The sequence below is a fragment of the Salmo salar genome, chromosome 20, assembly GCF_965601325.2.
Source record: "Salmo salar chromosome 20, fSalSal1, whole genome shotgun sequence".
NCBI lineage: Eukaryota > Metazoa > Chordata > Actinopteri > Salmoniformes > Salmonidae > Salmo > Salmo salar.
Window position 1 is genome coordinate 58,585,931 of NC_138310.1, and position 286,260 is coordinate 58,872,190.

General features: G+C 43.2%; 7 protein-coding genes across 14 annotated transcripts; 2 read left to right on the top strand and 5 right to left on the bottom strand.

The window, feature by feature from the left end:
* Positions 1–31,198: 31,198 nt before the first annotated feature.
* Positions 31,199–178,501, bottom strand: LOC106580944 (intraflagellar transport protein 80 homolog). Of its 2 annotated transcripts, none has more exons than XM_045703694.2 (17): positions 178,299–178,501; positions 175,506–175,616; positions 175,322–175,390; positions 171,744–171,853; positions 168,828–168,917; positions 168,521–168,658; positions 45,422–45,601; positions 40,680–40,873; positions 39,389–39,552; positions 39,046–39,110; positions 37,360–37,495; positions 36,993–37,140; positions 36,616–36,787; positions 32,210–32,299; positions 31,917–32,089; positions 31,674–31,797; positions 31,199–31,508 (listed from the first exon to the last, which is right to left on the bottom strand). In XM_045703694.2, exons 2-17 carry the CDS (start codon positions 175,591–175,593, stop codon positions 31,398–31,400), a joined length of 2,052 nt encoding a protein of 683 aa, XP_045559650.2. In that variant the 5' UTR covers positions 175,594–175,616; positions 178,299–178,501; the 3' UTR covers positions 31,199–31,397. The 2 variants fall into 2 exon arrangements, with proteins under 2 accessions (XP_045559650.2, XP_082822724.1); XM_082966598.1 differs by having other exon boundaries at positions 168,107–168,658.
* Positions 178,502–181,135: 2,634 nt separating this feature from the next.
* LOC106580963 (structural maintenance of chromosomes protein 4) lies at positions 181,136–202,613 on the top strand. 3 transcript variants are annotated; one of them, XM_082966595.1, is made up of 23 exons: positions 181,136–181,336; positions 182,910–183,069; positions 184,013–184,203; positions 184,768–184,959; positions 185,932–186,108; positions 188,086–188,250; positions 190,802–190,929; positions 191,108–191,248; positions 191,468–191,618; positions 193,008–193,172; positions 193,331–193,564; positions 193,712–193,897; positions 194,677–194,838; positions 196,482–196,707; positions 196,807–196,886; positions 197,001–197,153; positions 198,292–198,418; positions 199,890–200,079; positions 200,205–200,523; positions 200,852–201,034; positions 201,262–201,494; positions 201,686–201,869; positions 202,284–202,613. In XM_082966595.1, exons 2-23 carry the CDS (start codon positions 182,928–182,930, stop codon positions 202,440–202,442), a joined length of 3,888 nt encoding a protein of 1,295 aa, XP_082822721.1. In that variant the 5' UTR covers positions 181,136–181,336; positions 182,910–182,927; the 3' UTR covers positions 202,443–202,613. The 3 variants fall into 3 exon arrangements, with proteins under 3 accessions (XP_082822721.1, XP_082822722.1, XP_082822723.1); XM_082966596.1 differs by lacking the exons at positions 181,136–181,336; positions 182,910–183,069 and adding an exon at positions 183,113–183,321; XM_082966597.1 differs by lacking the exons at positions 181,136–181,336; positions 182,910–183,069 and adding an exon at positions 183,207–183,225.
* Positions 202,614–202,902: 289 nt separating this feature from the next.
* On the bottom strand, positions 202,903–207,337 carry LOC106580965 (tripartite motif-containing protein 59). Of its 2 annotated transcripts, none has more exons than XM_014162566.3 (5): positions 207,148–207,337; positions 204,878–205,206; positions 204,540–204,761; positions 204,246–204,455; positions 202,903–204,164 (listed from the first exon to the last, which is right to left on the bottom strand). In XM_014162566.3, exons 2-5 carry the CDS (start codon positions 205,130–205,132, stop codon positions 203,556–203,558), a joined length of 1,296 nt encoding a protein of 431 aa, XP_014018041.2. In that variant the 5' UTR covers positions 205,133–205,206; positions 207,148–207,337; the 3' UTR covers positions 202,903–203,555. The 2 variants fall into 2 exon arrangements, with proteins under 2 accessions (XP_014018041.2, XP_014018042.2); XM_014162567.3 differs by lacking the exon at positions 207,148–207,337 and adding an exon at positions 205,464–207,137.
* A 279-nt stretch (positions 207,338–207,616) lies between these two features.
* On the bottom strand, positions 207,617–220,882 carry LOC106580964 (importin subunit alpha-3). Its single transcript, XM_014162565.3, has 17 exons — positions 220,636–220,882; positions 218,322–218,366; positions 217,890–217,979; positions 217,382–217,411; positions 217,243–217,295; positions 216,808–216,903; positions 216,423–216,508; positions 216,147–216,233; positions 215,853–216,022; positions 214,840–214,884; positions 214,535–214,666; positions 211,393–211,521; positions 210,600–210,704; positions 210,410–210,481; positions 210,123–210,285; positions 209,896–209,990; positions 207,617–209,788 (listed from the first exon to the last, which is right to left on the bottom strand). The coding sequence occupies exons 1-17, from the start codon at positions 220,702–220,704 to the stop codon at positions 209,690–209,692; spliced, it is 1,566 nt and encodes a 521-aa protein (XP_014018040.1). The 5' UTR covers positions 220,705–220,882; the 3' UTR covers positions 207,617–209,689.
* Positions 220,883–222,006: 1,124 nt separating this feature from the next.
* Positions 222,007–223,249, bottom strand: LOC106580971 (ADP-ribosylation factor-like protein 14). The gene is made up of 2 exons (XM_014162574.3): positions 222,788–223,249; positions 222,007–222,630 (listed from the first exon to the last, which is right to left on the bottom strand). Exons 1-2 carry the CDS (start codon positions 223,100–223,102, stop codon positions 222,316–222,318), a joined length of 630 nt encoding a protein of 209 aa, XP_014018049.3. The 5' UTR covers positions 223,103–223,249; the 3' UTR covers positions 222,007–222,315.
* A 1,655-nt stretch (positions 223,250–224,904) lies between these two features.
* On the bottom strand, positions 224,905–265,720 carry LOC106580962 (protein phosphatase 1L). Its single transcript, XM_014162560.3, has 4 exons — positions 265,207–265,720; positions 241,636–241,828; positions 232,704–232,865; positions 224,905–228,131 (listed from the first exon to the last, which is right to left on the bottom strand). The coding sequence occupies exons 1-4, from the start codon at positions 265,603–265,605 to the stop codon at positions 227,782–227,784; spliced, it is 1,104 nt and encodes a 367-aa protein (XP_014018035.1). The 5' UTR covers positions 265,606–265,720; the 3' UTR covers positions 224,905–227,781.
* A 136-nt stretch (positions 265,721–265,856) lies between these two features.
* Positions 265,857–281,260, top strand: LOC100195165 (NMD3 homolog (S. cerevisiae)). Of its 4 annotated transcripts, none has more exons than XM_014162550.3 (17): positions 265,857–265,926; positions 266,840–266,981; positions 270,932–271,004; positions 271,150–271,284; positions 271,461–271,557; positions 271,672–271,752; positions 272,327–272,455; positions 272,557–272,647; positions 273,359–273,437; positions 273,815–273,911; positions 275,870–275,987; positions 277,913–278,058; positions 278,609–278,721; positions 278,870–278,942; positions 280,246–280,352; positions 280,564–280,634; positions 280,775–281,260. In XM_014162550.3, exons 1-17 carry the CDS (start codon positions 265,924–265,926, stop codon positions 280,906–280,908), a joined length of 1,689 nt encoding a protein of 562 aa, XP_014018025.2. In that variant the 5' UTR covers positions 265,857–265,923; the 3' UTR covers positions 280,909–281,260.
* Positions 281,261–286,260: the final 5,000 nt, after the last annotated feature.

Below are 286,260 nucleotides of genomic sequence, written 5' to 3' on the forward strand. Positions count from 1 at the left end.
TGGGCATTCTATGTTCCCTATCTATGTTTTGTATTTCTGTGTTTTGGCCTGGTATGGCTCTCAATCAGGGACAGCTGTACATCGTTGTCGCTGATTGGGAGCCATACTTAGGTAGCCCTTTTTCCACCTGTCTGTGTGGGAAGTTGATTTTGCATTGCTGTTAGCAGCCTGTGAAACTGTTTGTTCGTTGTGTTGCTTCTTGTTTATTGTTTTTGCTGGTTCACCGTTTATATTAAAATATGATGAACCCGACCCACGCTGCGCCTTGGTCTCACTCTAACAACGGACGTTACAGGTCAAACTGCAGGGGCCCATTGCCATCATTTACTGGTTGGTAAAGTAGGCCTATAGGCATGAATAGAAATTGATTGACCAACTATTGACATAAGACATACTTTCTTATTAATTAATGAGCTATAGCCTTGGCTACTGTCATGACTTCCGCCAAAGTTGGTCCATCTCCTTGTTCGGGTGGCGTTCGGTGGTCGAAGTCACCAACCTTCTAGCCATCGCTGATCCACTTTCCATCACACCTGGTTCCAATTCCATCAATTACATGTTGTGTATTTAACCCTCTGTTCCCCCTCATGTCCTTGTCGGTAATTGTTTCTTGCAGTGCTTAAGCACGGTATGCTGGTATTTACCGGGTTTTGTTTGACCCATTTATTGTATTGTTCTGTTGACGGTGGTTTATGGATATTAAACCACACCGTTGTAAATCAGTTTTCACTCTCCTGCGCCTGACTTCTCTGCCGCCAGTACGCATTGCACTACAGCTACACTTTAGGCTTAGATTAGAATATATTATATGAATGCTGTTTTATGGTTGCTTCCATAACTGCGTTCTCTGGGGTCTTCTATATGGTAATGTATGTCAGACACTCTCTTAATGGTACCCATTGTAAACCACACTGACAGAGCCATTCATTTTTAATGAGGCGAGATCTGTCGGCTCCTCATTTTAATGGCACCTTAATTTAATGGTTAAAGTAGATTAGAATAGATGTGTACCAATCCATTTCCACCGGTCTAATGTCCATTGCTCATGTTTCTTGGCCCAAGAAAGTCTCTTCTAATTATTGGTGTCCTTTAGTGGTGGTTGCTTTGCAGCAATTTGACCATGAAGGCCTGATTTACAGTCTCCTCTGAACAGTTTATGTTGAGATGTGTCTGTTACTTGAACTCTGTGAAGCATTTATTTGGGCTGCAATTTCTGAGGCTGGTAACTCTAATGAACTAATCCTCTGTAGCAGAGGTAACTCTGGGTCTTCCTTTCCTGTGGTGGTCCTCATGGGAGCTAGTTTCATCATAGCGCTTGATGGTTTTTGCGATTACACTTGAAGAAACTTTCAAAGTTCTTGAAATGTTCTGGATTGACTGACCTTCATGTCTTAAACTGTTGTTTCTCTTTGCTTATTTGAGCTGTTCTTGCCATAATAGGGACTTGGTCTTTTACCAATTAGGGTTATCTTCTGTATACCACCCCTAGCTTGACACAACAACTGATTGGCTCAAACGCATTAAGAAGGAAAGAAATTCCACAATTAACTTTTAACAAGGCACACCTGTTAATTGAAATGCATTCCAGGTGACTACCTCATGAAGCTGGTTGAGAGAATGCCAAGAGTGTGCAAAGCTGTCATCAAGGCAAAGGGTGGCTACTTTGAAGAATCTCAAATATTGTAAGGCGTGGGTGTTTGCTGACGAGGAATCAAGTGCAGGAAGCAGCGATGCAGGGTATTGGCTTTAATAGGCACAAATGGCTGAAACGACAAGCCAACCCAAACAGCGCTCAGAGCGCACAACAAAACAAAGTGCCCCAAACACAAGGGACAAAACACAGCTTGCGCAAAACACATGCACCACTGAAATGTACAACAACAGCGTGTCACCACGCACAGCATACAATGAAACAATCCCGCACAAAGAGCAGGCGGGCCTACTGGCTAATAAAGCCCGCTAATCAGCCCAACTCAGAACAGGTGCACCTAATAACGAAAAGGGGGAAAACAAAAAGGGAATCAGTGGCAGCTAGTAGGCCGGTGACGACGACCGCCGAGCGCCACCCGAGCAGGAGGGGGGGCCACCTTCGGTAGGAGTCGTGACAGTACCCCCCCACTGACGCGCGGCTCCCGCAGCGCGCCGACACCGGCCTTGAGGGCGACCCGGAGGGCGAGGCGCAGGGTGCTCCGGGTGGAGGCGATGGAAATCCCTCAACAGGGACGGGTCCAAGACGTCCTCCACCGGTACCCAGCACCTCTCCTCCGGGCCGTAACCCTCCCAGTCCACGAGGTACTGCAGGCCCCTGACCCGGCGTCTCGAGTCCAGAATGGCCCTTATGCTTTACGCCGGGGAGCCCCCGATGTCCAGAGGATCCGGAGGGACTTCCGGTACCTCACCTTCCTGCAGGGGACCAGCTACCACCGGCCTGAGGAGAGACACATGAAACGAGGGGTTAATACGGTAATAGGAAGGGAGTTGTAACCTATAACACACCTCGTTTATCCTCCTCAGGACTTTGAAGGGCCTCACACACTGTGGCCCCAGCTTCCGGCAGGGCAAGCGGAGGGGCAGGTTCCGGGTCGAAAGCCAGACCCTGTCCCCCGGTACGAACACGAGGGCCTCACTGCGGTGGCGGTCAGCACTCCTCTTCTGCCTTCCACTGGCTTGCTTCAGAGATTCCTGGACGGCTCTCCAGGTCTCCTTGGAGCGCTGCACGCAGTCCTCCACCGCAGGATCCTCGGTCTGGCTCTGGTGCCATGGTGCCAGGACCGGCTGGTAACCCAACACACACTGAAAAGGTGACAGGTTAGTGGAGGAGTGACGAAGTGAGTTCTGGTCCAACTCAGCCAATGGAATGTACCTCGCCCACTCCCCTGGCCGGTCCTGGCAATACGACCGCAGAAACCTGCCCACCTCCTGGTTCACCCTCCCCGCCTGCCCATTACTCTCGGGGTGATAACCGGAGGTCAAGCTAACCGAGACCCCCAGATGCTCCATAAACGCCTTCCATACCCTGGGCGTGAACTGGGGACCTCGATCAGAGACAATGTCCTCCGGCACCCCATAGTGCCGGAAGACGTGGGTAAATAGGGCCTCCGCAGTCTGCAGAGCCGTAGGGAGACCGGGCAACGGGAGGAGATGGCATGACTTTGAAAACCGATCCACAACGACCAGAACCGTAGTGTTCCCCTGAGACGGAGGGAGATCGGTCAGGAAGTCCACTGACAGGTGAGACCATGGCCGTTGTGGAACGGGGAGGGGCTGTAACTTCCCTCTCGGGAGATGCCTAAGAGCCTTACTCTTAGGCCGGTGACGACGACCGCCGAGCGCCACCCGAGCAGGAGGGGGGGGGGGGCCACCTTCGGTAGGAGTCGTGACAAATATAACATATATTTTGATTTGTTTAACACTTTTTTGGTTACTACATAATTCCATATGTGTTATTTCATAGTTTTGATGTCTTCACTAGTATTCTACAATGTAGAAAATAGTCAAAATAAAGAAAAACCGTTGAATGAGTAGGTGTGTCCAAACTTTTCACCGGTACTGTACAATACTAATTTGAGTGTACATTTACTATGTTACATCTTGTCTATGAAACCAGTCTGGTCCTACAAGCTGGTCCTACTCTGAGCTGCAACATATGCAGCTCAGAGTCAACCTTGCCACAGGTTCTCTCCACAATCAGGTAGTTTCTTCAACCCTCACAGGAGAGCCTTGTTCTTTGGAGCTTTGGTGAACTTGTCTTGGATAACCACCCAAAGCTGATGTGCCAAGCAGAAGTGCCTCATCACATCTTCACCATTTACATGGCAGTGTCAATTGAAAAGATGGTATAGACAAATTTGTCGATGATGTGCCGAAATAGGGCGTCAGGGACATTACCAGTAGACATCAGTGTCCAGTAGCTCACAGCTTTGTGCTCTCCATAGTCTCCAGGTCTCACAGGGTACTGTCCAGAGTACACATTGGGAAGGTGCTTCATCATGGCTCTCACAATCAGGCATGTGATGTCTCTGGACACCATTTGGCTCTTGAAGAAGACAGTAGACTGAATGATCCTCTTGGATTTTGAGTGCTGGGCCAGTTGATCATAGATGGGGGCTATAATCTATTTTACCGCTGCTGGTTTCAAGTAGAAATTACCTCTGTTTCTCCACTAGCCACTGACATTCCAAGGACCGCAGACAGGTGGTTCTTCAAATCATCCAGAAAGGGCCAGTGCCTCAGGAGGAGTTTGGCATCCTCCTTTGGGGCACCGCAGTAGATTTGGTGCAGAAGTTTGGTTACAGTGGTGTGCAGGGTGGCAGAACCAACCACAATAAGTTCTCCATGGACAAAAGCTGGGTTACTGCCAAGGTGTGTCGCAGAGATCTGGATAAAGCAAAGGTTTACACAGGAGGAGAGTCTCGTGATAAGCTGACCGACACTTACAGTGACAGCTGTCATGACAGTTCCGGTAACTTCGCTATCTCTAGCACTCAAGGCTTTTCTCAGGGCAATGGGGGCACCAGCCACACTCAGCAGGTCATTAAGTATGGAGCGCACAATCCTGACTCCCACAGGCCTGTAGAAGAGGATTCTATCATTGAAAGCATCTGTGAAGTGCAGAGTACCAGCCAGGTCCTGCAGCACAGACATCACCACCCACATGATCAGGTTGACCAATGCCATGCTGGTGGATCCCTCTTCCTCAGAGGAGTCGCTGTCTGCAGGGTTGGCTCCAATGCTAAGAATCAGACTGGTATCAATTTCCACCACCACCCAAGATGCACTCTGTAGATGGGAGGCTGGGAGGTAGGTCAAGTGACTGACAATGTACTCAATGGTCTTTTGGAGTAAGCGTCTGCTCGTAAACCCAATTGGTTTCCTTTAAGCCACAGTCTGCTCTCCACTTGCAGCGTCTTGCTACAGCAAAACAGAAAATAAAGGCCACTATGAACACTACAGGAAACAATGGAACTGAGAGCTAATAAACACCTGTATCAAGTGAAGTGACAGACTCACGAGTTAAGAGAGGAAAGGGAAGAGCACAGTGACCCTCCATGCCCATTCAGTTGCTGAGAAGATGGGCTGTCACTGTGGATATGCAATGTAAACTGCGAACAATTCATCCTGTACTAGGTCCAACTCCATCTTATGGCGCTTTAGGCGAGTGTTCATCTCCCACACCTGTGTGTAAATCAGTCTCTCTGAAACCTCTCAAAAAGCCAGACCAAAATAATGCAACTAGCTAGGGTAGCTACAAGTCAAGTAGTATGTTACTTGAAGTAGGCTACCATCCCCTTACCCACAGACACAAAGAAACATTATCAAGAACGCCTAGCTTCACTATCTAAGTTAACTAGCAAGCTAGACTGTTGGTTTATAAAATCCAAAGAAAGCTACATTTGTTTTTATGAATTTCTCATGCATTTAAATGGATAGACAACTGGACAGATAATTTAGCCATATAGCTATCCAGCCAGGCTAATGTTTCTAACTAGCTAGCTAACCATGAGCTAGCTAGTTAGATAAGAGGTATTGTGTAAATGTAAAACTTGCCCAAGAAAGTTCACAGAATTGTCCATTTAAACAAATGAAGTCAATTTATTAATTGCTAAATTCAGCTAAGATTATATAGTTAATCCAGAGATTTTTACCTTTGCCTCAATTCGGCAGTCTCGTCCAGATCATCATGGCCCTGGTGATGTGAAGCTTGAGACAGGCATTTGTAGTTCTGTATGATAGCCACAATCACAGCTAATTAGCATTTCATTTTGGGGGGGGGGGGGTAAATAAAGGCGAATATATTGATAAAGGCCACCTTGTCCGAGAGAGATTTACACAGTTATCAAAACGTCAAGCCAGGGTAAGTTTACACGAAACACAGCCCTTGAAGTATTTCTAAAATCCCCAATTGGAAAGATGAATTGTGGAAAAATTTGAACCATTTTTCAACACTCACTACCGAGTTCCAAACTGCCTCTGGAAGCAACGTCAGCACAAGAACTGTTCGTCGGGAGCTTCATGAAATTGGATTCCATGGCCGAGCAGCCGCACACAAGCCTAAGATCACCATGTGCAATGCCACGCGTCGGCTGGAGTGGTGTAAAGCTCGCCGCCATTGGCATCTGGAGCAGTGGAAATGCATTCTCTGGAGTGATGAATCACGCTTCACCATCTGGTCGATGCCAGGAGAACGCTACCTGTGCCAACTATAACATAGTGCCAACTATAACATCTGGTGGAGGAGGAATAATGGTCTGGGGCTGTTTTTCATGGTTTGGGCTAGGCCCCTTAGTTACAGTGAAGGGAAGTCTTAATGCTACAGCATATAATGACATTCTAGACAATTCTGTGCTTCCAAGTTTGTGGCAACAGTTTTTTTTAATTTTACCTTTATTTAACTAGGCAAGTCAGTTAAGAACAAATTCTTATTTTCAATGATGGCCTAGGAACAGTGGGTTAACTGCCTTGTTCAGGGGCAGAACGACAGATTTGTACCTTGTCAGCTCGGGGATTCGATCTTGCAACCTGCCCCACTAGGCTACGCTGCCGCCCCTGTGCAAGAGCGAAGTTTGGGGAAGGCCCTTTCATGTTCCAGCATGACAATGCCCCCGTGCACAAAGCGAGGTCCATACAGAAATGGTTTGTTGAGATCGGCGTGGAAGAACTTCACTGGCCTGCGCAGAGCCCTGACTTCAACCCCATTGAATACCTTTGAGATTAATTGGAACACCGATTGCGAACCAGGCCTAATCGCCCATCATCAGTGCCCGACTTCACTAATGTGCTTGTGGCTGAATGGAAGCACGTACCCGCAGCAATGTTCCAACATCTAGTGGAAAGCCTTCCCAGAAGAGTGGAGGCTGTTATAGCAGCAAAGGGGAGACCAACTCCATATTAATGCCCATGATTTTGGAATGAGATGAGAATGAGAAAGTAATTTGTTTCTGGCCATTTTGAGGCTGTAATCGAACCCACAAATGCTGATTCTCCAGATGCTCAACCAGTCTAAAGATAGCCAGTTTAATTGCTTCTTTAATCAGCACAACAGTTTTCAGCTGCGCTAACATAATTGCAAAAGGGTTTTCTAATGATCAATTAGCCTTTTAAAATGATAAACTCGGATTAGCTAACACAACGTGCCATTGGAACTCAGGAATGATGGTTGCTGATAATGGGCCTCTGTATGCCTATGTAGATATTCCAGAAAAAATTGCAGTTTCCAGCTACAATAGTCATTTACAACATTAACAATATCTACACTGAATTTCTAATCAATTTGATGTTATTTTAATGGACAAAAATGTGCTTTTCTTTAAAAAACAAGGACATTTCTAAGTGACCCTAAAGTTTTGAACGGTAGTGTACATGTAGGTAGAGTTATAAAAGTGACTATGCATAGCTAATAACATAGAGTAGCAGCAGTGTAAAAGAGGGGAGTGCAATGCAAATAGTCTGGGTAGCCATTTCATTAGATGTTCAGGAGTCTTATAGCTTGGGGATAGAAGCTGTTTAGAAGCCTATTGGACCTAGACTTGGCGCTCTGGTACCGCTTGCCATGCAGTAGCAGAGAGAACAATCTATGACTAGGGTGGCTTGAGTCCTTGACCATTTTTAGGGCCTTCCTCTGACACCGCCTGGTATAGAGGTCCTGGATGGCAGGAAGCTTGGCCCCTGTGATGTACTGGGCTGTAAGCATTACCCTCTGTAGTGCCTTGTGGCTGAGCAGTTGCCATAACAGGCAGTGATGCAACCAGTCAGGATGCTCTCGATGGTGCAGCTGTAGAACCTTTCGAGGATCTGAGGACCCATGTCAAATCTTTTCAATCTCCTGAGGGGGAATAGGTTTTGTCGTGCCCTCTTCAAGACTGTCTTGGTGTGGACCATGTTAGTTTGTTGGTTATGTGGACACCAAGGAACTTGAAGCTTTCAACCTGCTCCACTACAGCCCCGTCGATGAGAATGGGGGAGTGCTCGGTCCTCCTTTTCCTGTAGTCCACAATCATCCCCTATGTCTTGATCATGTTAAGAGAGAGGTTTGTTGTCCTGGCATCACACGGCCAGGTCTACGACCTCCCCCCTATAGGCTGTCTTGTCGTTGATCAGGCCTACCACTGTTGTGTCATCGGCAAACTTAATGATGGTGTTGGAGTCGTGCTTGGCCATGCAGTCGTGGGTGAACAGGGAGTACATGAGGGGACTGAGCACACACCCCTGAGGGGCCCCTGTGTTGAGGATCAGCTTGTCAGATGTATTGTTACCAACCCTTACCACCTGGGGGCGGCCCGTCAGGAAGTCCAGAATCCAGTTGCAGAGGGAGGTGTTTAGTCCCAGGGTCCTTAGCTTAGTAATGAGGTTGAGGGCACTATAGTGTTGAACACTTGAGCTGTAGTCAATGAATAGCATTCTCACATGCGTGTTCCTTTTGTCCATTTTGGAAAGGGCAGTGTGGAGTGCAATAGAGATTGCATCATCTGTGGATCTGTATGCAAATTGGAGTGGGTCTAGGGATTCTAGGATAATGGTGTAGATGTGAGCCATGACCAGCCTTTCAAAGCACTTCATGGCTACAGACGTGAGTGCTATGGTTTGGTAGTCATTTAGGCAGGTTACCTTAGTGTTCTTAGGCACAGGGACTATGGTGGTCTGCTTGAAACATGGGTACAACAGACTCAGTCAGGGACAGGTTGAAAATGTCAGTGAAGACACTTGCCAGTTGGTCAGTGCATGCTTTGAGTACACATCCTGGTAATCCGTCTGGCCCTGCGGCCTAGTGAATGTTGGCCTGTTTAAAGGTCTTACTCACATCGGCTACGGAGAGCATGATCACACAGTCGTCCGTTATTGCTGATGCTCTCATGCATGCTTAAGTGTTGCTTGCCTCGAAGTGAGCATAGAAGTAATTTAGCTTGTCTAGTAGGCTCGTATCACAGGGCAGCTTGCGGCTGTGCTTCCCTTTGTAGTCTGTAATAGTTTGCAAGCCCTGTCACATCCGATGAGTGTCGGAGCCGGTGTAGTACGATTTGATCTTAGTCCTGTATTGACTCTTTGCCTGTTTGATAGTTCGTCAGAGGTCATAGCAGGATTTTTTATAAGCTTCTGGGTTAGAGTCCCACTCCTTGAATGTGGCAGCTCTATCCTTTAGCTCAGTGCGGATGTTGCCTGTAATCCATGGATTCTGGTTGGGGTATGTACGTACAGTCACTGTGGGGACGACGTCATTGACACACTTATTGATGAAGCCAGTGACTGATGTGGTGTACTCCTCAATGCCATCGGAAGAATCCCGGAACATATTCCAGTCTGAGCTAGCAAAACAGTCTTGTAGCTTAGCATCTGCGTCATCTGACCACTTCTTTATTGACCGAGTCACTGGTGCTTCCTGCTTTAGTTTTTGCTTGCAAGTAGGAATTAGGAGGATAGAGTTGTGGTCAGATTTGCCAAATGGAGGGCAAGGGAAAGCTTTGTATATGTCTCTGTGTGTGGAGTAAAGGTGGCCTAGAGTTTTTTTCCCTCCGGTTGCACATTTAACATGCTGGTAGAAATTAGGTAAAACGGATTTAATTTTCCCTGCATTAAAGTCCCCGGCCACTAGGAGCGCTGCCTCTGGATGAGCGTTTTGCTGTTTGCTTATGGCCGTATACAGCTCATTGAGTGCGGTCTTAGTGCCAGCATCGGTTTGTGGTGGTAAATAGACAGCTACGAAGAATATAGATGAGAACTCTCTTGGTAAATAGTTTGGTCTACAGCTTATCATGAGATTCTCGAGACTTCCGTACAATTAGATTTTGTGCACCAGCTATTGTTTACAAATATACACAGACCGCCACCCCCTATCTTACCGGAGGCGGCTGTTCTCTCTTGCCGATGCAACGTAAAACCCGCCAACTGTACGTTATTCATGTCGTCGTTCAGCCACGACTCGGTGAAACATAAGATAGTACAGTGTTTAATGTCCCGTTGCTGGATATACGTGATCGTAGTTCGTCTATTTTGTTATTCAATGACTGTACGTTGGCTAATAGAACTGATGATAAAGGCAGATTACCCACTCGCTGTCGGATCCTTACAAGGCAGCCCGACCTACGTCCCCGATATCTCCATCTCTTTCTCCTGCGAATGATGGGGATGAGGGCCTCTCGGGTGTCTGAAGTAAATCCTTCGCGTCCAACTCGTTAAAAATTCGTAGGGATAGGCGTCCCGTCAACGGGACAGTTGTAAATTATGCAGCGCCGTGTGTCACGATCACAGATTTTAGAAAAACAACAAAGGTCGGTACATATAAGTGTCTTATATCGGCTGAAAGCTTACATTCTTGTTAATATAACTGCACTGTCCAATTTACAGTAGCTATTACTGCAAAGAAAAGCCTTGCTATTGTTTGAGGAGAGCTCCTAACAACAAAACACTTTTTTCACCACGATAGGTTTGATAAATTCACCTCTGAAGGTGAAAAGTGTACTTACATTCTGAAATGTTGTTCTGATTTATCATCCAAAGGGTCCCAGAGATAACATGAAGTGCCGTTTTGTTAGATAAAATCATTTTTCATATCCTAAAAAGGTCCTTATAGCATGCACAATTTTTTGGTATTTCCACTCGTTCAATTTGCAAAGAAAGGAATCTGTGAAAATCTAACCCTAAACGTTGATTCAAATCATGTGCATTCACCTTATGATATCCAGTGGAACAACCACTTTACAATAGTGCATCTAAATCTTTTAGGGGGGGGATTAGAAGGATTACTTTATCCTATCCTAGGTATTCCTTAAAGAGGTGGGGTTTCAGGTGTCTCCGGAAGGTGGTGATTGACTCCGCTGTCCTGGCGTCGTGAGGGAGCTTGTTCCACCATAGGGGTGCCAGAACAGCGAACAGTTTTGACTGGGCTGAGCGGGAACTGTGCTTCCTCAGAGGTAGGGGGGCCAGCAGGCCAGCGGTGGATGAGCGCAGTGCCCTCGTTTGGGTGTAGGGACTGATCAGAGCCTGAAGGTACGGAGGTGCCGTTCCCCTCACGGCTCCGTAGGCAATCACCATGGTCTTGTAGCGGATGCGAGCTTCAACTGGAAGCCAGTGGAGAGAGCGGAGGAGTGGGGTGACGTGAGAGAACTTGGGAAGGTTGAACACCAGACGGGCTGCGGCATTCTGGATGAGTTGTAGGGGTTTAATGGCACAGGCAGGGAGCCCAGCCAACAGCGAGTTGCAGTAATCCAGATGGGAGATGACAAGTGCCTGGATTAGGACCTGCGCCGCTTCCTGTGTGAGGCAGCGTCATACTCTGCGAATGTTGTAGAGTATTAACCTACAGGATCGGGTCACCGCCTTGATGTTAGTGGAGAACGACAGGGTGTTGTCCAGGGTCACGCCAAGGTTCTTAGCACTCTGGGAGGAGGACACAATGGAGTTATCAACCGTGATGGCGAGATCATGGAACGGGCAGTCCTTCCCCGGGAGGAAAAGCAGCTATGTCTTGCCGAGGTTCTGCTTGAGGTCATCATCCGTCATCCACACTGATATGTCTGCCAGACATGCAGAGATGCGATTTGCCACCTGGTTATCAGAAGGGGGAAAGGAGAAGATTAATTGTGTGTCGTCTGCATAGCAATGATAGGAGAGACCATGTGAGGATATGACAGAGCCAAGTGACTTGGTGTATAGCGAGAATAGGAGAGGGCCTAGAACAGAGCCCTGGGGGACACCAGTGGTGAGAGCACGTGGTGCGGAGACAGATTCTCGCCACGCCACCTGGTAGGAGCGACCTGTCAGGTAGGACGCAATCCAAGCGTGGGCCGCGCCGGAGATGCCCAACTCGGAGAGGGTGGAGAGGAGCATCTGGTGGTTCACAGTATCAAAGGCAGCAGATAGGTCTAGAAGGATGAGAGCAGAGGAGAGAGAGTTAGCTTTAGCAGTGTGGAGAGCCTCCGTGACACAGAGAAGAGCAGTCTCAGTTGAGTGACCAGTCTTGAAACCTGACTGATTTGGATCAAGAAGGTCATTCTGAGAGAGATAGCAAGAGAGCTGGCGAAGGATGGCACGTTCAAGAGTTTTGGAGAGAAAAGAAAGAAGGGATACTGGTCTGTAGTTGTTGACATCGGAGGGATCGAGTTTAGGTTTTTTCAGAAGGGGTGCAACTCTCGCTCTCTTGAAGACAGAAGGGACGTAGCCAGCGGTCAAGGATGAGTTGATGAGCGAGGTGAGGTAAGGGAGAAGGTCTCCGGAAATGGTCTGGAGAAGAGAGGAGGGGATAGGGTCAAGCGGGCAGGTTGTTGGGCGGCCGGCCGTCACAAGACGCGAGATTTCATCTGGAGAGAGAGGGGAGAAAGAGGTCAAAGCACAGGGTAGGGCAGTGTGAGCAGGACCAGCGGTGTCGTTTGACTTAACAAACGAGGATCGGATGTCGTCGACCTTCTTTTCAAAATGGTTGACGAAGTCATCCGCAGAGAGGGAGGGGGGGAAGGGGGAGGAGGATTCAGGAGGGAGGAGAAGGTGGCAAAGAGCTTCCTAGGATTAGAGGCATATGCTTGGAATTTAGAGTGGTAGAAAGTGGCTTTAGCAGCAGAAACAGAAGAGGAAAATGTAGAGAGGAGGGAGTGAAAGGATGCCAGGTCCGCAGGGAGGCGAGTGTTCCTCCATTTCCGCTCGGCTGCCCGGAGCCCTGTTCTGTGAGCTCGCAATGAGTCGTCGAGCCACGGAGCAGGAGGGGAGGACCGAGCCGGCCTGGAGGATAGGGGACATAGAGAGTCAAAGGATGCAGAAAGGGAGGAGAGGAGGCAGAATCAGGAGATAGGTTGGAGAAGGTTTGAGCAGAGGGAAGAGATGATAGGATGGAAGAGGAGAGAGTAGCGGGAGAGAGAGAGCGAAGGTTGCGACGGCGCAATACCATCCGAGTAGGGGCAGAGTGAGAAGTGTTGGAGGAGAGCGAGAGGGAAAAGGATACAAGGTAGTGGTCGGAGACTTGGAGGGGAGTTGCAATGAGATTAGTGGAAGAACAGCATCTAGTAAAGATGAGGTCAAGCGTATTGCCTGCCTTGTGAGTAGGGGGGGGAAGGTGAGAGGGTGAGGTCAAAAGAGGAGAGGAGTGGAAAGAAGGAGGCAGAGGGGAATGAGTCAAAGGTAGACGTGGGGAGGTTAAAGTCACCCAGAACTGTGAGAGGTGAGCCATCCTCAGGAAAGGAACTTATCAAGGCGTCAAGCTCATTGATGAACTCTCCAAGGGAACCTGGAGGGCGATAAATGATAAGGATGTTAAGCTTGAAAGGGCTGGTAACTGTGACAGCATGGAATTCAAAGGAGGCGATAGACAGATGGGTCAGGGGAGAAAGAGAGAAAGTCCAGTTGGGAGAGATGAGGATTCCAGTGCCACCACCCCGCTGGCCAGATGCTCTCGGGGTATGCGAGAACACGTGGGCAGACGAGGAGAGAGCAGTAGGAGTAGCAGTGTTATCTGTGGTTATCCATGTTTCCGTCAGCGCCAAGAAGTCGAGGGACTGGAGGGTAGCATAGGCTGAGATGAACTCTGCCTTGTTGGCCGCAGACCGGCAGTTCCAGAGGCTGCCGGAGACCTGGAACTCCACGTGGGTCGTGCGCGCTGGGACCACCAGGTTAGAGTGGCAGCGGCCACACGGTGTGAAGCGTTTGTATGGCCTGTGCAGAGGGGAGAGAACAGGGATAGACAGACACATAGTTGACAGGCTACAGAAGAGGCTGCGCTAATGCAAAGGAGATTGGAATGACAAGTGGACTACACGTCTCGAATGTTCAGAAAGTTAAGCTTACGTTGCAAAAACCTTAGACTAAAATGACTAAAATGATACAGTACTGCTGGCTGGTGAAGTAGGCTAGCTAGCAGTGGCTGCGTTGTTGACTTTGTTTGAAAGTGTAGCTGGCTAGGTAACCTCGATAGTTTCAGTACTACACCTTTATCATGGTACAAAGGCAACTATGTAGCTAGCTAACATAACACTAATCAAGACGTTCCTTTGTAATGTATTTAGTTTCTACAATGCTGCTCGTCGGTAATAGTTGGCTAGGTTTGGAAAGTGGCGTCGCGGGGGACGAAAATAGATGGCTAGCTAACCTCGATAATTACTCTAAACTACACAATTATCAAACTATGACAAAGACAACTATGTAGCTAGCTAACACTACACTAATCAAATCGTTCCGTTGTAATGTATTAGTTTCTACAGTGCTGCTAGTCGGTAGAAGTTGGCTAGCTAGCAGTGTTGACTAAGTTTTGGAGAACGGCGTCACGGGGGACGAAAATAGCTGGCTAGCTAACCTCGATAATTACTCTAAACTACACAATTATCTTAGATACAAAGACAGCAAAGACAACTATGTAGCTAGCTAACACTACACTAATCAAATCGTTCCGTTGTAATGTATTAGTTTCGACAGTGCTGCTAGTCGGTAGAAGTTGGCTAGCTAGCAGTGTTGACTAAGTTTTGGAGAACGGCGTCACGGAGGATGAAAATAGCTGGCTAGCTAACCTTGATAATTACTCTAAACTACACAATTATCTTTGATACAAAGACAGCTATGTAGCTAGCTAAATAGCAGACACTTATGTGTCTGTTTGTTTTGTATGTAATATGCAGTAACTATGTAGACTGAATTAGTAATGTACATGGCCAAAAAGTTATTATATAATATTTTATTATTCTTATACATGTTTGTCATATTTCTGCTGTTTGGAAGAGAATGGGACGTTATAGAGAAAAATATGTTGGTACTGTAGGACAAGGCTATGTTCTGTATGTTTGTGCACATGAAAGTCAGTGATTTATCTTTACTATAGGTTAATGAGGAAAAAGAAATGTGATGTGACAATAATGTGGCTAAAATGAAAGTGCATTTTGTTAACCAAAATGGCCCACTGTTTTCAGAATTTTGACAATAACTAGACTAAATCATTATTCAAATGACAAAAATGTGACTAAAACAATGATATTTTAGACAAAATGACTAAGACTAGACTAAATCTAAAAACAGAGTGCCAAAATTAACACAGGTGTAAAAGAGACCCAGAGACCCCCAAAAATGTTATTTTCCAGCACTGAGTCGTCATAGCACATTTGAATGCATTATTCTACCAAGCTCCACCTGAAACATATCTATGGGTTGCTTTTCTATGGTTGTTTTCTCTGGGTTACAGTACAAGGTATTCAGCTAGACAGCAGCTTGGTTAACATTGTATGACTACTGTTTGTTATCTTACCAGCTCATTAATGCAGTGATCCCGTCCCTTTCAGATTTCTTTCTTAAACCGGAAGATAAAACACATCATGCCAACAGCCTGGCTATCTCTTAGTTCCTTTACCAATACATTTTACAAACATTCTTTTCAATAGGGATTAGGAAACCCTAGACAAAAGACACCTGTCATTGAAGGCTCCCCTGGCCTGTGAGGTCAACCGATGGTTATTGTCCTTGCAGTGACATGAGAGGCAACTTTGTTCTGGGCCTGCAAATCCATGAACTGCATCAGGGCTCTTTTCAAATCAAATTTCAAATCAAATGTATTTATATAGCCATATGTTCATAAATGACCAGCCTGGTCAAAAAATAGTAATCACAGTGAACAGGTCAGGGTTCCATAGCCGCAGGCAGAACAGTTGAAACTGGAGCAGCAGCACGGCCAGGTGGACTGGGGACAACAAGGAGTCATCATGCCAGGTAGTCCTGAGGCATGGTCCTAGGGCTCAGATCCTTCGAGAGAAAGAGAGAAAGAAAGAGAAAACTAGAGAGAGCATGCTTAAATTCACACAGGACACCGGATAAGACAGGAGAAATACTCCAGGTATATCAGACTGACCCTAGCCCTCAACACATAAACTACTGCAGCATAAATACTGGAGGTTGAGACAGGAGGGGTCAAGAGACACTGTGGCCCCATCCCATGATACCCCCGGACAGGGCCAAACAGGCAGGATATAACTCCACCCACTTTGCCAAAGCACAGCCCCCACACCACTAGAGGGATATCTTCAACCATCAACTTACCATCCTGAGACAAGGCCGAGCATAGCCCACAAAGATCTCCGCCACGGCACAACCCAACGGGGGCGCCAACCCAGACAGGAAGACCACGTCAGTGACTCAACCCACTCAAGTGACGCACCACTCCTAGGGACGGCATGGAAGAGCACCAGTAAGCCAGTGACTCAGCCCCTGTAATAGGGTTAGAGGCAGAGAATCCCAATGTAGAGAGGGGAACCGGCTAGGCAGACAGCAAGGGCGGTTCGTTGCCTTTCCGTTCACCTTCACACCCCTGGGCCAGACTACACTCAATCATAGGACCTACTGAAGAGATGAGTCTTCAATAAAGACTTAAAGGTTGAGACCGAGTCTGCGTCTCTCCCATGGGTAGGCAGACCATTTCCATAAAAATTGAGCTCTATAGGAGAAAGCCCTGCCTCCAGCTGTTTGCTTAGAAATTCTAGGGACAATTAGGAGGCCTGCGTCTTGTGACCATAGCGTACGTGTAGGTACAGTGCCTTGCGAAAGTATTCGGCCCCCTTGAACTTTGACCTTTTTCCACATTTCAGGCTTCAAACATAAAGATATAAAACTGTAATTTTTTGTGAAGAATCAACAACATGTGGGACACAATCATGAAGTGGAACGAAATTTATTGGATATTTCAAACTTTTTTAACAAATAAAAAACTGAAAAATTGGGCGTGCAAAATTATTCAGCCCCCTTAAGTTAATACTTTGTAGCGCCACCTTTTGCTGCGATTACAGCTGTAAGTCGCTTGGGGTATGTCTCTATCAGTTTTGCACATCGAGAGACTGAAATTGTTGCCCATTCCTCCTTGCAAAACAGCTCGAGCTCAGTGAGGTTGGATGGAGAGCGTTTGTGAACAGCAGTTTTCACTTCTTTCCACAGATTCTCGATTGGATTCAGGTCTGGACTTTGACTTGGCCATTCTAACACCTGGATATGTTTATTTGTGAACCATTCCATTGTAGATTTTGCTTTATGTTTTGGATCATTGTCTTGTTGGAAGACAAATCTCCGTCCCAGTCTCAGGTCTTTTGCAGACTCCATCAGGTTTTCTTCCAGAATGGTCCTGTATTTGGCTCCATCCATCTTCCCATCAATTTATTGGATATTTAACAAATAAAAAACTGAAAAATTGGCCGTGCAAAATTATTCAGCCCCTTTACTTTCAGTGCAGCAAACTCTCTCCAGAAGTTCAGTGAGGATCTCTGAATGATCCAATGTTGACCTAAATGACTAATGATGATAAATAGAATCCACCTGTGTGTAATCAAGTCTCCGTATAAATGCACCTGCTCTGTGATAGTCTCAGAGGTCCGTTTAAAGCGCAGAGAGCATCATGAAGAACAAGGAACACACCAGGCAGGTCCGAGATACTGTTGTGGAGAAGTTTAAAGCCGGATTTGGATACAAAAAGATTTCCCAAGCTTTAAACATCCCAAGGAGCACTGTGCAAGCGATAATATTGAAATGGAAGGAGTATCAGACCACTGCAAATCTACGAAGACCCGGCCGTCCCTCTAAACTTTCAGCTCATACAAGGAGAAGACTGATCAGAGATGCAGCCAAGAGGCCCATGATCACTCTGGATGAACTGCAGAGATCTACAGCTGAGGTGGGAGACTCTGTCCATAGGACAACAATCAGTCGTATACTGCACAAATCTGGCCTTTATGGAAGAGTGGCAAGAAGAAAGCCATTTCTTAAAGATATCCATAAAAAGTGTCGTTTAAAGTTTGCTGCTACAGCCTCCACTCTTCTGGGAAGGCTTTCCACTAGATGTTGGAACATTGCTGCAGGGACTTGCTTCCATTCAACCACAAGCGCATTAGTGGGGCCTGCCTTTCAGTTGGCATTCCAATTCCTCTTAACCTGTTAGGGCTAGGGGGCAGTATTTACAGGGCCGGATAAAAAACGTACCCGATTTAATCTGGTTATTACTACTGCCCAGAAACTAGAATATGCATATAATTATTGGCTTTGGATAGAAAACACCCTAAAGTTTCTAAAACTGTTTGAATGGTGTCAGTGAGTATAACAGAACTCATATGGCAGGCAAAAACCTGAGAAGATTCTGTACAGGAAGTGCCCTCTCTGACCATTCCTTGGGCTTCTTGACTCTTTTTATTGAAAACTTAGGATCTTTGCTTTAACGTGACACTTCCTACGGCTCCCATAGGCTCTCAGAACCCGGGAAAAAGCTGAATGATGTAATTCCAGCCCCTGGCTGAAAAACATTAGCGCCTTTGGTAAGTGGTCTATCAGAGGACAATGACACTGAGGCGCGTGCACGAGGCGACCCCATGTTTTTATTTTCTCTCTCTTTGTACTAAAACACAGATTCCCGGTCGGAATATTATCGCTTTTTTACGAGAAAAATTGCGTAAAAATTTATTTTAAACAGCGGTTGACATGCTTCGAAGTACGGTAATGGAATATTTAGATTTTTTTTTGTCACGAAACGCGTCGGGCACGTCACCCTTCTTTACCCTTTCGGATAGTGTCTTGAATGCACGAACAAAACGCCGCTATTTGGATATAACTATGGATTATTTGGAACCAAACCAACATTTGTTATTGAAGTAGAAGTCCTGGGAGTGCATTCTGACGAAGAACAGCAAAGGTAATAACATTTTTCTTATAGTAAATCTGACTTTGGTGAGGGCTAAACTTGGTGGGTGTCTAAATAGCTAGCCCTGTGATGCCGGGCTATCTACTTAGAATATTGCAAAATGTGCTTTCACCAAAAAGCTATTTTAAAATCGGACATAGCGAGTGCATAGAGGAGTTCTGTATCTATAATTCTTAAAATAATTGTTATGTTTTTTGTGAACGTTTATCGTGAGTAATTTAGTAAATTCACCGGAAGTTTGCGGGGGGTATGCTAGTTCTGAACGTCACATGCTAATGTAAAAAGCTGGTTTTTGATATAAATATGAACTTGATTGAACAAAACATGCATGTATTGTATAACATAATGTCCTAAGATTGTCATCTGATGAAGATCATCAAAGGTTAGTGCTGCCTTTAGCTGTGGTTTGGGTTTATGTGACATTATATGCTAGCTTGAAAAATGGGTGTCTGATTATTTCTGGCTGGGTACTCTGCTGACATAATCTAATGTTTTGCTTTGGTTGTAAAGCCTTTTTGAAATCGGACAGTGTGGTTAGATTAACGAGAGTCTTGTCTTTAAAATGGTGTAAAATAGTCATATGTTTGAGAAATTGAAGTAATAGCATTTCTAAGGTATTTGAATAACGCGCCACGGGATTCCACTGGCTGTTACGTAGTTGGGACGAAATCGTCCCACTGGCCCTAGAGAAGTTAAAGGTGTTCGATGGAGTTGAGGTCAGGTCTCTGCACAGGCCAGTCAAGTTCTTCCACACCGATCTTGACAAACCATTTCTGTATGGACCTCACTTTGTGCACGGGGACATTGTCATGCTGAAACAAGAAAGGGCCTTCCCCAAACTGTTGCCACAAAGTTGGAAACATAATTGTCTAGAATGTCATTGTATGCTGTAGCGTTAAGATTTCCCTTCACTGTAACTAAGGGGCCTAGCCCGAACCATTAAAAACAGCCCCAGATCATTATGCCTCCTCCACCAAACTTTACAGTTGGCACTATGCATTCGGGCAGTTAGCGTTCTCCTGGCATCCGCCAAACCCAGATTAGTCCGTCAGAATGCCAAATGGTGAAGCTTGATTCATCATTCCAGAGAATGCGTTTCCACTGCTTCAGAGTCCGATGGCGGAGAGTTTTACGCCACCCCAGCCGACGCTTGGCATTGCGCATGGTGATCTTAGGCTTGTGTGCGATAAGTAAGATGGCACCGACAGATATGGCAGCTCTGCTTCTAGCTCCTAAGCAACTTTGCAGTATTTAGTTTTTTTGTGTGTCATAGCCAGAAATAACTTTTGGATATCAGAGTGGCGGTAACTCACCAGCATTACGACTAGGAATATGACTTTCCCGAATTGGATCCTTTGTTCATACCACCCAGGGCAATTGAACTTATTATTCCAGAGGCTGCTCCAAAACTCCACCGGCGGAGAAGAGGTATTCGGAGTGGACTTCTAGTCCAACTCAGGAGACGTGCACACCATCCACCGCTTCTGAGTATATTACTCGCTAATGTTCAGTCTCTGGATAATAAAGTAGACAATCTCAGGGCGAGGATTTGCTTCCAGAGAGACATCAGGGATTGTAACATACACTGTTTCACGGACACATGGCTCTCTCGATATAATGTCCCCGTCCATACAGCCAGCTAGGTTCTCAGTACATTGCACAGAAAGGAATAAAGAACTCTCTGGGAAGAAGAAAGGCGGGTGTGTATGTTTCATGATTACCTACTCATGAACTACTCATGGTGTGATTGTGATAACATACAGAAACTCAAGTCCTTTTGTTCACCCAACCTAGAATACCTCACAAACAAATGCCGACCATATTACCTCCTAAGAGAATTATCTTCGGTTATAGTCACAGCCGTGTATATTCCCCCTCAGGCCGATATCACGACTGCCGTCAAAGAACTACACTGGACTTTATGCCAACTTGAAACCACAAATCCTGAGGCCGCATTTATTGTAGCTGGGTTTTTTAACAAAGCAAATTTGAGGAAAAAGCTACCGAAGTTCTACCAAGACATTGACTGTAGTACTCACGCTGGAAAAACATTGGACCACTGCTACTCAACTTTTTGAAATGCCTACAACATCCTCCCCCGCCCTCCCTTTGGCTAATCTGACCACAATTCCATTTTGCTTCTCCCTTCCTATAGACAGAAACTCAAACAGGAAGTACCCGTGTAAGGTTTATTCAATGCTGGTCTGACCAATCGGAATCCATGATTGTTTTGATCACACGGACTGGGATATGTTCCGGGTAGCCACTGAGAATAACGTTGACGAAAACACGGATACGGTGACTGAGTTCATCAGGAAGTGTATAGGAGATGTTGTACCCACTGTGACTATTAAAACCTACCCAAACCAGAAACCGTGGACAGATGGCAGCATTTGTGCAAAACTGAAAGTGTGAACCACCGCATTTAACCACGGCAAGGTGACTGGGAATATGGCTGAATACAAACAGTGTAGTTATTCCCTCTTTAAGGCAATCAAACAAGCAAAATGTCAGTACAGAGACAAAGTGGAGTTGAAATTCAACGGCTCAGACACGAGACGTATGTGGCAGGGTCTACAGACAATCATGGACTACAAATGGAAAACCAGCCACGTCGCCAACACTGACGTCTTGCTTCTGGACAAGCTAAACACCTTCTTCGCCTGCTTTGAGGATAACACAGTGCCACCGACATAGCCCGCAACCAAGGACTGTGGGCTCTCCTTCTCAGTGGCTGACGTGAGTAAGACATTTAAACGTGTTAACCCTCGCAAGGCTGCCGGCCCAGGCGGCATCCATAGATGCGTCCTCAGAGCATGCGCAGACCAACTGGCTGGTGTGTTTACGGACATATTCAATCTCTCCCTATCCCAGTCTGCTGTCCCCACATGTTTCAAGATGGCCACCATTGCTCCTGTACCCAAGAAGGCAAAGATAACTGAACTGAATGACTATCGCCCCACAGCACTCACTTCTGTCATCATGAAGTGCTTTGAGAGACTAGTCAAGAATCATATAACCTCCACCTTACCTGTCACCCTAGACCCATTGCAATTTGCATACCGCCCCAATAGGTCCACAGACGATGCCATCGCCATCACACTGCCCTATCCAATCTGGACAAGAGGAATACCTACAGTTGAAGTTGGAAGTTTTCATACAGTTAGGTTGGAGTCATTAAAATTCGTATTTCAACGATTCCACAAATTTCTTGTTAATTAACAAACTATAGTTTTGGCAAGTTGGTTAGGACATCTACTTTGTGCATGACATGTAAAATTTCCAACAATTGTTTCCAGACAGATTATTTCACTTATAATTCACTGTATCACAATTCCAGTGGGTCAGAGGTTTACATTCACTAAGTTGACTGTGGCTTTAAACAGCTTCCAGAAAATGACGTCATGGCTTTAGAAGCTTCTGATAGGCTAATTGACATAATTTGAGTCAATTGGAGGTTTACCTGTGGATGTATTTCAAGGCCTACCTTCAAGCTCAGTGCCTCTTTGCTTGACATAATGGAAAAATTAAAATAAATCAGCCAAGACATCAGAAAAAACATTGTAGACCTCCACAAGTCTGGTTCATCCTTGGGAGCAATTTCCAAACGCCTGAAGGTACTATTTTCATCTGTACAAACAATAGTACACAAGTATAAACACCATGGGACCACACAGCCGTCATACCGCTCAGGAAGGAGACGCATTCTGTCTCCAAGAGATGAACAAACTTTGGTGCGAAAAGTGCAAATCAATCCCAGAACAACAGCAAAGGACCTTGTGAAGATGCTGGAGGAAACAGGTACAAAAGTATCTATATCCACAGTAAAACGAGTCCTATATCGACATAACCTGAAAGGCCGCTCAGCAAGGAAGAAGCCACTGCTCGAAAACTGCCATAAAAAAAGCCAGACTAAGGTTTGCAACTGCATATGGGGACAAAGATCGTACTTTTTGGATAAATTACCTCTGGTCTGATGAAACAAAAATAGAACTGTTTGGCCATAATGACCATTGTTATGTTTGGAGGAAAAAGGGGGATGCTTGCAAGCCGAAGAACACCATCCCAACCATGAAGCACGGGGGTGGCAGCATCATGTTCTGGGGGTGCTTTGCTGCAGGAGAGACTGGTGCACTTCACAAAATAGATAGCATAATGAGGCAGGAAAATTATGTGGATGTATTGAAGAAACATCTCAAGACATCAGTCAGGAAGTTAAAGCTTGGTTGCAAATGAGTCTTCCAAATGGACAATGACCCCAAGCATACTTCCAAAGTTGTGGCAAAATGGTTTAAGGACAGCAAAGTCAAGGTATTGGAGTGGCCATCACAAAGCCCTGACCTCCATCCTATAGAAAACTTGTGGGCAGAACTGAAAAAGCATGTGCGAGCAAGGAGGCCTACAAACCTGACTCAGTTACACCATCTCTGTCAGGAGGAATGGGCCAAAATTCACCCAACTTATTGTGGGAAGCTTGTGGAAGGCTACCCTAAATGTTTAACCCAAGTTAAACAATTTAAAGGCAATGCTACCAAATACTAATTGAGTGTATGTAAACATCTGACCCACTGGGAATGTGATGAAAGAAATAAAAGCTGAAATAAATCCTTCTCTCTACTATTATTCTGACATTTCACATTCTTAAAATAAAGTGGTGATCCTAACTGACTTAAGACAGGGAATTTTTACTCTGATTAAATGTCAGGAATTGTGAAAAACTGAGTTTAAATGTATTTGGCTTAGGTGTATGTAAACTTCCGACCTCAACTGTATGTAAGAATGCTGTTCATTGATTATAGCTCAGCATTCAACACCATAGTACCCTCCAAGTTCATCATTAAGCTTGAGGCCCTGGGTCTCAATCCCACCCTGTGCGATTGGGTCCTAGACTTCCTGACGGGCCACCCCAGGTGGTGAAGGTAGGAAACAACATCTCTACATCGCTGATCCTCAACACAGGGGCCCCACAAGGGTGCGTGCTCAGCCCCCTCCTGTACTCCCTTTTCACCCGTGACTCCGTGACCATGCACGCCTCCAACTCGATCATCAAGTTTGCAGATGTCACAACATTAGTAGGCTTGATCACCAACAACGATGAGACAACCTATAGGGAGGAGGTGAGGGCACTCTGAGTGTGGTGTCAGGAAAACAACCTCTCACTCAACGTCAACAAAACAAAGGAGATGATCATGGACTTCAGGAAACAGCAGCACATCAACAGGACAGCAGTGGAGAAGATGGAAGGTTTTAAGTTCCCCTGCATAGACATGACGGACAAACTGAAATGGTCCACCCACACAAACAGTGTGGTGAAGAAGGCGCAACTGCGCCTCTTCAATCTCAGGAGGCTGAAGAAATTTGGCTTGTCACCTAAAACCCTCACAAACTTTTACAGATGCACAACTGAGGGCATCCTGTCGGGCTGTATCACTGCCTGGTACGGCAACTGCACCGCCCACAACCGTAGGGGGGTAAACTCCCTGCCCTCCAGGACACCTACAGCACCCGATGTCACAGGAAGGCCAAAAAGATCATCAAGGACAACAACCACCCGAGCCACTGCCTGTTCACCCCGCTACCATCCAGAATGCAAAGTCAGTACAGGTGCATCAAAGCTGGGACCGAGAGACTGAAAAATAGCTTCTATCTCAAGGCCATCAGACTGTTAAACAGCCATCACTAACACAGAGAGGCTGTTGCCTACATACAGACTTGAAATCGTTGGCCACTCTAACAAATGGTTCACTTGTCACTTTATTAATGCCACTTTAAAAATGATGTTTACATATCTTGCATTACTCATCCCATAAGTATATATTGTATTTTATACCATCTATTGCATCTTGCCTATGCTGGTCAGTCGTTGCTCATCCATATATTTATATGTACATATTCTTAATCCATCCCTTTACTTAAATGTGTGTGTATTAGGTCGTTGTTGTGGAATTGTTAGATTACTTGTTAGATATTGCTGCACTGTCAGAAACTAGAAGCACAAGCATTTTGTTACACTGCAATAACATCTGCAACCATGTGTATGTGACCAATAGAATTTGATTTGATTTGTGTGCCTTTCCAAATCATGTCCAATCAACTGAATTTACCACAGGTGGACTCCAATGAAGTTGTAGAAACATCTCAAGGATGATCAATGGAAACAGGATGCACCTGAGGTATATTTCGAGTCTCATAGCAAAGGGTCTGAATAAGGTATCTGTTTTTTACATTTAATAAATTTGCAACAATTCTAAAAACCTGTTTTCACTTTGTCATTATGGGGTATTGTGTGTAGATTGATGAGCATTTATATTTATTTAATACATTCTAGAATAAGGCTGTAAAGTAACAAAATATGGAAAAGTCAAGGGGTCTGAATACTTTCCGAATACACTGTATGTGCAGTTGAAATTTGGATATAGAATCAATGACTGAAAAATACCTATTTTTACTGATATAAAACCCGAAAAATACATATTGGCATGCGGAAAAGACCAAAAATACATATTTTCACCTTTCTTTTCAGCACTTGAACTGCACCTGATTTCAACGTCTAGAAAATACATATTTTCGACGTCGGGAAAGACGTATTTTCACCTTTCATTCAGCACCTAAAATGCACCTGACTTCAACGTCTGGAAAATGCGTATTTTTTTTTTTTTTTGTGAGGGTCTTCTCCCGCGCTCTGACAAACCGTAGAAGAGGCTACTCATCTCACTCGCAGAACCGGAGGAGCGGGTGACTATCCTTAGTCTGCAGTAGCCTTCTCCGGAGAGCGGATGAAGGAAGAGGATTGGAACAAACAGGCAGCAGACGTAGTAGCTAAAACGGCTGTGCACTCTTTCTCAACTCAAGAGAAACCAGACGGCAGGGACGCACGCGCACAGGTCTATCCTAACCTGACGAACCGACTAGTAGATTTAAATAATGTTTAGTCTATTCACCAGCAGCAGGACGTGCATGTGCAGCGTCACCTTTCTGTCCGCGGTCGTGATTTCCTCCTGCCACTTGCTCCGCAGCTGTGGAGAGGTCCAGTGCGTCGAGGGCCAGCAGTGCTGCCCCCCTACCGTTACCGGCAACGGTAGCGCGAGCTCCGCGGTGCGCTGCTGCAAGATCCCGCTGCATATATTCTTTGACAACGTGGGCTGGGTGACGCGCAAGCTATCGGGCATCCTGATCCTGCTGCTCCTCTTCGCAATGGGCTATTTCATTCAGCGCATCATCTGTCCGCGGCCGCGCCGACACCCACACCCCGAGGAGCCCTCCCTCTTCCACGGACACGCAACCGCGTCCCAGGACACCCTACTGGACCGGTACCCCGAATACAGTTTTGGGGACTTCACCTCGCCAGTGCTGCTCCCCGCATATGACGAGGTGAAGTACCTGCCGACCTATGAGGAGACCATGCAGGAGGTGCACAGAGACCGGTCGGATGATAATTTACTGGTCTGGTCGGAGGAGCCTGTTGCGGACGGAGGGACGAGGGGAGGACCGATACCCAGAGAAGAGCAACAGGGCACTTCAGGACACAACACAAGCGCCTCACAGAATTCTGTCTGACAATGTGATGGACTGTAAAATGAAATCATTTTTTATTTTAGTATGAACTAAAGGAGAGACTTACGTGCTATATAATAACTTAAGTGCAATTCCAATCTGTAGCAATTAAGGCTGAAAATAGTAGGAACTGGCAATTTGGTCAATGACGAGAGTTTTATTCGACGGGGCAGATGATTCCCCTTTTGTATGCAAAATTAAGACCTTGTATGAGAAAATTCGATAATAAAAGGGAGATGGTTGCTGAAATTTGCGCTCTTCTGTGTATTGACAGGCAGCACATTTGACGCCGGTACAATCACTTTGTTTCGCTTCAACGGTTCAATTTCCAAAGGCACCGTGAGACAGTTGGCTTTCTCCATATTATTCTTTATTTTAATTTTTTGAACGAGATGAACAGGTTGAGAAGGAGTTTTTGATTCTGCTGGGCCTGAAAGACTTCTATTCATTATATCTACAGCCTAGAAATTTGCATCATGTCCGAATAATAATAACTTGGTGGGTGCTTATACCTGTCCTATTTCACACCTATACAGCTGTGTATTATTAATATTCATGTGTGAATTTTCCCTTCATATGCTAATTCTCCCTGAGACACCCTAAGAGAGTGGGGTCATGGGAAGGGTCTAGGACAATCGCCTAGTGCAGTATTCAGTGGCCTAGTGGGGATTCAAAACTAATAGTCACACCAAACACTCTCTCCAACACACCTATACAGGCTAAGCCTCACATTTTGTTACATCAGCAAGTTCTTTTATCCAATGTATCAGAGAGCTCAGCTCACACATACTGCAGCATGAACACATCTCATCCCTCCCTCCTCTCTGAGAGAGATGATGTCCCTAAATACTGGTCCAAGGTTGAGTTACCATGTCGTGATCAGTGAGCAGAGACCAGCGCTAATAGTTTGTCTTTGATGTAGTGGCCATAGATGAATGACACAACTTTTGACATCATCAGCATTAGAGCACTTTAATACAGACATGCCTGCATGGAAACAGGCAGGAAGATGACTGATAGACAATACAGACAGTCATAAAGACAGAAGTATAGAATAACAGCAGTAAATAAAGAGGCTGGCAGCTGGAGTTGCAGACTGAGATAGCCGATCCACAGTAGGCTGGACGAGAACATTCATCATTAGTCTTTCTGTGGAACAGTGGGCTGTTGAGATGCACCAACCCTCCAAGAACCCAATCACTTGAGCTAACTGGTTTATCTGAAGTGCATAAGAGTGGATAAGCAATGAGAAACTAAAGGATTCTCGTTAGGAGTTTCGGTTATAGGAGTGATGTCAGCACACTTGTACTGTATCTTAAATACTGGATGCGCTTCAGCCAGGCTTCCTTGTCTCAATAATTCCATCATCTTCAACAGGGATTCTGGCCAAGACCGTTATGGATCACCATAATGGGAAAGCTAGGTTGTCTGACTGTAGTGTAATCCTATACCGTCCAGACAGGGTCGGCCTATAGTGTTGGACACATGGATTTCCTTCACAGAGGAAATTGGTGGATACACACAAAAAAGCATTAAGGGAATGACACAAGATGCAGACCCATTACACATCGCAGTACGTTTTAGTGACAGAATACAGATATGGCATTACTGGAATTTGTGATTTAACAGTAGAGATCATATTTTTACATCTTTGGCTCTGAGGCGCTCGCTCTCTCTCTGCAGTGGAGGCAGACTCTACAAGTCCTCTGCACCCAGGCTGTGGGTTCAGGGGCCTAGGGTACGCTCCAATCCTCTAGAATTTCCAGCATTCATGTTTAATCAGATGGAGTAAAACTCTAAAATTCTGCACTTTGTGGAGTCCCTTGACGGGGATCTGAATACAATAATGAGACATGTTGCTGAGATGACTAGCTGCCACCATATTTAACTTAGTGGCACCAGAGCCCGTGGAGTACTGGTTAGAGTACATTGCTCTGGCTTGAGGTAAAAGTATTGTGTAGTTGTGTCCACAATCATGACCAGACACCTCATAAGTATTGAAATGTTTGGGATGTTTTGGAAACCCAGACCCAGACCATTTTTACAGGGTGTTTATTACAGCCCAACCTGAACAGGGGCGAAAATCTGATATCAACTTTGGAGGGGACAATTACATTAAATTTTCTCAAGAGCAATTCCTGAGGGGGACACCAAAAGTAGTGCTGTAACACATAGCCTACATTGTAATATGGTAAATGTATATTGAGGAACCAAAGAAATAAGGTGTTTGCCGTACTCCTAACTACCGGTACCCAAAACTACACAACTAATCACAACAGCAAAACCATTGCCTTTAACAAATCTTAGTTCACTCACCAGTTTAAGTTGAGAGTGGGGGTATCCATGGCATTTTCCAATTATGTTCCTATTTTACAAGTAAAAAAAATGGAGAACCTTTCATAATGTTGCCAAACAAAGACTCAACAAACTTACCTGAGACTCCCTGTCTCTGCCAGTCTGTCCCTGCATATCTGTCCCCAACTCTGCTGTCTGTGTGCCATCTGTTGCCTGCTCTGCCTAATGACATCATTGTGAAACATTTCCATTAGAATTTCATTTCTTTCTTATGAACATTTTATCAACTAGTCTTTGAGATATTAGGCTACTAGGGTTCTTACTTTGCGTTTTGGTGTACTGAAAAATACTCTGATGTCCGTCTTTTATTTTTCTGCCATTTTTCTACCTGGCTGGCTAGCTGGCTACACACACACACACACACACACAGTGTGTAGGTTATTTACAGTAGGAGATGGGCTTCTATCATCTTATCTTTTATCATTCTATTTGGGCTTCGATCTAAAAGGTAGCTAGCAAATGTGAAACGGATTAAAATGACAAGAGTTGACAGCTGTATGAGTTCACCATTTACACAATATATGCTGCAACCTTTTGTAATTTTAATAGTTTGTTTCATATTGGCTGGCTTGCAACAATAGCTGAATTTGCAAAGCTAGCGAGCACCAATTCCGTTTCAGTGGTGTTTGCTATAATCTTTGCTACCCGGGTTAAATAAAGGTGAAATAAAATAAATAAATAAAAGTTCCCTTGCGACAATTTAGCTTTTGCAACGAGACCATTAAATATATTTAAGACAATGGTAGAAGAGAGTGTAGTTCTGTTCAGTTTGGACTTCAGTTTATGGCTAACCTTATCACAGGGACTTTGAAGCACTAACTTACATCATCTGCATGCTGATCTTGGAATAAATTGACGATAGCAAAGATTCCATCTTTGACGAGGCCACATAAATGGAATAGGTACTAGCTAGCTTAATAGTTAATATTTGCGCGCTAGCTCTGCATATTCAGCTAGTGTGTGTGCGCGATTGACTGGATTAACCTCACTTCAGTTACGTTCATTGAGTGCCTTTCAGACAGTAGACACGACCCCTCTGTTACCTTGCCAACTAAGGAACTGGCAGTAGATCAAAACATTGTGAGGCAAAGGGTGGGGGGGGGTCGCAATCTTTTGAAACTTAAAAACGCGCTATTAAGTGTCTATAATCAGCACAATTGCTTTCATTGCGTATTATTAATATTATTTAAATTACATAGTTATGTTTCAGTGATATATTGGGGGGGACAAATCATATTTTTCCAAGGATGGGGGGGGTCATGTCCCCCCCGGATTTCCGCCCCTGAACCTGAAAGTGAGAAAAATAGACAATATATGGTAATTCTGTGTATCTAACAACAGATTATGCCAATGGAACAGTTATTCAATGCCTTAGTGGGTAAAAAAGCAGAGAAACCAAGGCCAGATCAATGTGCATTAAGCTCCTGATAAATTCTACATTATGCTCCGTCAGTGTCTGAGCTTCAGTAGTAGCAGCTTGGTTTGGACATGGGAGTTTTCAAGTCTGTGTGTGTGACTGTGTGTGTGTGTTTTAGGTCTGTATGTATTTGTTGAAGTGTCTCTGTGTGTGTTTTACCTGTGTGCTGTGTGTCTGATCATACTTGTGTAAGAGTTCAGGGAACACCTGCGTTGAGATGTGTGCATTCTGGTGGTAACGCATGTGAAACCTGACTGATACAGAGTGCTGCTCCTCTTGGGTCAGAGATGACTGGAGAGCTTCCAACACTACCACTGACATCATAGCTACCCGTCCCCCTCTCTCGAACTTTACTCGAGACAAGAACGGCCTGACTGCAGTTAACTGGGGAAGGATGGAAGGAGTTCATTCTAGTGACCAGGGATTTATAGCATTCTGTATCCATCAGGAATACTGGGAGTGCCGGGGTCCAGACCAGAGTGACAGGAATCCATCCTGCTGCTCCTGGCTTCCCTGCTGGGGCGGTGTTTGAGTGTGCGTTGGGGTAGAGTGTGTGCGTTGGGGTAGAGTGTGCGTTGGGGTAGAGTGTGTGCGTTGGGGTAGAGTGTGTGCGTTGGGGTAGACTGCGTGCGTTGGGGTAGAGTGTGTGCGTTGGGGTAGAGTGTGTGCGTTGGGGTAGACTGCGTGTGTTGGGGTAGAGTGTGTGCGTTGGGGTAGAGTGTGTGCGCTGGGGTAGAGAGTGTGCGTTGGGGTAGACTGCGTGCGTTGGGGTAGAGTGTGTGCGCTGGGGTAGAGTGTGTGCGTTGGGGTAGAGAGTGTGCGTTGGGGTAGAGAGTGTGCGTTGGGGTAGAGAGCGTGCGTTGGGGTAGAGTGTGTGCGTTGGGGTAGAGTGTGTGCGTTGGGGTAGAGTGTGTGCGTTGGGGTAGAGTGTGTGCGTTGGGGTAGAGTGTGTGCGTTGGGGTAGAGTGTGTGCGTTGGGGTAGAGTGTGTCCGTTGGGGTAGAGATAGATAGATAGATAGGGTGTAATGGCATAATGATGGGCTGGACCTCTGTCAGGGGAGGAAGCTGCTTCACAAACAGTTTCACACCGCCAGAGAATATGCTTTAAAGCTGTAATACTTAATATGAACACACAAACACACACTACACATCTATTACTAGTTAAAACAGACTGGGCTGGGCTGACTGCATGGAATTAAAATAGCAGTTGAGGAGATAGAAATATGGCAGGAGAGTTGACCGATCTGATAAATATGTATTTATTAAACGTCTACATATGTACATTCTCAGAGAATAAGGCATGTAAGTTAATTGAAGAAAATAAATATCAATATAAAAAAACACAAACACAAAAATAACACTAACCATGTTTGATAAATGACCATTTGAAAATATGATGTACATTTGGTCCCTGGATGAGGTCAGAGGTGTAGGGTTGAGGGTCAGCGTCGGGAGGCCAGGCTGCTCCTGACAGAGGTGGTGGCAGCCTTCTCTCTCTCCTTAACCAGCTCCATCTCTATTTTTGCCTGGATCTTCTCCCAGTCCACCTCCACCTGATGGAGAGAGAGATTAGAGAAGTGGGTCAGTCTAATGAGGCATAGTATGATAGAAAGGGCACATTGCCTCTTGTAACAAAATACTGTCTGGTTTCGAAGAGAAGAAGTCTTTACAACTACTGCTGGTCAGTGGTCACTATATCAAAAGCAATGACATCCTACCCCTTCAGCGTACTGCATGAACCTCTTGTTGGTCTCTTTCTTGCTAAAGTCCTGCAGGAACTTGAGTCTGTAGGCCAGCACTGTGTCCACATGGGTCTTATGTTTTACTGCCAGCTCCAACGCCCTGAGGGCAGATGACGCATATGTAACGCATATGTAAATATACATAGAGAGACAGGCAGAAAGACAAGTCAGACAGCTATTCAGAGTCACAGACAGACAGACATTCAGAGGCAGACAGACCTGTCCCAGTTGTAGAGGTTGATGTGGACCTGTATGGTTTGGTAGACCAGGCCAGCCTGTAGCAGAGTGGCCTCAGCCTCCTGGACATGACCACTGAACAGTAACATGTGGGCCACTGAAGATTCCTTAGACGGCAGATCCTTTATAGAGTTAATATACTGCACCTTATCCACCTGGAGAGAGCGACAGAGGGGAGAGAAATATGGAAAAACAGAATTACATTTACTTCCATTCCTGTACACATGTGGAGGAGAAAAGGAAAGAGAGTGAGATTTGAGTGATTGATGGATTACCTCTCCAATGGCAGCGTAGGCCACCTCTGCTGTCGTCAACTCCCTATTGGCCATTGCCATGCCAGCGAGACACGCCCACAGTGACTGGTCCTATAGAAACGGAGACCGACATTAAGAAAATAGGAAATTACATTTGCCATACACACATTGTCTTAGCATAAATAAACACGAGCACACACACTTGCCTGGTAAAATAAGAGTTAAATGTATTTTAAAAAGTGCTATGGAGCAAGGGTATATGGGGGGGTGGAACTGCTGTTCAGCCTGACAGTCTGGTGGTGGCGCCGGGGCTTAGCGCGGGGCGTAGCGCGGGGCGTAGCGCGGGGCGTAGCGCGGGGCGTAGCGCGGGGCCCAGCCCTGACCACAGGCCCTGTATAGCGGGGCTAGTCTAGCCCTGCTCCCCTGGGTCATTAAAGGGACGGGGCACTGAGAGAGAGGAGGGCTGTGTGTTATTAGAGACGGGAGGGACATTGCACTGGCGTCTCTACAGGGACACTCTTCCCATTACCAGTCTGCTCATCCTCACAACACTGGCCTCGTTAGTGTCACTCTGCAGGGCACAGAACACACACACACACACACACACACACACACACACACACACACACACACACACACCCTGTAATCTGACTTCCGTGTGTGATTCTGATATCATACTCATTCAGGACACGCAGATGTACTTAGACGCACAGACGTAATGTTACTCCCATTCACTCTTACAGTCACACTCTACAGTATCGTTGAAAGCAAAGCCCAGAACAACATCCTCATGCATCCTGTCATCTCATCTGAATCCTTCATTAAGACAAACAACATTGGTCATAAAACCGTAAAGACAACAACAACGAAATCATCCTTTGCTAAAGCCACTAAATGCTGGTCAGAGAGAGATGGGCCAGTTTCCTCCAATCAGAGGAGCGATGTGGTCCATTGTGGTGTTGGCTCACTGTTAGAGCCTGCCTGGGGATTTAGTCACACTGCTGGGCTGCCCATGTTTGTGTGACTGTGTACACCATGGTTGTTTGTGTACAGGCCTATCAGCATGTGTGGATCTGTGTGTGTGTTTAAGCATGTGTGCATGCTTGTGTCAATCTTTACCTGAGTGTGTGTGTGTGTGTGGTGTATACACAAGTGTCTGTTAACGACAATTCAGTGCCATGAAAGTATCCACAACGGGCTAATCCTCCATACCTGGCTAACAGGATTTCCCCACAAAACTCCTCCCACTCCGGGAAAAACCACACGGCCACGAAAGACCAAACCCTTTTACCAGAAATGGGGGGAGGAAGGAGGAGGGGTGGCGCTCCTTCTTCCATACAGTGCCTTCAGGAAGTTTTCACACCCTTTGACTTTTTCCACATTTTGTTGTGTTACAACCTACATTTAAAATGTATTACATTTAGATTTTGTGTCACTGGCCTACACACAATATCCCATAATGTCAAAGTGGAATTATGTTTTTATACATTTTTACAAATGTATAAAAAATGTAAAGTTGAAATGTCTTGACTCAGTAAGTATTCAACCCTTTGTTATGGCAACCCTACTTAAGTTCAGGAGTAAAAATGTGCTTAACAAGTCACATAATAAGTTGCATGGACTCTCTGAGCAATAATAGTGTTTAACATGATTTCTGAATGACTACCTCATCTCTGTACCTCACACATACAATTATCTGTAAGGTCCCTCAGTCAAGCAGTGAATTTCAAACACAGATTCAATCAAAAAGACCAGGGAGGTTTTCCAATGCCTCGCAAAGGGCACCTATTGGTAGATGGGTAAAACTAAACTAAAGCAGACATTAAATATCCCTTTGAGCATGGTGAAGTTATTCATTACACTTTGGATGGTGTATCAATACACCCAGTCACTACAAAGACACAGGTGTCCTTCCTAACTCAGTTGCCAGAGAGGAAGGAAACCGCTCAGGGATTTCACCATGAGGCCAATGGTGACTTTAAAACAGTTACAGAGTTTAATGGCTGTGATAGGATACAACTGAGGATGGATCAACAACATTATAGTTACTCCACAATACTAACCTAATTGACAGAGTGAAAATAAGGAAGCCTGTACAGAATAAAAATATTTCCAAACATGCATCCCGTTTGCAACAAGGTACTAAATTAAAACTGCAAAAAATGTGACAAAGAAATTAACCAAGTTCTGAATACAAAGCGTTATTTGGGGCAAATTCAATACAACTCATCACTGAGTACAACTCTTCACATTTTTAAGCATAGTGATGTTATGGGTTACAGCAAGGACTAGAGAGGTTTTTTAGGATAAAAAGAAACAGAATATTGCTAATCACAGACAAAATCCTAGAGAAAACCCTGGTTCAGTCTGCTTTCCGCCAGACACTGGGAGACAAATTCACCTTTCAGCAGGACAATAACCTAAAACACAAGGCCAAATCTACAGTGGAGTTGCTTACCAAGACAAAACAATGTTCCTGAGTGGCCTATTTACAATTGACTTAAATCAGCATGGTAAGCTAAGGCAAGACTTGAAAATGGGTGACCAGCAACGATCAGCAACCAACTTGACAGAATTTGAAGAATTAAAAAAATAATAATTTGAAAATATTGTACAATCCAGAAGTGCAAAGCTCAGAAAGACTCACAGCTGTAATCACTGCCAAAGTTGATTGTAACATGTACTGGCTCAGTGGTGTGAATTCTTATGTAAATTAGATATGTATGCTTTTCATTTTCAATCAATTTGCACACAACAAAAAACACTTCGCCATTCTGGGATATTGTGTGTAGATGGGTAGGAAAACAAAACAATCGCATACATTTTTAATTCAGGATGTAACAACAAAATGTGGAATAAGTTAAGGGGTATGAATACTTTCTGAAGGTACTGCATTTACCCACTTCACCCCCCTCTCCCCTCCCCTCCCCTCTCCCCCCCCCTCTCCCCTCCCCCCCCCTCCCCCTCTCCCCTCCCCTCTCCCCCCCCCTCTCCCCTCCCCTCCCCTCCCCTCTCCCCTCCCCTCTCCCCCCCCCCTCTCCCCTCCCCTGTCCCCTCTAGCCATCCTTCTCCAGGGTTGTGGTTATTGCATCATAACCCATGCAGTGCACACTGTGAAGGCTCTCACTGGGGTTGGGGTTCAGGGATTGGCTGCGTGTGTGTGTGTGTGTGTGTGTGTGTGTGTGTGTGTGTGTGTGTGTGTGTGTGTGTTGGGGAGGTTAAATACGGTAAATGGTGTCACCCAGGCTAATTAGAGACTAATTAAAAGCTGCTGGTGGTGTCTCGTTAAAGTTCCACTCCTGTGGCTCCATCATGGACCCTTCACCATGCCAAGGCCCAGGGCTGCAGGACACGTCATTTACAAACACATACACCATCTTACAGACAAACACACACCAACCAGAAAGTAAACACACATGGGCAGTGGGCACACACGCACTCATTCACGGCACGCACACAGACATCAACCCCAACACTGAAGGATTAAGTTCTCTTGAAGTATCCAGTCAATATCTTCATGTGTGTATATGGTCAATACGGTATACGGTGGAGTGCCACAGGGCAGTTAGCAGATGAGGAGAGAAACCAGAACTAAAGTAAGGGATAGGAGGAAGAGGAAGAAGACAAGAGGAGACAAAGACGAGGACAGGGGTAAAAGGGAACGTGGAAAGATGTAAATGAACGAGAGAGAGACTCACCTCTTCCTCAGAGGTCTAGTACACAGAGACTCAGTGAAGGGGTGCGAGACACCAACAGACGAGAGGAACATCACGGACAAAGACATGAAACAATCAGACAGACATGAGTACAGAAATTTGACACACCGACACAAGACATTGAGACAAACACACACACACACCACTGTCAAAGAGTGACCGTGAGTTCCCACGCTATAGTGGGGGGTCTATCAGAACACTGGAACCCTGGAGGAATCCCATTCAATATTCCTTCAGGTCCCTACCCCCCCTATCACCATCCCCCAGGACCCAGACCTGTAGCACCCCCAGCCTGTGGCCCCTCTCGGGGCTGAGTGTTTCCCCTGGGACCCGGGCTCTGGTTCTCTGGTCCCTCTGGCCCTGCACTGCTCTGCTGCAGCCCACAATGTGCTAGCAATTACAGGCCGCTAATGACACCATTTATTATAAATAACTGGCTTTAAGAGAAGGGCTCAGGGCACAGAGCAGCCCCCTCTCCTGGGTAGGGTAGTGGCAGGGCCAGGGAGACAGCAGGCCTGGGGTTACACATTGCTTGACACTGGCATATTCCAGACCATTATTCAATTTTCAGCATAATGTAAAGAGTTTTTTAAGATGTGTTTTGTACAGTATTTGGAGTTGGATATGATGTGTGCTCTGTGCTACACAGGACCAGGGAGTCACCAGGGAATGTCCCCATAGCAGCTGCCACTCCTCTCAGGTGCGTGTTACCTTGGCAAAGCGGCAGAGGCGCAGAGCGTCCTCCCAGCGAGAGGAGGCGCTGTACTCGTGCAGCAGGGCAGGGTAGGGAGACACGTTGCTGTACACCAACGAGCCGTCACCGCGACGCACCGTCACCTGGGTCCCCACGTAGTTCAGGATGTGGGGCGCCCGGCTGAACTCACTGTGGAGGGGGACAGATAGACAGACATAAAAAACATTCTGTACAGACAGCGACTGAGCCTAAGGGCAGCCACTCAGGAATCTCTTCAGCGATTCATCAACGGCTTTAATACAACACGAACACATCTGACATGAAGACGATCCACGACCTTTTATTTCCGATAACGGGGAAGTGTTTTCTGTGTGCGTGTTTGCGTGCACGTTACCTGGCGTCCTTCGTGTACAGTGTTTTAGGCAGCAGGTCCTTGTCAGTGAAGACAGCACTGGGATAGTGCCACACGGTGAACTGTGTGTCCTGAATACCACACAGGATGTTAGAGGAGTCGTTCCAGGACATAGTGTGGACCATAGTACCTATAGGACAGGATAGAGACAGACAACACTCAGAACACCTAACTATAACCTCTAACACATGGAGTGTAGACCATAGTGCATGTGGGTTATGGTAAGAAAGATGACGTTATCTATCTGGTAGGCTTTAGGTGCTTAACAACACAAAGCAGTTTGAAATCTATTCCCCCTCCCTTTCTCTCCTTCCCTCTCTCCTTCCCTCTCTCCTTCCCTCTCTCCTACCTATCTTGCAGATGTTGTGTTCTCTGTAGAGGCGATGGACAGCGGTCAGGTACAGGTCACGGTTCTTGTCTATGACCGCGATCTTCCTATCGCTGGACGGGCCACACTGGTCCAGAGCTATCTCCACCACCTCCATCTGGAACACACACACACACACACACACCACACACACACACACAACACACACACACACCACACACACCACACACACACACACCACACACACACACACCACACACACACACACCACACACACACACACCACACACACACACACCACACCACACACACACCACACACACACACACACCACACACACATGGTGAAATGGGAGGCAGAAAGTTGTGTGGGAGAGACCTGGTTCACATTAACAGGGCTAACTGAACCACCAGTGTCAAACCCCACCAGTCCCCATAACGTATACACTTACAATATTGTCTTTTGATACACATCTCTTCTCAACACATGATCACCCAAATCACAAGCCCGCTCCTCTCCCCCTCCACACTCTCTAGTCCCCAGTACTGCCCTGAGTACACAGCCACAGGAGGACTAGGAGGGAACAACTGAGCCCAGATCAGAGGGAAGAGACTCAACTTAGAGGGAAGATGTGGAGGAAAGAGGTAAGAGGGAGAGAGGAGCCAGGAGGGAGAAATGGGGGAGGCAAGTGGGGGGTGCCAGCAGTCTGACCCCACAGCTCCTGGCCCATACTCCCCAACAGGAGTGTGTGTGTGTGTGTGCGTGTGCGCGCGTGTGTGTGCGTGTGCGCGCGTGTGACTGTGCGTGTGTGTGACTGTGTGTGTGTGTGCGCGCACGTGACTGTGCGTGTGTTAGTCATTGTGTGCGAGTGTGTGACTGTGCGTGTGTGTGACTGTGTGTGTGTGTGTGTGCATGTGTGTGTGTGTGTGTGTGTGTGTGTGTGTGTGTGTGTGTGTGTGTGTGTGTGCGCGCGTGACTGTGCGTGTGTGTGACTGTGTGTGTGTGTGTGTGTGTGTGTGTGTGTGTGTGTGTGTTTGTGTGTGTGTGTGTGTGTGCGCGCGCGCGTGACTGTGCGTGTGTGTGACTGTGTGTGTGTGTGTGTGTGTGCGTGTGTGTCAGAGCCAGCTGGCTTCAGTGCAGTGCTCCTCTGTCTTGGAGCTGTGGAGTGCTGGCAGAGACAGCCATGCTGACAAACAGTAACTACTGACCCTGGCAACTTCTCCTCCTTTTCTCCCTCTCTAATTCACTCCCTCTCTCTTTATCCCTTTCAATCCTATTCTCACTCCATAACCCTCCCCCTTTCTCTCCATCCTCCATCTCTTTCTCACACACATGCACTCACTCCAGTTTCCTCACAATCTGTACGTGTCCCTCTTAACTATCAAGTTTCTGTTTTTTTCCTCAACACCATTAATTCTTCTCTCTGCCTTCTCCCCTTGGCTCCCTGACCTTTTCACCCTGGCCTGTTGGTGTCGCTGGAACCCACCACACTTACTCTCACACTGTCCCACAGCTACCCTGAGGCACAGATCTAGGATCAGCTTACCCTCCCCCAATCCTAGCAGGTTGCTCAATGTAACAGTACGGATTAAGAGTTAGACACGTGGAGATATACACAGTCGTCTCAGGTCAGTGTGTGCACACTAACAGGAGAGTGTAGTGTGTGCTGTGACTGACTGTTGGTGTGTTAGTTGGTGAATCACCCACCTTGTGAGTCAGGGGCTTCCCGTCACCCAGGGCTTTCCCCGTCAGGGCATCAAACAGAAAGATGACTGGAGAAAAAGAAGAGAGGGAGGGGAAGAAGGAGAGAGAGTATGATTACAAACGGTCATTGTTCCAGTCCTGTTAAAGTCATTTCCCCAGCTTTTTATCTCCTGGTGAAGTATAATCCTCTTGTTGACAAAGTGCTCCTGATGTTTCAATGTGTTTAACGGCTGTAAATGTCATTGAGGGAAGAAGCCAAGCGCAAATCTCCCCCCGCTGTATGGACAATGAAGCGTGGTATTGTATTGTGGTAGTGAAGGGACAGCTCGACTGGCATTGCACTCACCCTTCTCATCGCTCTTGTCCCGGATGGCGATGGTGTCGTTGCTAAGGGAGACGGACTGGGCGTTGAGGATGTCCGTTCTCATGCCGGGGAATCTGGGCGTGGAGATGAGACGGCCCTCGTAGGAGAACACATACAGCCCCGTCCCATCCACCAACAGGAAGTGTCTGAGGAAGGAGACAAAATAAAGAGAATGGGAGAGATGGAGAGATAAAGATGAGGGGGAGTGATAGAAAGCAGGGTTAGGGACAGAGATGGAGAGGAGTGATAGAAGCAGGAGGGAGCAACAAAGAGGAGAGTGGGAATGGTAAAGAGGAGAGGAGAGCATAACAAACTGCAAGATGGAGCCAAGATAATACAAAATGCAATGACTCATTTCTCTGAACAGGGAATAAAAGCCACCACCAAATTGACTGGGAATACATTACATAGCATGAAGAAACAATACTCAGAGCCACATCCCCATACTACTTGTCAGACATACAGAACTGATACTATGTAGTCGTTGTTGGGGTGGGATTGTAGTGGAGTGTGGGGAGTGGGTGGTCCATGTGTGTCTTTTGACCATTTCTTTTGATTCCTCATGTCTAACTCATTGTTATAAAAAGGTTTGGTCCAAATCGGATGTTAGGTATTATATTTATTTAATATTATATGAATCCTATAAATTAAAATGGCCAATTTGGGTTCAGAGATCAAATTATATTTCAACAAAATCTTATTGCATCTTGTGTTTCTAACAACAGAAACAATTTCAGAACAATCTGAGATGGTGGGAGTTGAAATCATCTTTATTTTGCTTTGTGAGGTGGAACGACTCATTGGAGAGAATGATAGATGTCTCTCTCTCTGTTTCCCACTGCAGTCAGACTTCCACAGCCAGACCTGCTCTGGCAATGGCACACACACACACACACACACACACACACACACACACACACACACACACACACACACACACACACACACACACACACACACACACACACACACACACACACACACACACAGAGAGTGTTTGGCAGGAGAAAGACGGGGAGGGAATGAAAAGGACAGGGGGTCCAGAGATCGACGCAACAGAGAGATCGACGCAACAGAGAGATCGGCGCAACAGAGAGATCGGCGCAACAGAGAGATCGGCGCAACAGAGAGATCGGCGCAACAGAGAGATCGGCGCAACAGAGAGATCGGCGCAACAGAGAGATCGGCGCAACAGGGATAGATGAGAGGGAAAAACTAAGAGAGGGAGGAGGGACATAACGAGATGGAGACAGAAGGATAAAGAGAGACTTACTTCTCAGCCTGTACAATGAGGCTGACAGTCCCCTCCTTCAGGTCAAAGATGAGAGGGGTGTTCCAGTTCGTAGCACTGTAGACGTAGCACTGGAGAGAGGTGGTGACCACTAGGTGACCGTGGGCCAGAGAGGCTTTGATGACCCGGTCCCTGAACTCCAGAACATCCTCCGCATCATTCACCACGTTCCTCACCTGGGTGATGAATAGAGAGAGAGAGAGACAGAGAGACAGAGAGAGAGAGAGGGACTGTTTAGGAACACACACACAGACATACACACAAACATGCAGATGTAACTCAGATCTTGACATGCATAAACACATACAGACATTGAGTAACAAATCATTTGAAATACTAACAAACAAATTGTAACAAACAGACTATAGCATACACACAAAGGCCATGTTGTCTGAGACACTCATCCATGTATAGTAGGCATGGATGCACTCACGGAAACTCAAGAGATTATTTACTGTAGCTATATACAAGGAATCAGCCCATGTCTAAGCATAGGACAGGAGGGGACAGAAACACCTGGTGTGTATACATATGTGCCTTTCTACTTTTTTCACCTGTTAGGATAAACAAAATGTCTTCCACATTTCCCTGTGAATCAATGAATGAATGAATGAATGAATGAATTGAATATGGTTTTCCACCAGCAGATAAAAGATGTGGTGGGTATTTATTTAAGGGTTTAAACATCATCCTTCTTTAACCCCCACTAACAACCCAAATTTACTCACCAAACAACCAGGAATAAAAATGTTTAACCGCGAGGTGGTAAATTTAGCCGCCTGATTCACAAACCATTGGCAGATGTGCACTTTTAAAAAAGAGAGGGAGAGAAAAAACCCTGGAAGGCTGAAAATAAATGGCTGAAGACACAGGTTTGTTTGGTTAACGCAAACAGTGCTCAGTGAGAGTTGTCTATGGAGAGTGTGCACGTATGCGTTTATCCACGTGTGTGTGTTCGTTTCTGTGTGTGCGTGCGCGGGGGTGTGTGGACCACGTGTAAACTCTACCTTGTGGTTTCTGAAGTTTAAACACACTTGGTGATGGAGGCTGCTATACAGGCTGGCCATTGTCACTGGTCCACACTGGGAGGCTTATAGCATAATGTATAGCCACAAGTACCCAGGCCTGGGGAATAGTCTGGCCCTTTTAAATAGCCTGTTAACTTCACCTCACTAGCGTCTGCCTCTCACACCGGCCCATTCACCCTCAGTTAGCTGTCTCATTAATTCATTTAGGCTCGGGGACTGTTTGGCTTCTTAAGTGAAGTAAAGATGAATACTTTTTCTGGAGGTTTAACCAATCATATGGCAAAAGGAACCTAAAACACCTGCATGGTCCTCCTCTTGGTGAGGGTGATCTGTGTATTCTACCTGCATGGTCCTCCTCTTGGTGAGGGTGATCTGTGTATTCTACCTGCATGGTCCTCCTCTTGGTGAGGGTGATCTGTGTGTTCTACCTGCATGGTCCTCCTCTTGGTGAGGGTGATCTGTGTATTCTACCTGCATGGTCCTCCTCTTGGTGAGGGTGATCTGTGTATTCTACCTGCATGGTCCTCCTCTTGGTGAGGGTGATCTGTGTATTCTACCTGCATGGTCCTCCTCTTGGTGAGGGTGATCTGTGTATTCTACCTGCATGGTCCTCCTCTTGGTGAGGGTGATCTGTGTATTCTACCTGCATGGTCCTCCTCTTGGTGAGGGTGATCTGTGTATTCTACCTGCATGGTCCTCCTCTTGGTGAGGGTGATCTGTGTGTTCTACCTGCATGGTCCTCCTCTTGGTGAGGGTGATCTGTGTATTCTACCTGCATGGTCCTCCTCTTGGTGAGGGTGATCTGTGTATTCTACCTGCATGGTCCTCCTCTTGGTGAGGGTGATCTGTGTATTCTACCTGCATGGTCCTCCTCTTGGTGAGGGTGATCTGTGTGTTCTACCTGCATGGTCCTCCTCTTGGTGAGGGTGATCTGTGTATTCTACCTGCATGGTCCTCCTCTTGGTGAGGGTGATCTGTGTGTTCTACCTGCATGGTCCTCCTCTTGGTGAGGGTGATCTGTGTATTCTACCTGCATGGTCCTCCTCTTGGTGAGGGTGATCTGTGTATTCTACCTGCATGGTCCTCCTCTTGGTGAGGGTGATCTGTGTATTCTACCTGCATGGTCCTCCTCTTGGTGAGGGTGATCTGTGTATTCTACCTGCATGGTCCTCCTCTTGGTGAGGGTGATCTGTGTATTCTACCTGCATGGTCCTCCTCTTGGTGAGGGTGATCTGTGTATTCTACCTGCATGGTCCTCCTCTTGGTGAGGGTGATCTGTGTGTTCTACCTGCATGGTCCTCCTCTTGGTGAGGGTGATCTGTGTATTCTACCTGCATGGTCCTCCTCTTGGTGAGGGTGATCTGTGTATTCTACCTGCATGGTCCTCCTCTTGGTGAGGGTGATCTGTGTATTCTACCTGCATGGTCCTCCTCTTGGTGAGGGTGATCTGTGTATTCTACCTGCATGGTCCTCCTCTTGGTGAGGGTGATCTGTGTATTCTACCTGCATGGTCCTCCTCTTGGTGAGGGTGATCTGTGTATTCTACCTGCATGGTCCTCCTCTTGGTGCGGGTGATCTGTGTATTCTACCTGCATGGTCCTCCTCTTGGTGAGGGTGATCTGTGTATTCTACCTGCATGGTCCTCCTCTTGGTGAGGGTGATCTGTGTATTCTACCTGCATGGTCCTCCTCTTGGTGAGCATGATCTGTGTATTCTACCTGCATGGTCCTCCTCTTGGTGCGGGTGATCTGTGTATTCTACCTGCATGGTCCTCCTCTTGGTGAGGGTGATCTGTGTATTCTACCTGCATGGTCCTCCTCTTGGTGCGGGTGATCTGTGTATTCTACCTGCATGGTCCTCCTCTTGGTGAGGGTGATCTGTGTATTCTACCTGCATGGTCCTCCTCTTGGTGAGGGTGATCTGTGTGTTCTACCTGCATGGTCCTCCTCTTGGTGAGGGTGATCTGTGTATTCTACCTGCATGGTCCTCCTCTTGGTGAGGGTGATCTGTGTATTCTACCTGCATGGTCCTCCTCTTGGTGAGGGTGATCTGTGTATTCTACCTGCATGGTCCTCCTCTTGGTGAGGGTGATCTGTGTATTCTACCTGCATGGTCCTCCTCTTGGTGAGGGTGATCTGTGTATTCTACCTGCATGGTCCTCCTCTTGGTGAGGGTGATCTGTGTATTCTACCTGCATGGTCCTCCTCTTGGTGAGGGTGATCTGTGTATTCTACCTGCATGGTCCTCCTCTTGGTGAGGGTGATCTGTGTATTCTACCTGCATGGTCCTCCTCTTGGTGCGGGTGATCTGTGTATTCTACCTGCATGGTCCTCCTCTTGGTGAGGGTGATCTGTGTATTCTACCTGCATGGTCCTCCTCTTGGTGAGGGTGATCTGTGTATTCTACCTGCATGGTCCTCCTCTTGGTGAGGGTGATCTGTGTATTCTACCTGCATGGTCCTCCTCTTGGTGAGGGTGATCTGTGTGTTCTACCTGCATGGTCCTCCTCTTGGTGAGGGTGATCTGTGTATTCTACCTGCATGGTCCTCCTCTTGGTGAGGGTGATCTGTGTATTCTACCTGCATGGTCCTCCTCTTGGTGAGGGTGATCTGTGTATTCTACCTGCATGGTCCTCCTCTTGGTGAGGGTGATCTGTGTATTCTACCTGCATGGTCCTCCTCTTGGTGAGGGTGATCTGTGTATTCTACCTGCATGGTCCTCCTCTTGGTGAGGGTGATCTGTGTATTCTACCTGCATGGTCCTCCTCTTGGTGAGGGTGATCTGTGTATTCTACCTGCATGGTCCTCCTCTTGGTGAGGGTGATCTGTGTATTCTACCTGCATGGTCCTCCTCTTGGTGAGGGTGATCTGTGTATTCTACCTGCATGGTCCTCCTCTTGGTGAGGGTGATCTGTGTATTCTACCTGCATGGTCCTCCTCTTGGTGAGGGTGATCTGTGTATTCTACCTGCATGGTCCTCCTCTTGGTGAGGGTGATCTGTGTATTCTACCTGCATGGTCCTCCTCTTGGTGAGGGTGATCTGTGTATTCTACCTGCATGGTCCTCCTCTTGGTGAGGGTGATCTGTGTATTCTACCTGCATGGTCCTCCTCTTGGTGCGGGTGATCTGTGTATTCTACCTGCATGGTCCTCCTCTTGGTGAGGGTGATCTGTGTATTCTACCTGCATGGTCCTCCTCTTGGTGAGGGTGATCTGTGTATTCTACCTGCATGGTCCTCCTCTTGGTGAGGGTGATCTGTGTATTCTACCTGCATGGTCCTCCTCTTGGTGAGGGTGATCTGTGTATTCTACCTGCATGGTCCTCCTCTTGGTGAGGGTGATCTGTGTATTCTACCTGCATGGTCCTCCTCTTGGTGAGGGTGATCTGTGTATTCTACCTGCATGGTCCTCCTCTTGGTGAGGGTGATCTGTGTATTCTACCTGCATGGTCCTCCTCTTGGTGAGGGTGATCTGTGTATTCTACCTGCATGGTCCTCCTCTTGGTGAGGGTGATCTGTGTATTCTACCTGCATGGTCCTCCTCTTGGTGAGGGTGATCTGTGTATTCTACCTGCATGGTCCTCCTCTTGGTGAGGGTGATCTGTGTATTCTACCTGCATGGTCCTCCTCTTGGTGAGGGTGATCTGTGTGTTCTACCTGCATGGTCCTCCTCTTGGTGAGGGTGATCTGTGTATTCTACCTGCATGGTCCTCCTCTTGGTGAGGGTGATCTCGAAGCTCCTCCACTCCCAGCGCTGCTCCACCACGTGGGCGAAGATGACGTGTCCATTCCCACAAGCCCCCGCGAGCTGTGTGCCGTCTGCTGACCAGGCCAGGCTGAACACACTGCCAGTGTTAGGCTTCTCCAACGCATACGACCACTAGAGAGAGAGAGAGAGAGAGAGAGAGAGAGAGAGAGAGAGAGGAGGGAGAGAGAGAGAGAGAGGGAGAGAGAGAGAGCAAGACAGTGACAAAGAGAGAGAGAGGGTAAAGCGAGAGAGCGTCAAAGAGAGACAGAGAGAAAGCGAGAGAAAGACAAAGAGAGAGAGAGACAGATTGTTGAGTAAATGGCAACAAAAATAAAATAAATAGTAGTACTGTACTTAATGCACAATTTCAAACAATAATGCAAATACAGTGGGGGAAAAAAGTATTTGATCCCCTGCTGATTTTGTACGTTTGCCCACTGACAATGAAATGATCAGTCTATATTTTAATGGTAGTTTTATTTGAACAGTGAGAGACAGAATAACAAAGAAAATCCAGAAAAATGCATGTCAAAAATGTAAATCAATTTATAATGAGGGAAATAAGTATTTGACCCCCTCTCAATCAGAAAGACTTCTGGCTCCCAGGTGTCTTTTATACAGGTAACGAGCTGAGATTAGGAGCACTCCCTTTAAGAGTGTGCTCCTAATCTCAGCTTGTTACCTGTATAAAAGACACCTGTCCACAGAAGCAATCAATCAATCAACCAGATTCCAAACTCTCCACCATGGCCAAGACCAAAGAGCTCTCCAAGGATGTCAGGGACAAGATTGTAGACCTACACAAGGCTGGAATGGGCTACAAGACCATCGCCAAGCAGCTTGGTGAGAAGGTGACAACAGTTGGTGCGATTATTCGCAAATGGAAGAAACACAAAAGAACTGTCAATCTCCCTCGGCCTGGGGCTCCGTGCAAGATCTCACCTCGCGGAGTTGCAATGATCATGAGAACGGTGAGGAATCAGCCCAGAACTACACGGGGAGATCAATGATCTCAAGGCAGCTGGGACCATAGTCACCAAGAAAACAATTGGTAACACACTACGCCGTGAAGGACTGAAATCCTGCAGCGCCCGCAAGGTCCCCTTGCTCAAGAAAGCACATATACATGCCCGTCTGAAGTTTGCCAATGAACATCTGAATGATTCAGAGGACAACTGGGTGAAAGTGTTGTGGTCAGATGAGACCAAAATGGAGCTCTTTGGCATCAACTCAACTCGCCATGTTTGGAGGAGGGGGAATGCTGCCTATGACCCCAAGAACACCATCCCCACCGTCAAACATGGAGGAGGAAACATTATGCTTTGGGGGTGTTTTTCTGCTAAGGGAACAGGACAACTTCACCTCATCAAAGGAACGATGGACGGGGCCATGTACCGTCAAATCTTGGGTGAGAACCTCCTTCCCTCAGCCAGGGCATTGAAAATGGGTCGTGGATGGGTATTCCAGCATGACAATGACCCAAAACACACGGCCAAGGCAACAAAGGAGTAGTTCAAGAAGAAGCACATTAAGGTCCTGGAGTGGCCTAGCCAGTCTCCAGACCTTAATCCCATAGAAAATCTGTGGAGGGAGATGAAGGTTCGAGTTGTCAAACGTCAGCCTCGAAACCTTAATGACTTGGAGAAGATCTGCAAAGAGGAGTGGGACAAAATCCCTCCTCAGATGTGTGCAACCTGGTGGCCAACTACAAGAAACATCTGACCTCTGTGATTGCCACCAAGTACTAAGTCATGTTTTGCAGAGGGGTCAAATACTTATTTCCCCCATTAAAATGCAAATCAATTTAACATTTTCGACATGCGTTTTTCTGGATTTTTCTTGTTGTTATTCTGTCTCTCACTGTTCAAATAAACCTACCATTAAAATTATAGACTGATCATTTCTTTGTCAGTGGGCAAACGTACAAAATCAGCAGGGGATCAAATACTTTTTCCCCTCACTGTACTGGGCAGCCACAAAGGGGTATATGAGGTAGGGGTACAGTAAACCAGGGAGGTTAGGGTTAGAGAGAGGGGTGGGGGGTGAACAGGGATAGGTGCAGTATGGGGTAGTGGGGGGTTTGGTTGGGTGCATGACACCCCCCCCCCCCCCCTCCATGTAAACTGTGTGTAAGAGACACGGGTTGAGTCAAGGCCCAGTCACTGAGCTGTGATGAACTGTGAGACACTGAAGGAGCACTCAGGCCTGCCAAGTCCAGCACTCGCGCTCGTAAACATGCACTCTGCTATCCTCATCTATTACAACCAGCCAGAGTTATGGGGGTGGTGGTGGTTTGGGGGGGGGGGGGGGGGGGGGGTCGCATGAGCACACAACCAAGAGCCGAAGAGTGATTACCCAAAACTTTCCCTTCATTTTTAAAGTTCCATTTTCCTTTTCTTTTTTAGGGGAGGGAGGTGGTGGGGGGTTGCTGTGAGTGTGTGTCTCTTGGGGGTGTAGTGGGGGTTTTGCTGGTGTGTCGGTGGGAGTCAGTGACACCCATCGAGACAGCTGAGAAGAGGCTGCAGCTCCTACCAACTCCCCAGCCTGCCGTTTGGAACACAGCACCGCGACAACACAGGACGTTACTCACAAAGGCCACTAGAAAAACACTCCTCCTTGGCTTTTCCAATTCTCTCCCCCCGCTCTCTCTTCAAGATATCCCTTTGCTCTCTTTTCTTCTCTCACTGCTCTCTCTCTCCTCTCTCTTAGCGTTCTGCAGAGTATCACACAAAGCCTATTCTGTTATTGGGCTTCTGGTTTAGAAATCCAGCCTGTCAGAGGGCTTATGATTGAGTTGAGATAGTTTGGGCTTGCAGTTGTGTTTTCTCAACCTGTTGGGGTATGTGTGTGTGAGAGAGATCTCCGTGTTGATGGATGATTTGGGGCTTGACTAATGGAGAGGCCAGATTAGCAATGCCACACTTAAACAGTATGCTACACAAGAATCAGGACTCTAGTGTGAAAGGGAACTCTCCTGCTTCCCCACTCAGTCTCATCCATCGCTCTTTACCCTACTTTCTCCACCCTCTCTTTACCTCTCAGCACCCTGTCTCTGTACCCATATCTAACCCGCCTCTCTTTTACTCCACCCCACCTCCTTTCACCCCTTCCCACTCTCCTCCCTTTGTCCACAGTCTACATTATAGATTCCTCCATGGGCAGTCAAAGACAGTGATGACCTTTCCTTGATTACCTTTAACCCCTGACCCCTCTGCCTCAGCCCGTTCCACTGTGCAGGTGGCTGGCAGGGCTCACCAGCTTTAACAGCCATCCCTTTTTTCTGTCTCGCCCCTCTCCTCTGGTGTAGTATTTGACCCCTGACCTCTATGCCTCAGCTCTTTCCTGTGTGCAGGTGGCTGGCAGGGCTGAGGCTGCTTACAGTGGGAGAAACCACTAACGCTAACATTACCCTAGCGCTGCCTGTTAGAGACTGGACGGGACGCCAAGTGCTGTGCTGCACAGAAAAGGTCTGTGTTGGCTTCATGTGCTGAGGTATGGCTTTGTATACGGTCTCAGCCAGCAGGTTGGAGCCCACCCTGTTTGATCAGTCTGTCTGTCTCTCTCTCTCTCTCTCTATATCAGAACGGCCGGCGGCCACGGTCAAAACAGAAGATTTCCATGGTCAGCTTCCTCCCCTGTAATACTGTATCAGGATCCAAAATAGCCAAAGAAAAAACGCCCCTCTTTACCAATCTGGACAAGAGATTTCTTGTTAAACTCATATCAAAGGTGGCACTTTTACCTCTACCGCGCTCTCCCTCCTTCCTCATAAATCCTGCGATAGAAATGACTTTCCTTATTTTTTGGTGTGTGTGTGTGTGTGTGTGTGTGTGTGTGTGTGTGTGTGTGTATATATATATGCGTGTGTGCCACAAAGATAAACATGGTCCGGCCGCATTAAGGCTGCTGCAGGGCTTTGAAGTGTACTTTTATATACCTTTCGTCCAAACATCAGCACTATGATTGGACATGATCCACCGCCAACGAAAGCCTACACGCTTAAAATAATAATACCCCATCTATTCTTCAATAAACATCCCGCTCCCTTTTAGAGCTCCCCTGGGGGAGAGGAGGTGAAGGAGGGGGGAGAGGAGGTGGAGGAGGGGGGAGAGGAGGTGGAGAAGGGGTGAGAGGAGGTGGAGGAGAGGAGGAGGAGGAGGGGGGAGAGTAGGTGGAGGAGAGGGGAGAGAGGAGGTGGAGGAGAGGAGGTGGAGGAGGGGGGAGAGGAGGTGGTGGAGAGGGGGGAGAAGAGGGGGGAGAGGAGGTGGAGGAGGGGGGGAGGAGGTGGAGGAGAGGAGGTGGAGGAGAGGAGGTGGAGGAGGGGGGAGAGGAGGTGGGGGAGGGGAAGAGGAGGTGGAGGAGAGGAGGTGGAGTGGGGAGAGGTGGTGGAGGAGGGGGAGAGGAGGTGGAGGAGAGGATGCGGTTGAGTGGGAATGGATGGAGGAGCGGAGGTTTTGGAGGATGGGAGAGGAGGTGGAGGAGGGGGGACAGAGATGCAGCTGAATGTATACACCACACTGTAATGAAGCAGGACACTTGATATCGGCCCGAGAAGCACTTTTGGATTTGTGCTTACCTAATGCTTTTAACACATTGGGCCATTTGACTCCTGCTGCAGCAAGCGTACGTTTGTGTATCTATGTGTGTGAGAAAGAGAGAATACGGGTGTAGATTTAAATGTGTATAAGAGATGTGGTGGGGTGTGTAAATGCACAGTGTGAGTTTCTGAGTGCAGCTATGTGTGTGTACCTAAAAGGAGAAAATCCTTGGGCTCTCAGTGTCAGGCTATGAGTGAGTATGGGACACTGGGGCGAGTCCTGAGAGAAGGCTACTCTACCTCTTTCTACCCCTGCCTCCCCCACACCATGAAAAACCTCCCTTCCACTCTGCTCTCGCTACCTTTATCTTTCCCCAGAACTAACCCCACTATCTCTCTCTCTCTTTCATAACTCCCTTCCTCTCACAAAAGGTGTCAGCATTAGGTAGAACTGTAGCAAGCGTTCCCCAAACGTTCCCCAAACCTCCAGTCCAATTATGGCCCTCTATAAGATCCCGGGGGTCCACTCCACAGCACAGATCTGTCGACATACTGTCTCCAGACTGCAGGAGTAAATCAGGACCTGTCCGGACCTGGAGCAGTGCTGGTTTACCTCTGGGCCACAGGGCTCCACTCCAGGACCCTGCTCTCAACCACAGTTCAGTGTCAGGAAGGCCTCAGCCATAGACAACCATAGAGACCTGCAGCCATAGACAAATATAGGGAGCCTCAGCCATATTCAACCATCGAGCGCATCAGCCATAGACGACCAAAGAGAGCTTCAGCCATAGACAACCAGAGAGAGCTTCACCCATAGACGACCAGAGAGAGCTTCAGCCATAGACGACCAGAGAGAGCTTCAGCCATAGACGACCAGAGAGAGCTTCAGCCATAGACGACCAGAGAGAGCTTCAGCCATAGACGACCAGAGAGAGCTTCAGCCATAGACGACCAGAGAGAGCTTCAGCCATAGACGACCAGAGAGAGCTTCAGCCATAGACGACCAGAGAGAGCTTCAGCCATAGACAACCAGAGAGAGCTTCAGCCATAGACGACCAGAGAGAGCTTCAGCCATAGACGACCAGAGAGAGCTTCAGCCATAGACGACCAGAGAGAGCTTCAGCCATATACAACCAGAGAGAGCTTCAGCCATAGACAACCAGAGAGCGCTTCAGCCATAGACAACCATAGAGAGCTTCAGCCATAGACAACCATAGAGAGCTTCAGCCATAGACAACCATAGAGAGCTTCAGCCATAGACAACCAGAGAGAGCTTCAGCCATAGACAACCATAGAGAGCTTCAGCCATAGACAACCAGAGAGCTTCAGCCATAGAAAACCAGAGAGAGCTTCAGCCATAGACAACCATAGAGAGCTTCAGCCATAGACAACCAGAGAGCTTCAGCCATAGGGAGATGAGTGAAAGGGGTGAAAGAGGGAAGAGAGGAGCGAGGGAAGGGGAGAGGAGGATGAGAGGAGGGATATAAGGGCTGAAAGGGGATGAGAGGAGCGACGGAGGCGGATCAGTCAGCAGTAGATTTGCTGACTAGTTTTATTTGAGCCAAAAGGGATGATCCTGGCCCTGTTCCAACCACTCTGCTCTCTCCTGGAGAACCCTGGACCAGCTAGGAGATTCACAATCACACTGGAAACATGGGAGGGGGAAAGACGGGGGGAGCAGCAGGAGAAGGTTGGAGGGGCGCTGGTAAGGGTCTGCTCTGGTCACTGAGCCCTGTCTATAATGGGCAGCTTTGTGGCCAGAGGAAAGGTGACAGACATGACGTGAAGCTCTGCTGAGGTCTGGGGGGAAAGAGAGAGGGAGAGACCCCTGGTTCTTACAATGAGCTCTTACACACAGACAGCACACAGCAGAATAACACTATACACACACACTGCTGCAGAGCACTATACACACAAACTGCTGCATAGCACTATACACACACACACTGCTGCATAGCACTATACACACACTGCTGCATAACACTATACACACACTGCTGCATAACACTATACACACACTGCTGCATAGCACTATACACACACTGCTGTATAACACTATACACACACTGCTGTATAACACTATACACTATACACACACTGCTGCATAACACTATACACACACTGCTGTATAACACTATACACACACTGCTGTATAACACTATACACACACTGCTGTATAACACTATACACACACACTGCTGCATAGCACTATCACACACACTGCTGCATAACACTATACACACACTGCTGTATAACACTATACACACACTGCTGTATAGCACTATACACACACACTGCTGCATAACACTATACACACACTGCTGCATAACACTATACACACACTGCTGCATAACACTATACACACACTGCTGTCATAACACTATACACACACTGCTGTATAACACTATACACTATACACACACTGCTGTATCACTAACACTATACACACACTGCTGCATAACACTATACACACACTGCTGCATAACACTATACACACACTGCTGCATAACACTATACACACACTGCTGTATAACACTATACACACACTGCTGCATAACACTATACACACACTGCTGTATAACACTATACACACACTGCTGCATAACACTATACACACACTGCTGTATAACACTATACACACACTGCTGTATAACACTATACACAACACTGCTGCATAACACTATACACACACTGCTGTATAACACTATACACAACACTGCTGCATAACACTATACACACACTGCTGTATAACACTATACACACACTGCTGTATAACACTATACACACACTGCTGTATAACACTATACACACACTGCTGCATAACACTATACACACACTGCTGCATAACACTATACACACACTGCTGTCATAACACTATACACACACTGCTGCATAACACTATACACACACTGCTGCATAACACTATACACACACTGCTGCATAACACTATACACACACTGCTGCATAGACACTATACACACACTGCTGCATGACACTATACACACACTGCTGCATAGCACTATACACACACTGCTGTATAACACTATACACACACTGCTGTATAACACTATACACACACTGCTGTATAACACTATACACACACTGCTGCATAACACTATACACACACTGCTGCATAACACTATACACACACTGCTGCATAACACTATACACACACTGCTGCATAACACTATACACACACTGCTGCATAACACTATACACACACTGCTGCATAGCACTATACACACACTGCTGCATACACTATACACACACTGCTGCATAACACTATACACACACTGCTGTATAACACTATACACACACTGCTGTATAACACTATACACACACTGCTGTATAACACTATACACACACTGCTGTATAACACTATACACACACTGCTGTATAACACTATACACACACTGCTGCATAACACTATACACACACTGCTGTATAACACTATACACACACTGCTGCATAACACTATACACACACTGCTGCATAACACTATACACACACTGCTGCATAACACTATACACACACTGCTGTATAACACTATACACACACTGCTGTATAACACTATACACACACTGCTGCATAACACTATACACACACTGCTGTATAACACTATACACACACTGCTGTATAACACTATACACACACTGCTGCATAGCACTATACACACACTGCTGTATAACACTATACACACACTGCTGTATAACACTATACACACACTGCTGCATAACACTATACACACACTGCTGCATAACACTATACACACACTGCTGCATAACACTATACACACACTGCTGTATAACACTATACACTATACACACACTGCTGCATAACACTATACACACACTGCTGCATAACACTATACACACACTGCTGTATAACACTATACACTATACACACACTGCTGCATAACACTATACACACACTGCTGTATAACACTATACACACACTGCTGTATAACACTATACACACACTGCTGCATAACACTATACACACACTGCTGCATAACACTATACACACACTGCTGCATAACACTATACACACACTGCTGTATAACACTATACACTATACACACACTGCTGCATAACACTATACACACACTGCTGTATAACACTATACACACACTGCTGTATAACACTATACACACACTGCTGCATAACACTATACACACACTGCTGCATAACACTATACACACACTGCTGTATAACACTATACACACACTGCTGTATAACACTATACACACACTGCTGCATAACACTATACACACACTGCTGCATAACACTATACACACACTGCTGATAACACTATACACACACTGCTGCATAACACTATACACACACTGCTGCATAACACTATACACACACTGCTGTATAACACTATACACACACTGCTGCATAACACTATACACACACTGCTGCATAACACTATACACACACTGCTGTATAACACTATACACACACTGCTGCATAACACTATACACACACTGCTGTATAACACTATACACACACTGCTGCATAACACTATACACACACTGCTGCATAACACTATACACACACTGCTGCATAACACTATACACACACTGCTGATAACACTATACACTATACACACACTGCTGCATAACACTATACACACACTGCTGCATAACACTATACACACACTGCTGCATAACACTATACACACACTGCTGTATAACACTATACACACACTGCTGTATAACACTATACACACACTGCTGTATAACACTATACACTATACACACACTGCTGCATAACACTATACACACACTGCTGCATAACACTATACACACACTGCTGCATAACACTATACACACACTGCTGCATAACACTATACACACACTGCTGTATAACACTATACACACACTGCTGTATAACACTATACACTATACACACACTGCTGCATAACACTATACACACACTGCTGTATAACACTATACACACACTGCTGTATAACACTATACACACACTGCTGCATAACACTATACACACACTGCTGTATAACACTATACACACACTGCTGCATAACACTATACACACACTGCTGTATAACACTATACACACACTGCTGTATAACACTATACACACACTGCTGTATAACACTATACACTATACACACACTGCTGCATAACACTATACACACACTGCTGTATAACACTATACACTATACACACACTGCTGTATAACACTATACACACACTGCTGCATAACACTATACACACACTGCTGTATAACACTATACACACACTGCTGTATAACACTATACACTATACACACACTGCTGTATAACACTATACACACACTGCTGTCATAACACTATACACACACTGCTGTCATAACACTATACACACACTGCTGTATAACACTATACACACACTGCTGCATAACACTATACACACACTGCTGCATAACACTATACACACACTGCTGTATAACACTATACACACACTGCTGCATAACACTATACACACACTGCTGCATAACACTATACACACACTGCTGCATAGCACTATACACACACTGCTGCATAACACTATACACACACTGCTGCATAACACTATACACACACTGCTGCATAACACTATACACACACTGCTGCATAGCACTATACACACACTGCTGTATAACACTATCACTATACACACACTGCTGCATAACACTATACACACACTGCTGTATAACACTATACACACACTGCTGCATAACACTATACACACACTGCTGCATAACACTATACACACACTGCTGCATAGCACTATACACACACTGCTGCATAACACTATACACACACTGCTGTATAACACTATACACACACTGCTGCATAACACTATACACACACTGCTGCATAACACTATACACACACTGCTGCATAACACTATACACACACTGCTGCATAACACTATACACACACTGCTGCATAACACTATACACACACTGCTGCATAACACTATACACACACTGCTGTATAACACTATACACACACTGCTGCATAGCACTATACACACACTGCTGCATAACACTATACACACACTGCTGTATAACACTATACACACACTGCTGCATAACACTATACACACACTGCTGCATAGCACTATACACACACTGCTGCATAACACTATACACACACTGCTGCATAACACTATACACACACTGCTGTATAACACTATACACTATACACACACTGCTGCATAACACTATACACACACTGCTGTATAACACTATACACACACTGCTGTATAACACTATACACACACTGCTGTATAACACTATACACTATACACAAACTGCTGTATAACACTATACACACACTGCTGTATAACACTATACACACACTGCTGTATAACACTATACACACACTGCTGTATAACACTATACACTATACACACACTGCTGCATAGCACTATACACACACTGCTGTATAACACTATACACACACTGCTGTATAACACTATACACTATACACACACTGCTGCATAACACTATACACACACTGCTGAATAACACTATACACACACTGCTGTATAACACTATACACACACTGCTGCATAACACTATACACACACTGCTGCATAACACTATACACACACTGCTGCATAACACTATACACACACTGCTGCATAACACTATACACTATACACACACTGCTGTATAACACTATACACACACTGCTGCATGACACTATACACACACTGCTGCATAGCACTATACACACACTGCTGTATACCACTATACACACACTGCTGTATAATACTATACACACACTGCTGTATAACACTATACACTATACACACACTGCTGCATAACACTATACACACACTGCTGTATAACACTATACACACACTGCTGCATAACACTATACACACACTGCTGTATAACACTATACACACACTGCTGTATAACACTATACACACACTGCTGTATAACACTATACACTATACACACACTGCTGCATAACACTATACACACACTGCTGTATAACACTATACACTATACACACACTGCTGTATAACACTATACACACACTGCTGTATAACACTATACACACACTGCTGTATAACACTATACACACTGCTGCATAACACTATACACACTGCTGCATAACACTATACACACACTGCTGTATAACACTATACACACACTGCTGTATAACACTATACACTATACACAAACTGCTGCATAACACTATACACACACTGCTGTATAACACTATACACTCTACACACACTGCTGTATAACACTATACACACACTGCTGCATAACACTATACACACACTGCTGTATAACACTATACACACACTGCTGCATAACACTATACACACACTGCTGCATAGCACTATACACACACTGCTGCATGACACTATACACACACTGCTGCATGACACTATACACACACTGCTGCATAACACTATACACACACTGCTGCATAACACTATACACACACTGCTGCAAAACACTATACACACACTGCTGCATAACACTATACACACACTGCTGCATAGCACTATACACACACTGCTGCATGACACTATACACACACTGCTGCATAGCACTACACACACACTGCTGCATAGCACTATACACACACTGCTGCATAGCACTATACACACACTGCTGCATAACACTATACACACACTGCTGTATAACACTATACACACACTGCTGTATAACACTATACACACACTGCTGTATAACACTATACACACACTGCTGTATAACACTATACACACACTGCTGTATAACACTATACACACACTGCTGTATAACACTATACACACACTGCTGTATAACACTATACACACACTGCTGTATAACACTATACACACACTGCTGCATAACACTATACACACACTGCTGTATAACACTATACACACACTGCTGCATAACACTATACACACACTGCTGTATAACACTATACACACACTGCTGCATAACACTATACACACACTGCTGTATAACACTATACACACACTGCTGTATAACACTATACACACACTGCTGCATAACACTATACACACACTGCTGCATAACACTATACACTATACACACACTGCTGTATAACACTATACACACACTGCTGCATAACACTATACACACACTGCTGCATAGCACTATACACACACTGCTGCATGACACTATACACACACTGCTGCATAGCACTATACACACACTGCTGTATAACACTATACACACACTGCTGCATAACACTATACACACACTGCTGTATAACACTATACACACACTGCTGCATAACACTATACACACACTGCTGCATAGCACTTTACACACACTGCTGTATAACACTATACACTATACACACACTGCTGCATAACACTATACACACACTGCTGTATAACACTATACACACACTGCTGCATAACACTATACACACACTGCTGCATAACACTATACACACACTGCTGTATAACACTATACACACACTGCTGTATAACACTATACACACACTGCTGCATAACACTATACACACACTGCTGCATAACACTATACACACACTGCTGTATAACACTATACACTATACACTCACTGCTGCATAACACTATACACACACTGCTGTATAACACTATACACACACTGCTGTATAACACTATACACACACTGCTGTATAACACTATACACTATACACAAACTGCTGTATAACACTATACACACACTGCTGTATAACACTATACACTATACACACACTGCTGCATAGCACTATACACACACTGCTGTATAACACTATACACACACTGCTGTATAACACTATACACACACTGCTGCATAACACTATACACACACTGCTGCATAACACTATACACACACTGCTGTATAACACTATACACTATACACTCACTGCTGCATAACACTATACACACACTGCTGTATAACACTATACACACACTGCTGTATAACACTATACACACACTGCTGTATAACACTATACACTATACACAAACTGCTGTATAACACTATACACACACTGCTGTATAACACTATACACACACTGCTGTATAACACTATACACACACTGCTGTATAACACTATACACTATACACACACTGCTGCATAGCACTATACACACACTGCTGTATAACACTATACACACACTGCTGTATAACACTATACACTATACACACACTGCTGCATAACACTATACACACACTGCTGCATAACACTATACACACACTGCTGCATAACACTATACACACACTGCTGCATAACACTATACACACACTGCTGAATAACACTATACACACACTGCTGTATAACACTGTACACACACTGCTGCATAACACTATACACACACTGCTGCATAACACTATACACACACTGCTGCATAACACTATACACACACTGCTGCATAACACTATACACACACTGCTGCAAAACACTATACACACACTGCTGCATAACACTATACACACACTGCTGCATGACACTATACACACACTGCTGCATAGCACTATACACACACTGCTGTATACCACTATACACACACTGCTGTATAATACTATACACACACTGCTGTATAACACTATACACTATACACACACTGCTGCATAACACTATACACACACTGCTGTATAACACTATACACACACTGCTGCATAACACTATACACACACTGCTGTATAACACTATACACTATACACACACTGCTGCATAACACTATACACACACTGCTGTATAACACTATACACTATACACACACTGCTGTATAACACTATACACACACTGCTGTATAACACTATACACACACTGCTGTATAACACTATACACACTGCTGTATAACACTATACACACTGCTGCATAACACTATACACACACTGCTGTATAACACTATACACACACTGCTGTATAACACTATACACTATACACACACTGCTGCATAACACTATACACACACTGCTGTATAACACTATACACTATACACACACTGCTGTATAACACTATACACACACTGCTGCATAACACTATACACACACTGCTGCATAGCACTATACACACACTGCTGCATGACACTATACACACACTGCTGCATGACACTATACACACTGCTGCATAACACTATACACACACTGCTGCATAACACTATACACACACTGCTGCATAACACTATAAACACACTGCTGCAAAACACTATACACACACTGCTGCATAACACTATACACACACTGCTGCATAGCACTATACACACACTGCTGCATGACACTATACACACACTGCTGCATAGCACTATACACACACTGCTGTATACCACTATACACACACTGCTGTATAACACTATACACACACTGCTGTATAACACTATACACACACTGCTGTATAGCACTATACACACACTGCTGTATAGCACTATACACACACTGCTGTATAACACTATAAACACACTGCTGCAAAACACTATACACACACTGCTGCATAACACTATACACACACTGCTGCATAGCACTATACACACACTGCTGCATGACACTATACACACACTGCTGCATAGCACTATACACACACTGCTGTATACCACTATACACACACTGCTGTATAACACTATACACACACTGCTGTATAACACTATACACACACTGCTGTATAGCACTATACACACACTGCTGTATAGCACTATACACACACTGCTGTATAACACTATACACACACTGCTGTATAACACTATACACACACTGCTGTATAACACTATACACACACTGCTGCATAACACTATACACACACTGCTGCATAACACTATACACACACTGCTGTATAACACTATACACACACTGCTGTATAACACTATACACACACTGCTGTATAACACTATACACACACTGCTGTATAACACTATACACACACTGCTGTATAACACTATACACACACTGCTGCATAGCACTATACACACACTGCTGTATAACACTATACACACACTGCTGTATAACACTATACACTATACACACACTGCTGCATAACACTATACACACACTGCTGCATAGCACTATACACACACTGCTGTATAACACTATACACACACTGCTGTATAACACTATACACTATACACACACTGCTGTATAACACTATACACACACTGCTGCATAACACTATACACACACTGCTGTATAACACTGCTGCATAACACTATACACAGACTGCTGCATAACACTATACACACACTGCTGTATAACACTATACACACACTGCTGTATAACACTATACACACACTGCTGTATAACACTATACACACACTGCTGCATAACACTATACACACACTGCTGCATAACACTATACACACACTGCTGTATAACACTATACACTATACACTCACTGCTGCATAACACTATACACACACTGCTGTATAACACTATACACACACTGCTGTATAACACTATACACACACTGCTGTATAACACTATACACTATACACAAACTGCTGTATAACACTATACACACACTGCTGTATAACACTATACACACACTGCTGTATAACACTATACACACACTGCTGTATAACACTATACACTATACACACACTGCTGCATAGCACTATACACACACTGCTGTATAACACTATACACACACTGCTGTATAACACTATACACACACTGCTGCATAACACTATGCACACACTGCTGAATAACACTATACACACACTGCTGTATAACACTGTACACACACTGCTGCATAACACTATACACTATACACACACTGCTGTATAACACTATACACACACTGCTGCATAACACTATACACACACTGCTTCATAACACTATACACACACTGCTGCATAACACTATACACACACTGCTGCATAACACTATACACTATACACACACTGCTGCAAAACACTATACACACACTGCTGCATGACACTATACACACACTGCTGCATAGCACTATACACACACTGCTGTATACCACTATACACACACTGCTGTATAATACTATACACACACTGCTGTATAACACTATACACTATACACACACTGCTGCATAACACTATACACACACTGCTGTATAACACTATACACACACTGCTGCATAACACTATACACACACTGCTGTATAACACTATACACACACTGCTGTATAACACTATACACACACTGCTGTATAACACTATACACTATACACACACTGCTGCATAACACTATACACACACTGCTGTATAACACTATACACTATACACACACTGCTGTATAACACTATACACACACTGCTGTATAACACTATACACACACTGCTGTATAACACTATACACACTGCTGCATAACACTATACACACACTGCTGTATAACACTATACACACACTGCTGTATAACACTATACACACACTGCTGTATAACACTATACACTATACACACACTGCTGCATAACACTATACACACACTGCTGTATAACACTATACACTATACACACACTGCTGTATAACACTATACACACAATGCTGCATAACACTATACACACACTGCTGTATACCACTATACACACACTGCTGTATAACACTATACACTATACACACACTGCTGTATAACACTATACACACACTGCTGCATAACACTATACACTATACACACACTGCTGTATAACACTATACACTATACACACACTGCTGTATAACACTATACACACACTGCTGCATAGCACTATACACACACTGCTGTATAACACTATACACACACTGTTGTATAACACTATACACACTGCTGCATAACACTATACACACACTGCTGCATAACACTATACACACACTGCTGCATAGCACTATACACACACTGCTGCATAACACTATACACACACTGCTGTATAACACTATACACACACTGCTGCATAACACTATACACACACTGCTGCATAGCACTTTACACACACTGCTGTATAACACTATACACTATACACACACTGCTGCATAACACTATACACACACTGCTGTATAACACTATACACACACTGCTGTATAACACTATACACACACTGCTGTATAACACTATACACACACTGCTGCATAGCACTATACACACACTGCTGCATAACACTATACACACACTGCTGTATAACACTATACACACACTGCTGCATAACACTATACACACACTGCTGCATAACACTATACACACACTGCTGTATAACACTATACACACACTGCTGTATAACACTATACACACACTGCTGCATAACACTATACACACACTGCTGCATAACACTATACACACACTGCTGTATAACACTATACACTATACACTCACTGCTGCATAACACTATACACACACTGCTGTATAACACTATACACACACTGCTGTATAACACTATACACACACTGCTGTATAACACTATACACACTGCTGCATAACACTATACACACTGCTGCATAACACTATACACACACTGCTGTATAACACTATACACACACTGCTGTATAACACTATACACTATACACACACTGCTGCATAACACTATACACACACTGCTGTATAACACTATACACTCTACACACACTGCTGTATAACACTATACACACACTGCTGCATAACACTATACACACACTGCTGCATAGCACTATACACACACTGCTGCATGACACTATACACACACTGCTGCATGACACTATACACACACTGCTGCATAACACTATAAACACACTGCTGCATAACACTATAAACACACTGCTGCAAAACACTATACACACACTGCTGCATAGCACTATACACACACTGCTGCATGACACTATACACACACTGCTGCATAACACTATACACACACTGCTGCATAGCACTACACACACACTGCTGCATAGCACTATACACACACTGCTGCATAGCACTATACACACACTGCTGCATAACACTATACACACACTGCTGTATAACACTATACACACACTGCTGTATAACACTATACACACACTGCTGTATAACACTATACACACACTGCTGCATAACACTATACACACACTGCTGTATAACACTATACACACACTGCTGTATAACACTATACACACACTGCTGCATAACACTATACACACACTGCTGCATAACACTATACACTATACACACACTGCTGTATAACACTATACACACACTGCTGCATAACACTATACACACACTGCTGCATAGCACTATACACACACTGCTGCATGACACTATACACACACTGCTGCATAACACTATACACACAATGCTGCATAACACTATACACACACTGCTGCATAGCACTATACACACACTGCTGTATAACACTATACACACACTGTTGTATAACACTATACACACTGCTGCATAACACTATACACACACTGCTGCATAACACTATACACACACTGCTGCATAGCACTATACACACACTGCTGCATAACACTATACACACACTGCTGTATAACACTATACACACACTGCTGCATAACACTATACACACACTGCTGCATAGCACTTTACACACACTGCTGTATAACACTATACACTATACACACACTGCTGCATAACACTATACACACACTGCTGTATAACACTATACACACACTGCAGTATAACACTATACACACACTGCTGTATAACACTATACACACACTGCTGCATAGCACTATACACACACTGCTGCATAACACTATACACACACTGCTGTATAACACTATACACACACTGCTGCATAACACTATACACACACTGCTGCATAACACTATACACACACTGCTGTATAACACTATACACACACTGCTGTATAACACTATACACACATTGCTGCATAACACTATACACACACTGCTGTATAACACTATACACTATACACTCACTGCTGCATAACACTATACACACAATGCTGTATAACACTATACACACACTGCTGTATAACACTATACACACACTGCTGCATAACACTATACACACACTGCTGCATAGCACTATACACACACTGCTGCATGACACTATACACACACTGCTGCATAACACTATACACACAATGCTGCATAACACTATACACACACTGCTGCATAGCACTATACACACACTGCTGTATAACACTATACACACACTGTTGTATAACACTATACACACTGCTGCATAACACTATACACACACTGCTGCATAACACTATACACACACTGCTGCATAGCACTATACACACACTGCTGCATAACACTATACACACACTGCTGTATAACACTATACACACACTGCTGCATAACACTATACACACACTGCTGCATAGCACTTTACACACACTGCTGTATAACACTATACACTATACACACACTGCTGCATAACACTATACACACACTGCTGCATAACACTATACACACACTGCTGTATAACACTATACACACTGCTGCATAACACTATATACACACTGCTGTATAACACTATACACACACTGCTGCATAGCACTATACACACACTGCTGCATAACACTATACACACACTGCTGTATAACACTATACACACACTGCTGCATAACACTATACACACACTGCTGCATAGCACTATACACACACTGCTGCATAACACTATACACACACTGCTGCATAACACTATACACACACTGCTGTATAACACTATACACTATACACACACTGCTGCATAACACTATACACACACTGCTGTATAACACTATACACACACTGCTGTATAACACTATACACACACTGCTGTATAACACTATACACTATACACAAACTGCTGTATAACACTATACACACACTGCTGTATAACACTATACACACACTGCTGTATAACACTATACACACACTGCTGTATAACACTATACACTATACACACACTGCTGCATAGCACTATACACACACTGCTGTATAACACTATACACACACTGCTGTATAACACTATACACTATACACACACTGCTGCATAACACTATACACACACTGCTGAATAACACTATACACACACTGCTGTATAACACTATACACACACTGCTGCATAACACTATACACACACTGCTGCATAACACTATACACACACTGCTGCATAACACTATACACACACTGCTGCATAACACTATACACTATACACACACTGCTGTATAACACTATACACACACTGCTGCATGACACTATACACACACTGCTGCATAGCACTATACACACACTGCTGTATACCACTATACACACACTGCTGTATAATACTATACACACACTGCTGTATAACACTATACACTATACACACACTGCTGCATAACACTATACACACACTGCTGTATAACACTATACACACACTGCTGCATAACACTATACACACACTGCTGTATAACACTATACACACACTGCTGTATAACACTATACACACACTGCTGTATAACACTATACACTATACACACACTGCTGCATAACACTATACACACACTGCTGTATAAAACTATACACTATACACACACTGCTGTATAACACTATACACACACTGCTGTATAACACTATACACACACTGCTGTATAACACTATACACACTGCTGCATAACACTATACACACTGCTGCATAACACTATACACACACTGCTGTATAACACTATACACACACTGCTGTATAACACTATACACTATACACAAACTGCTGCATAACACTATACACACACTGCTGTATAACACTATACACTCTACACACACTGCTGTATAACACTATACACACACTGCTGCATAACACTATACACACACTGCTGTATAACACTATACACACACTGCTGCATAACACTATACACACACTGCTGCATAGCACTATACACACACTGCTGCATGACACTATACACACACTGCTGCATGACACTATACACACACTGCTGCATAACACTATACACACACTGCTGCATAACACTATAAACACACTGCTGCAAAACACTATACACACACTGCTGCATAACACTATACACACACTGCTGCATAGCACTATACACACACTGCTGCATGACACTATACACACACTGCTGCATAGCACTACACACACACTGCTGCATAGCACTATACACACACTGCTGCATAGCACTATACACACACTGCTGCATAACACTATACACACACTGCTGTATAACACTATACACACACTGCTGTATAACACTATACACACACTGCTGTATAACACTATACACACACTGCTGTATAACACTATACACACACTGCTGTATAACACTATACACACACTGCTGTATAACACTATACACACACTGTTGTATAACACTATACACACACTGCTGTATAACACTATACAAACACTGCTGCATAACACTATACACACACTGCTGTATAACACTATACACACACTGCTGCATAACACTATACACACACTGCTGTATAACACTATACACACACTGCTGCATAACACTATACACACACTGCTGTATAACACTATACACACACTGCTGTATAACACTATACACACACTGCTGCATAACACTATACACACACTGCTGCATAACACTATACACTATACACACACTGCTGTATAACACTATACACACACTGCTGCATAACACTATACACACACTGCTGCATAGCACTATACACACACTGCTGCATGACACTATACACACACTGCTGCATAGCACTATACACACACTGCTGTATAACACTATACACACACTGCTGCATAACACTATACACACACTGCTGTATAACACTATACACACACTGCTGCATAACACTATACACACACTGCTGCATAGCACTTTACACACACTGCTGTATAACACTATACACTATACACACACTGCTGCATAACACTATACACACACTGCTGTATAACACTATACACACACTGCTGCATAACACTATACACACACTGCTGCATAACACTATACACACACTGCTGTATAACACTATACACACACTGCTGTATAACACTATACACACACTGCTGCATAACACTATACACACACTGCTGCATAACACTATACACACACTGCTGTATAACACTATACACTATACACTCACTGCTGCATAACACTATACACACACTGCTGTATAACACTATACACACACTGCTGTATAACACTATACACACACTGCTGTATAACACTATACACTATACACAAACTGCTGTATAACACTATACACACACTGCTGTATAACACTATACACTATACACACACTGCTGCATAGCACTATACACACACTGCTGTATAACACTATACACACACTGCTGTATAACACTATACACACACTGCTGCATAACACTATACACACACTGCTGCATAACACTATACACACACTGCTGTATAACACTATACACTATACACTCACTGCTGCATAACACTATACACACACTGCTGTATAACACTATACACACACTGCTGTATAACACTATACACACACTGCTGTATAACACTATACACTATACACAAACTGCTGTATAACACTATACACACACTGCTGTATAACACTATACACACACTGCTGTATAACACTATACACACACTGCTGTATAACACTATACACTATACACACACTGCTGCATAGCACTATACACACACTGCTGTATAACACTATACACACACTGCTGTATAACACTATACACTATACACACACTGCTGCATAACACTATACACACACTGCTGCATAACACTATACACACACTGCTGCATAACACTATACACACACTGCTGCATAACACTATACACACACTGCTGAATAACACTATACACACACTGCTGTATAACACTGTACACACACTGCTGCATAACACTATACACACACTGCTGCATAACACTATACACACACTGCTGCATAACACTATACACACACTGCTGCATAACACTATACACACACTGCTGCAAAACACTATACACACACTGCTGCATAACACTATACACACACTGCTGCATGACACTATACACACACTGCTGCATAGCACTATACACACACTGCTGTATACCACTATACACACACTGCTGTATAATACTATACACACACTGCTGTATAACACTATACACTATACACACACTGCTGCATAACACTATACACACACTGCTGTATAACACTATACACACACTGCTGCATAACACTATACACACACTGCTGTATAACACTATACACTATACACACACTGCTGCATAACACTATACACACACTGCTGTATAACACTATACACTATACACACACTGCTGTATAACACTATACACACACTGCTGTATAACACTATACACACACTGCTGTATAACACTATACACACTGCTGTATAACACTATACACACTGCTGCATAACACTATACACACACTGCTGTATAACACTATACACACACTGCTGTATAACACTATACACTATACACACACTGCTGCATAACACTATACACACACTGCTGTATAACACTATACACTATACACACACTGCTGTATAACACTATACACACACTGCTGCATAACACTATACACACACTGCTGCATAGCACTATACACACACTGCTGCATGACACTATACACACACTGCTGCATGACACTATACACACTGCTGCATAACACTATACACACACTGCTGCATAACACTATACACACACTGCTGCATAACACTATAAACACACTGCTGCAAAACACTATACACACACTGCTGCATAACACTATACACACACTGCTGCATAGCACTATACACACACTGCTGCATGACACTATACACACACTGCTGCATAGCACTATACACACACTGCTGTATACCACTATACACACACTGCTGTATAACACTATACACACACTGCTGTATAACACTATACACACACTGCTGTATAGCACTATACACACACTGCTGTATAGCACTATACACACACTGCTGTATAACACTATACACACACTGCTGTATAACACTATACACACACTGCTGTATAACACTATACACACACTGCTGCATAACACTATACACACACTGCTGCATAACACTATACACACACTGCTGTATAACACTATACACACACTGCTGTATAACACTATACACACACTGCTGTATAACACTATACACACACTGCTGTATAACACTATACACACACTGCTGTATAACACTATACACACACTGCTGCATAGCACTATACACACACTGCTGTATAACACTATACACACACTGCTGTATAACACTATACACTATACACACACTGCTGCATAACACTATACACACACTGCTGCATAGCACTATACACACACTGCTGTATAACACTATACACACACTGCTGTATAACACTATACACTATACACACACTGCTGTATAACACTATACACACACTGCTGCATAACACTATACACACACTGCTGTATAACACTGCTGCATAACACTATACACAGACTGCTGCATAACACTATACACACACTGCTGTATAACACTATACACACACTGCTGTATAACACTATACACACACTGCTGTATAACACTATACACACACTGCTGCATAACACTATACACACACTGCTGCATAACACTATACACACACTGCTGTATAACACTATACACTATACACTCACTGCTGCATAACACTATACACACACTGCTGTATAACACTATACACACACTGCTGTATAACACTATACACACACTGCTGTATAACACTATACACTATACACAAACTGCTGTATAACACTATACACACACTGCTGTATAACACTATACACACACTGCTGTATAACACTATACACACACTGCTGTATAACACTATACACTATACACACACTGCTGCATAGCACTATACACACACTGCTGTATAACACTATACACACACTGCTGTATAACACTATACACACACTGCTGCATAACACTATGCACACACTGCTGAATAACACTATACACACACTGCTGTATAACACTGTACACACACTGCTGCATAACACTATACACTATACACACACTGCTGTATAACACTATACACACACTGCTGCATAACACTATACACACACTGCTTCATAACACTATACACACACTGCTGCATAACACTATACACACACTGCTGCATAACACTATACACTATACACACACTGCTGCAAAACACTATACACACACTGCTGCATAACACTATACACACACTGCTGCATGACACTATACACACACTGCTGCATAGCACTATACACACACTGCTGTATACCACTATACACACACTGCTGTATAATACTATACACACACTGCTGTATAACACTATACACTATACACACACTGCTGCATAACACTATACACACACTGCTGTATAACACTATACACACACTGCTGCATAACACTATACACACACTGCTGTATAACACTATACACACACTGCTGTATAACACTATACACACACTGCTGTATAACACTATACACTATACACACACTGCTGCATAACACTATACACACACTGCTGTATAACACTATACACTATACACACACTGCTGTATAACACTATACACACACTGCTGTATAACACTATACACACACTGCTGTATAACACTATACACACTGCTGCATAACACTATACACACACTGCTGTATAACACTATACACACACTGCTGTATAACACTATACACACACTGCTGTATAACACTATACACTATACACACACTGCTGCATAACACTATACACACACTGCTGTATAACACTATACACTATACACACACTGCTGTATAACACTATACACACACTGCTGCATAACACTATACACACACTGCTGCATAGCACTATACACACACTGCTGCATGACACTATACACACACTGCTGCATGACACTATACACACACTGCTGTATAACACTATACACACACTGCTGTATAACACTATACACACACTGCTGTATAACACTATACACACACTGCTGTATAACACTATACACACACTGCTGTATAACACTATACACACACTGCTGCATAACACTATACACACACTGCTGCATAACACTATAAACACACTGCTGCAAAACACTATACACACACTGCTGCATAACACTATACACACACTGCTGCATAGCACTATACACACACTGCTGCATGACACTATACACACACTGCTGCATAGCACTATACACACACTGCTGTATACCACTATACACACACTGCTGTATAACACTATACACACACTGCTGCATAACACAATACACACACTGCTGTATAGCACTATACACACACTGCTGCATAACACTATACACACACTGCTGTATAACACTATACACACACTGCTGCATAACACTATACACACACTGCTGTATAGCACTATACACACACTGCTGCATAACACTATACACACACTGCTGCATAACACTATACACACACTGCTGCATAGCACTATACACTATACACACACTGCTGTATAACACTATACACACACTGCTGCATAGCACTATACACACACTGCTGTATAACACTATACACACACTGCTGTATAACACTATACACTATACACACACTGCTGCATAACACTATACACACACTGCTGCATAGCACTATACACACACTGCTGTATAACACTATACACACACTGCTGTATAACACTATACACTATACACACACTGCTGTATAACACTATACACACACTGCTGCATAACACTATACACACACTGCTGTATAACACTGCTGCATAACACTATACACACACTGCTGCATAACACTATACACACACTGCTGTATAACACTATACACACACTGCTGTATAACACTATACACACACTGCTGTATAACACTATACACACACTGCTGTATAACACTATACACACACTGCTGCATAACACTATACACACACTGCTGCATAGCACTATACACAGACTGCTGTATAGCACTATACACACATTGCTGTATAACACTATACACACACTGCTGCATAGCACTATACACAAATTGCTGTATAACACTATACACACACCGCTGCATAACACTATACACACACTGCTGCATAGCACTATACACACACTGCTGTATAACACTATACACTATACACACACTGCTGCATAACACTATACACACACTGCTGCATAGCACTATACACACACTGCTGTATAACACTATACACACACTGCTGTATAACACTATACACTATACACACACTGCTGTATAACACTATACACACACTGCTGCATAACACTATACACACACTGCTGTATAACACTGCTGCATAACACTATACACAGACTGCTGCATAACACTATACACACACTGCTGTATAACACTATACACACACTGCTGTATAACACTATACACACACTGCTGTATAACACTATACACACACTGCTGCATAACACTATACACACACTGCTGCATAACACTATACACACACTGCTGTATAACACTATACACTATACACTCACTGCTGCATAACACTATACACACACTGCTGTATAACACTATACACACACTGCTGTATAACACTATACACACACTGCTGTATAACACTATACACTATACACAAACTGCTGTATAACACTATACACACACTGCTGTATAACACTATACACACACTGCTGTATAACACTATACACACACTGCTGTATAACACTATACACTATACACACACTGCTGCATAGCACTATACACACACTGCTGTATAACACTATACACACACTGCTGTATAACACTATACACACACTGCTGCATAACACTATGCACACACTGCTGAATAACACTATACACACACTGCTGTATAACACTGTACACACACTGCTGCATAACACTATACACTATACACACACTGCTGTATAACACTATACACACACTGCTGCATAACACTATACACACACTGCTTCATAACACTATACACACACTGCTGCATAACACTATACACACACTGCTGCATAACACTATACACTATACACACACTGCTGCAAAACACTATACACACACTGCTGCATAACACTATACACACACTGCTGCATGACACTATACACACACTGCTGCATAGCACTATACACACACTGCTGTATACCACTATACACACACTGCTGTATAATACTATACACACACTGCTGTATAACACTATACACTATACACACACTGCTGCATAACACTATACACACACTGCTGTATAACACTATACACACACTGCTGCATAACACTATACACACACTGCTGTATAACACTATACACACACTGCTGTATAACACTATACACACACTGCTGTATAACACTATACACTATACACACACTGCTGCATAACACTATACACACACTGCTGTATAACACTATACACTATACACACACTGCTGTATAACACTATACACACACTGCTGTATAACACTATACACACACTGCTGTATAACACTATACACACTGCTGCATAACACTATACACACACTGCTGTATAACACTATACACACACTGCTGTATAACACTATACACACACTGCTGTATAACACTATACACTATACACACACTGCTGCATAACACTATACACACACTGCTGTATAACACTATACACTATACACACACTGCTGTATAACACTATACACACACTGCTGCATAACACTATACACACACTGCTGCATAGCACTATACACACACTGCTGCATGACACTATACACACACTGCTGCATGACACTATACACACACTGCTGTATAACACTATACACACACTGCTGTATAACACTATACACACACTGCTGTATAACACTATACACACACTGCTGTATAACACTATACACACACTGCTGTATAACACTATACACACACTGCTGCATAACACTATACACACACTGCTGCATAACACTATAAACACACTGCTGCAAAACACTATACACACACTGCTGCATAACACTATACACACACTGCTGCATAGCACTATACACACACTGCTGCATGACACTATACACACACTGCTGCATAGCACTATACACACACTGCTGTATACCACTATACACACACTGCTGTATAACACTATACACACACTGCTGCATAACACAATACACACACTGCTGTATAGCACTATACACACACTGCTGCATAACACTATACACACACTGCTGTATAACACTATACACACACTGCTGCATAACACTATACACACACTGCTGTATAGCACTATACACACACTGCTGCATAACACTATACACACACTGCTGCATAACACTATACACACACTGCTGCATAGCACTATACACTATACACACACTGCTGTATAACACTATACACACACTGCTGCATAGCACTATACACACACTGCTGTATAACACTATACACACACTGCTGTATAACACTATACACTATACACACACTGCTGCATAACACTATACACACACTGCTGCATAGCACTATACACACACTGCTGTATAACACTATACACACACTGCTGTATAACACTATACACTATACACACACTGCTGTATAACACTATACACACACTGCTGCATAACACTATACACACACTGCTGTATAACACTGCTGCATAACACTATACACACACTGCTGCATAACACTATACACACACTGCTGTATAACACTATACACACACTGCTGTATAACACTATACACACACTGCTGTATAACACTATACACACACTGCTGTATAACACTATACACACACTGCTGCATAACACTATACACACACTGCTGCATAGCACTATACACAGACTGCTGTATAGCACTATACACACATTGCTGTATAACACTATACACACACTGCTGCATAGCACTATACACAAATTGCTGTATAACACTATACACACACCGCTGCATAACACTATACACACACTGCTGCATAGCACTATACACACACTGCTGTATAACACTATACACACACACTGCTGCATATCACTATACACACACTGCTGTATAACACTATACACACACTGCTGCATAACACTACACACACACTGCTGCATAACACTATACACACACTGCTGTATAACACTATACACACACTGCTGCATAACACTATACACACACTGCTGTATAACACTATACACACACTGCTGTATAACACTATACACACACTGCTGCATAACACTATACACACACTGCTGCATAGCACTATACACACACTGCTGCATGACACTATACACACACTGCTGAATAACACTATACACACACTGCTGCATAACACTATACACACACTGCTGCATAACACTATACACACACTGCTGCATAACACTATACACACACTGCTGCATAACACTATACACACACTGCTGCATAACACTATACACACACTGCTGCATGACACTATACACACACTGCTGCATAGCACTATACACACACTGCTGTATACCACTATACACACTGCTGTATAACACTATACACACACTGCTGTATAACACTATACACTATACACACACTGCTGCATAACACTATACACACACTGCTGTATAACACTATACACACACTGCTGCATAACACTATACACACACTGCTGTATAACACTATACACACACTGCTGTATAACACTATACACACTGCTGCATAACACTATACACACACTGCTGCATAACACTATACACACACTGCTGTATAACACTATACACACACTGCTGTATAACACTATACACACACTGCTGTATAACACTATACACTATACACAAACTGCTGTATAACACTATACACACACTGCTGTATAACACTATACACACACTGCTGTATAACACTATACACACACTGCTGTATAACACTATACACTATACACACACTGCTGCATAGCACTATACACACACTGCTGTATAACACTATACACTATACACACACTGCTGCATAACACTATACACACACTGCTGCATAACACTATACACACACTGCTGCATAACACTATACACACACTGCTGCATAACACTATACACACACTGCTGCATAACACTATACACACACTGCTGAATAACACTATACACACACTGCTGTATAACACTGTACACACACTGCTGCATAACACTATACACACACTGCTGCATAACACTATACACACACTGCTGCATAACACTATACACACACTGCTGCATAACACTATACACACACTGCTGCAAAACACTATACACACACTGCTGCATAACACTATACACACACTGCTGCATGACACTATACACACACTGCTGCATAGCACTATACACACACTGCTGTATACCACTATACACACACTGCTGTATAATACTATACACACATTGCTGTATAACACTATACACTATACACACACTGCTGCATAACACTATACACACACTGCTGTATAACACTATACACACACTGCTGCATAACACTATACACACACTGCTGTATAACACTATACACTATACACACACTGCTGCATAACACTATACACACACTGCTGTATAACACTATACACTATACACACACTGCTGTATAACACTATACACACACTGCTGTATAACACTATACACACACTGCTGTATAACACTATACACACTGCTGTATAACACTATACACACTGCTGCATAACACTATACACACACTGCTGTATAACACTATACACACACTGCTGTATAACACTATACACTATACACACACTGCTGCATAACACTATACACACACTGCTGTATAACACTATACACTATACACACACTGCTGTATAACACTATACACACACTGCTGCATAACACTATACACACACTGCTGCATAGCACTATACACACACTGCTGCATGACACTATACACACACTGCTGCATGACACTATACACACTGCTGCATAACACTATACACACACTGCTGCATAACACTATACACACACTGCTGCATAACACTATAAACACACTGCTGCAAAACACTATACACACACTGCTGCATAACACTATACACACACTGCTGCATAGCACTATACACACACTGCTGCATGACACTATACACACACTGCTGCATAGCACTATACACACACTGCTGTATACCACTATACACACACTGCTGTATAACACTATACACACACTGCTGTATAACACTATACACACACTGCTGTATAGCACTATACACACACTGCTGTATAGCACTATACACACACTGCTGTATAACACTATACACACACTGCTGTATAACACTATACACACACTGCTGTATAACACTATACACACACTGCTGCATAACACTATACACACACTGCTGCATAACACTATACACACACTGCTGTATAACACTATACACACACTGCTGTATAACACTATACACACACTGCTGTATAACACTATACACACACTGCTGTATAACACTATACACACACTGCTGTATAACACTATACACACACTGCTGCATAGCACTATACACACACTGCTGTATAACACTATACACACACTGCTGTATAACACTATACACTATACACACACTGCTGCATAACACTATACACACACTGCTGCATAGCACTATACACACACTGCTGTATAACACTATACACACACTGCTGTATAACACTATACACTATACACACACTGCTGTATAACACTATACACACACTGCTGCATAACACTATACACACACTGCTGTATAACACTGCTGCATAACACTATACACAGACTGCTGCATAACACTATACACACACTGCTGTATAACACTATACACACACTGCTGTATAACACTATACACACACTGCTGTATAACACTATACACACACTGCTGCATAACACTATACACACACTGCTGCATAACACTATACACACACTGCTGTATAACACTATACACTATACACTCACTGCTGCATAACACTATACACACACTGCTGTATAACACTATACACACACTGCTGTATAACACTATACACACACTGCTGTATAACACTATACACTATACACAAACTGCTGTATAACACTATACACACACTGCTGTATAACACTATACACACACTGCTGTATAACACTATACACACACTGCTGTATAACACTATACACTATACACACACTGCTGCATAGCACTATACACACACTGCTGTATAACACTATACACACACTGCTGTATAACACTATACACACACTGCTGCATAACACTATGCACACACTGCTGAATAACACTATACACACACTGCTGTATAACACTGTACACACACTGCTGCATAACACTATACACTATACACACACTGCTGTATAACACTATACACACACTGCTGCATAACACTATACACACACTGCTTCATAACACTATACACACACTGCTGCATAACACTATACACACACTGCTGCATAACACTATACACTATACACACACTGCTGCAAAACACTATACACACACTGCTGCATAACACTATACACACACTGCTGCATGACACTATACACACACTGCTGCATAGCACTATACACACACTGCTGTATACCACTATACACACACTGCTGTATAATACTATACACACACTGCTGTATAACACTATACACTATACACACACTGCTGCATAACACTATACACACACTGCTGTATAACACTATACACACACTGCTGCATAACACTATACACACACTGCTGTATAACACTATACACACACTGCTGTATAACACTATACACACAGCTGCATAACGCTATACACACACTGCTGCATAACACTATACACACACTGCTGCATAACACTATACACACACTGCTGTATAACACTATACACTATACACACACTGCTGTATAACACTATACACACACTGCTGCATAACACTATACACACACTGCTGTATAACACTATACACACACTGCTGCATAACACTATACACACACTGCTGCATAACACTATACACACACTGCTGCATAACACTATACACACACTGCTGTATAACACTATACACACACTGCTGTATAACACTATACACTATACACACACTGCTGCATAACACTATACACACACTGCTGTATAACACTATACACACACTGCTGTATAACACTATACACACACTGCTGCATAACACTATACACACACTGCTGTATAACACTATACACACACTGCTGCATAACACTATACACACACTGCTGTATAACACTATACACACACTGCTGTATAACACTATACACACACTGCTGTATAACACTATACACACACTGCTGCATAACACTATACACACACTGCTGTATAACACTATACACACACTGCTGTATAACACTATACACACACTGCTGCATAACACTATACACACACTGCTGTATAACACTATACACTATACACACACTGCTGTATAACACTATACACACACTGCTGCATAACACTATACACACACTGCTGCATAGCACTATACACACACTGCTGCATGACACTATACACACACTGCTGCATGACACTATACACACACTGCTGTATAACACTATACACACACTGCTGTATAACACTATACACACACTGCTGTATAACACTATACACACACTGCTGCATAACACTATACACACACTGCTGCATAACACTATACACACACTGCTGCATAACACTATACACACACTGCTGCATAACACTATACACACACTGCTGCAAAACACTATACACACACTGCTGCATAACACTATACACACACTGCTGCATGACACTATACACACACTGCTGCATAGCACTATACACACACTGCTGTATACCACTATACACACACTGCTGTATAACACTATACACACACTGCTGTATAACACTATACACACACTGCTGCATAACACTATACACACACTGCTGTATAACACTATACACACACTGCTGCATAACACTATACACACACTGCTGTATAACACTATACACACACTGCTGTATAACACTATACACACACTGCTGTCATAACACTATACACACACTGCTGCATAACACTATACACACACTGCTGTCATAACACTATACACACACTGCTGTATAACACTATACACACACTGCTGTATAACACTATACACACACTGCTGTATAACACTATACACACACTGCTGCATAACACTATACACACTGCTGCATAACACTATACACACACTGCTGTATAACACTATACACACACTGCTGTATAACACTATACACTATACACACACTGCTGCATAACACTATACACACACTGCTGTATAACACTAACACTATACACACACTGCTGTATAACACTATACACACACTGCTGCATAACACTATACACACACTGCTGCATAGCACTATACACACACTGCTGCATGACACTATACACACACTGCTGCATAACACTATACACACACTGCTGCATAACACTATACACACACTGCTGCATAACACTATACACACACTGCTGCATAACACTATACACACACTGCTGCATAGCACTATACACACACTGCTGCATAACACTATACACACACTGCTGCATAGCACTATACACACACTGCTGTATAACACTATACACACACTGCTGTATAACACTATACACACACTGCTGCATAACACTATACACACACTGCTGTATAGCACTATACACACACTGCTGCATAACACTATACACACACTGCTGTATAACACTATACACACACTGCTGCATAACACTATACACACACTGCTGTATAGCACTATACACACACTGCTGCATAACACTATACACACACTGCTGTATAACACTATACACACACTGCTGTCATAACACTATACACACACTGCTGCATAACACTATACACACACTGCTGCATAACACTATACACACACTGCTGCATAGCACTATACACACACTGCTGTATAACACTATACACACACTGCTGTATAACACTATACACTATACACACACTGCTGTATAACACTATACACACACTGCTGCATAACACTATACACACACTGCTGTATAACACTGCTGCATAACACTATACACACACTGCTGCATAACACTATACACTATACACACACTGCTGTATAACACTATACACACACTGCTGTATAACACTATACACACACTGCTGTATAACACTATACACACACTGCTGTATAACACTATACACACACTGCTGCATAACACTATACACACACTGCTGCATAACACTATACACACACTGCTGCATAGCACTATACACACACTGCTGCATAGCACTATACACACACTGCTGTATAACACTATACACACACTGCTGCATAACACTATACACACACTGCTGCATAGCACTATACACACACTGCTGTATAACACTATACACACACTGCTGCATAGCACTATACACACACTGCTGTATAACACTATACACACACTGCTGCATAACACTATACACACACTGCTGCATAACACTATACACACACTGCTGCATAACACTATACACACACTGCTGCATAACACTATACACACACTGCTGCATAACACTATACACACACTGCTGCATGACACTATACACACACTGCTGCATAGCACTATACACACACTGCTGTATACCACTATACACACTGCTGTATAACACTATACACACACTGCTGTATAACACTATACACTATACACACACTGCTGCATAACACTATACACACACTGCTGTATAACACTATACACACACTGCTGCATAACACTATACACACACTGCTGTATAACACTATACACACACTGCTGTATAACACTATACACACTGCTGCATAACACTATATACACACTGCTGTATAACACTATACACACACTGCTGTATAACACTATACACACACTGCTGTATAACACTATACACACTGCTGCATAACACTATACACACACTGCTGTATAACACTATACACACACTGCTGTATAACACTATACACACTGCTGCATAACACTATACACACACTGCTGTATAACACTATACACACACTGCTGCATAACACTATACACACACTGCTGTATAGCACTATACACACACTGCTGCATAACACTATACACACACTGCTGCATAACACTATACACACACTGCTGTATAACACTATACACTATACACACACTGCTGTATAACACTATACACACACTGCTGCATAACACTATACACACACTGCTGCATAGCACTATACACACACTGCTGCATGACACTATACACACACTGCTGCATAACACTATACACACACTGCTGTCATAACACTATACACACACTGCTGCATAACACTATACACACACTGCTGTATAACACTATACACACACTGCTGCATAACACTATACACACACTGCTGTATAACACTATACACACACTGCTGCATAACACTATACACACACTGCTGTATAACACTATACACACACTGCTGTATAACACTATACACACACTGCTGCATAACACTATACACACACTGCTGCATAACACTATACACTATACACACACTGCTGTATAACACTATACACACACTGCTGCATAACACTATACACACACTGCTGTATAACACTATACACACACTGCTGCATAACACTATACACACACTGCTGTATAACACTATACACACACTGCTGCATAACACTATACACACACTGCTGCATAACACTATACACACACTGCTGCATAACACTATACACACACTGCTGCATAACACTATACACACACTGCTGCATAACACTATACACACACTGCTGCATAACACTATACACACACTGCTGTATAACACTATACACACACTGCTGTATAACACTATACACACACTGCTGTATAACACTATACACACACTGCTGTATAACACTATACACACACTGCTGCATAACACTATACACACACTGCTGTATAACACTATACACACACTGCTGTATAACACTATACCACACACTGCTGTATAACACTATACACACACTGCTGCATAACACTATACACACACTGCTGCATAACACTATACACACACTGCTGCATAACACTATACACACACTGCTGTATAACACTATACACACACTGCTGTATAACACTATACACACACTGCTGTATAACACTATACACACACTGCTGTATAACACTATACACACACTGCTGTATAACACTATACACACACTGCTGTATAACACTATACACACACTGCTGTATAACACTATACACACACTGCTGCATAACACTATACACTATACACACACTGCTGTATAACACTATACACACACTGCTGCATAACACTATACACTATACACACACTGCTGCATAACACTATACACACACTGCTGTATAACACTATACACACACTGCTGTATAACACTATACACACACTGCTGTATAACACTATACACACACTGCTGTATAACACTATACACACACTGCTGTATAACACTATACACTATACACACACTGCTGCATAACACTATACACACACTGCTGTATAACACTATACACACACTGCTGCATAACACTATACACTATACACACACTGCTGCATAACACTATACACACACTGCTGTATAACACTATACACACACTGCTGTATAACACTATACACACACTGCTGTATAACACTATACACACACTGCTGTATAACACTATACACACACTGCTGTATAACACTATACACACACTGCTGTATAACACTATACACTATACACACACTGCTGCATAGCACTATACACACACTGCTGTATAACACTATACACACACTGCTGTATAACACTATACACACACTGCTGTATAACACTATACACTATACACACACTGCTGTATAACACTATACACACACTGCTGCATAACACTATACACACACTGCTGCATGACACTATACACACACTGCTGTATAACACTATACACACACTGCTGCATAACACTATACACACACTGCTGCATAACACTATACACACACTGCTGCATAACACTATACACACACTGCTGCATAACACTATACACACACTGCTGTATACCACTATACACACACTGCTGTATAACACTATACACACACTGCTGTATAACACTATACACACACTGCTGCATAACACTATACACACACTGCTGCATGACACTATACACACACTGCTGCATAGCACTATACACACACTGCTGTATACCACTATACACACACTGCTGTATAATACTATACACACACTGCTGTATAACACTATACACACACTGCTGCATAACACTATACACACACTGCTGTATAACACTATACACACACTGCTGCATAACACTATACACACACTGCTGTATAACACTATACACACACTGCTGTATAACACTATACACACACTGCTGTATAACACTATACACTATACACACACTGCTGCATAACACTATACACACACTGCTGTATAACACTATACACTATACACACACTGCTGTATAACACTATACACACACTGCTGTATAACACTATACACACACTGCTGTATAACACTATACACACACTGCTGCATAACACTATACACACTGCTGCATAACACTATACACACACTGCTGTATAACACTATACACACACTGCTGTATAACACTATACACTATACACACACTGCTGCATAACACTATACACACACTGCTGTATAACACTAAACACTATACACACACTGCTGTATAACACTATACACACACTGCTGCATAACACTATACACACACTGCTGCATAGCACTATACACACACTGCTGCATGACACTATACACACACTGCTGCATGACACTATACACACACTGCTGCATAACACTATACACACACTGCTGCATAACACTATAAACACACTGCTGCATAACACTATACACACACTGCTGCATAGCACTATACACACACTGCTGCATGACACTATACACACACTGCTGCATAGCACTATACACACACTGCTGTATACCACTATACACACACTGCTGTATAACACTATACACACACTGCTGCATAACACAATACACACACTGCTGTATAGCACTATACACACACTGCTGCATAACACTATACACACACTGCTGTATAACACTATACACACACTGCTGCATAACACTATACACACACTGCTGTATAGCACTATACACACACTGCTGCATAACACTATACACACACTGCTGTATAACACTATACACACACTGCTGTATAACACTATACACTATACACACACTGCTGCATAACACTATACACACACTGCTGCATAACACTATACACACACTGCTGCATAGCACTATACACACACTGCTGTATAACACTATACACACACTGCTGTATAACACTATACACTATACACACACTGCTGTATAACACTATACACACACTGCTGCATAACACTATACACACACTGCTGTATAACACTGCTGCATAACACTATACACACACTGCTGCATAACACTATACACTATACACACACTGCTGTATAACACTATACACACACTGCTGTATAACACTATACACACACTGCTGTATAACACTATACACACACTGCTGTATAACACTATACACACACTGCTGCATAACACTATACACACACTGCTGCATAACACTATACACACACTGCTGCATAGCACTATACACACACTGCTGCATAGCACTATACACAAATTGCTGTATAACACTATACACACACCGCTGCATAACACTATACACACACTGCTGCATAGCACTATACACACACTGCTGTATAACACTATACACACACACTGCTGCATAGCACTATACACACACTGCTGTATAACACTATACACACACTGCTGCATAACACTATACACACACTGCTGCATAACACTATACACACACTGCTGCATAACACTATACACACACTGCTGCAAAACACTATACACACACTGCTGCATAACACTATACACAGACTGCTGCATGACACTATACACACACTGCTGCATAGCACTATACACACACTGCTGTATACCACTATACACACTGCTGTATAACACTATACACACACTGCTGTATAACACTATACACTATACACACACTGCTGCATAACACTATACACACACTGCTGTATAACACTATACACACACTGCTGCATAACACTATACACACACTGCTGTATAACACTATACACACACTGCTGTATAACACTATACACACTGCTGCATAACACTATATACACACTGCTGTATAACACTATACACACACTGCTGTATAACACTATACACACACTGCTGTATAACACTATACACACTGCTGCATAACACTATACACACACTGCTGTATAACACTATACACACACTGCTGTATAACACTATACACACTGCTGCATAACACTATATACACACTGCTGTATAACACTATACACACACTGCTGCATAACACTATACACACACTGCTGTATAGCACTATACACACACTGCTGCATAACACTATACACACACTGCTGCATAACACTATACACACACTGCTGTATAACACTATACACTATACACACACTGCTGTATAACACTATACACACACTGCTGCATAACACTATACACACACTGCTGCATAGCACTATACACACACTGCTGCATGACACTATACACACACTGCTGCATAACACTATACACACACTGCTGCATAACACTATACACTATACACACACTGCTGCATAACACTATAAACACACTGCTGTATAACACTATACACACACTGCTGCATAACACTATACACACACTGCTGTATAACACTATACACACACTGCTGTATAACACTATACACACACTGCTGTATAACACTATACACACACTGCTGTATAACACTATACACACACTGCTGCATAACACTATACACACACTGCTGCATAACACTATACACTATACACACACTGCTGTATAACACTATACACACACTGCTGCATAACACTATACACACACTGCTGTATAACACTATACACTATACACACACTGCTGTATAACACTATACACACACTGCTGCATAACACTATACACACACTGCTGTATAACACTATACACACACTGCTGTATAACACTATACACACACTGCTGTATAACACTATACACACACTGCTGTATAACACTATACACACACTGCTGCATAACACTATACACACACTGCTGCATAACACTATACACACACTGCTGCATAACACTATACACACACTGCTGTATAACACTATACACACACTGCTGTATAACACTATACACACACTGCTGTATAACACTATACACACACTGCTGTATAACACTATACACACACTGCTGCATAACACTATACACACACTGCTGTATAACACTATACACACACTGCTGTATAACACTATACACACACACTGCTGTATAACACTATACACACACTGCTGCATAACACTATACACACACTGCTGCATAACACTATACACACACTGCTGCATAACACTATACACACACTGCTGTATAACACTATACACACACTGCTGTATAACACTATACACACACTGCTGTATAACACTATACACACACTGCTGTATAACACTATACACACACTGCTGTATAACACTATACACACACTGCTGTATAACACTATACACACACTGCTGTATAACACTATACACACACTGCTGCATAACACTATACACTATACACACACTGCTGTATAACACTATACACACACTGCTGCATAACACTATACACTATACACACACTGCTGCATAACACTATACACACACTGCTGTATAACACTATACACACACTGCTGTATAACACTATACACACACTGCTGTATAACACTATACACACACTGCTGTATAACACTATACACACACTGCTGTATAACACTATACACTATACACACACTGCTGCATAACACTATACACACACTGCTGCATAACACTATACACACACTGCTGCATAACACTATACACTATACACACACTGCTGCATAACACTATACACACACTGCTGTATAACACTATACACACACTGCTGTATAACACTATACACACACTGCTGTATAACACTATACACACACTGCTGTATAACACTATACACACACTGCTGTATAACACTATACACTATACACACACTGCTGCATAGCACTATACACACACTGCTGTATAACACTATACACACACTGCTGTATAACACTATACACACACTGCTGTATAACACTATACACTATACACACACTGCTGTATAACACTATACACACACTGTTGTATAACACTATACACACACTGCTGTATAACACTATACAAACACTGCTGCATAACACTATACACACACTGCTGTATAACACTATACACACACTGCTGCATAACACTATACACACACTGCTGTATAACACTATACACACACTGCTGCATAACACTATACACACACTGCTGTATAACACTATACACACACTGCTGTATAACACTATACACACACTGCTGCATAACACTATACACACACTGCTGCATAACACTATACACTATACACACACTGCTGTATAACACTATACACACACTGCTGCATAACACTATACACACACTGCTGCATAGCACTATACACACACTGCTGCATGACACTATACACACACTGCTGCATAGCACTATACACACACTGCTGTATAACACTATACACACACTGCTGCATAACACTATACACACACTGCTGTATAACACTATACACACACTGCTGCATAACACTATACACACACTGCTGCATAGCACTTTACACACACTGCTGTATAACACTATACACTATACACACACTGCTGCATAACACTATACACACACTGCTGTATAACACTATACACACACTGCTGCATAACACTATACACACACTGCTGCATAACACTATACACACACTGCTGTATAACACTATACACACACTGCTGTATAACACTATACACACACTGCTGCATAACACTATACACACACTGCTGCATAACACTATACACACACTGCTGTATAACACTATACACTATACACTCACTGCTGCATAACACTATACACACACTGCTGTATAACACTATACACACACTGCTGTATAACACTATACACACACTGCTGTATAACACTATACACTATACACAAACTGCTGTATAACACTATACACACACTGCTGTATAACACTATACACTATACACACACTGCTGCATAGCACTATACACACACTGCTGTATAACACTATACACACACTGCTGTATAACACTATACACACACTGCTGCATAACACTATACACACACTGCTGCATAACACTATACACACACTGCTGTATAACACTATACACTATACACTCACTGCTGCATAACACTATACACACACTGCTGTATAACACTATACACACACTGCTGTATAACACTATACACACACTGCTGTATAACACTATACACTATACACAAACTGCTGTATAACACTATACACACACTGCTGTATAACACTATACACACACTGCTGTATAACACTATACACACACTGCTGTATAACACTATACACTATACACACACTGCTGCATAGCACTATACACACACTGCTGTATAACACTATACACACACTGCTGTATAACACTATACACTATACACACACTGCTGCATAACACTATACACACACTGCTGAATAACACTATACACACACTGCTGTATAACACTGTACACACACTGCTGCATAACACTATACACACACTGCTGCATAACACTATACACACACTGCTGCATAACACTATACACACACTGCTGCATAATACTATACACACACTGCTGCAAAACACTATACACACACTGCTGCATAACACTATACACACACTGCTGCATGACACTATACACACACTGCTGCATAGCACTATACACACACTGCTGTATACCACTATACACACACTGCTGTATAATACTATACACACACTGCTGTATAACACTATACACTATACACACACTGCTGCATAACACTATACACACACTGCTGTATAACACTATACACACACTGCTGCATAACACTATACACACACTGCTGTATAACACTATACACTATACACACACTGCTGCATAACACTATACACACACTGCTGTATAACACTATACACTATACACACACTGCTGTATAACACTATACACACACTGCTGTATAACACTATACACACACTGCTGTATAACACTATACACACTGCTGTATAACACTATACACACTGCTGCATAACACTATACACACACTGCTGTATAACACTATACACACACTGCTGTATAACACTATACACTATACACACACTGCTGCATAACACTATACACACACTGCTGTATAACACTATACACTATACACACACTGCTGTATAACACTATACACACACTGCTGCATAACACTATACACACACTGCTGCATAGCACTATACACACACTGCTGCATGACACTATACACACACTGCTGCATGACACTATACACACTGCTGCATAACACTATACACACACTGCTGCATAACACTATACACACACTGCTGCATAACACTATAAACACACTGCTGCAAAACACTATACACACACTGCTGCATAACACTATACACACACTGCTGCATAGCACTATACACACACTGCTGCATGACACTATACACACACTGCTGCATGACACTATACACACACTGCTGCATAGCACTATACACACACTGCTGTATACCACTATACACACACTGCTGTATAACACTATACACACACTGCTGTATAACACTATACACACACTGCTGTATAGCACTATACACACACTGCTGTATAGCACTATACACACACTGCTGTATAACACTATACACACACTGCTGTATAACACTATACACACACTGCTGTATAACACTATACACACACTGCTGCATAACACTATACACACACTGCTGCATAACACTATACACACACTGCTGCATAACACTATACACACACTGCTGTATAACACTATACACACACTGCTGTATAACACTATACACACACTGCTGTATAACACTATACACACACTGCTGTATAACACTATACACACACTGCTGCATAGCACTATACACACACTGCTGTATAACACTATACACACACTGCTGTATAACACTATACACTATACACACACTGCTGCATAACACTATACACACACTGCTGCATAGCACTATACACACACTGCTGTATAACACTATACACACACTGCTGTATAACACTATACACTATACACACACTGCTGTATAACACTATACACACACTGCTGCATAACACTATACACACACTGCTGTATAACACTGCTGCATAACACTATACACACACTGCTGCATAACACTATACACACACTGCTGTATAACACTATACACACACTGCTGTATAACACTATACACACACTGCTGTATAACACTATACACACACTGCTGCATAACACTATACACACACTGCTGCATAACACTATACACACACTGCTGTATAACACTATACACTATACACTCACTGCTGCATAACACTATACACACACTGCTGTATAACACTATACACACACTGCTGTATAACACTATACACACACTGCTGTATAACACTATACACTATACACAAACTGCTGTATAACACTATACACACACTGCTGTATAACACTATACACACACTGCTGTATAACACTATACACACACTGCTGTATAACACTATACACTATACACACACTGCTGCATAGCACTATACACACACTGCTGTATAACACTATACACACACTGCTGTATAACACTATACACACACTGCTGCATAACACTATGCACACACTGCTGAATAACACTATACACACACTGCTGTATAACACTGTACACACACTGCTGCATAACACTATACACTATACACACACTGCTGTATAACACTATACACACACTGCTGCATAACACTATACACACACTGCTTCATAACACTATACACACACTGCTGCATAACACTATACACACACTGCTGCATAACACTATACACTATACACACACTGCTGCAAAACACTATACACACACTGCTGCATAACACTATACACACACTGCTGCATGACACTATACACACACTGCTGCATAGCACTATACACACACTGCTGTATACCACTATACACACACTGCTGTATAATACTATACACAAACTGCTGTATAACACTATACACTATACACACACTGCTGCATAACACTATACACACACTGCTGTATAACACTATACACACACTGCTGCATAACACTATACACACACTGCTGTATAACACTATACACACACTGCTGTATAACACTATACACACACTGCTGTATAACACTATACACTATACACACACTGCTGCATAACACTATACACACACTGCTGTATAACACTATACACTATACACACACTGCTGTATAACACTATACACACACTGCTGTATAACACTATACACACACTGCTGTATAACACTATACACACACTGCTGTATAACACTATACACACTGCTGCATAACACTATACACACACTGCTGTATAACACTATACACACACTGCTGTATAACACTATACACACACTGCTGTATAACACTATACACTATACACACACTGCTGCATAACACTATACACACACTGCTGTATAACACTATACACTATACACACACTGCTGTATAACACTATACACACACTGCTGCATAACACTATACACACACTGCTGCATAGCACTATACACACACTGCTGCATGACACTATACACACACTGCTGCATGACACTATACACACACTGCTGTATAACACTATACACACACTGCTGTATAACACTATACACACACTGCTGTATAACACTATACACACACTGCTGTATAACACTATACACACACTGCTGTATAACACTATACACACACTGCTGCATAACACTATACACACACTGCTGCATAACACTATAAACACACTGCTGCAAAACACTATACACACACTGCTGCATAACACTATACACACACTGCTGCATAGCACTATACACACACTGCTGCATGACACTATACACACACTGCTGCATAGCACTATACACACACTGCTGTATACCACTATACACACACTGCTGTATAACACTATACACACACTGCTGCATAACACAATACACACACTGCTGTATAGCACTATACACACACTGCTGCATAACACTATACACACACTGCTGTATAACACTATACACACACTGCTGCATAACACTATACACACACTGCTGTATAGCACTATACACACACTGCTGCATAACACTATACACACACTGCTGCATAACACTATACACACACTGCTGCATAGCACTATACACTATACACACACTGCTGTATAACACTATACACACACTGCTGCATAGCACTATACACACACTGCTGTATAACACTATACACACACTGCTGTATAACACTATACACTATACACACACTGCTGCATAACACTATACACACACTGCTGCATAGCACTATACACACACTGCTGTATAACACTATACACACACTGCTGTATAACACTATACACTATACACACACTGCTGTATAACACTATACACACACTGCTGCATAACACTATACACACACTGCTGTATAACACTGCTGCATAACACTATACACACACTGCTGCATAACACTATACACACACTGCTGTATAACACTATACACACACTGCTGTATAACACTATACACACACTGCTGTATAACACTATACACACACTGCTGTATAACACTATACACACACTGCTGCATAACACTATACACACACTGCTGCATAGCACTATACACAGACTGCTGTATAGCACTATACACACATTGCTGTATAACACTATACACACACTGCTGCATAGCACTATACACAAATTGCTGTATAACACTATACACACACCGCTGCATAACACTATACACACACTGCTGCATAGCACTATACACACACTGCTGTATAACACTATACACACACACTGCTGCATATCACTATACACACACTGCTGTATAACACTATACACACACTGCTGCATAACACTACACACACACTGCTGCATAGCACTATACACACACTGCTGCATAGCACTATACACACACTGCTGCATAACACTATACACACACTGCTGTATAACACTATACACACACTGCTGTATAACACTATACACACACTGCTGCATAACACTATACACACACTGCTGCATAGCACTATACACACACTGCTGCATGACACTAAACACACACTGCTGAATAACACTATACACACACTGCTGCATAACACTATACACACACTGCTGCATAACACTATACACACACTGCTGCATAACACTATACACACACTGCTGCATAACACTATACACACACTGCTGCATAACACTATACACACACTGCTGCATGACACTATACACACACTGCTGCATAGCACTATACACACACTGCTGTATACCACTATACACACTGCTGTATAACACTATACACACACTGCTGTATAACACTATACACTATACACACACTGCTGCATAACACTATACACACACTGCTGTATAACACTATACACACACTGCTGCATAACACTATACACACACTGCTGTATAACACTATACACACACTGCTGTATAACACTATACACACTGCTGCATAACACTATATACACACTGCTGCATAACACTATACACACTGCTGCATAACACTATACACACACTGCTGCATAACACTATACACACACTGCTGTATAACACTATACACTATACACACACTGCTGTATAACACTATACACACACTGCTGCATAACACTATACACACACTGCTGCATAGCACTATACACACACTGCTGCATGACACTATACACACACTGCTGCATAACACTATACACACACTGCTGCATAACACTATACACACACTGCTGTATAACACTATACACACACTGCTGTATAACACTATACACTATACACACACTGCTGCATAACACTATACACACACTGCTGTATAACACTATACACACACTGCTGTATAACACTATACACTATACACACACTGCTGCATAACACTATACACACACTGCTGTATAACACTATACACACACTGCTGCATAACACTATACACACACTGCTGTATAACACTATACACACACTGCTGTATAACACTATACACACACTGCTGTATAACACTATACACACTGCTGCATAACACTATACACACACTGCTGTATAACACTATACACACACTGCTGTATAACACTATACACACACTGCTGCATAACACTATACACACACTGCTGTATAACACTATACACTATACACACACTGCTGTATAACACTATACACACACTGCTGCATAACACTATACACACACTGCTGCATAGCACTATACACACACTGCTGCATGACACTATACACACACTGCTGAATGACACTATACACACACTGCTGAATAACACTATACACACACTGCTGTATAACACTGTACACACACTGCTGCATAACACTATACACACACTGCTGCATAACACTATACACACACTGCTGCATAACACTATACACACACTGCTGCATGACACTATACACACACTGCTGTATAACACTATACACACACTGCTGCAAAACACTATACACACACTGCTGCATAACACTATACACACACTGCTGCATGACACTATACACACACTGCTGCATAGCACTATACACACACTGCTGTATACCACTATACACACACTGCTGTATAATACTATACACACACTGCTGTATAACACTATACACACACTGCTGCATAACACTATACACACACTGCTGTATAACACTATACACACACTGCTGCATAACACTATACACACACTGCTGTATAACACTATACACACACTGCTGTATAACACTATACACACACTGCTGTATAACACTATACACTATACACACACTGCTGCATAACACTATACACACACTGCTGTATAACACTATACACTATACACACACTGCTGTATAACACTATACACACACTGCTGTATAACACTATACACACACTGCTGTATAACACTATACACACACTGCTGTATAACACTATACACACTGCTGCATAACACTATACACACACTGCTGTATAACACTATACACACACTGCTGTATAACACTATACACTATACACACACTGCTGCATAACACTATACACACACTGCTGTATAACACTAAACACTATACACACACTGCTGTATAACACTATACACACACTGCTGCATAACACTATACACACACTGCTGCATAGCACTATACACACACTGCTGCATGACACTATACACACACTGCTGCATGACACTATACACACACTGCTGCATAACACTATACACACACTGCTGCATAACACTATAAACACACTGCTGCATAACACTATACACACACTGCTGCATAGCACTATACACACACTGCTGCATGACACTATACACACACTGCTGCATAGCACTATACACACACTGCTGTATACCACTATACACACACTGCTGTATAACACTATACACACACTGCTGCATAACACAATACACACACTGCTGTATAGCACTATACACACACTGCTGCATAACACTATACACACACTGCTGTATAACACTATACACACACTGCTGCATAACACTATACACACACTGCTGTATAGCACTATACACACACTGCTGCATAACACTATACACACACTGCTGTATAACACTATACACACACTGCTGTATAACACTATACACTATACACACACTGCTGCATAACACTATACACACACTGCTGCATAACACTATACACACACTGCTGCATAGCACTATACACACACTGCTGTATAACACTATACACACACTGCTGTATAACACTATACACTATACACACACTGCTGTATAACACTATACACACACTGCTGCATAACACTATACACACACTGCTGTATAACACTGCTGCATAACACTATACACACACTGCTGCATAACACTATACACTATACACACACTGCTGTATAACACTATACACACACTGCTGTATAACACTATACACACACTGCTGTATAACACTATACACACACTGCTGTATAACACTATACACACACTGCTGCATAACACTATACACACTGCTGCATAACACTATACACACACTGCTGCATAGCACTATACACAAATTGCTGTATAACACTATACACACACCGCTGCATAACACTATACACACACTGCTGCATAGCACTATACACACACTGCTGTATAACACTATACACACACACTGCTGCATAGCACTATACACACACTGCTGTATAACACTATACACACACTGCTGCATAACACTATACACACACTGCTGCATAACACTATACACACACTGCTGCATAACACTATACACACACTGCTGCAAAACACTATACACACACTGCTGCATAACACTATACACAGACTGCTGCATGACACTATACACACACTGCTGCATAGCACTATACACACACTGCTGTATAACACTATACACACTGCTGCATAACACTATATACACACTGCTGTATAACACTATACACACACTGCTGTATAACACTATACACTATACACACACTGCTGCATAACACTATACACACACTGCTGTATAACACTATACACACACTGCTGCATAACACTATACACACACTGCTGTATAACACTATACACACACTGCTGTATAACACTATACACACTGCTGCATAACACTATATACACACTGCTGTATAACACTATACACACACTGCTGTATAACACTATACACACACTGCTGTATAACACTATACACACTGCTGCATAACACTATACACACACTGCTGTATAACACTATACACACACTGCTGTATAACACTATACACACTGCTGCATAACACTATATACACACTGCTGTATAACACTATACACACACTGCTGCATAACACTATACACACACTGCTGTATAGCACTATACACACACTGCTGCATAACACTATACACACACTGCTGCATAACACTATACACACACTGCTGTATAACACTATACACTATACACACACTGCTGTATAACACTATACACACACTGCTGCATAACACTATACACACACTGCTGCATAGCACTATACACACACTGCTGCATGACACTATACACACACTGCTGCATAACACTATACACACACTGCTGCATAACACTATACACTATACACACACTGCTGCATAACACTATAAACACACTGCTGTATAACACTATACACACACTGCTGCATAACACTATACACACACTGCTGTATAACACTATACACACACTGCTGTATAACACTATACACACACTGCTGTATAACACTATACACACACTGCTGTATAACACTATACACACACTGCTGCATAACACTATACACACACTGCTGCATAACACTATACACTATACACACACTGCTGTATAACACTATACACACACTGCTGCATAACACTATACACACACTGCTGTATAACACTATACACTATACACACACTGCTGTATAACACTATACACACACTGCTGCATAACACTATACACTCACTGCTGTATAACACTATACACACACTGCTGTATAACACTATACACACACTGCTGTATAACACTATACACACACTGCTGTATAACACTATACACACACTGCTGCATAACACTATACACACACTGCTGCATAACACTATACACACACTGCTGCATAACACTATACACACACTGCTGCATAACACTATACACACACTGCTGTATAACACTATACACACACTGCTGTATAACACTATACACACACTGCTGTATAACACTATACACACACTGCTGTATAACACTATACACACACTGCTGCATAACACTATACACACACTGCTGTATAACACTATACACACACTGCTGTATAACACTATACACACACACTGCTGTATAACACTATACACACACTGCTGCATAACACTATACACACACTGCTGCATAACACTATACACACACTGCTGCATAACACTATACACACATTGCTGTATAACACTATACACACACTGCTGTATAACACTATACACACACTGCTGTATAACACTATACACACACTGCTGTATAACAATATACACACACTGCTGTATAACACTATACACACACTGCTGTATAACACTATACACACACTGCTGTATAACACTATACACACACTGCTGCATAACACTATACACTATACACACACTGCTGTATAACACTATACACACACTGCTGCATAACACTATACACTATACACACACTGCTGCATAACACTATACACTATACACACACTGCTGCATAACACTATACACACACTGCTGTATAACACTATACACACACTGCTGTATAACACTATACACACACTGCTGTATAACACTATACACACACTGCTGTATAACACTATACACACACTGCTGTATAACACTATACACTATACACACACTGCTGCATAACACTATACACACACTGCTGCATAACACTATACACTATACACACACTGCTGCATAACACTATACACACACTGCTGCATAACACTATACACACACTGCTGTATAACACTATACACACACTGCTGTATAACACTATACACACACTGCTGTATAACACTATACACACACTGCTGTATAACACTATACACACACTGCTGTATAACACTATACACACACTGCTGTATAACACTATACACTATACACACACTGCTGCATAACACTATACACACACTGCTGCATAACACTATACACACACTGCTGTATAACACTATACACACACTGCTGTATAACACTATACACACACTGCTGTATAACACTATACACACACTGCTGTATAACACTATACACACACTGCTGTATAACACTATACACACACTGCTGTATAACACTATACACACACTGCTGTATAACACTATACACTATACACACACTGCTGCATAGCACTATACACACACTGCTGTATAACACTATACACACACTGCTGTATAACACTATACACAGACTGCTGTATAACACTATACACTATACACACACTGCTGCATAACACTATACACACACTGCTGTATAACACTATACACTATACACACACTGCTGTATAACACTATACACACACTGCTGTATAACACTATACACACACTGCTGTATAGCACTATACACAATACACACACTGCTGTATAACACTATACACACACTGCTGTATAACACTATACACACACTGCTGTATAACACTATACACACACTGCTGTATAACACTATACACTATACACACACTGCTGCATAGCACTATACACACACTGCTGTATAACACTATACACACACTTCTGTATAACACTATACACACACTGCTGTATAACACTATACACTATACACACACTGCTGTATAACACTATACACACACTGCTGTATAACACTATACACTATACACACACTGCTGTATAACACTATACACACACTGCTGCATAACACTATACATACACTGCTGCATAGCACTATACACACACTGCTGTATAACACTATACACACACTGCTGTATAACACTATACACACACTGCTGTATAACACTATACACTATACACTCACTGCTGTATAACACTATACACACACTGCTGTATAACACTATACACACACTGCTGCATAACACTATACACACACTGCTGTATAACACTATACACACACTGCTGTATAACACTATACACTATACACACACTGCTGCATAACACTATACACACACTGCTGTATAACACTATACACACACTGCTGCATAACACTATACACACACTGCTGTATAACACTATACACACACTGCTGTATAACACTATACACTATACACACACTGCTGCATAACACTACACACACACTGCTGTATAACACTATACACACACTTCTGTATAACACTATACACACACTGCTGTATAACACTATACACACACTGCTGTATAACACTATACACACACTGCTGTATAACACTATACACTATACACACACTGCTGTATAACACTATACACACACTGCTGCATAACACTATACACTATACACACACTGCTGCATAACACTATACACACACTGCTGTATAACACTATACACACACTGCTGTATAACACTATACACACACTGCTGTATAACACTATACACACACTGCTGTATTACACTATACACTATACACACACTGCTGTATAACACTATACACACACTGCTGCATAACACTATACACACACTGCTGCATAACACTATACACACACTGCTGCATAACACTATACACACATTGCTGTATAACACTATACACACACTGCTGTATAACACTATACACACACTGCTGTATAACACTATACACACACTGCTGTATAACACTATACACACACTTCTGTATAACACTATACACACACTGCTGTATAACACTATACACACACTGCTGTATAACACTATACACACACTGCTGTATAACACTATACACTATACACACACTGCTGTATAACACTATACACACACTGCTGCATAACACTATACACTATACACACACTGCTGCATAACACTATACACACACTGCTGTATAACACTATACACACACTGCTGTATAACACTATACACACACTGCTGTATAACACTATACACACACTGCTGTATTACACTATACACTATACACACACTGCTGTATAACACTATACACACACTGCTGCATAACACTATACACACACTGCTGCATAACACTATACACACACTGCTGCATAACACTATACACACATTGCTGTATAACACTATACACACACTGCTGTATAACACTATACACACACTGCTGTATAACACTATACACACACTGCTGTATAACACTATACACACACTGCTGTATAACACTATACACACACTGCTGTATAACACTATACACACACTGCTGTATAACACTATACACACACTGCTGTATAACACTATACACACACTGCTGTATAACACTATACACACACTGCTGCATAACACTATACACACACTGCTGCATAACACTATACACACACTGCTGCATAACACTATACACACACTGCTGCATAACACTATACACACACTGCTGTATAACACTATACACACACTGCTGTATAACACTATACACACACTGCTGTATAACACTATACACACACTGCTGTATAACACTATACACACACTGCTGCATAACACTATACACACACTGCTGTATAACACTATACACACACTGCTGTATAACACTATACACACACACTGCTGTATAACACTATACACACACTGCTGCATAACACTATACACACACTGCTGCATAACACTATACACACACTGCTGCATAACACTATACACACACTGCTGTATAACACTATACACACACTGCTGTATAACACTATACACACACTGCTGTATAACACTATACACACACTGCTGTATAACAATATACACACACTGCTGTATAACACTATACACACACTGCTGTATAACACTATACACACACTGCTGTATAACACTATACACACACTGCTGCATAACACTATACACTATACACACACTGCTGTATAACACTATACACACACTGCTGCATAACACTATACACTATACACACACTGCTGCATAACACTATACACACACTGCTGTATAACACTATACACACACTGCTGTATAACACTATACACACACTGCTGTATAACACTATACACACACTGCTGTATAACACTATACACACACTGCTGTATAACACTATACACTATACACACACTGCTGCATAACACTATACACACACTGCTGCATAACACTATACACTATACACACACTGCTGCATAACACTATACACACACTGCTGCATAACACTATACACACACTGCTGTATAACACTATACACACACTGCTGTATAACACTATACACACACTGCTGTATAACACTATACACACACTGCTGTATAACACTATACACACACTGCTGTATAACACTATACACACACTGCTGTATAACACTATACACTATACACACACTGCTGCATAACACTATACACACACTGCTGCATAACACTATACACACACTGCTGTATAACACTATACACACACTGCTGTATAACACTATACACACACTGCTGTATAACACTATACACACACTGCTGTATAACACTATACACACACTGCTGTATAACACTATACACACACTGCTGTATAACACTATACACACACTGCTGTATAACACTATACACTATACACACACTGCTGCATAGCACTATACACACACTGCTGTATAACACTATACACACACTGCTGTATAACACTATACACAGACTGCTGTATAACACTATACACTATACACACACTGCTGCATAACACTATACACACACTGCTGTATAACACTATACACTATACACACACTGCTGTATAACACTATACACACACTGCTGTATAACACTATACACACACTGCTGTATAGCACTATACACAATACACACACTGCTGTATAACACTATACACACACTGCTGTATAACACTATACACACACTGCTGTATAACACTATACACACACTGCTGTATAACACTATACACTATACACACACTGCTGCATAGCACTATACACACACTGCTGTATAACACTATACACACACTTCTGTATAACACTATACACACACTGCTGTATAACACTATACACTATACACACACTGCTGTATAACACTATACACACACTGCTGTATAACACTATACACTATACACACACTGCTGTATAACACTATACACACACTGCTGCATAACACTATACACACACTGCTGCATAGCACTATACACACACTGCTGTATAACACTATACACACACTGCTGTATAACACTATACACACACTGCTGTATAACACTATACACTATACACTCACTGCTGTATAACACTATACACACACTGCTGTATAACACTATACACACACTGCTGCATAACACTATACACACACTGCTGTATAACACTATACACACACTGCTGTATAACACTATACACTATACACACACTGCTGCATAACACTATACACACACTGCTGTATAACACTATACACACACTGCTGCATAACACTATACACACACTGCTGTATAACACTATACACACACTGCTGTATAACACTATACACTATACACACACTGCTGCATAACACTACACACACACTGCTGTATAACACTATACACACACTTCTGTATAACACTATACACACACTGCTGTATAACACTATACACACACTGCTGTATAACAGTATACACACACTGCTGTATAACACTATACACTATACACACACTGCTGTATAACACTATACACACACTGCTGCATAACACTATACACTATACACACACTGCTGCATAACACTATACACACACTGCTGTATAACACTATACACACACTGCTGTATAACACTATACACACACTGCTGTATAACACTATACACACACTGCTGTATTACACTATACACTATACACACACTGCTGTATAACACTATACACACACTGCTGCATAACACTATACACACACTGCTGCATAACACTATACACACACTGCTGCATAACACTATACACACATTGCTGTATAACACTATACACACACTGCTGTATAACACTATACACACACTGCTGTATAACACTATACACACACTGCTGTATAACACTATACACACACTTCTGTATAACACTATACACACACTGCTGTATAACACTATACACACACTGCTGTATAACACTATACACACACTGCTGTATAACACTATACACTATACACACACTGCTGTATAACACTATACACACACTGCTGCATAACACTATACACTATACACACACTGCTGCATAACACTATACACACACTGCTGTATAACACTATACACACACTGCTGTATAACACTATACACACACTGCTGTATAACACTATACACACACTGCTGTATTACACTATACACTATACACACACTGCTGTATAACACTATACACACACTGCTGCATAACACTATACACACACTGCTGCATAACACTATACACACACTGCTGCATAACACTATACACACATTGCTGTATAACACTATACACACACTGCTGTATAACACTATACACACACTGCTGTATAACACTATACACACACTGCTGTATAACACTATACACACACTGCTGTATAACACTATACACACACTGCTGTATAACACTATACACACACTGCTGTATAACACTATACACACACTGCTGTATAACACTATACACACACTGCTGTATAACACTATACACACACTGCTGTATAACACTATACACTATACACACACTGCTGTATAACACTATACACACACTGCTGCATTACACTATACACTATACACACACTGCTGTATAACACTATACACACACTGCTGTATAGCACTATACACACATTGCTGTATAACACTATACACACACTGCTGCATAGCACTATACACACATTGCTGTATAACACTATACACACACCGCTGCATAACACTATACACACACTGCTGCATAGCACTATACACACACTGCTGTATAACACTATACACACACACTGCTGCATAGCACTATACACACACTGCTGTATAACACTATACACACACTGCTGTATAACACTATACACACACTGCTGTATAACACTATACACACACTGCTGCATAGCACTATACACACACTGCTGTATAACACTATACACTATACACACACTGCTGCATAGCACTATACACACACTGCTGCATAACACTATACACACACTGCTGCATAACACTATACACACACTGCTGCATAACACTATACACACACTGCTGTATAACACTATACACTATACACACACTGCTGCATAACACTATACACACACTGCTGCATAACACTATACACACACTGCTGCATAACACTATACACACACTGCTGCATAACACTATACACACACTGCTGTATAACACTATACACACTGCTGCATAACACTATACACACACTGCTGCATAACACTATACACACACTGCTGCATAACACTATACACACACTGCTGCATAGCACTATACACACACTGCTGCATAACACTATACACACACTGCTGTATAACACTATACACACACTGCTGCATAACACTATGCACACACTGCTGCATAGCACTTTACACACACTGCTGTATAACACTATACACTATACACACACTGCTGCATAACACTATACACACACTGCTGTATAACACTATACACACACTGCTGTATAACACTATACACACACTGCTGCATAGCACTATACACACACTGCTGCATAACACTATACACACACTGCTGCATAACACTATACACACACTGCTGCATAACACTATACACACAATGCTGTATAACACTATACACTATACACACACTGCTGCTTAACACTATACACACACTGCTGTATAACACTATACACACACTGCTGTATAACACTATACACACACTGCTGTATAACACTATACACACACTGCTGTATAACACTATACACACACTGCTGCATAGCACTATACACACACTGCTGCATAACACTATACACACACTGCTGCATAACACTATACACACACTGCTGCATAACACTATACACACAATGCTGTATAACACTATACACTATACACACACTGCTGCTTAACACTATACACACACTGCTGTATAACACTATACACACACTGCTGTATAACACTATACACACACTGCTGTATAACACTATACACACACTGCTGTATAACACTATACACACACTGCTGTATAACACTATACACACACTGCTGTATAACACTATACACACACTGCTGTATAACACTATACACACACTGCTGTATAACACTATACACTATACACACACTGCTGCATAGCACTATACACACACTGCTGTATAACACTATACACACACTGCTGTATAACACTATACACACACTGCTGTATAACACTATACACACACTGCTGTATAACACTATACACACACTGCTGTATAACACTATACACTATACACACACTGCTGCATAACACTATACACACACTGCTGCATAACACTATACACACACTGCTGCATAACACTATACACACACTGCTGCATAACACTATACACTATACACACACTGCTGCATAACACTATACACACACTGCTGTATAACACTATACACACACTGCTGTATAACACTATACACACACTGCTGTATAACACTATACACACACTGCTGTATAACACTATACACACACTGCTGTATAACACTATACACACACTGCTGTATAACACTATACACTATACACACACTGCTGCATAACACTATACACACACTGCTGTATAACACTATACACTATACACACACTGCTGCATAACACTATACACACACTGCTGTATAACACTATACACACACTGCTGTATAACACTATACACTATACACACACTGCTGTATAACACTATACACACACTGCTGCATAACACTATACACACACTGCTGCATAACACTATACACTATACACACACTGCTGTATAACACTATACACACACTGCTGTATAACACTATACACTATACACACACTGCTGTATAACACTATACACACACTGCTGTATAACACTATACACACACTGCTGTATAACACTATACACACACTGCTGTATAACACTATACACACACTGCTGTATAACACTATACACACACTGCTGCATAACACTATACACACACTGCTGTATAACACTATACACACACTGCTGCATAACACTATACACACACTGCTGCATAACACTATACACACACTGCTGTATAACACTATACACACACTGCTGTATAACACTATACACACACTGCTGCATAACACTATACACACACTGCTGTATAACACTATACACACACTGCTGTATAACACTATACACACACTGCTGTATAACACTATACACACACTGCTGTATAACACTATACACACACTGCTGTATAACACTATACACACACTGCTGTATAACACTATACACTATACACACACTGCTGTATAACACTATACACACACTGCTGTATAACACTATACACACACTGCTGTATAACACTATACACACACTGCTGTATAACACTATACACTATACACACACTGCTGTATAACACTATACACACACTGCTGCATAACACTATACACTATACACACACTGCTGCATAACACTATACACTATACACACACTGCTGTATAACACTATACACACACTGCTGTATAACACTATACACACACTGCTGTATAACACTATACACTATACACACACTGCTGTATAACACTATACACACACTGCTGCATAACACTATACACACACTGCTGCATAACACTATACACACACTGCTGTATAACACTATACACACACTGCTGTATAACACTATACACACACTGCTGTATAACACTATACACACACTGCTGTATAACACTATACACACACTGCTGCATAACACTATACACACACTGCTGCATAACACTATACACACACTGCTGCATAACACTATACACACACTGCTGCATAACACTATACACACACTGCTGTATAACACTATACACACACTGCTGTATAACACTATACACACACTGCTGTATAACACTATACACACACTGCTGTATAACACTATACACACACTGCTGTATAACACTATACACACACTGCTGTATAACACTATACACACACTGCTGCATAACACTATACACTATACACACACTGCTGCATAACACTATACACACACTGCTGTATAACACTATACACACACTGCTGTATAACACTATACACACACTGCTGTATAACACTATACACACACTGCTGTATAACACTATACACACACTGCTGTATAACACTATACACTATACACACACTGCTGTATAACACTATACACACACTGCTGCATAACACTATACACACACTGCTGTATAACACTATACACACACTGCTGTATAACACTATACACACACTGCTGTATAACACTATACACACACTGCTGTATAACACTATACACACACTGCTGTATAACACTATACACACACTGCTGTATAACACTATACACACACTGCTGTATAACACTATACACACACTGCTGTATAACACTATACACTATACACACACTGCTGTATAACACTATACACACACTGCTGCATAACACTATACACTATACACACACTGCTGCATAACACTATACACACACTGCTGTATAACACTATACACACACTGCTGTATAACACTATACACACACTGCTGTATAACACTATACACACACTGCTGTATACACTATACACTATACACACACTGCTGTATAACACTATACACACACTGCTGCATAACACTATACACACACTGCTGTATAACACTATACACACACTGCTGTATAACACTATACACACACTGCTGTATAACACTATACACACACTGCTGTATAACACTATACACACACTGCTGCATAACACTATACACACACTGCTGCATAACACTATACACACACTGCTGTATAACACTATACACACACTGCTGTATAACACTATACACACACTGCTGTATAACACTATACACACACTGCTGTATAACACTATACACACACTGCTGTATAACACTATACACACACTGCTGTATAACACTATACACACACTGCTGTATAACACTATACACACACTGCTGTATAACACTATACACACACTGCTGTATAACACTATACACACACTGCTGTATAACACTATACACACACTGCTGCATAACACTATACACACACTGCTGTATAACACTATACACACACTGCTGTATAACACTATACACACACTGCTGTATAACACTATACACACACTGCTGTATAACACTATACACACACTGCTGTATAACACTATACACACACTGCTGTATAACACTATACACTATACACACACTGCTGTATAACACTATACACACACTGCTGTATAACACTATACACACACTGCTGTATAACACTATACACACACTGCTGTATAACACTATACACACACTGCTGTATAACACTATACACACACTGCTGTATAACACTATACACACACTGCTGTATAACACTATACACACACTGCTGTATAACACTATACACACACTGCTGCATAACACTATACACACACTGCTGTATAACACTATACACACACTGCTGTATAACACTATACACACACTGCTGTATAACACTATACACACACTGCTGTATAACACTATACACACACTGCTGTATAACACTATACACACACTGCTGTATAACACTATACACACACTGCTGCATAACACTATACACTATACACACACTGCTGTATAACACTATACACACACTGCTGTATAACACTATACACACACTGCTGTATAACACTATACACACACTGCTGTATAACACTATACACACACTGCTGTATAACACTATACACACACTGCTGCATAACACTATACACACACTGCTGTATAACACTATACACACACTGCTGCATAACACTATACACTATACACACACTGCTGCATAACACTATACACACACTGCTGTATAACACTATACACACACTGCTGTATAACACTATACACACACTGCTGTATAACACTATACACACACTGCTGTATAACACTATACACACACTGCTGTATAACACTATACACACACTGCTGTATAACACTATACACTATACACACACTGCTGCATAACACTATACACACACTGCTGCATAACACTATACACACACTGCTGCATAACACTATACACACACTGCTGTATAACACTATACACACACTGCTGCATAACACTATACACTATACACACACTGCTGCATAACACTATACACACACTGCTGTATAACACTATACACACACTGCTGTATAACACTATACACACACTGCTGTATAACACTATACACTATACACACACTGCTGTATAACACTATACACACACTGCTGCATAACACTATACACACACTGCTGCATAACACTATACACACACTGCTGTATAACACTATACACACACTGCTGTATAACACTATACACACACTGCTGTATAACACTATACACACACTGCTGTATAACACTATACACACACTGCTGCATAACACTATACACACACTGCTGTATAACACTATACACACACTGCTGTATAACACTATACACACACTGCTGTATAACACTATACACACACTGCTGTATAACACTATACACACACTGCTGCATAACACTATACACACACTGCTGTATAACACTATACACACACTGCTGTATAACACTATACACACACTGCTGTATAACACTATACACACACTGCTGTATAACACTATACACACACTGCTGTATAACACTATACACACACTGCTGCATAACACTATACACTATACACACACTGCTGTATAACACTATACACACACTGCTGCATAACACTATACACTATACACACACTGCTGCATAACACTATACACACACTGCTGTATAACACTATACACACACTGCTGTATAACACTATACACACACTGCTGTATAACACTATACACACACTGCTGTATAACACTATACACACACTGCTGTATAACACTATACACTATACACACACTGCTGCATAACACTATACACACACTGCTGCATAACACTATACACACACTGCTGCATAACACTATACACTATACACACACTGCTGTATAACACTATACACACACTGCTGTATAACACTATACACACACTGCTGTATAACACTATACACACACTGCTGTATAACACTATACACACACTGCTGTATAACACTATACACACACTGCTGTATAACACTATACACACACTGCTGTATAACACTATACACTATACACACACTGCTGCATAACACTATACACACACTGCTGCATAACACTATACACACACTGCTGCATAACACTATACACACACTGCTGTATAACACTATACACACACTGCTGTATAACACTATACACACACTGCTGCATAACACTATACACACACTGCTGTATAACACTATACACACACTGCTGTATAACACTATACACTATACACACACTGCTGTATAACACTATACACACACTGCTGTATAACACTATACACACACTGCTGTATAACACTATACACACACTGCTGTATAACACTATACACACACTGCTGTATAACACTATACACACACTGCTGTATAACACTATACACACACTGCTGTATAACACTATACACACACTGCTGCATAACACTATACACACACTGCTGTATAACACTATACACACACTGCTGTATAACACTATACACACACTGCTGTATAACACTATACACACACTGCTGTATAACACTATACACACACTGCTGTATAACACTATACACACACTGCTGTATAACACTATACACACACTGCTGTATAACACTATACACTATACACACACTGCTGTATAACACTATACACACACTGCTGCATAACACTATACACTATACACACACTGCTGTATAACACTATACACACACTGCTGTATAACACTATACACACACTGCTGTATAACACTATACACACACTGCTGTATAACACTATACACACACTGCTGTATACACTATACACTATACACACACTGCTGTATAACACTATACACACACTGCTGCATAACACTATACACACACTGCTGCATAACACTATACACACACTGCTGTATAACACTATACACACACTGCTGTATAACACTATACACACACTGCTGTATAACACTATACACACACTGCTGTATAACACTATACACACACTGCTGTATAACACTATACACACACTGCTGTATAACACTATACACTACACACTGCTGTATAACACTATACACTATACACACACTGCTGTATAACACTATACACACACTGCTGCATAACACTATACACACACTGCTGTATAACACTATACACACACTGCTGTATAACACTATACACACACTGCTGTATAACACTATACACACACTGCTGTATAACACTATACACACACTGCTGTATAACACTATACACACACTGCTGTATAACACTATACACACACTGCTGCATAACACTATACACTATACACACACTGCTGCATAACACTATACACACACTGCTGTATAACACTATACACACACTGCTGTATAACACTATACACACACTGCTGTATAACACTATACACACACTGCTGTATAACACTATACACACACTGCTGTATAACACTATACACACACTGCTGTATAACACTATACACACACTGCTGTATAACACTATACACTATACACACACTGCTGTATAACACTATACACACACTGCTGCATAACACTATACACTATACACACACTGCTGTATAACACTATACACACACTGCTGTATAACACTATACACACACTGCTGTATAACACTATACACACACTGCTGTATAACACTATACACACACTGCTGTATAACACTATACACACACTGCTGCATAACACTATACACACACTGCTGCATAACACTATACACACACTGCTGTATAACACTATACACACACTGCTGTATAACACTATACACACACTGCTGTATAACACTATACACACACTGCTGTATAACACTATACACACACTGCTGTATAACACTATACACACACTGCTGTATAACACTATACACACACTGCTGTATAACACTATACACACACTGCTGTATAACACTATACACACACTGCTGTATAACACTATACACACACTGCTGTATAACACTATACACACACTGCTGTATAACACTATACACACACTGCTGTATAACACTATACACACACTGCTGTATAACACTATACACTATACACACACTGCTGTATAACACTATACACACACTGCTGTATAACACTATACACACACTGCTGTATAACACTATACACACACTGCTGTATAACACTATACACACACTGCTGTATAACACTATACACACACTGCTGTATAACACTATACACACACTGCTGTATAACACTATACACTATACACACACTGCTGTATAACACTATACACACACTGCTGCATAACACTATACACACACTGCTGTATAACACTATACACACACTGCTGTATAACACTATACACACACTGCTGTATAACACTATACACACACTGCTGTATAACACTATACACACACTGCTGTATAACACTATACACACACTGCTGTATAACACTATACACACACTGCTGTATAACACTATACACACACTGCTGTATAACACTATACACACACTGCTGTATAACACTATACACACACTGCTGTATAACACTATACACTATACACACACTGCTGTATAACACTATACACACACTGCTGCATAACACTATACACTATACACACACTGCTGTATAACACTATACACACACTGCTGTATAACACTATACACACACTGCTGTATAACACTATACACACACTGCTGTATAACACTATACACACACTGCTGTATAACACTATACACACACTGCTGTATAACACTATACACACACTGCTGTATAACACTATACACACACTGCTGTATAACACTATACACACACTGCTGTATAACACTATACACACACTGCTGCATAACACTATACACTATACACACACTGCTGTATAACACTATACACACACTGCTGTATAACACTATACACACACTGCTGTATAACACTATACACACACTGCTGTATAACACTATACACACACTGCTGTATAACACTATACACACACTGCTGTATAACACTATACACACACTGCTGTATAACACTATACACTATACACACACTGCTGTATAACACTATACACACACTGCTGTATAACACTATACACACACTGCTGTATAACACTATACACACACTGCTGTATAACACTATACACACACACTGCTGTATAACACTATACACACACTGCTGTATAACACTATACACACACTGCTGTATAACACTATACACACACTGCTGTATAACACTACTATACACACACTGCTGTATAACACTATACACACACTGCTGCATAACACTATACACACACTGCTGTATAACACTATACACACACTGCTGTATAACACTATACACACACTGCTGTATAACACTATACACACACTGCTGTATAACACTATACACACACTGCTGTATAACACTATACACACACTGCTGTATAACACTATACACACACTGCTGTATAACACTATACACACACTGCTGTATAACACTATACACACACTGCTGTATAACACTATACACACACTGCTGTATAACACTATACACACACTGCTGTATAACACTATACACACACTGCTGTATAACACTATACACACACTGCTGTATAACACTATACACACACTGCTGTATAACACTATACACACACTGCTGTATAACACTATACACACACTGCTGTATAACACTATACACACACTGCTGTATAACACTATACACACACTGCTGTATAACACTATACACACACTGCTGTATAACACTATACACACACTGCTGTATAACACTATACACACACTGCTGTATAACACTATACACACACTGCTGTATAACACTATACACACACTGCTGTATAACACTATACACACACTGCTGTATAACACTATACACACACTGCTGTATAACACTATACACACACTGCTGTATAACACTATACACACACTGCTGTATAACACTATACACACACTGCTGTATAACACTATACACACACTGCTGTATAACACTATACACTATACACACACTGCTGTATAACACTATACACACACTGCTGCATAACACTATACACTATACACACACTGCTGTATAACACTATACACACACTGCTGTATAACACTATACACACACTGCTGTATAACACTATACACACACTGCTGTATAACACTATACACACACTGCTGTATAACACTATACACTATACACACACTGCTGTATAACACTATACACACACTGCTGTATAACACTATACACACACTGCTGCATAACACTATACACTATACACACACTGCTGTATAACACTATACACACACTGCTGTATAACACTATACACACACTGCTGTATAACACTATACACACACTGCTGTATAACACTATACACACACTGCTGTATAACACTATACACACACTGCTGTATAACACTATACACACACTGCTGCATAACACTATACACTATACACACACTGCTGCATAACACTATACACACACTGCTGTATAACACTATACACACACTGCTGTATAACACTATACACACACTGCTGTATAACACTATACACACACTGCTGTATAACACTATACACACACTGCTGTATAACACTATACACACACTGCTGTATAACACTATACACTATACACACACTGCTGTATAACACTATACACACACTGCTGTATAACACTATACACACACTGCTGTATAACACTATACACACACTGCTGTATAACACTATACACACACTGCTGTATAACACTATACACACACTGCTGTATAACACTATACACACACTGCTGTATAACACTATACACACACTGCTGTATAACACTATACACACACTGCTGTATAACACTATACACACACTGCTGTATAACACTATACACACACTGCTGTATAACACTATACACACACTGCTGTATAACACTATACCTACACACACTGCTGTATAACACTATACACACACTGCTGCATAACACTATACACTATACACACACTGCTGCATAACACTATACACACACTGCTGTATAACACTATACACACACTGCTGTATAACACTATACACACACTGCTGTATAACACTATACACACACTGCTGTATAACACTATACACTATACACACACTGCTGTATAACACTATACACACACTGCTGTATAACACTATACACACACTGCTGTATAACACTATACACACACTGCTGTATAACACTATACACACACTGCTGTATAACACTATACACACACTGCTGTATAACACTATACACACACTGCTGTATAACACTATACACACACTGCTGTATAACACTATACACACACTGCTGTATAACACTATACACACACTGCTGTATAACACTATACACACACTGCTGTATAACACTATACACACACTGCTGTATAACACTATACACACACTGCTGTATAACACTATACACACACTGCTGTATAACACTATACACACACTGCTGTATAACACTATACACACACTGCTGTATAACACTATACACACACTGCTGTATAACACTATACACACACTGCTGTATAACACTATACACACACTGCTGCATAACACTATACACACACTGCTGTATAACACTATACACACACTGCTGTATAACACTATACACACACTGCTGTATAACACTATACACACACTGCTGTATAACACTATACACACACTGCTGTATAACACTATACACACACTGCTGTATAACACTATACACTATACACACACTGCTGTATAACACTATACACACACTGCTGTATAACACTATACACACACTGCTGTATAACACTATACACACACTGCTGTATAACACTATACACACACTGCTGTATAACACTATACACACACTGCTGTATAACACTATACACACACTGCTGTATAACACTATACACACACTGCTGTATAACACTATACACACACTGCTGTATAACACTATACACACACTGCTGTATAACACTATACACACACTGCTGTATAACACTATACACACACTGCTGTATAACACTATACACACACTGCTGTATAACACTATACACTATACACACACTGCTGTATAACACTATACACACACTGCTGCATAACACTATACACTATACACACACTGCTGCATAACACTATACACACACTGCTGTATAACACTATACACACACTGCTGTATAACACTATACACACACTGCTGTATAACACTATACACACACTGCTGTATAACACTATACACACACTGCTGTATAACACTATACACACACTGCTGTATAACACTATACACACACTGCTGTATAACACTATACACTATACACACACTGCTGTATAACACTATACACACACTGCTGCATAACACTATACACACACTGCTGTATAACACTATACACACACTGCTGTATAACACTATACACATACCACACTGCTGTATAACACTATACACACACTGCTGTATAACACTATACACACACTGCTGTATAACACTATACACACACTGCTGTATAACACTATACACACACTGCTGTATAACACTATACACACACTGCTGTATAACACTATACACACACTGCTGTATAACACTATACACTACACACACTGCTGTATAACACTATACACACACTGCTGTATAACACTATACACACACTGCTGTATAACACTATACACACACTGCTGTATAACACTATACACACACTGCTGATCACTAACACTATACACACACTGCTGTATAACACTATACACACACTGCTGTATAACACTATACACACACTGCTGTATAACACTATACACACACTGCTGTATAACACTATACACTATACACACACTGCTGTATAACACTATACACACACTGCTGCATAACACTATACACACACTGCTGTATAACACTATACACACACTGCTGTATAACACTATACACACACTGCTGTATAACACTATACACACACTGCTGTATAACACTATACACACACTGCTGTATAACACTATACACACACTGCTGTATAACACTATACACACACTGCTGTATAACACTATACACACACTGCTGTATAACACTATACACACACTGCTGCATAACACTATACACACACTGCTGCATAACACTATACACACACTGCTGTATAACACTATACACACACTGCTGTATAACACTATACACACACTGCTGTATAACACTATACACACACTGCTGTATAACACTATACACACACTGCTGTATAACACTATACACACACTGCTGTATAACACTATACACTATACACACACTGCTGTATAACACTATACACACACTGCTGCATAACACTAACACTATACACACACTGCTGTATAACACTATACACACACTGCTGTATAACACTATACACACACTGCTGTATAACACTATACACACACTGCTGTATAACACTATACACACACTGCTGTATAACACTATACACACACTGCTGTATAACACTATACACTATACACACACTGCTGTATAACACTATACACACACTGCTGTATAACACTATACACACACTGCTGCATAACACTATACACTATACACACACTGCTGTATAACACTATACACACACTGCTGTATAACACTATACACACACTGCTGTATAACACTATACACACACTGCTGTATAACACTATACACACACTGCTGTATAACACTATACACACACTGCTGTATAACACTATACACACACTGCTGTATAACACTATACACTATACACACACTGCTGCATAACACTATACACACACTGCTGCATAACACTATACACACACTGCTGTATAACACTATACACACACTGCTGTATAACACTATACACACACTGCTGTATAACACTATACACACACTGCTGTATAACACTATACACACACTGCTGTATAACACTATACACACACTGCTGTATAACACTATACACTATACACACACTGCTGTATAACACTATACACACACTGCTGTATAACACTATACACACACTGCTGTATAACACTATACACACACTGCTGTATAACACTATACACACACTGCTGTATAACACTATACACACACTGCTGTATAACACTATACACACACTGCTGTATAACACTATACACACACTGCTGTATAACACTATACACACACTGCTGCATAACACTATACACACACTGCTGTATAACACTATACACACACTGCTGTATAACACTATACACACACTGCTGTATAACACTATACACACACTGCTGTATAACACTATACACACACTGCTGTATAACACTATACACACACTGCTGTATAACACTATACACTATACACACACTGCTGTATAACACTATACACACACTGCTGCATAACACTATACACTACACACACTGCTGTATAACACTATACACACACTGCTGTATAACACTATACACACACTGCTGTATAACACTATACACACACTGCTGTATAACACTATACACACACTGCTGTATAACACTATACACTATACACACACTGCTGTATAACACTATACACACACTGCTGCATAACACTATACACACACTGCTGTATAACACTATACACACACTGCTGTATAACACTATACACACACTGCTGTATAACACTATACACACACTGCTGTATAACACTATACACACACTGCTGTATAACACTATACACACACTGCTGTATAACACTATACACACACTGCTGTATAACACTATACACTATACACACACTGCTGTATAACACTATACACTATACACACACTGCTGTATAACACTATACACACACTGCTGCATAACACTATACACACACTGCTGTATAACACTATACACACACTGCTGTATAACACTATACACACACTGCTGTATAACACTATACACACACTGCTGTATAACACTATACACACACTGCTGTATAACACTATACACACACTGCTGTATAACACTATACACACACTGCTGATAACACTATACACTATACACACACTGCTGCATAACACTATACACACACTGCTGTATAACACTATACACACACTGCTGTATAACACTATACACACACTGCTGTATAACACTATACACACACTGCTGTATAACACTATACACACACTGCTGTATAACACTATACACACACTGCTGTATAACACTATACACACACTGCTGTATAACACTATACACTATACACACACTGCTGTATAACACTATACACACACTGCTGCATAACACTATACACTACACACACTGCTGCATAACACTATACACACACTGCTGTATAACACTATACACACACTGCTGTATAACACTATACACACACTGCTGTATAACACTATACACACACTGCTGTATAACACTATACACACACTGCTGTATAACACTATACACACACTGCTGTATAACACTATACACACACTGCTGTATAACACTATACACTATACACACACTGCTGTATAACACTATACACACACTGCTGTATAACACTATACACACACTGCTGTATAACACTATACACACACTGCTGTATAACACTATACACACACTGCTGTATAACACTATACACACACTGCTGTATAACACTATACACACACTGCTGTATAACACTATACACACACTGCTGTATAACACTATACACACACTGCTGTATAACACTATACACACACTGCTGTATAACACTATACACACACTGCTGTATAACACTATACACACACTGCTGTATAACACTATACACACACTGCTGTATAACACTATACACACACTGCTGTATAACACTATACACACACTGCTGTATAACACTATACACACACTGCTGTATAACACTATACACACACTGCTGTATAACACTATACACACACTGCTGTATAACACTATACACACACTGCTGTATAACACTATACACACACTGCTGTATAACACTATACACACACTGCTGTATAACACTATACACACACTGCTGCATAACACTATACACTATACACACACTGCTGTATAACACTATACACACACTGCTGTATAACACTATACACACACTGCTGTATAACACTATACACACACTGCTGTATAACACTATACACACACTGCTGTATAACACTATACACACACTGCTGTATAACACTATACACACACTGCTGTATAACACTATACACTATACACACACTGCTGTATAACACTATACACACACTGCTGTATAACACTATACACACACTGCTGTATAACACTATACACACACTGCTGTATAACACTATACACACACTGCTGTATAACACTATACACACACTGCTGTATAACACTATACACACACTGCTGTATAACACTATACACACACTGCTGTATAACACTATACACACACTGCTGTATAACACTATACACACACTGCTGTATAACACTATACACACACTGCTGTATAACACTATACACACACTGCTGTATAACACTATACACACACTGCTGTATAACACTATACACACACTGCTGTATAACACTATACACACACTGCTGTATAACACTATACACACACTGCTGTATAACACTATACACACACTGCTGTATAACACTATACACACACTGCTGTATAACACTATACACACACTGCTGTATAACACTATACACACACTGCTGTATAACACTATACACACACTGCTGTATAACACTATACACACACTGCTGTATAACACTATACACACACTGCTGTATAACACTATACACACACTGCTGTATAACACTATACACACACTGCTGTATAACACTATACACACACTGCTGTATAACACTATACACACACTGCTGTATAACACTATACACTATACACACACTGCTGTATAACACTATACACACACTGCTGTATAACACTATACACACACTGCTGTATAACACTATACACACACTGCTGTATAACACTATACACACACTGCTGTATAACACTATACACACACTGCTGTATAACACTATACACACACTGCTGTATAACCTACACTATACACACACTGCTGTATAACACTATACACACACTGCTGTATAACACTATACACACACTGCTGTATAACACTATACACACACTGCTGTATAACACTATACACACACTGCTGTATAACACTATACACACACTGCTGTATAACACTATACACACACTGCTGTATAACACTATACACACACTGCTGCATAACACTATACACACACTGCTGTATAACACTATACACACACTGCTGTATAACACTATACACACACTGCTGTATAACACTATACACACACTGCTGTATAACACTATACACACACTGCTGTATAACACTATACACACACTGCTGCATAACACTATACACTATACACACACTGCTGTATAACACTATACACACACTGCTGTATAACACTATACACACACTGCTGTATAACACTATACACACACTGCTGTATAACACTATACACACACTGCTGTATAACACTATACACACACTGCTGTATAACACTACTATACACACACTGCTGTATAACACTATACACACACTGCTGTATAACACTATACACACACTGCTGTATAACACTATACACACACTGCTGCATAACACTATACACTATACACACACTGCTGTATAACACTATACACACACTGCTGTATAACACTATACACACACTGCTGTATAACACTATACACACACTGCTGTATAACACTATACACACACTGCTGTATAACACTATACACACACTGCTGTATAACACTATACACACACTGCTGTATAACACTATACACTATACACACACTGCTGTATAACACTATACACACACTGCTGTATAACACTATACACACACTGCTGTATAACACTATACACACACTGCTGTATAACACTATACACACACTGCTGTATAACACTATACCTATACACACTGCTGTATAACACTATACACACACTGCTGTATAACACTATACACACACTGCTGTATAACACTATACACACACTGCTGTATAACACTATACACTATACACACACTGCTGTATAACACTATACACACACTGCTGTATAACACTATACACACACTGCTGTATAACACTATACACACACTGCTGTATAACACTATACACACACTGCTGTATAACACTATACACACACTGCTGTATAACACTATACACACACTGCTGTATAACACTATACACACACTGCTGCATAACACTATACACACACTGCTGTATAACACTATACACACACTGCTGTATAACACTATACACACACTGCTGTATAACACTATACACACACTGCTGTATAACACTATACACACACTGCTGTATAACACTATACACACACTGCTGTATAACACTATACACACACTGCTGTATAACACTATACACACACTGCTGTATAACACTATACACACACTGCTGTATAACACTATACACACACTGCTGTATAACACTATACACACACTGCTGTATAACACTATACACACACTGCTGTATAACACTATACACACACTGCTGTATAACACTATACACACACTGCTGTATAACACTATACACACACTGCTGTATAACACTATACACACACTGCTGCATAACACTATACACACACTGCTGTATAACACTATACACACACTGCTGTATAACACTATACACACACTGCTGTATAACACTATACACACACTGCTGTATAACACTATACACACACTGCTGTATAACACTATACACACACTGCTGTATAACACTATACACACACTGCTGCATAACACTATACACTATACACACACTGCTGTATAACACTATACACACACTGCTGCATAACACTAACACTATACACACACTGCTGTATAACACTATACACACACTGCTGTATAACACTATACACACACTGCTGTATAACACTATACACACACTGCTGTATAACACTATACACACACTGCTGTATAACACTATACACTATACACACACTGCTGTATAACACTATACACACACTGCTGTATAACACTATACACACACTGCTGCATAACACACTATACACACACTGCTGTATAACACTATACACACACTGCTGTATAACACTATACACACACTGCTGTATAACACTATACACACACTGCTGTATAACACTATACACACACTGCTGTATAACACTATACACACACTGCTGTATAACACTATACACACACTGCTGCATAACACTATACACTATACACACACTGCTGCATAACACTATACACACACTGCTGTATAACACTATACACACACTGCTGTATAACACTATACACACACTGCTGTATAACACTATACACACACTGCTGTATAACACTATACACACACTGCTGTATAACACTATACACACACTGCTGTATAACACTATACACTATACACACACTGCTGTATAACACTATACACACACTGCTGCATAACACTATACACACACTGCTGTATAACACTATACACACACTGCTGTATAACACTATACACACACTGCTGTATAACACTATACACACACTGCTGTATAACACTATACACACACTGCTGTATAACACTATACACACACTGCTGTATAACACTATACACACACTGCTGTATAACACTATACACACACTGCTGTATAACACTATACACTATACACACACTGCTGTATAACACTATACACACACTGCTGCATAACACTATACACTATACACACACTGCTGCATAACACTATACACACACTGCTGTATAACACTATACACACACTGCTGTATAACACTATACACACACTGCTGTATAACACTATACACACACTGCTGTATAACACTATACACACACTGCTGTATAACACTATACACACACTGCTGCATAACACTATACACACACTGCTGTATAACACTATACACACACTGCTGTATAACACTATACACACACTGCTGTATAACACTATACACACACTGCTGTATAACACTATACACACACTGCTGTATAACACTATACACACACTGCTGCATAACACTATACACACACTGCTGCATAACACTATACACACACTGCTGTATAACACTATACACACACTGCTGTATAACACTATACACACACTGCTGTATAACACTATACACACACTGCTGTATAACACTATACACACACTGCTGTATAACACTATACACACACTGCTGTATAACACTATACACACACTGCTGTATAACACTATACACACACTGCTGTATAACACTATACACACACTGCTGTATAACACTATACACACACTGCTGTATAACACTATACACACACTGCTGCATAACACTATACACACACTGCTGTATAACACTATACACACACTGCTGTATAACACTATACACACACTGCTGTATAACACTATACACACACTGCTGTATAACACTATACACACACTGCTGTATAACACTATACACTATACACACACTGCTGTATAACACTATACACACACTGCTGCATAACACTATACACACACTGCTGTATAACACTATACACACACTGCTGTATAACACTATACACACACTGCTGTATAACACTATACACACACTGCTGTATAACACTATACACACACTGCTGTATAACACTATACACACACTGCTGTATAACACTATACACACACTGCTGCATAACACTATACACACACTGCTGTATAACACTATACACACACTGCTGTATAACACTATACACACACTGCTGTATAACACTATACACACACTGCTGTATAACACTATACACTATACACACACTGCTGTATAACACTATACACACACTGCTGCATAACACTATACACTATACACACACTGCTGCATAACACTATACACACACTGCTGTATAACACTATACACACACTGCTGTATAACACTATACACACACTGCTGTATAACACTATACACACACTGCTGTATAACACTATACACACACTGCTGTATAACACTATACACACACTGCTGTATAACACTATACACACACTGCTGTATAACACTATACACTATACACACACTGCTGTATAACACTATACACACACTGCTGCATAACACTATACACACACTGCTGCATAACACTATACACACACTGCTGCATAACACTATACACTATACACACACTGCTGCATAACACTATACACACACTGCTGTATAACACTATACACACACTGCTGTATAACACTATACACACACTGCTGTATAACACTATACACACACTGCTGTATAACACTATACACACACTGCTGTATAACACTATACACACACTGCTGTATAACACTATACACTATACACCTGCTGCATAACACTATACACACACTGCTGCATAACACTATACACACACTGCTGCATAACACTATACACACACTGCTGTATAACACTATACACACACTGCTGCATAACACTATACACTATACACACACTGCTGCATAACACTATACACACACTGCTGTATAACACTATACACACACTGCTGTATAACACTATACACACACTGCTGTATAACACTATACACTATACACACACTGCTGTATAACACTATACACACACTGCTGCATAACACTATACACACACTGCTGCATAACACTATACACACACTGCTGTATAACACTATACACACACTGCTGTATAACACTATACACACACTGCTGTATAACACTATACACACACTGCTGTATAACACTATACACACACTGCTGCATAACACTATACACACACTGCTGTATAACACTATACACCACACTGCTGTATAACACTATACACACACTGCTGCATAACACTATACACACACTGCTGCATAACACTATACACACACTGCTGCATAACACTATACACACACTGCTGTATAACACTATACACACACTGCTGTATAACACTATACACACACTGCTGTATAACACTATACACACACTGCTGTATAACACTATACACACACTGCTGTATAACACTATACACACACTGCTGCATAACACTATACACTATACACACACTGCTGTATAACACTATACACACACTGCTGCATAACACTATACACTATACACACACTGCTGCATAACACTATACACACACTGCTGTATAACACTATACACACACTGCTGTATAACACTATACACACACTGCTGTATAACACTATACACACACTGCTGTATAACACTATACACACACTGCTGTATAACACTATACACTATACACACACTGCTGCATAACACTATACACACACTGCTGCATAACACTATACACACACTGCTGCATAACACTATACACTATACACACACTGCTGCATAACACTATACACACACTGCTGTATAACACTATACACACACTGCTGTATAACACTATACACACACTGCTGTATAACACTATACACACACTGCTGTATAACACTATACACACACTGCTGTATAACACTATACACACACTGCTGTATAACACTATACACTATACACACACTGCTGCATAACACTATACACACACTGCTGCATAACACTATACACACACTGCTGTATAACACTATACACACACTGCTGTATAACACTATACACACACTGCTGCATAACACTATACACTATACACACACTGCTGCATAACACTATACACACACTGCTGTATAACACTATACACACACTGCTGTATAACACTATACACTATACACACACTGCTGTATAACACTATACACACACTGCTGCATAACACTATACACACACTGCTGTATAACACTATACACACACTGCTGTATAACACTATACACACACTGCTGTATAACACTATACACACACTGCTGTATAACACTATACACACACTGCTGTATAACACTATACACACACTGCTGCATAACACTATACACACACTGCTGTATAACACTATACACACACTGCTGTATAACACTATACACACACTGCTGTATAACACTATACACACACTGCTGTATAACACTATACACACACTGCTGTATAACACTATACACACACTGCTGTATAACACTATCACACACACTGCTGTATAACACTATACACACACTGCTGCTACACTAACACTATACACACACTGCTGCTATAACACTATACACACACTGCTGTATAACACTATACACACACTGCTGTATAACACTATACACACACTGCTGTATAACACTATACACACACTGCTGTATAACACTATACACACACTGCTGTATACACTATACACTATACACACACTGCTGTATAACACTATACACACACTGCTGCATAACACTATACACACACTGCTGCATAACACTATACACACACTGCTGTATAACACTATACACACACTGCTGTATAACACTATACACACACTGCTGTATAACACTATACACACACTGCTGTATAACACTATACACACACTGCTGTATAACACTATACACACACTGCTGTATAACACTATACTACACACACTGCTGTATAACACTATACACTATACACACACTGCTGTATAACACTATACACACACTGCTGCATAACACTATACACACACTGCTGTATAACACTATACACACACTGCTGTATAACACTATACACACACTGCTGTATAACACTATACACACACTGCTGTATAACACTATACACACACTGCTGTATAACACTATACACACACTGCTGTATAACACTATACACACACTGCTGCATAACACTATACACTATACACACACTGCTGCATAACACTATACACACACTGCTGTATAACACTATACACACACTGCTGTATAACACTATACACACACTGCTGTATAACACTATACACACACTGCTGTATAACACTATACACACACTGCTGTATAACACTATACACACACTGCTGTATAACACTATACACACACTGCTGTATAACACTATACACTATACACACACTGCTGTATAACACTATACACACACTGCTGCATAACACTATACACTATACACACACTGCTGCATAACACTATACACACACTGCTGTATAACACTATACACACACTGCTGTATAACACTATACACACACTGCTGTATAACACTATACACACACTGCTGTATACACTATACACTATACACACACTGCTGTATAACACTATACACACACTGCTGCATAACACTATACACACACTGCTGCATAACACTATACACACACTGCTGTATAACACTATACACACACTGCTGTATAACACTATACACACACTGCTGTATAACACTATACACACACTGCTGCATAACACTATACACACACTGCTGTATAACACTATACACACACTGCTGCATAACACTATACACACACTGCTGTATAACACTATACACACACTGCTGTATAACACTATACACACACTGCTGTATAACACTATACACACACTGCTGTATAACACTATACACACACTGCTGTATAACACTATACACACACTGCTGTATAACACTATACACACACTGCTGCATAACACTATACACTATACACACACTGCTGCATAACACTATACACACACTGCTGTATAACACTATACACACACTGCTGTATAACACTATACACACACTGCTGTATAACACTATACACACACTGCTGTATAACACTATACACACACTGCTGTATAACACTATACACACACTGCTGTATAACACTATACACTATACACACACTGCTGTATAACACTATACACACACTGCTGCATAACACTATACACACACTGCTGCATAACACTATACACACACTGCTGTATAACACTATACACACACTGCTGTATAACACTATACACACACTGCTGTATAACACTATACACACACTGCTGTATAACACTATACACACACTGCTGTATAACACTATACACACACTGCTGTATAACACTATACACACACTGCTGTATAACACTATACACACACTGCTGTATAACACTATACACACACTGCTGTATAACACTATACACTATACACACACTGCTGTATAACACTATACACACACTGCTGCATAACACTATACACTATACACACACTGCTGTATAACACTATACACACACTGCTGTATAACACTATACACACACTGCTGTATAACACTATACACACACTGCTGTATAACACTATACACACACTGCTGTATAACACTATACACACACTGCTGTATAACACTATACACTATACACACACTGCTGCATAACACTATACACACACTGCTGCATAACACTATACACACACTGCTGCATAACACTATACACACACTGCTGCATAACACTATACACTATACACACACTGCTGCATAACACTATACACACACTGCTGTATAACACTATACACACACTGCTGTATAACACTATACACACACTGCTGTATAACACTATACACACACTGCTGTATAACACTATACACACACTGCTGTATAACACTATACACACACTGCTGTATAACACTATACACTATACACACACTGCTGCATAACACTATACACACACTGCTGCATAACACTATACACACACTGCTGCATAACACTATACACACACTGCTGTATAACACTATACACACACTGCTGCATAACACTATACACTATACACACACTGCTGCATAACACTATACACACACTGCTGTATAACACTATACACACACTGCTGTATAACACTATACACACACTGCTGTATAACACTATACACTATACACACACTGCTGTATAACACTATACACACACTGCTGCATAACACTATACACACACTGCTGTATAACACTATACACACACTGCTGTATAACACTATACACACACTGCTGTATAACACTATACACACACTGCTGCATAACACTATACACACACTGCTGTATAACACTATACACACACTGCTGCATAACACTATACACACACTGCTGCATAACACTATACACACACTGCTGTATAACACTATACACACACTGCTGTATAACACTATACACACACTGCTGTATAACACTATACACACACTGCTGTATAACACTATACACACACTGCTGCATAACACTATACACACACTGCTGTATAACACTATACACACACTGCTGTATAACACTATACACACACTGCTGTATAACACTATACACACACTGCTGCATAACACTATACACACACTGCTGCATAACACTATACACACACTGCTGTATAACACTACACACACACTGCTGTATAACACTATACACACACTGCTGTATAACACTATACACACACTGCTGCATAACACTATACACACACTGCTGCATAACACTATACACACACTGCTGTATAACACTATACACACACTGCTGTATAACACTATACACACACTGCTGTATAACACTATACACACACTGCTGTATAACACTATACACACACTGCTGTATAACACTATACACACACTGCTGTATAACACTATACACACACTGCTGCATAACACTATACACTATACACACACTGCTGTATAACACTATACACACACTGCTGCATAACACTATACACTATACACACACTGCTGCATAACACTATACACACACTGCTGTATAACACTATACACACACTGCTGTATAACACTATACACACACTGCTGTATAACACTATACACACACTGCTGTATAACACTATACACTATACACACACTGCTGCATAACACTATACACACACTGCTGCATAACACTATACACACACTGCTGCATAACACTATACACTATACACACACTGCTGCATAACACTATACACACACTGCTGTATAACACTATACACACACTGCTGTATAACACTATACACACACTGCTGTATAACACTATACACACACTGCTGTATAACACTATACACACACTGCTGTATAACACTATACACACACTGCTGTATAACACTATACACTATACACACACTGCTGCATAACACTATACACACACTGCTGCATAACACTATACACACACTGCTGCATAACACTATACACACACTGCTGTATAGCACTATACACACACTGCTGTATAACACTATACACTATACACACACTGCTGTATAACACTATACACACACTGCTGCATAACACTATACACACACTGCTGCATAACACTATACACTATACACACACTGCTGCATAACACTATACACACACTGCTGTATAACACTATACACACACTGCTGCATAACACTATACACTATACACACACTGCTGCATAACACTATACACACACTGCTGTATAACACTATACACACACTGCTGTATAACACTATACACACACTGCTGTATAACACTATACACTATACACACACTGCTGTATAACACTATACACACACTGCTGCATAACACTATACACTCACTGCTGTATAACACTATACACACACTGCTGTATAACACTATACACACACTGCTGTATAACACTATACACACACTGCTGCATAACACTATACACACACTGCTGTATAACACTATACACACACTGCTGCATAACACTATACACACACTGCTGCATAACACTATACACACACTGCTGTATAACACTATACACACACTGCTGTATAACACTATACACACACTGCTGTATAACACTATACACACACTGCTGCATAACACTATACACACACTGCTGTATAACACTATACACACACTGCTGTATAACACTATACACACACACTGCTGTATAACACTATACACACACTGCTGCATAACACTATACACACACTGCTGCATAACACTATACACACACTGCTGCATAACACTATACACACATTGCTGTATAACACTATACACACACTGCTGTATAACACTATACACTATACACACACTGCTGTATAACACTATACACACACTGCTGCATAACACTATACACTATACACACACTGCTGCATAACACTATACACACACTGCTGTATAACACTATACACACACTGCTGTATAACACTATACACACACTGCTGTATAACACTATACACACACTGCTGTATTACACTATACACTATACACACACTGCTGTATAACACTATACACACACTGCTGCATAACACTATACACACACTGCTGTATAACACTATACACTATACACACACTGCTGTATAACACTATACACACACTGCTGTATAACACTATACACACACTGCTGTATAACACTATACACACACTGCTGCATAACACTATACACACACTGCTGTATAACACTATACACTATACACACACTGCTGTATAACACTATACACACACTGCTGCATAACACTATACACTATACACACACTGCTGCATAACACTATACACACACTGCTGTATAACACTATACACACACTGCTGTATAACACTATACACACACTGCTGTATAACACTATACACACACTGCTGTATAACACTATACACACACTGCTGTATAACACTATACACTATACACACACTGCTGTATAACACTATACACACACTGCTGCATAACACTATACACACACTGCTGCATAACACTATACACACATTGCTGTATAACACTATACACACACTGCTGTATAACACTATACACACACTGCTGTATAACACTATACACACACTGCTGTATAACACTATACACACACTGCTGTATAACACTATACACACACTGCTGTATAACACTATACACACACTGCTGTATAACACTATACACTATACACACACTGCTGTATAACACTATACACACACTGCTGCATAACACTATACACTATACACACACTGCTGCATAACACTATACACACACTGCTGTATAACACTATACACACACTGCTGTATAACACTATACACACACTGCTGTATAACACTATACACTATACACACACTGCTGCATAACACTATACACACACTGCTGCATAACACTATACACACACTGCTGCATAACACTATACACACACTGCTGTATAACCTCTATGGGCTAGGCGGGACGAATTCGTCCCACCTACGTAACAGCCACTGGCAGCCCGTGGCGCGATTTTCAAAACGTTAAAAATCCTATTACTTCAATTTCTCAAACATATGACTATTTTACAGCTATTTAAAGACAAGACTCTCGTTAATCTAACCACACTGTCCGATTTCAAAAAGGCTTTACAACGAAAGCAAAACATTAGATTATGTCAGCAGAGTACCAAGCCAGAAATAATCAGACACCCATTTTTCAAGCCAGCATATAATGTCACCAAAACCCAGAAGACAGCTAAATGCAGCACTCACCTTTGATGATCTTCATCAGATGACAACCCTAGGACATTATGTTATACAATACATGCATGTTTTGTTCAATCAAGTTCATATTTATATCAAAAACCAGCTTTTTACATTAGCATGTGACGTTCAGAACTAGCATACCCCCCGCAAACTTCCGGGGAATTCGCTAACATTTTACTAAATTACTCACGATAAACGTTCACAAAAAGCATAACAATTATTTTAAGAATTATAGATACAGACCTCCTCTATGCACTCGATATGTCCGATTTTAAAATAGCTTTTTGGTGAAAGCACATTTTGCAATATTCTAAGTACATAGCCCAGGCATCACGGGCTCGCTATTTAGACACCCGGCAAGTTTAGCACTCACCATAATCATATTTACTATTATAAAAGTTTGATTACCTTTTGTTGTCTTCGTCAGAATGCACACCCAGGACTGCTACTTCAATAACAAATGTTGGTTTGGTCCAAAATAATCCATCGTTATATCCGAATAGCGGCGTTTTGTTCGTGCGTTCCAGACACTATCCGAAATAGTAAAGAAGTGTCGCGCGCATGGCGCAATTCGTGACAATAAAATTCTAAATATTCCATTACCGTACTTCGAAGCATGTCAACCGCTGTTTAAAATCAATTTTTACGACATTTTTCTCGTAGAAAAGCGATAATATTCTGACAGGGAATCTCCTTTTCGGCAAACAGAGGAAAAAATCCCAAATGCGGGGGCGGTCGGGTCACGCGCCTAAGCCCAGTGTCCCTTGATCGGCCACTTGAGAAAGGCGATAATGTGTTTCAGCCTGGGGCTGGAATGACGACATTCTGTTTTTTCCCGGGCTCTGAGCGCCTATGGACGACGTGGGAAGTGTCACGTTAGAGCAGAGATCCTTAGTAAATGATAGAGATGGAAAAGAAGTTCAAGAAATGGTCAGACAGGCCACTTCCTGTAAAGGAATCTCTCAGGTTTTGACCTGCCATTTGAGTTCTGTTATACTCACAGACACCATTCAAACAGTTTTCGAAAATTTAGGGTGTTTTCTATCCATATGTAATAAGTATATGCATATTCTAGTTACTGGGTAGGAGTGGTAACCAGATTAAATCGGGTATGTTTTTTATCCAGCCGTGTCAATACTGCCCCCTAGCCCTAACAGGATAACACTATACACTATACACACACTGCTGTATAACACTATACACACACTGCTGTATAACACTATACACACACTGCTGTATAACACTATACACACACTGCTGTATAACACTATACACACACTGCTGTATAACACTATACACACACTGCTGCATAGCACTATACACATACTGCTGTATAACACTATACACACACTGCTGCATAACACTATACACACACTGCTGCATAACACTATACACACACTGCTGCATAACACTCACACACACACACACACACACACACACACACACACACACACACACACACACACACACACACACACACACACACACACACACACACACACACACACACACACACACACACACACACACACACACACACACACGGCGACCCAATCTGATACACTTGATCATTCAGAGGAGTAAGTGATACACACACACCTGTCTAGAGATTTAACATGTGTGTGTTAAACTAAATCCCACCCACTCTTCAGCCTCTTATGGTCATGGGTTAGCTGCACTGTGAGGAGGAGAAAAGACTGTGGGGTGGTGTTACTACCAAGTACAATTTGTGAAAGTAACACAAATTATACGCAACGACCTACACACGCAGGCATACATACAGAGAAGCACACTAACACAGACACACAAGAAGCTAAACTCACTCACTCACTAAAACACAAGCCCTCTCTCTCTCTCTTACACATATAGACAACAGACCAGTCAGACAACACTGCCACCCTCTTTAGGGAACATTTTCTTCCTCCCTCTCCCTCCCTCAACCCTCTCTATCTCTCTCCCCCCTCTCCGTTTCACTGCACATACGTTTGCCATTAAGATTGGCAGGTGTTGTGAGCCTGCTGCTTCTCCAAACTGCTGTAACAGGCTACAGCCCTCTGCAGGGAAAAATACTTCAAACTGATCTCAAAGACATGGAGGCGGTACCTCCTCAAACCCCCATCCTCACTACAGCACCTTCCCTCACCCTCTCCCTCCCTCCCTCCCTCCCCTTTAGTTTTTTGGCGGGTTGGAGGAAAGGGGGATACCTAGAAAGGAAGAGACAAAGAGAAAAATCGAAAGAGAGAGACAGATCGGTCCTCCCTTCACCCCTACCCTGTGTCCCCTCCACCTGGAGCAGTACTTGGGGCTGGGGGGGGGGGGGCTTGGCTGGGACTGCAGAGGGGACTGGGCTGGGGCCTGGGGCAGGGAAGGGGTTAATGACACGTTTGGGCTAATGGCTCCCAGCGGAGCTATCTGCTGATTCAGCCCCATTACATCAGGCACATTAAATATGTCTGCACCGACTGCTGCAGACAGGTCTGCTTCTCCTCACAACACGCTTTTCGGCAGGGTGGCATGTGAAGTCCTCCATCTCCCAAGTCTCCTCCTCTGAAGCCCTCCCTCCTCTGAAGCCCTCCCTCCTCTGAAGCCCCCCTCCTCTGAAGCCCTCCCCTCCTCTGAAGCCCTCCCCTCCTCTGAAGCCCTCCCCTCCTCTGAAGCCCTCCCCTCCTCTGAAGCCCTCCCCTCCTCTGAAGCCCCCCTCCTCTGAAGCCCCCCTCCTCTGAAGCCCTCCCCTCCTCTGAAGCCCTCCCCCCCTCTGAAGCCCTCCCTCCTCTGAAGCCCTCCCTCCTCTGAAGCCCTCCCCCCCTCTGAAGCCCTCCCCTCCTCTGAAGCCCTCCCCCCCTCTGAAGCCCTCCCTCCTCTGAAGCCCCCCCCTCCTCTGAAGCCCCCCTCCTCTGAAGCCCCCCTCCTCTGAAGCCCCCCTCCTCTGAAGAGAGAGAGAATAAAGGAGGGGGACAGAGTGAGAAAGAGGGAGAGAGCAAGTGCACGTGTGGTTTTTCTTTAAATCATAGTTTAAACCCACTGTCTTTCTCTGAAGATAATAAAGTCTAAGTTAAGCCAACACTAGACTATCATTAGCTTGGGTCTAACATTGCCAGAGTGGCTAATTCTATAAATCAACGTGGCTAGCATTTGGCTAACCTATAGCTATTAGCTACCCATTGTGGCTAGCCTATAGCTTGGCTAACATGATAAATCAGTGTGGCTACTGGCTAGCTGGCTGCTTGACGAGCCCAGCTGGCTTCAGTTAGCCTCAGTGTTCCTGAGAGACGACCTGGCAGGGCAGGTATGGGGTGTAAATCCCTACACGCTCCCCCCACATCAATGTACACTACCACGCAGGCATGGACAGACACACACACACACACACACACACACACACACACACACACACACACACACACACACGTGCACACACAAGCACAAACGTGCGTACGTGGACTTCAGGAAACAGCAGAGGGAGCACGTCCCTATCCACATCGACGGGACCACAGTGGAGAAGGTGGAAAGCTTCAAGTTCCTCGACGTACACATCACTGACAAACTGAAATGGTCCACCCACACAGACAGTGTAGTGAAGAAGACGCAACAGCGCCTCTTCAACCTCAGGAGGCTGAAGAAATTGAGCTTGGCCCCTAAGACCCTCAAACCTTTACAGATGCACAATTGAGAGCATCCTGTCGGGCTGTATCACCGCCTGGTACGGCAACAGCACCGCCCGCAACTGCAGGGCTCTCCAGAGGGTAGTGAGGTCTGCCCAACACATCACCGGGGGCAAACTACCTGCCCTCCAAGACACCTACAGCACCGATGTAACAGGAAGGCCAAAAAGAGCATCAAGGACAACAACCACCCGAGCCACTGCCTGTTCACCCCGCTATCATCCAGAAGGCGAGGTCAGTACAGGTGCATCAAAGCTGGGACCGAGAGACTGAAAAACAGCTTCTATCTCAAGGCCATCAGACTGTTAAACAGCCATCACTAGTCGGCTACTACCCAGTTACTCAACCCTGCACCATAGAGGCTGCTGCCCTATATACATACACATGGAATCAATGGCCACTTTAATAATGGAACACTAGTCACTTTAATAACCGTTCGCTGCCCGCCCGCCCGACTAGCATCACTACTCTGGACGGTTCTGACTACAAATACCTAGGTGTCTGGCTAGACTGTAAACTCTCCTTCCAGACTCATATTAAACCTCTCCAATCCAAAATTAAATCTTGAATCGGCTTCCTATTTCGCAACAAAGCCTCCTTCACTCACGCCGCCAAACATACCCTCGTAAAACTGACTATCCTACCGATCCTCGACTTCGGCGATGTCATTTACAAAATAGCTTCCAATACTCTACTCAGCAAACTGGATGCAGTCTATCACAGTGCCATCCGCTTTGTCACCAAAGGCCCATATACCACCCACCACTGCGACCTGTATGCTCTAGTCGGCTGGCCCTCGCTACATATTCGTCGCCAGACCCACTGGCTCCAGGTCATCTATAAGTCTATGCTAGGTAAAGCTCCGCCTTATCTCAGTTCACTGGTCACGATAACAACACCCACCCGTAGCACACGCTCCAGCAGGTATATCTCACTGGTCATCCCCAAAGCCAACACTCAATTTGGCTGCCTTTCCTTCCAGTTCTCTGCTGCCAATGACTGGAACGAATTGCAAAAATCACTGAAGCTGGAGACTTATATTTCCCTCACTAACTATAACCATCAGCTATCTGAGCAGCTAACTGATCACTGCAGCTGTACATAGCCCATCTGTAAATAGCCCATCCAATCTACCTACCTCATCCCCATATTGTTTTTATTTACTTTTCTGCTCTTTTGCACCCCAGTATCTCTACTTGCACATCATCATCTGCACATCTATCACTCCAGTGTTAATTTGCTAAACTGTAATTACTTCACTACTATGGCCTATTTATTGCCTTACCTCCTCACGCCATTTGCACACACTGTATAGACTTTCTTTTGTTTCTATTGTGCTATTGACTGCACGCTTGTTTATTCCATGTGTAACTCTGTGTTGTTGTTTGTGTCACACTGCTTTGCTTTATCTTGGCCAGGTCACAGTTGTAAATGACAACTTGTTCTCAACTGGCCTACCTGGTTAAATAAAGGTGAAATAAAAAATGAAATGTTTACATACTCCTTTACTCATCTCATATGTATATACTGCATTCTATTCTACTGTATTTAAGTCAATAATACATTAGGAAACAGGGGGATACCTCGTCAATACAACTGAAATGTGTCTTCCGCATTTAAACCAACCCCTCTGAATAAATGACATCCATGTCTTCGGCGCCCGGGGAACAGTGGGTTAACTGCCTTGATCATGGGCAGAACGACAGATTTTTACCTTGTCAGTTCGGGGATTCGATGATCACTGCCACTCTGACATTGCTTGTCCTAATATTTATATATTTCTTAATTCCATTCCTTTACTTTTAGATGTGTGTGTATTGTTGTGAATGGTTAGATATTACTGCACTGTTGGAGCTAGGAACACAAGAATTTTGCTACACGCACAATAACATCTGCTAAATATGTGTGTGACCAATAAAATTAGATGAGATTTGACACACACTCTTGATGGCATCATAACTCAAGCATATTTTGTTGATCCGCTGGACAGGGTTGATGAGAGCGGTTAATAAATAGCAGCATAGCATCTCCATCTGATTCACGCACTCTGAGGGAGGGAGTCGGACCATTAGAAGACCCATAGAGCATTTCCTGTACACACTCTCTCTCTATTCCCCAAACTCTGCCAGCCGCAAGGAGCACCAAACAAACAGCATGCACAATAAAGTGTGTGTGAAGACACAGACATCCATGGAGTCCAGCACTCAAGCCTTGTTCTCTGAAGACATCCACAAACAATAAGAAAGATGCTCACATTTTCCACTGTTATTATTACTGTATCTAGTGTCACAGCTGTGTCATTATTCTTGTAAGTAGTGTAAGAGAAAGAGAGGCTAAAAGTAATCCATCTGTTGGGGAGGAGGAAGAGGGAGAGGTGGAGGGGGGCCCATCAATCTCTCAGCAGATTAGGAGGAGTTGTAAACATTGCTCTGCAGTGACCCAGGCCCCCCTCAAAGGGGGTTGGAGGTGGGGCTGTAGTCATTGGGCTGTGTTGGGTTGTGTTTTGTGATCTGGGTTGGTAGGTTGGACTGTGCTGGGCTGTGTTGAAATGGCATGGCTGAGCAGGGCAGGGCGTTCTGAGATGTACTGGGTCGTGCTGGGGGCTGGAGGTGAGGAGGTAAGGAGCTGGGGTTGAGGATCTGAGCTGGAACTCCCAGCTAGGGAGAGGGGCCGTAGGGACGAGCTGACCCCGTTTAGAACACCTCGCCAAGGGGGAGCGGGCTGGGTGTTGACACCGTACAGACCCACCCCTCCCTTGGCCACCCCTCTCCAAGGGCAATCCATCATACAAAGCACACACATACAACAGTCTGCCAAACCTAAAACAATATCTGAAGATAAAACAATCTTTAAGAGGGAGTAGAAAAATGTCAAGGGCTCTTTGGGAGCAAAATGATGTACATCTCTTTATAATAAAGCCTGGCCCACTGCATTAAATTACACGCTATTAAACAGAACCGAGACTCAGGCCCATTAAAGAGCTGCTTTGAAACGTCCCATGGCACCACACAGTCTGAGCTTCCTTAATCACACTCACGCTCAGACCCTCTGTCTGTCTGCCCACTGTCTCAGAGAGCGAGAAAGACACACACACACAAACACACACGCTTGCATGAATGCACATTCACACAAGCACACTGATCCACTTTTCACTGTTGATTTGTGTAACCAGTCACCTGTGGGGAGAGTATCTCTGTGTGTAAAACTCAAGTGCCACCTTATTCTCAGCCCCTGGTAAAAACTAGTGCACTACATAAGGAATGGGTGTCATTTAAGACGCCGCTTGTGTATTTTTACCCTGGCAATAGGAAACTATTCAGTAAGACAATAACCAAGATGGCGTAGCAGTCGGAAGTGTGTTTTGTCTTGTCCCGTCCTGTCCCGTGTAAAATATTGTTTTTTTTTTGTATACATTTTAATCTCACTTTCCATCTACGGACTGAATATACTCTCCTGCAACCCGCCTCACCCAATGTGGTACGGATCTGATATTTTATACTTTAGACCTGGAACCCCCATCAGCAGCTAGCCAGCTAACTAGCTACTAGCTAGTAGTCAGTTAGCCACTGCTAGCGGTCTTCACCGTTAACTCGGACTCCAGCCAGCCTCAGCTCGGTCAACACCTGCCAGTTTACACAGCGCGATATCAACCCAGAGCATATAGGACTGCTTTTTCTCTACCACATCTCCGGATTCCTACAGCAAGCTCTGAACCTTTACATCGGATCATCGCAGCTAGCTAGCTGCAATCCAAGTGGCTACTCCTGGCTAACGTCTCTGTCCCGAAGCAAGCACCTGTTAGCCTTGAGCTAGCCTCGAGCTAGGCCCATCTTCCGGCCAGCCGAAGAGGTCCACCAGCTAATTCTTGGGCTACAATACCTCTTTTGCCAATTGGCCTGGACCCTTTACTGCTGATACGGAGCCCCACCGATCCATCACAACTGGTCCGCCGACGTAATCATCCAAGGTGGTTTCAACAGGCTCTTCCGTTGCAACGTTGCCGAAGGCCCATCTGCTAGCCTGTCTGAATCGTCATGTCTCCAGCTCACCTAGCGTAGTAACGACTACTGAATCGGCTCCCTGACTCACCTATTGCTACTCATTGGACCCTATGATCACTCGGCTACACACATCTCTCCCTAATGTCAGTATGCCTTGTCTATTGCTGTTTTGGTTAGTGACTATTGTCTTATTTCACTGTAGAGCCCCCAGCCCTGCCCAATATGCCTTAGATAGCCCTTTTGTCCCAACCCCCACACACGCAGTGACCTCACCTGGCTTAACTGGTGCCTCTAGAGACAAAACCTCTCTCATCGTCACTCAATGCCTAGGTTTACCTCCACTGAACTCACATCGTACCATACCCTTGTCTGTACATTATGGCTTGAATCTATTCTTCCACGCCCAAAAATCTGCTCCTCCTGCTCTGTTTCGAACATACTAGACGACCAGTTCTTATAGCCTTTAGCCATACCCTTATCCTACTCCTCCTCTGTTACTCTGGTGATGTAGAGGTTAATCCAGGCCCTGCAGCCCACCACACCACTCCCATTCACCAGGCGCTCTCATTTGTTGACTTCTGTAACCGCAAAAGCCTTGGTTTCATGTATGTTAACATCAGAAGCCTCCTCCCTAAGTTTGTTTTATTGACTGCTTTAGCACACTCCGCCAACCCTGATGTCCTAGCCATGTCTGAATCCTGGTTTAGGAAGACCACCAAAAATGTCCATCCCCATCTACAACATTTTTCGACAAGATAGAACTGCCAAAGGGGGCGGAGTTGCAATCTACTGCAGAGATCGCCTGCAGAGTTCTGTCATACTATCCAGGTCTGTGCCCAAACAATTCCAGCTTCTACTTTAAAAATCCACCTTTCCAGTAACAATTCTCTCACCGTTGCCGCTTGTTATAGACCCCTCCTCTGCCCCCAGCTGTGCCCTGGACACCATATGTGAATTGATTGCCCACGATCTATCTTCAGAGTTCGTACTGTTAGATGACCTAAACTAGGATATGCTTAACACCCTAGCCGTCCTACAATCTAAGCTTGACGCCCTCAATCTCACACAAATTATCAAGGAACCTACCAGGTACAACCCTAAATCCGTAACCATGGGCACCCTCTTAGATAAAATCCTGACCAATTTGCCCTCTAAATACACCTCTGCTGTCTTCAACCAGGATCTCGGCAAACACTGCCGCATTGCCCTTCCGTAATGGGTTCGCGGTCAAACGACCATCCCTCATCACTGTCAAACGCTCCCTAAAACACTTCAGAGAGCAGGCCTTTCTAATCGACCTGGCCCGGGTATCCTGGAAGGATATTGACCTCATCCCGTCAGTAGAGGATGGTTGCTCTTTAAAAGTGCTTTCCTCACCATCTTAAATAAGCATGCCCCATTCAAAAAATGTAGAACTAAGAACAGATACAGCCCATGTTTCACCCGAGACTTGACTGCTCTTGACCAGCACAAAAACATCCTGTGGCGTTCTGCATTAGCATCGAATAGCCCCCGCGATATGCAACTTTTCAGGAAAGTCAGGAACCAATATACACAGTCGGTTAGGAAAGCTAAGGCTAGCTTTTTTAACCTCTTAGTGATCCCTTCACGCGCCAATCTCTTTAGCGGGATCGATTTGACAACATCCAGTGAAATTGCTGAGCGCCAAATACAAACTACAGGAATATCAATATTCAACATTCACGAAAATGTAAGTGTAAATGCATCAAAATAAAGCTTAACTTCTTGTTAATCCAGCCGCTGTGTCAGATTTTAAAAAGGCTTTACGGCGAAAGCAGACCATGCGATTATCTGAGGACAGCGCCCCACATACAAACACATGAAAATCATTTTTCAACAGGCAGGTGCGACACAAAAGTCAGAAATAACGATATAATAAATGCCTTACCTTTGAAGATCGTCTTCTTTTTGCAATCCCAAATGTCTCAGTGACACAATGAATGGTCGTTTTGTTCGATAAATTCCTTCTTTATATCCCCAAAATGTCCATTTATTTGGTGCGTTTGATTCAGAAATACACCGGTTCCAACTCGCTCAACATGACTACAAAGTATCTAATAAGTTACCTGTAAACTTGGTCCAAACATTTCAAACAACGTTCCTAATCCAACCTCAGGTGTCCTAAAATGTAAATAATCGCTAAAATTTAAAGACGGGATAATCTGTTTCCAATACCGAAGAAAAATAAGACGGAGCACGTTCCTGTTCACGCACACCAAAATAGTAGGGACCTTCAGAGTGACACATGGAATGAATAGCACTACTTCTTCATTTCTCAAAAAAAACATCAACCAATTTCTGAAGACTTTTGACATCTAGTGGAAACCATAGGAACTGCAACCAGGTTCCTCATAAATAGGATTTCCCATAGAAAACCATTAGGAAATCCTATAACCTCAATTTATTTTTTTCCCCTGGATGGTTTGTCCTCTGGGTTTCGCCTGCCATATCAGTTCTGTTATACTCACAGACATTATTTTAACAGTTTTAGAAACTTTAGAGTGTTTTCTATCCAAATCTACAAATATATGCATATCCTAGCTTCTGGGCCTGAGCAACAGGCAGTTTGCTTTGGGCACGCTTTTCATCAGGAACGTCAAAATACTGCCCCCTAGCCTTAACAAGTTTTAAACAGAAATTTGCATCCTGTAGCACTAATTCCCAAAAGTTTTTGGGACACTGTAAAGTCCATGGAGAATAAGTGCACCTCCACCCAGCTACCCACTGCACTGAGGCTAGGAAACATTGTCTCCACCGATAAATCCACGATAATCGATTATTTCAATAAGCATTTTTCTACGGCTGGCCATGCTTTCCACCTGGCTACCCCGGCCAATAGCTCTGCACCCCCTGCAGCAACTTGCCAAAGTCCCCCCCCCCCCCCCCGCTTCTCCTTCACCCAAATCCACACACCTGATGTTCTGAGAGAGATGCAAAATCTGGATCCCTACAAATCAGCTGGGCTAGACAATCTGGACCCTTCTTTCTAAAATTATCCGCCGAAATTGTTGCAACCCCTATTACTAGCCTGTTCAACCTCTCGTATCGTCTGAGATCCCCAAAGATTAGAAATCTGCCGCGGTCATCCCCCTCTGCAAAGGGGGAGACACTCTAGACCCAAACTGTTATAGACCTATATCCATCCTGCCCTGCCTTTCTAAAAAAATTAAAAAGCCAAGTTAACAGATCACCGATCATCTTGAATCCCACCGTACCTTCTCCACTATGCAACCTGGTTTCCAAGCTGGTCATGGGTGCACCTCAGCCATGCTCAAGGTCCTAAACGATATCACAACCGCCATCGATAAAAGACAGTACTGTGCAACCGTCTTCATCGATCTGGCCAATTCTTTTGACTCTGTCAATCGCCGTATTCTTATCGGCAGACTCAATAGCCTTGTCTTCTCAAATGACTGCCTCGCCTGGTTCACCAACTACTTCTCAGATAGAGTTCAGTGTGTCAAATTGGAGGGCCTGTTGTCCGGACCTCTGGCAGTCTCCATGGGGGTGCCAGGGCTCAAATCTCGGGACGACTCTTTTCTCTGTATATATCAATGATGTTGCTCTTGCTGCTGGTGATTCTCTGATCGACCTCTACACAGACGACACCATTCTGTATAGATCTGGCCCTTCTTTGGACATTGTGTTAACAAACCTCCAAACGAGCTTCAATGCCATAAAACATTCCTTCCGTGGCCTCCAACTGCTTTTAAATGCTAGTAAAACTAAATGCATGCTCTTCAACCGATTGCTGCCCGCACCCGCCCGCCCAACTAGCATCACAACTCTGGACGGTTCTGACTTCGAATATGTGGACAACTACAAATACCTAGGTGTCTGGTTAGACTGTAAACTCTCCTTCCAGACTCACATTAAGCATCTCCAATCCAAAATTAAATCTATACATCGGCTTCCTATTTCACAACAAATCCTCCTTTACTCATGCTGCCAAACATACCCTCGTAAAACGGACTATCCTAACGATCCTTGACTTCGGCGATGTCATTTACAAAATAGCCTCCAACACTCTACTCAGCAAATTGGATGTAGTCTATCACACTGCCATCCGTTTTGTCACCAAAGCCCCATATACTACCCACCACTGCGACCTGTATGCTCTCGTTGGCTGGCCCTCGCTACATATTCGTCGCCAAACCCACTGGCTCCAGGTCATCTATAAGTCTTTGCTAGGTAAAGCCCTGTCTTATCTCAGCTCACTGGTCACCATAGCATTACCGAACCGTAGCACGCGCTCCAGCAGGTATATTTCACTGGTCATCCCCAAAGCCAACACCTAATTTGGCCGCCTTTCCTTCCAGTTCTCTGCTGCCAATGACTGGAACGAATTGGCTGAAGCTGGAGACTTATAACTCCCTCTCTAACTTTAAGCATCAGCTGTCAGAGCAGCTTACCGATCACTGCACCTGTACATAGCCCATCTGTAATTAGCACACCCAACTACCTCATTCCCATATTGTTATCTTCTTTCTCTTTTACACCCCAGTATCTCTACTTGCACATCATCATCTGCACATCACTAGTGTTAACGCTAAATTGTAATTATTTCGCCACTATGGCCTATTTATTGCCTTACCTCCCTAATCTTCTACATATGCACACACTGTATATAGATTTTCTATTGTGTTATTGACTGTACGTTTGTTTTATGTGTAACTCTGTTGTTGTTTTTGTCGCACTGCTTTGCTTTATCTTGGCCAGGTCGCAGTTGTAAATGAGAACTTGTTCTCAACTGGCCTACCTGGTTAAATAAAGGTGAAATATTATTATTATTATTATTTTTAACTCAGACGAGAGGGCTCTGAAATCGGAGTAGATAGCGGGAGCGAATTTACGAACGCACCCGGATTAGCAATGTCCATTGAGAACGCACAATGACCATACCACGTAGCTAAGCTAAGAATGACGTGAATCAAGTCAATAAACGTTGGGTAGGTAGTTAGATAGCATATAGTTAAATAAATAAAATAAAAAACATAAAAAAGGACCTGTGTAAAATAAACTAGTAGTCAGGTAGGCCAAGTTCATCATCACTGGAAGAGGTCTCCACAGAATCCCTTTCACATTACTTTCTCTCTGCCTCTCTTTGCTTTGCCACTTTATCGTCAAAGTGAGGGTATTCTGAGGTAAAAAAATTCAGGAGCCCGGCTTGTGTGTGTGAGAAAGAGAGAGAGAGAGTGCGAGAGAGAGAGAAAGAAAGAAAGAGAGCAAGTGTGTGTGATGCAGTGTATTCTAGAGGGAGCCAGGATTGCGTCCCCTCAGTGAAATTCAATGCCTTAATAACACTGCATCCATAACACATCCCGACTAACCTTTCCGTCTGTCAAAATAAATGACCCAATAAAGGCTCAAACTCCTGTGTACCTAGAGACCATCTCTCAGTCTCCCCTAAACGTGAAAAATTAAGCCATTCTTAGAAACTGTTTATAATAACACACAATAGTCCGTATATAGAAGTAAAAGCTGGAGCTAAACATAGGCTGGTGAAAAGCAGGCCATCTCTCTGCATTGTAATATAGGCTTGGCTCCCAAAGACACAGAGCCTTGGCCTGGGGGTTGTATCGAGTGGCACAAGTCAGAGATTTGGCAGGAAGGGAGAGGGTAATGATATACACATGGCTTCATGCTGGAGCCTCAACACAGTAACCATAGACACATGCTGGGGCCTCCTGGGACTCATCAGCAGGACACAGCTGTGTGCCCGCCAGCAGAATTCAATTAGCACCACTCGGCTAGGGACACTACTCAACTAGGGACACTACACAGCTAGGGGCAGCATTACTGACTATGCATTTAGCAGTAGTCAGCTACAGTGCATTCGGAAAGTATTCAGACCCCTTGACTTTTTCCACATTTTGTTATAATTGGATAGAAAACACTCTGAAGTTTCTAAAACTGTTAAAATAATGTCTGTGAGTATAAGAGAACTGATATGGCAGGCGAAAACCCGAGGATAATCCATCCGGATTCTTTTTTTTTTTTAGCTCCCAATGACTTCCAATGCAATGCTATTGAAAGATCTAATTTCCGCCTCCCAGACTGCAGTTCCTATGGCTTCCAGTAGAAGTCAACAGTCTTTATACAAGGTTTTAGGCTTGTTTTTTTGAAAAATGAAGAAGTATTTGTAGTCTTTCCAAGGTGAGCACCAAGGCAAAAGTAGTCTTTTTGCACGCGTGAACGAGGGCGCGCTCTTTGTTCTTTTCCTTTGCTATTGAACATAGTATTCTCCATATGAAATATTATAGTTTATTTAGATATTAGACAACCTGAGGTTTAATAAACATTGTTTGACTTGTTTGGACGAACTTTGCTGGTAACTTTTTGGAATCCTTTGTATGCATGTTGAAGGAGTGGATTATTTAAATAAAAAACAGAAATACCTTATTTACATAAGTCTTCAGACCCATTGCGGAGACTCGAAATTGAGCTCAGCTGCATCCTGTTTTCATTTATCATCCTTGAGATGTTTCTACAACTTGATTGGAGTCCACCTGTTGTAAATTCAATTGATTGGACATGGTTTGGAAAGGCACACACCTGCCTACCGTACCAGTCAAAAGTTTGGACACACCTACTCATTTAAGGGTTGTTCTTTATTTTTACTATTTTCTACATTGTAAAATAATAGTGAATACTAGTGAAGACATCACAACTATGAAATAACACATATGGAATCATTTAGTAACCAAAAATGTATTAAACAAATCAAAATATATTTTATATTTGAGATTCAATGTAGCCACCCATTGCCTTGATGACAGCTTTGCACACTCTTGGTATTCTCCTCAACCAGCTTCACCTGGAATGCTTTTCCAACAGTCTTGAAGGAGTTCCCACATATGCTGAGCACTTGGCTGCTTTTCCTTCACTCTGCGGTCCAACTCATCCCAAACCATCTAAATTGGGTTTAGGTTGGGTGATTGTTGAGGCCAGATCATCTGATGCAGCACTCCATCACTCTCTTTCTTGGTCAAATAGCCCTTACACAGCCTGGAGGTGTAATATAATATATATTTTCATTTGTTTAACACTTTTTTCACTTACTACATGATTCCATGTGTCATTTCATAGTTTTGATGTCTTCACTATTATTCTACAATGCAGAAAATAGTAAAACGAAAAGAAAAACCCTTTAATAAGTAGGTGTCCAAGCTTACCAAATAGGGCTATCTTCTGTATACCACCCCTACCTTGTCACAGCACAACTGATTGGCTCAATTCCACATATTAACATGACCTTTTAACAAAGCAAACCTGTCAATTGAAATGCATTCCAGGTGACTACCTCATGAAGCTGGTTGTGAGAATGCCAAGAGTGTGCAAAGCTGCCATCAAGGCAAAGTGTGGCTACTTTGAAGAATCTCAAATATATTGATTTGTTTAACACTTTCTTGGTTACTAAATGATTCCGTATGTGATATCAGATTTTGACATTTAGAAACCTGTTTTTGCTTTGTCGTTATGGGGTAATTGTGTGTCAATTGAATAAGGCTGTAACGTAACAAGGGGTCTGAATACTTTCCGAATGCACTGTAGGGGCAGCATTACTGACTATACTTTTAGCAGCACTCAGCTAAGTAGCACTCAGCTAGGGGCAGCAGTACTGACTATGCTTTTAGCAGTTCTGAATATACCTTTAGCAGCACTCAGCTCGGGGCAGCAGTTCTGACTATGCTTTTAGCAGTTCTGACTATACCTTTAGCAGCACTCAGCTAGGGGCAGCAGTTCTGACTATACCTTTAGCAGCACTCAGCTAGGGGCAGCAGTTCTGACTATACCTTTAGCAGCACTCAGCTAGGGGCAGCAGTTCTGACTATACCTTTAGCAGCACTCAGCTAGGGGCAGCAGTACTGACTATACATTTAGCAGCACTCAGCTAGGGGCAGCAGTACTGAATATACATTTAGCAGCACTCAGCTAGGGGCAGCAGTACTGAATATACATTTAGCAGCACTCAGCTAGGGGCAGCAGTACTGAATATACATTTAGCAGCACTCAGCTCGGGGCAGCAGTACTGACTATACCTTTAGCAGCACTCAGCTAGGGGCAGCAGTACTGACTATGCATTTAGTAGTACTGACTATGCCTTTAGCAGCACTCAGCTAGGGGCAGCAGTTCTGACTATACATTTAGTAGCACTGACTATACCTTTAGCAGCACTCAGCTAGGGTCAGCAGTACTGACTATACATTTAGTAGTACTGACTATACCTTTAGCAGCACTCAGCTAGGGGCAGCAGTACTGACTATACATTTAGTAGTACTGACTATGCCTTTAGCAGCACTCAGCTAGGGGCAGCAGTACTGACTATATCTTTAGCAGCACTCAGCTCGGGGCAGCAGTACTGACAATACATTTAGTAGTACTGACTATACCTTTAGCAGCACTCAGCTAGGGGCAGCAGTACTGACTGTGCCTTTAGCAGCAGTACTGACTATACATTTAGCAGCACTCAGCTCGGAGCAAAAGTACTGACTATACATTTAGCAGTTCTGATTATATCTTTAGCAGCACTCAGCTAGGGGCAGCAGTACTGACTATACATTTAGCAGTTCTGACTATACATTTAGTAGTACTGACTATGCCTTTAGCAGCACTCAGCTAGGGGGAGCAGTACTGACTATACATTTAGTAGTACTCACTATGCCTTTAGCAGCACTCAGCTAGGGGGAGCAGTACTGACTATACATTTAGTAGTACTGACTATGCCTTCAGCAGCACTCAGCTAGGGGGAGCAGTACTGACTATGCCTTTAGCAGCACTCAACTAGGGGGAGCAGTACTGACTATACCTTTAGCAGCACTCAGCTAGGGGGAGCAGTACTGAATATACCTTTAGCAGCACTCAGCTAGGGGGAGCAGTACTGACTATACATTTAGTAGTACTGACTATGCCTTCAGCAGCACTCAGCTAGGGGCAGCAGTACTGACTATACATTTAGCAGTACTGACTATGCCTTTAGCAGCACTCAGCTAGGGGCAGCAGTACTGACTATCCCTTTAGCAGCACTCAGCTAGGGGGAGCAGTACTGACTATGCCTTTAGCAGTACTGACTATGCCTTTAACAGCACTCAGCTAGTGGCAGCAGTACTGACTATACACTTAGCAATACTGACTATACATTTAGCAGTACTGACTATGCCTTTAGCAGCACTAAGCTAGTGGCAGCAGTACTGACTATACACTTAGCAGTACTGACTATAACTTTAGCAGCACTCAGCTGAGAGTCTCCTGCGGCCAACAGTAACAGCAGCAGAGTGAGTTATGGCCAGTCATTGGAGAACTGGGGGGGGGGGGGGGGGGGTCAGAGGTCAGAGGTGATGAAACATCTCCCATAAGTGCAGAGTGTGTGTATTATGTTTGTGTGTGAAAGACGGTGTGTGTGTGTGTGTGTAGGGAGACTGTTGAGAGAGAGCAAGAGAGAGGTTATTAATTCTCCTGAGCAGCAGCACTCGTGGCAGTTTCTAATTAGATCCCCCATCTCAGGGTAGAGATGTGAACCAACAGGCTGGTATTACCCCCGTAACACTGAGGTGTGTGTGTGTGTGTGTGTGTGTGTGTGTGTGTAAAGCAGCTGATAGCAGCCCTCTATGGAACTCAGTCCCAAACTGACCCTGGTTTAGTACACACACTATGTTTATATTGGGGAGCAGGGTAGGAGAGGACTTGGAGGAGCACTAACACTTTTATATTTACTGCTGTCAAAGGATAAAATGTCTGGCTCTTACTTTTTTACATAATACTTTAGTTTTCCTGCACACACTAACAGGCATCCACACTAATAAATAGGGCTGTGATGTAATTGAATAACCGTGTAACTGATGGATATGGATGAAGGCAATCATGAAAATAAAATAAAAATAAATAAAAAATAAACGTTTAAATAGGCCTAGATTCATTTTAGGAATGTTTTATTTTATTAACCTTATTTTTATGTTGATAAACTTTGGTATATGATATTTATTAGGATCCCCATTAGCCACTGCAAAAGCATCAGATACTCTTCCAGGGGTCCACATGAAACATGACATAATACAGAACATTATTAGTCAATGACTGAACTACATACATACACACAATATCTAGGTCTAATACATAGTACAGTGCAAATTACAATACAAGACACATAAAATGGCTGTGTCTCTTCAGTCTCCTTTGACAGTAAGGTGTTCTTTTATTTTTTACTTTTTTTTATGGTTTTATTGCTAGCTTGAGTTACCTGGGGTGGCAGAGAGCTCTATTTAATAATGTGTGTTTCCCAGCCTCTGTTCTGGACCTGGGAACTGTGAAGAGACCTCTGGTTGCATGTCTTGTGTTGTACCGATGAGTGTCCTAACAGTGTGCCAACTGATTGAACAGACAGTTCGGTACATTCAACACCTCGCACAAAGACCAATAGTGATGCAGTCAATCTCTCCTCAACTTTGAGCCAGGAGAGACTGACATGTATGTTACTGACACTTTCCCTCTGTGTACATCTAAGTGTGATACGTGCTGCTCTGTTCTGGACCAACTGCAATTCACCTATGTCCTTGTTAGCCGCACATGACCACACAGCTGGGCAATAATCCAGGTGCGACAAAAACAGAGCCTGTAAGACCTGTCTGGTCGACTGAGAAGTCAAGAAGGCAGAGCAACATACTGTCATGGCCAGACCTCTTCCCATTTTAGCAACCATTGCGTCTATATGTTTTGACCATGAAAGCTTGCTATCTAGGGTTACACCCAGCAGTTAAGTCTCCTCAACTTGCTCTATAGCCACATTATTCAATAATAGATCTAAACAAGGTTTAGTGTTGAGCGAGTGATTTGTCCCAAAAATGATGCTTTTAGTTTGAAATATTTAGCAACAGCCTATTGTTAGTTAACCATCCTAAAACTGACTGGAGCTCTATGTTAAGTGTCTCAGTTATTTACTTTACTGATGCAGCCAACGTGTATACCGTTGAGTCGTCAGTGTACAGACACACAGGCTTTATTCAAGGGCAGTGAAAGGTCATTTGTAAAAACAGAAAACAATAATGGCCCTAGCCAGTTTCCAAGCAGTACACCACGCTCAACCTAATTTGCATGAGAGAGTCTTCCAAACGTTTTTCAGCAATAGATTATGATCAATAACATCAAAAGCTGCACTGAAGTCTATCAACTCCCACAATCTTCTCACTATCAATATGTTTCAGCCAATCAGTCATTTGTGTCAGTGCCGAGCATGTTGAGCGCCCTTCCCTATAAGCACGCTGAAAGTCTGTTGTTAATTTGTTTTCTGTAAAATAACTTTGTATTTCTTCAAACACAATTTAATCCAAAACTTTGCTAAGCACTTGAAACGAACTGATTGGTCAGCTGTTTGAACCATTAAAGGGTGCTCCCTCCATGTCTGAGTTCACACATGGTCTTCTAGGCTTAAATTGAAGATGTGGCAAACAGGAGTCAATGTATTCCGCTACCAGCAATTTACTATCCAAGTTAGCGGTACAATGTGGTTTGTCCTTATTTATAGGTGGCAACAATCCCATCTCGTCCAAACCCACTTTGTGGAACTTAAAACTAGAGTGCTTATCTTTCATTATTTGTTATATTATGCATGAATATGAAGGCTCAGCATGTTGTTTGCATGCCATACCTAAGTTTGCTAATCTTGTCAACAAAAAAAGTTATTAAAGTGATTGGCAATATCAAAGGGTTTTGTTATGAACAAGCCATCTGCCTCAATGAAAAATGGAGCAGAGTTTGCTTTCATGTCTAGAATTGAATTTTAAGTACTCTAGAGCTTTTTACTATCATTCATTTTTGTTCCATAGTATAGTTTGTTATTTTTGTTTGGTTTAGTTACGTGATTTCTCAATTTACTGTATGTTTGTATGTACTGTACCTGCACAAGTCTGGTTCATCCTTCCAAACGCCTGAAGGTATCATGTTCATCTGTACAAACAATAGTAAGCAAGTATAAACACCATGGGACCACGCAGCCGTCATACCGCTCAGGAAGGAGACGAGTTCTGTCTTATAGAGATTAACGTATTTTGGTGCAAAAAGTGCAAATCAATCCCAGAACAGCAGCAAAGGACCTTGTGAAGATGCTGAAGGAAACAGGTACAAAAGTAACTATAACCACATAACCTGAAAGGCCGCTCAGCAAGGAAGAAGCCACTGCTCCAAAACCGCCATAAAAAAGCCAGACTACATTTTGCAGTTGCACATGGGGACAAAGATCGTACTTTTTGGAGAAATGTCCTCTGGTCTGATGAAACAAAAATAGAACTGTTTGGCCATAATGACCATCGTTATGTTTGGAGGGAAAAGGGGGAGGCTTGCAAGCCGAAGAACACCATCCCAACCGTGAAGCACGGGGTGGCAGCATCATGTTGTGGGGGTGCTTTGCTGCAGGAGGGACTGGTGAACTTCACAAAATAGATGGCATCATGTGTAAGAACAATTATGTGGATATATTGAAGCAACATCTCAAGACATCAGTCAGGAAGTTAAAGCTTGGTTGCAAATGGGTCTTCCAAATGGACAATGACCCCAAGAATACTTCCAAAGTTGTGTCAAAATCGCTTAAGGACAACAAAGTCAAGGTATATTGGAGTGGCCATCACAAAGCACTGACCTCAATCATATAGAAAACTTGTGGGTAGAACTGAAAAAGCATGTGTGAGCAAGGAGGCCTATAAACCTGACTCAGTTACACCAGCTCTGTCAGGAGGAATGGGCCAAAATTCACCCAACTTATTGTGAGAAGCTTGTGGAAGGCTACCCGAAACATTTGACCCAAGTTAAACAATTCAAAGGCAATGCTACCAAATACTAATTGAGTGAATGTAAACTTCTGACCCACTGGGAATGTGATGAAATAAATAAAAGCTGAAATAAATTATTCTCTACTATTATTCTGACATTTCACATTCTTAAAATAAAGTAGTGATCCTAACTGACCTAAGACAAGGAATTTCTACTAGGATTAAAAAACTGGGTTTAAATGTATTTGGCTAAGGTGTATGTACATATCCGACTTCAACTGTATACACTAGCACTTGGGTGTCTCTAGCACTTGGGTGTCTTTAGCAACTTCCTAAGAGAATAGGCTTTAGGTGAGACAGATTAACCTATAGCCATATTACTTCCAAATAATGTGACATGAGATCCTCTCTCAGCCTAACAGGAATATGACTCTGGACATACATGGCAACACCCCCTCCATTTGCATTTCAATCTTTTCAATATATTCTATAACCATGTATAGCTACTACTGAATTACCTAAGTGTGTTTCAGAGATGGTCAGACTATAAATGTTTTCTGATGTTAATAAGTTACCAATTTCATTAACCTTATTTCTCAGGCTACATAGCAGGGAGTGTTAACTAATGATAAGTAAATGTTTTGCTAATTTAGTCTATTAGACTTTCTACATCTCCCCTTTCCAACTTTCCTTTGATGCTCAAGCAGCTAACCTAGATGCTAAGAGGTGTAGCATTATAGGCTATGGCACTTCAGTAAAAAGATATTTGATGTGTGGACTTTCTTTTATACAACACACGTTTTCATTGCTTAAGAGTAAATCAAATAAATCTGTCTTCTTAAAAAAAGAAAGTTGGATGTGTCTGACTATTCATTAATTATTCAACAGCAGTCGATAAGGTTGTTCTGGCTCTGAGGCCTATGACGCGCTAATGTTGTGTGAAATGGACAATGTGCCAATCCTCTCCAACCTGGCATGGTTTAATTTGATAAGGAATCTTTTCTTAATTTCTAGACTAATCAATCTGATCAGGCCGGGTCCTGGTTAGGCTGTTTTCATGTTATCCAGAGCGTTGATGACTAATTGTGCTGCTGGCAACAATTTAGTTACACTTTTTTCCAGACGTTTACTGACACCGGTCGTATTCAACGGGTGTTGAGCGTTCTTAAATTAAGTTATTCTGCGCTCTGGTTGTTTATCCAAGATGGCGTAGCAGTGTGTTTGTCTTGTACCGTGTAAATAGTCCTCTTCCTTGTTTTTTCATATATATTTTAATCTCACTTTCCGTCTACAAATTGAATATACTTTCCTGCAACCCGCCTCAGCCAATGTGGTACAGATCTGCAATTTTTTTTACTTCAGCATCGGAACCTCCATCAGCAGCTAGCCAGCTAACTAGCTAGCAGTCAGTTAGCCAAGGCCCATCTGCTAGCCCCGGCCTGCTAGCTTTCTGAATCGCCGTGTCTCCAGCTCGCCTAGCGTAGTAGCGACTACCGAACGGCTCCCTGACTCACCTATTGCTGCTCATTGGACCCTATGATCACTCGGCTACACATGCCTCTCCCTAATGTCAATATACCTTGTCTATTGCTGTTTTGGTTAGTTATTATTGTCTTATTTCAGTGTAAAGCCCCCAGCAATGCCCAATATGCCTTAGATAGCCCTTTTGTCCCAACCCCCACACAAGCAGTGACCTCACCTGGCTTAACTGGTGCCTCTAGAGACAAAACCTCTCTCATCGTCACTCAATGCCTAGGTTAACCTCCACTGAACTCACATCCGACCATACCCTTGTCTGTACATTATTGACCAGCACAAAAACATCCTGTTGTGTTCTGCATTAGCATCGAATAGCCCCCGCGATATGCAACTTTACAGGGAAGTAAGGAACCAATATACACAGTCAGTTAGGAAAGCTAAAGCTAGCTATTTCAAACAGAAATTTGCATCCTGCTACACTAATTCCAAAAAGGGACACTGTAAAAGGGACACTGTAAAGTCCATGGAGAATAAGAGCACGCAAGCCCCCCCCTTCTTCTTCACCCAAATCCAGACAGCTGATGTTCTGAGAGAGATGCAAAATCTGGATCCCTACAAATCAGCTGGGCTAGACAATCTGGACCATCTCTTTCTAAAATTATCCGCTGAAATTGATGCAACCCCTATTACTAGCCTGTTCAACCTCTCTTTCGTATCGTCTGAGATCCCCAAAGATTGGAAAGCTGCGACGGTCATCCCCCTCTTCAAAGGGGGAGACACTCTAGACCCAGACTGTTATAGACCTATATCCATCCTGCCGTGCCTTTCTAAAATCTTCGAAAGCCAAGTTAACAAACAGATCACCGACCATTTTGAATCCCACCGTACCTTCTCCACTATGCAACCTGGTTTCCGAGCTGGTCATGGGTGCACCTCAGCCACGCTCAAGGTCCTAAACAATATCACAACCGGCATCGATAAAAGACAGTACTGTGCAGCCATCTTCATCGACCTGGCCAAGGCTTTTCGACTCTGTCAATCAACGCAGACTCAATAGCCTTGGCTTCTAAAATGACTGCCTCGCCTGGTTCACCAACTACTTCTCAGATAGAGTTCACTGTGGCAAATCGTCGGGCCGACTCTTTTCTCTGTATATATCAATGATGTCGCTCTCGCTGCTGGTGATTCTCTGATCCACCTCTACACAGACGACACTATTCTGTATACATCTGGCCCTTTGAACACTGTTAACAAACCTCCAAATGAGCTTCAATGCCATACAACACTCCTTCCGTGGCCTCCAACTGCTCTTAAACGCTAGTAAAACTAAATGCATGCTCTTCAACCGATTGCTTTAACTGTTTGCTAGGTAAAGCCCCACCTTATCTCAGCTCACTGGTCACCATAGCAACACCCACCCGTAGCACGCGCTCCAGCAGGTATATTTCACTGGTCATCCCCAAAGCCAACACCTTCTTTGGCCGCCTTTCCTTCCAGTTCTCTGCTGCCAATGACTGGAACGAATTGCAAAAATCACTGAAGCTGGAGACTTATAACTCCCTGTCTAACTTTAAGCATCAGCTGTCAGAGCAGCTTACCGATCACTGCACCTGTACACAGCCAATCTGTAAATAGCACACCCAACTACCTCATCCCCATATTGTTATTTATCTTTTTGCTCTTTTGCACCCCAGTATCTCTACTTGCACATCATCATCTGCACATCTATCACTCCAGTGTTAATACTAAATTGTAATTATTTCACTTCTATGGCCTACTTATTGCCTTAGCTCCCTAATCTTCTAAATTTGCACCCACTGTACATAGATTTTTCTATTGTGTTATTGACTACGTTTGTTTATCCCATGTGTAACTCTATGGTGTTGTTTTTGTCGCACTGCTTTGCTATATCTTGGGTACGTTGGGTAATTAGTTAGATAGCATATAGTTAATATACTGGCAAGTTCAATGTATTAGTAGCCAACTAACGTTAGGTATCTAGCTAACATACTGGTACACAATACTGCTGTAATGATATGCTATGCAGTTCGTAAGGACAGCGTAGCTAACAAATTGTCAGCCAACATAACGTGTAACGTAACTTAATTATATTGTTCAACATTTTCTTAACATTTGTCATAATTAGTTAAAGCAATGAATTTGTATCCGATTGCCGTATTTTCTTCAAATTTGAAAACGTTGTAAAGCCACGCTCATTTTCGGAAGAATTGTATTAAGGCCCTAAAAGCACGGAAATAGTGTCCACTGCTTGTATACTTCGTATTTTGGCAGATGTAGATTTTTTTTTATATTTGTCAATTTCATCTTCATACTATAGCATAGCTGTCCCCTTCATTCTTCCCTTTTCAATTAATTATGTTCTGCCTACTTTCGGAAAGCCTAATACGTTTTAAAGGAAAGGAGAAATATTTGCTTGTCTGACATACACCGGTGGCTTTGATTGACGGGTGTTTTTACTGGGATGTGCATTCGATGATTCTCTCTAAGTCCATTCATAAACTTCCTAAAGTAGCCTGTCTGGACTCAATCTCTTTAATAAGATTCAAACGCTTCTGTCATGATCTCATTTTGTAAAAGGCCTATTTTCACTAGCTTAACCTGCATTTCTCATCTCATTACGACGTCGTTACTTGCTACTGCCATCGAATGGGGGTTTGCAGCATCAGGGTTTGTGACATTATGCGAACATTTCGGGAAATGTGTGAGAAAACAAATTAGACTTCATTTGAATGGTTTTGTGCATCAAAATAGCTTCTGTATTAAAAATAAATATGCAGAAAAGCCAATAGACAAGGTAGGCATATGTTTATTTTGACTCCGTTAATGTTGTGTCAATACGGAAATGTGACAGATCCTCTTAATATGTTGATTAATAAGTAATAACCTGAATAATAATAAGAAATGCCATGATAATAACAAAGTGTAATGGCTTGTTAATAATAGGTTTTATTAAAGAAACATATCCATGTAAACAAGTGTACAAACAGAATTGTTATGTCGGTGACAGTGTACATTGGCCTGGCCAATATACTATAACCTCACATTTCCAAACCCGTCACAGCCCTACTAATAAACACACACGCAAGTACAGGAGAGAAACATTGGGGAGGAGCCAAAATATTTGACCCCCACTCCTACCCCCTACCCCCCTTTCCTTACCTCACTCCTCCATCCCCCCCTGCCCTCTCCCCCTGGTCCCCAGTAATAGCATAATGAACTTGGCAGCCCTGCTTGTTACGTCACTGAGCCTGGGCCATGTAAATAAGCGGGTGAAAATGAAGTGATACACCAATAAACAGTCGCCTTCAGTACACACACACGGAAGCATGCACACCAACGCAAGAGCAACAACACACCAAATAAACACTACACATCTCTCACACCGTACACACCAAACCTTGGGAGAAATGTGGAGGCTGCTTTATGTACTTTCAGGGTCAAGTTAATAATTCAGCTGAATGTAGGTCCTTTTGACATTGATATTAATAACACTTCTTAAATGTTTTAATCTTGCACTCTAACAAACTCTATATATAGCACCTAACTCACTTTCTCTTTGCATCTTCCAACTTTTTATACCCAATTTCCTTTTTAAAACATCTCACTCCTTCGAGTTACCCTCATCTTGCCTCCCAGTACATCCCCTTTCCCTCTCTACCCTCCCTCTCTGTGTGTGACATGTTTGCCTTGTGTGTGGAGGTAGTGATTTAGTGGTGTGGGGAGTGATGACTATCAGAGGGCCTGGCATGGCACTGTCTCAGTATGTCATACATCTCACCCTACACCAGACCAGAGAGGGGGAGGGGTGGGGGAAAGGAGAAAAGGGGGGTAACCACCATCGTTTATGGAGACCAATTCTCCCAGCCCCACTCTCCAGCCAACTTCACAGGATATATTGGACAGTTCCACACTACATTTGTCAAACCATCAGCTGCTCCCCCTCTTATTTTTACTATTTTTCAAGCTCTCTCTCCGTTCACTTTCCAACATGGCAAGCTTGAAGCCAAACTCAAGAGATTAATACCATGTCAACAAGTGCCTCTCACTCTGACCGATATTACACACACACACACACACACACACACACACACACACACACACACACACACACACACACACACACACACACACACACACACACACACACCACAGGAAGTGCAGTCAATCATCTGAAAAAAGACCCTGAAACACATACACTTTTCCATCAGCCGTGCCAACAAAAATCCAAGCACAGCAAACCAACACCTGGTAATGCCCGTCCCTCCACATCCTTACCTGAAGACACACGTGACCGAAGAGAGCTGTTATAAAAGAGAGAAAATAGAAGGCTGCTTTTTCATTGATGCGGGTTGATGTAGCATTCCACTGTCCTGCACTGCTCATTTAAGACCAGGACTTGAACCTGCCTGCAGTGCCAGCCTGTGTTATTACCACGCAAACTGAAGAGACATACATTTGATGGCTGTTTTAACTGGCTGAGAAGTAGAGGCTGGTAAAACCAGAATGTGTCCACTTGTTCAAAAACATTTCATAGGCAACCTCACCCAGACATGTTAAAAGGAGAAGTAAAAATGATTTAAAAGAAAACAGAGAAAATGTGTGAAGGAAGAGAGTCTTGACTTAGTGGTAAAGATAGACCCAAAGTGCCCTTTTCACTGCTTAAACTCTCTCCCTCTCTAAACTGCAGCTGGTTGCAGAGAGAGAGTGAGTGAAAGAGCGAGAGAGCGAGAGCACATGTAAAGTAGAGAGTTTGGCTCATAAGGGGAGGAGAAAGGTGGAGAAAAAGTGTGTAGTGAGGGAAAGTTCACCTTTTTTTCTGTTTCTCATTTAGTTCATTTGATAGTTATCTTAATACTTTATCTAATTAACTGTCTTTAACAAGATTGTTGTACCTGTAAACGCCATGGCAATAAAGCATAGGACTTTTTGAAAGAGAGAGAGCAAGAGAAGGAGGAGATCGAGGAGACAAAGTAGGAGCATGTGGAGTGTGTCAGGCAGAAAGAGACAGAGAGACAGAGAGAGAGAGACAGAGAGAGAGAGCGAGAGAGAGAGAGGAGGAGCCCAGCCCAGTTGCCTGGGGAGAAAACTGCTCTGCCGTTGCTGACTCAGGACTCTCTTTGTTTCACTGCGCTCTCTCTCTCCCTCTCTAGTGTGTAACCCCCTCCACATCTGCTGTTTTTCCACGCAGCTCTCCTCTCCCTTTCTTTCCCCCTGTCCAACTCTTGCAGCCTGCCCTCTCACTTTTACAGTGACATTTTCGCCATCTGCATTGCGCTAACCATCATAGCTAATGTGATGAAAACAGATAAAGCAGAAAAGACTAATAAATCTACAATCGTTTTCTCTGCCCTTTTCATGCTCCACTAAGAGCGCTTCAGGACTCAAACCAGCGTTTAGTTTAGAGGCCTTTTATATCGCTCCAGCGGCAGGGAGCGTTTCCAGGCCAGCCGTTGGCCAGAGGCTGGCAGCCAAGCAGGGCACACTGGAGTGGTACAGCCTGGAGAATAGAAACTGATACTTTATAGAAAGGAAGGGAGACACACTGATCCCAGCCTTACAAAGTCTAAGTGAAGGGGCCTCACAGGGAACCTAAAGTCACATACAGTACATTCCCTAGAGAGAAAGAAGGACAAGATAGATAAAACTGAGGAAATATGAGTGGTGGGATAAGAAGTCAGGTTAGGAGAAAGACAGAGGCCATGGCAAATAGACAAGAGAAAAGAGAGCGACCCAGGGGCGGGGATGAGGAATCAAAAAATGTGGATTGATAGCAGCCTTAAATAAAAACTGAAAAAGAGAGATGCTGCTTATAAACTGGGCAAGGTGACTGGGGACAAAAATATGGTTAAACAGTACAAATACGACCTAAACAAGTAAAGTGACAAAGTGGAGGAGCAATTCAGCGGGTTGGACACAAGGCGAATGTGGCAGAGGCTCCTAACTATCACGGATTGAGAGAAGAAAAGCCAGCCACATCACGATCACCAACGCCAACCTACCGGAGGAGTTAAACACCTTTTTGTCACGATTCGAGCACAATGACACTGAGCTGCCGAAGAGAGCGCCCAATGACAACATGGGCTACACATGTAAGTCATTCAAACGTGTTAACCCTCAAGGCTGCCGGCCCAGACAGCATCCCTAGCCGTGCCCTCAGAGCATGTGCAGACCTGTTGGCTGTTGTGTTCTCTGACATTTTCAACCTCTCCCTAGCTCCGGTTGCTATGCCCACCTGGAGAAAGAAACTGGACGACTACCAACCAGTAGCACTCACTTCCGTCAACATGAAGTGCTTTGAGAGGCTAGTCAAAGAACATATCACCGCCTCCCTCCCCGACACACGTGACCCTCTTTCACCTATCGCCCTGACAGATCCACAGACGACGCAATCGACACTGCCCTCACCCACCTGGACAAAAGGAATGCATATGTGAGGATGCTGTTCATCGACTACAGCTCGGCCTACAATAACATAGTGCCCTATAAACTCAATACAAAGCTCATGGCCCTGGGTCTGAACGTCTCCCTATGCAACTCGGTCCTGGACTTCCTGACGGGCCGCCCCCATGTTGTGACGGTACCAACATTACCTCCTTGACACTGATTCTCAACAAGGGGGCCCCACAAGGGTGCGTCCTTAGTCCCCTCCTGTATTTCCTGTATACCCACGATTGCATGGCCTCACACAGTTCCAACGCCATCATCAAGTTCGCTGACGACACAACAGTAGTAGGTCTGATTACCAACAACAAGGCACTCTGATACCGTGGTGCCAGGTAAACAATCTCCCCCTTAATGTTAGCAAAACAAATATTGTGATTGTGGACATCAGGAGGAACCAGGCTGGACACCCACATCCTCCTCAACAGGGCCGCAGCGGAGACGGTCAATAACTTCAAATTCCTCAGCGTACACATCTCAGAGAAAATTAAATGGTCTAACCACACAGACAACATGGTGAAGGCACGACAGCGACTCTTCACCCTCAGGATGCAGAAGAAATCTGGCCTGTCCCGAGGGCCATCACAGTGATCTACGGGAGCACCATCGAGAGCATACTGTCGGGCTGCGTCACAGCCTGGTACGGAAACTTCACCACCACGGACCGCAAGGCTGTTCAGAGGGTGATACGTACAGCCAAACGCACCATTGGGTGCACACTGCCTGCCTTACAGGACACCTAAAACACCAGGTGTCTCAGGAAGGCCAAGAAGATCATCAGGGACTCCCAGCCACCAAAGCCATGCACTGTTCTCCCCGATTCAATTACTCAGATGTGGGCAGTACAGGAGCATCATGGCAAAAACAGCAAGACTTTCTACCCTCAGACCATCAAGCTGCTGAATAGCCACCACTAGTCATCTACCTTATTCCCCTCTCCCCCCCTATTACTTCCCATATGGACATTCCCCCCCCCCAACAGTCACTTACCTGACATGCTGCTCCCCCTATGACTTTTACCCTGTCCCCACCCCAATGACATTCATCACTGTTGCAGTTGTTAATATGAATATTATATATTTTTATAATAATCATTTGTATTGTTTTTATTTCACTCCCCACACCCCTTCAATGGTCATGCTGCTCCCCCTATGGACACCCCCCCAGCAGTCTTTACTCTGCCTCCACCCCAAAGATATGTATTTATTCATCACTGCTACAGTTATGATGTATATAGTAATATTTATACTTCTATACATTGTTTTATTACCATTTACATCATTGTATTTCACTTAGTACTGCATGTTGGAGCCTAAGATGTTCAGGGTACCCAGTAATCACACCTGCAACCCTGTACATGTGACTATTAAACACTGAATCTGAGGAGAGAGAGAGAGCAGGATGGGACAGAGGTCAGACCAGACTGACCTCATAGGATTCTCCACATGTTACACAAAAAAACGCTCCTACAATGTTTCCAAACGCTATCAGAAGCCATTGTATGGAGTGTTTTCTGTGTAGCTATGTGAGCCAACACACTGATATTAGAGCAGGCAGAAGAATCACAGCTGGAGACGATAAATCATTAAATCAACAATTGCATTGATTCGGGACATTTTGCGTGTCGCGCAAAATAATATCTGCATTACACCAGATACCACTGGTTTTACACTTAATCATGACTGTGTGAGTGGGGCAGGCAGATGTTATGGGAGTGGAGAGGGAGCCTCAGACTTTCCACTTCCAATGTGTGTGTGTGTGTGTGTGTGTGTGTGTGTGTGTGTGTGTGTGTGTGTGTGTGTGTGTGTGTGTGTGTGTGTGTCTCGGGTGGTAGGAAACCCAGCGCAGATTTAGAACACATTTCTGACTTCATGTCATAGCGCTGTTTCATATGAGGTCAAATAGATGGGCAAATAGCAGCTTTAAGAAGCCATCAGCCGCTCCTGATTAAGTATAGGCTTTCTATAGCAGGACAGCCATTGTACACTGGTTTTGGCTAATTAGTGGAGTGAAGGGTTCCTGGTTCCTGGACTGGGCCAGAGCTGGGCCACGTCTTCAGTCCCAACCACATTGCGGGAACAGCAGGTATTAATAGCCCAATGATTGTTCTGGACATATCAATTAAGGCCTGAAACAAGACCCAACATGGGACAGAACGCGGCGTCTGGTGTGCGTGTGTTTGGTTTTCAGTAAGCTGGAGTGGGGGTTTCTGTTTGGAAGAGTCTGCAGAGGTCTTCATGGTAGAGAGGAAAGTTGAAGACAGAAAAACAACCTACCATCTTACCGTGATGTCATTGCATCCACAGGAGCGTCAGACTGTATTTGTTATTCTGACAAATTAGTCGAACACACACACACTAACAGGGTCTACGATAGTGTCTGTGTACCGCTCTGCAGACGAGAGAGAAAGGGGGAGAGAGAGAGAGAGAGAGAAAGGGGGGAAGGCAAGGCAAGAGAAAGACAGAGAGGGAAGGAGAGAGGGCACAATGAGTCACACTTGTTAGTGAGTGTCACAGTGTCAGGGATCGTGACAGAGTCCAGACGCTAGACACCAGCTGCAGTGCCTCGTAAATAGACTGTTGTCTCGCAGGCCCATTGGAGTGCATGCACGGACGCACGCACGCACGCACGCACGCACACTTATCCACAGACACACTCACTTCTTGTGCTCAAATCCAGTAAAAAAAAGTGACAGTGTATTGCTTTGTGCTTAATAGAGAATCTAAGATCTGCCATGCCTAAAGAGGAGAGGGGCTGGGGACAAGCCCCTAACAGTTTCTCTCTTATTCAAGTCAATAGAGAGACATATATCAAGATAATCAACCATCCATCAACAACAAAAAACATGAGAAAAAGTGATCAGTGAAAAAGTGATCAAGATCAAGGGCTGACGTTGAGAATAGCCTCAACATGTGTGTTTGTATCTGTGCATCTTTGTTAATGTGTGCCTCAGTATCTGTGTGTGTGTGTGTGTGTGTGTGTGTGTGTGTGTGTGTGTGTGTGTGTGTAATGGGGTATTCCCCCTCCTCCCAGCCCTGTGATAATGAGGAGGGTAATGCACTTCATCTGTCCATGGAGGGAGAGAGAGAGTGAAAGAGAGAGAGATAGAGAGAAAAAGAAAAAAGTGACAGAGAGATAGATAGAGAGGAGGAGAGAAGCCCTGCTGGAGGTTAGGGGTTAAACGTGCTTGGCCGTTCCTGCTGAGGCAGCGCTCTGTAAAGTGCAAGGTTTCATTGTACCAGATACAGAATGAAACTCCTGCCCATTAGTCACGGTAGTAACAGTAAAGATTCCTCACTGTGCTTAACTCCTTCTGCACCGCAGCCCAACTACAGCCCAGATACAGGCAGGGATGCAACAGTTACCCTGCACGTACTGGAACACAGCATACACACCAAATGTGCATGAGAATGAAAGCAAGGGCCGCTGGGAACACAGGATCAGATTCATCAACTTATCAAGGAGCAGTTACGAAGTGACTTTTCAGTGGCCTTCTCTTTCTCTCCTCTCTTTGTTTCTCTTCTTCCTCAATCTTCTTCTCCCTGGTGTTGCGCAACCCTCCCACGGCAGGCCAGGGCCAGGCTACAGTATACACCACACTCTCCCTCTGTAGCCTGGGAGGAGGTGAAGGCAAACAGACCCTTACCCCAGTTAGAGTTACTGTACGCGTCATCAGAGAGAGAGAGAGAGCGCCACAGTCAACCCCACCACAAGACACAGAGTGGCGCAATGACAAACAATGGAACAGACCCACAACGTAAACAAACTCACAACACAGAGACACGATTGTCATTGTGAAGAAAGGTGATTTAGGTTCATTATTTGACACAATTACACCCGCTCAGAGAGTTTGTGGTCTCAGTTGGATTTGTGTACTCCAAAACAATTTTAAAGTCAAGCAATATTTACAGTGTGAAAAGATACTGCTTATTACTGTACTCTTGCTGCTAACTTGTTTCTAACTCGTAATCCCCAAAAGCTAGTAATAGGCTTGAATGGAATAGCGTCCTACTGAGGGTTCAACTCAGAAGAACAAGATGGCTTCCCTCCTCTCCACATCTACTTTCCTTCATCCACACTGATCTGTAACAACTAGACAAGTGAAAGCTAATACCCTTGAATACACACATGCATGCACAAACTCAAATACACAGTGTTTACAAGCACACACACAACCTCTTTCATAACCCCGGTGTTGTGTAGACATCTGCGTTGGCTCAGTCTCTCTCCAGACCATTTGTTTTGGTGAAAAAAAAATGCCATTTGATTCTAATTAGATCAAAATGTAGCATGAAATGAGTGGTGATCAGTGCAGAGGACCAGAGCCCTGTGCTGTTTGTTTTCATTAGGCCACGTCTCATAGAGCAATACACTGACATTTCCATTCTAACTAAACAAGAAATCCAGCTAAGATATATTGTTTCTGGCCATACGTTGAATAATAATAAAACGTTATATTTTACCTTTATTTAACTAGGAAAGTCAGTTAAGAACAAATTCTTATTCTCAATGACGGCCTAGGAACAGTGGGTTAACTGCTTTGTTCAGGGGCAGAACCACAGATTCTGGGGATTCGATCTTGCAACCTTTCGGTTATAAGTCCAACGCTCTAACCACTAGGCTACCTGGGCTACATACCATCCATCACTCGCTCATTACAAGTCCACTTACCATCAACAGCACTATCAGCACCAGCTATTACTACTGACATGTGACAGAGACTAGTGAGTGAGGTGTACAGAGAGAGACTCACACCATGCATTCACCATCTACTTCCACACACTAGGGAAGAGATGGAGGACCTCTTACAGAACCAGGTTTGTCACACTGAAACACACACAGTGACAGTACACAGAGGTGTGTGAGGGGTTGGCAGTGGACGTGTGGTGGGGGGAGGGGAGCCCTTACCCCGGTCTTGTCACAGAGGTGTGTGAGGGGTTGGCTGTGGACGTGTGGTGGGGGGAGGGGAGCCCTTACCCCGGTCTTGTCACAGAGGTGTGTGAGGGGTTGGCTGTGGACGTGTGGTGGGGGGAGGGGAGCCCTTACCCCGGTCTTGTCACAGAGGTGTGTGAGGGGTTGGCTGTGGACGTGTGGTGGGGGGAGGGGAGCCCTTACCCCGGTCTTGTCACAGAGGTGTGTGAGGGGTTGGCTGTGGACGTGTGGTGGGGGGAGGGGAGGCCTTACCCCGGTCTTGTCACAGAGGTGTGTGAGGGGTTGGCTGTGGACGTGTGGTGGGGGGAGGGGAGCCCTTACCCCGGTCTTGTCACAGAGGTGTGTGAGGGGTTGGCTGTGGACGTGTGGTGGGGGGAGGGGAGCCCTTACCCCGGTCTTGTCACAGAGGCGCAGGGTGTTGAAGGAGCCCACGGCGAACACCTCCCCATCCGGAGACCAGGACACCGAGGTCACAGGGTAGTCATGTGACGAGGACGTGTATAGCAGACGACCATAGCTGTCCCACACCTGAGAGAGGGGGAAGGAGGGAGATGACAGGAGGGAGATGACGGGAAGGAGGGGGAGAGAGCGAGAGAGAAGTGGGAGAAGGAACACGGTCAATTACACAGTATTGCGACTGCGTGATACACACGTTATAACACAGGTCATCATTTTTGGATCACTGGACACACTTGACCTTGTATTTACAGTCCTCTCCACTTGACAGTATCAGGTCATTCACAGAGTTCCAGTCCACCTTCAGAATGATCCCATCATGGGCCTTCCACTGGGGAGAGGAAGGGAGCGAGGGACAAGGAAGAGAGGAGGGAGCAGAGAAAGAGCAGATGTTTATGCGAGAGCAGTGATATTCTCCATACCCAACCAATAAATTCAAGATCACACCTCAGTTAACCAGTCCCAGGCTCTTTCCCCACACCTGAGAGACAGAGGGAAGGAAAGAGAGGAAAGGAAAGAGGGGGGGGGGGGGGGGTTGCAGATCCATATCAATATACTACACGCTGGGCTGAAGACTAATATGACTCCGAGTTTTTTTTGCCAAGGACAAGCAGGAGAAGACTGCATGAAGACAAGACAAAGCAAATACAGGGAGAGCATTCTTATCATAAGGAGCCTAGTAGACAAGAAGAGAGAGAGAGCTATAGGTCGAGCGAGGTGCTCGCTCTGACAGCCTCCAAGTCTGCTCTGCGTTAATGTAATAGCTTGGACTTGGCTCTAATTGGAAACAGGGCAGAGCCTTCACAGGTCGCCAAGGCTACGAGATCACACACACGTCCCCGTCAGAGACCCCATTACATCTCTGTTAAAACACACACACTAACATTAGCCAAGTGACTTACTGACACATCCTGATGTGTTGCTTATTGTTCAGCATGCCGAATGAGACTGGGAAAAATTGTCAGAATAGTTTCCCCTTCAAAAAAGTAAGGAATGGTTGGACAGTCACACTTACAGTGCATTCAGAAAGTATTCAGACCTGACTTCTTCCACATTGTTACGCTACAGCCTTATTCTAAAACTGATGAAATAATTTCCCCCCCTCCATCTACACAGTACCCCATAATGGCAAAGCGAAAACAGGTTTTTTGTCTTTTTTGCAAATGTATTAAAACTAAAAAACAGAAATACCTTATTTACACAAGTATTCAGATCCTTTGCTATGAGACTCGAAATTGAGCTCAGGTGCATCCTGCTTCCATTTATCATCCTTGAGATGTTTCTACAACTTGACTGGAGTCCACCTGAGGTACATTCAATTGATTGGATATGATTTGGAAAGGCACACACCTGTCTAGATAAGGTCCCACACTTGACAGTGCATATCAGATCAAAAAACAGGTCATGAGGTCGAAGGAATTGTCCGTAGAGCTCCAAGACAGGATTGTGTCGAGGCAGAGACCTGGGGAAGGGTACCAAAAATTGTCTGCAGCATTGAAGGCCTTCATCATTCTTAAATGGAAGAAGTTTGGAACCACCAAGACTCTTCCTGGAGCTGGCTGCCCAGCCAAACTGAGCAATTGGGGGAGAAGGGCCTTGGTCAGGGAGGTGACCAAGAACACGATGGTCACTCTGACAGAGTTCCAGAGTTCCTCTGTGGAGATGGGAGAACCTTCTAGAAGAACAACAATATCTGCAGCACTCCACCAATCAGGCCTTTATGGTAGTGGCCAGAGGGAAGCCACTCCTCAGTAAAAAGGCACATGACAGCCCTCTTGGAGTTTGCCAAAAGGCACCTAAAGGACTCAGACCATGAGAAACAAGATTCTCTCGTCTGATAAAATCAAGATTTAATTTTTTTGGCCTGAATGCCAAGCATCACGTCTGGAGGAAACCTGGCACCATCCCTACGGTGAAACATGGTGGTGGCAGCATCATGCTGTGGGGATGTTTTTCAGCGGCAAGGACTGGGAGACTAGTCAGGATAGAGGGAAAGATGAACAGAGCAAAGTACAGAGAGATCCTTGATGAAAACCTGCTCAGACTGGGGCGAAGGTTCACCTTCCAACAGGACAACGACCCTAAGCACACAGCCAAGACAACGCAGGAGTGGCTTCGGGACAAGTTTCTGAACATCTCTGGAGAGACCAGATAAAAGCTGTGCAGCGACGCAGGATTTGCAGAGAAGAATGGGAGAAACTCCTCAAATACAGGTGTGCCAAGCTTGTAGCATCATATCCAAGAAGACTCGAGGCTGTAATCGCTGCCAAAGGTGCTTCAACAAAGTACTGAGTAAAGGGTCTGAATACTTATGTAAATGTGAATATGTATTTTTTCATACATTTTCAAAAAAATCTAAAGACCTGTTTTTGCTTTGTCATTATGGGGTATTGTGTCTAGATTGATGAGGAAAAAAACGACAAAAAAAAAGTTACCTTTATTTAACTAGGCAAGTCAGTTAAGAACCAGTTCTTATTTACAATGATGGCCTACCGGGGAACAGTGGGTTAACTGCCTTGTTCAGGGGCAGAACAACAGATTTTTACCTTGTCATCTCGGGGATTCGATCCAGCAACCTTTCGGTAACTGGCCCAACGCTCTAACCACTAGGCAACCAGACGCCCCAATTTAATCAATTTTAGAATTAGAACGTAACAAAATGTGGAAAAAGTCAAAGGGTCTAAATACTTTCTGAATGCACTGTAGGTCAATACTCATGAGATGTATCGACCAACAGATAACCAGAGGCACGTGCCATAAAAGGAGGACGAGAGGAGGAGTCAATTCAGTCATTGTCTCCTTTCTCCTCCTGCCATGTGAAGGTTATCACTACAAATCCTGATCTCCACCCCCCCACCTCCCCAAACCCCTCTCTCTCCCACGGCTCTGTCTCTCCCAAAGGGAGCAGGGGGATGGGGTGAGGGGGTTTGGGGGGGTTGTAGGGCTCAGAGTTGTGCAGGGGGTTTCTCCATACACTGCCAGCTGTTGCTCTGCTCAGGGGGAGGGAGGAGGTGGGGGGGGTGCACACTAAACCCTCTGGTGTTTACTCAGGGTCCCAGGCACAATTCAGTGCCAAAAACAATAAACAAATGTACATGAACAAGAAAAATACTCACTGGAGTGCGAGGTCTTCAAACCCCATACACACTCACAGTACCTGTAGGAGCTTGGCGCTAGGTTGCAGGGGCTTGATTATCAGCAGTCTGCCTGACGTGTACAGGATCCTATCAGAGTCCGGGCCCCAGGCCACTGAGTACACAGGAGACCCTGAGAGAGACACACACACACACACACACACAGCAGGAGGTGAGGAATCACACTGCTTAACAATGTCCATGTGTTATTGTCCATAAAACAATAACCTTTATAATACTATTTTCATAACACATCCATTAATATCAGAAAATTATGAAAACTGAAACTTGTTTAAGGCCGTTTCACAGTTGCATCTCCTTCTCAGACAGCGTGACATAAAATAAAGTCATTCTGTCAGTAGAAGATCCACTCGTTAGTTGACTCTGGTTTCATCAGAGCATTGATTAGCTATCACACAGTTTACCTCCAGGCAGTCCTTATCAAAGAGGGAGAAGAGCTTGGTGTTCCTTACAAACACAGAGACGGAGACACTGCAGCAGCTGGAGGAGATTGCATTTCTAATTTCCACACCACAGCAGTGTCATATTTACTCTTAAGGTTCACCTCGTACAGCCTGTAGGAATGGGATTTTGCGTGCAAAGCTTGCTGGAATCCTGCAGACCTGGCTGTGTATCACACCAAGACAGCTGAGCGTTAAGAGAAACCTGCCTAAACTGTGTGTGTGTGTGTGTGTGTGTGTGTGAGAGAGAGAGAGAGGCAGGCTGACATTTAACCCTGCTCCAGGTGCTTGTGGTTTCTCAAATGCCAAGAGGTCACATGATCGCGGGCTGACAATGAGAGACGGCTGAGACGAGTTCCCTCTGCCCTCCTCCTCCGCCCCCTCCTCCTCTTCTACACCCGTCCTCTCCTTCCTCGCTCTTCCTCCCCCACACAAATGGGACACGGTTACATCATCGCACTCAAGACTCACAACAACGGCTCCCAGCTGTACCTGTGACTCCTGCAGTGTGTGTGTGTGTGCGCATGTGTGCATAAGGGGGCGCAGCACCTGCACAGATGCATCTGCAGTGTGGATGATGTGTCCACACCTGTTAGGAGACACCACCAGTTCCTCCATGCGCTCTACAAATCTGTACGTGCAACAGCGGCTGTGCAGCTCACTCCCTCTCAAGCCTGTCCAGTCAATGCCATGGTTCACAACAACACAGACAGACACATTAAATAGAGGACTGAGGGAGAATGTGCATCGTGTGGCGAAACTGCTCCTGCCTCTGCCCAGTTCTCTATGGAAGCAAAGCGCCCATTCATTCGGGAGAATGCATCCATGTCATCCGGATGGCCAGGTTTTACCATCAACGGAAACATTTTTTGGGGGCCACTTCTGAGAAGATATTTCAAAATGGCACAATGAATCAATTAATAAGTAAACCATCTGTATGTGAGTACTGGTTAGAGAAATGGATCATTAGGAGTCTTTTTTTATGGATTTTAATAAAACTCCACTCCAATAAACCTTTGAAACTTTACGGTGCCTTTAATAAAAATGGAACTGGAGCACTGGCTGCATTTTCAACTGTATCCAGCAGCATTATACCCTAATAGTCCAACACACACACACACACACACACACACACACACACACACCACACACACACACACACACACACACACACACACACACTTCTCTCCGTCTGCCAGATTGTCATCTTAAATCCTCCACGGTTGTCATCTTAAATCATCTGGCTGGACTAAACACTGTTAACACAAAGGCCATCTTTCAGATCATCGCACCGGCATCGTTTACAGCAGTTTTAAATACACACAGACAGACACACTATACGCACACACACTGTAAAGACACTGTACACACACACACAAATCCCAACTGTGGAAGTAAATGTGAAAGCCTAAAAATTGTCAGAACATGAGGCATATCCTGTAGTGCTTCAAACTGTACTAGTCTTTCTATATGTACTGTGACGACATTGTCTAGGTTACTATATAACCACCATACTCAGAGCTGTCTAATGGCAGCGCATCATGCTCTGCTTGGCCTCAACCAAAAGCTCAGTTTAAGTGGAGAAACTTTTGTGACACGGCACAGAGAGGGCTACCTGAATACACATGAACAGTATTGTACCCCTCTGTGACAAGCCTCTCTCTTTTCATCAAATCCCTTTCGCTCTCTCTCTACATACCTCTCTCTCGCTCTCTCTCTTTCATCCAGTGAGGTGCCCTAAAAAGCAGAAGGGGCCTTAATGAACACTACGGTCTGTGTGTGAGACTTTAATTGGTGGCTGTGTGTTGCCTTATGTTTACAACATTTCGGCCAGCGCCGTCTCTCTCTCTGTAACTCACGTGGCTGTGTTCATGGGTTTGACCTCATTACAACTGTCCCTGGCCCGGCCCAAGCCCCAGCAGGTCCTCTGACTGGGCACAGAGTGTGAGAGACCTACAGGCGGCTTGAAAAAGCACCAGGCTGACACACTCACCCCCTATGATTAACACAGTGCATCCTCATTCACACATGGGTAGTGAATTTGTTTTCCTTGAGTCAAGCCGAAGTCGGTACGCGAAGTCCACACCCCTTCGTTGGTGATTGGTCAACAGTAGGGATTCTTCAATTATATGTTCGTTGTCATTCAACGAGAGACGACTCGTTTTCATGCAAATTTTTTCAATTGAGATATACTGCCACAAACATCTTAGTTAGATGTAAAATTGTGCGAATAAAATCTTCTTGGCACATACAGTACCAGTCAAAAGTTTGGACACACCTACTTATTCAAGGGTTTTTCTTTATTTGTACTATTTTCTACATTGTAGAATAATAGTGAAGACATCAAAACTATGAAATAACACATATAGAATTATGTAGTAACCAAAAAAAGTGTTAAATCAAAATAGATTTTGTATTTGAGATTCTTCAAAGTAGCCACCCTTTGCCTTGATGACAGCTTTGCGCACTCTTGGCATTCGCTCAATCAGCTTCACCTGGAATGTTTTTCCAACAGTCTTGAAGGAGTTTCCACATATATTTTGATTTGTTTAACACTATTTTGGGTACTACATGATTCCATATGTGCTATTTCATAGTTTTGAGGTCTTCACTATTATTCCACAATGTAGAAAATAGTAAAATAAAGAAAAACTCTGGAATGAGTAGGTGTGTCCAAACTTTTGACTGGTACTGCACATAAAAATGAATTACAGATTTATTGAGGAAGTGTACACTGGCTATGACATCTCAAGAAGGACTAACAGAACTATTGCCGAATTTTGTAGTTTTTCAGGCGAAGGTCTTTTAAGGCAGTATGCGAGCACACTTGATCGATTCAGCTAAGCGCCAGTCTAACAGAAGCATGCTGTCGACACTGGGCTGGAAAATTACCGCATACATACACCTCTTCACACAGAGAGAGTGCAATGTTGTCGCTACACCGTGGAGCAACTGCACCACAAAAACTACAGGGCCCCATTCTGACAAAACAGGAAATTGTTAAAAAGGGACAATATTGGTGGCTGCATTTGTTTCAAAACAAAGTGTGGCTATGCACTGCGAGTCTGCTGCGCAAATTCGTTTTCAAATAGAGTAAGTGCTGAGCTGAGTGGTTGAAAGAATAGTTTGAAACATTTTACCTTGCTGGGCCAAGGTGGACCTCAGCATGCCACTCTTAGACCAGATCTTGATCTGTCCGTCCTCCCCAGCTGAGGAAACAACATCAACAATCTGAGTTACAACCTACGGCAGTTATAACACACTTGTTACTGAGCAGCGTATTACATTTTCTTGTGTGTGTTTATTACCCTGTGTCCCCCTCACCTGTGATGAGAGCGGTCCCGTCGTAGTTCCATCTCCCGGCTAATACAGCTCCTTTGTGGGCCTCCACACTCTTCTCAATACGGCCCATCTTAGAGGCCAGGTGGAACTTGCCTACAGACAGACAACAGAACAGACAGGTTGAAGACAGGTACAGTCCATTAGATATGAAGGAAATATACTGTATAAACTTGTCACTCCAGTTCTAAATCTCACTTGAGAGGCAACAAACAGTCAAAAAGCACAATAAAAGCATAACACATGATGTCAGGAGAGTTCATAAATACAAAGAATATAGGCACTCGGCCACACGTAGAAACAAACAAATAGAGATAAACATAAAGAACTGTAAACAATGGTGTCAGGTTCTAATACATAATGTATTTTGCTCCACTGTCCTGGTTGGAAGCAACCTCTTGAAGACACATGTCTTACACAAAACGGAAGAATGAAAGCGATGTCTCTCTGCTGCTTAAATTAAACAGTTTCCTATCTGCTAGAGACGGGAAGCGATCAGGCATGGAGACAGTTATCAAAGACACTAGCCTACCATATACTTTGTGGCGGTGCGTATTAAAAAATACAGAATGTTCTATGTAATTTCTGGTTGGCTAAAACTGCAAATCAGCATGATGCTTCTCTCTCCAGTTTCTATATTTGGATGTCCTAACAAATGTGAATGTCGCAGACCCAGAAAACCAGGTAGTGTGTATACGACCATGGCTGCTGTATTAAAGGACGCTCAGAATAAAAATAGGCTTTTAAAAATGTCATTTCTATTAAAGACCTGACTGTTAAACGCCACATTCAAACTGCTCACAGAATTTGCTCTGTCTGTCAGTACTACGAACCAAACCCATTTTTGACATATCGCCTCAGAGGCCCACGCAGCAAATGAGGTTGGAGAAAGCCACAAAAGTTACTATAGATTTTCCCCACACACCAAAGCTATACATCTGTGGTTTCTATTTAACCATTTCATAGCCATGTGAAATTTCACTGACATTAAAAACAGAAACCAGAAAAATGTGCCGTTACAAGCTGCAGTGGACTATTGTGCAATCCCCCCCTCCCCTCCCCAAACATGTTGAGGTTGCTGTGCGTTAGGATATAGGACTGGTACATTTAAAACATAAACACTGCCTCTCCATAAAGGAAACCAATGACTTGTTCTAAAAAGCAGTCAATTGTGATAATATTACCTATATGATGACTATAATCATTATGTACCAGAAAGACAGATGCAAACGTTTTCATGACTACATGGTCTGCCAGGGAAAATTGCTGCTTCAGTTTGTGGGTGTGTTTATGCAACCCTACACTGCCATTAACATTGTGACCACACGTCGCCTGCCATCGCCGTACATCTCCACTCTGTGTGTTTAGAGCTGATATAGACACAAGAGAACAACAGAGCCCTGTGCTATGAATCAGGTTTGAGGAGTTAGCGAGGTAACTTCTGTCAACTCTTAAGTTCAACTTGGGATAACCGGTACCACGAAAGTGGCTCACCTTTTAGACTGGTAAATTTCTATGACAACGAATCCTTCAGAACTATCCTGCTCCAGGCAGGCTAACGCCGGGCTAACTCCATTTACCCTGAATGACGTGTCTGAGCCTTGAATTGAAGACCAATTAAATCAGATACCATCTCTCTCTCACAAAGATTGTGACGGCGTCCTCTTCATTTGAGGAAGACGACTGATTAAATGTCATTCATCCCCCCCAAAAAATGTATATTAACTGAAACTAAAGTACCTATCACATTACACATTTAGTAGACAGCATTAGCTTTCCAAACTACATTTTTCACGTGATAGTATTTTGACATTTGAAACGCAAACTAACAGCCATTGCTATTGTACCAATGAGTTTAACAGTCAAATTGCCAGGGTTAGAGGTTTACAAAACCTTTCTATGGATTATAAGTATATAGCCACAACACAACAAGCTGTTCCACAGACAGAAGGAGCGACAGGAGTCGGAAAAAAGTGCTTGTTCATTCATAAGCACATCAAATACGGCATTAATGATAAGTAATAAAATAAAGATGGCACTTCAAAAAGCCTATTTCACACAAAAGCCTGCTGGATTTGCAAGATATATTTTCTTTCTTTTCGGCACAAATGAAAATGTGGCACCGACTCGGCCATGGATTGATGTTTCAGCATTGCCTCAATGAAGAGCTCGGCATTCAACTAGCCACGTGCAACATGCATGTGCAGTTACACGCCTGCTACAGTAAGCGGCAGGCAGACGGGCAATATCCACGGTTGGCCTTCCCTGTAGCTCAGTTGGTAGAGCATGGTGTTTGCAACGCCAGGGTTGTGGGTTCGATTCCCACGGGGGGCCAGCACTGAAATGAAATGTATGCATTCACTACTGTAAGTCGCTCTGGATAAGAGCGCCTGCTAAATGACTAAAATGTAAAAAATGTGGTACGAATGAAGCCTGACCTAGAACGTGCAGCTAACGGAAGCTCGCTTTGTAGTATACCACTCTGGTCAATGAGAGACATTTCACACAGACCATGCAGTTATGTACCTTGGGACTCATATCCTCTATCACCTACCTAATTCAATATCAATCTGTTTTGTTGAATAATGTGAGAAACTACCATTGCTTTAAAATGCAACATTTATTTTCTATGTTAGCGGTGCCAAAAGCGTGTTTCAGATAGCGCTTTTAGGTTTGAAAAGTGCTTCATAAATAAAGTTATCGAAACGTATTATCAAAGCCTGTTACGAGAAAAGCTCTTATTATTCCTCATCATTATTGGGCCCTTTGGTGACTTGCCATCAGTGCTGGTGAGCACAAAGATCTCAGCCTGGGCCTGCTTCTTGCCTCCCACCGTCTTGGGGAACCAGTGCAGGTCGATGGGGAAGAGGTCCTCCTGCAGCTTCACCACCAGGCTGGTCTCACTGGTCAGCAGGTTCCATCTCAGGATCTGGTGGTCCTCACTGCATGAGTACAGCTCGTCTGCAGTGGTCCAGCCCACACAGCTCACAAGCTCTTTATGTGTCCAGGTGTTAAGGAGGACAATGGTTAGGTGGAAATAGATCAGTGGTTGCTGCAAAATATCTAAATTACTTGAACCAGGTGTGTTAGCGTTAAACTGGAACAAATGTTCTCACACCCTGTAGCCTAACTCTCTGGGTTCAGGATTGGTGACCGCAACAGACTCAAACACAGTGGTTGCTTTTCAGGTGAATTAATCAACACAGATCCTGCATTCACCTTTCTTTGTATTTAGGTAGGGGAGATCCACACACAGGTCTGATAGCAATTAGCATATAAAAACATTTTCACCTACATACAGGTTGCAATAAGCATGCCTTTCATAAGGTGCCAGGCAGACCTGGGTTATCTGTGCTTGATTGAGCTTAGTGGGCTTAATGGACCATTCAAATAGTCCCAAAACTGCAAACCCAGCCCATCTGCCACTCCGGACAGGCTAGAGCAAACACTCAAAATATTTAAAAGTTTACAAATAGTATATGAACCCAGGTCTGGTGGTGCAAGGTGCACTGAATATCATATTTGTCTCAGGCGTCCATGGCTTTGGTCCATGACATTAGAGCGAGTTGGAGGAACGGGCACTAACCCCCTAGACCAGCGCAAAGGAGGCCTAGTATGTTTTTAGAGGCACAACTTCATAATAGATTTTTCATTAATTATTGCTGACTGTCCATATTTTTTTTAACAGAAAAAACGAACAATCAGGTCAAAGCACTGTTGCAGTATCTTTCTATCTTTCACACAATTGAAAAGGATATGTTTTGGTTCCTTGAGTAATGATGTCTTTAATCTCATTGTGGTGGCTAATGTGAAGTCTTCAGAAAATAGGTACTAGGCACTCACTGTAAACAGAAGGGTTGTCATCGATCATTCAAATTGGACATAACAGTTAGTTACCAAACAGACTGTATTAGCTTGCTATACAATTAGCAAAGAGAGTAGCTAAGTAGCAAGCTATTCATAGCTAACGGTACTCAGTTTGCTAGTAACACTGGCTGATCAAAAATAAATATAAAACACAGTTAGCTAAAGAATGCCTGCATATGTTTTATTTGGAGTGCAGAAGCCATATTAGTGTATAGCAACTACTAGGTCGTTGATAGTTACTGACTAGCTGCTACGCTAGCTAAATTAGCTACTTCTAGTCAAACAAGCGTCCGTCGTTGCTACGGTACCTTCACTGTAGCTAACGTGCTGAGTCTTCACGGTTATCACACTTGATAGCAGACAACTAATCATGTCCAGTTGCCATAGTAGCTCCACCGCTAATAGTTAATGCATAAAGGGTTATATATTCCTCAACAACTATACTAATCGACAAAACCAGAAAAATAGACTAATAGCTATGCAGCTAGCAAGCAATTGTCTGGAACGTAAGCAGAGATACTAATTTTCTAATTTCGCTGACGTACCAGGGCTGTGTGAGTTACTATCGCGAGAGTTCCTTGGAAACAAACTAGATATTCTAACACTTACGTTGCTAAATCTTGATGTCATGTTACAAAGGAATAATTTGTTGAAGTATTGTTTAATACTTGTTTCTGATTGACTTGAAGGGCATTCTAGAGCGTGCACTGTTTCCCTATAATGGACGGTATAATTCAATGGCTATGAAATTAATTCTTACATAGTCTACGGGTGCGTTCGTAAATTGCCTCTAGTGTGTCTGAGTGCGTTCTGAGCGTTGTCAGATTATCCGTTCGTAAATTCAAAGCGTTGGCCGAGGAGTAGGGTTGATCCGAGAGTTCTGATCTCACAACGGCAGTCAAGCGCCCAAGCCAACTGGCTAAAGTTGACACCTCACTCTGGCCACATTACTCGCCCTAGCAGGGCTAGTTAGGCTGTTTTCACGTTATCTAGAGCGTTAGTGACTGTAACTGTGCTACTAGCAACAATTTAATTCATTTTTGGGCCAACATTTACTGACACCTGTCATATTCAACCGGTGTTGCACGTTCGTAAATTATTCAGTTATTCTGCGCTCTGGCACACAAACGAGATTGCTCTGAAATCAGAGTAGATAACCAAAATAAATTTACGAATGTTTGAATTTTACGAATGTTTTCAAAATAGCAAGCTAGGACTGATGGTTTGGTTAGCTGAACGAGCAAGTATGTGTTAAATTATAGCCGTGGTATAATAAACTCGGGGCTTTAACTCTCTTATGGGTTCTCTGGAAAATAATGCAACTCCGTGGAAGGTCAGTGCCTTTTCGCTATTGCTTCGTGGCACACACCTTCCACCTAGTGCATTCTTTTCCATAGAACGCATAGCCCCTTGTTTATTACCCTTTACATATTTTCGACTATTCAACCAATACAATCCAAATACAAAATAATACATTTACCAGTAGTGTAAACAACACCCTTCCGTCGTCACTAGGCAACAGTGCCTAAACGTCACGGGCGCGTTCTATTTTCAAAAATTATTTTATGAAAATATCCCAAATTATTACCAAACTATTACTTATATCGTCATAATGTTAACTTGAATGCAAAAACCTGGTTTAAATTTAAGTTCATGGTTGCTCAAAACTAGACTTGGCATCGGCCCTCTTTTTGAATTTCTTGTTTTTTTGACCAATGAGATTCCATGGAACCTTGCATCAGTTTGTAACGAATTTTGGTTCGACAACAGAGTTTAGGCGCCATTTACGAGTGAGAGTTTGCAGTGAGCTAACGATTTCAGTCACACAGGGTTGACTTTTACCCACTTTATTTTTTAGCTTCGCGATATCGAGAACCGTTTTCCAATAGCCTTTTGAAAATACAGGGTGATACAGAGGGAATTGTTACAACAAGAACTTCGTCCGCAAGGTAAAACTGACATTGTAACTGAACACGAAAGAGTTAGCTAAAAGAAAGCTAGTAAGCTCGCTAGTTTAACAAACCACAACTAACCTTAACTAGCTACAGTAACTTGCTAGCAAGTTTGTGGGCACTTTTAGCCGGTTAGCTTATTGAATAACTTGAAGTGATCAGACGACAGCAAACATTAGTTAGCTTTGCGAGCCAGTGCAAAGTAACGTTAGCTAACTAGCTATCTAACTAACTTGTAAGCAAAGTACCGGTTTCCCCTATTCATCTGTGCTCTAGTTGTGTGTTGGCTATCTAGTAGCTAATTTGTTCGTGGCTAACAGTTGACGTGAAAATAATGGCTAACAAAGCCCAACTGGCTAGTTACAATTAACTAGTTAGCTAGTTAACCAATCACGAAGTGTTCTAACCTGACTAACGCTAGCTAGCTAATTACCAGACATTAGTCTATAACGAGCTATAGTATGTTAGCTAGCTAATGTTACAGTAGCTGGCTATTTCTACGTCTTCACAGTTTAAGTAAACGTTCGCTAGATGAATATTTTCAATGTATTTGTATAACGGTAACGTTAGCTAACTAGATTGCAAGTGGCCATCTGAAGCATGACACTAACGTTACCGAACCCCCCCCCCCCCCCCCCCCCCCACAAGGCTACTGTTAAGTCAGCTAAATGTTTTTATACACCGCAGGTGACATTTATTCACACAGTGACGTTAGTGATATTGCTATTTAGCGAGACATATTGTAGCTACATTATCGTAGATTAGTGATATAACTATCGATCTGTCAAATAAACTAAACATTACACTTTCAACTGAAGCTGGTCAACTTGGACTACTGAGTGCAGCCTACATGACGCTAATGATAAAGTAACTCTGACTCTGATTGGGTACTTCAGGGGCTATGACTTTACTTTGCACATTTAACTCCATCTTTTGCTTACTAGTTCACCGTACTGTTTGCTTTACTTTTGAGCTCCGTTTGGCGTTACTGACAGCCTGTAACGTCACCATTTTTGTATCTTTTAGTTACACGCACTTGACTTGTCCGGGTAACTTATCAGTTAATTTCTCTATAATGAAGTGACATTTGATGAATGTTGTCAGTTTAGACCAATATAATAACGCTATTTGACTAGAGGAGATTCGAGTTAGACAGCTCATGAACTTTTATTCGTCGGAGGGTTAAATTGCAGTTGTCAAATATTCTCTATTTCCGATTAGAGAATATGGTTGCATCTCTGACCCTCGTGTATATGCACTTATAACATTTGTTTAAAACGATACATATTTAGCAAATAAACTAAAACAAACAATGATAGATCTGGGGTCTTATCAGACAGCAGACTGGCCATTTATTTGCAACTTTATAATTGACGGTGTAACCGATGTATGACCTGAAGTAAAGTTAACTCAGTATAGCAAAGAATATAGGTTGGCTCAAATGCCCGATTGTGATGGGAAAATGACGGAGGGGGTAACGGGGTGCTTCACGTAGACTATCAATTGTGGAGAAGTGATTGACAAGAGAACACCTACTGGATTTTACTTTTACTCCTGTGATTTGAATTAGATCTTTAGATTCTAAATCATGCCAGCCAAAACGTCGAAAAGTTCAACTGCTTCCAAGTCTAGAGGGAAAGGGTCGCAGCCTCGGGATGACTCCGAAGACGAGTTGGACGTACCCCTTAAAGAAGCGAACTCCAATGGCCAAGAGGCACCGCCGACAAATTGTAAGTAACAAAGGGTGTTTTGGTGTCTGCATCTAAATAAGTTGCGCGTCTACTCAATGGCAACGTGTTTTGTTGAATGTAAGTGCGTGATGTTTGAGTCCATCTGGCACAGTTGTGTTATTCATAACACGAAGCTTGCTGGTTAGTTTTTCAAACGTAAGCAAGGCATTAATAAACGTATCTTGTGATTTTTATTTTATTATTATAATGGTAGCGTGTGTGCGTTTGTCTCCAGCCTGCGCAACTAGCAAGGTAATTTATTTTTGGATATGAATGCTTTTGAACGATTCTATGTTATAGAATCATGGTTATGATTTTCTATGGTTTATTTAACGTTGGTGAATGGTTTGTCAAGAGATTTTCGTCCGAAAACAATAACCATATCTGACATGTTGTCTTCTCTCGATTTAGCAAGTATTATGGTTGGAGCGTTTGTTGGCCGAAAACTATTTTAAGGGTCATATTTTACTCCTTATTTGTATTTTTTACTGAGCACAACAATAGACTTGAGACCAAGCGTGTTGTCATTGTGATATGGTACCGTAATCGGTATGCATTTGTAGCAAAGCTCGATTTTTATTAATTTGTTTGGAAGTAGGTGAAACGACTTGGAATCATATGTTCGAAATATTCTGAAAATTATTTGTCGTTGGTGAGTGCATATTATGTATTTACGTTTCAATGTGAGCGTTTGTGAAAGGGGTCACTCCAAGCCTTCGTTTATGATTCAGTTATTCTTGTTAGAATTTAGTTGTGTGAACAGAGATATTAAATGTGCGAGTTAGCATCCGATCTTCTTCTGGAGTCTTTGTTCCTCCACTGTGACTAGCTCTATAATGCTTATGTTTGTTTGTTTTTTGCTTCACTACCCCTCCCCCATACACCAGTGTCCCCACCTGAAATGAATCGCACTGTGGAATAAAAGTTCAACTCTTTGCCCTAGATCCGGCTCCCGGGGAGGGTGCCGATGATGTTGATAATCGAAGTTTGGAGGAGATTCTTGGTAGCATCCCTCCACCCCCGCCCCCAGCAATGACCAATGCACCAGGCTCTCCTCGCTTGATGATAACACATATAGTTAATCAGAACTTCAAATCCTACGCTGGCGAGCAGATTCTGGGCCCTTTCCATAAGGTACGAAAAAACATACCAACTCCCCATTTTGACTCTTTTATGACACTAGGAATTGTTTTAATCATTGCCTCAGTATGGGTTGTTGTCCATTTCCTCAACTTTTATTTGTATTTGTTTTATCTTCAGTGATGGTAGTACTTGGATAGTTGTAATTTAATAGATTATTTTTATTTGATCAGATTTACCAGAATTTTATGTCTCCCTAGTTTGCAGCATCTCACACTCCTCCATTTTGGCTTAGTGTTTGTGTCTTTCACACTAGTGGTGTTCTAGCTGTGTCTTGTCTGCCACAAATAGATTTTCTGCTAACTTACCCCCCCTATCAAATTGTATCTGGTGGTTGCACTCTTTATTGCATCATGGACACAGGTGCAGCAAAATAACATATATTCTTAAATACACCCACTGAGGTTAGAGGGCCACCATTTTAATCCAGCATCATTTTCTACTTGGTCAAAGCGGTCTAAAATTGGATTTTGAATAGGGTTTTAGTTTGATTTGAACAGATTGTGAATATATTTTTACCCCCCCTCCTTCATTTCTCTCTTTCTCTCCCTTCCCTAGCGCTTTTCCTGTATCATTGGTCCAAATGGCAGTGGGAAGTCCAACGTGATAGATTCAATGCTCTTTGTGTTCGGCTATAGGGCTCAAAAAATCAGATCCAAAAAACTCTCTGTGCTGATTCACAGCTCTGACCTGCACAAGGATGTGCAGAGCTGCACTGTGGAAGTGCATTTTCAGAAAATTATTGACAAGGTAACACACACACACTTACTCAGCTGTACCAAAACGATTAACCTTTTATAAAAGCGATTTGGGTAAAGGGGCAGAATTGTTTTGTCGTTAAAAAAATTATATATGTTATTTTAGGATTTAGATATAAATGTCTTGTATGCATTTGGCTTAGTATTTTCACACTAATGACTGCAACAAAGACTTGGAATACCCATTTGAAGTTAAAGCTGACAGTCATGTAAATTACAAACTTTGCCATCATTGTTTTTTTATTAGTGATTTTATGTTGATAAGAACTTCAAAGGGAAGGTTTTTTTTCCTTCCGTTTAATGGTGGTTAAATTAATGTTGGTGGACAATAGTTTCTACGTTTCTGTACAAACCTAGAATCCTGTGTATATTAATATGCAGCGGTAGGAAAATACTTAACCAGATTTTTAAAACATATTGTACTACCACAGGGGGTGTAGTAAGGTAATTAACTACATAATTGACATTTAATGTAAAATAATCTCTTTGCAGCCAAGCAGTTTTTTGAGCCCAGTCAATTAAATATAACAATCTCCTAACAGTGCAGCTTTAAGCCTATGCGCATAGTATTTATTTCTCTATTAAAAACTTGGGGGGGAACGGGTTATAGCTATTCTGTTTTTGCCTCCCTTCATATCTTGACAATGTGCTGACAACAATTTATTTCCTATTGTCTCAAAATGACTTTTAGTTAATAAATCACATGAATCTTACGTTTTGATAAATGTGCAAGTTAAATACATCTTAAATGATTACTTGTATTATCACCCAAATATTTGTTTACAGCAACATTTTTGTGGTTGAGGCTTCACTTTCATATATGTATATGTGTGTGTTTTTAGGTGGTTACTTGCCTGTCTTTGGGGGGGGGGTATTGCTAAGCATTTTTTGTCCTGAGTGTGTTCTGAAGACTGGGTCTAAGCTGTGTTTCTTGTGCCCCCCCCCCCCCCCCCCTCTGAGTCAGGAAGGAGATGACTACGAAGTCATCCCCAACAGCAAGTTCTATGTTTCCAGAACTGCCAGCAAAGACAATTCCTCATCCTACCACATCAATGGCAAGAAGGCCACTTTTAAAGATGTGGGAACGCTGCTGCGTAGCCATGGCATTGACCTGGACCACAACAGATTTCTGATTTTACAGGTAATGAAGTAGTTTATTTTATAATATTTAATTTTTAGTTTTCCTTTCAGTTTGTCTTTGATCCCTCCTGTGTCACACATCCCATCCTGTAAAAGCTTTGCTGCTCAGCCTTTCACTCAGAGGAAAGCAGGTATTATGCTTATGTGAGTGACCTGTTAAAGCGTGAAAAAGACTTGGACTGCTATAGCAGCGCATCATGGTTTGAAACAGTGTTGAAAAGATGCGAATCATCATTTGCTGCTTTAGTATTTTAAGAAAAATCAAACATTCCTGGATTTGTCTAGTAGAGATTCGGGTCAGTTTGGGCCCCCTTTACCTGCCACGCTATAGCAGCACGTAAATATTGGTGTGAGAATAGACCCCAACCCCAATATTAGCTGTGCTGCTTCAGTGTGGCAGGATCAAGCATCCACTCTTCATTTCTATAATTTGAGTGCATGATAAGGTCTTCAGTTTGGATTTTGTTGGAATTACCTTTCATGGAATGTAATGCCAATGTCAATGTGTATTTCAAAGACATTACATTTTATTGTTTGTGTTGGGTCATATTTGCTGCTTTTGTCGGTCATGGTCCAAACAAATACATTTTTGAGTTGATATTTTTTTTATTAATACATCTTTGGAACATCCTGTGGTGTTCAGGGGTTGTTTGAAGAACAAGCCAGTCCACATGTTGCACAATTCACTTTTTTTTAATTTTTTTTAGTTCCTATCAACTCTTGGCTCAATTAGATTACTAGTTTGTATTGACTAGTGAGTATTAGGTAACCACTAGTTGTTGTGCTATATCTGATATTTATTTTGTGAGAGGATGTAGGTTCTCTCCTGTCTTGATTTGTGCTGTTTTCTTCATCCTCTCTCTGCTGGAATGTTAAGTGATTTTGAGCTCATTGAATATGACAGGGTTGTTCTGACTTAGGCAAGAAGCTTTAGTTTGTTCTCCAAAGTCACTTTTACAGGCCTATGGCTCAGGGGAAGCTGCCCATTTAGTGCACTGGTCAGCTTTTTCCCGCATGTGTAGTTTTTTTGTGTGTTTTAATTGTGTGTTGGGGGGGATCTCAACACACAACACAGGATTAAAACAAGATTTACCAGTCTTATTATGTAGGCCAGTATTTAGGCTTGTGTTTTTCAGAAATGTTTCAAGGACTGTTAAGTCAAGGACTACACCTTGTCTATGACATGGAAAGGAAATGAATAATGTTATTAAAACACAGGCACTAGTTACATTTGCCAGATGTATTTCTTTCTTGACCACATAAAATGTAAAACCTTTATTGTAGTGGTTCCAATTGACTCTGTTTAAGTGATTGTTATTCCCTTTTTGCCTTGCATTGTTTTGTCATGGATATGGACAAACATTTTATGTAGGCTAGTGGTTTGTCTGTGTTGTGGGTACAGTTATGTGCAGTGAAAGTTCTTATTTGAGGCTCTGGTGTGTGTGGGCTGGGAAGGTGTGTGAGAAGTACAGTACACACAACTCCAAAATGTACTGCAAATAGCCCATATGACTGGCTGCCCATAAACTGTAGGGATATATTATCATAAAGGAGAGGTTGAAAAACAGTGTTTTTATGAGGGGTTATCATAACACCAGCAAAGTTTCCTCAATGCTTTAGTGAGCAGAGCAAGCATTTTATTTCAAATCATCAAGAACAAAATTGCTGTTTGACATTCACACAGAAGTTGCTCTCTTTCTGGTTTTAGCCCAGGTTAGTTTGACTTGCATTTTAACTCGCTTGCAGGAGGGTGTATTTTCCCCTCATTGCTTTTCAAGGACTTTAGAAAGTTGAAGAGAAAAAAAGTACAAACCACCCATCTGCCCATGTCAATTCTAGGATGGGAATCAGGTGGTCTCAAACATGAAATTGATCCAAGGTGTGTGGTTGTTATAGCTTCTTCCCACCATAAATTATACAGTATTATAACATACCGTGTGTCCTTGCTTGCGTCCCTCCCTCCCTGTGCGTTGGTCAGGGTGAGGTGGAGCAGATAGCCATGATGAAGCCCAAGGGGCAGACGGAGCATGATGAGGGCATGCTAGAATACCTGGAGGACATCATTGGCTCCTGCCGCCTGAAGCAGCCCATCCACACCGTGAGCCGCCGCGTGGAGCTCCTCAACGAGCAGAGGGGAGAGAAGGTGAGAAACAACACCAGTAACAAGACATTGGTCCATTTGTTGTATTTTTTTAACATTTATACATGTTTTTCCTTTTTAAAATTGATGGTTTCCGCTGTGGGGGTGTATAGGGTGTGTTAGGGGGGCTGTTTCACTGTGAAATCTGTGAGGTATGCTGTGTCTTGGCCAAGCTGAATGCCCCTGGCCTGACACCTGCCTCTCCTTAAAAGGCTGCAAATTATCCCTCCACCCCTCTTTCTCACACACACACACCTCTACTCAGAGATCGCTGTGTCTAGGTTAATCCCTCGTGCTTGTTTGTTACATTTTTGTTTGTTGTGCCCAAAACAATTGCAATGCAATCAGTCATTTAATTATTCTTTTTAAAGAGGGGGTGAGAAAAGGAATCAGAACAGGATGCAAGAGTGATCTTTTTTTGAGTCGAAGGCATTTGATGAACATCCCCGAATTAGATTTTATTAGAAATGTGTTAGTAATTATTTGAGCAGGGGGTGAAGTTTGGCTGATAATTACCAGGTTTTTATAGTATATTTATTTGTATTGCAGTACTAGTGACATATTGTTATTTGGATATGGTGTTGGAGCTGCAGCGTGCCAGCCAGGTTAACAGGGTAGCAATTCATTTGAAGTGAAATACTGGATGTCGGTTGAAGCCAGCCGGTTCAGTAAATCTCTTGCAGGCTACACTAATATCACATCACTAATTAGGCCTGTTTGCAAAAAACATGTTTCTCCCTGTACTGTAATGTATTAACTAATTGATCAGTCTTGTGATTATTGTTTTTATTACTTGAACATATTATATTATTTTCCATGGGTGACATGATTTAGACTTTTTGGTTCGTGCAGCTTTAGTTGTCAGAGCAGTGGTATAAAAATACTTGAAAGTACTTAAGTTGTTTTTTGGGGATATCTTTACTTTACTATTAATATTTTTGACAATTTCATTCCTAAAGAAAATTGTGCTTTTTACGCCAAACACTTTCCCGGACACCCAAAAGTACTCGTTACATTTTGAATGCTTAGCAGGACAGAAAATGGTCCAATTCACATACATTTGAAGAGGTAATCTCTACTGCCTCTGATCTTGCGGACTCATTAAACCCAAATGCTTCGTTTGTAAATTATGTCTGAGTGTTGGAGTGTACCCCTGGCAATCGATAAATAAATGAAAATTGTGCCCTAATGGTTTGCTTAATATAAGTAATTAGAAATGATTCATACTTTTGATACTTAAGCACATTTTAATAATTACACTTACTTTTGATACTTAAGTATATTTAAAAACAAATACTTTTACTCAAAGTATTTTACTGGGTGTCTTTTACTTGAGTAATTTTCTATTAAGGTATCTTTTACTCAAGTATGACAATTGGGTACTTTTCCCACCACTGAGTCAGAGGTCTATTTAGTATTCAGAAATCTGCATTTTAAACCATATCACCTGAAATGTTATATTGAAAGTTAAGTGTTTTTTTGGGGGGGGGTGTAACTAATAATTTTTCTTTACACAACATACATTAGTGCAACACATTCAGCAGAAAATAGCTTCTTTTTTTTTCATCAGATGAGAACAAGTGCAACGCTAACAGAGAAGTAAATTAGTTTACAATGGATAAAGCAAGGTGTTTTTTGCAAAAACAATGCATAGCCATCATTTCAGATGTTTATCATAGAAAGGATATAGCCAGCTACATTTCCTAGTTAATCTTGCATTTTAACTTGCTAAAATTACCAGAGAAAAGTACACATCACTCAGAGTGCTGTCTGGTGATCCAATGTCGGTTTGTGAATGGTGGGATTTGATTGGGCAAGATGAGAGCAAAGATATTTCATCCAAGTGGTGAAGTGGAACTGGAGCATAAATGTCTTCCTTTAATGCTCATGATTTGGAACGAACGCTGACTGAAGCCGAGCACAATTTCCAATAAGAAGCATTTTAGATATGCGTTTCCAAACGCAGCAAGATAAAAACAAAAAAATATGCATTGCAGCTTTCCTTTTCTCTGTGAAAAACGTAGAATCCTGTGTTAACGCAACACCTGCAGTAGATATAGCAGTAAATACAAATGGCAATACCACATACACAGGGTCAAATGCTGTGTTATTTGAGGCATGACCAGTTTTGACTGTCCTCATCTTATTAGACTAAGGATGGCATTGTGCAGTTTAGGATTCTATCACACTTCTGCCTTTATCCGAGTTATATCTTTTCCTTTTACTCTATTTGTCCACATTTTACCAAATCACGTATGCAATTTGACTGAATAAAAATGGCATAATTTTGGTACTGAAGCCAAATTAACCTTAAGACTGTGGAGTAAAATTGTACTTGTTGGGAAAGCTCAGGGTTTAGCTTTCATTTATCAATAAATGTCAGGCATGGTCAATCAGTGCAAAACAAAATTCTAAGCACGCCTGAGAAGGAACAAAAGTGAACTCGTATGTATTCAGGGATTGATCTTATGACAATTCAGCATGAATGTTTAAGTCAAAGTGCTGTAGCCTCTGTCTTTCTGTTTTATCATTTTGTGGACTGTTTGTTTTCCAGCTAAACAGGGTCAAAATGGTGGAGAAGGAGAAGACTGCTCTGGAGGGAGAGAAGAACACAGCCGTGGAGTTCCTCACTCTGGAGAATGATATTTTCAAACAAAAGAGCCAGCTCTGCCAGTACTATGTGTGAGTATTACAACCACACAGAGGGTTGCTATATTTAGTGGTTTGTTACTAACAAGAAATCAGGTTTGAAAGAATCTGGGAGGAAGGTTTGCTGTAGTTGGATGCAATTAACACAGATGGTAACTTTTTAGTTCATATGTCCTGGTTGACCAGAGTGTGATTGTTTCCTTGTTGTCAGCTATGACCTCCAGAAGAGAGTGGCAAACAAAGAGGAGGAAAAGCAGAGGATCCAAGATGACACCAAGGAACTCACAGAGAAAAACAACAACATTGCTGAGGAAATGGAGAAGAAGAACCAAGACCTGAAAAACGTGGAGAAGTAGGCTTTTTATTTTTCATTTGTTATTCATGGGTTTTGTTGCTTACATGAAAATTGATGAACAAAATATAGTCGTAAGGTGAATGTCAGTCTTCAGTGCAATAATGTTATGAAATGGAGAATGTTCATAGACCTGCTGGTGACCAGTGATACAGAAAAGTAAAATTAGCAGTAATTTGTTTGATTGCCATAATGTCCATGTTGTGTGATTTCTCTCAGGAAACAAGGCAAGCTGACCAAGTACATAGAGGGCCAGAAGGAGAAGTTTACCCAGCTGGACCTGCAGGATGTGGAGGTCCGAGAGAAACTGAAGCACACCAAGAGTAAGACCAAGAAACTACAGAAACAACTGGACAAGGACAAGGAGAAGGTGTGTTTAGGTGTGCATGTGTCCCTTTTGCTGTGAACATAATTCAGTAAGACCAAGAAACTACAGAAACAACTGGACAAGGAGAAGGTGTGTTTAGGTGTGCATGTGTCCCTTTTGCTGTGAACATAATTCAGTAAGACCAAGAAACTACAGAAACAACTGGACAAGGAGAAGGTGTGTTTAGGTGTGCATGTGTCCCTTTTGCTGTGAACATAATTCGGGTCTCTGTAATTGAGGCTTCAGTGATTTCGGGGGGGAGGATTTTGTTACGTTTATCATATTGGGCCGTCTCTGTGTGTAGGTGTAGCTTATGGTGGCTCTCCAAATCTATACGTTAGGAGGCTGTGATTGTGGCGAATGTGCTACATAACTTACAGGTCATACTCCTAAACAAACACAATGGTGCTCTGTCCTCTCAAGACAGGCCAGCACCAATGACCTGACACTTTACTTTTATTCTGTTTATTATGTCACCTGGCCAAAGCGTAACACAGCCACTCGTAATACAATTTCCCTCCCTATACAAACACAAGGCCTGTTGTGCTGAGACCCGGAGTAGGCATTGCCCAGGGATTTACAGATGACCTTATTAGTAATTGCCATATTGTGTAATTACACATTTTATTTGTACTTGCATCAATGTCACAAAAACAAGCGTGTTCATTTTTATTACAGTAACTTGCTTGGGATTGGCTCTGGGTGGGGGAGGGTGTGCATCCCTCTATTGAATAGATTTTTTAAAATAGATTTTCTGTCATGAGGTCCCTCTAGAAAAGAAAAAAAAATATTGTTACATTGCTGAGATTAAAATGGATTGATGAAGTTTCTGGTATACCTGATTTATTTAATAAGAAACTCCTCCAGTTGGCCACTAGGGGCTTGTGAACTCAAAACACGAAACCCTCCAAGGCATGACTGCTTGGCTCTCTGCTGCCTCTTGCTTTCTCCCATGCTCCTTTCTCTCTCCATGGGCTCCCTTTTTGCTCTCTCCCCACTCACACACTCAATATGCTCCAAGTCTGTCTTTTCTCTCCCCCTGTTCTGCAGTCTGTATGATACAGCACCAGTGGCTGTGATTTGGCAGTGTGGTGTTGGGTTGTGGAGGTCGGGTAGAGCAGAGCAGGCCTCTGGGGAGCCGTGTTCTGCAGTGTGGTAGTGAAGTATGGCCTTGTGTAACGCAGCCACATTCACTCTTCACCAACAGTTAACCCTGCTAGCTTGGCCTCCTCTACTCCCTCTCACCACCCTGCCCACTGGAGAGAGGTGTGGGTCAGACTGCCTTCCAGTCTGGAGGTGCTCCTAACTGTCTGCTAGTTGTATATTTTGGTCTTTCCTGGTTTAAGGTTGCACCTCACCTAGAGTCTCATCTTTCCTCTCTGTCTCTGTCAGCTGGAGGAGGTGCGTAACGTGCCGGCCAGCAGTGAGAAGACCATCTCTGAGGCGTCTGCGCGCAGGGAGGAGTTGGAGAAACAGAAGGGGAAGGAGGAGGAGAAACTGAAGGAAGTGATGGCGAGTCTGAAGGAGGAGACCAGCGGCCTGCAGCAGGAGAAGGAGGTGGGTGTCTTTCATGATCAGGAATTGCTTACTCATTTGAAGTAGGAAACACTATTCCTGATTAATTGAATTTGACTTGACTGATATCCTGTCCCCCTTGTATTCTATGATTTCTGATCACGTAAGAATGGCTATTATTCCTCTGACTCCGTCCCCAGACTAAGGAGAAGGAGCTGATGGAGCTGAGTAAGGCTGTGAATGAGACACGTTCCCGTCAGGACGTGGCCCAGTCTGAGCTGGACATCTATCTGAGTCGCCACAACACTGCTGTGACCCAACTGAACACTGCCAAGCAGTCCCTGCAGACCACCACCGACACGCTGCGAGACCGCCGCGCCGCCATCAAAGAGCTGCAGGTCAAAATACCCCAGTGTGAGCAGGAACTCAAGAAGGTACGTTGGTGTGTGTGTGGGAGGGTCTTGAGCAGTTCATAAGGTTAGGGGTGGACTATGGGATTTGTGGCAGTAAGATGCATGTATTTCAGGTGGTTGGATGACTGTGTGCTACCAGTGTTGACCATGTATCTCTGTCTGTTCCAGGATGAGGCGGAGCTGGAGCAGCTGCTGCAAGCAGACGGACAGGCCAGGGAGCTGGTGAGGGACATGAGGCAGAAGGTGGAGGAGGCCAAGAGCTCCCTGTCCTCTAACCGCAGCCGGGGGAAGGTGCTGGACGCCCTCATGCAGCAGAAGAGTAGCGGCAAGATCTCCGGCATCCTGGGACGACTAGTGAGGACCATGTGCATGTATAGACTACACTAGCGGTGTCAACCTCATTCCATAGTGTTTGCTGGTTTAGTTTTTTTACTTTCAATTAAGACCTAGACCAGTGGTTCCCAAACTGTGGGTCATACCCCCTAGTGGGGGGGGTGCAATTTTGAAATTGGGTAATGCATCAGCAGTTTTCCTCTTGTCATTGCAGACCGTAGTGCTATTTATACTGTAACTTGTCAGAAATGTCCAGATCAACTAGCTCATGTCAGCTAAAGCTTTTTGGCTAGATGTATTAGCCCATAGATTTTGTTGTAATGTTTGTCACTCAAATATCACATGACTAAACATTAGACATGGCAACATTTTATAGAATTGCAAGAAAATGTGCTTTAAAACGGACACATTTTCTCTGCACCGCATGACAATGTGTAGAATTGCATGAAATAAGCTTTAAACCTGCAAAATGTTCTCTCTGCCAAAAGAGGGGTGTGAACGGTTTGTGGCATGAGAAGTGCTCATAGAAATAGACTTGTTGTGCCGGGGGGATTTTTACCCAATGCTGGAAGGGAGGCCTGAGTGAAAAAGTTTGGGAACCTCTGACATAGACAACCAGGTGAGGGGAGTTCCTTAGTAATCAGTGACCTTAATTCATCAATCAAGTACAAGAGAGGGGCAAAAACCGGTGGACACTAGGCACTCTGTGGAATGAGTTTGATACATGGGCAACACGTGGCAGCTGAGAGATGCACACACCCTTCTACACACTCAGTGAGACTGTGTTCTTGTCTCTTCAGGGTGACCTTGGGGCCATCGATGAGAAGTATGACATCGCCATCTCATCCAGCTGTGGCTCTCTGGACAACATCCTGGTGGACAGCATCGACACGGCCCAGAAATGTGTCAACTTCCTCAAGGCCCAGAATATCGGTGTGGCCACTTTTATCGGCCTGGACAAGGTGAGGACAACTCAAACACCTGGGGCCTCCTTTATCAATATTGCGTAGAAACTATTCTAAAATACTACTTACGAACGGAATTTAGAATGTTCGTACACATAGAAAGTGTGATTTATCAAACAATCCTACAAGCATCATATGCACACCGGTAGGAGAGAACCACTGATAAATACCAATTGTTCTCAGTAATCGTGCACAACCTTGGCTTTTTGCATTTCGAAAAGGCCGTAATTAACCATATATGGTCAAAATCATCCCTTTAATGCCTGTGGGGAATATATAATGTCGTACCTTAAAATACAACGGCGCAACCAAAAAAAAAGTTTAGATGTATTTTTTTCAGAGACTGAAATGGAGGCGCTAGTGTCAGTTTGAGTACAACAAAAAAAGCTTTATTTGGCTCATTCAGTTTAACCAGTAAAAATGAAAACATGGCTATAAAAAAAAGGACAATTGAAGTTGCTTTGGCAATGGCAAATATAGGTAACACTCACCAATATGCCATCCATCCTCAACAGCTCCCTCCTGGAAGTGTTTAGACATTTCTGTTGTGTTTTTATGGCGGTGGGGGCCGTCTACTGCGCCGTTCGTATTTGGGAACCCATTGATGGCATCATGGCAAAGAAACCCCTCTTGACTTCAACCTCTTGTGCGATGGTGTGTTTTGCTGACGATTGCGTCCAAAACATGGGCTCATCCAGGGCTGTGATGCCGATTGGCAAGCTCCCGTTGAAAAGTGCCTGTTGCCAAAACCCTGAGGGTGGATAGCGCTTAGACCTGCACCGGAATGGCATGCGTTTGCCTTTTTAAAGCAGGTCTCAAATCCTCGCAAAAAAACGTGGTTTTGGGAAATGATATCTGATGAGCCGATCTGGACTGTCAAAAACAATAAATCCCGCCTGTCTCTAAAAATGCTCTCTGCGGAGTGCAGCGTGTGACACATTTTCTAACTGAGCAACATCAGCCATCTCTCATTCGATTTCCTGTTCTCAGTCTTCTATAGTATTTCAACAATGGTGTCACTTTCACACATGCCTGTAACTTAACTTTATATGGATTATTATCATAACAAATACACTGTGGTCATGTTATGATTATAGCTAGCCTGTCAAGATATGTTGCATGAATTCACAATAGAAATGCAATGAAATTTAAAAATTATTGAATTATTACTCACATTTTCAACATATCTCCCCCGTTCTATGCTTGACACGCTGTTCCCTTTTTCCATCACTTGGCGTACACATGGTCATGGATGTGCGTCAATCAACACACACTGTCAAGCAAACATTCAAATTGTGTGGAAATGGTCCCATGCATGGTTTACACAGATTTGTGCTTATGCATGGTTGATAAAGGATGTTTAACCTCGCTCGCAGAAATGACTACGTTGCAGGCTACACTCTGTGTCAGTTCTAGTCTTCAGGACAATGATCTGGCTCAATTTGAGCTTTGCTACAGTGAACCCCAGTTTGACTCCACTAGGCATTCTCTCTCATGGGTTTGCTGCGGAGACAACTGGTACAAAGCCTTTACACTCAAATGTAACAACCTACAATCGTTTATTTTTTTGTTGCCCCAAGAGTTTTGTATGTCCCACATCGTAGCTAACACTTGGACCATCCACTCTCTTCCCGTCTCAGATGAAGGTGTGGGAGAATAAGATGGGGCCCATCTCCACCCCAGAGAACATCCCCCGTCTGTTTGACATGGTGCGGGTGCAGGATGAGAGTATGAAGCCAGCCTTCTACTTTGCCCTGAGGGACACCCTGGTGGCCAAGGACCTGGAGCAGGCAACACGGCTTGCCTTCCAGAAGGACAAGCGCTGGAGGGTGGTCACCATGCAGGGACAGATCATAGAGATGGCTGGTGGGTAGACCGAGCAAGCTGGAGCTCATCTCTTCTCGGTGTTTCTCTATAGATGGTCTATATGGATGACGTGTGACACTATGCTCTGTCCCGTCTCAGGCACCATGACTGGAGGTGGAGGGAGAGTGATGCGGGGTAGGATGGGCTCCTCCATCGGCACTGAAGTCACCCAGCAGGAGGTGAGAGATCTTCTGGACACTCTTCTAGAGCTTTCTCTGGCCTCCAATCACTGCTATGGCTCACTTTAAGCTCTGCTGTGGTTAATAACCTACTGTCTCCTTTTTGTGTGTCAGCTGGACCGTATGGAGAGCAAGCTGAATGAGAAGGTGGTGCAGCTGCAGGGCTGCCAGGAAAGGAAGCTGCAGCTGGAGGAGAAAGTCCAGCAACTCAGACAGCAGCTCAGAGACATGAAGAACACTCTGGAGAAATACACCAACAGCATGCAGGTTATACACACACATTATACAGATATGAAATGTATTTGATGTTGGTGTAATTCTTGTTCATCAGACTTGTTTAGGTAAAGCTGAATGTATGTAAGGCTGGCAGTGTTGTAGTTGAGCAACTAAACGTCTGAGTTGAGTCACAAGTCCCTATGGCTAAAGTCATTTTTAATACATATTTACTTTGCAGTTAGTTCCGGTCTTTATTTTTCTGTTACATATTTGACATTGTGCCACTCGCTGCACTATCTGCGGGAAAGCTTTGGAAAGCAAAACTAATGATTTGGACGTATTTGATATTTTGGTTACGGAGTTTTTTTTTGCTGGCTTGATGCTCGTCTTACCAGATGAGCCCCTCTATTGATTTGGTAGAAGAAGTGTGCCCAGCAACAATTACTGGTAGAAGATTTTCATGTGAGAATGCAAAGATTTCTCCTGTTGCCTAATTGCCTGCAATATGCAATAGCCTATGAAACCCAGAAGTCCTTCATACACATTTTATTTGATTATAGGCCTAATGTTCAATAGTTATGTCAAATCAGTAATGATGTTTTGATGGGGTAAATGTTCTCTAGAAGGAATTGGCTATTGCTCCTGTCAGATTGACCAGATTATTATTTGCTCAGGTACTTTTTTGTGTAGTTTCTTTTTTATTTCAGAGTGAAAAGTAAAGGGAGACTTGTCAGAACCTGGCCATGGGATGCAGGGGAAAGACTGTTTTCTTTAAACTCAATGCTTTGGTTTTCATTTTCGTAAAGCAGTTTATTTCTTAACCAGGCAAAGCTAAATAGAAGGCTAACAGTGAAGCAATAGTCACTTGTGCGATGTGTAGCTTATGATTGGAGGTGGAGCGAGCCTGTCGCCCACACTCATCGCTTGCTCCCTTCGCAGTCCACCAGCTGATGTGTGGCGCGTCCTTCCAACTCCTAGACAACCGAACCCTCACTGCTCTGTGCACCCATTGATAATATTCTGCTTATCATAGTAGCCTATCGAGTCCACGTGCAAATACATGTCACAGGAAGACGAGTCCACGTCAAAAGTCATGAAAATCAGGACTTGAGTCGAGAGTACTACAACACTGGAGGCTGGTGATTGCAGGTGAGGCTGTGGTTGACCGTGTGTGTGTTTCTTTGCTTAGAGCTTGGCAGAGCAGGAGGCTCACCTGAAGCCTCAGATTAAAGAGCTAGAGGCCAATGTCCTGGCAGCTGCCCCTGACAAGAACCAACAGAAACAGTTGGAGAAGAGCCTGAAGGACTTCCAGAAAGGTGAGAACTTTAAAACCCAAATGTAACTTTATGAAGGTCAAGTCACTTAGAAATTGCAGGCTACACTCTGTGTCAGTTCTAGTCTTCAGGACAATGATCTGGCTCAATTTGAGCTTTGCTACAGTGAACCCCAGTCTGACTCCACCAGGCATTCTCTCTCATGGGTTTGCTGCGAAGACAACTGGTACAAACAACTAGGGGTGTGCCCATCTCATCATACTTGTATCCGTTTTATCACACTTGATACTCGTAATTATATTTACTTGTGATCGGAAAACCCGGACGTGTGCTTTAAATGCCGGTAAAACCTATACCTCAAGTACGCTTTACTGCGCTATCACTCAGTGCATCGCTATGCTCCTTCACTCATTGACACATTGTTCAAATCAAATAAATTATCCCATCAGCTGAAAATGCACATGATTTACTAACTTAGTCCTATTAAATGATCTGAAATAGGCTGATAAATAATAATAAGATCTATTTGAAGAACCTCCCTAAAGTCTAGAACCACAGACAGATGGGACAACCGCCAACACAAAACACTGCAAGTTCTTTTTAAAGATCCTTACTGTCATTTGAAATAGATTTCTAAGTCTTTTTGTAAATGATTGTAAAGCCCAGCTACTGCTGCCTGCATTTATTCCAGACAGATTTAGGGCATTTGCTTGCCCCATATATTGTTTCACTTTCGAAAAGAGCACAACTTTTCTCTCCTGACACGGCTCAACCTACACCCCACAGATTTCTTTAGACAGCTGAACCCGCCAATAGAGTTATGCATCTGCAGGAACGTCCCCCTCAATCATCCCATTGGTTCCTTCATGTACACCCCGTCCCTGCCTGTTGTGTACCAGTAGACAAGGTCCTTCGCTCTCGACTGCTGGACACCTGCCCTCACCAACAGAACTGTGGGAAAACGGTGCCTGACAGGTGTCGACTCCGGTGCGCAGCAGGCGGGGGTGACGCTGTGCTAGCTAGCTTGCTTGTTAGCCATCTAGCACAGTGACGTTCCCGCTTGTTGTGTACTGGAGTCCTGCTTAGGACTAGCTGGCACAGTGGCCTTCGCACCCGCCTACCAAACTGTACTGGAGCGCCACTGCCTCCCGCCTATGTACTGGAGTCATAGTTTAAAAATGGACCAATAGAAGTATAAAGAAGGATTCCTGCAGATGCAGGAATTCCCAAATGCAGTTGCACCCTTCTCCACACTTTTAGTGATGGTGAGATGCGTGCTGGCAGCTGAAAAATGACTTTCTCGATCACGTATGACAAAAAATGGTCATGTCATATTTAGAAGATTCTCTATATCTGTTACGATACTGATTTTTGTCTGATTACTCGGCACACCCCACACTTGCCCCCACTAGACCTTTGAGACATAACCCCGCTCCTGTCTTGCATATAAATAAATTAAATCTCTTTCCCGCCTCTCTCCCACTTTCCCTCTGCCCCTCCTTCTCTCTCTCAGACTTTGAGGCAGCCTCAAGTAAGGCAGGGAAGGTGGAGGCTGAGGTGAAGAGGCTCCACACCATCATTGTGGACATCAACAGCCACAAGTTGAAGGCCCAGCAGGACAAACTGGACAAGGTCAACAAGGAGCTGGACGACTGCTCCTCAGCCATCACCAAGGCCCAGGTGGCCATCAAGACTGCAGGGCGGTAAGTGTTTGTACACGTGCGCGCACACTCAACTCCCATTGGGCAAATGCTTCTGGTTGTGAATCTATTACTGGGTCTTATCTGAGCTTTTCCCTAATGGCTGCTGCTCCCCTCCCTCCCCACAGTAACCTGAAGAAGTGTGAAGAGGGTGTAAGTCGCCTGGAGGGGGAGCTGGTGGAAAATGAGAAGAGCCTGGGAGACCTGACGGAGCATCTGAAGAGGTTGGAGGAGGAGGCTGGGGAAATCATGAAAGCCTGCCAGGAGGCTGAGGCGGCACTGCCGGAGGTGCAAGGGCAGCACCAGGGGGTGGTGAGGGAGATCAAGGCCCTGCAGGAGCAAGAGCATGCTCTGCAGGAGGAGTCCCTCGGCGTCCGCCTCCGAGTGGAGCAGATAGACACCTCCATCACCGAACACACCAACAAGATCAAACACTGGCAGAGAGAGGTGGGTGGCAGGGCCTTGTGTGCATGTGAGATTCATGCTTGGTTTGGTGTGTCTAGAGGTCTACCAACCAGCCTGCTAGTTGCAGTGCATCAGTTAGTTAGTTGCATTACCTGGTATCATCTGACAGACAGACCCATATATTTTTCCTCTTCTCTGCTATTTATATTTTAGTCATTTAGCAGATATTCTTATCCAGGGTAACTTAGTTGGTCCATTCATCTTAAGATAGCTAGGTGGGACAGCCACATATCAGTCATAGTAAGTACATTTTCCATCAAGTAGCTATCGGCAAATTCAGAGCTAGGACTGACCGTCCTGTCCTCCCCAGGCCTCTAAGCTTTCCCTTCACGCCATTGAGGACAAACCAGCGGAGGCGCTGCCCGTGCTGACCCCTGCTGACATGGTGGCCATCAAGGGGCCTGACGTCATCACCAACCAAATCTCCCTGATGGAGGCCCGCTGTGCCCAGATGAAGCCCAACCTGGGAGCCATCGCAGAGTACAAGAAGAAGGTACACAACCAGCTCTCTCTTGGTCTAGCAATCAATCAAATGTATTTATAATGCCCTTTTTACATCAGCCGATGTCAAAGTGCTGTACAGAAACCCAGCCATAAAACCCCAAACAGCAAGCAATGTAGGTCTAACCAAGCACCTTGACACCATGTTTTTAGTCTTGTCTGCTCAAGTTTCTTTCCCTCTAAGAGAAAGTAATCGCTGTGGGTCATGTCTCTCTGTAGGAGGAACTGTACCTGAAGCGTGTGGCTGAGTTGGATGAGATCACCACAGAGAGAGACAACTTCAAGCGTGGCTGTGAGGACCTGCGCAAGCAGAGGCTCAACGAGTTCATGGCTGGCTTCAACATCATCACCAACAAGCTAAAGGAGAACTACCAGATGCTGACGCTAGGGGGTGACGCTGAGCTGGAGCTAGTCGACAGCCTGGACCCCTTCTCTGAGGGCATCATGTTCAGGTCAGCAGACACTGGCCCAGCCCACTGTTTCTAACATATTTGTATCCATGATATATGAGATAAATCTTTTGTACATATTTAAAAATGACCTATTCCCAACCTGGTTTCCCCTTTCTCCTAATTTTATTGTTGTATTCATTAAATGTATGAATGACTCTTGCTCATCCTCTTGTCTCTGTCCATGGCCACAGTGTGCGTCCCCCTAAGAAGAGCTGGAAGAAGATCTTCAACCTGTCTGGAGGAGAGAAGACCCTGAGCTCTCTGGCCCTGGTGTTTGCTCTGCACCACTTCAAGCCCACGCCTCTCTACTTTATGGATGAGATTGATGCAGCCCTGGACTTTAAGAACGTCTCCATCGTGGCCTGTTACATTTATGTGAGTATTTCACATGCTGGCAGCAGTTCCTGGGACTCTTTTCCACATGCAACAGCTTTGAATAGTATTTGCCATTCTACTCCTAATTCTGCTGTGCTTCTTGTTGACTCAGTGAGGGACATGGGGTCAGCCCATCTGTGTTAATCGTTAGTGTTGTGTAATGGGAGATTGAAGGAGCTGTGCTAAGGTGTACAGCCTATTGTGAGAAATACCCCGTTTTGCAAAGCCCTCTGTTGGCAGCATGTTGGTCCATTGTTTTTTTTTTCTTTCTGTCAAGGCGGTTGGTGGTTAATTCTTCCCAGGCCACTGTTTTAAAAGATCTTGACTCACATAACCACAGGAAAAACATGATACTTGATATTTACCATTTGATGATTGAATGTTAATTTATTTCCCTACTCCCGCTCTCTCCAGGAGCAAACCAAGAACGCTCAGTTCATCATCATCTCCCTGAGGAACAACATGTTTGAGATTGCTGACCGTCTGATCGGCATCTACAAAACTCACAACACCACCAAAAGCGTGGGAATCAACCCTAAAACCATTGTCTTCAAAGAGCCAATCTCAGTTTAGAACAGGATTGACTCTGGTTTCTCCCTTAGCCACTCCTAGTAAGATGTATACATGTCTCTTTCCGGTTTACTGTTCTTTCACACCATGTATATAAAACCATGGCTTTAACCTATTCTATCACACTGCTGTCTTTTTTTTACTGATGAAGCTAATAAATATTTTATCACCGGTCTTTGAATTCTGTAACCCTAAATGGGACATGTTGCACTGGAGTACTTCCCCACAAGTCTTATCACAATGAGCTGTAGGTCTTCCATCTTTTAGGTAGAAAACATGAAGACTGGCTATATGGTCATCAGCGAGGAGCTGAGAGAGAAATTATATGGATTTCACGCCTCATTGACAATTCTTGCAAGCACTGGTTAACTGTTTATGCAACGAACCTACTGAACCACTTCCTCACAAGAGCTAATGCACTACAATTGGGGTATCTCTGGAGCAACACTCAATCCACTCATCCTGAGATGGAGACTTATCCCGTCCTCCCATTTTTATTTAATTCTGACAGGTATCACAAGATGATTTATTGTAAGACCTTTTGAAGTACACACATTGTAGTTACAGAAGGCTATATAGCAAATGTAAGTCCTGTAGTATTTATTACAGTATAGTGCATGTACAGCTATAGAATGTCTTAAAAGCTGTTCATAAGGTTATGAAAATGTTACATTTGTTAAGGCATATTGGTTTAAGTATTTTTAAGGCTCATGGTTATATATATAAACCTGCCTGGCTCAGTTGGTAGAACATGGCACTTGCAATGCCAGGGTTGTGGATTCAATTCCCATGGGGGGACCAGTACGAATGAAAATGTATGCACTTGCTACTGTAAGTCGCTCTGGATAAGCGCGTCGGCTAAATGATAAATGTAAATAACTGTCTCAATCTTCTGAATGCATATCATGGTTTTTCATTTTCCTGTGATAAGCTTTAGCTGGGGTCAGGGTTAGTCCCAGAAATAACGCCTGTGTTTTTCTGTCAACTGTATCCTGCTGCATCAGGAAAGTTCCAATCGCTAGGCACAGTTGGTGTCAATTCCCAACCAAAGGAGTGTAACAGGTGACATTAAGACCTTACATCACAAGGAGCTGGGGTCCTTCCTGAAGTGAAGAGTCAGGAGCTGAGGATCTTGTAGAGGGATGCCAGCTGCTGGTAGGTGTTCTCCCCCAGTGTGGACAGGGCAGAGCTGTACCTCCACACCACCTCCCCTGTCTGTGCATACAGGAAGCCTGTTGTCTCCCATAGTGAGGTGGTCAGTTCGCTACTCAGGCCGTGCACCATCTGACTGAGCTGGGACAGCAAGGAGAATCCCAGAGATGCTCCACCAACAGGATTCACCCACACTGCCGCCAGGAGCAGCAGCAGCCCCAGGAGCACCACAGGGGGAGTGGGATGGAGCTGCTGCCACAGATCATGGAACCGGCCTCCAGGTTGACTCCCTGCCTCTGTCCTAAGAACCGTCTCTAGAATTGTGGGCTTGGCACAGCAGCAGACCCGAGGCACCGGCCCTTCCTCCAGCCCTCCGATGGTCACCCCCACCCAGTGCTGCTCCAGGTACTCAGCAGCACGGGGGGTGATAGCGAGGGATGTGACTTCGGGCAGGGTGGCATTGACCAGTGCCTCCACCCTCTCCCGGAACAGATACACCTTCTCCAGGAAGACCAGGGGGGAGTCTTCATCCTCCACAGCTGAGCACAGAGACAACAAGTCCAGCTGCTCCTCCTGTGGGGAAGGGTGGCACCATAATATAGAATCAAAGGTGAGGAAGTGATGTCATAACACCCAACCCCAGGCTATACTTACCTGCAGCTCCTTCAGCCTCTGGATGAGTGGATCGTAGGCCAGCGACACCTCCATGCTTGCGGTGTCCAGGGCCACCATGAATGCCTCTTTCTTCCTGGCAAGCACCAGCTCCAGCCCTTGGAAGTACTGTTCCACGGCCTGCCGGTCCTGCCTCACTAGGCCCTCACAGCTGGCCTTCTCCTGCTCCAGCTGCTCCCCCAGCTCACACACCTTCAGGAAATAACACTTCAGGTTACCTACCCACAAATGGTCATTTGCTCAAACACATTAAATCCATTATTACTGACAAATCACCTCTGCCCAGCGGTGGTCTGAGAGCCTCCCCAGTAGGTGAGCGGGTGCCTGCCTTTCCCTGACGAAGGCTGCCTGCAGGTCATCGATGGGGTGTCCCTGGTGCTGGCCCACTGTTAGGCAGAAGCCACAAATGAGCTGGCGGTCCTGGACACAGTAGATGTTGAGGGGCTGTCGGTGGTGCTCAGGGCAGGAGGGGGGCTGTGGTTGGCTGTCCTTCTGGAACTGACGGGTAACGATGGGATTCAAATAAATGATATACCCCTTCATTATACTGTACCCTACTAAGATATGCCCTGATTGTGACTATGCCCTAAGATCAAAAAGTATTAAACAAATACCTTCTCAATGATGGCGCGGAGGGAGACATTTATGGGCAATGCATCAACACCTGTTGGCGGGAGCTCTACCACACTGCGGCAGTTGGGGCACTTGAGTGGGAGCCGCAGCGGACGCCAGATTGAATAGACGGCAGAGACTTGGAGTACGTTGTCCAGGCAGGACTTACAGAAGGTGTGGGAGCAGGGCAGGACCCGAGGATCAGCAAAGAGGGAATAGCACACAGAACATGTCAGGTCCTCCTCTAGGTTATCCATGGTGGGGTGATGGGAAAATTAGGCTCTGTGTACCTGGCTTGTTGCTGCTCTCGTAATTTAATGCATTGTTTAGCCTGTAATTAGAAGAGAGGAAAACACTTGAGTGTTCTAAATCAAGAGCGAAGATCAAAGGTTTGATTTGTCCTGACAAAGACTCCAAACCCACTTGGATTAATATTTGCAATCTAATTGCTGGTGATGAGTATTAAGTAAATCATAATGATTCATCAACAGTTACACACGGGTGGAGTTGCTTCCTGACAACCTGCAAAGTTTAGTGGTCAGTACTTATGTGGCCTTCTAGCATATTTACATACCGTACCGTACGTACCTCCAAACCTGGACAGCAGCGGATTACGACTTCACACCGGATGACTCCCACCTCACCGCTAGAAGCTATTTCAGTCTGACCGGATGATCAGCAGTTTCTACTGTCTCGGTCTAACCCATGTATAGGTTTGTAGGGCACTACAATTATTGCCACTTGCACATTGCTCTGCTACATACATCACACATAATGAATAACGCTGGTTGACTGAGATGAACAACATTGAGAGCCACATGAGAATTGTTTCAGAACAATAATTCATTCAAATGGGGATGAAATATGGTTAGTGTAATAGTGTTATATACAGGGCCGGCTCTAGCCTTTTGGGGGTCCTAAGCAAGATTTTGTTGGAGGGCCCCGACCAAGTGGGCAAAAATAAGTGGCCTCCCCTCTTTATAGCAGAGAGAAACATTTACATTTTTAAGTTAATTTCCTGCAATTCTACATATTTTGCCATTGGGGCGGAGAGAAAATTGACCAATTTTATAACAAATGTTATGCAATTCTATTCGGTTTGCAATGGGGCAGAGATTTTTGCAGTTTTAAAGCAAATTTCCTGCAATTCTACACATTTTTCCATGACATATGCCATGACATCTGAGTGAGAGTGACTAGCTAAATCAATGAGGGCCCCCTGCAGGTCAGGGCCCCTGGGCATGTACCTGGTCGATATTCGGACATGATTACCACAAGTTTAGATTACTGGCTAGGCTAATTTACCAATCTAAAAATTGTTAGCTGCTTGGCTTATTGAATGACTGACAAAAACTGCTGATTCAAAACCACATTTCGAACATGCACCTTGTGTATTCTACTATTCTAACTCTCAACAGTAAATTGCCAACCACAGTCCCTAAAAAAAAGTGGCTGAGGGCCCTAAGCAACCGCTTATGTTGCAAGCCGGCCCTGGTTACATAATGACTAGAGTGGTTTTTCTGAGACAGCTTGCCCAACTACAGTATAATGCAGTCGTTTGGCTAGTGTAGTGCAATTGACTGAAATGTAACATAAGTATTGGAAACACTAACAGCTCCAACTACCAGAGATCAAGACTACTAGTAATGTATTACATTGATAATGTGGGGACTTGCAAGAGCCCACTCATTTTGGTGGTAGGCTGCACTAAACTGTAACTGTACAAGACCCGGCACCTCAGGTTAGATTGCAGACAGGTAGATGCTCACGTGATCCTCCCAAACACCAGAGTGACACTATTCTTGCTGAATTAATAACGTGATAATGACAGCTATCTGTCAAGAATGACATTTCGCCTAAAGGTGTTTTGAGATTAATTTGGATTTATCACAATTTAGGCTACACGTATTTTTTACCTTCCTATTTGTGCGGCACTGTTGACAATGTACAACAATAGACATAACCTTTAACATGGACTTCGGGCACACTCCTACATTTCTTCCATGAATATCTTAATCAACAAAATAAAACAAAAGCCTGAAGACGCTGGAAAAACGCTGCCGGAAGTGTTTACGTTTGAAAGAAAACAACCGTGATGCCAATGTCTGCTTGACACAGATGGTTGGTCGGGCTGCATTTCAGCAAGGCAACTGCGCATTTTTTTGGTTTATCAAAAACTCGCTGTTGCAAACTTTATGATAGACACGATTGATAAAGCCTAGCTTTTTAATTTCACAAAGTACAGTATGTGTTTTATTTTCAAAACGCTCACCGATGCCCGGACTTCGAAAATACGTGCCTAAGATCCTCCTCTTGCTCGCGTCCTGTCCTCGGTCTGGTCCCGGACTATAGTATCCCAGTGCGCATGCGAATTACAGCCTTTTTCCTATCATGTGCCTCAAATTGAAATAAAGTGCAGTTACAAAGTAACTGACGATGGGGGTGTTGAGATACGGACGTACGATCCTCTTCTCATCACTCAGCTTGGTGACAAAAAGGGATGGGGGCGTGAGCATGCGGGTCTGGGCAGATGAGATGTAGGTAGTCATTGTTTGGTGTTTGTATTATATATTTTTTAAATAGTATCAAAGCGATACTACTTTCACCATAGCACAGCATCAAAAGAAGAATGAAATGCTGCAAATGACAGAACATCCTACATTAAACTGCAGAGGCAACAGGCATAAGCCTACCACAGTATACATGAACCATTAAAAGACAAGAAAAACAGACCATACCTGTGGGTTTCACTATTTATTTTCTTGAAGACAATCTAGCCTGTAGATCCAACTCAACAGGTTAACCACCATTTCATTTTTATTTTTTTGAAACCACATATTTGCTAACAAGGAATGCTGAAAAAAAAAAATAACTATGTTCAACAGAAGGTTATGATGACCACAAAGTGTAATCAATTTCTAGTCTTTTTTAAATTAACAAAGAAAAATGGGGCACCTAAATGGAAAACGGGGCAGGAGCAAGGGTTTGGGAGGTACAGCAAACTTGTTCATGAGTTCTCTTAGGTCAAGGAATAAGGCTCAACATTTATCATGAGCCACCCTGTCGAGGCTAGGGGGTCCAATCCCCGATACTTACCTTTCCCCAATTCAGGGGTGCCTCAAAATCAGGCAGAATAATTATTAACCCCTACAAAAAAAAAAAAAAAAAATTCAAATTCCCTAAAAATGGCTCAACATGAGTTGATTATGGCTACTACTGAATATAAAACAAAGGTTGTGGTTGGATGATGCATATTGTTGAAGGTGTTAGCAGGTCTGATTTGAGAGTCTAGCCACACCTTTTGAACGACTTCAGGCATCTCACTCTGCAGTACATGTGCAAAACTGTTCAGATTTATCTTCAAATCAGAAACTTAAGTCAGTAGGGGGAGACGGGTAACATTTAAACAGCACAGTTTACTAAAAAAAAAAATATTACACTGTGTACACAGCCTAAAGAAACTAAAAACCCCTCAAATGAACTGTGCTATAGTTAATTACATGCAAAGGTCATGAATCAAAGTTACATAAAATGGCAATTTTTTATTTCCCCTTGTGATAAGTCAAAGCTATGGCAACAATACTGCAAAAGCAGTGATTTTTGCTTCAAGAGAAAGAAAAAACATTAAATCATGCTAGGGGAGTACACAAGTCATTTGGTTGACAATAATGATGATGTCAGAATTTCACAGCATCAAACCCATATCGGGTGCAAAGGTATGGTTAATGTGGGGAGGTGGAATATGATCCTTATTAATCACCTCACATAAGCAATGAAAGTAAAAGCAGAAAATAAATTGTACACACTGGATGCAAAAAGAAAAGCCACCAAATGCATCTTAATACAATGCACCCGCTGCTCCACCTGCCAACAGCGTTGTCCAGTGTCAATTAATACAAATTAAAAACAAAACCCTTGTGATTACATGTTTTTTCATTTCCAATGTTCTTCCTTTCAGGGATTATTATCTGCCTCTTTAGAAGGCAGAATTTCTTCTCGTATTTTCCTTCGTTTGCGCTTCTCGGTTTTGTTACTCTTATGTTGTATGTATTTTGTTTCTCTCTGCATGCGTTCACATCCAGTCTTCTTGCACACTCCAGACACGCACACACGCCACTCGTCCATTCTCTTGCACACGCCCGCTGGACTCTGGCCCTGCCCACCGCCGCGGGGGGGAGGGGAGGGGGGAGACGCCCCATCGAGGGCCTCTGGTTGGAGGAGATGAACCTGGCTCCTCAGCACTGAGTCCAGACATTCATACACAATGGGTCCATTCACACACACGTCTGATGGCGTGGCCGATTGGGGGATGGGCGCACAGGAGGTGGCGCCCCCTCCGGTCGGAGGACCGCAGAATTGTTATATGGTTCATCTTACGCTTATTTTGTTGGTTTTCCTTTTGTGTTTGTTGCCTCAATTTCTTGATTTTGAAGTATTTGGTTCTCCCCGGGCTGACATCGCGTTTTTGTTGTCGTCATTGTAGTAGTTTTCCATTTTTTTTCCCGACAGCTCCAATAACATGGAAGTTACTTGGCGTGTCTCAACGCATTCGATGTAGATGTTTGTTTTTTTCAACATGTAGCCACTCACTCACACCCACTCGCCATCTCAAACTTCATTTGGGCTGGTTCCCCTGGAATGCCAAACGAAATCCACACATTTTCTCTCAGATAAGATGCAGCCACGGATCCCACGAGCCAAGCACAATGGATCTAATTTCTCTCACACTCTTTCGCTCTCTTTCTCTCCTAATTTGTTTTATGTTGAACAGAGTGCTGCATCGCAAACAAAACTCCAGACTCCCGAGATGCCTTCTAGAACTGGAACCCCTCTGTTGGCACGTTGGTGGAGGAATTGAAGCCGTACGTTCCCCCCTGGATCGCCTCCGGAACCAGGCTGGAGTCTTCATCAATCTGAACATCAGACAATAACTCAATCTATACCAATAAGACATTCCCCACAATGTAGTATGCAGTACCTTCCCCAACCAAAACATGACCATATTAGAGCTCTGACTTACATCATCAGATGAGAAGAACTGATCAATAATTTCATAGGCCAGTTTATAGATGTCTTCATTCTCATGATTCTGGAGCTGCTCCACCTTCTCCAGACCTGAGGGGCAGGGAAGAGAGATGGTTCAGCAGTCAAATCTACACAGCCACTGAGATACAAACACGATACTTCAACATAAACAGTTGGGAGGAACAATGACACTTGGAGTAACTGAGTGGGCTGGGCTCTGACCTCCACACTCCTCGATGAGGTTGGCGATGGTCTCGGCCTCGTCGTCGGCCATCTTGAGGATGTTGCTGAGGCCATCCAGGACCACCTGCACCACCTGAGCATCCTTCACTATCAGCAGGTTACAGAAGGGAGGGATCACCTGCTGCTGGATCAGGTACGCCACCTACAGGACCATAGAAGGGTCAGCTTGAGGCTTTACAAAATACATTATAAAAGGTGGGAATTCAAGTGTATGGATGTCAGGTGAGGTGTATGTGGTAAAGTGGGTAGGCCTCAGTTGAGCTCACCTGGTCCTTCCTCCCACTAATTGTCAGATTGCTGATGGCCCAGGCTGCTTCTTTCTGTGTTCCAAAGTCTCCCTGCAAAAACATTTGAATGAATATTTCCCCAGTATGATACTCTCATCACTGCTTCATTTTGTGCGAGAGAAAGCTCTGATGAAGAGATGAATGAGGCAGTGAAAGTGATGAAACAGACCTTGTCCAGAAGGTGGATGATCATGGGTACCAGGTTGGCGTCAATGACAGCCTGCACCTGCTGCTGGTTGCCTGCTGTGATGTTGGACAGGAACCACACTGCCTCCTGCAGGATGGGAGAAGAAACAGCAGCACTCAGTGTGACTACTCCTTCAAGTGTTTTGTGTGAGAGGCAGGGCGTACAGAGACTGAATAAAAAGTCAGTGTGTGAGCTAGAGTGTATGCATGTGTGTCAGGAGGACTGCAGAAATGGTGAGGAGTTCACACGTGGAATTCAAAGGTGTGTGGACTGAGCTAGATCAGACTCCAGGGGCCTGCTCAGAGCTGTGGCCCCTGGTCGAGATGGGGTGCTGGGGGCAGGGCAGGGGCGGTCGTGAGGCCCTAATCATTGGCTCAGTCACGGAGGGAGGGGCCTCTGTTTGAGTGACATGCCTCAGATGCACTCCGATATCAGCAGAGACCCATGGGTCTTCTGCGCCCACTACCCTTCACCCAGAAATACCACACACACAAACGCACTCACTTCTCACACTCTACCCACCGTCCCAGAAAACCCCAAAATCTACTCAAACTGCAATTTCCATCAGCTTCTTGAAGTCTCCTTGATACGGCTCTTCCATGATGCGAGTACCGAACTAATAGTTATATCCCCATTCACTGTCATTCATACAGCATTCACACTAGCACCATGTCTCTGATTTCATCACTTCTAGCATGATCAGTCACACTGACACACCTTCTGTGCTGTGGCAAGGTGAAGCGGTGCAGAGTATGTATTATGGTGTGTTTGTTACCTTATTGATCTTCTCCTTGGGGTGTGTGAGGAGAGAGGGGAAGTGTCCCAGGGCGTCACAGTTGAGCACCACCTGGGTCTGTTCATCTGTTCCAGTCACTATGTTGCCCACCGCCCGCAGTGCAGCAGTCTACAGAGAAACACACAATCAAGTTCCACATAGCAGTCAATACAAACAACTCCAAACATCAACAAACATTCATGCAACTAACTAAAGTAAGCAAACCAACCACCACCCAAAGAATGTTTGAGTATGAATATCAGCACAGTAACCACCAGACAAGGCATCAGGGCCAGGAGTAAGACCCATTCAAGTCCTGAGCAGTATCATCTCCAGGGCCAGCTAGGGCTGGGCGGTATACCGCATTTTACGATATACTGGTATTGATGAACGGACAGGTTTGGGTTTTTATGGTATTTGAATGTTTTTGTTTCTTTAATGTGATACGCCGTGTGTAACGTCCATTTTTATAGTTTACTTCGCTATTTGAGTCATCCCAATTGGCGCCACTTTCCAAAAAGCTGAGTCAGAGCAAAGGTAATTTGCTACACAGCCTGATATTACCAGTAGACCTAAATCGTCATGTTTGTGCAACAGTATCTTCTAAATCAAGAAGGAATACGCAAAGCATGAAGACGCTAAGAGAAAACATTCAACGTAGCCAAAGATTATAGGGTCCCCTAGGAAACACAAGACTTTGGTTCCTACCCTGTCATAATAACGCCTCCCTGGCAATTTAATTCGATGTCACATCAAATACTGTATTTAAAGTGCCCACTATTAATATTCTAACTAGAATAATCTATTTCCATGATTCCAACTTGTTTCTCTAAATCGCAAGTCAAATCACAATTGCAACATTTGGTTAAAAATAAGGCCTAGATTGTTTGCCCATATTGTGCAGTCCTACTTGGCAGCGTGGAAATTATGTCAAATGAGTGCAGGTAATACAGAAAATGATGAAAATACGGAATTGAAGTTGAATTGAACAGTATAAAACAATCAGAATGGAGAAAGACTCGTTGAAATCACTTAGAATATACGTGTTGCCACCCTAGGATCACTCACTACTCATAAAGCAAATGTACAACTTTTATTATTCAAAAACTAAAAATACAGTCCAATTGTATTTTTGTTATACTGTGATGATATTTTGGCAATATCGCCCAGCCCTAGAGTCAGCTTACCTACTGCACCATAGAAACTGACTTAGACACCCAACAGCCCCACCCGGCCAGACAGGAACCCATCTCAGATCAAAAGACTGCAGCTCAGGACAAGAGCTCTTCTCCAAACCCTAACCACCGCAGTGCACAGGTCTCCAAGTACCTGACCGAAAACAACCCCTTGCCCCGCCCCCTTCAGTGTCTGCAGACCTGAAGGTAACTGATATGGGTAAGTGATGTGATGGCTCTACCTATCCTTCTAATGAGCATAGAGAAGCCACCGCCATATTGCTTACACACCTATCTGATTCAATCACATCTGCAAACACAGCTATGGTCGGGCACGGCTCATTCCTTACAAAAGCAACCATTTCATTTGGTTGGCGTCAGTCTTCCTGAGCCCCACTGAGTAGGATGGAGCTGATCCTAGATGCTGATCTACGGACAGTTTCCTCGTTAACTTCACTAGGGTAGGGGGCAGCATTCGGAATGTTGGTTGAAAAGCGTGCCCAAATTAAACTGCCTGCTACTCAGGTCCAGAAGCTAGGATACGCATATAATTGGTAGATTTGGATAGAAAACACTAAAGTTTCCAAAACTGTTAAAATAATGTCTGTGAGTATAACAGAACTAATATGGCAGGCAAAAACCCGAGGAAAATCCATCCAGGAAGTACTATTATTTTGAAAGGCTGTTTTTCCCATTGAAAGCCTATCCACCATACAAAGACTTAGGACCCAGTTCACAATCTCTATGGCTTCATCTACATGTGGCCAGCCTTTAGGCATTGTTTCAGGCTTTTACTCTGAAAAATGAGGGAGATACAGCACTTTCAATGAGTGGACAGTGGAAATTTCCAGACATGAGTCCTGCGCGTGATCGGGAGCGCGCCTTTCTTGTTTCTCCTTTTCTATTGACGAAGCTATTGCCCGGTTGAAATATTATTGATTATTTATGTCTAAAACAACCTGAGGATTGATTTTAAACATCGTTTGACATGTTTCTACAAACTTTTATTGTACTTTTTGACTTTTCGTCTGGATGTTGAGAGCGCGCTTTGTGCCTTTGGATTACTGAACTAAACACACCAACAAAACTGAGGTTTTTGGACATAAAGAGGGACATTATCGAACAAAACGAACATTTATTGTCTAACATGGAGACCTGGGAGTGCCACCAGATGAAGATCAAAGGTAAGTGATTCATTTTAACGCTATTTCTGACTTTTATGACACCTCTCCTTGGTTGGAAAATGGCTGTATGGTTTTTGTGGCTAGGCGCTGACCTAACATAATCTCATGGTATGCTTTCGCTGTAAAGCCTTTTTGAAATCTGACAAAGCGGCTGGATTAACAAGACGTTTATCTTTAATCCTATGTATAACACTTGTATCTTTCATCAATGTTTATGATGAGTATTTCTGTAATTTGATGTGGCTCTCTGAAATTTCATCGGATGTTTGTTTGACACAATGATTACTGAACATAACGTGCCAATTTCAACTGAGGTTTTTTGACATGAGGGACATTATCGAACAAAACAAACATTTATTGTGTAACATGAAGTCCTGTGAGTGCCATCTGATGAAGATCAAAGGTTAATGATTCATTTAATCGCTATTTCTGACTTTTGTGAGCCCTCTCCTTGGCTGGAAAATGGCTATATGGTTTTCTGTGGCTAGGCGCTGACCTAACATAATCGCATGGTGTGCTTTCGCCGTAAAGCCTTTTTGAAATCGGACACAGTGGTTGGATTAACAAGAAGTTTATCTTTAAAATGGTGTATAATACTTGTATGTTTGAGGAATTTTAATTATGGGATTTCTGTTGTTTTGAATTTGGCGCCCTGCAATTTCACTGGCTGTCGTCGAGGTGGGACGCTACCGTCCCACTGATACCAGAAAGGTTAAAGATGAGACTTGTGGGGCTAAGCTGATCCTAGATCTGTGGCCGACGGGCATCTCTGTGTCTCCGTACCTGGACTTTGACCTCCTGGTGGCTAAGCAGGGGCACCAGGTTGGGCACAATGCCTGAGTCGATGACCATCTGAATCTGCTCGTTGCCAGCGTCTGTCAGGTAGGACAGAGCCCACACTGTGTCCACCAGGATCTACAGGGGTCAACACAGGGTCACAGGGCCCAAAAACAAAACATTCACTGATTCATCAACATATAGATCATGCATTAATATCTGCTTGTGGTTATTTAAATGGGGAAATCAATGTCAACTTTTACTAAAATCGGGTTGTCTTCCTGAATACAATCAGTGATTGAGGAACTCACATTAACATCAGTGTGGTGGATCAGCACACAGAGAGCTGGAAGAATCTGAGAGAGAAAAGAGGGAGAGAGGAAGAGAGTCAGTGAGAGAGATAACAAAATGACAGGAATAGGATATTCCCACTGGGGATGTGTCAAATGGACAATATTTATGTTTAAACAGCCATTTGGTGGGGGGTGTCTGTTAAAATGATATGGAAAATTCATAAGAGTTGAGCCTCACGCTTCAACGCTCTTAGTTGTTTCAGAAATTGACCCACTAACTTTATTCATTCAACTTACATAGCGTAATTCATTATATAAAGAAATAAAGGGATGTAAAGCAACAACAAAAATCAAGCAATTTAAAAACAAATAATCCTCATGAGTTGATCAACAGTCAAGAGACTGAAGGATGAAGGATGAGAAAACCTTTATAGCCCATCGTCTAGTTAGGTTATAACACTGAAAATATATGTTTTGTGATAACTGCAACGATTTTAATTTTGTGGGGGAAAAAAAAACATTTTCGGTTAGGGATTCCTCTTAACATTAAGGATCCCAATTTCCCACGCCTTTTTTCTAAGGGGCTTATGGCAGTTTAGAGACATGGTCCAGTATTATCTAGCAGTGATACCTCTTCCAGACATGCCGCTCTGAGCACTAAATCAGCCCTCATTTCACCAGCTTAGGAGCACACCTGCTGGGTACTGACTAATCCTGCTCTCTCCCTCCATTCATCCCACTGACAACTAGCCAACTACTGATCAATCCCACCATCTCTCACATTAGGGGAGAGAGAGACATTGGCAGGAAACAGGAATGAAACAGGAGCCAGGAGGACAGAGAGACAGATTGATACATACACCCCAGGGGCACACCCTGTACATAATGCTCAGGTTCAACAACACACTGACAGAGAGACTCAGATCAACAGACAGACTAACAGAGCCAGTAACTCCTGGACAGTGTGCAAAGGTCATTTTGCCAGGACAGACTGACCATGATCAAGGTGGCACAAACACTCCCTCTCTTACCTCCTGGATGGTCTCCATGGGTGGTGGTGGGTCCTTGTGGCGGCAGAGGTTGACCATGACCCAGGTGACGTTACGGAGGAAGGTGATGGGGATAGAGGGGCTGATGAAGGACAGCAGGGGCTTCACCACGCCAAGACTGATCACATAGTCCCTGCACTGGGGGCCGTCGCCTACGAACAGAGATTGTTTGTGAAACTCTCACCGATGACGCCTTGAGACAAACAGAGAATCCCTGAGCCATTCCCACAATCAGCCTCCATTGTTAGAGAGACACAGAGAAGGATCCAGACTCACCTATGATGTTGCCCAGGGCCCAGACCGCCTGCTCACACACATTCTGGTGAGGAGAGTGCAGCAGCCTCAGGAACAGTGGCACAGCATCTGCAGGACAAGAAATGCTCTAATTAATTTTTAATAGCTAACTCCATCACCAAAGACTACAAATAATCTGCCTTTCAGGGGCACATAAACTACAAATCCAAGACCTGTTAGGCATGATGATAGAAAATCCCACTTTGCCCCCAGAAAGTAGTGGCAGTGGTTGCGCTGATATTATAAGCTGGTACTTACTGGACTGGACCACTGCCTGGGTCTGCTCTGAGGTTCCTGAGGCAATGTTGGTCAAAGCCCAGGCAGCTTCAAACTGTAGAGATGGACTGGAGACAGAGGCAGAAGTGAGATGGAGGAGGTAGAAAGAGAGAGGGAGGGATAGAGAGAGGGGGAAAAAATGAGTGTGATGGAAAGGGTTCTTATTCCATCCGTCAGTGGTTCTAACAATCCTCACATCTGTTTATGAAAACATTTGCATTGCAACATACTTTCATCATCATCCGAAGAGATCCATTCTCAGTGCAGTGACGCTTAGCTTACATTCACTGCAGCACTGCTTAGGTCACAACCACTTGTATTATATAACACACAGAGTAATTATAACACAAAGTAAAGCCCTGCTTACTTGTCATCTCTGTCCAGACAGTGCACCAGGATGGGGAGAATGCCAGACTTGATCAGGTCATCTATGGGAGGGTTACGGTCACTAGACAATAGCTTCCTGCAGGAAGAAAATGGCCATTATTCACACATACTTGCACTTAAGATACACCAAAACATAAAATAAAGGAATGTGAAATGTAAACATCTGAGTTGTTGCACAACACCGGTGCTGTTGACTACAGACATGACAATGCAATCTCACAATGATTACACAAGACCAGCGACAATGACACAGAACTAAGTCTAGCATGTTCGCCGGAAACCATGAAATAATTTGTAGGCTATGCTCCAGAACATGCCACTCCACAACCTTCTAGAGATGGGTTTTGGAACCATGTTTGAGTGTGAATCACCATGGCAACCAGCAGAGCCGGGTGTAGGAGGAGAGAGTTCCTACCTTGCAGCCTGCACGGCACTCAGCTGAACTCCCTGGTTATCACTGGTGGCATTCTGCAACACAACAGCACACAGGGAATCACATACTGCGGAAGCAAATCCATGTCTAAGAAATGTTTCAAAATTGGAAGTGCACTTACTTGTACTATTGCTTCAAGAGAGGTGTTTTGCTGCAAGATAAAAGGAGATATTTGGTTAGGGAACAATTTATTTTGTCTATGTCAAACACGGCCAGTGGAAACGTAATGGTTTGTTTGCACTGTGGCCACACCTTGGGAGGCAGTCCTGACTAGGAAGAACAAGTCCGAATGCCTGGAGACACTAATCAGGCCGACAGGAATGTCAACACGGGCCAAACATTGTACATTACAAATCCTAAAAAAAGATACTATAAAAAAAAAAAAACACAGTACAGTTAATAGTCATCCTATTTTGTTCATATTTTATTGCAACAAGAGGTCCCCTCACATTTCTTTTGGAGTGCATGTGGATATCTTTTAGCTAACAGTTCTAGGCACTCAGTCTTTACCATATATCTAATTCACCTGTTAATCCCTATCACACCAGTGATTACCTCAAGGAAGGAAGGAAAGCCATGCTCTCTGGAGGATCACAGAGGAAAATGACAGAGGGCCAATCAGAACGTACCGATCTGAAGTCTCCGTCGGCATCAGAGTCTTCGCAGGTGTCCTCATGGGGCACGTTTCTCCTCTTCAGCAGGTGTTCGTCTCTTTTGTTCTGCAGAGAGCAGAGCAAGACAGCCATCTCAACGTACATGCATCAGCATGGCAACAGGCTCAACTATTAAACAAGCACTTAAAGGGATACTTTGAGATGTAAGCAGATACCCATAGACTTCCAATCATTGCGCTAACACTACTTAGCATTGGCTTCAAACTACCATCAGACAGGACAGAAATAAAAACAGTATCCACAAGTTCATCTGACTCTGGGTAAGTAGATAAAGGGCCTTATTGCCAAAATCCCGAAGTATCCCTTTAAACCCATCTTTAATACCCTGATTGAAATGCATTTGTATCTCGTCTGACATAGATTAAAGGAAAGAAGTTGAACGATTACCTTGCGGAGTTCCACCACCACCTCTGTCCTCTGTCTTCTCATCGTCTATTGCGGAGAAAACCCATACATTAGCCTAGTCCAAACATAGACTGTATGTGTGCCTGATTATTTGTTGATACTTCCACAATCCACACGCAAAACATAAATTAGATGTTTATCCTCCCAATATGATGAGATGATGGCATCCTGTGTATTTGTGCTTAGAGAGCTGTTCAGAGTCAGATTGTTCATCCACAGCTTTGATGGCACAGTGATAGAACCAGCCTGCCATACCACTGCCTGAAATCCCCAGCTCACACTCGCATAACACAGACCTCATTTACATAGACTGACTTAACACAGATCTCAACTACTGGTGTTTTGTATGTAAGGGCTCATGTTAATAATGGGTGGTAATACGAGGGACCACTTTCAAGCACCTGATTGACAGACATTACATTTCTTATAAAGACTCATTAAATAATTTGCTGTCATAAAATACTGGCCTTTGTCCATTTGTCATGATTGGATGATATAGTGAAAGTACGAAGTTAAATTCTTCTGTCTAGAAGGGCCCTGCCCATTTCCTTCTTATACTCCCACTCCACAGTGAAGTGGCAGACAGTGCATCACTCAAATATGATCAGCACTTCTATCATGTGTTGGTGTGATATAGCCTAGTTATGCATGTTAGTTGTTATGCAAGCAATATTCTTGTTTCCATTGCAAACAATGCCCCTGCCATTGACTAGCCATATTACATCATCATTAAAAAGAGGCAGGCACTTCTTCTCATCTAGCTTAAACATAATACATAGGCCTAGCTAGTATAAAGTGTTCCTCTATCATCTGTTCCCCTTGCCTATAATAATTTAGCTTCCACTAGTTTGAACTGAAAATGTAGCTAAGTTGAAGAAGCCTTGGGTGTTGGTGTGGTGCCCTTGCACCCAGTCTGGAATGGTCTGGGGGGAAATAGCTTTGGGACAACATCGGGAGTCTGTATATTGGTTGGACTCCCTGAGTTGTAAAATAACCCTACCACAATAAAGCCAGCTTCACCAAAAAAACGTTTCCTGACAATAAAGGCATGTGCATAATCTCTAGGAACTCTACATATTGTGGTAGGTTTATTTTCTATCGCCACCCATCAGAAGGATTCACAACTCTGGGAGTCCAACCAAAAACAGCCCCCCGATGTTGTGTTCCAAAGCTATGGAAAACACTGATTAGTATAATGTAATGTTAATGTTTAACTGTCCTACACTTGCTATCCATCTACCTCACAATGGCTATAACTTTCGTTATGGGTCTACCAAGGCCCGCAAAGGGACCCTGACCAGCTACATTCCGCCATTGTTTTGATGAGCTACGCTAGCATGTTAACTAGTAACCTAGCTAGCTACCAACAGCGGGTACTGGCTAACTAGACATTATTCAATATTTGTAGTTAAAGAAGCTGCCAACTAGTAAGCGGCTAACATACACCATTACGTTTGACACTTGGAACATCTAACTACGAAACTAAAGTTAAATTGACAAACTCAGTTGGGTGGCTAACGTTAGCTACCTAAATTGATCTAGCTATCGTTAGCTAGTATAGTTGAGGTCTTTACTGCGTAATTTTCTATTTGAGGTCATTAGTTAGCTAGCCAACGGTAGGTACCAGTTTTAAAATCTTAAATGGCTACAAGGATATATACCATCTGATAATTGCGTGTAAATTAGTTGGCTAGCTAACTACATAGCTAGCTAGTTGTAGCCGGGGAGGGGTGGTACATTATAGCTGGCTAGCTAACTACATACTTAGCTAGCTAACGTTAGTTAATCCAAACCACAGAGGTGGCTGACTAGCGCAGTCGTTAGAAGGGGATACGAATCTCGTTTAGAGAACCACGTTATCCCCTCGAAAAGATGTGGTTAAGTATATCAATTCCAAACTGGATGGGTTGTCTGACACAGTTACCTAACTACATTTCAGATGACTGTCGTATAGTAAATATTGCTAGCTAGAACAGCGTGTTTGTTAGTGTACCATTGCTATCACGGCCTGTAGACTAACTAGCTACCAGTTTAGTTTAGATGGACCTGGAAGTCGTTTGCTAACTCGGTTAGCTGGGGACGTTTCACGGGTTGTGGATTACTTTTATTCTGGTTCAGAAAGTCGGGTGGATTGATAGAAAGGCCTTGGTCTATTTGACGATCAGATAAGGCCTGGTTTGGCCTGGGTGCAAAGTTCCAGATCCTGAAAATTACAAACGACGTCACACAGCGCAGCCCCAAGCAACAAAATAGCGCATATGAAAAGGGACCCATCGACGGAATCAGTATACTTTACCTCCAAATCGCGACCCTTGTTCTTGAAATTCTTCAGCCGCTGGTTGTCTAGTTTCTCGTTGTCAGACATGTTAGCAATTTTAGCTATGTTTTAACACCGTTTGAAATGAATCAGCTACTCCTTTCGAGTTCTTTTTTTCAGGCCTTTCAGTTACCGGACTATTTTTTTGTTGGTCTGTCCGCGGTGCATACTGGGAATGCCGGTCGTAGAGACACAGCCTCGCTCTGGCGTAGAAGGGTGGGGAATTCCCGTTATTGCTCACTCATTGGTCTCGCGAAATAGGTTATTATTCCTCACTAGGTCGCGCTGTGGTTCTCAGCTAGTTCAGACCACCACACTGTACTGATCTGTCAATCAGTGCATTTTGGTAACGTGTTAGTAGGCCTAAACAGTTACTAGTCTTATATTGATATCGATATAGACTTATTCCATATCGGTGCTGCCCATCATTAATAAATATCAAGTTGTCTTGCCTTCTTGACCCTGAAACTATCTATAGTAGTCACTATGGCAACAATCAGAAATGTCGCTCGGTACCAACTGCCGAAGTCAGGTGGCAAAACTGTTATTTCACTTATTTAAATAATACATGAACGTTAACAATGCCCAGAATAGTTTTTTTCTCTCCAGAATAGACTATAAGCACATAGCTAGTAACGTTACAACAGTAAGTTAACGCGTTGGTCGTTAACGTTAGCTATGACTGTTACAATTAGCGAAAGTAAGATTAATACCATCAAATATGTTGTTTTCAATGTTGTGCATTATAGTGAGCTTCATTGTGTATAGGCATACATACCTGCAGGTCCATTTGGTTAACACTTAATATTTCCAGGGCAATACAAGTTGTCTAAAGTGCAAAGTTCTCCAGTTTCATCTACAAATTGTTGTGTCCCATAAAAAACACTTCCTTAGATTCTAGAATGTGGAACATGGAACTAAAATCTAATTTGATGTTACAGAGCCAATTCCAATTGAACTCTACCTTTTTTTTATGGAATATATGGGACATACTTTCATTATGGAAGCATTGTTTTGGGACATGTTTATCATTCTAATCCACAGATATCACACACTCTTTTGAGATCTCTCAATCAGTGTGATATCTCAATCAGTGTATTTGGTATAATTTCTTGTAATTTCTAAACTAAAGAAGTCTGTAAATGTTGTATATTGCTCTCTCATTAGGGTTTTGTGATTTGTGATGTTGTTCAGTCCATTTGAATACTTGCATTATTCCCCTGTTCGCTCCAGATAAATTAGTCTACAAAATAACTGTGCAGGCTAAATGCATTGCATCTGATTCTGGTCATGACTATGTAAAATATTCAATAGTCTATATTTCTGCCTTGAAAAGTAACACCTTCAATATCTATGAGTGGTTTTTAATTTATAATTTAAAAAATCACAAGGAAATACAGAAATTCACATTGATGTATCAAAAACACTTTTGAACAATCAACAAACGTGCAAAATGATAGCTTTCAGCGTTAGATACGTTGGGATCTCAAGTTTGTTCTGGAGAGTCTTGTCCCCATATTCAAGAATGAGTGGGTCAGAATGATCTAACACAGGGCATTTTAAATCGGATACTCTGCTCAAAATAATCCAGAAGAAGAATAAAAAATAATCCAAGGGAGATTATTACACCCATCAATAAGGGTTTTATAATCACTGGTTTTAGCTGCAGCCCAGGCCTTGAGTCTTGGTCATCAGCGTAATGGCTTTGGGTTTCAGTTGTTTTACTGTGTTCTTTATATCTGCCTTAGTCTGCTTTAGTGAAGTCTTCAACAGATAGGCAACCCTTCTGAAGCCTTCCTCCAGGCCCACACCAGTCTTCCCAGAGCACGGCTGGACAAACCAATCCCTGTTTCCATATACCCTCCTCAGGTCCAACCTGTGGGTGATCTCCTGTGGGCTTGCTGCCCCGGGGAGGTCCTGCTTATTGGCCAGCACCACCAGAGGAAGGCTTTTTAGACTCCTGCTCCTCAGCACCTGTTGTGTGATGTAAAAGACCAGTATACACATTATTATACCCCATAACAACATGGCCTAATATGACAAGAAAGAGATCTGGATATGACCTGTAATTTATTTACATTCATGCATCAGGATAAGGCTAAAAAAAGTTTTATTATGAATAAATAATGACCTGATGGAGCTCTTTCTTTGCCTCATCCAAACGCCTGCGGTCCCAGCTGTCCACCACAAACACGAGGGCCTCCGTGCCCGGGTAGTGGTGCTTCCAGTGGGGCCTCATCCTCTGCTGGCCTCCCACGTCCCACACGGTCAACCCCGGACCCCTCGCCTCCGTCTCCAGCATCTCCACGTTGAAGCCCACGGTGGGCACGGTGATGACAGACTCGTTGTACTTGAGCTTGTAGAGCAGGGTGGACTTCCCCGAGCCGTCCAGGCCCAGCATCACAATCTGAGCCTGATGAGGGGGTTTAGACCCATGCAGTCCCATGCTCAACCCAAACACAGGTCCTGTTGTCTGGAGAAGAAGGCTGGCTTGTGTTGTTGTTGCTGCCTCAGCTCTGTGCAGCAATGCCCTGCCCGCAGTTACTTTGTGCTCTGCTCTGTAAGCTCTGTCTTTTTCTGAGCTCTGGCTGTGATGAATCCCCTCTTATAAAGGCAGGGTGCAAATCAGAATGGCTTATGTACACCAAGGAGGCAGCAAGACCACTCCTCCTGTTGTTGTAAGATGCTCAAGTCATTACGCAGCTTTCGGTAAAGCTTTTTATGTCTCTGGTGATGGTTCAGGTTAGAGCCTCTGTGTCTTGTATTACTATTGCACTGCTGAAAGATTCACCTGCTTCAGACCATCACACTTAGCAGGAAGTCCTTTTTAGGATGTAGGGGGGTTTGTGTTCCTTCCTAAGTGACCGTGTCCTGGAAATGGCGTCAGAGTGACAGTTTTAGACCAGTAGGTCATGGGTACTCATCTGGCCTGTAAGGTTAGTGGGTTACATCATACAGTTATTTTTGAAGCCACAACATGCCAGACCAGCACTCCGTCACAACAAAACCATTTGGGAAAGTTGGCTGAGGGTGTAGATTCCAGGCACCATAGCATGAGATAACTTTCATAGTCCCCCATATAAATCAATCGGTCTATTGTTCAAACATAAACGTCATTATTAGTATCACCAGTATAAATCATACAATAAATCATATATATTTTCGGCTTGGGCTACACCCATTTATCTACACTGAACAAAAATATAAACACAATGTGTAAAGTGTTCGTCCCATGTTTCATGAGCTGAAATAAAAGATCCCCGAAATTTTCCATAAGCTTATTTCCCTCAAATTTTGTGCACAAATGTGTTTACATCCCTATTGGTGAGGTTTTTAAGCTTTGTCAAGATAGTCCATCCACCTGATAGGTATGTCATATCAGGAAGCTGATTAAACAGTGACATTTTAAACAATAAAAGGACACTCTAAAATGTGCAGTTTTGTCACACAACACAATGCCACAGATGTCTCAAGTTTTGAGGGAGTGTGCAATTGGCATGCTGACTGCAGGAACGTCCACCAGAGCTGTTGCCAGATAATTAAATGTTAATTTCTCTACCATAAGCCGACTCCAACGTCGTTTTAGATCATTTGGCAGTACGTCCAACCGGCCTCACAACCGCAGGCCATATGTAACCACGCCAGCCCAGGACCTCTACATCTGGGGGGGTGGGGGGGGTTTGCAGAAGAATATTTCTGTCTGTAATAAAGCCCTTTTGTTGGGAAAACTTATTCTGGTTGGCTGGGCCTTGCTCCCAAGAGGGTGGGCCTATGCCCTCCCAGGCCCATCCATGGCTGTGTGCCTGCCCAGTCATATGAAATCCATAGATTAGGGTCTAATTAATTTATTTCAATTGACCGTTTATATTTTTGTTTAATATAGATAATGCAGTTCGAAGTGCTGAAAACAGGGCACGTGAATTGTCAGATCAAAAAACAAATCAATGTATTCTAACAGTTTATTATCATAAACTACTTATAAAGCCCATTATAAATCAATTTAAGTATACCTTAATGTAAAGTGTTACCTGGATTTACCCAGTCAACATCTACCACCATGTATCTCATTTACTGTACAAATTCAAAACAAAAATACTGTACAAAACAAGTGCTATTGACAAACCAACAGGTGGCATAATCAGGCTTCTTTAGGCCACTCACCAGCACGGTCGTTGAAATATACTGTATTACAGCTCTCTCAAATCAATCAAATATAATTTATCAACGTCAGACCAAAAAAGACAATGCTATGATCATTAATCCTTTTATTGATATCTGTTTGATTTTATCTTATCTTAAAATACACAGATATATATTTTTTTTAACAGTTTCTTAAATTCAACAAAAACAAATACAAACTCCACAAACATTCTGTAACATACATTATTTTGGAACTGAAAAAGCACAAACATACTAATCTAGTAAAATACCTCTTTTGTTAATAAACCAAAGAGTTGGTGCATTGCTTTCTTCATTGCAGATGTGGAGGGAGAGGATAACATGGGAACAGTACAGTGCCTTCGGAAAGTATTCAGACCCCTTGACTAGTTCCACTTTTTTTAGGTTACAGCCTTATTCTAAAATTACATTGTTTCCCCCCTCAAATCTACTCACAATACCCCATAAAAACAAAGCAAAAAAGTTTATTTAAAAACTTATTTTGTGCTAATTTATAAAAAATAAAAAACTGAAATATCACATTTACATAAGTATTCAGACCCTTTACTCAGTACTTTGTTGAAGCACCTTTGACAGCGATTACAACACTGAGTCTTCTTGGCTATGACGCTACAAGCTTGGCACACCTGTATTTGGAGAGCTTCTCCCATTCTTCTCAACAGATCCTCTCAAGCTCTGTCAGGTTGGATGGGGAGTGTTGCTGCACAGCTATTTTCAGGTCTCTCCAGAGATGTTCGATCGGGTTCAAATCCGGGTTCTGGCTGGGCCACTCAAGGCCATTCAGAGACTTGTCCCGAAGCCACTGTAGCCTGCATCGTCTTGGCTGTGTGCATAGGGTTGTTGTCCTGTTGGAAGGTGAACCAGTGACCTAAGTGTCAGTGACCTGAGGGTTCTTGGTTACCTCCCTGACCAAGGCCCTTCTCCCCCGATCGCGCAGTTTGGCCTGGCGTTCAGTTCTAGGAAGAGTCTTGGTGGTTCTAAACTTCTTCCATTTAAGAATGATAGAAGTCAGTGTTCTTGGGGACCTTCAATGCTGCAGACATTTTTTGGTACCCTTCTCCAGATCTGTGCCTTGACACAATCCTGTCTCTGAGCTCTACGGACAGTTTCTTCGACGTCATTGCTTGGTTTTTGCCCTGACAACTGTGGGACCTTATATTGACAGGTGTGTGCCTTTCTAAATCATGTCCAATCAATTGAATTTACCACAGGAGGACTCCAATCAAGTTGTTGAAACATCAAGGATGATCAATGTTAAACAGGATGCACCTGAGCTCAATTTCGAGTCTCATAGCACAGGGTCTGAATACTTATGTAAGTAAGGTATTTCTGTTTTTCCTTTGTCATTATGGGGTATTGTGTGAGGAATTTTATTTATTTAATCAATTTTAGAATAAGGCTGTAACATAACAAATTGTAGAAAAAGTCAAGGAGTCTGAATACTTTCCAAAGGCACTGTATGTACATTCATGTCACACTTCCTTGTCTCATGGAGACATCTGTGATGGTATTCTACACGTGAGATATATCTACATGCGATGTGCATGTTTAATGAACATTACAAACCAAGGAGTTAGTTTTGGCAACAAATTCATGAGGAAATGTATATATAAAAAAAAAGTAAGGCAACAGGTAAATATTTCATTCAAAGGCTTCATATTATGTTTTGAGTCTGTCAGTTTACAGAAATAAACTTAAAGTAAGCTGTACTATATGACAGACAGTGACGGTCCCTGATGTAGAGGGAGCATGAGTCCATAGAACTAAACCCAACTTCAGAAAGACAATCGGCTGCCAATGATCAGAATAAAGACGTGTCGGGTATTCAAACAGTACAATGCCACCACGCATGTGAAAATTAATTCAAAAGACTGGCATAACATTAATAATAACAGCATGGTGCACACATTTGTGCAACTAGTGTCAAAGTGCCACTCATTCCTAGATCAGGGTTAACATGGGATTAGAGTTAAAGAAATGTATTCTGGGCAGAGGGACGACCACAGATCGTTGTCGACAGACAGGCATAGATGACATCGTTAGTAGTCTGCATGAATGAGGAAAGGAATCTATTATATTTAGTACCAATAAACTACAGAACTTCAAAATACAGTTGCAATTCTCAGTGCAGTCATTTGGGGGTACTCAACTGCAGGTCAAAAATTAACATGGAGCTAGGGAGCCGACAGACAAGATGGCCAATGTTCAGAACGACAGATCGTTAGAAATCAAGGGGTGACAGTGAAGCCTCAAACTGAATGTGATTTGACATGATACACTCATGCAGGCAACAACAGTCCGTTGTTTAGGACCGCAGAGCACGCATCTAATGCCATCTTAATCCAATCAGTCACTGTCTGTTTGATTGCCTGCCTGCCCCCCCCGCCCCCCCCAAAAAATAGGCCATGCCAGACAAAACAGTTACGTTTGTCTAGTCTGAGCTCTCTTTAAACAGAAACTATTTAGCCCCTCTGGCTAACCAAACAGGTGTTCAGTTACAGGTGCTCTGATGTATGTAAGCACCAAATCAGATGACATCTGCTGATAAAGGTTCTCTCAGAGATGTACAAATCACTGCAACTTGGTCTCGACTTCAAATTATGTTGATATTTTGGTGTACCTCTTATGCAAAACAGTAACAGTGACACAGTGTAGGGCCTGGAGGATGACTGCTTAAAAAAAACTAAAAAACATGAATGAAACGTTATGTGGATTGCAGAAAAAACGAAACAAGTGACTGTTCGAGAGTGTGAGTGAATTTGTATGTGTCCATTTTAGTGTTTGCATCATGGTGGCGAATGGCTCATTTCTGTAAATATCTTCAATACAAACAGTTGTCGCTCCAAAAACTGCCGGCTTGTTTTCTCTTTTCTTTTAAACCTATGCACACACATACATATATATTCATATATAATATAGATCTCTCCTTTGGATGTATCAGTAGGTCTACTGCTCTGCGGCCTTGCCACCGGCACCTTTGAATTTGACCACCATGACGGTTATGTTGTCCGGGCACCCGCGGTAGAAAGACTGCAGGACGATGCTCTTGGCGCCAAAGTGGGGTTCGTCGAGGCGTTCTTTGATGAAGCGTACGGCCTCCTCGTTGCTGAACGCGTCCCACAGCCCGTCCGACGCCAGGATCATAAACTCTGGCTGCAGCTTATCTAGGTCAAAGGTCATGATGTCGGGGTTGGGGATGACAACATTCAGGTTCTTCAGAGGGTAGTCGCCCAGCGAGCGAGACATGGCCAGGATGCCCTGAACACGCCACGAACCGTTGAAACTGATGAAGCCACCTGGAGGGGGGAGGATGGGGAGAGAGAGGGAAAACAGAGAGAAGAAACCAATGGCTTTTAGTTACAGCAGATGAAGAGATAAAACAAAAGTTTTGTGTTCCTAAGACCATGGGCAAATCCATGAATCTTTATCAACTACAGTATGAAGCCATTCAAGTGAAGGGGGGGAATAAATGGATCAGCGCACAAAATGCATTTTCTTTGGTTTAACATCTTTTCACTGACACAATGGTTTATATTGGACACAGTTCACATACAGTACTGAAGTTCAAAGGTAAAGCAGAAAAAGAAACAGTATACACATGAGGACTGCGCCGCCCTGCCTGTGTGTGTCTCTGTGTGTTCGCATTCTCTCCCACTGCCAGAGCACCGAGCCAGGTTACTAGAGAATTACCCATGAAGAGGAATCAGAGTAACACACTGGATAAAAGGCTTTACTTGGAAGCCATACTCAACGGGAGGTAAACACAGGGTTACCCTTAACTTGAACCCTGCATCATAATAGCTATATAAAAACAGTCAGAATATTTTATTTAACCTTTATTTAACTAGGCAAGTCAGTTAAGAATAAATTCTTATTTACACTGACAGCCTAACCCAGCCAACACTGGGTCAATTGTGCGCCGCCCTATGGGACTCCCAATCACAACTGGTTGTGATACAGCCTGGAATCGAACCAGGGTCTATAATGATGCCTCCAGCACTGAGATGCAGTGCCTTAGACCGCTGCGGCACATGGGAGACCCAAGTAATAATAATGACAGAACAGATGTTGTAAACAGTCATGGAAGCTGGTGTGAACTTATGACCACTGACTTTACACTTACTTACACAGTTACTTAGGTCAGTTTCTGGAAACTGCTAGCCAACTAGCTTACCCAGTTTGTGGGTCCTTCGCTGTCATGACTTATTTGCAGCTCCACTACCCACAGCAACCTGTAGATGGCGATGGTGAGCTATGGACAGCCACAAATTACAATAGTGTGTCCTACTTGATTTGTTACTCATTTGACTAAAGGCTCAATTCCATCAAAATCACTTTCACATGAAGGAGAATATGCAACAGTATAAAATTATAATTACATCACAGGCCAATGGGCTCTGTAGACGTTTTTGGGGTTCTCTTGAGGAGTGCATTCCATTCCTCACTGGCCCCCCCCTGATCTATACTGCTGAAAAAAATAACACATCCTAGATCTGAATGAATGATATAATCTTATTAAATACTTTTTTCTTTACATAGTTGAATGTGCTGACAAAATCACACAAAAATAAATCAATGGAAATCCAATTTATCAACCCTTGGAGGTCTGGATTTGGAGTCACACTCAAAATCTAAGTGGAAAACCACACTACGGGCTGATCCAACTTTGATGTAATGTCCTTAAAACAAGTCAAAATGAGGCTCAGTAGTGTGTGTGGCCTCCACGTGCCTGTATAACCTCCCTACAACGCCTGGGCATGCTCCTGATGAGGTGGCGGATGGTCTCCTGAGGGATCTCCTCCCAGACCTGGACTAAAGCATCCGCCAACTTCTGGACAGTCTGTGGTGCAACGTGGCATTGGTGGATGGAGCGAGACATGATGTCCCAGATGTGCTCAATTGGATTCAGGTCTGGGGAACGGGCGGACCAGTCCATAGCATCAATGCCTTCCTCTTGCAGGAACTGCTGACACACTCCAGCCACATGAGGTCTAGCATTGACTTGCATTAGGAGGAACCCAGGGCCAACCGCACCAGCATGTGGTTTCACAAGGGGTCTAAGGATCTCATCTCGGTACCTAATGGCAGTCAGGCTACCTCTGGCGAGCACATGGAGGGCTGTGCGGCCCCCCAAAGAAATGCCACCCCACACCATGACTGACCCACCGCCAAACCGGTCATGCTGGAGGATGTTGCAGGCAGCAGAACGTTCTCCACGGCGTCTCCAGACTCTGTCACGTCTGTCACGTGCTCAGTGTGAACCTGCTTTCATCTGTGAAGAGCACAGGGCGCCAGTGGCGAATTTGCCAATCTTGGTGTTCTCTGGCAAATGCCAAACGTCCTGCACGGTGTTGGGCTGTAAGCACAACCCCCACCTGTGGACGTCGGGCCCTCATACCACCCTCATGGAGTCTGTTTCTGACCGTTTGAGCAGACACATGCACATTTGTGGCCTGCTGGAGGTCATTTTGCAGGGCTCTGGCAGTGCTCCTCCTGCTCCTCTTTGTACAAAGGCGGAGGTAGCGGTCCTGCTGCTGGGTTGTTGCCCTCCTACGGCCTCCTCCACGTCTCCTGATGTACTGGCCTGTCTCCTGGTAGCACCTCCATGCTCTGGACACTACGCTGACAGACACAGCAAACCTTCTTGCCACAGCTCGCATTGATGTGCCATCCTGGATGAGCTGCACTACCTTAGCCACTTGTGTGGGTTGTGGACGCCATCTCATGCTACCACTAGAGTGAAAGCACCGCCAGCATTCAAAAGTGACCAAAACATCAGCCAGGAAGCATAGGAACTGAGAAGTGGTCTGTGGTCCCCACCTGCAGAACCACTCCTTTATTGGGGGTGTCTTGCTAATTGCCTATAATTTCCACCTGTTGTCTATTCCATTTGCACAACAGCATGTGAAATTTATTGTCAATCAGTGTTGCTTCCTAAGTGGACAGTTTGATTTCACAGAAGTGTGATTGACTTGGAGTTACATTGTGTTGTTTAAGTGTTCCCTTTATTTTTTTGAGCAGTGTATATAAAGCTATGATGTCATCAAGGAAATGTTAAGATAATAATCAGAGATCAGGGTCATGGGAGTAGTCATGGATACTGCTCCTGAGATAGATATATATATATATTTTTAATCTTCATTTGGCAGAGGCATGGTTTACCCCTCAGTATAGCTACAATATAACAGCTGAACCAGGGATAGTTATGTGGTTTCATCTACAGTTGAAGTCAGAAGTTTACATACACTTAGGTTGGCGTCATTAAAACTCGTTTTTCAAACACTCCACAAATGTCTTGTTAATAAACTATAGTTTTGGCAAGTCGGTTAGGACATCTACTTTGTGCATGACACAAGTAAATTTTCCAACAATTGTTTGCAGACAGATTATTTCACTTATAATTCACTGTATCATTTACATTTACATTTTTGTCATTAGGAGACGCTCTTATCCAGAGCGACTTACAGTAGTGAATGCATACATTTCATGTATTTAAAAAAATAATAATTGTACTGGCCCCCCGTGGGAATCGAACCCACAACCCTGGCGTTGCACACACCATGTTGGCGTTGCAAACACAATGCTCTACCAACTGAGCCACAGGGAAGCCATCACAATTCCAATGGGTCAGAAGTTCACATACACTAAGTTGATTGTGCCTTTAAACAGCTTGGAAAATTCCAGAAAATGATGTCATGGCTTCAGAAGCTTCTGATAGGCTAATTGACATCATTTGAGTCAACTGGAGGTGTACCTGTGGATGTATTTCAAGGCCTACCTTCAAACTCACTGCCTCTTTGCTTGACATCATGGGAAAATCAGCAGAAATCAGCCAAGACCTCAGAAAAATAATTGTAGACCTCCACAAGTCTGGTTCATCTTTGGGCGCAATTTCCAAATGCCTGAAGGTACTATGTTCATCTGTACAAAACAATAGTACGCAAGTATAAACACCATGGGTTTGCAGTTGCACATGGGGGCAAAAATCATACTTTTTGGAGAAATGTCCTCTGGTCTCATAAAACAAAAATAGAACTGTTTGGCCATATTGACCATCGTTATGTTTGGAGGAAAAAGGGGGATGCTTGCAAGCTGAAGAACACCATCCCAACCGTGAAGCACGGGGGTGGCAGCATCATGTTGTGGGGGTGCTTTTCTGCAGGAGAAACTGGTGCACTTCAAAATAGATGCTATCATGAGGATGGAAAATGATGTGGATATATTGAAACAACATCTCAAGACATCAGTCAGGAAGTTAAAGCTTGGTCGCAAATGGGTCTTCCAAATGGACAATGACCCCAAGCATACTTCCAAAGTTGTGGCAAAATGGCTTAAGGACAACAAAGTCAAGGTCTTAGAGAGGCCATCACAAAGCCCTGACCTCAATCCTATAGAAAATGCGTGTGCGAGCAAGGAGGCCTACAAACCTGACTCAGTTACACCAGCTCTGTCAGGAGGAATGGGCCAAAATTCACCCAACTTATTGTGGGAAGCTTGTGGAAGGCCATCTAAAACATTTGACCCAAGTTAAACAATTTAAAAGGCAATGCTACCAAATACTAATTGAGTGCATGTAAACTTCTGACCCACTGGGAATGTGATAAAAGAAGTGAAAGCTTAAACAAATAATTCTCTCTACTATTATTCTGACATTTCACATTCTTAAAATGAAGTGGTGATCCTAACTGACCTAAGACAGGGATTTCTTACTAGGATTAAATGTCAGGAATTGTGAAAAACTGAGTTTAAATGTATTTGGCTAAGGCTTATGTAAACTTGCGACTTCAACTGTATAATGTTTAAGATCAGGACTAGTGGTGGAGAGAACTTATCCTAAACCAATTATTAAGGCATGTCCTTTTGCTCACCAGCCTTCTTGATCCTCTTGCGTTCTTTGAGCTGGTAGGGCTTGTGATCATGGGACAGGGCGATGGCATTGCCATCTTTGTCACAGAGCACTCCGCGCGAGTCGCCAACGTTCGCCACCGTCAACACTTTATCAGACAGCAGGGCCACCAGACATGTGCTACCTGAGAGAGGGAGGACGGGGAGGAGAAAGATGAATAGAACCATATTACTCTTGAATAGAACTTGAACATCCTATTGCCAAAGTCACTGTATAGCAGGGGAGGTAGTTCCTCTCTAATCAGTGACTTTAGTTCAACAATCAAATACAAGGGAGCAGCGAAAACTCGCAGACACTCAGCCCTCCGTGGAATGACTTTGACACATGCGCTATAGCGTGCGCTTGCACAAACAAACCCTCTCCAACAATAGACAGCCACAGCCCTTTGAAAACAGCACTTCAAAAGTTGTCCTCTTTGGGTTGTTTTCTTCTCCCTTTCCCTTCTTTGTTTGGTTTCCCAGTCTCTGGGCTGAGACTGAAGCCCATTATCTGAGATCCAAAGCCCTGCAGTGAGAACATACCAGTCTGTTTGACCATCTGTCTGTTTGCACACCACACAACCCAGAACAGGGCATAGGGGTGATGGGGACATCTGACTGGACCACCCCAAGGAGGAGAGAGGCTTTGGGACTGGCAGGGAGAGGGAGTGAGGGGAGGTCCATTTCATTGAATGAACCTGCCTTCAGTTTCTACCCTGCGCCTACATTACATGTCTACACTTGTGATGTGATTGTGATTTTCCATTGCAGGAATTGGGTTATACTCTGCTGTTTCAGGGCTTAGTGAGGAAATTAAACAGGTCCAGCTCCCTGGTGATGTGTTCTTTCCATTCGCTTCAATCATTTAGAGGCAAAGACGCACCGAGCCGCCTGAAGCTGATCAAGAAATAATGTAGGAAGAGAGAAAAATGGGGGGAGTGAGAGATGCAGAGCACGAGATGGTGAATAAAAGGGGAAAGAGGAGGAGAGAAGTCGAGGGCGAGTGAAGGGAAAATGAGATTACTTCTCAGCAGGACAGTGATTTTATTATTCCCATTTATAGCTTTGGATGAGGGAAAAATAACAAAGCAAACAGAAAACGGAGCCAGAATGAGAGAGGCAAGAGGAGAGAAAGAGAGGATGGTGCAGACAGAGGGAAAGCGGGGGTAGAGAGAAAGTGGAAACAAAAAGGGAAGATGGGAGATAGGAGAGTGAACACAAAAGTTAGAATGGCTCTCTTTTCATCTCTCTGTGTGTCTAATCCTCTCCTGCTCCGGTCTACAACTGGCACCTCTCTGTGCCATGCCGTCCAGCTAATTATTTTTTATCGGGTTCCCGTTGTGATGGAGAAAATGGGCTGCACTGCCCTGCAAGCGCACCCTTCCCCAATAAGTTTCACCGAGCCGCACACACACATACCTCTCCTTCTCCAATTAAACCATCATCCTAGCACACACATACCACTATCTGATTAGCTCAACTTTACCCTGCGCACATCCACAAATCCAATTAAACCTAGCATACCTACATAGACTGACTTCTCCAAATTAGCCTAGCATACCTGAGGTAGTTCACTCCTTCAATTAGCCAAGGATACCTACAGATTGACTTCTCCAATTAGCCTAGCATATCTACGTTAGTTCACGTTTTCAATTAACGTAACATACTGTACCTAGGCTAACTCTCTTCTTCAATTAGCTAGGCTCTACCCTGTTCCGCTCTCTTTTTTCTGAGCATTAGGCATGGCCTGGGCACGTCAAATTCTACAATTAGTCATGTGAGCACACTAAAGTCCATGCCATTGTCTACCCGCTTTCTAAAATAAAAACATCTACTATCCAGTCCAAAAGAAATGGCTTCCCCATACATCCTATGCTGGTCTAGATATCAGCTTTTCCCTATTAACCCCAGGTCCTGACTATAAAAAGATTAGTTGTCCTCTTAGACATACCAGGCCAAAGAAATGTTAAATAACTCACTGTAATAAAAGACGGTTTGAATAGACTTAGCTCTTGGCCATTTCATCAGAGGCCTCTGTCTCACTTCATTCTCTTTTTCCATCTATTGTTCCCAGATAAACAATGGATGGACGGATGAAAGGAGCGAGGGATACATCTGATAGGAGGTTGTCCTGGGGACTCTGCTCGCCCTGATAACAACAAAAGCTCAAAGCTTTAGTCCCTAAATGATCTACCCGCTCAATCAGATATAAGGACAACAATCAAAAACAATTACCAGTCCAACTGATCCCCCCCCCCGCCCCAAGACTCAGGGAGGCAGTTGGGCAGAAAACTCAGAGCCAATTCAATACATGGCTGACTAATGCTTTGCAACACAAAAGCAGGACTTTTTTTATGTAGCGTAGCTTTATGGTAAGATTATCTTTGGGCTCAATCTTAAATCATTGTTACTGTCGTCCAAACAAAGGGATGAGTGAAATACAGGAGGATAATGAACATAATGGTGCTAGGAGGGACCGGTTGAAACCTCAGTCTGAGAATCAACAGGGCATCTTGCTTTGGAGGGAAAGGAGGGATGGAGGGGTGGGAGAGAGGTAGGGAGAGAAGGAGGGGTGGGAGGGATGGAAGGAGGGGTGGGAGAGGGAGAGAGGAAGGGGTGGGAGAGAGGGATGGAAGAGATGGGAGAGCAGAAGGAAGATGGGGCTTGTGGGTAGGCTAGTTTTGCCTTTTCCACTGGACTGAGTGACACAGATCACACAATAGATTTCTATCAGCAGCTGGGATTTCTGCAGAGAGTAGGAGGTCAAAAGGGAGCAGAGTGGTCCCGTGTGGCTCAGCTGGTAGAGCATGGCGCTTGCAATGCTAAGGTTGTGGGTTTGATTCCCACAGGAGACCAATATGAAAATGTATGCAGTCACTACTGTAAGTGGCTCTGGATAAGAGCGTCTGCTAAATTACTAACAGAGGTAGTGCCTCCACTAAGTGGGCACGTTGTGGGAAGAGTAACCTTGCAGGAGGAGTAACCTAAAAGCCAACTGTCGCGCCCAGACCGGGAGTTAGCTTGTTATGGTCTCGGGTACAGCACTTTTACTATCATGTCACATGACCTCCAGTAGAATGGGACTGACACAGCCTGACAGCTTAAATGGCCTTTTCATACCAGCCACGCATTCAATTACACACTCATCCGAGTCACGAGGTTCTGTGCTGTGAATAAACTACTATAGTGTTCTGTACACTCTATAGGATAATACACTCCATCACTCTCTCTCCCCCAACTCCCACTCAGAATAATAAGTTACATGCAAAGAACTTTATTCCGTAGAACACCCTCTCCCGAATTCTCACTCGTTTGTTCTCTTCCTCTCGGACGCTCGCCCTCTTTCTCCACCTCCCACTCCGAACATTAAGTTATGTCAGGATCCCGAATACCAGGAGAGAGACAGAGACATTCCATGTGCTGCATTCCTGAAATCGCAGTGTGTGAAGCGAGTCTTTACCGCCAGCTTATCATGAATACTTTAGCTCTCTTCCCTACATTCTGAATAAACCATCATTGGATCTGTTGTGACAACTTTGCTCCCCCCCCAGTCCTGTGGGTGCTAAACGAGTATGGGTGGAGGTGAAGATGGATGGCGCTCCATCTCCCTCGCTCTATGAGTTCAGGACTACACGCTTCCCCTTTCAGTATCACCTTCTGTCACCTTTATCATATCACTGTTACCATCCCTATTTTTGTCCCTTGGCTTACTCTCTTCTTGCTCTTTCCCACCTTCACCTCTCTTTCTCTCTGTTCCATACACTGGCCCTTTGTCTCTGTCCAACCCTTTGTTCTCTCTTTTGTCCTCCTTCCCCTTTCTTTCTATTCCCCTTATCATGTAACTCTATACCCTCTCGCCCTATACACAGTGCATTCAGAAGGTATTCAGACCTTTTCACGTCTTCCACATTGTTATGTTACAGCCTTATTCTAAAATGGATTAAATAGTTTGTCCCTCAATCTACACACAATACCCCATAACGAAAAAGCAAAAACAGGTTTAGATTTCTTTGCTAATTTATTACAAATAAAAAAAACTAATCACATTTACATAAGTAACCAGAACCTTTACTCAGTACTTCGTTGAAGGCGATTACAGCCTCGAGTCTTCTTGGACGCTACAAGCTTGGCACACCTGTATTTGGGGAGTTTCTCCCATTCTTCTCTGCAGATCCTGTCAAGCTCTGTCAGGTTGGATGGGGAACGTCACTGCACAGCTATTTTCAGGTCTCTCCAGAGATGTTCAGAGCACTCTGGAGGAGGTTTTCATCAAGGATCTCTGTACTTTGCTCTGTTCATCCTTCCCTCAATCCTGACTAGTCTCCCAGTCCCTGCAAAAAAAGTTTGGTACCCTTCCCCAGATCTGTGCCTCGACACAATCCTGTCTCTGAGCTCTATGGAGAATTCCTTGAACCTCATGGCTTGGTTTTTTCTCTTACATGCACTGTCAACTGTGGGACCTTATATAAAAACAGTTGTGTGTGCCTTTCCAAATCATGTCCAATCAATTGAATTTACCACAGGTGGACTCCAATCAAGTTGTAGAAACATCTCAAGGATGATCAATGGAAACAGGATGCAACTGAGCTCAATTGAGTCTCATAGCAAAGGGTCTACTTATGTAAATAAGGTATGTTTTTTAAATTTGTAATAAATGTGCTAACATTTCTAAAAACCTGATTTAACTTTGTCATTATGGCATATTGTGTGTAGATTGAGGGGGGGGGGGGGGGGGGGGGGGATTTAATCAATTTTAGAATAAGGCTGTAACATAAAATGTGGAAAAAGTGGAGGGGTCTGAATATTTTCCGAATGCTCTGTACAGTGCCTTCAGAAATTATTGACACCCCTTGACTTTTTCCGCATTTTGTTGTGTTACAGCATGAATTTAAAATGGATGAAATTGAGATTGTGTGTCACTGGCCTACACACAATACCCCATAATATCAAAGTGGAAATGTGTTTAGACATTTTCACAAATTATTTAAAAATGAAAAGCCTAAATAAGTACAGGAATACAAATTTGTTTAATTAAGTTGCATGGACTCTGTGAGCAATAATAGTGTTTAATATGATTTTTGATTGACTACCTCATGTCTGTACCCCACACATACAGATAATTGTAAGGTCCCGCAGTTGAGCAGTGAATTACAAACAGATTCAGCAACAAAGATGAGGGAGGTTTTCCAATGCCTCGCAAAGAAGGGCACCTATTGGTAGATATTTAAAAAGCAGAATATCCCTTTGAGCATGGTGAAGTTATTAATTACACTTCGGATGGTGCATCAATACACCCAGTCACTACAAAGATAGAGGCGTCCTTCCTAACTCAGTTGCCGGAGGGGAAGGAAACCTCTCAGGTGATTTCACCATGAGGCCAATGGTGACTTTAAAACAGTGATGGAGTTTAACGGCTGTGATGGATGGAGGATGGATCAACAACATTGTAGTTACTCCACAATACTAAGCTAATTGACAGAGTGAAAAGAAGAAAGCATGTACAGAATAATATTCTAAAACATGCATCTTGTTTGCAAAAACACACTAAAGTAATACTGCAAAAAAAATGTGGCAAAGCAATTCCCTTTTTGTCCTGAATACAACATAATACTGAGTACCACTCCATATTTTCAAGCAGTGGTGGCTGCATCATGTTATCAAATCACATTTTACTTGTTGTATTCGGCGCATGTCACAGGTGTAGAACTTAGTGAAATGCTTACTTACAAGCCCTTAACCAACAATGCAGTTAAGAAAAATAAGTGTTAAAGTATTTATTAAAATAAACTGAAGTAAAATTATTATTATTTTTTTATTTTTTTAAATAACAAAAAATTAAAGAGCAACAATAAAATAACAATAGCGAGGCTATATACAAGGGGTACCGGTACAGAGTCAATGTGCGGGGGCACCGGTTAGTCAAGGTAATATGTACATGTAGGTAGAGGTAAAGTGGCTATGCATAGATAATAAAAGAGAGACTAGCAGCAGCGTAAAATGCAAATAGTCCGGGTAGCCATTTGATTAGCTGTTCAGGAGTCTTATGGCTTGGGGGTAGAAGCTGTTAAGAAGCCTTTTGGACCTAGACTTGGCGCTCCGGTACCACTTGCCGTGCGGTAGCAGAGAGAACAGTCTATGACTAGGGTAGCTGGAGCCTTTGACAATTTTTAGGGCATTCCTCTGACACTGCCTGGTATAGAGGTCCTGGATGGCAGGAAGCTTGGCCCCAGTGATGTACTGGGCCGTACGCACTACCCTATGTAGTGCCTTGCGGTCGGAGGCCAAGCAGTTGCCATACCAGGCGGTGATGCAACCAGTCAGGATGCTCTCAATGGTGCAGCTGTATAACTTTGAGGATCTGAGGACCCATGCCAAATATTTTCAGTCTCCTGAGTGGGAATAGGTTTTGTCGTGCCCAACTGCGTGTTTGGACCACGATAGTTTGTTGGTGACGTTGACACCAAGGAACCTGAAGCTGTTGATGAGAATGGGGGCGTGCTCGGCCCACCTTTTCCTGTAGTCCACGATCATCTCCTGTCGTCTTGATCACATTGAGGGACAGGTTGTTATCCTGATGAGACAGCCTCCTCCCTATAGGCTGCCTCATCATTGTCGGTGATTAGGCCTACCACTGTTGTGTCATTGGCAAACTTAATGATGGTGTTGGAGTCGTGTTTGGCCATGCAGTCATGAGTGAACAGGGAGTACAGGGAGGGGACTGACCACACACCCCTGAGGGGCCCCCCGTGTTGAGGATCAGCGTGGCGGATGTGTTGCTACCTACCCTTACCACCTGGGTACGGCCTGTCAGGAAGTCCAGGATCCAGTTGCAGAGGGAGGTGTTTAGTCCCAGGGTACTTAGCTTAGTGATGAGCTTTGTGGGCACTAGGGTGTTGAATGCTGAGCTGTAGTCAATGAATAGCATTCTCACATAGGTGTTCCTTTTGTCCAGGTGGGAAAGGGCAGTATGGAGTGCAATAGAGATTGCATCATCTGTGGATCTGTTGCGGCGGTATGCAAATTGGAGTGGGTTTAGAGTTCCTGGGATAATGGTGTTGATGTGAGCCATGACCTGCCTTTCAAAGCACTTCATGACTACAGACTTGAGTGCCACGGGTCAGTAGTCATTTAGGCAGGTTACCTTGGTGTTCTTGGGCACAGGGACCATTGTGGTCTGCTTGAAACATTTTGGTATTACCGACTCAGTCAGGGATAGGTTGAAAATGTTAGTGAAGACACTTGCCAGTTGGTCAGCGCATGCTCGGAGTACACGTCATGGTAATCCATCTGCGTCCTTGTGAATGTTGACCTGTTTAAAGATCTTACATCGGTTACAGAGAGAATTATTTCACCAGAACAGTTGGTGCCCTCATGCATGTTTCAGTGTTGCTTGCCTCGAAGCGAGCATAGAAGTAAATTAGCTCATCTGGTAGGCTTGCGTCACTGGGCAGCTTGCAGCTGCGCTTCCCATTGTAGTCCGTAATAGTTTGGGTATACTTGTAATCAGTAAGGACTGGGGAGTTTTTCAGGATAAAACAGAAAGAATGGAGCTAAACACTGGCAGAATCCTAGAGGAAAACCTGGTTCAGTCTGCTTTCCACCAGACACTGGGTGATATTGTCCTGCTGAAAGGGGAATTCAACATAAAACAAGTCCAAATCTACACTGGAGTTACTTACCAAGAAGACAGTGAATGTTGCCGAGTGGCTGAGTTATACTTTTGACATAAATCGACTTGAAAATGTATGGCAAGACCTGAAAATGTTTGTCTAGCAATGATCAACTACCAATTTGACAGAGTTGAAGAATTGTGAAAACAATAAAATGGGCAATTGTTGCACAATCCAGGTGTGAAAAACTCTGAGAAGTACCCAAAAAGACACACAGCTGTAATTGCTGTCAATGTGCTTCTACAAAGTAATGAATCAGGATTGTGAATACTTACGTAAATTACATACTTCTGCATTTAATTTCCAATAAATACGCAAAAATGTCTAAAAACATGTTTTCACTTTGTCATATTGCGTTTAGATGGGTGAGAGAAAAAAAATCTATGTAATCAATTTTGAATTCAGGCTGTAACAACAATAATGTGGAATAAGTCAAGGAGTATGAACACTTTCTGAAAGCACCATCTGTCAAGCCACCCTGAGGAGAAGCAGCTGAGGAGTGGGCTTTGGCACTTTCTCTCCCTCTTTCTCTCCGGCCATTACTACGTCTGATGAAGATAAAGATATATTTCAACAGCTGAATAAGCAGCACGGCCGGAGCCCGAGCCCACTGTAAACAACCGTGAACAGCAAAGTCAGAAATACTTTGCAAGCAGCAATTTAGGGCTCCTAGAAAAACAAGTGTAGGAATGAGCAAACCAATGTGAGCAAACATCACAATAGTAATGGGCTCCTTCCTTATAGGAGTCCAGGAGAAATGCATGTCTGCCCCTAGCCTACCCCACTCATGTACACAAAACAAACTCATGCATACACTTACGAGCAAGCACACACCCACCCTTGGACCACAGCTATTTATACAGGCTTCATTTCCCCTAGCTCTCACTAGCAAAAACACCACAGCTATTTCAACAAACTCTCTGCTCTGTCCCTAAACAAACTATAGCCATCATTTGTGAATTTCTCAGACAACAGTGTTTGAGCATGCAGAAATTAGTGCAATCAATCCAAAACAAAGAATTACGGTCACGGTACAACATGGATCTCAAGACTGAAGCATCCAACTAACAGTGAAGTCAGCACTACACATTATAGCCTATTCATTCTTTTGTAGGCAATGGTACATATTTTCCCTCTAATGGTTAAATTCAGGATTAAGGTATAAACTGTTGCTAGATTAGTGGCAAATGTCTGCCCACAGAGGTGTGGCTGTGACCTTTAACCCATGGCTGCCCTGCCCTCTGACCTGCTTCGTTGTAGACGGCTGACAGCTTGTCCAGCATGTCCCTGTCCAGAGCCAGGATCTGCTGCTCCAGAATGGAGGAATAGGACAGACCACCGCTGCTCTCGTTCTTCTCCTTCTCCTTCTCCCGGTCGTAGCTCAGGAGCTGCTGACGCAACGCCTCCGACAGATGGGCCTTGGCAAAGTCAGCCGCCGCCTGGGAGAAGGAGGAGGGAGAGAGAGCTACAGTGAGCTGGCTATACTGAAGTCAGAGTTATACATGGTGTAAACTGTAAGAAATTGTAAACCAAGTGATGTTCACAGCTCTGCCCTGCCACACAGCATCAAACTTGTGTGTGATCCCGCACTGTAGTCACACACACACACACACACACACACGGGGGAGAAGACAGGCTACAGTAGCGGTGACCTAGCTGTCCTCAGTTCCTTGCTGAAACCCAGATAAAGCAGGAGATAAATAGCCAGAGGTAAGGAGGAGGAGAATCTGCACCACTAGCTAAACACGCTTCCCCTCCCGCCGCCATGCTGTGGAATACAGCTGAGCAAGAGAAACTCTATCCTCGGCCATTAATTTCAGCCAGGCGATAACGGCACACCCTTTGACGGACAGATATGCAACGCTTCACGACAAAAAGAACGGCTTGTTTTTCTCCGCCTTTCCTGAATCATGGCCAGAGATTCAAGCCAAGCCAAGCTGAGCCAAAACCAAAAGAGAAAGATATTAGTGTAAGCTAATTAGGCATTTTTGACTAACAGGGGGCTTTGCGCTTATACGCAAGGTCAGGGGCCCCAGACAGAGCATGATCTTCTGCCTTATCATTCAGAAACTTTTTCTGCCTAACATTTCAACTCGCTTCACTTTCTCTCCGACTCTCCCTGACAATCTTTCTCTGGCTCTCTCGCTCTGTGACGGTCCCTTGCTCTCTGTATCCGACCCCTTCCCCTCTGTCTGCTGTTCCCACAACCCCTCTGTGCTCGCTTTGGGAGCGAGGCCTACGGGTGGAATATCCGTCTAGGCCTCTTTCTCTGGCCTTTCTCTCTGAGCTGCGTGGGGACATATCTCAGACATTCCTTCCCTCCTGTGGTTACCATAGTGACCGCAGGGATCATAAGGAGGTCAGAGGTCTTTTGTCTGGAGGAACTACATGGGACAGTAATGACCACATTAAGAGCTGTTTTAGTACACTGTTATTGTGAATTACAAGGCCTGTCTGGGTTAACAACGGCGATTTATCCTTTCAGACATCCCAAGAGCAGATGTGTGTGTGTTTATATATGTGAGGGAACACACAGCCATTAAGCCTGGATAAGCAAAGAAAACACAGGGATAAGTCTTAGTTATCCTGTTAAGTAACAGGGTGGATGATCGGACACCTGTAAAGAGCTCAGTCCTGCTCTACTCTGACCTGTCCTACTCCCACAGCCTGCTGACCCGTCCAAGTCCCACTGACTGCACACTGATCAACTGTGATCAGCAACACCAAACTCAACTAATTCAGACCTACTGGGATTCCAACATGTCTACTATTACCCAGATATTATCAGTCGCCTGAGAAAAAGTATGGGGTGATGGGGAAACAGATGAAACAGCAGCAGTCATGGTTTACACACAGAGAGAGAGAGACACACAGAGAGAGGGGATGGTAGAAGTGTGTGGGACTTATCTGGGCTGTGTCATTTGCTGTGTCGTGATGGGGAGAGGAATGGAGGACTGGGGAGAGAAGAATAAAAGGGTGACTGAAGTATGGAGAGAGGGATGATGGAGAGAGAGTGTGTGTGTGTGTGTGTGTGTGTGAGTGAGAGAGAGAGATAAGCGTTCCCAGAGCGGTGTTATCTGCTGTGTGTGCACGGGCGACTCTAGCAGCCGACAGTTCTGCTGCTGCAGGGACATCTTAATCATCACAGCGGCTAACTAGTGTGTGTGCTGGGGGGGGGGGGGGGGGGGGGGGGGGGTGTTCAATAGCCACAAACGACATCCTTCTAACACACCGTCCACTGGCAGTTGGGTTTCAGACTTTATGTATTCTCAATTATGCTTAACAATATTTTGTACCTAACATAAAACGTCAGCACCAGTTAGAAAGAGCCTTTTCTTATCACTCATCTTTAGAAAACGTACACTAAAAACCATTGACACAATGGAAAAATCTCATGATTTATTATTGAAATAGCATGGGCGACTGAGAAACTAAATTGGTACAATTGAAGGCCAAGTGGCAAACTATAATGCAGCATGCGGGTCGGGGCAGATGAGATGTAGCCATTGTTTGTGTGTGTCTGTAAGTTGTTGTTCGTATGTATACATTTGTTTTTGAAATGGAGAAAAGGAAAAAGTAAATGTTATTTTAAAAAAAACAACAGAAAAGCCCCCCATGGACAGCAGTCGCAGAAGGCTCTTAATAACAGCCTACCTAATGAGCAGAATTACCATGTAGTGGGAGTTGGCCTTGCGGCAACGCTTCACCAAGAGAACGAAGCAGCAGATCCCGTCACAGGAGAGGCATCTGTCAGCAGAGCGACGGAAAGGCAGCAAATATGCTCTCCTGATGAGATACTTTGTGCGCTTACTCTATTGAGATGCACACCATCCACACAATAGAGTTTTCCCAGTGTTCTTCAGCAGCGAGTGAGGAATGTCACAGCTTTGCTCTACCAGCAGATTCCCCCTCCTTACACACACCCCTAGCTCCCCTTATATAAACCACCCACCCTGAAGACCCTCCCCCCCAACTGAACACTTTCCAAATCCCCTCCCACACCATATACCTCGCCCAACCCAAACGAATAACCCCTCCACCCTCATCCAATGATAACAGCCAGATCTCTTTACCATAGACATCCATCAGACAGTGAGGTTATTAGATCCAGGGAGAGTTATGTACTGTAGGTCTCATTAGGCTGACTGTGGGAGGGAGAGGGGACTGAACAGGTTCTCTACTGCCAGGTTTAGTGATGGTTTAGTGATGGGGAAGGGTCTGTCTGATTTTAACTGCTGTCTCTCCAACAGAAAGTGTGTGTGCGTGTGTGTGTGAGGGGGGGGGGGGGAGAGTTAACTAGCATACCTGAAGTTCATCATTAAAATACACCCCCCCCCCTCAAACGGAGAACGAGAGGAGTAGAAAGCGAGAAGAGGGCAGTGGACTAGCTTTACTGAAGTACATCATTAAAATATATTCTCCATTTGTACAGAGAGACACAGAGTGACAGAGATACAGAGAGAGAGAGAGAGCGCTGACAGAGGATAGAACGCTACAGAGGAAGAGTGTGTCCATTTTTGACTGAACACGGAGATGTGGGGCTACTCGTCTCAGCTCACCTCTAAGCTACCCAGTGCCACTGTTGTCCAACATGAAGGAGTGGAACACAGAAAGGCAGCTGTACTTTGTTGTAAACTACTGTCAAACTCGGCAAAACAACAAGTGATTATTCTTTATTTTTATTTTATTTCTCACCTTGAATCATCGATTTTGGATGGAAACATCTTGGCTGGAAAAGCAATGATGTTTAACCGCAAAAGGCCCATGTCTGCAACCGCTCCTCACGTACATTTATCTGGCACCATGACAGAATGTACTGCAGCTCTATAGGTTGGTTTGCTGCAGAGGTGTAGCGTAGCCTACTGTAACTATATCCTTACAGTGACATTGCAGAGGTCTGTCCTTAGCAGTTGAGAGTGCTAGCCTAGCGGTGAAAACTAATTTCATTAGGCTAGCATCATGTTTGCGCTATGTGTCAAAGCTCTGTCAAGTACAGGTCTTAAGTGAGTGAGATTGCATATATAAGAAAGAGAGTGGGGGGGGGGGGGGGGGGTCATTGTGCCAAATATAAACTCAGCAAAAAAAGAAAACGTCCCTTTTTCAGGACCCTGTCTATCAAAGATAATCCGTAAAAATCCAAATAACTTCACAGATCTTCATTGTAAAGGGTTTAAACACTGTTTCCTCATGCGCTTGTTCAATGAACCATAAACAATTAATTAACCTGCACCTGTGGAACAGTCGTTAAGACACTAACAGCTTACAGACGGTAGGCAATCAAGGTCACAGTTATGAAAACATAGGACACTAAAGAGGACTTTCCACTGACTCTGAAAAACACCAAAAGAAAGATGCCCAGGGTCCCTGCTCATCTGCGTGAATGTGCCTTTGGCATGCTGCAAGGAGTCATGAGGACTGTAGATGTGGCCAGGGCAATAAATTGCAATGTCCGTACTGTGAGACGCCCAAGACAGTGCTACAGGGAGAGAGGACGGACAGCTGATCGTCCTCGCAGTGGCAGACCACGTGAAACAACACCTGCATAGGATCGGTACATCCGAACATCACACCTGCGGGACAGGTACAGGATGGCCACAACAACTGCCCGAGTTACACCAGGAACGCACAATCCCTCCGTCAGTGCTCAGACTGTTCGCAATAGGTTGAGAGAGGCTTTACTGAGGGATTGTAGGCCTGTTGTAAGGCAGGTCCTCACCAGACATCACCGGCAACAACGTCACTTATGGGCACAAAGCCACCGTCGCTGGACCAGACAGGACTGGCAAAGTGTGCTCTTCACTGACGAGTCACGGTTTTGTCTCACCAGGGGTGATGGTTGGATTTGCATTTATCGTCGAAGGAATGAGCGTTACACTGAGGCCTGTACTCTGGAGCGGGATCGATTTGGAGGTGGAGGGTCCGTCATGGTCTGGGGCGGTGTGTCACAGAATCATCAGACTGAGCTTGTTGTCATTGCAGGCAATCTCAACACTCTGCGTTACAGGGAAGACATCCTCCTCCCTCATGTGGTACCCTTCCTGCAGACTCATCCTGACATGACCCTCCAGCATGACAATGCCACCAGCCATACTGCTCATTCTGTACGTGATTGCAAGACAGGAATGTCAGTGTTCTGCCATGGCCAGGGAAGAGCCCGGATCTCAATCCCATTGAGCACGTCTGGGACCTGTTGGATTGGAGGGTGAGGGCTAGGGCCATTCCCCCCAGAAATGTCCGGGAACTTGCAGGTGCCTTGGTGGAAGAGTGGGGTAACATGTCACAGCAAGAACTTTCAAATCTGGTGCAGTCCATGCGGAGGAGATGCACTGCAGTACTTAATGCAGCTGGTGGCCACACCAGATACTGACTGTTACTTTTGACCCCCCTTTGTTCAGGGACACATTATTCAATTTCTGTTAGTCACATGTCTGTGGAACTTGTTCAGCTTATGTCTCAGTTGTTGAATCTTATGTTCATACAAATATTTACACACGTTAAGTTCGCTGAAAATAAATGCAGTTGACAGTGAGAGGACGTTTCTTTTTTTGCTGAGTTTAGAATCCATTTAAAACCAATATCCGTGGCAATGTAATAAGTGCCCTACACTTCCCCCCCTTTTCTTCCCTGCACCCTTAAGAAGGGCATGAGCATGAACCCCATGCAGGAGTTTACTGGTCCACACACACAGCTACAGCTTCCAAAGAATAAAATTAAAGTGCATTGCCTGAAAGTTCCCAACACATCGTCACAGAAAACTGCTGACCACCTGCGATAGCTTATCTATAAAAGCATGTGCTGCTGTTTGAAGTTTTAAAATCAGGGTGGAACTGTTCTGTTGACTTTGAAAAGGTACTGTTCACCCTCACTGCAAGTACCCCCGTAAAGAGACTGACCCCAGATAAGCCACAGACTGAACCTTAACCACAACATGTCGGTCAGGGCAGTCATGGTGCAGTGCTTAGCCAGTGAACCACAGCAGCTGTGGTTCTAGAAGCAATCCCAGCTCCAGTGTCTGTTAGTCATTAGGTGTTGATCAGCTGCAACAGCTGGCTATGTCTGACCTTCTGAGAATAATTCTCCTCATTCCGGGTCTTTGATCCAGACCGACTGCTGACGGAGCCAGGGAACAAGGCCTCAGGCCTGGGTGCTTCTACACGACTAATACTAGACCCATCTGTCAGTAGGACCTGGGGATTACCACTAACCTCTGATCTCTCCTTTGTGATTAACACCACCAATGTGTGTGTGTGTGTGTGTGTGTGTGTGTGTGTGTGAGTGAGTGAGTGATATGTGTGTGTATATTGTGCATGCGTGTCCCTAAAGGGGAATCCACACTCAGTTGTTAAAATTAGGGTTGTTAGAGATTGATGTCTCTGCCTGTCAAAGCCTCGGTCCTAACTGAAACACGCCCCTTTAGGGTTTACGCTCAGTTGCCGTTTGTGTTGTAAAAATGAGGTGGAATGCCCCTTTAATATAAGAGCGAAGTGGGAAAGGAGGTGAGGGAGGAGACGGGTGAGAGTAGAGAGCTGAGGAGGGTGAGGGGGTGAAAGGAAGGTGAGGGAGGAGACGGGTGAGAGTAGAGAGCTGAGGAGGGTGAGGGGGTGAAAGGAAGGTGAGGGAGGAGACGGGTGAGAGTAGAGAGCTGAGGAGGGTGAGGGGGTGAAAGGAGGCGAGGGAGGAGACGGGTGAGAGTAGAGAGCTGAGGAGGGTGAGGGGGTGAAAGGAAGGTGAGGGAGGAGACGGGTGAGAGTAGAGAGCTGAGGAGGGTGAGGGGGTGAAAGGAAGGTGAGGGAGGAGACGGGTGAGAGTAGAGAGCTGAGGAGGGTGAGGGGGTGAAAGGAAGGTGAGGGAGGAGACGGGTGAGAGTAGAGAGCTGAGGAGGGTGAGGGGGTGAAAGGAAGGTGAGGGGCAGAGTGAGAAGAGCCAGAGATGGAAGGTATTCAAACTGGGAGCACTCCTGGCAGGTGCTGATAAGACAGACACACAGCCCATTCCACCCCAGCCAGTCTATTCAAATGTAATGTTCATATTTCACAAAAGGAGGACTGAGGATGTGGTAGCCTACACTGTGCTCGGTGACAGAGTGGACTGGGGGTGTGAAATGCTGTAAAGTTCAAAGTGAATGGAGGTTTGAGATGTAAAAACGCTGGCCAGTGATAGTGGAGGTGAATAACATCAACAGAAGAAGCTTACTGAATGAAGCCCACAGATGAAATGCTATTTATTCTGTGTGTGTGTGTGTGTGTGTGTGTGTGTGTGTGTGTGTGGTGTGTGTGTGTGTGTGTTGAAGTGAATTAAAGCCTCGGTATTGACTGTTTTGGAAGATTTGGCAAGGTGCGAGGACGGTGTTGACACACACGTACAAACGTCAAAGCAACCCCTTCGATTGGCTGTTCTTTCCCCCCTTGCCAGCTGTGTGTAATTCCATGTCCTTTCGGCACAATTAAGCTCTATGACATGCAAAAGCCCGCCTCCCAGGGGCACAGGTGGTTGGCTCTTTTAAATGCCAATAAACAGTATTTAATAGCCAAGGTGACCGTCGCCACCTTGAAAATCATGACATTCAGGGGAGTCAACTTCTCTAAAAACAGACACACACATCCATTCTTCATAAGAGATGGGAATTCTGACAGGAATGCACACGCACCCTTACTCATAAAGATAGGAAAATGTTCATTGAGAAGTGATTCACAATCAGTGAAAGGAAGCAGCCATCTGTCAGTATGACCCCATCCACACACACACACACACACACACACACACACACACCCCTTCAGAATGATCAGTGTATGTCCCTGTGGAGGACAGAGGAGGCCATTACAGAAGGTGAGGCACATTAAAGAAACTAGACAACTGAAGGAAATTGTCTTTGTAGACTGATTATATTAGGATTAAGACTTGAAACAAGACTCACTCAAGAGTGCTGAAATACATTCACACTGCACCATGTCTGCCATGCTTTCCAGTGTGTGTGAGCGTGAGTTAAAGCTTGTAATGTACAGAGGTGTGCTGACATCCAGACATTACAGCAAGGATGTAAACAAGATTCACACCCCCATCTTTCAAAGTCACACACACACACACACCAAAATGCCAAGCGTGGCACCTGTTTTATAGAATGCCTGTCGTTAGGCATTGCAGGCCTGTAATTTCTGAGATCTATATGGTGTTGGGTACTGCAGTGTGTGTGTGTGTGTGTGTGTGTGTGTGTGTGTGTGTGCGCGCGCGCGCGCGAGACACACTGTGGTTAAGGGATCGGGTAAAACCAGCCATTACACTCATATGGGCGCTCACCACCTCAATGCTATGGCTCTGGGGGTAGTAATTAGAATATTCCTATTGACATTAAATCAACACTGGCCATAAAAACACTTTAGTTGTGCACTCCGCTGAGGAGAGGAGGTAGGGAGAGAGGGAGGGAGGGAACAACCTCATGAAAGAGAGATGGGGCGGAAGAGAGAGCGAGCAAGACATGGGGGGGGGATAGAGAGAATCAGAGCCTGAGACAATGAGAGAATGTGAGCTGGATGCTTATATACACTGGGTTATGTAGGAAATAGATTTAATTTAAGAACAGATGTAAAATAATGTTATGACTACTTCCTTTTAGAACACAGATGGGTTCATCACCCAACAACACACCCTTGGGCTAAGAACAACACTGTACAATATCACCCAACAGTGCAGTGCACTACTAGGCTTACCATACCAGTAATCTTGATACCATCCTGCCATTACCCCTCACAGCCATTGTACTCCTGGTATAAAAAAACCTGCTCCTCCTCACAAACAAACACACACTTGCAATCATGCAGGTAAGCATAGCTCCATGAAAAACCTGCTTACTCAATAAACCCCCAGCTTCTGTCCCTGCCTGCACCCTAAAGACAATACCTGGCCTATAAAACAGAGGTTTGCAACAGAGAGAGGCTTGAGAAAAAGGAGAGAGGTTTGTGACAGAGAGGATTGAGAAAGAGGTTTGTGACAGAGAGGATTGAGAAAGAGAGGTTTGCGAAAGAGGATAGATGGATGAGATTCTCAAAGTATACCGTAGATGTCTCCTCTCCACAGGCCTGCCCTCCATTATAAATTCACTTGTCCTCTCGCCCCTTACCTGACCCCCAATCTATTTTTATACACACACACTTCTGTGGCAGGTGTGTGCGCGCGCCCGTGTGTGTGGAAAAGCGAGAATGCTGACATTTACTTCCCTCTACTCTCCATTTGGCTCTCTGCACTCCATATTTAAGAAGTAGGAGAAGGAAAATCATTGACGTTCCCTGAAACACATTTGGTGGATGCCTCCATGGAATGGCAAAGGGGTGAGTCAGACAGTATCTCCTTATCTGTTCCCATGCCCTAAGCCAGGTAGGACCTGTATGTGCTGTGGGTTACTGGGTAGTAGTAACCCAACCCTGGGCCACAGTAAAGCCCACTGACCTCCCTCACACTGGTGAATGTGTGATGACATAGCCCACAAATGATGTACCGGATGAAAGTGAAACATATCAACATGATTGGGATTCCTTTTCCTGGAGCACACAGAGCCATAAGGAGAATAAAGGAAGGAAAATGTCAGCAAACAGTGACAGTCTCTCTCTCACACACACCAGTGGAATTTGAGAGTGGTTCATCATCTCATTGGTATTCCTGCGATCAGTGGCCTGTGTTCTCTGGCACACACTGATATGATGCAAGATGCCTGAATATTCATATTCCAGGCTGGCTGGCTGGCTGGCTGCGCACGCGACAAACATGTTCCTACTTCCTGCTAGACAGCGGAATGAGTCCTGAGAGGAGCCCCAGTGAGATGATTCAACAGTAGCAGGGGAGACAGGGTCAGGTCCAGAGGAAACCCCAATCAACTGGGAGATGACTGGCTGATAAACTACCTGTTCACCCACTGATTCACTGTCTCTCTCACACACAGAGAAAAATAATTGTCCAAAGGGCTGTCAGTTATAAATAGCCCTCTCAAGCCACTGATAAATCATTTCATGTTTGATTAATCTGGCCTGATCTCCTGTTTGATTAATCAACCTTCTTTATGGTCTGTCTGACAGCCTGAGATGCTTCGCTGAGGCGGCTAAAAACTGACCTTGCACTTCATCAGTAGCCTACCCTTACATGCTCCGTCTCAGATGCTGGATAAACCAATCAGCAGAAGCTAATCAGTAACAGCATTGAATGTCTGATTCAATTCTGTCTGAAAGAACAAACACGAACAAACAAAATTATGGGCAGACAAATACACACCATCGACAAGACAACAGGATTTGTTGGCCATAAACGAGCATAGACACTCACACACATCATGAACTACATTTAGACATAATACCAGTCAAAAGTTCGGACACCTAATCAATCAAGGGTTTCTTTATTTTTACTATTTTCTACGTTGTAGAATAATAGTGAAAACATCAAAACTATGAAATAACATACGGAATCATGTAGTAAACAAAAAAAGTGTGTTAAATCAGATACAAAATACATTTTATATTTCAGATTCTTCAAAGTAGCCACCCTTGACAGCTATGCACACTCTTGGAATTCTCTCAACCAGCTTCACCTGGAATACTTTTCCAACAGTATTGAAGGAGATCCCACATATGCTGAGCACTTGTTGGCTGCTTTTCCTTCACTCTGCGGTCCAACTCATCCCAAACCATCTGAATTGGGTTGAGGTCAGTTGATTGTGGAGCCCTGGTCATCTGATGCAGCACTCCATCACTCTCCTTCTTGGTCAAATAGCCCTTATACAGCCTGGAGGTGTGTTGGGTCATTGTCTCATTGAAAAACAAATGATAGTCCCACTAAGCGCAAACCAGCTGGGATGGCGTATCAGTGCAGAATGCTGCAGTAGCCATGCTGGTTAAGTGCGCCTTGAATTCTAAATAAATCACCGACAGTGTCACCAGCAAAGCACCCCCACACCACCTCCTCCAGGCTTCACGGTGGGAACAACACATGCGGAGATCATCCGTTCACCTACTATGCGTCTCACAAAGACACGGCGGTTGGAACCAAAAATCTCAAATTTGGACTCAGACCAAAAGGACAGATTTTCACCGGTCTAATGTCCATTGCTCGTGTTTCTGGGCCCAACCAAGTCTCTTATTATTGGTGTCCTTTAGTAGTGGTTTCTTTGTAGCAATTCGACCATGAAGACCTGATTGACTCAGTCTCCTCTGAACAGTTGATGTTGAGATGTGTCTGTTACTTGAACTCTGAAGCATTTATTTGGGCTGCAATTTCTGAGGCTGGTAACTCTAATGAACTTATCCTCTGCAGCAGAGGTAACTCTGGGTTTTCCTTTCCTGTGGCAGTCCTCATGAGAGCCAGTTTCATCATAGCGCTTGATGGTTTTTGCAACTGCACTTGAAGAAACATACAAAGTTCTTGAAATTTTCCGGATTGACTGACCTTTGTGTGTTAAAGTAAAGATTGACTGTCGTTTCTCTTTGCTTATTTGAGCGGTTCTTGCCATAATATGGACTTGGTCTTTTACCAAATAGGGCCATCTTCTGTATACCACCGCTACCTTATCACAACACAACTGATTGGCGCAAACACATTAAAGAAGAAAAGACATTTCACATCTTAATAAGGCACAACTGTTAATTGAAATGCATTCCAGGTGACTACCTGGTTGAGAGAATTCCAAGTGTGCAAAGCTGTCAAGGCAAAGAGTGACTACTTTGAAGAATCTCAAATATATTTGTATTTGTTTAACACTTTGATTACTACATGATTCCATGTCTGTTTTTTTCATAGTTTTGACATCTTCACTATTATTCTACAATGTAGAAAATAGTAAAAAGAAAAGAAATCCTGGAATGAGTAGGTGTGTCCAAACTTTTGACTGGTACTGTATCTTGTGTGTGTGTGTGAGAGAGAGTCACAAAACATCAACCAAGCCTTATTCACCTCAGTTGTTCCACATCGTAGACTGGCTGGAGCTCCTGAGCTCTGGTGTGTGTCTGTCTAATGGGGGACCACATATCTTAGTTTCTACTCTGAGAGTCACTGCATCCAGGCTGGGGAAGGGTTTACCTGCAGTAGGGGTGGCAGGGGACGGGTTAAGCCCTCTCCCAGAGGAGCTAAGGGCCCCCGCTGCTCTGAACTCATCATCTCCCTTCTACCACTACGCTTTTCTTGCCTCATCACACAGCAAACGCCCGTACCGCACACACATGCTCATTGACACAGCTCTCAGACACACACAGAATCCAACGCAATCACCCAGATGCACACAGACAATCCCACAGCTCTTTTGATCAGAAATATCAATTTGCACATTTCTCCACTTCACTGCATGTCCACACTGCGACATCACACCACCTCACTCTTCCTCTCGGTCTGTTTGTCTCTCTCCATCTCGTTCCCTCTCCAGCCCCTGATAAAAAGGATAATATGCATCACTAATAATGCAGGCCTGTTTCTCTCTCTTGCTCTCCTTTGAGAAGCCAACTGGAGGACACCTGAAAGAGAAAGTGAGCCCCCAAAATCACAACAGAGGGATATTAGAAGAGTGATTTGGACTGTAAAAAATGTTTATGGAAAGGATTAAAGATTTAACCATGAAATCATTCCCTCAGTTGTCAGCCTGTGGAGGCTGCTTAGGGGAGGATGGCTCATAATGGCTGGAACGACACAAATGGAATGGAAACCATGTGTTTGATGGTGTTGATACCTTTCCACCAATTTCGCTCCACACATTACCACGTACCTGTCCTCCCCAAATAAGGTGCCACCAACCTCCTGTGTTGTCAGCTGTGTAGTTTGAGAGAAGAAAGCCGAGTTTACACCTGCCATCAGGCTAATGAAAGCAGGGCCTGTACCAGGAGGGAGAGAGGAGAAAAGGAAGGAGTTGTTTGCCTTCTGAGTCAAACACACTGCTTCACTGTTCCTGAGTCTTTACTCCTCCGCTACTCTTCCTGTCGGATGTGGAAGCAGTCCCAGAGATCTGAGTAGGATGAAGTGGTCCCTAGACGCTGGTCTAAAGTCAGTGTTGTTCCGCCAACCGTCCATTCATAGGCTCTCATCTCCAATCAGCTGGCCCGCACCAGACACCAGCACCACATCCTGATGGTATCTTAGATCACATTCAACACTGTATTTGGGTACAGCTAAGACTGGTTATTAGAGAACAGGTAGGACTTGTCACACATTAGGGTTTGAAAAATCCAGGAACTTTCAGTAAATTCTCTGGTTTTCCAGAAATCCTGGATTTCCTGCTTATTCACTCCTGATTCCGGGTATCTTCCAACCAGAAATTCTGGAAAACCTGGGAATTCATTGAAAGTTCCCAGAATTTTGCAACCCTAGTCACACAAAAGCAAATGAACACACACTTTTCCATATATATGCTGCATGTTGAACAGGCACCCCCAAAATAAGGGCACATATGAGAGAGAGAGAGAGAGAGAGAGAAAGAGGGGTACTATTAAAGAGAAAGTGAGGGAGAAAGAGAGTAAGCATCATCCTGTAGTGCAGATGGGTCTCACACTGAGGCAAGCCTGGTTTCCGTGGTGATTCGTTTTCCTGGGATGCACATTATGAGTAAATTGATGGCTTTTCATTTCAATAATACCTTACCCCACCCACCCTAAAAACAAAGTCACGTCTTCCCTCAAAATAACCTTTCTTCCGCCTCTCTTTGTACCAATATTACTAGTCCGTCTTCCTCGCAACGTCTTCACCCCCCCATTCCTCCCCCTCTCTGGAGACGGATGCAGCATTTATCACATTAATTAGAAACTGGCTCCTCTCACCGAGCGCTGACAGAAGACAACAAGTACTTCATCAGAGACGTACAGTTCTGCTGCTGCTACTCCTATACGACACAATGTTAACCTGTTCCCTCTCATCAGCCCACTGTGGCAAAGACTGTTAACCCCTGACCTGTCCCGCTTACAATCAGACTGGGTCCTTCTGATATTGATCACTGCACTGTATTCCCTATTCATCAATAAGCAGGAAAAACACATTGATCATGGCAGCAGCCCAGGTGAGCGTCACGCTACACAGAGCTCAACCATTAGCTGATAAACATTCAGATGCAAGGCCCCATGAAAATCAATATTCATCCACAGGCCTCCAGCCGCTGCGCCTGTTAGGGGACTGTACTACTATATGCTTAATTTTAGAGTTATTCTGGTTGTTCTACAAAACGGTGGGCTATATTTTTTGATTTTTAATACATTGTAAGGCTGCATGGTGCGACTAATGATGACTTCAAAAAAGTTCTGCTTTGTTTTTGGGCAGGCTGTACACACGTCATCAATCTCTCATTCACAATTTGAGAAACACTTGATAATGCTTCGAGTTTCCCGGCGGCATCCCCTTTGTGGTCATAATGCACCCTAAAAAACCCATGCCTTTTGAAACCCTTCTCCCTAAATGCTGATCAGAACATTTCGTTTAACATGTTGATAAACTATTAGGCTATTTCTTCACATAATAAGCACAGAAATGGGCACACGGCAGTATGCTTTAAGCGCGAATGTTCCATTCGTGGAAAAACACCATTCTCAAAAAGTGACCACAAATTCGATTGTGTGCAATGCTTATTATAAAAAAGGTGCATTTCTATGGTGAAAATTATCTCTCCAAACTCACACGCTGCATACAGTATTGTATGCCAGTTAGGCTCCACACCCGCAGTAAAGCAGATTAATGTACTTCAATTTACAAAGTTATTTGGCCACTTTAGTTGTGACACAAAGGCTTATGGGCTAGGTTACGAGGTGTGCGACTATGATTCCAAAAAGTCACACAAAAAAAGGCTTGTTTCTTGCCTTAAGCTGGGCATCACCCATAAGACTATTCTTGATTTAATCTTGTCATTATATATATATTAAATAATGTGTGAAATTTGTTTGGGATTTAGAATGGACCATTATCATGCACCTCTCGAAACAGGAAAATCACCTCATCTCTGCACTTAAATAGCGAATGGAGGACGCTTTTCCTGTGGTCCATTTTCATGCCAGCCAGTTAGGCTATACTACTGTTGTAAAGATAAGCAATGTGCTTAATATGTGCTTAATATGAGGAAAGTTGAGATATAAATATAGTAGGCCTAGCCTATAGAAAGCTGATGGGATCCTCTTTTTAAGAGGCCATCACTCTGTTGTTTTCTCATCGCAATTACATAGCCTATAGAAATGTTACGCAACATGAGCTCATGAAGTGTTTGATTAGATTTTCAAATACATTTGCATTGATTTCAGAGTGATTAGAGGGACAATAGAGTGCTGAGTACCAGGCAGATAGCATGTTTGGTAAGATACTAATGATCATCAGCAGCATCAGAGCTTGGAGAAGCCTAATTACCGTGAATAAATGGTCACGTGGAATTTGACTGCCTTCATGACATGACCACTGGTGTGGCGGTAATACGGTCACCAACAGCCCTAACCGTAGGTGTGAATGATGTATGGCCATGAGAGACAGAATGAGTGAATGTGTCTGTATGAAAGTGCCAGTGAAAAAGGATCAACATCATATAGAAAGTGAATGTGGGTGTTTGTGATGCATGGGCAAGAGAGAGGCCACAACACATGTATAAGAACAGTGTGTGTGTGTGTGTGTGTGTGTGTGTGTGTGTGTGTGTGTGTGTGTGTGTGTGTGTGTCCGCATTGGATATAGTCAGGAAAGAGAACACAGCCAAACGCCAACAGTGCAGCCCAGTGTCCTCCACAGATCAATCCAACAGAGACTGCATTTTGGCTCAAATCCATACCATAAGTCTTATTCAGAAGCCTCCAAGCGGTAGCCTTAACAAAGCCTGAGGTAGGCACAATCCAAATATTACTGAGCAGCACTAACCTACAAAATCACATCAACATTCCAATCAAACGGCCATTTTATTTACTATTAAATATTAGGGAAACTGCCCAGGCGGCGGGGCGGCGGCCCAGGCGGCGGGGCGGCGGCCCAGGCGGCGGGGCGGCGGCCCAGGCGGCGGGGCGGCGGCCCAGGCGGCGGCCGGCGGCGGCCAGTAGAGATGAGTCAGGACTTCCAGGCTAGCTTCACTGAGGCATGGACGCACAGCAATTACAGCCACCAGCAGAGTCCTGGCATTGCCACCACACACACGCTCATCTGTACATGCACACCAGCAGATGTGGAAACGCTCATCCGCAGACATAATACAGCAAGTGAAGAAGGAAACGAGTTATCGGTGAAGATAATATACACCAACTGAAAATCCATGCATAAATGTGTGCGTTTCTGTGATGTGATGCCCATTCGCAAGCGTGTTTTCAGGAGAAGATAAGGGCAGCAGACAGGCAGAATCTGTGTGTGTAAACAGACTCCCCCTCAGGGTTGTAGGCAGCAGACTCTTTAATATTGCAGAGCAGTGATAAATAAATTAGACAGACTGCAGGGAGATAAGGTGACTCTGCAGATGGAGTTTCTCTGTCTCTCTTCTCTCCTTTCACTACAGGGGTTAGAAAACAAACACTTCAGCCCCAGTATGCAGATGTGCCTTGACACAAAAAGCGAAAAGAAAACGAATTAGCAAACAAACATGAATTTCCTCTCCTCCCCCGTGGAGAGCAGAACAGAACATGGATGTAGATGTGAAACGCTAAGCCTCAGATGAACAGCTGCAGTGCCATTTACACACACCTGTCGGCCAGGCAGCCAATCAGTGAGGAGAGACCAATTGGAGTGGGACGATGTGGATATAAAAAAGGTCCGATTTATTGTCCCAGAAGTTGCAACTTCTAAGCAGAACGAGGCAAATAACAGGCCGCTGGGTGTCAGAGTACAGGAGGAGACCTGTGTCCTTCACCCTGTTTACTTCCTGTCACACTGCACAGGCAGGCAGGAGGCTCAGCTTGCACTTACCCTGGCATTGCTCTCATAGAGACACTCAAGGTGAACGAAAGTTAGATTTTTGGAGGGAGGGAGACGTGGAACAGAAGATAGTGTGGGGTATGGCGAAGGAGAGTAAGAGCAAAAAGTCAAAATAGACAGGAACAAGAAGGAGAGAATATAAAGACAAAGAAAAGAAAGAGCAGGAGAGAGAGAATGCCATGTTCATATTGTCTCAGACTAGAGAGACGAGCAGTCGTCCATCTGTCTGACAGTTGAAATGACTCATGATCAAAGTGAAAAGCATCAGTACCACTTCTCTCACACACCTCTCTCACTAAAAGACAAACACACAGAAAATGTTTCGCTGCCACGCCTCACTAGATGTTGTGAGTCCCCCCCCCCCCCCCCCCCCATGTAGCCTAGTCCGTGTCCCTGGGCTGCTAAGCCTTTATGGAGGTAGGAATGTTCCCCTTCACACTCAAGCAGGAGATCAAAGACTAGACTAGCACCTGACAGGCTGCATGTTCCACTGACACTCGCTCTTTACATCTGCTTTGATGCTGCTAATGCAGCTTTCTGCATGCTACACACAGCACATAAATACACCCTGCAGACAGGATACACCTGCAGCCATGCATCTTCTCATCCAGATATATGAACATAGACAGAGCTCAGTCTCTTCCTCTCTACCCACTCACCCCTTTTTTTATCTTACATAATCTTCCTTCCTCTCTCACTTCTTTCCTCTCTTCCATCTCTACCCTCCACTAAAAACGGTTTAAAGCTGAATTCCCTCCACTCCCTTATCCCCTACATCTTCATTTCTCTTCTACTCATCCCCTTCTCCTGTGAAAGGTGGGAGGCTGCTAAGAGCAGCCATAAACTTATAGCCACTTTCCAATCAATCACATTTTGTCCTCCATTATCCCTTCTCCACATTCCTGTCCATCCTTCACCCGCTCCCTTGCCCCTCCTGTGGATGGTGTACGCCTGCTAAGAGCAGCTCTAAAACCTTGCTGACAGCTCTGCCGCTGGCTAAACTCATACAGCTGAGCCACAGGGCAATGCACAGCCTCCTATAACCACCGGCCTTCCCTGTAGGAGAGATGTAGAGAACTGAGGAAGAGCAGAGCCAACAGTGAGATGGAGAGATAGTCAGAAAGATGAAGAGGAGAGAGAGAGAGAGAGAGAGAGAGACAGACAGACAGAGACCGGTGGAGGAAGGCGCTATAGGAGGATGGGTTCATTGTAATGGCTGGAATTTAATAAATGGAACAGAGTCAAACATGTGGTTTCCATATGTTTGATACTGTTCCACTGATTCCATCCCAGCCATTACAATGAGCCCATCCTCCTATAGCACCTTCCACCAGCCTCCACTGAGAGACAGATATAGACAGGGGGGGGGGGCTTCTAAACATATTTTCCAACCTCTCTGGGATTAGTGTAGTTCTAATCTGCCCTGCAGTCTTCTCTCCTCCCTTCAGCCATGGGTTTAGAGAGACAGTCACAAGTCAGGAGGAAAGCAGATTTCCCTGGGCCTTTAGCCGTTACCATTAGCCCCCGTCACTATACGCCATCCCCTACTTCACTAATCAATTTAGTAGCTCGGCCCTGAACCCCAGCCCATCACTCATAATCCATCACCCTCAGCTCCACACTCCACCTAGTTTTCCGGTCTCCACATAGGAAATATCCAGGGAAATTCCAAGAAAAAAAAGTATATTACCTTATAATATAATGAGTTCCTCTCTGGCAGATGCTCATATGAGGTGACCTACAGTGAGTAAAATAGCCTATGGGAGACTCAGAAGTATGTATGAGGATCCAAGCCAACTCAGCCAAGCCATAACTTCATCATGGTTATTCTCTAAACTCCTAGTCTGGTCTAACTAAGAGGGAGTTTCAACTCAGGCCTCAGTGCACTAGTGGTCACATACACCACAAACTCTCTCTCTCTCACACACACACACACACACACACACACACACACACACACACACACACACACACACACACACACGATGAATGAAAAAGCCTCAGTACGGGTCATAAATCTCAGAGGGCCGTATTCAGAAGTGCATGGCAGAGTGCCAACAGGTCTACCAGTATGGGCCACACCCCTTCCTTAACCCTAAAATGAATACAACAACTCCTCCCACTAGGAGTTTACGCACTCATATGACAGATAAGAAAAGAACATTGAGCATTCATGTGTTTGAGAAGCCCGGCGTCTGTGCTAAGGAGAGTTCAGGTCCATGCTGTAGTAGATAGGAACCATCTGCTCACGTCAGCAACACATGTGTTCTGCATTCCTCCTGTCTGACCAGCCAACACACATGCCCTGCAGACAGTCTCCTGTGTTATAGCTCACACACAAACCATAGCGTACAGAGTGAATTCACACACAGCCCCCCAAAAAGAACACACCTGCCCCATCAGTGCCAGCCCTCTGTTCACCAGCTCACCCAAAGAGGAGTCAAATAGAAGTGACAGCTGGGACGTAGACCAGTGAGCATTGCATCTCACACACAGCAGTTCTTCCCCGGTGTCAACATTCCTCTGCCTGCTCTCCCCACTGCCAAAACAGCACCAATCATAGAGACATCCATTTCCACTGCCTAAAACACACACACCTTTTTCTGTTTGTAAAGGCAGCTGACGTCAGTCCACTCAGTAGGAGCCAAGACTAGAGTCACCATTACCCCTAGAGACATGGTCATTTAGCCCTGTTCATTCATTCATAACCGATTCACACAGAGAGAAAGAACAGGGTAAACAGAGCACAACACCTCCCCTTTCCTTCCAAAACCCCACAGGGAGACGAGGACAAATAGATGTGGGGGTTCCAGCCCACCATTCAAAGAGGTAAAAAGCAGAGACGTGGCAACACAGAATATACCCCCTGGCCTCTATAGAACCTCGTCAGAGGCCATGGGGAGGACTACAGGAGTGTGTGTGTGTATTCTACATCTCCCTCCTCAGCCCATTCAGCCAGCCTCGTGCACAGCACCACAGAGAGACAACAGCCAGCATAAGAGATGCTGTGGTCTCAACTTTTAGAAATCTGGAGAACCTTACTTGAACCCCTAACCACACGCAGTAGGCCAGCTCCTCTAGGCCAGGAAGGGGGGGGTACGGCAGTGGAGTGGCGTATTTTTAGATAGTGGACTTTTAGCAGAAGAAGCGCCTGGCTGGCAGAGGGAGTGTTGAATTATTGAACGCTCGGAGGGACGTCATGTTGGGAGCTCTGCTGGGGCCTTATTGGGGGCTCCTCGTGCACCACACACACAAACCAATCGAAGCTAGAGAATTTCAAGACTAGAGGGGGTAGGGGACAAGCACTTGTTTAATGGAAAAGAATGTTGGTGGGAAAAACAGAACATTACACTCAATGTGAGTTTACTACTGCAAGAAATACAATTACTCGTGGCGGAAAATACTTAAGATGGCAACCGGGGGAATTGTGACACTTGGATTCTGTGTAAGTGTTTCACTCGTCGGGTTCCGCTCCTCAAACATTGCGTGAGAGTCTTCTGGGGCCAGTTGCACCATTCTGGTCTTCACTCTACACCCGATCTAGGCTTGAAGACCAACCTTTTTCACGCCCAGCTGGTGCAGAATGACTAAAAAAGGTCAGAAAACTGTAGAAAAGCTCCCAGCCCATCTCTTCCCGGGCGTTTTTCCTACACAACGTTACCTTTCCTAGGTCACTGGTCTTTCCACATCAAGGCAGGGCTGAAAAATGTTGAGCATCTGCTTTTACCAAAAGCAATAAAAGTGGGTCTGGGAATCTGCCTCCAGAATGAAGTGATGCAGAGTGGAACAACCATGAGAGGAGCACTGGTTTCTTTTTGGTCTGCCAGTATTGGTGTATTTGTTGTTTTATTATTATTCTCATCGATTCCATTATTTTATGGCTCCTGGAGGAATACATGTATTTTTTACTTCGGAGGCCTGATGCTTGCGGGGGACATTTGGCAGAAAATTACATCGTCTGGAACAGGTGTGTGAAGCCTAGATATCATGAAATTCCACTGCTTAACATGCCATCGCTGCTGATTGTTTACTTCCTCTAATGTCCTCTGGAAATCCATTACTTTAGAGTTGCATTTTACACACAAAAACATGAGGGAACACACACACGTGTACACACACACACACTAAGCAATCCTCTAGAATGCCAACACTGCAATTAGTCATGCCGCTTCTTTCATCTCCAGTGTGAGTGGGCTCAAGAGGGACCCAGGCTGCTGAATATCTAAACCAGACTACAAACCACACACACACACCTGGAGCCTGACAGATATGCAAACGCCGCCGCAGACAAAGCTGTCCAGAATCATACATTTCCATACAGTAAGATGCAGACGAACACATTCCCGCAGACCAGCCAACTGAGCCCACCAACACTCCATAACAGCTGAAGAGGGTTCATTCCCATGGAGAGGGAACCGTGAGCCTGATGCAGAGAGACACACTGGAGCCATTCTGCACCAGGGCTACAGCATAGATGAAATGAGGAAAAATGGCAGTATGGAGATGGGAATGAAAGGAGTTCAATTGAAAGCGCCTCAGAGTGCTCCAGTAATCAGACTGCAGTTACACTGAGCTGTAATCACACTGACAACCTGAGTGGATGAAAGAGAGATGAGGGAGAGAGGAGGACGAAAGCAGGTCAGCTATAATATTCAAGGGTTCAGAAAACTGCAGGCAAGGGGCTTCCCTCTGCAAGACTCTCTCACGCACGCACTCGACTCACACACCACGTCTCTTTTTCTCTTGCACACACTCTGTCCCACCCCAGGATTAAAATGCAGATGGTGCCCTTTCCACTAACAGAGGCCTTTATTGTTAGTGTGAAGGGAAGGTGAACTCCGCTGAGGGCCAAGGTAAGCAAGAAAGGGAACAAGTGAGTAAAAAAAAGAGGAGCCCCACTAAAAAGGTCAGCCTTGTGTGCTTTCCTCTCATCCCTCTTAACACAATACTTCTCTCCATCTTCTCCTGTTCAGAAACTGCCTACGCACACGCACCACTCTCCTCTAAGCTGCACTTGAAGGCAGCAAAGCGAGGGGGGAGGGAGAAGAAACATCAGCACAAAAGGAAAAAGATGACTTCATTATCTGAACTCCCTTTCTCCATTAAGCCATTCAGAGAAAAGATAACATGTTAGGAGAGTTAAGAGGGGAGTTCAAAATGTCACTTGTATTCTATTGTGGACATTATTGTGTGGAGCTAGTAGTAGGTGTATTCTTCAGCCAGACTATCACCCACGTAGAGAGAGCATCTCTCCCTACAAAATATCAACAAGAGATGAACGTTAGTCCGGTTGTTTACATGGAGTCAGAACAAACAGCCTGGAATGGATATATTACTTACAAAGACACCATGAATCACTACATTCATTCTTAACACCTTACAAGGTATGCATTTAGTTTGTGTGTTTCCAGCTTGCTATTCTTCTCTGAGAGGCGATGTATCATTCTGGGGCTAAATCGATTCCTCCTCCAGCCCTTGGCTACACTGCATCGCACTGCTCACGCACCGCCCCTGGGACAGGAATACATAAAACAATCACATACTGTAGCAGAAGCGCCATTTGAAAAGCTGGTGTCTGAAATCAGTTTCACACTTCAATAAAGCGTGTAGGAATAAAAACACACCAATAACAAAAAGCCCCTCGCCTACATGAGCAAATCTGAAGTGAACACCCTCTCCCACACAGCTGAGGAAGGCTTTTATAGCCTATATTACCATCCTCTATAAGGAATCCTGGGAAGGAGAAATTAAGGAGCAAACTCAAATATGCTGCAGGGAAAACCAGACAAATGACCAGTTTTGGTCAAAGGGAGGCAGTGAGCTGCAGCACTAGAACCCACAGTTCTACCCTGAAAAAGAATGGCCATCTCCATCGCTGTCTATTTCTAGAATATTAACTTACAGCCTGGATCAAGCTAGATATTCAACTTCTGTATTAGACATACTAGATCAGGCCTGAACAGTAGAGCTCCTTATAAAAACACTGGCAGCCCGTAGACTGGGTCTGGGAGAGAGGCAGTGTGAGGGGGGGCATTGAGTCTCTTCACGTAGCTCCATGGTGTCAGTCAATACTGGGCTGTCAGGCCCGTGTGGCCACAGCTGCAGCCCACGGAGACAAGGTCGCTGTTCAGGCAGGCCTGGCCATCATGACCAATCAGTGTTGTTACCCTGACAACTATGGAAATAACCTCCGGCCACACCCCAACATCACATTAACAAAACACACGCATTCTCTTCTGGTCAGGTTGAGGAGTAACAAGACCAGAATCCCACTTTCTCTCTCGTGCAGGGAGTATGATCATTACACTGACTGACTGCATATCCACCCAACCTCTCTCTCACACAGCGCCAGACGGATGGACGCTTTGCCCCTCTACAGAGACATCTGCTTGATGAGAGTAGGAAGTGTATTTCTGTCAGACAAGCTGTTCGATCTGTGCCACTGAATGCTTGTCATGGAGTGAAAAACCTACAGCTGCCAGGGCTTTGTCTGTGACCAGTGAATGACCAGAACATTGAGAGTGTGACAGGTGCATGGGCATCGGGTGACTTACCGTATTCAGACCAGAATATGACCAATATCAGAAAGCATCTCTCACTGGGGTTGGAAATGATCAGCTCGCATGTCACATCCATCTTCAATCAACCTACACATTTGAATGAGTTTAATCCTATTATCCCCCAAGCCTGCTATAATCGGTTTAGAGACTTTATCTGCAGCATACCACACAATCGTGTTATGTCTATAAGTCTTTTAAACTTGTAAGACCATGAATGACTATTTTTGGCACAACTTCACAAAGTCAAATACTAAAGTGCCTTCCGCATGTCCCTGTGGAGAGGGATTAATATGTTTTGCTGCATAGCAAGTGCATGTGCACGTGTTGACCAACCCAAAAAAGTATGGTCTGTCAACAAATGAATGATAACAGACCATTTATCTTACCTCTCCCCCATGGCCATCGAAAATCCCAAATATAGACGGGTGACTCCTGTTCACGATGTCAGTGAGGACCTCGAAGCGGTCTTCCATGTGATCTCTCCGGCCTTGGATGGAGTACACCGCCACATTGTTACTCTTGAACTCCCAGGTTTTGGAGAACTCTGCGTCCAGAACATCGAGACCCCCGAATTTGTCATTCTGCATAATCTCCGCCACTTTCCCCTTGACCATTTTGACAGCATCCCGGCTGGACTTGACGATGGTTTTCACCTCGTCAGTGTGGAAGAAGTAACTCCACAGAGCCAGGCTTATGCATAGGAGGAACAAGGTCTCTGGTCTGAGCAGAAAATAACGCATGATCCGACCCAAAAGAGACAACAGTGTCATCGTATCCTCTATCATTTATACAAACAACAAATCACGGCAGGTTGTTTTTGTTTATCCGCAACTTTCAGTCCATTATTACCGATGCGAGAATAAATAATCAGCGAAACCAAGTTACCCAAACGTAGCCTACAGTACAGCGTAAAAGGCTGAATTAATTCAACCAAACGCTGATAGCTCACATGTAGAAATGCTGCTTGACGTCTTGGAGAATCCGTACACTGCGGGGTGAAAGATTCTGCCTTGGCTCGTTCACTCTAGCATAAAACCTCGTGAACCAGCGGTTGTCCCTTATCCATATGATGCGGTGACTCACACAACCGTGCAAGGGGGAGAATGGTAGCTATATATAACCTCAGCCAGTTGGAGAACTCGCTTTGAAGTACCTCGTTTAAAGCTAACCTGAAAACAAACTGCATGCTCCCTCAACCTTTGACAGCGAGATTGAACTGTAAATAGTGCCCTCAAACTGTAGCGTTCGGTTTGCAGGACCGCACCACTGGGAGCACGTGATGTGTGCACCATGCAAGCTTTTTTAGGATAACATACATCATATTTCTGGAGGGACAAACTAAATGTCACTTGCAACTTTATACTGCTGAATATAAAATGTAGCGTTTGGGCAAATCGCTTATTTTTAACGTACGGACCGATGCATGCACCCTACCCCCACGGCGGAGTGTCTTAATCGGATCCCACTTTATATACGTTTCAGCAAGCCCAGAGGACCAGACAAAGGTTTTGTCTAGAAGGGATACAGATTTTGTCAAAATTGACTTTTCGTAGCAGGTTAGGAGAATTAATGTAGCAGGTTAGAAGAACTAGGTTAAGGTTAGCAAAAGGATTAGGGTGAGCTAAAATGCAAAAAAACGAAAACACTTTTGACGTAAAAAAACGCTATCCCATCTAGACATGACCCCAGAGCGGTTATCAAACAGATACGGCAAAGGTTTAGGAACTCTAAGGTACATTGTAAAATTCTACTTTGCTTTATTGTGTTCTTGTTGTTGATGATGATAATGGCGATGAAGAAAGATAAAGGAGGAAGGTATAGTATATAGATAACGGTAAAATGTATCTTTGGATAAATACATTTATCTTAGATGTAAACAATTGCCTTCTTGTCCAATCCAATGTATGCAACAACAACAAAAAAGGATTCATTGGATTATTACAAATGTTCAGTCATTGCATAACTTCCATATATAATGCCGTTTCTTCTGTGTGTATGGGATTTGAATGGTTTATGAAGCAACTGCACTCAGGCAAAAGAGAGGAACGGACTGGGTCCTTTTGCTACCAGGAAGTGCTGTGTCGTCATCATCCTGCTCATCCTTTCCAGTTTGTGTTGGAGGAACGTGGAGGTTCGCAACGTGTAGATGAACTAACATTCTGTAAGTATGTGTCGTTTATTAGTTGTTTTATGAAACGGCATTACGGGCCCCGAAACATTTTAACACGGCGCCTCCTATGTAATGACAACTGTCACGATCATCGCAAATTAGTCGGCTGGCAAGTACCAGCCGTTTAACATGTTCTATCTAACAGTTACTGGTTGCCGTTGAGTTAAGTAAATCCAATTGTATTCCTAGCTAACGAGAACTGCCAGCAGAGCGTGGTCTGTCAGATGAGATGTGACATTGTGAAAATGGTTAACTGACTGAGAGATGTCAGAATAGTATCTAATTCTGTCTGTGTCATGTGTTTTATTTATATATATATATATAACAGGGAAAACAGACTGAGACCTGGATCTCTTTTACGGCTGTGCCCTGTGTAAACATGTTGACATGTACAGTTCTAGACATACAGACAAGAACATTTCAAACATACAAAGACACAATTCAACAGAAACAATCACAGACAACATCATATTGATCCTCCATAACATTTTTAAAATGGGCAAGGGACACCAGAGTGTCTAACTTAAGTTGGATCTGCAGTTTGTTCCATAAATAAGGCGCAAAGGAACTAAAGGCAGTCCTACCCAACTCTGTGGAGACCGCAGGAGTCTCTAATGTAATCCACATCTGTGATCTGCTTTTAAAATTTGTATATCTAGTGGAAATTAATGATGATATATATGGAGGTAGTTTTAAAAGAAGCGCTTTATAGATAAACAAGAGAGCATGTTGCTCTCGCCTCACAGATAGAGAGGCCCAACCCACATGTTGATATAGGATACAGTGATGAGTTTTGTAACTATCACCCGTGATAAACCTGAGTGCACAATGGTAAATAGCATCCAGTGGTTTAAATGTGTTTGCCGATGCATGCATATAGATAATATCACCATAATCTAAAACGGACATAAAAGTAGTCTGCACAATTTGTTTTCTATTTACAAAGGACAGACAAGCCCTGTTTCTGTAAAGGAACCCTATCTTGAATTTGAGCTTTTTTTCCCAATTCAGTAACATGTTTTTTAAAAGAAAGCTTATCATCTAACCATACCCCTAAATATTTATATGCAGAGACCTGTTTGATTTGAGTACCATCCAAGCTAGTGATTACAAAAGTGTTTCTATCTGAGAGTTTAGACCTAGAAAAAAACATGACATTTGTTTTCTTAGCGTTTAAAACAAGTTTAAGCTGTAAAAGAGACCCCTGTAGTATCCTAAAATCAGACTCCAACTGCGTTAAAGCTTGGTCCGCTGTTGGAGCAATAGAGTACATCACTGTGTCATCTGCATATAAATGGAATTTACAATATTTGACATCATCACCAATGTTGTTTATATAAAGTGAGAACAATAGTGGGCCAATTATTGAACCCTGAGGCACCCCTTTAAGTAACTGTAAGGAGTCAGACTTGACCCCGTCGACCATGACGGCCTGAGTTCTATCTTTAAGATAGTCATAAAACCATCGGCAGGCATCAGTGCCCACTCCTATAGATGACAGCTTACTCAAAAGGATAGCATGGTCTACAGTGTCAAAAGCTTTTGACAAATCTACAAACAACGCAGCACAGTGCTTTCTATCATCTAAGGCATTTGCAATATCATTTACAACAAGCATAGTGGCCGATGTGGTACTGTGTTTAGATCTAAAACCAGATTGATTGGTGCTAAGAATACTGTTAGCAGAAAGAAAAGACTAACTGTTTGTTGACTATAGATTCTAGGATCTTTGCCAGACAAGGGAGCCTAGAGATGGGTCGATAGTTATCCAAATCACTACCGTCACCTCCCTTATGTAATGGCAGAACAAAAGCTGCTTTCCACACCTTAGGGATAATTCCTGTGCTTAATGTTAGATTAAAAATGTGTGTCACTGAACCAGCAATGATAGGTGCAGCACACTTAAGTAAGAACGGGTCTAAATTGTCAGCGCCTAAGGATTTCTTAGTATCAATGGCACGCAGGGCAGCTAGAACCTCTGCTTCGGTTATTTTCTGGAAACTAAAAACAGGGTTACCATTTTTCAGAGTAACGGTTGAAAAGCAAGATGAAAAATCAACTAACTGGCCAGTGCCACAATGGCCACTTTTCCTTTCAAATAAAAAACCAGCAGAGATGAAATGCTTATTAAAAGCATCACAAATATCATTTTTTTCACTTAGGATACAGGAATCTGAGGTAATTTGCTTAGGAAGAGAAACAGCAGAATTCCCCCGTTTCAGTGAATTAACGGTTTTCCAGAATTTTGCAGGATCTCCTGCAGAATCTGTCATAGCATTAAGGAAGTAATTTGATTTAGCCTTTTTGACAGCTGCAGTACATTTATTTCTCAATTGCCTAAAAAACAGCCAATCAGCTGGAGTACCTGTTTTCCTCGCCAAGGCCCAGGCCCGATTCTTTTGCAGGAAAAGACCTGACAATTCAGGAGAGAACCAAGAACTGGTTCGGTTTCCTTACTCTGTGATTCTTAAGCGGGGCATGTTTATCAGACATAGAGGTAACAATAGAAGAGAAAAAAGCAAGGGCTAAAACCAGGTCCAGAAAGCAGCAAGTGGATAAAAACTCAGAGTGATATAAGTCAAGGGTAAAAGCTTGCTGTGAGAAATGTTTATAATTTCTCTTAGAGATTATACAGGGATCAGAGTGTTTCAGCCTGGTATCTCTAATACAAGCAATAGGGCAGTGGTCACTGATATCATTTGCAAAAACCCCACTGGCTGTGTATTTATGGGGGGTGTTTGTTAGAATAATGTCTAGTAGAGTAGATTTGACTGGGTTCTTAAAGTTGGGACGGGTTGGTTTAGTTATCAGCTGAGTTAGATTTAGCTCAGTACAAATGTCTTTTAATTTATCGGATACTGGTGAAAGCCAATCCAGGTTAAAATCTCCCAAAATCAGTAATTCAGAGTTTGCATAATTAGACAGTATATCAGATAATTTGCATAGAGTACAAGGAGGAGCTGAGGGGGGGGGCGATATACCCCTCCTAGAGTTAAACGAGCATTATTACCAAGTACCAAATTTAAAACTAGACATTCATATTGCTTTGGGACAGAGGTTGATATGGACACAGAAACATTTAAGCAGCATTTTACATAAATCGCGATACCACCAACTCTATCAGCTCTATAAATATTGTACCCAATCAACTGAACATCTGAATCAGGCACAGAATCACACAGCCACGATTCAGATACAACCAATACGTCAACATTTGATTGTGAGACCAAAATTTCAATAAAGTCCAACTTTTGTATCAGGCTTCTAGCATTCAAATGAATTATTCCAATGCCATTGCTACAGGAATTCATATCAGATGGAGTATCCAAGGTAGCACCTGAAGCTGCACTGGATGAGCAATAAACCATTTTCGAGCTATTGACAGAGCTCAATTTTATGGGGACAAGATTACTACTAACAATACCTCTCTGCATGTGAGTAGTATTTGCAATACGGTGATTGGACAATAATCTAGGAATTCCAGAAAGGTTGTTAACTGTAGTTTGTTCCATATTTGCAATTGAGGGACTAATTAATGAAACTGGGAGAGGAGCATTGAACGTAGTCTGATAGGGGAGCGTACAATCCCAAAAGTCAACCCCCGAAAATACACAACGTCAGGTATCAGAGGCTCTACATGAGGCAAGAGTAAGAGACATGTTGGTGGAGAGGATGCTGGAGCCATACCCGTTAAGATGTAAATTGTCCTGAAGAAATAGACCTGGTCGGTCTGTAAAAGCTGCAAAGTTATCCACAAATGGAATATATATATATCTCTCTCTCGTTAACAGCAAAGTTAGTACACTAGATAGCTGGCTACCATGTATTGACTATAATCATTACACATTAGCCCTGTCGACAATATCATTACATTTTTGTATGTAATCTAAAAAGTAAACACTTGTCTGGCTCATGACATCAATCTGATTTGTCTTGTCTAGTTCTCACTGCTACACCCAAGCCATTTATAATGGAGTACATGCAAGCTCCTGCTACAAGCAGTCAGGGGAACATGTAAGTAGAATTTATGATCAGCCTCCTACATGCTACAAATAATCTGTCCTTTACCATTAGTGTGAAGGTGTAGATTCATAGCTTTTTCAAAGGTATCAGTTGGTACACAGTACTAATTAAGAAATGGTTTCTCTCCTCTACCCAGCCTGTGCTGCACCTGTGGCATCCCCATCCATCCAAACCCAGCCAACATGTGCGTGTCTTGCCTCAGGACCACAGTGGACATCTCTGAGGGAATCCCCAAGCAAGTCAACCTGAACTTCTGCAAGCAGTGTGAACGGTACTACCCAGACCACCATCACAAGCCTGTCAAACTTAGTGCCCCAGCTAAGATGTTTAAATCCCTGTCTATTGCTCTTACTTGACCAAAGGATCATTAGTCAGTTAACTGGGATCTTACCATGGCTCCTACATTAGGTCAGATCGATTGATTGCTCCTCTTTCTCTTCCATGCAGGTACTTGCAGCCTCCAGCCTCCTGGGTGCAGTGTGCTCTGGAGTCCAGGGAACTGCTCGCCCTCTGCCTTAAAAAACTGAAGGGCAACATGACTAAAGTGAGTATCCCTTCCCTGCTCTGCTCTATTTATATTTAAACATACACTTGTTAAAAAAAATATAACGGGGCTGTAGCCATTCGCCTCAGAAACTCATGTGACCTCTCAATCCAGGTGCGTCTGATCGATGCTGGATTCCTGTGGACGGAACCCCACTCCAAGCGGATCAAGTTGAAGGTGACCATACAGAAAGAGGTGAGAGAGAGGAGACGAGTGGAGAAATGAGAGGCATGAGAGTGTGATATTTAATAGAAGGGATTAGTGTGGATTAGGAACCTGATCTGGAGGACGTGTCCCACCGCTATGTGTCCCACCATGTTGTCATTATTTCATCCAGGTGACAGTAAAGGGATAAAGGGCTGACTGTAGTTTCAGAGCACAGTGATTGGGTGAAGGTTAGCCAGTGGCTGTCATAACTTCATGACCTTTCAGAGGAGTCTCAGTTCCTCAGGGCCCAGGGCATTGTCTGGAGTGTAGGGAGTTTTGTGACCTGTGATCTTGTATCTAGATGCCCTTTAGTCACCAGAAATAGCAGCACCAAACCCTGATGAATAAAGTCTTCCACATCAGTGTTTCCCAAATGGTGGGTGGGTAATGATCCACTGGTGGGTCACAGCCAATTCCCTTTGGGTTACAGCTTTTTAGCCCAGTTCTGGATTTTAAAGAGTGTTTTATTTACCTGGTGTGTCACATTACAGTCGTAAACTATGTTCTGAGTCAGTCATATAAGAGAATAGTGGTTGATGGTAGTGTGATTCTTCTTGTCCAGGTGATGAACGGCGCCATCCTGCAGCAGGTGTTTGTGGTGGAGTTTGTCATCCAGGGCCAGATGTGTGACGACTGCCACCGTGTCGAGGCCAAGGACTTCTGGAACTCTGTGGTGCAAGTCAGACAGAAGGTACCACTGATGATTAGAATGATATTATTCATGTTGCTCACCACAGCTATTGTTTTTTAACATGTTGTGTTTTTAACCTAATATTGGTCTGGTCTTTTTAGACTTCTCACAAGAAGACCTTCTACTACCTGGAGCAGCTGATTCTCAAGCACAAACTCCATCAGAACGCACTCAACATCAAGGAGATCCATGGTGGGTTTGGGATAGAATATACTGCTCTAAAGTGGGGGTTTCATCCAGGAAGAGACACCAGACCATGCAAGCTTACCATTGATGATTTTCTTAATAAAGCTTTCCTGTCCCGGGCTTTAGAAGGGCATGGCCATGTGTTTAAAATCAGTGTGGTAGGATCATAGTACTAAGCATTCTATTTACCATGCCAACAATGCTGTTTGACTCGGGACCTATTTTCAGTCACACACACACACACACTGTGTAGTGAGAGCCATTTCAGAAGCAGCACCCAGTGTGGTTGGACCAGATTGTAAGGGAGAAGGTGTCCTTTGACAGTTCAGTATAAATTACCCCCCTCTCTAGCCGGAGTTAAAAGCCTTGAAGCTTCAACATGTGGCGGCCATATCTCCCCCGGTGCCCATCTGGTCTGTGTTACTGAGGCTGTCGTATTAAGTGTGTTGGAATGGTGATGACCCAGGTCGCGTGTGTGTGTGTGTGTGTGTGTGTGTGTGTGTGTGTGTGTGGTGTGTGTGTGTGTGTGTGTGTGTGTGTGTGTGTGTGTGTGTGTGTGTGTGTGTGTGTGTGTGTGTGTGTGTGTGTGTGTGTGTGTGTGTGTGTGTGTGTGTGTGTGTGTGTGTGTGTGTGTGTGTGTGTGTGTGTGTGTGTGTGCGCCTGTGATTGATTTATTGACTGAGGGCTGACTTGTTTTTAATCTTTTTCGTCTCTCAGAGGGTATTGATTTCTACTATGCCACCAAGCAGCATGCTCAGAAGATGGTGGATTTTCTTCAGTGCACAGTCCCCTGCAGGTAGGAACAGTTCACCAGAGACCCTCCACTACGGGTAGAGGTTGCCCTGTAGTGACAGAACTCTCTGACCTGAGGTCAGTGTCTAGGTGACATTCTCCTACTCTTGATGGCTCCTTAATGGTTATTGCATAATACCCATGACATTTTAATTTGGTGTTGGGACAGTATGTTGACATTGAATTGAACAGTGATGACTTAGACCGCATTAACCACAGTAAGTGTGGTCTGTGTGGCTAGTGCTACAATTATTCAATGTCAATAGACATATATTTTGAAAAAATATATTTCTAGCTTAGCATGGAGAGGGTTGAGAATGTTTAATTTTTCTCTGACAAGATATTGTTGTCTTTGTTTTTTTGTGTCACTCTCTTGTTTAGGTCGAAGACCTCCCAGCGCCTCATCTCCCATGACATCCACTCAAACACATTCAACTACAAGAGCACCTACTCCATTGAGATTGTTCCTGTTTGCAAGGTATGTAGCATCTTCCTCCAAAATACTGAAGGTCAAATGCTCTGTGCGTTCAGAAAGTGTTCAGACCCCTTGACTTTTTCCACATTTTGTTACGTTACAGCCTTATTCGAAAATGTAGTAGTGTCATAAATATTTATATGAATGAAATATCACATTTACATAAGTATTCAAACCCTTTACTCAATACTTTGTTGAAGCACCTTTTGGCAGCGATTTACAGCCTCGAGTCTTCTTAGGTATGATGCTACAAGCTTGGCACACCTGTATTTGGGGAGTTTCTCCCATTCTTCTCTGCAGATCCTCTCAAGCTCTGTCAGATGGATGGGGAGTGTCGCGACACAGCTATTTTCAGTTCTCTCCAGAGATGTTCGATCAGCTCCGGGCTCTGGCTGGGCCACTCAAGGACATTCAGAAACTTGATCCCGAAGCCACTCCTGCGTAACTTGGCTGTGTGCTTAGGGTCGTTGTCCTGTTGGAAAGTGAACCTTTGCCCCAGTCTGAGGTCCTGAGAGATCTGAAGCAGGTTTTTATCAAGGGTCTCTCTGTACTTTGCTCCGTTCATCTTTCCCTCGATCCTGACTAGTCTCCCAGTCCCTGCCACTGAAAAACATCCCCACAGCATGATGCTGCCACGGCCATGCTTCACCGTAGGGATTTTGTCCGATTTCCTCTAGACGTGACACTTGGCATTCAGGCCAAAGAGTCATTTAGGTGCCTTTTTGCACTCTACCATAAAGGGCTGATTGGTGGAGTGCTGCAGAGATGGTTGTCCTTCTGGAAGGTTCTCCCATCTCCACCTAGGAACTCTGGAGCTCTGTCAGAGTGACCATTGGGTTCTTGGTCACCTCCCTGACCAAGGCCCTTCTCCCCCGATTGCTCAGTTTGTAGAAACATCTCAAGGATTATCAATGGAAACAGGATGCATCTGAGCTCAATTTCAAGTCTTATAGCAACGGGTCTGAATACTTAGGTAAATAAGGTATTTCTGTTTTTTTATTTGGAATAAATGTGTCATTATGGGGTAGGTGTGTGTGTGTGTGTGTGGGTTTAGAGGGGGGGGGGATTATTGAATCCATTTTAGAATAGGGCTGTAACATAACAATGTGGAAAAAGGGAAGGGGTCTGAATACTTTCTGAATGCACTGTATATCTTTTAACGTGCAGGGCTGAAAGGTGGTTGAATAGGTGAGCAGAGCGCATCTATAATCAAATGCTCAGGTACAAACAGGTCAGGGCAGACCTATACAGATTCCCCATTCTTATTATAACAGGCACCGCTTCCCTTGGATAGAACTGTGTTGTTTTAAAAGATGCTTTTGAACTGTCAAATGAAAAACTAAATTTGACTCTATCTTGGTGTGTCTAGGTCAGGATTCTTTACTCCAGGTTTTTTGTTGAGTGAATGTTTCTCATCAATGCTCTTCTGTTGGATTCATGTGGTAGATGAATCTACTCCTATTTTCCAACATGTAGCCTGAGTACACAAGCATCGACGCTTGGCTTCTGACCATACATGTGAAGAGTGAATTTTTGTTCATATCCAATTCCATCCGCATGTGTTTTTGTTCATTTCTATCCAATGACTGAATGAAGTATTACAGCACTGGCTTATTTAGTAAACACATATGACTCAACATTTTCAAGATCAATGAAATGCATTCCTAATCAGAATCTTGTTTTCTTTTGCGTTGTTTCTGAGACAAATTGTAATCACACTGATAAAACAAAGAGAACCTAGCCGACCCCTTGTACAACCAAACTGGCAGTGACAGCCTCTGTTGTTGTTATTCAGAGGAGATTGCTCTTGAAGGTGTAGCCTAATCCAGAGTTGAATGTTAATCTCTTCTGTAGTACAGCTTGATGTGGGTTTTCTGTGGAATAATCTGGTGGGGAGGTTCCAATGTTCTCTCTGACCAGACCTCAGTCTGACCCCTGGTTTGTTTTGTCTCATTGCCCAGGACAACGTGGTGTGTCTGTCGCCGCGTCTGGCTCAGAGCCTGGGGAACATGGGCCAGGTGTGTGTGTGCGCCCGAGTCACCAGCACCATCCACCTGATCGACCCCAACACCCTGCAGAGTGAGTACAGTACACACCAGCACCACCCACCTCATCGACCCCAACACCCTGCAGAGTGAGTACAGTACACACCATCACCACCCACCTCATTGACCCCAACACCCTGCAGAGTGAGTACAGTACACACCAGCACCACCCACCTCATCGACCCCAACACCCTGCAGAGTGAGTACAGTACACACCATCACCACCCACCTCATTGACCCCAACACCCTGCAGAGTGAGTACAGTACACACCAGCACCACCCACCTCATCGACCCCAACACCCTGCAGAGTGAGTACAGTACACACCAGCACCACCCACCTCATCGACCCCAACACCCTGCAGAGTGAGTACAGTACACACCAGCACCACCCACCTCATCGACCCCAACACCCTGCAGAGTGAGTACAGTACACACCAGCACCACCTACCTCATCGACCCCAACACCCTGCAGAGTGAGTACAGTACACACCACCCACCTCATCAACACCCTGCAGAGTGAGTACAGTATACACCACCCACCTCATCGACCCCAACACCCTGCAGAGTGAGTACAGTACACACCACCCACCTCAACACCCTGCAGAGTGAGTACAGTATACACCACCCACCTCATCGACCCCAACACCCTGCAGAGTGAGTACAGTATACACCACCCACCTCATCAACACCCTGCAGCGTGAGTACAGTATACACCACCCACCTCATCAACACCCTGCAGCGTGAGTACAGTATACACCACCCACCTCATCAACCCCAACACCCTGCAGAGTGAGTACAGTATACACCACCCACCTCATCAACACCCTGCAGAGTGAGTACAGTACACACCACCCACCTCATCAACCCCAACACCCTGCAGAGTGAGTACAGTATACACCACCCACCTCATCAACACCCTGCAGAGTGAGTACAGTACACACCACCCACCTCATCAACCCCAACACCCTGCAGAGTGAGTACAGTATACACCACCCACCTCATCAACACCCTGCAGAGTGAGTACAGTACACACCACCCACCTCATCAACCCCAACACCCTGCAGCGTGAGTACAGTATGAACCACCCACCTCATCAACACCCTGCAGCGTGAGTACAGTACACACCAGCACCACCCACCTCATCAACACCCTGCAGAGTGAGTACAGTACACACCAGCACCACCCACCTCATCAACACCCTGCAGAGTGAGTACAGTACACACCAGCACCACCCACCTCATCAACACCCTGCAGAGTGAGTACAGTACGCACCACATGCTATTCTGGCTACTGAAAAATAGCTTTTACAGATATGCTTTGCTTCATTGATCGATTAGTGTTGATGTGTTGACAAGTTCAATGTTTAAAGGTGATTGGATTTGTGTCTGGATGAGTTTGTGCTTGTCTTGATGTAAAGCATCAAAAGTTGACCATGTGCTCCATATTTTTAGCATCAGTTTTTGATAGACTGATGGAATGTCATTATATTCCACTTGACGTCAGTCTTTTGTACCTAACTGAACCCAGTATCGTTTACAGTGTGTCTGCTCACATGCTCATCACCCTCCCTCTCAACAGCTTCCCTCTGTGTCTAATCAGGGCATTCCACACATGGCACGCACACTCATTTGTTGTCCTTACTTGCTGTGTGTGTAAAGAAATCCCTCTGGTTTCATTCTGATATTTTGAAAGGCAGGGCACACGTTTTTAATTAGTGTTCAAAGAAAGGCTACTTTTGCGCCAGAGCCGCCTTTCTCAACCCTAACCTCTGGGCAGAACAGTGCTCCATGCTAGCCAAATCACTAGACTGCAGGGGGAGGGAAGTTCAAATAAATCCTTTGATCTTGTGTGCGTGAGTGTAGGAAATGATTGGTGGTGTTTTGAGCAGTCAAAATTGAAACTCTGGACTGTCCATAGAGAGAACCATCTAATTCTATTTCTCCTGTCTGACCCAACAGTCGCTGAGGTGGATGGGGGCACATACTGGCGCAACCCCTTCAACAGCCTCGTTAGCCCAAGGCAACTGGAGGAGTTCATCGTCATGGATACTGACATCATCAGGAACCAGAAGCTGGGGGCGGGAGCAGGCATAAGGTCCAATAAGGTAGGAGCTCTGAGGGAAATGGGCGGTGATTTGGAATTGGGCAGAAGTGTGGCCCATTAGCAAGAACACCTACATTTCAAGAGAAATAAATGCTGCTAGTCTGTTTCTTTAGATGCTGTGTGTTCATGCGTTCAACTTCCCTCACTCCATGTGAGGAAAAACATGTTCTAGCGTGTGTGTTGGCGAGACAGATTGTTTGGGTTGATACAGCTTGACTGCGGGGCTTTGGTGTGTTTGTGGCTTTAATGAAAGTGGTGTCGAGCAGATTGAATTATGGGGAACATTTCTCTTTTCTCGGAAGAAAAATCAATACTGAAGCATTACATTATCCCTGAAGCAGCACATCTGATTAGAGAGAGAACCTCCACAATACATGGAAGTGTTTGTGTGAAATGGAACAGGAAATGGGCTCGCTACGGTACGATAACGATCCCCTCCCCCATCTCAGGGTGTTGAAACACTAGATGCCCTCCATCCGTTTAGTGGAAAGGAATAGAAGTAATGGTGGTGCTAGGCTAAATCTTGTGTGTGTTCTGATTTGTGTTTCCAGCACACTCTGGCTGAGGTGTGGGTGCAGAAGACCTCAGAGATGGACACGGCTCAGCAGTACCACTGTCGCACCCACCTGGGCCACCTGCTCAACATAGGAGACCTGGTGCAGGGGTAGGTGACTGTCATGGGCTACTATACAGCTACTCTTAACTTAATTATTCATGGAACTTCTTGTTGTATAAGAGAATCAAAACATTACCTAACTATTTTGCTTGTGAAGTTAGAGTAAATATGTTTTTTCACTTTTGTTTCCCTCTAGCTTTGACTTTGCCAATTCCAACGTTAATGACGAGTTTCTGAACAAGATGAACCCGAGTCATATTCCTGACGTGGTAAGAACCAGTACATAATACTGTGTGCACGCCTATATCCTCCAAAACAAAGATCTCCAACAGGTAGATCGCGAGCTACCAGTAGTTCCCAGCCAACATATGAGTAGCTCTCCAATCAATTCTTAAAGTACATGCATTTTTCCATCACAAACTGTCATAAACATAAAGCACCTGGCTACTATCCAATCAAAGCCACATTTACATTTTCCCAACCTGGTTAGCCACTATTGGCTTAAAAAGCCAGACACAACACGATCTGCCTATTCATTTCCAGCAATGTTGCCCCCTGTCTGTGTTTGGTGCACGTGCTTGTCTATCACTCCGTTTGTAGCCAGTTAACAATGCTAAGGATAATGTATTTTTTTCTTCAATTGGTTTGTGTTTTGAAGTTCAACCCAACATTGTGCACATTTTAATACAGTTGAGTAGACTTTCCCCCAAAACCTTCTGTATTAAATGTTAACCTCAAAGTAGGCTTACCTGACAGAATGATAAATTATGATTATTTGTTTCAATTGGGGCCATTGTTTTGTGATCTCTGCCATGACATGTGCTGCAGCAGTAGGCCTAACAGCAGAAACATCGCTAGACTGACACATTACTGTCTTGCTAGATGCGCAATTAAAGGGGAATTACACTTTTTCCAGACCTCATATGGTCTTCTGATGTGATTTAAGCATTGCCATGGACTGAGAACATACATTTTTGTTGTTTCTCTATGAATATTTGTAATATTGAGAGTATAACTTTTTTTGTACAAATCCCAAACCAGGAAAAATAAAATAGAAAACAGAATTCTGGAAAATACAAAATATCATTTTATTGGGCCTGTCATGCCAAATCCTGTTTATCAACCATTATTTTACCAGGTATATTGACAGAAAACACATCTCTCGTACACCAAGGACCCTGGGACGAGGTAGAGGAGAAGAGAACAATGTTCCTGTTAGAAAGCTATAAAATAAATTGAAGCTCGCAACATTAATTCTTCTAAAAGTAACTCTCATGCTAAAAAAGGTTGAAGAACCCTGGTCCCAAAACAACACACCTTTTTACCATGTACTGTACAGTCTGTATTAGTTCACATTGCCCCCTGGTGGACATTGTAGTATTGGTTCGATTTTATGTTTGCTGCATTGATTTAAAATGTCAAACCTCTAATGGAAAAATTGGCCGCCTAACCAAATACTATTTACTTAACTTTGAAATGAAAGCTCAACTGCATAAGGCAGAATACATAATAACAAAACAAAATCAATGCATGTATTGAAGCCATTTGAACATGTTTGTTGTGGACTTGCAGGTGCTGATTAAGAAGAGCTACAACCGCAGCAAGAGGGTGAAGCGCAGGAACTGGAAGCTGAAGGAGATGGACAAAGACAGGGAGGGCATGGCGCCTGAAGACGAGAGGTAAGGATGAGAGGAGGAACTGATGAGAGAGGAGGAATGTGGAGGGGGAGAAGCAGGAAGGGATGAGGAGAGAGAAAGTGAGGGAGGAGAGAACTGAAAGAGTGAAGGTTGGATATGCTCTATATCCAGGTGATGACTTTGTAAGTTGTGAAAGGTGTCTGTCTTCAACATTGGCGGTGACTTTATATATTGTTCTCTCTTCCTGTTTCAGACAATACCAGGACTTCCTAGAGGACCTGGAGGAAGACGAAGCCCTGAGAAAGAACGTCAACATCTTCAGAGGTGAGTGACCACAAGTTTCCGCTTCTCTTTATTGTTCCTTTTGCGAGAACCTGGCAGTTTTCCCCAATTGTCACCCATAGCTTTTTATTTATCCATTTTTAGCTGTAGCCTCATGATAGTTGTATTGTTTTGTATTGCAGATGCGTCTAAGATCCCAGTGGAGAGTGACACGGATGACGAGGGCGCTCCTCGGATCTCTCTGATGGAGATGCTGGAGGACCTCAGCCTAACAGACGCCACCGGGGGAGAGGGAGCCGACATGCTGACCGAATAGACCAATCACCGGCCTGCTTACAGCCACATCATGGCTGTTCAGACCAATCAGGTCTTACTAACATCAACATGATGATTGACTAGACAAATGGGAATCCTGCTACTAAAATGAGGGATTAGTAGTCCAATAAGAATGGCAATGCCACCCGTTGTCAGTTACCATTGCTTACAGTCTCCACCCAACAGCAGCCACTCAGAATGCTGCAGACTGGTCACTTCTAAGGTTGCTGAGTTATTGATGGTAAACTGCCCTTTTTTTTTTACCCTGTCTCCATGTTAGAGGCAGTGGGTTGTGGTGATGTACTCGAAAACCACTTAATTTCCAAGTCAAATAAAATATAATCTGGTTACAATATATGACTTTGTCATTCTGAGACATGCTGCATCCACTAGAAAGACCTGGAAAAGTGGTGAAGATGTCACTGAACCATGAGCATGGATGTCACTCTCAATGTAGTACCTATGACTTAAAAGGAGGGACAGGCCACATGGTGACAGTGGCAGAATGTACCAGTTGAGAACGCATAGGCACCTTCTATGAGTAGGTAGTTGTATGTGTAGATATCCCAGGGTATGCATTCTGGATTGGGGTATGCTTACAGTGCGTCCGAAAAGTATTCAGAACCCTTAAGTTTTCCTAAATTTTGTTATGTTACAGCCTTATTCTAAAATTGATTAAATAACAATTTAAAACATTGTCATCAATCTACACACAATACCCCATAATGACAAAGCGAAAACAGGTTTTTAGAAATACTTGCACATTTATAAAAAATATAATAAAAATAACATATTTCAGATCCTTTGCTATGAGACTCATAATTGAGCTCCGGTGCATCCTGCTTCCATTTATCATCCTTGAGATGTTTCTACAACTTGATTGGAGTCCACCTATGGTACATTCAATTGATTGGACATGATTTGGAAAGGCACACACCTGTCTATATAAGGTCTCACAGTTGACAGTGCATGTCAGAGCAAAAGCCAAGCCACGAGGTCAAAGGAATTCTCAGTAGAGCGCCGAGACAGGATTGTGTCGAGGTACAGATCTGGGGAAGGGTACCAAAACATTTCTGAGACATTGAATGTCCCCAAGAACACTGGCCTCCATCATACTTAAATAGAAGAAGTTTGGAAGTTTGGAACCAGGACTCTTCCTAGAGCTGGCTGCCCGACCAAACTGAGCAATCGGGGGAGAAGGGTATGGTCGGAGTGGTGACCAAGAACCTGAGCTCCAGAGTTCCTCTGTGGCGATGGGAGAAACTTCCGGAAGGACAACCATCTCTGCAGCATTCCACCAATCAGGCCTTTATGGTAGTGGCCAGATGGATGCCACTCCTCAGTAAAAGGCACATGACAGCCACAAGGCACCGAAAGGACTCTGACCATGAGTAACATGATTATCTGGTCTGATGAAACCAATATAGGCCTGAATGCCAAGTGTCACGTCTGGAGAAAACCTGGCACCATCCCTACGGTGAAGCATGCTGATGGCAGCATCATGCTGTGGGGATATTTTTCAGTGGCGGGGACTGGGCGACTAGTCAGGACCGAGAGAAAGATGAACGCCGCAAAGTACAGAGAGCTCCTTGATGAAAACCTGCTCCAGAGCACTCAGGACCTCCGACTATGGTGAAGGTTCACTTTCCAACAGGACAATAACACACAGCCAAGACAACGCAGGAGTGGCTTCGGGACAAGTCTCAATGTCCTTGAGTGGCCCAGCCAGAGTCCGGACTTGAAACCGATCGAACATTTCTGGAGAGACCAGAAAATTGCTGTGCAAATACAGGTTTGCCAAGCTTGTAGTCATACCCAAGAAGACTAAAGACTGTAATTACTGCCAAAGGGGCTTCAACTAAGTACTGAGTAAAAGGTCTGAATACTTAAATAAATGTGGTATTTCAGTTTTTCTTTACATTTGCAAAGAAAATCTAAACCTGTTTTTGCTTTGTCATTATGGGGTATTGTGTGTAGATTGATGAGAGGGGGAAAACTATTTAGAGTAAGGCTGTAACGTAACAAAATGTGGAAAAAGTCAAGGGGTCTGAATACTTTCTGAATGCACTGTATGCTTGTAATAGGATGCAGACTGGCAACTAGATTCTCTACCCAACAACACCAAACCCACTCACATGCAGAGCCACTGGCTTGAGAAATTGGTTCCCCATCATCAAGCTAAAATGAGTTCACCAAGCTTCAGAAATTAATCAATCCAGATTTAATTTGGAACTAGGACTCAGTGGGCACATGTCCCCTACTATTAGACTGTTCCCCAATACAAACAGCTCTATTCTTGCCAGGTAGTCATTTGGATTATAGTAGGGGCTGAAGGGGAGAGGGGTGGGTGCTTCTGAGGAAATGTTATATATATATATATATATATATATATATATATATATATATACACACACTGCTCAAAAAAATAAAGGGAACACTTAAACAACACAATGTAACTCCAAGTCAATCACACTTCTGTGAAATCAAACTGTCCACTTAGGAAGCAACACTGATTGACAATACATTTCACATGCTGTTGTGCAAATGGAATAGACAACAGGTGGAAATTATAGGCAATTAGCAAGACACCCCCAATAAAGGAGTGGTTCTGCAGGTGGGGACCACAGACCACTTCTCAGTTCCTATGCTTCCTGGCTGATGTTTTGGTCACTTTTGAATGCTGGCGGTGCTTTCACTCTAGTGGTAGCATGAGACGGAGTCTACAACCCACACAAGTGGCTCAGGTAGTGCAGCTCATCCAGGATGGCACATCAATGCGAGCTGTAGCAAGAAGGTTTGCTGTGTCTGTCAGCGTAGTGTCCAGAGCATGGAGGCGCTACCAGGAGACAGGCCAGTACATCAGGAGACGTGGAGGAGGCCGTAGGAGGGCAACAACCCAGCAGCAGGACCGCTACCTCCGCCTTTGTGCAAGGAGGAGCAGGAGAAGCACTGCCAGAGCCCTGCAAAATGACCTCTAGCAGGCCACAAATGTGCATGTGTCTGCTTAAACGGTCAGAAACAGACTCCATGAGGGCGGTATGAGGGCCCGACGTCCACAGGTGGGGGTTGTGCTTACAGCCCAACACCGTGCAGGATGTTTGGCATTTGCCAGAGAACACCAAGATTGGCAAATTCGCCACTGGCGCCCTGTGCTCTTCACAGATGAAAGCAGGTTCACACTGAGCACGTGACAGACGTGACAGAGTCTGGAGACGCCGTGGAGAACGTTCTGCTGCCTGCAACATCCTCCAGCATGACCGGTTTGGCGGTGGGTCAGTCATGGTGTGGGGTGGCATTTCTTTGGGGGGCCGCACAGCCCTCCATGTGCTCGCCAGAGGTAGCCTGACTGCCATTAGGTACCGAGATGAGATCCTCAGACCCCTTGTGAGACCATATGCTGGTGCGGTTGGCCCTGGGTTCCTCCTAATGCAAGACAATGCTAGACCTCATGTGGCTGGAGTGTGTCAGCAGTTCCTGCAAGAGGAAGGCATTGATGCTATGGACTGGCCCGCCCGTTCCCCAGACCTGAATCCAATTGAGCACATCTGGGACATCATGTCTCGCTCCATCCACCAACGCCACGTTGCACCACAGACTGTCCAGGAGTTGGCGGATGCTTTAGTCCAGGTCTAGGAGGAGATCCCTCAGGAGACCATCCGCCACCTCATCAGGAGCATGCCCAGGCGTTGTAGGGAGGTCATACAGGCATGTGGAGGCCACACACACTACTGAGCCTCATTTTGACTTGTTTTAAGGACATTACATCAAAGTTGGATCAGCCTGTAGTGTGGTTTTCCACTTTAATTTTGAGTGTGACTCCAAATCCAGATAAATTGGATTTCCATTTATTATTTTTGTGTGATTTTGTTGTCAGCACATTCAACTATGTAAAGAAAAAAGTATTTAATAAGATTATTTCTTTCATTCAGATCTAGGATGTGTTGTTTAAGTGTTCCCTTTATTTTTTTGAGCAGTATATATATATGACCCCAAACTTTTGAACGGTAGTTTGGGGTCACCAGTCTCAACGTCAACAGTGAAGAGGCGACTCCGGGATGCTGGCTTTCTAGGCAGAGTTGCAAAGAAAAAGCCATATCTCAGACTGGCCAATAAAAAGAGAAGATTAAGATGGGCAAAAGAACACAGACACCGGACAGACGAAGTCGCCTCTTCATTGTTGACGTTGAGACTGGTGTTTTTCCGGGTACTATTTAATGAAGCTGCCAGTTGAGGACTTGTGAGGCGTCTGTTTCTCAAATTAGACAGACTAATGTACTTGTCCTCTTGCTCAGTTGTGCACCGGGGCCTCCCACTCCTCTTTCTATTCTGGTTAGAGCCAGTTTGCGCTGTTCTGTGAAGGGAGTAGTATACACCGTTGTATGAGATCTTCAGTTTCTTTTCAGTGTCTCACATGGATTAGCCTCAGAACAAGAATAGACTGACGAGCTTCAGAAGAAAGTTCTTTGTTTCTGACCATTTTGAGCCTGTAATCAAACCCACTAATGCTGACGCTCCAGATACTCAACTAGTCAAGTTTTATTGCTTCTTTAATTAACACAATATTTTTCAGCTGTGCTAACATAATTGCAAAATGGTTTTCTAATGATAATTAGCCTTTAAAAATGATAAACTTGGATTAGCTAAAACAACGTGCCATTGGAACAGAGGAGTGATGGTTGCTGATAATGGGCCGCTGTACGCCTTTGTAGATATTCCATAATTAATCTGCCGTTTCCAGCTACAAGAGTCACAACATTATCAATGTCTACACTGTATTTCTGATCAATTTGATATTTTAATGGATAAAAGATGTGCTTTTCTTTAAAAAACAAAGACATTTCTAAGTGACCCCAAACTTTTGAATGGTAGTGTATATTAGGAGAGAGAGAGAGGTGTGTTATGTGCCACTTCGCAGTCTAGTTTGAAGAGGGAGGAGGTAGGATCTTGTTTTTTGGCAACTTAAACAGGTTTTTAGGGGTAACCAGATCCTTGAGAAAGTAACTTTAGGTCTCTCTGAGGCAGAAGAGGACAATAAGGTAGAGCAGGGGGTTCTCTACCATCCCTCCCACTCTTTCCCCCTGACCCTTTTTTCTCACCCACCTCCTCTCCACTCACCTACAGTATACGCTCTCTCCATCAAAGCCTGTTCTTATCACCCACTCCTCATTTTATCACCTCCTTTTTCTGACTCCGTATGTCCACTTTTCACTCTTCTTCCAATAATACTATTGAAAAAGCAGTGGGCTACCTGACTGTTCAACTGTTTAGAGTCCCGAACAGTGACATGCTCCCTCGTGCGGTGAGTCTGGCTTCCAGACTTTCACCCGGTGCAGTCTGTATGCTTGGAGACTGA

Coding starts and splice junctions, on each gene's coding strand:
- LOC106580944 (XM_082966598.1), bottom strand. CDS start 175,593: ATGGGCCGTATTGAGAAGAGTGTGGAGGCCCACAAAGGAGCTGTATTA. Junction 39,553..40,679: donor CTCATTGTACAGGCTGAGAA/GTAAGTCTCTCT, acceptor CTCCTTCCTCAG/ACACTTCCTGTTGGTGGATG. Junction 37,141..37,359: donor ACACAACATCTGCAAGATAG/GTAGGAGAGAGG, acceptor CCTGTCCTATAG/GTACTATGGTCCACACTATG.
- LOC106580963 (XM_082966595.1), top strand. CDS start 182,928: ATGCCAGCCAAAACGTCGAAAAGTTCAACTGCTTCCAAGTCTAGAGGG. Junction 188,251..190,801: donor ACGAGCAGAGGGGAGAGAAG/GTGAGAAACAAC, acceptor TTTGTTTTCCAG/CTAAACAGGGTCAAAATGGT. Junction 191,619..193,007: donor TGGACAAGGACAAGGAGAAG/GTGTGTTTAGGT, acceptor TGTCTCTGTCAG/CTGGAGGAGGTGCGTAACGT.
- LOC106580965 (XM_014162566.3), bottom strand. CDS start 205,132: ATGGATAACCTAGAGGAGGACCTGACATGTTCTGTGTGCTATTCCCTC. Junction 204,762..204,877: donor TCCGCGCCATCATTGAGAAG/GTATTTGTTTAA, acceptor GTTACCCGTCAG/TTCCAGAAGGACAGCCAACC. Junction 204,165..204,245: donor AGAGGCTGAAGGAGCTGCAG/GTAAGTATAGCC, acceptor CCTTCCCCACAG/GAGGAGCAGCTGGACTTGTT.
- LOC106580964 (XM_014162565.3), bottom strand. CDS start 220,704: ATGTCTGACAACGAGAAACTAGACAACCAGCGGCTGAAGAATTTCAAG. Junction 216,904..217,242: donor AGTGCCGTGCAGGCTGCAAG/GTAGGAACTCTC, acceptor TTCTTCCTGCAG/GAAGCTATTGTCTAGTGACC. Junction 216,509..216,807: donor TGTCTGGACAGAGATGACAA/GTAAGCAGGGCT, acceptor CTCTGTCTCCAG/TCCATCTCTACAGTTTGAAG.
- LOC106580971 (XM_014162574.3), bottom strand. CDS start 223,102: ATGGGACTGCATGGGTCTAAACCCCCTCATCAGGCTCAGATTGTGATG. Junction 222,631..222,787: donor CAAAGAAAGAGCTCCATCAG/GTCATTATTTAT, acceptor ATCACACAACAG/GTGCTGAGGAGCAGGAGTCT.
- LOC106580962 (XM_014162560.3), bottom strand. CDS start 265,605: ATGATAGAGGATACGATGACACTGTTGTCTCTTTTGGGTCGGATCATG. Junction 232,866..241,635: donor AGCCGTCTACAACGAAGCAG/GTCAGAGGGCAG, acceptor TCCCTCTCTCAG/GTAGCACATGTCTGGTGGCC. Junction 228,132..232,703: donor CAAGAGGATCAAGAAGGCTG/GTGAGCAAAAGG, acceptor TCCCCCCTCCAG/GTGGCTTCATCAGTTTCAAC.
- LOC100195165 (XM_014162550.3), top strand. Junction 272,648..273,358: donor CAACATCAAGGAGATCCATG/GTGGGTTTGGGA, acceptor TTCGTCTCTCAG/AGGGTATTGATTTCTACTAT. Junction 278,943..280,245: donor CGAGTCATATTCCTGACGTG/GTAAGAACCAGT, acceptor GTGGACTTGCAG/GTGCTGATTAAGAAGAGCTA.